This window comes from Lutra lutra, chromosome 1 (assembly GCF_902655055.1).
Source record: "Lutra lutra chromosome 1, mLutLut1.2, whole genome shotgun sequence".
Taxonomy (NCBI): domain Eukaryota; kingdom Metazoa; phylum Chordata; class Mammalia; order Carnivora; family Mustelidae; genus Lutra; species Lutra lutra.
The window spans coordinates 137,373,977-137,662,334 of record NC_062278.1 but is presented as its reverse complement, the minus strand read 5'-3'; the positions used below and the strand labels follow the sequence as shown (position 1 = coordinate 137,662,334).

The 288,358-nt window shown below is 38.3% G+C and overlaps 2 protein-coding genes across 7 annotated transcripts; one reads left to right on the top strand and one right to left on the bottom strand.

Moving 5' to 3' along the window:
• Positions 1–114,398: 114,398 nt before the first annotated feature.
• LOC125102228 (transcription factor SKN7-like) lies at positions 114,399–138,931 on the bottom strand. Its single transcript, XM_047733222.1, has 6 exons — positions 138,749–138,931; positions 138,121–138,609; positions 135,261–135,429; positions 121,006–121,173; positions 119,565–119,625; positions 114,399–118,062 (listed from the first exon to the last, which is right to left on the bottom strand). The coding sequence occupies exons 1-4, from the start codon at positions 138,929–138,931 to the stop codon at positions 121,133–121,135; spliced, it is 882 nt and encodes a 293-aa protein (XP_047589178.1). The 3' UTR covers positions 114,399–118,062; positions 119,565–119,625; positions 121,006–121,132.
• SATB1 (SATB homeobox 1) lies at positions 138,538–238,088 on the top strand. 6 transcript variants are annotated; one of them, XM_047737729.1, is made up of 12 exons: positions 138,538–138,937; positions 162,741–162,975; positions 166,689–166,865; positions 167,640–167,766; positions 168,557–168,680; positions 187,456–187,567; positions 190,046–190,500; positions 198,545–198,757; positions 207,238–207,393; positions 234,703–234,906; positions 235,448–235,543; positions 237,274–238,088. In XM_047737729.1, the coding sequence occupies exons 2-12, from the start codon at positions 162,765–162,767 to the stop codon at positions 237,772–237,774; spliced, it is 2,376 nt and encodes a 791-aa protein (XP_047593685.1). In that variant the 5' UTR covers positions 138,538–138,937; positions 162,741–162,764; the 3' UTR covers positions 237,775–238,088. The 6 variants fall into 6 exon arrangements, with proteins under 6 accessions (XP_047593685.1, XP_047593662.1, XP_047593704.1 ...); XM_047737706.1 differs by having other exon boundaries at positions 237,271–238,088; XM_047737715.1 differs by lacking the exon at positions 138,538–138,937 and adding an exon at positions 158,258–160,035 and having other exon boundaries at positions 237,271–238,088.
• The last annotated feature ends 50,270 nt before the right edge of the window (positions 238,089–288,358 follow it).

The window sequence follows — 288,358 nt, the reverse complement described above, 5'->3', positions numbered from 1 at the left end:
ACTTTCCTGAATCTTAAAACTGCTTCCTCAACTGGACCCAAGACCAATTACATTATACATAGGACCAAGTGCAAAATAAAAATTCAAGATCTCTTGTTAAAAAAGTATTAAGAATTTCAAGATGGTGACAGCAGAACATGAACCACATATCCAGTCCTATGGGACTTCACAGGCTGCATGCACATGAAGCATGACCCTTATGAGTCCCACCAGATGTTTGAGAAGGCCACTAATGTCTTCACTCCCCTTTCTTTGCTGGGTAATTCTGCCATGTATCTTGTCTCTTTGTGGAGCATTTTTGACTTGTTCTCAGTGGGTCAAGTCCAAATTTTCTAGCAACTTCTTATCATCTCTTTCCATACATGCATTTATTTGCCAAATGTGATGAGCCCATTCAATGCCCCAGCTACCATGCTGGCTCTTGAAAACGTCATATGGACCTTGTCTGAAATCATGTATAATTTAGTGGCAGAAATAACTACAACCTAAGGAAGTACATAATGAGATAAAGGAGATAAAAGCATTGCACTCTAGACATTCAGAGAGAAATACCTTAATTCCAGGTAGGTTGCTTTTGGGAAAGGCAACATTGTGAGGACACTTACAGGAATAGATTGGGCTTTACTAGGCACTTATGAAGACAATCCAGGTAGAAGAGCCAGTATATGCAAAAACATAGGGATGGGACCAAAAAAAAATCTGTTTGAAGAGCATGGGCACTTTGGTGTAGGTGGAAACAGAAGGAGCCATTAGGGAGTGAGCTTGGGAAAATGGGTTGAGAGTAGATCAGGAGGCCTTTCTCTATTTGGGAGACTAATGGTGCTGGAGAGCTGACTTAATTATGTTGAATAGCCAAAAATAAGCACTAAGATAAGATTAATTGTGCTTCAAACTAATTTTATGTCTGACAATAGATGGCACCATCCTTGCAGATGTATGTAAATTTATCTTACTAAATATTGTTGAACACTAATATCTATTTTGTTCCCATGGAGGAAAAATCTTTGTAGAAAATCTTGGGCCCACACAAGCAGAGGCCCTCTGGGTGCTTCTGATAAGCAGGACCAACATTTATATTGGGACATATCATATGGACTGCAATTATTTGTCTTCAAGTACACCTTCCCCACCAGACTATGAGTTCCTCCAATTCAGAGACTGCATCTTGTAATTCTTTCTACTCTTGCATCTGACATAATGCCCCATATATGGTGAGTGTTTAGTAAATATCTGTTAAATGACTAAACACAGATTGCGGCTATATGTGGTTGTCTCCATCTAAATACCCCTCTCCCAGGGCACCTGGGTGGCTGTCAGTTGGGAATCCCAGAGTCCTGACATCAAAGCCCACATCAGGCTCCCTGCTCAGCAGGGGGTCTGCTTTTCTCTCTCCCTCTACCTCTCTCCCTGGCTTATATTCTCTCTCTAAAAATAAATAAAATCTTAAAAAAGCAAAAACAAAAAACAATTTCCCTCTTATCTACTCATAAATGAGGGTATTAAATAAGAACTTGGAGTGAAAAAGGGCTCTCATCCAGCCCTATTTGTGAACAGTGGCTAGTTGATCTACTTTCAAGTATACTCTGTTTCCCATTCCCATGATGCTTTGCCTTCCAGTCTGGTTTTATCAACCATCAGTGTCCTTGGTCCTATGGTACCTTGTTGCTGAGTTACATGGTACCACTGTTTTCTTATATTCAGCAATGGATTAACTATCTTCTGGCAGAGCCACCCCTCCTGAGATAAAGATGAGAAACTCCAGGTACGTTTAGCTAGATCAATGGCAGCCATAGTCTGAGTATAACATCCCTTTTCTGTACAAAATGGCTCCCTGATGTTCAGTTCAAGGACTCAACATTGGAAAACAGTAAGGTAACATGTGGCAAGGGCAATCCAAACTTTATCCTGCCACCTCAGGAGTTTCTCTGCTGGTTAACTCTAAAAAGTACTTTTCATGTGTCTTCATGCCATCTCTTGTTTGTGGTTTACTTGTTTGTTTGTTTTTGAGAGAGTATTTGATGGCACTTTCACCTCAAGACTCACTTCAGAGTATAGAAGTGAGGAGAAAATTCCTCTGCTAGATAGCTTCTGTTGTTTGGTTGCTGAAAGGAAGACCCTATGATATAAAGACTACTAACTGTTTATATTGATAAAAAAACTGCCTGCAACACAGGCTGGTAGGAGGGGAGTTTTTAGATGGCGTTATGATGTGAAATACCCTGTGAGACACTTACCATCATATCCTGGGACCCAGTGATGTTCCCACAGCTGCATCCTCAACCGTATAGCACTTAACAAGGAACAATTTTAAATCACTTTGCTTCTAAAATAATTTAAAATCAGGGTGAACATCAGAACAGAGTTTTTATCATTTTTTTTTTAAATGTATATGGTGTAGCCCCTAAGTTTTAGCAGTAGCAAGAATAAAAACTACACTCATTTTTGTAAAGATTGTGAGGTAGACTAAACTGGAGGGAAGAGGGAAGTCTTGGGTTCACTGAATCTGGATCCTAGCACTGCACTTACTCTTCAAAATTCAGTTTCCCCATCGATAAAATAAGACGATAAAAATGACCACCTCACAGGCAGCTCGACAAAACAGCATTCTTAATTAGTTGATGCTGTAGCACATATTAATTACTTGAATTATTATCATAATTAACACTGGTTGTGGAGCCAGGATCTTAAGTGGTTTGAATCCCATTTTTCTCAACATCCAATCATCTCACCTTGGGCAGAACTTCTGTTTGCCTCAGTTTTCACATCTATGATTTTGGCCACAGTGTCTTCATAGGACTAGTGTGACTATGAGATGAGTGGATATCTATGTAAAGTACTCAGCAGAGTGCCTGGTATGTAGTAAGCACTTAATAAATGTAAACTGCCATTGTTATTATTCCACTGCTGTGAAGATTATTCAAAGTGCAGGATCAATGTTCTCTGGGAAAAAGAAAATAGCCCATTGTAGCCATTTTGAAGCTCATTCTGAGGACCAAGAATCAAAGAGCTGACAATTAGATGATAGGTAAGGTGCAAAACTTCAAAAAAAGAAAAAAGTTACATTCCTTTCTCAAAAAATTAGCTATTTCCTTTGAGATAATAGTACAGATAGTACAGAGTTGTCATATACACCCTTCCCCTCACCTTTCCTAATGTTAGCATTTTACACAACCATGGTACCATGTCAGAAGTAGGAAATTAACATTAGTACAGTGTCATTAACTAAATGACAAATTTTATTTAAATTTCGCCAGTTTTCCATTAAAGTCCTTTTCCATTCCAAGCTCAAATCCAATTGCACATTGTATTTAATTGTTGCATCTCTCCCAGTCTGTGACAGTTGCTCAGTTTATTCCTCTCTTCCATGATCTTGACCTTTCAAAAAATGCTGGTGAGATAATTTGTAGACTGTCACTGAATTTGGATTTGTCTAATGTTTTCTCATATTAACTGAGATGATAAAATTGGGGGAAGAATACCAGAGGTGAGGTACCTTCTCAGTGCATCTTATCAGGAGGTACATGATATCAATATGTTTGTTATTGGTGGTGTTAACCATGATGACTTGGTTAAGTTAGTTTTCTTCCAGGTTTCTCCAATGTGGAGTTACCGTTTTCCCTTTCCCTACTCTATTAATTAGAAGGGAGTTACTAGTCCACTCCTCACCTGAAAGGGAGAAGAAATAAGCTCCACTTTTTGGAGGGAGATATATCTGAGAACTCATGGGCATATGATTACAACCAGCACAGTAATTAATAAATACTTTGGAGATATAATTTGTGGTGATACAAAAGTTTCTCCTTAAACTTTTGCCCACTAATTTAAGCATTCATCAGTATATCTTGCCTGCAACAATTTTTTTTTTAAAATTTTATTTATTTATTTGTCAGAGAGAGAGAGAGAGACCACAAGTAGGCCGAGAGGCAGGCAGAGGCAGAGGGAGAAGCAGGTTCCCTGCCGAGCAAGGAGCCCGATGTGGGACTCGATCCCTGGACGCTGGGATCATGACCTGAGCTGAAGGCAGCCGCTTAACCAACTGAGCCACCCAGGCGTCCCTCCTGCAACAATTTTTACTATAATGTTTTTGTGGTAATTTTCTCTTTCCCTCATCTTGTCTATATTTATTAAATGGGAATTTCTCTGTAAGGAAGAAGTGTCATATCTTACTTATATATGCATGGACTCTTCAATGTATATTTTACCATTGGGGCTATAAAACCATACTATATTTATTTTTGTTTTTCAAATTATTGTAGCTTTGACCATTGGGAGATCTTTAAGTTTGCTGTTTCCTGTATCATTTTGACTTTTTTTTCCCCTAACTTCCTTATTTCTTGAAACCATAAGATGATTGGTCCATATTTTCACTACCTCTGGTCTTTCTTTAAAGAGATCTTTTACTGGAGAATGGTATTTAGAAACCAAGTTCTGGGTGCTAAGTACATTTCTTGCTACTGGGGTATCACTCCTAGTAGGCCCTCTCAGGGAATCTATGTATGCATACCAACCAATGAATACACACACACACACACATCTATGTATCTACATTTATTTTTGTATCTAACTGTATACAAATTAAAATAAACATTTTAATAAACAAATTTAATAAGTTAAAATTAAAACATGTTTAATATTGAACAATGTAATATTTTTTAACATTTTAATAATTAAACTAAAATAAAATAAACATTTTACTATGATATCTCTGAATCTCATTTAGAACCACAGGGTTCTTTCTAGCCTTCCCCCTGCTTATTTGTAAACTTCTTTCTCTGGTGATGAGAAATCACTGTTTTCTACAGTATATACACTTATTTGCTCAATCCTCATATATGTGTAAAGTAGCTTCAGAATTGGGGCTGACCCATACCCCTGTGAGCAACCAATTTATCAAATGGACAAAATAGTTTGTGCACATTTTTGGTCTTTAGCCTGAAAGCATCTCATTCAAATACGGTTTTGCAAAGTTACTGGGTCAGTACTTGTTCATCACGGTCTATATTCCTTCTTGGCTCTCACTGTCATCCTGGTTATGTTTTTTAAATTTGCATAAGTAAAATTCATCCTCTGTGATGTACAATTCTATGAATTTTGATAAATGCATAGACTCATACACCTACCGTCACAATACCATTTGGAACTTAGCCCCCCAAATTCCCTCATGCTCTCCTTTGTAGCCAACTCCTCCCCTACTCCCCCACTACGGATCTGCTTTCCATTTCTATCATTTTGCCTTTTCCAGAATGCCATATAAATGGAATCATACAACATATGGACTTCTATATCTGGCTTCTTTAATTTAAGAACATGTGTTTAAAATTCATTCGTGTTGTTGCATAAATCAGTAGTTTGTTTCTTTCCAGTGCTGAGTAGTATTCCATTTTACAGATACACTGCAACTTACTTACCCATTCTTCTGTTGAAGGACATCTGGCCTGTTTCCAGTTTTTAGCGATTATGTATAAAGCTGTTATAAACATTCACATACATGTTTCAGCGTGATGATACGTTTTCAGTTCACTTGGTTAAATACCTAAAAGTAGGACTGGTAACTTATATGCCAAGTGCATACTTAACATTACAAGAAACTGCTGAACTGTCTTCCAAAGTAACTACCATTTCTCACTCCACTGGGAAGAGAGTTCCAGTCGCTCTGCATCAGCATTTGGAATCGCCAGTTTCATTTGCTTTTAGCTATTTAATGTTACGGCGTCTCATTGTGATCCTCATTTGCATTTCTCTAAAAACTACTGAAGATGGACACATTATTATATGCATGTTTGCCTCCTCTATATCCTTTTTGGTAAAGGGTCAGTTCGGATCTTTGCCCTTTTTAAAAAATGGGTTGCTTGTTTTTGTATGTGGGGTTTTTAGATTTCTTTATCATTCTGGATAGTACTGTCCCATGAGACACGTTGTCTGCAAATATTTTACTTTAGTCTATGGCCTTTTTCTCATTCTCTTAACAATGTCCTTCGCAAAGTAAGAACTGACTGTTTTAAAAAACTTTAGTGTATCGATTTTTTTTCTTTTTTAGTCTGTACTTCTGATTTCATAATTAAGAACCTTGCAAATCCAAGGTCACATTAATTTTCTTCCAGAAGCTTTAGGGTGTTGTATCTTACATTTAAGTCAATGACCCATTTTGTGTTATTTTTGCATAATGTTTGAGGTATGTGTCAAGCTTCCCTTTTCTGCACATTGATCTCTGGTTTTCCCCCACCATTTGTGGAAAGACCATCTTCTCCCCATTAAATTGCCTTTGATTATTTGCCCAAAAGTTTGTTGGCTATACTTCTGTGAGTCTATCTCTAAACTTCATATTTAGTTCCCTGGTCTATGTGTTTGTCTTTTTACCAGTAACACACTGTCTGTATCCTATCGGAGTCTGGTTCTGATAATTGCCTTGATGATGACTCGCCTTTGCATTTGTCTCATGATTTCTGTGGAAAGTTGCTTATCTAGTAAATACTGAGGTAAGTATATTTTGTGCTTGGAGACGGACACACCTTTCCTTCTGCTCGACCTTTGATGTCAGAGGTTTGTGTGCCCTATTCCAGAGTTGGCTGGGGACAAGAGTTGTTATTGCTGTGGTTACCCTCATGATAACTCAGACTTCAAATTCTGCTAGTTGTGGCTTCTCTTTAGGCTGGCGCTGACTTGCTAGAGGTTATTTCTTCAGTGTCTACTTACTTCCTGGATCTGGGTCTGTGCTTTGTGCAGCTCTCCAGGGAGAATCCGACTCTTGTGGCTGTCCCGGTTTATGACAGTTATCATTGCTTGACTTTTGTTAACCTGGTGCTGAGGGGTAGAAGACAGCTGGCTCCGATGACTGATGCTCTCACTGATCCTCAGTTCCAGGCAGGCCCAGTGTCCCTGGGTCTGGTGGGGTGAGGTCGGTTCACACGTTCTCCTGCCCTACCCTTCCCCCAGCTACATTCTGGGGCTGGCAGGCATGCCCAACCCCCAAAAGCAGAAGGATCTTTCTTTTCTCTTCCCTCAGAGGCAATGAGTTTTCCCTAGAGCAATATGTCTCCACTTGTTGCTGCTTTACTATAGATGAAGGCTTTTTTTTTGTTTTTTCTCGAGGGAGGTGGTTCTGGAGGAAGTTTTTGCTGAGGCTGCTGCTCCCTCTCCCAGACAACACCATGAAGGAAGCCTTGAACAATAGAGCAAAGAACAATGAGAAGGTTTTCAATAGAGGATCAGTGACATGATAAGGTTACCTATAAAAATGCCAGGGAGACTGGTTTGGAGCAGAGCAGAATGTGAGAAGACCAGTTACAGAGCTCTTGATATGGTACAGTATAGCAGGGTAAAAGGAACATCAGTTAATTATCTTAAGAGCTGGCACTAGAATTCCTCTTAGGGAAGAAACTATGTCTATTTAGGAAAATCCCTTAACAGGCCATTTAGGTGTGAAAAAACGCCCAGGAGTGGAGTGAAGAACAAAAGCTCAGCTGAATTCCTCACTCGAATAAACTGAAGTAAATGTGATCTTGTTTTGCTGAGATTGATGAGAAGGGGGAAAGGAGCAGGAAAGCAGGTCAACAGCTCGATTACAGAGTGTCATGCAGGGAGCTGTGATCACTGAAATACACAGGAGAGGGGGATTATTGAAATTACACATACGTATGAGGATAGCTAAAAAGCTAATAGCAACTGGTCGTGGTTCTGGGAGACAGAGGTCCTCTATTGCCCTAATCGTCAATAAAGTCAGCCACACACAGCAAAGGGAAGGTTTTAAGGAGCAGTGATATGGGTGGGGTGTGGGGTGTCTTGGGATCAAGGATAGACACTGAGTCCCATATCTGCCTGGATTAAGGTCACTCTAGCAATAGTCCAAGAAGATAGGCCAGAGAAGCCACTAAAATGAACAGATTCAGAAAAGTAAGAACTCCATACCTGACACAAATATGACAACTGACGTGCCCAAAAGGGGACACTGGGCGTTCTACAAGTCAAAGGTCTAGGTGTTTGAGGCAAGGTGATCTCAGCAAGTTGATTCCCCCAGCCAGGAATAGGTTAATGTTCAAAAGTAAAGTATATAACTGGGGTGGCTGTCATGTACATTTTCTCATTTAAAATAATTTTTAAATACATATTGATTTTTTTAAAGATTTTATTTATTTATTTGACAGACAGAGATCACAAATAGGCAGAGAGGCAGGCAGAGAAGGCGGTGGGGGGGGGGGGGAAGCAGGACCCCCGCTGAGCAGAGAGCCCGATGCATGGCTGGATCCCAGGACCCTGGGATCATGACCTGAGCTGAAGGCAGAGGCTTTAACCCACTGAGCCACCCAAGTGCCCCTACATATTGATTTTTAATATAGTTACATATACACTAATAAAGGCACAGCAAGCTGAGTGTGTCAAAAGAAACTGCTTTGGTCTCCAACATCTACCATCAAAAAGAAAGCAATGGAGTTAACTTCTTCAAACCACTTAGAATTGTTTAAGAATGTCATTATATTTCTGCAAAAGGGAAAATACAGTTGAGGTTCCTATCAGAGAATGTTACTCAAAGAGAAGATAAAATACAGTTCATCAATTGTTACATTTAAAATGGAATCAACCTACTTCAGAAGGAAAATCGGGCATTTTCACCATGACCTGGAGGAAAGTAGAAGTAGAAATGGCAAACAAGAAGGCTCTTCTCCAGGGAAACCAGGACTATGGCAATACCCTGAACCACTAACTCCAAATATGAGTCCTACAAAGACACTTAAGTCCCACTGTACATAACATATCGCTTGCAAAAGGGAAACCAGGACTATGGCAATACCCTGAACCACTAACTCCAAATATGAGTCCTACAAAGACACTTAAGTCCCACTGTACATAACATATCGTTTGCAAAAGGCAAATTGGGCATGAAATGCCAATTATTTTACACCTGAGACACAAAAGCAAGACATATTACAAACAAGTGTATTTTGGGAGATTCTTTCAAAACAGTTAATCACTAACTTTGGCTCATAGTCTGTTGTATGAACTTCAGTACCAAACAAGAGGCAGTTGGAGTTACTGTCAACAACAGAAGCACTACATAAGAAAGTCAAAAATTTTAAAGAAAACCTCCTGTACATTTATATTGTAGGAATATGTCTTATAAACAAGGGAGAAAATGTCACAAAAACTCAAGGTATTATTCTTGGAAATCTTCACATTCGCATTGTCTTTTTTTTTTTTTTTTTTGGTCTCCAAAATATCTCATGCCCTTTACTGAAACTAACACAGAGAAATTATACTCCTCTGAATTCCCTTGAATTTGGTCCCTAATGGGAATACAACTCCAATCTCAATCTAAGTACATTTGACAGTGAGGATTTTTAAAGTTAATCCAAGTAGGCTTAATACTCTCTTGATTTAGTTCCTCCAGAACAAGACTCTGACATAGGAGTTGAGTGCAAGTAGAGTATTTGGAACATGATCCCAGAAAACTCTAGAAAGGGTAGGTAGGGGGAAGCGAGACAAACAAAGAGACAGGGAGCACCCTGGATGGCTCAGTCAGTTAAGCATCTGGCTCTTGATTTTGGCTCAGGTTATGATCTCAGAGTCGTGGATTGAGCCCCGTGATAGGCTCCACACTGTGGATCCTGCTCAAGATTCTCTCCTCCCTCTCTTGCCGAACCCCGTGACAGTCTCCACACTGTGGATCCTGCTCAAGATTCTCTCCCTCCCTCTCTTGCTGCCCTTTCCACCCTACTCAAAGGAAAAAAAAAAAAATAGGAGTTGGTAAAATGTGCATTTCAAGGAGATAATCTCTGTGGACAACTGAGAATGCTTCTGGGGACCTGTGGGAACTAGTCTGGGACACACCTCAGACTTATCCCAATTGAGGGTCCTCAGTGGTCGGATACTATCCGCTAACTCCTTGTGTGCCTGTTGAGAACTGCTTCTAGGGACATTAAGTCTCCAATTTGCCCTATGGCTGGGCTGCCCATCCCCCAGGGACCAGAAGAAGGGCCCTCCAGAGAGAGCTCAGAGTGCTTGCATAAGCAGCTTTGGGAGCCTGGAGAGGGAAATCCTGCAAGGATGTGTATAGGGCACTCACAGCACCCATACTGGCACTCAGCGTGGCTCACAAATTAACAAATCGGAGAACCATGGAATGAAAGAGCTGTCAAAACAGTTAGGGATCGAGTCCTTTCTGCAGGTGCTTCTGATACCTTGAACCTGTTACAGTCTCTGCACTTCTGCACGAAGCACTGAAGTTCTTTCAGGAAGGGAGAAAAGGAAAAACCCTAACTGTGTTGTTGGTGTTCCCAGCTGAGCCTGCCTCAAATTCATGCAGTTGTACGTTAGGAGATGAGAAAAGAGGGTGGACAGATAGTGACCTGTGATAAAAAGGGCAGTCCTTGGCCCCGGAGACTCAGGCCGTGTGCTCAGTGCCTCAAGGGAAGAAAATGAAGAACACTAGGAGACAATAAACGGAACACTATTTGCTGCTTATATGAGAAAACTAGGCCACCATGAGAATGGGAGCCTTCTTGGTTTTTCTGGCAAGAGCACAATGTGATCCCAACATCGTGAGGACCTCTGAAAATTTAACCCCACTTGGACAAGTCTGAGATCTGAGAGTTGGGACACAGCCCCCTTGGTACAAACATTCATGATATTTTTTTGTTGGAAGGGGAAGTACCAGCTTCCATGGCCTTCATCAGGGTATCTCTCCCAAACAGCTTCATAGGTGACATATCTATAAGGGAGGTAGAGTTTAACAGGTGCAAGAAATATTCATGGACACATGTGATACTATCAACAGCTCTTGGAAATAGAAAAGTCTTGGAGAGGTAGTGAGGTTACTTACACTGGAGCTGGGTAGAGAAATGGGCAGGGTGTCAGTGATGGAGTAAGGAATGGGCAAGGCTCAGGTATGGGCTGAGAAATGTATTAGGACTTCTGGATGGACCAGGTTTGGAGGGAAGTTCGTGGGTGAGAGAATCAGGACAGGAGTGGGGGACCCAGTGGGATTCTGGAATGGATTTGGAGCAAGGATTTATTTCTTCAACAAATGCTGATTGAGCTTTTAGTACTTGTCAGGCACTATTCCATGTACTGGAGATACACTGCACGAGATAGAAATTTCCTATTTTTATATGGAGCTTAAAGTTTAACACAGTGCTGCTGTTACATGTGCATAATACTAGACAGTTTTTTCTACCTTTTAAAAAACATATTTTTATTATTAAATAATAATTGACTTTTTAATTTCTTCCCTTTGGATCAGGAAGTATGGGTCTGGCATATAGAAGTGCCCCAGGATGAAAACAGCTATGTCAAAATTTAATATGCACAATGTCTTGAATAGGCTATTTTCAATAACTCTATTCCTCTTGCAAGTGATTGGCTAAGGCCAATGAGACTCTAAGGAATATCTTCGAAGGAGCTTCTGAAAAGGGACACCTAGGTGGCTCAGTCGGTTAATCGCCTGCCTTCAGCTCAGGTCATGATCCCAGGGTCCAGAGATTGAGTCCCGCATTGGGCTCCTTGCTCAACGGGTGGCCTTCCTCTCCCTCTGCCTGCCATCCCCTCTGCTTGTGCTCTCACACACACTCTCTCTCTCTCTTTCTCTCTCTCTGACCAATAAATAAAATCTTAAAAAAAAAAAAAAAGACTTTCTGAAAAAAAAAAGTTTTTCTTCTTGGCAAAGAAGACACTTAAGGAGAAACTGCCTCTTATCTGTCTCTCTTCGTGGTCATATAAGGATGTAGCATCTAAGACCACAGAGACCACCCTGCTTCCTTGAGGAAACAAACTGAGGGGAAAATGCCAACTGGCTGAAGGTAGGGAATGGACAGATAGAACCTGGGTCATTAGTATCATGTCTGGGCCACCGACTTAATAAATCCTGGAATTATCTGCTTCCAATGCTCCTGTTTTCGAGCACATAAATTCTTCTCATTATTGAATCCACTTTTAATAGCATATTCTGTTACTTGCAGCTGAAAGCATGCTCTCTGATGGACTCAGTGAGTTCACCAAAGCGTCAATCATGAATGCCATTTAAACATTGGTACAAGTGTTCAAAACTGCCTGAGTTGCATCGCTGACAACGAAAGTGTTGTTTCTTGACCTAAAGTCAATATGCTTATTCCAAAGCATTCCACAGACTGAATGTACTTGCTTTGTTCTCATTCCTCTTGAAATAAAACCCTTAATTTTTGCTCTATACAGCTAAAGAAGTGTTTATTAGATGTGCTAAATATACCATCTGATATACTTTTCACAATGTAGAAGAATAAAAGTAACTCAAACCCAAATATCAGAGTAATTAGTTACCAGAATTCTTTAGGATTTCCTGAGGAATTTGCCCTTCGTGGTAATTTGTTCAGCCTCCCGGACACTTTATCCTTCATCATACACCTTTAAGGAGCAGAAAGTAACCTCTCCATGGCTTTGCCATGCCTCTCCTTCAGCACCCCTCCCTGTGAATGGCTAGCCACTTACTCCATGAAAAAAAAGATCATCTGCCACAGTCACTTAATGTAGGAAACATCATGAGACAGTAAGAAAACTTCCAATTATACTCTGACCTAACCTCTCTTACAATGTCTTTATATTCCCATAAATCAAAGCAGGTAAACCCTTAACACCGCCTTTGAAGAGTTATATATACATAGGGGGAAAAAAAAGAGAGAAAAAGAACCAGCTTTTCTCACAGTCAGATTTTACTATTATGTCGTGGAGACCTTTCAAGATTTTTCCAATATGAACCATGTCAGGAGAAATCTCCAAATATATCATATGATCTGAATTGTGGATGACAAATGGCCTGGGTTTCCCATCATTCCAATGTTGTCAATTTGGCCTTCCTCCTCATTGACTCAGGACAGACAGTGGGACTCCAGACTCAGGCCTGCATTAAGTATCACATCCAGTAAATGAATTTATTTCTTTTACCAATATCATTGCATCAGGGAGACTTGGGGGAACACTGGCTTGGGAGAACGTTCCTGGTAGCTGCAGATAGTCCCATTTCCTTCCTGTAGTCCCAATAACGATGGGGGGGAGGGGAGAAAAAATCAGAACGGTGAAGATAGGAAGGGTACAATTTGATCTCAATTTTGTCATTCCCGTCCACGTTTCACACACATTCACCACATGACGAATCCAACACTTGTTCAAAAGAGCGGGACAGTGTGGAGCCACGGAGTCCTCCCCCTCCACCTGCACGCCTTTTTCAGAACCACGAAGTTCACAGGTGACACAAAGGGAAGTGTCTCTGATACTAGCTGCCAACCCCCCCAACCCCAATGCAATTTATTCCCTTCCTGAAAGCTTCCTCCTTCAGATGTGGCAATCACACCTCCTCACCTTCCTCCTCCAAGAGCTTTGTTAACTTTCCTGATTTGATTTCCCCTGCTTAAATAATCCAAAACCTGCTACCGCCTAGTACCTCGCGGAAGAACAGATGCGGTTGGGTGCACCTGGGGACAGCTGCGGTCTGGACTCCCGGCCCCCATCAATTATCACCCCCCATTACACTCACCCTCCCCTCCGTCACGTTGCCACCTGTGCTTCGTGTGTTCCTGAGATTCCTTGGGAAAAAATGCAATGAGTGGCATTCGGGAGTTTCTCCGATTCCCACAGAGTGCGTAGCCTTCCCTTCTAGCCCCCTTTTTCAATGTGCTAATTGTAAATGCAGCTACAAAGAAATGCCTCCAGAAAGCACCGACTTCAGGCTCAACCCAGACAAAGGTGCGGTGGCTTCCAGAACTCCATTCCTGTCAGCTTTCCGTCTGAGGCACGAGCTTGGAAATTGCTGCAGGCTGACAGTCCCCCTCGTCTTCAAGGACAGAACTGGGTCCAAGCGGAAGGCACCCACTGTGAGTCTGAGGGCCATCCAGCAGTGTGAGGTTTTTCACTACATTACAATTATTAAAACACCTGTGCTAAATAACCTGATCCAGTCTGAAGTGTTCCTGAATCTCCCAAATCACTCATTTCTTAACTAGGCTGGCTTATTGACTGCATTTAGGTGGGCACTAGAAAATCAAGGTAAAGCCAGGTTCAGAATCTCTTGAAGTCCTTTCTCACCTGCATCCTGAGACATGAGATGCCTGTGTTGAAACGTCTCATTCCCTTCTTCTCCCACGATCCTGGTGAAAACCAACCCATATTTCAAAGGCATTAAAAAAGGCAACCACGGGCCGCCTGAAGAAACCAGCTCAGGGATGAAAAGGTGCCATTTATTTGGATTAAGAGTGGATGGAAGGAGTCTCTCCTATTAATGTGAATGATTTGGGGAAAGAGAACGCAGGGGTGAACCATCCAGAAATGACAGAGATGCAGCTTCAAGTGAACGAATTCCCTCCTGCTTCTCAAAATGTACTGAGTGTCCACATCATATGCCTCATCTCTTTTAAAGCAGCTGGTCACTTACATCGAAAATCACACAGATGGATGAAAAGTTCTCCCAGGATTAAGAAATGTCTTTAAAACATGGGCTCTGTGGCCATCAGCAAGGCTAGACCTCTTTGCCTGTGAGCCCATAGACTCCCACTGTTTGAGTAGACTTCTGGCTCTGGCCATGTTTTTGCTTCCTTCAAATGCAATTTCTTCTTTGGCCAGGGTTTCCTTCTTAAATGGTAGGGCTCAGTTCAGGTATTGGCAAGTGTTTCAGGAAATGATGGAAAGTAGCCAAGCACAAGTTCTAAGAAAATTCCATTTTTATCTAATTGCAGAAATATAGTATGGAAAGACCCTGGGTTCCCCCTCATTCCGGGGTTCTGCAAGTACGTTGGTATGCTTCTGAGACCAGCCTGTAGCTATACCCACACTTGAACTTCTTGGGTACCTCTCTACTTCCAATCAAACTAGACCAAGCTAGAATGAGTCCACAAATGCAGCCCTTGACTCATCCCATACCAACGTAACCCAGGAAGATATAAGTGGATGTCATTAATGCTTTGACAATCTCTCTTGCAACCTCTAACATTTCCTCAATGTTTACTATGTTCAGAGAACGAGGTTAAGGTATTTTATGTGATATATCCTATTTATTACTCACAGCAAGCTGGTATGGAAGGCTCTATTGGTGTCCCCATTTTACAAATGAAGAAGCTGAAATATAGGCTGTGTAAGTAACTTGCCCAAGGCCACAGAGCTGGTAAATATTGGAATCAGAAATGGACCCACACATCCTAATCCCAAAGCCCATACTCTTAACTGCTACATAATGTGTCCAAAAAAAATAGTCACTATGCGTGCTCACGCGCACACACACACACACACACAAAACCTGTTTAACCTCATAAATAATATTAGAAATGTGAAAGTATCAGTAAGACACTCTTTTTTTTTTCAGACTGGAAAATATTTACAATGATAATATCTGGTCAGGGGTGGGAGAAGTAGGGGAAGGGCTGTCACTGCTTCTGGCAACAAAATTAGGTACCAATTACCTAGAAGGTAATTTGGCAATAATGACCAATGCCTGGGGATTTCACCTACTATTCCAGTTGCCAAATTTATTCCCAAGTCTTCATCCTAAGGAAATAATTTAGGCAAGTGTGAAAAGATGAATGCTCAGTAATTTCTCATAGCATCGTTGGCAGTAGAATCGGAAATAGCCACGGTGCCCATCACAGGGAGTTGGCCACAGAAGCTATGGTATATCCATCTATTGGAACACTGGCAGTTATCCAAAATTGTGGTTTCAATGTGTATTAAAGGATATGGAAATATGTTTAAGGTATATTATTGAACAAAAAGATAAAAAGTCATAGACATCATATAATCTCATTTTGGCAAAAATTAACACACCCGCTTGGACCTTTGATGAAAAACCATTTCTTAATCCCATTATTTTAACCATGACTATCTTTGTGAGTGGAATTGCGTGCAAGTGTCATCCTCAGCTCACGTTATCCATATCCAGTGGACAGCCATTTCTACCCTACAAATTGATAAGGATGGGGGGTGACGCAGTGACAACACCTGACCTTGGTAAGGGTGGGATCAAAGTCTAGCTAATGTCTGCATGTGAATGACTGTTCATCATGTGGCCTCTGCAGAAAGAAAAAAAAAAAAAAGGTTGAGAACAAAAGCCACAGACTACTCAAACTACTCCCAAACTCAAATGTTCAAAGTCCAACGCTATGCCAAATATCTCATACTTACCTGCCAAACTACTTCAATCTTCAACATTTCAAGCTATACCCACAAATTAGAGGGTTCTGAATGTAACTCTTTCCTGCCTTTTGCCTCTTTCTTCATCCAGTCTTATGAGGAGGCTCTCCCAAGATAAGACCACAATGCTCCCGGGGCCAAGGATGTGGGTCCAACCTTTTGGAATGTCAACCATTGTGGGCTCTGTTCCATGGACGCATGTTGAACTCCTGCCATTCTTCTCAAAACATATGCACAGTTTGGCCAAAGGAGACCAAAAGAAATTACGTAGCTGTATCTTTTGCCAATGTGGCAAAAATCAAAGCACATGGTCTGTGAAAGATAGGTCATTGACACTCTTCTGGACTGTAGAAACAAGCATTATGTAGTGTTAAATCATCCCGCAACCGGCACACTTTGGCTATTTGTTTATCGCTTCATCCAACAAATGTGTGAACTGATAGTCAAAGGCACACTCTTTGACAAGAACAAATATGCTGAAAATATGAGAGCCCAAATGAGTAATTGTTTCCACCACTTACAATAGGATTAAACATTTATCAGATAAGGAAGATCCTACAACTCAATTGGGAGCATGGGTGACAGTTCAAATACAAAATATTTGGAATGCATGTCCATATCTGATAAACATCACAATCTATTTCCATGCTATTATATCAATTTTGTCTCTACAGAAGTCTCAAGCTTCTGTTTTTAAACACTATGCAGATATAAATATTTACATTTGTTTGTGATACATGTATGTGTGTACTGTGCATGTATTTGAGTGTATATACACATCACGTATCATACATATCACAATGTGCTGTAATTCACACCAAAATTAAGCCTGAAGTGATTTTGCATACCAAACCATATTTTATCACTTCAATAAAAATATTTAGTGAGCACTTTATATGTGCAAGATTTTGTGCTAAGTGCTAGCATGGGACACAAAAATGAATAATAAATTCAGTACATCCACTCTCAAGGAGCTTATAATTTGTCAGGTAGTTGGAAAGACAAGTAAGCAAACAACTATTACGTAAACTTACCCAAGTGATAATTATAAAGATGTAAACAAAGTGTCATGGGTATCTCAAAAATTGTACATAGATACAGATGTAAAGGTGACTATAGATCAGCCATTATCAAATGTTTTCCACAAAGAGCCAGAGAGTAAGCAAATTCAGCTTTGTGGGCTATAGAGTCCATGTCACCCTTGCTGGGATCTGCCATTATAGCCAAAAGAATGCATAGACAATTTGTCAATCAATGGGCGTGGTTGCCTTCCCATAAGACTTTATGTATGGACATCAGCATTTGAATTTCATATAACTTGAACATGCTGCAAAATATTCTCTTTCTTTTTATTGCTCTTTTCAACCATTTAAAAATGTAGCAACCATCCTTAGCTCACAAGCAGTCCAAAAAACCGGAGGTAGGCTAGATTTGGCCTGAGGGCCAGGGTTTGCTGACTCCTCAGATAGATATAGACCTCACTAAAGAGCTTGAGATCACAACCAGCTGGGGTGTGAAAAGAAACAACTCAGGGGAATAGCTTCATGGAGAAAAGGGCTGTGATACTGTACCATGAAGATGGGAACTGTTTGGAAGAGATGGTAGTAGGATGGGAATACTAAGGAATGGGAGAGGAAAAGTAATTCCCGGTCTCTAGGACACCATGCTAAGGAGGTTGTGTAGGTCCTGAAGAACCAGAGAAATAAGGGCAAAATGATTAGAGTTGCTACTCAGATAGTGGAAGGTGCGAGGTTTGGTGAAAAAGGGGAGGGAACTACTGCAGTCATCCAGCTGAGTGCTCACAAAGTCTTGACTTTCCAAATCGGCCAAGGGACCAAGGAGGGGAGGAGGGATTCGGAGCACAGTGATGAAGCCAGCAAGACCTGGTGGCAGATGCCGATATGAGTGTGATAAACACAGGAAGAAAACTGACTCCGTTGTCAAAGTCCGGGGAAGGTGGAAAAGCTGACGCTGTGAACAGTGACAAAGGGGACAGAAGGACTAGTTTCAGGGAGATTTCAGGAAGGATGATGAAGCTCAGGGCATGTGAGGCCGGAGGGGCAAACACACAAAGGAGTCTATATTCCACTGATTTCTGAAAAGGGCTTCCATAGTCAGCCTATCTTCTCTAAGCTGCAGGCCATTGCTATCCATGAAGAGTTGCAACGATTTCAAATCAGCGTTAAGCATTACCTGCCAGCAAGATATTTTTAGCTACTGTCAAAATCTGGGCTCAGATGGTTGTCGTTTATCTCAGATGCCTTGGCAGAAAACAAGTTAAGAGCCACTGCTATCAACTACGTCCAAACACAAAAGGTGAATCTCTCAGGTAGCCAAAATACCTGAATAACTGAATGCTGAACTTGGTTCCCACTTTACTTCTGTAACTGCCTGTTAGCTGTAAATTTGGACTTCAGAAGGAATTTTAGATTTCAGATACAGTTTGGGAATTGTGAGCGTACAGAGCCAGGCCATTCAATAGAACACTCTACAATGAGGAAATTGTGCTGCATGTTGCTGTCCAATATGTCAGCCGTGAACCCATGTGGTTAGTGAATACTTGAAATGTGGCTAGCGTAACTGAGGAACCGAATTTTAAATTTATTTCATTTAAATTTAAGCAACCTCCAGAAGCCAATATTGTACTGTATGTTAACTAAGTGAAATTTAAATTGAAGAATATATAAAATAAAATAAGATGAAAAAAGTAAATTTAAGGAAGCATAGGCAGCCAGTGGTTACCCTGTCGGACAGTGCAGATAGAGATGACAATTGGAGTGGGTGAAATAATCAGGTAGGCGACAGGAACATCATAACCAAAATACCAGGAAGAAGAAACGTGTTAGAGTGGGAGGAGGAGAAGATGGGTAGAGATTAGCTGAAGGAAAGCTAAGGAGAAAAAAACATTTGAGAAAGAGTGGTCAACAGTTTCGGAAGAGGATAACATGTGACAAACATGAGTTGATGAACAGACAAAGACATCTCCGTGGACGTTAGATACTAGGTGACCATGGGAAGTTTTGATACCTACAGCAGATCCTTCATGGAGGTGGAATCAAATTCAATGGTTTGGGGAATGAAGTGGTGACTAAAATTAACGTAATAATAGTGACAACAGCAACAGCCACGACATCATGCACCAGAACTACTTCAGAAAGAAAATAAATAAAAAGAAAAAAGACGTCCTTTTCAAAATCATGTGTGGCTTAACTCAGAGTTATTGGAAAGACCAGACTGGGAAGGACATCGAAATGACTGTATTCCCTGACTTCTAGGATGCCTTCAGTCATAATATGATAACAGCTTTCCCTGCAGGGGGAAGAGGGAGCCACCACTTAACATACACACACCAATTCTAATAGCCAGGCTTTCTAGACTCAAGGGAACATAGTATATAATACACAAAGGTAAAAGGTCTTCCTTAAAAATACATTGGAAACCTTAGGTTTGTGGAGAGATTCCAATCAGTACTGTCACAAATTCTCAGAGAATATTGGCTATGCATGCATTCTTGTGCAAATGGTACCTAGAGAAAAAAAAGTGTGACGGTTGCCCCAGGAGGTAAGAACATTAGGACAAAGAGCAGGGCCTGAGAAGAGGGTAGGTTGACTTAGGTTCCAGCGAGAATGGAGACATGACGTTACTCTGGCATCAGAGTAACATTGACCTCAGTTACACAGATGGGACCAACAAAGGAATGAAACTCTGAGCACATGTGCTCAAACTCTGAGCATACAAGCTCTTTCTTGTGCAAGAGCAGGTATGCTTAGGTTAGCTCCAGGTTCAGGTGAAGCCACTCTGGAGTTCTGGTGCCAAACAAAGGGTCTTCATCTGAGGCATTGCCAGCATCGTTAGCCAATCAGAGGAGACATGGACCACTCTCATCTCTCCTCTCCCCACTCCTGCCATTTTTGAGCTTCCAGATTAAGAAAAGGAGACTTCTCTTTTACTTTTCTTGGTGCAATTTACATGACCATGGCATCCAGCTCACATCTTCAGGCTCTATATATGCACATTGAGAAATATTTACTTTTACTGTAGAACATAGAACCATGGAATTAGAAAAGACATTCAAAGACCAGTCCCAATCAGCAACCTGTCTTCAGACAGGTATTGGTCTATCCTGCTCCCAAAAGATAATTATTAATTTCCTTCTTGCGGATCCCTGGGGACAGAGACGCGGCACTCTCCCTCGTTTGTTTGCTGCAGCATTATACACAGATGTTGTTCATCCAGAACCGAGACCTGTATAGTCATGGCAACATGCACCAACCCCCATGCTGGAGTCTTTGTTCAAATGAGGACTATATTTGAGTAAACACGTCTGGGTCACTGAGTTCCTCCCAACAAATGTTTTAACATCTTCCCGTTTCTTTCTTCCATTTGTTCATTTCAAAAATAATAATCATTGTTCTTTGCCCTTTTGTCTAGTTTGTTACTCCGTCTTGTATTTTTTTTAATTAGGAAAATTTAGTGCAACATGTTATGCTTCTGATTCTAAATGTCGACAGTAAAGCTCTCCAAACTCATGATTTCTGTGGCAAATATAACCCGGTCTCACTGCCGAGTCACAGAGGCACAAGCATTAACTTTTTATGTTATATGAAAAAATACTGTACTTTTGGAAAGGGCCAGAATTAATGTTACTATGACAACTCCAAATTTCTGACTTTTATGCATGTAAAATTTCAAGGATACAGTTGCATTATAACACAAGGTTGTTTATAAAATCTCGCCTGAGCACTAAGATATTTATTACAAGTCCTCACTCAGACCAATAGAAAGTGTCACAACCCCCCCCATAGCAATACACATCAGTGAAATAGATGGTAGTGTATATGTGGTTGCAAAATATTATGAAATCGATTAAAATCTTATTTCTTTCATAGCTGCTATACTTATAAACACATATATACAGTATGCAGCACTGGGTATAAATACAAATAAAACATAAAGAGAAAACATATAAAACCTCATAAATATACAGTATCCTGCCTTATCAATATTCATTTATGCATATCTCTGCACTCACGCATTAATAAAAGCACATATATTGGATTTGAATGTGTGAGGGATGGGTAGAGAAGCTGTAATCAAGATATTCAAGCTCTCCTCTTCATGGAGAAGTATTACATTATCTCTCTCAGCCTATTATGTTTTCTGAAATTTCCAAATGTATGTTTTGGCCTCTTCAACTTTAGTCTTTTGCATTTAAGTAATGAGAAAGTTAAGTGCAATAAATGGATCACTCAAGGGCATTACCAAGAATGTTTTGATCTATTTAGAGCCTTTAACTTCAGAGCAAAGGCCTGGTTTAGTGTGACCTTAGTGAATTCAAACTGTTTTGTTTCACTAACAAGTGAAGCATATATTTCAATAGAATTAATGTATGACTAGCTTCTCAAAGAGACTCCATTTCAGGCCGGGGTGCAAAGGGGGGAGGGGTTCTGATTTCAAAACTCCCTCAGACATATTTCTAAGAAAGCATCTCCGTATAATGCCAACTGATGAAAATTTGAGAATTCTATGGTCTTGCAGCTCTATTTTATTTGTGTTAGTTCGTGATTTGTGGGACAAATACAGTTTTTCTCAAAAACTCCAAGTGCTGGAACTGTTTTGCAAGAGATCTGGACTTTTTCTCAACAAATTCCAACATGTTCCCCATAGGATTCAGGGGGACAGGGCCCTGCTCTGTTTTCTTATTGGGTTAACTGTTAGTATTGAGGCCAAACCAAACTCCGAGCTGAGATTCTTTTCCTGTTTCCTGGGCCCTCACCTCCCTTAGACGTCTTCCTTTTCAATGGCTTCTGTCCTTCCTCCGGCAGCTATGAATAATGCGCCAACATCCTTACCAAAGGCCAATTGTTTTATGGAGCTGGGATGGATAATTAGTAAATTAATTCATTAAAGTTACCCTCCCATTATTGAACCAATCATCTGTAAGCAAGATGTCCTCAGTTTATAAAAGACATTTGTGCCTATGAGTGAATAATTGTGAACCTGTTCTTTCCTTTCTTGACCGAGTTTAGAAAGACATTTTACATGGAGTTCCTTTATGTCCTTACTAAAACAGCTGACAAAATATAACACAGGCCAGAGGCAGCCTAGGACACAAGGAGCCATGGGGTTCAACAAAGACTTACAATCAAGCTTCAAAAACAGAGCCTTTGATTTAGTAATGGCTCACATTTATTGAGTTCTTGCAGAGAACAAGGTACTATTTGAAGTACTCTGCATTTACATGCTTTCATCCTCACAAGAACCTCCCGAGAGAAATAGCAGTTGAACACAAGGCTAAGGGACTTGCTCAAGTTCATACAACCAAAAAGTAGTGGAGCCAGGCTCCGAACCCAGGCAGCCAGGCTCCAGACCACACTCACCTGCTTTTCTTTTCCTCCTCCTCCTCCTCCTCCTGCTTCTTTTTCTTCTTCTTCTTCCTCTTCTTTTAATAAGATTTATTTATTTATTTGAGAGAGAGTGCATAAGTGGGAGGGGCAGAAGGAGAGGGAGAGAGAATCTCAAGCAGCCTCCTTGCTGAGTGTGGAGCCTGACATGGGGCTCCATCTCATGACCTTGACCCTCAGATCACAACCTGAGCTGAAACCAAGAGTCGGTCACTTGACCGACCACACACCCCTCGACTACTTTTCTAGACTTAAGTTTTTTCAGATCTCTTGAGATCCAGTTTTAAAAGGCATAGAGTTTTGGACTTTCTTGAGGCACCCCTATGACCATCCTGTTTGAGGATGGGAGGGATCTTCCATATAAGTGAAAGCTTCAGAGCACTTCCTCTCACTGAAAACAACTTTGCCTCTTACTTGTCTGATACGTAAACTATCTCCTTGCCTTTTAGCCGGGAGGAGTAGAGATAACCAAACTTAAGCTTTGATTGAAAGAGTCTCTCTTTCGGGGCGCCTGGGTGGCTCAGTGGGTTAAAGCCTCTGCCTTCGGCTCAGGTCATGGTCTCAGGGTCCTGGGATCGAGCCCCGCGTCGGGCTCTCTGCTCAGCGGCAAGCCTGCTTCCTCCTCTCTCTCTCTCTCTGCCTGCCTTTCTGCCTGCTTGTGATCTCTATCAAATAAATAAATAAAATCTTTAAAAAAAAAAAAAAAAGAAAGAGTTTCTCTTTATAATTGTATAGGCTTTTTTTCTTATGATTAAAGTCTAACCTCTGATGGTGGAAAGTTTGTAAAACACTGAAACAATCATTCTTAATTGTTATGCTTGTTAATGATCAACCTTGGTAATAATGCTATGGTAATTAGCACTTCAATAAATTTTTTCTGTCTTTTCTATGAACACTTTCACTTTTTAGATTACATTGTATAATTACTAATAATATTTAATACCTGTGCATAATCACTAATATATTAAGAACTATTCTAAGTTTCACATACATCTTCTTATTTCATTTATATCATTAAGCCTCATACCAATAATGTTATTTATTACCAGGGCAATGGCTTTATAGTATATTATTTGTGTAATATCTACTGTGTTCACAATTAAAAATTTGTTTTTTCCTCTTTTTTTTTTTTACTATTATAGATAATACTGAAATGAACATCTTCATGTGTTTCAGATTCTTCTAACATGGATAGGGGAGATTGTTAGACATGGAATTAGTAGGTCAATGGGCTGACCCTTTATAAGGCTCTTTCTGGTAGTTTTTGCCAAATTGCTTCCCAGAATCTGCCATAAAATTCTTTCTGGAAGCCTGAAACACTTAGTGAGGCAACTGTTGTTTGGGGAGGTTAAGTTAAGGGATGTGATATATCAGATTAGATCATCAGAAAGCTCCATGCTTAAAAAAGAAGAAAAAAAGAAAGCTCCATATTTGAAACTCATTATTGTGACTTCTCAGAATGGTCTTCCCAAAGTCACAGGTCAAGAGTAGGGCCTTGAGTTTCATGGAAAACAGTTAGGACTTACTCCAGGTGAGCAAAATCACTGTTTAAAGCATTGTCTACAGTGTTAATCATCATCCATTAGATAGGAGCAAACAGCTTTTGTCCTGCTTGATTAACTGGCACACATCCATCTTTTTTCATTTGAAAAAAATATAATTCCATTTGTACCTAGACAGTCAGGAAACCTAAAACTTAAGTAGATATCCTATAGTAGCCTACAAAATGAAATATAAACTTTTTATTGGAAAAATATTCCACTGACTGTTTTGTCCCAGTGTCGTGTTCCAATCACATCTCCTATTATTGCCATAAGCAAACTCTCTGCCCTAGACAATTTCAAGCCCCACTTTTTTGATGACACTTCAGGTGTCTTCAGCATCTCCATTACATTCACAGTACCATTATCTGAACACCTTATTTAGAGTCTTACATGTTACCCTATTTTCTTTACTTGTCCTTTTAAGTCCAGCTTGGTAGATCATAAGCCCGGAGAGTCTCTCATGTTTGCATCCTATAGGAATTCTTAGAGGAGAGGGTCTTGTATCTTATGTTAATTCAGTGACATGCATGGGGTCTGCTGGGCATTCCCCAGGGGAAGACAGTGAGGCAAGAAGAGTCATTATTACCCCCTTATAACACTTAAGAACTTGAAATCCCTTTACATCATAATAACCTCTAATAAGGGCATAGTCACGTAAGCTAGGAAGCCATTCTCCTGTATAATAGAAACATAAACTGCTAAACAGGTCCCGCTTTCATTGTTAGGGCTACAGCTTAGTATAAGATCTCTGCTCTAGAATTTACTGAGTGGTTAGCAAAAAACAAATGTTGACTCAGTACTTATCGTATGTACCTAACCTCTCTGCAAGAGAAGAGGACAATTCTGAAAACCCCCTTTCAGTTTGGTTAGGGTTTAGAAATATTTCTGTAACCCTGCACCAGGGAACCTTTCTCAGCAATACTACTTTGACTACTATAAGTGTGTTTTGTAGAAACATCTCTGGAGAGTTCTTGTGTTCTATGTTGAGCCATTATTTTTCAATATGGAAGCTCAACAAACTAGTTTGTACCCTTTTGTGTCCCCTAATCATTTCCTCTTGAGTTTCCAGAATTACTTGAGACATACTCACTTTGTGAACTTCCCTTTGTAAAGTAACAGTTTGACCTGCATGCCTCAGTCAAGAGCAGAGTCATAAAATGTGGCTAAACAAGGCACTTGAGGAAAAAAAAATCAGGGTCAGCGTGCAAGTCAGCCTAGCAAAGAAATGAATTCACTGAGTGAAGTCACCAGGTAATGAGTAGGTTGGAGGAACTGAATTTTTTCCTTGAGAAGACTTAAACTCTTGGGAGGGCGAGGGAGGGAAAACAGACTTGTTGATCCAAGAGACTCTTTAAGTCTCTCATGTCTCAAGTGTGGAAATGTCCCAAACTAGCCATTGAGATAAGAGAGGCGTCTTCAAAACATGCAGCGACAACTTCCCCTAATGCCATCAAAAACCTGCAACAGAGAAAATGCAGAAACCGTCATTCAGATCTTAGAGACCGGGAAGTAGCTAATGGAGCCATATATTCATCATATTGATTGGGCCATTGATTTCCCCCCCCCCTTTTCAGCGCCCATTTCTTGGTCCTGTGCCAGAGATGCTTTAAAGAGCTTAAACAAAACTTACACCAAATCTTGCCAAAGGCCCCCAGGGAGCCTACAAACTAACTTTCTCTGTTGCTGCAATTGCAGCTGCATGGGCAAATCCCCTCCAGAAGAAATTGCAGATTTCTGGATCCAAAAAGCTGTGAAAACTATCTAATTAAGAACCCCAACTGCGAAGGGAGGTAAGCAGAAGCCTAAGAGGTAAACCTGGAGGGTTGAGCCAAGAGGATATGATGAAAGATTTGCTGGTGCCCCTGAGCAAACAAAACCTAATACCCTAATACCTAATACCTTAATACAAGTGGAAGAATTCTTATCTCAGCATCGAGAGTATGGATGAAGCATATTCATCTTCCCAGAACCAGTAACAGAAATTCTGGCATCAGTTCCTTAATCTATTAGTGTCCAAACTCTGCTGTGTTTAAGAATCATTCAGCAGATTCCTGGGCCACATTTGGTGAGTTAGGGAACGGATCGTAACAAGCAGATTCCTAGATGAAGGGGGTCTTTGGATCAAGCTTGGAGAAACACTGCAAACAAGTTGACTGCAAGGAGTTAAATACTTGAATGATTTAACTTTGTTAAATAGTTGAATGACTAATAATCATCTCGTTATTGTCGTCCACTTATTCTATGCACAGCAATCTAGAAAGTCTCCTGCCTACCCTAGAGGAACAGAGATTCTCAAAGATTGGTATTCATTACAAACCTTTGGTTGCAAGTCACAGAAACTGACTTAACGCAAGCAAATCAACGTGACTTTATTATGAGGCTATAATGATATCCCATGGAGTTTGATGCCCTGAGATAAGGAACTAGAAATTCATAATACTCTGCCTCTCTCCTATCTGCTAGTTCTGTCTCTCCCTTCCCCCATATCCCTTCCCTGCTTCTCAGTTTATAAGGCAGGAAATGGCTGCCTTGAAGCTCCCCAGTTAACACATGAAAGTTCTACACAGAGAGACTAAATTCCAGTTCTAACTTGGGTTGGTTGCTGCCTACACTACAATTAATAGGGATCCAAGGTCACCTAGAGGTCAGAGGCCACATGAAGGGCGAAGAGTAATCTTAAGTAGAGAGTGGTAAAGAATTTTAAGTTTTAATTATACTCTTTCTAGGCTTTTCTTCTATCTCAGTTCCTCTCACTCTGAACAGAGAAATTTCACAACAAATCACATAATGTGGAGCATTATAGAGCAAGGAAGCAATGGTCCATAGATTATTGTTTCTTAGAAGGAAAACAAAACTGATAGACAAGATTTGGTCTCAGCACAGGGCCAGCTCAAGTTATAATTGCTAAATAAATGAAAAGTATCTGATTCCCTTTACCTTCCCTTTCCAAGCCTTTACCCTCCACCCATGTCTCCCCGCTCACTCCATCCTCTTCAATCAGTAGAGTACGTATTAATCATTTGTACCCAGTATGCATGGGTTAAATTGATCTGTCTCTTACTTCTTCAGGACAAAAGATGACCAAATGAAACTAAAATCACCCATTTGAATGACAGGACATTAATTTCACTTACCCTGAAGGGATCTCCCTTTCCTGAGGCATTGGGCAAGCGAGTTATTCCTTGTGCTAGGATTTTGGTGACTCTCACATTTGAGCGATAAAGCAAATCAAAATGGACAGAGTATGATTAGGAGTCCTGATCTCAAAAGCAGATGTATTCTCAGATATATTTTTTGGCACTTCGTGACCTATTTGCCTATATCAGGAGATTTTTCTGTTTTTAAATATTTAAACAGGGTGAAAGAGTTCATTTCAGCCTCTGCGACGAGCAAACCCCATGGTACTCTCCCATAGGCTGAGCAGAATTTTCTTTCTGAAAAAATTCCTTGAAGGTTGGAGGTGGAATCGTGTCCATTTGGAGTGGGAGTAGGTGAGGGGAGTTTGATCACAATTTAGCAAACTTGGACATTCTTTACAAACTTCATCATCTATTGCTTGAGGGGCTTTTCACCTACCCAGGTGTTCTCCACTGGCAGCTAGTTGGTGTGTGTGTGTGTGTGTGTGTGTGTGTGTGTGTGTGTGTGTGATGTTTTTTAATCAAGCCAGAGTTCTTTGCTTGAAATTTTATAATTTATTTCTGGATTTAACTTGTGCATTTGAAGAAAGAAGCACCAGCAAGCATCTGGTCTCTTAGGCAAAAGGTGCTTGCAAAGACTCCCATCAGAAATTGGAGCCAACTTCAGATGAATCTCCCTTGAGTCCAATGAACACAAATTTGAGCTTTCAGCTGAGGTGTGGCTCTTCAAGCCTCTAAGATAGGAAGAGACAGTGCCAGCGAAATCTGTTAGGACAAGATGCAGCAATTTGTTCCCACGCCTTTTCTACCCTCTGGGCATTCACACTCAGAGGGGAGGTCACTCTACACTGAGCCACCTTGTGGCATGTGGGAAAACAACAGCCAAAGGCAAAAGTTTTGGGTGACAAACATTTCTGGGACACTCTTTGGAGAGGGTGTGGTAGTGATCCTGTGGGACTTCTTGAGGGAATTAGACAACAGAGCAGAGCTTTTTTTGGCAACTCAATTTGTTTTCTGTAACTTAAGTCTTCTGGGAGTTGGTATTATTGTAGTGATTAAGAGAGAAAGCTTGGGAGAGCCACAAAAATGAATCACATCCTTGCTCCACTGGCTACTGGTCATATAACCTTAAAAAGTTATTCAGTCCAGTATGAGCCTCTGAATAATGAGAATGATAATGATATCTACCTCATATTTTTGTTATGAGAATTAAATGAGATAATACACAAGAGGGAGTTGGCATAGTGACTGGCACAAATCTCAAAACTTTTTCAGTGGATAAGAAGAAAACAATTGCTATCAGACTTGTTTGGCGAATTCTCACTATTGCTTCTTTGAAATTAGAGCCAAGCTTTTCTTGCATGGCCAAAGATTTGATGACAGAGTTGACTTTTTAGAAAAGGAAAAGAATCTTTCAAACAGTGCTGTTAAGTCAGTGTATTTGTTTTGTGATTATTAGATTCAATTAGTCAGTAGAAGCTACTTAGAAGCTTCTTTGCATTTACAAAGAGGATATCCACTTGATATCAAGGTAGACTTTGAAAACTCCCCTTTTTTCTTTGTCTTCATGCCATATCTTACCAAACTAGGTATCTTGAAGTATTAAGAGATATTAGTCAGAGAAAACAGATCTACTGACAAGTTCCAGGAGCTTAATATGATGTCCATCCAGATGAAAATTGAAAGTTGTTCATAATGTTCATAGGATCATACCAGATCAGACAGATTGATTACATTGAAAGCCCAGCTAACCCAAAACCAATGAGTGAAAAGTTCTTTTCCCATTTCATCTCTATTTTCTTCCTTTCTCTTTATATTTTAACAGCAAGTAACTCCTTTTTCAGTACTGATCTTTTGAATACATCCGAAAGCTTCACCCAAACTCAGACCCTTTGCCTCTGCCAAAATACAAAGGGCAATCTGTTAAAGGGGGAAAAAAGTTATAGAAAAATATTGCCTATACCCCAAAGACTTTCAATTTTGAGCGATTATATTTTTCTGGACAGGGTCTCAAAAAGAAAAGCATTGAATAGAATTATCTAGAGGATGAAATCGTGCATCATTAATGGAAGGCACCAGGTACCCAGGGAGATACTCCTCATTCTATTCCTTAGGCTAATTAACCGAAAGAAGCTTTGAAAGATGGATTCAATGCATTGAAATAGTCACGGTCCCAGGTAATGGGACAAGGCTATGATTTTCCTTATCCATTTGGAATATAATTGAGATGGCGTGGAAACTAGAGTCAGGGAATCAAAAGAGTAGCCAAGTGTAGGGACATTAATAATTCAAGTCTTAATGACAGAATGTATGTTCTTTGACCCCCCCTTCCATCATCTTATTCAGTATGAGGTATTAGAAGTAGGGGAAGCAAGTTGGTTTTCCAAGTCTACTTGGAAAGTCTACTAAGAAATTCCAAGTCTACTAAGAAATTCATATATTTTTTATTGTATTTTATTTTCCAAGTCTACTAAGAAATTCATATATTTTTTATTGTATTTTATTTTGAGAGGTACTACATGAGTAGGTATTAAGTTTAATATCCTAGGAGCTTTTCATTGTGCAGTACTTCACAGTTTGAAAATCACTTTTAAGTGGGTTGTTTGGTTTGATCTTCACCACAATAAAATATGTTCCACAGATCATTATTAGAATTCAGATTTGACGAATAAGGTTCCAAGAGATTAAGTGACTTGCTCAAGTCCACTCTGCTAGTAAATATTCATGCTGAGTTAAGAAGATGGTGTCATTGGGAGCTTAAATGGAACACCAAGGAAACTTATGGAACTTCCTCCCCTTCAAATCTTTCAGAAACAAAGTATATTCTCTTCTGACTGAAGTGTTTGCATTCATGGTACTGACTAATGGTAAGGAAAGAGACCAGAGACCTCTCCTAAGTATTCTGCTAGCCCTGTAATTGGGGAAGTTTCTTGCTCTCTAAATAGAAGAGCAGTGATGATAATAATTAAGTTTAGGCTCCCGTACTTCCTTTCATCTGAATTCTTCAGCCAGACAGGAAGGAACCACCACCCCCTCTAGATGGTGTGGATTTCTTTTCAAGGTGGTCCACCTCCATTAACTACGTAGATCTTCGTTTTGAGTAAAAGCAAACATCTTATGGAAAACTCAGGAGTTTGCACCCTCGCCTCCCCATGTGTGGTCAAGCCTGCTTTTTATGGAGCAGGATGACATAGATTTATAAAACTTTCTGAACCAATAAAGTTGCCGCTCCCATAAAAAGGAAGTGAAGGACCCATCAAAATCTCTAGTCAGCAACATCTGCGAGCTTAGCGGGGAGCGTCTGAAGGCAGAGCCTGAATAGAAATGGGAACGCTCCTTCACTCTGTCCCTGCCTCCTCTCAGCCTTCCACCTGCAATAGACTGTATTCATATCTCCCAGAGGAAATATGCTATTACTGATAATATGATCACTGAAACACTGGGAGTGGTTAGATACAGAGCTCTGGCAGTGGGTTAATAAAAGGCCTAATGAAGAACAAAAAATCCTGCCAGTCGCTGTAAAAAAATATTGCCCCCGGGAAATTATAAATCAGACACTGCAGTGTGAAGTTTAAAAAAAAAAAAATATATATATATATATATATATACACATATATATATATATATATATATATACACATATATATATATATATATATATATATATATATATATATATATTGCATTGGCTTGCTGATAAATGAGGGAGTGGGCAGACCTGTGACGAAACAAATATGTCACTGGATGCCCTTGGAGTTTCAGTCCACCTCAGCATGATGCAGTTAAACGCCTCAGCAGAGCAAAGCCAAAACCACATTTACTCAGCCTTGTCAGATCACTCTGCACTGGGCAGCAGAAACAGGATGCCTGGTCCACAAATTAGTTATAATTCCCAGAGCCTCGCTCGCCTTTTCTCTTTTTATCTATCTCTCTCTCTCTCTCTCTCTCTCTCTCTTTGGTTTGTTTGGTTGTTTGTTTGTTTGCCTGATTTCACAGCATTAATCTCAATAGTCTCCTAAATGCTGCTTCTGAATAGAGACCTGTATTTGGGTTTCCTTAATACATCCACAATGAGCTTGTCTGGAAAAAAACCAAAAGAAAACAGCTTTATGGGTAGCCTCAGGGCAATTCCATCTGACCCGTACAGGAACATATCAAGGCAAAGGCCCCGACAGCCTCACCCTACCTTTTAACTAACCTGTCAGTGATCAAGGAAAGGAGATGACCTCTTCAGCACTAGGAATGCTCACAACACCTTGAGTCATGAACACACTGGCTGCCTGATAAATACTCACTGTGGGGCTGCACTTGATCTTGGCTTTGCCCGTTCATGGAGTTACTCTTGCCTGTGACCTCTCTCTTTAGCCCTCTTTATCCTTCAACAGGCCAGCTCTTCTCCAAAAGATCACTTCTGCCTGCTTTTCTCCTGGTTGACTGTGTGCCGACTGTTGGATCCCCATTGGAGATAGGCATGTGTCCAGGGCACTTGGGAAAAGGTGACCAAACAAGGCCAAGGAGAACCCCTCATTCCCCTCCCCACTCCACCAGCACCCGTGAAGCCTGCTTTACGTTCTACCTGCTGGAACTGGTGTCACTCAATGTGCCACTGAAAGAAATGGGGAGAAGCTGAGATGTTTTGGGAACTCCTTTCCATTTTTTGGGAATTCTAGAAAGGCAATTCCTGAAACATAAGGAAGCTCTAGTAGAGAAATTCCATCCCTCTCAGGGAAATTCAACAGCAAACCCCCACTAGATTGTACAGGGAGATATCTCTATGTATCACGAGCATCAGGACCTTTATCTTGAATTCTCCCTCCTTCCTCCTGGAGATCTCTAAAACATCAGCACCAGTGTATAACCCTGGCCTCTTGGTCCTAGATGTGGATTCATGTTTTTTCCTTTACTGAGGTGAGGTGAGAATATGTAAACCAAATTTTACCAAGGATTCAGGGATGGGAAAAATGAGAAAAAAGATAATAAAAGGAATATACAATTTAGTAATCTGATTCATACATTAAAGCTTTATAAAGCTGTCTGATGGAGCATTGATTTCCATATGCCTGAGCAAATTTCTGAGGGAATTTTCATGGGTGCACAGGGCTGCAAAATGCAAAAGAACAAAATGCAGTGAGATTTTCATATTATATGTAATATATATGGTAAATTACACTTATTTTATTTATTCTCCCTCTTCTTATCCATAAAGAGTCCTCTCTTGGAATAGTTTACACTGGCTTTTTTGGTGTCCTTATTTGGTAAAATAAAAACGTGGTCATTCTGTGCTGCTCTCCCACTTTCTAAATTTTACTAGTCCTCCAAATCCAAAGACCTGGCACCCCCCACAACAAAGGGATGACTTCCTACCTTGTTCCCAATATACCTCAACATGACAGAGGCTACCTTACCGGATCACCATGGGTGATGGGGATGGTTTGCTCAAACTGGTCTGCTCAAACATATCCAGAGATCCTTAAGTAATGCCCAAGACAAGAAGGTTTCCCCCAAAATAAAAGACTTCCCTTTTACTCCAACCTCAAAGTGCAAACTTTGTATTTTTGTTCTGAGGATATTTCTCTTTGTTTTGAACTTTGAGAGAAAATTGATTTCTGGACGGTGCTGCGGGGCTGCTAGAGGATATCTACCATGTGGAGCCCAAAACAAGACCAGTGGCTCCCCAGTGTTCACACGACCACCTTCATAAGGCAAGCCAAACATCCCTTTTCCCTTCCTTGTACACTTAACAATTCTATATATTTGGTTGTGCTATTATCAGAGGGAGCTTTGCAATGTTGCCAAATGTGTGGCCACCAGACTTATTTGTAGAATAAAGTCCTTGACAGAATCTAGTTATGTAGTCATTGCAGTTTATGAAATCCAACTTATAATTGGTGTTACTCAGTGCCAACTGCATAACCCAACCAAGTTAAGTTAACTAATTCTTAACTCAGTAGATTATGCATATATAGCTCCAGGTCATGTGCAAAAGTAAAGACTATGAAATGGCATGCTGTTTGCCCCTAATTTGGAAGTATTCAAGAAATGATGTGTGCCCAAAGGAAGTCATTAAAGGACAACCATGGAGCCACAAACCGTTCTTTAAGAATCCGCACTTTGAGATCCCTAAACTACAGATGAATAAGCTGTATCTTCCAGAATGTTGGCTTATTCCTTCTGGGTTTGTTTTCTTTTGTTATTCCTGAGTTTTTAGTTAAGTTTTTTTTTTTTTCTTTTTTAACATGTTCCTGCTGTGCTGAGAGATCTTAAAGAAGTGCCTTCAGTCTACAAGTGAGTGAGGAATACTCCAAGATAAAATAGGAAGTACCTCAAGTCCACATCTGAATACAGAATTACAGAAGAGAAGGAGCAGAAACCTCTATTCAGAAAACAGGGTTCCCAGGGAAAAAGGCATCCTAGAAATAGAGAGAAAAGCCTGTAGCCAAACCCATCTCTCTCTCACTTGGACGTTCTTCATCTTGGGCAGTTTTAGAGAACTGGCGTCCTATTTGACGAAAGAGCCACTAACTGCTGTTAGGTAGTCAATAAAGATAAGAGCAAAAAATAAATCTTTGAAATCGGTCCATGAAGCTTGTTGGTAGTCTTAACAAAAACAATTGCAGTGGAGTGGCAGGGGAAGAAGCCATTCCAGATCTGCGGAAGAGTGAATCCAAAGAAAATGTGGGAGTACCATTTGCAGACCAATCTCGGGAAGCTGAGCTGTGGAAAAGTGTGGGGAAATGGGGCCATAGCCGGAGGGCTTACAGGGTGAAGAAAGTGTAAAGCAGGGGGAAATAATAGGGCATATTTATATAAGGGGAAAGATCACTTAGGAAGAGAAAGATTGATGATGTGCGAGAAAGAGAGAGAGAGAGAGAGGAAGAGAGGGAATGGCCAAATGAGCAAAGATCTTAATAAATTCAGAGGATGAGATAGAGAGGGTGTATGGAAGCACCAGCATTTGGAAGGAGAAACAGTATGAACTTCATTTTAATAGTAAGAGAGAAGAGGCCAGGTGCTGTTGCAGGTTGGTTTGGATCACCAGTTCTGATGATAGAAAAAATGACGAGAGTTCTAATCTTGTGATTTCTATTTTCATAATGACTCTAGGTTATTAGCTGAAATGAAGGGGAAAGAAGTGAGAGTAGAAAAGATTTTTCAATGGTGCTTAATTTTTTTTTAATGTAGAATGGTTGAGTAGTGTCGAGGAGCCTTTTGAGGTCTGATTTTTTCCCCTTCATCTCTGTTGTACTTCTCCAGGTGCAAATATGGAGAAAAGTGGACAAAAGTTGGAATTTTACAAAGTTCAAGAATATTTGCAAGGGAGAAATCACAATAATGGATCATGAAATCTCGGCTAGAAATGAGGGGGATTAATACCAGGAATGAGTTGAATGATGATGAGTAAACCATGGGATCAATAGATGGAATGTCATGAAGTAGGAAGTACCAGAATAATGGGAAGCTGTGGTCAAAGACATATAGGCATTTGAGATTTTGGCGTGGGTGGAAAGGAAAAGATCACTTCAAAGAGAAAGGAACCGAGAAGCCACATTCCCAGGAACAATGAAAGGAGTGTCGAAGGGATTGAAACATGCTGAGGTCAAAATTTAAGGAAAGAGAAGTGGCTAGGAGGAAGTCTCTAAACAATGGTCACAAGAAGAAGATGACAGTCTGTCTAGAAAGGCAGAGCCTCCAGGTTGCTGGGGTTGTGTAGGAGGGAGGAGAATACTGGTCTAACAGCAGTATGGTGCAGAGGAGGATAATTATGTCTCCTTCCAGTCCTGGCAAAGGGAAAAAAGACCTTTTCGGAAGAGAGGGTTGCTGAGTAGTGAGGTCTTCAGAGGACAGATTTCAGTCCAAGTCGTGAGTGGACATTTATGGGAGAGTTTGACTCTCAAGGCCTATTTACCTCTCAAGATGAAAGTGTTAGGATTTGAAAACGAGGGGCAAGGGGAGGGCTAAGCCAGTTGTCCAGTGCCGAGAGTTCAAAGGCTAGGGAATGAGAAGAGGACAAACAGAACTGTGAGGCTTGATGGAACTGTTCCCAGGTACTGCTTTTCCTGCGCACATCACCGCAATTAGGAGCATTGTTGAGTGTCTGCAATGTATGGGGTCTGCATTTTACAGGCATTATCTCATTTAAACTGCTGACAATTTATGAGCAAGTGGCCTCATTTCCCATTTTACAAAGGATGAGATTAGGATTTAGGTCATGTAACTTGCCTGAAAATATACAGCTTCTGAACAACAGAACTTAACCACTCTTCTACATTGCCTATCATTTAGTAACAGGTGTGGGACTAAAGGAGCTGATCATCTTCCGAAGTTTCATAAATCAAGCCACAGCTGTAATTCACTAAAGAAATTCAATATTTCTGGGCGTACTATTATGAATTCTTTGTCAAGGCACAAATAACTCCCCTCAGATGGAGTAATCTGTTTGTCCGATCCCAATTTTCTTGAAGCGAGATTCATTATTATTAAATGGTATAGCTATATAGTACTTTGGATCAGAAATGATCAAAACATTTTACAGACAATAAGATGTCTCTCTGACTTAAAAAAGAAAAAATGGCCCAATAAGGTCAGTGGCAAAAGCAAGAATTCCACCAAGGCATTATGACATTACTCACTATAAAACACTGCAATTCCTTACTCATTAGCAAAGCTTTATTTTCCATGGGATGTATTTCAAATGAGAATATGCTATAAGTAGAAAACAATACATACGGGTTCATTAGTCTTGCTCTTTTAAAGATAAATGCTGTATGTAGGATAAATGCTGTGAGCAAGAAATTATAAGCAGGTTCCCATATGCTAGATATCTATTTCCACAGCTCCTATCATCATGGTTTCTGGGCACTTTGACAGATAGATGAGGCTAATTCAGGCAACACAGTACATTCGGAAGAGTAGGTGAAAATCCTCTTTCTCCTTAGCTCCCTGCCTCGAAAAACAATAATTCATTGGAAAGTGAAAAGAAGAAAAGACTTTCTGGAATGGAGGGAAACCTAAGAGGAAAACCATGCAGGAGGGGCAAGTTTTAATCCTTTGGTTACGAGTAACAATGGTGACAGTCTGACCCTTTGACCAGGTGTTTGGAAATCTATCTTAAGTAAATAACCCTAAGTGGAGAAAATGTTGTATGCTAATCATCATAGCATTAGACAGGGAGAAAATTCAAAAGCAAATAAGAAAGAGTTTTTCAAATGTAGGTAGTATTTTTAAAATAATTTATGGTGTATGTTTACCTGGATATTATGTAACTGTTTAAATCATATTTATAAGAACAATACGATTATTTGGGAAAATTCTTGTAATGTTAAATGGCAAAAGTGGTAATACGTTAAATATAACATGTGAAATGCTAAATAATTTAAGAGTGCGATTATAGCTGTGAAAAAGAAAAATATGAAGCACAGGGAAAAGGAGGTTTAGGTGTTGAGACAAGCAGTAATTTCTTTTTATTCTTTTAACTTTCCCATATTTTTCAAATTTCTATTAAGAAAAAAATGTCTCATTTTGAAATACAAATGATAATGTCATGATCTGAAGGTCTGAGAGCTAGAAATTTTACCAATAATTATCACATGTTCAAAAATCATTCAGTATGGGTTTCCAATAAGTGTATCATTACCGGCTAAACCTGTATTTTAATCCAATTTTCCTGATTTTACATTTTTTAAAGTACATTAAAGTGTGGACAGTCAAAGCATTTTGACGAGCAGACCCACCCGTATAACCTCTCCACAGTCAAGATACAGCACTTGTCCATTATTCCAAAATATTTCCTTACGCCGATTCTCAGCCAAATCCTCCTATGCTGCCAGGAACAGGCAACCGCTACTCTGTTTTCTCTCACCGATAGATGACTCATTCCTGTTCCAGAACTTCACAAACATGGAATCATACAGTTTGCACTCATTTGGGTCAATCTTCTTTTGTTCAGCATAATTGTTTAAGATTAATCCATGTTGCTGCATGTATCATAGTTTATTCCATATACAGATATATATATTATGTATATAATAGATGTATATATATACATACACCACACACACACACATATACATATAAATATATGTAAACATACACAACACATTTTCATCCATTCATCTGTTGATCTGTTGGTGGTCATTTGAGTTGTTTCCATTAGAGGATATTATGGATAAAGATTTTATAGACATTTCTTTTCAATCCTTTCTATGAACATGTTTTCACTTTTCTTAGCTAAATACCAGTGGAATTCCTGGGTTATATAGTAAGTATATATATAGTAAGTATATATATGTATATGTATATATGTGTATCACTTTATAAAAGTTAAACCACTTTCCACATGGTTTTCCAAAGTGGTTTTAACCCTAAAGGTTTTAGGAGAAAACATTTTCAACCTTAGGATAGATGAAAAATTCTTAGATAGGACACAAAAAGCACAAACCATAAAAGAAAAATTTATATATATATACGTAGAATTTCATCAAAGTTTAAAATCACTGTTTTTCTAAAGGCAGCACTAAGGAAACGAAAAGGCAAGCAACAGACTGGGAGAAAATATTTACAATATATATATGTGAAAAAGGACTTGCATTTGAATACATAAATAACTTTTACAACTCAATGATAAGAACTCAAACACCCAATAAAAACATGGGCAAAAGATTTGAACAGACATTTCTACAAAGAAGATAAACAGATGGCAGAAAAAAGCACATGAATAAATGTTCAATATCATTAGTCATCAGGGAAATGCAAATTAAAACCATGATGAGATGCCATTACACTTCTACCAGAATGTCTAAAATTGCAAGGATTGACAGTACCAAATGTTGGTGAGGCCATGGAGCAGCTAGAACTCTCAAACATTATGTTTTGTGTTTTTTAATGGGATGATTCATCTGACATTATTTTCTTTAAAAAGCAAAGGATTATTCCCTTGAGTCAGGCCTGAGATTTAATTAGTGTTCACACTTGTTTTCTACCTCATCATACCCTCAGACCTCACTAATCTCTATGGCCAGATGATTGTATCTAGCATTGCTAAAATTATCAAACACTTTCTACATGAAGAAAGAAACAATTATTATTGACCTGGTAAGTTCTTTGAGGATATCATCTCTAAAATGCTACCACTTCATACATTAACATCTCATTCTAACTTTGTTCTATTTCAATTGTCATAAATTATTTTAGACACCATACCACATGTCCTTCTTCCCATCTAAGTCTTGTTCTGTATTTGACCAAAAATAATAAAATTCACTCCAGAAACAATTAGCAAATTCCTGGGTTATCTTTCAGCTTACACACCAACTTCAAGAGTTAAATTTCCCTCTGACTCAAGTTAAGCTATACGAAATCAACTAGAATGTTGACTGGGCTGGGTTGCGGAATTTGAACTGTGAGACTAGGAAGTCTCAAATATAGTTTCATTTACTTGAAGCTGTTAATTTTCTGTAATGCTCTCCGTCTATGATAAGACACTTCAGTGGTCTCTCTGAAGTGAAAATGGGGTTGCTCCTGAATTTTACTAATTACATTTCCCTGCAAGCCTTGTTTGTTCTATTTCTGTGTTATTCTGATTTTCCAAACCCCAAATCAGATATTTTAGGGGCAGCTGAGAGGAAAATCTGAGGGAGGTTGTATTTATGCAAAAATAATGACAATATTTTGATGATTTATGGAAAGAGTGGAATAGATATTTTAATTCTGATTTTTCCTATATCCTCAGATCATTCATTTCCTGGATCTATAGTCATATCAAATGTTCTCATCATACCATAGCAGAAACATGTTTTGATGATGTACTATTGAGACTTCCATGTTTAGACATCACATATATTTGAAGGTTTTCTAAATTTTCTGTGAATTCAGCTCTACATCAACTTCCTGTCCCCTCTTCAGTACCAATAATGATGGACTCTACTTCATTGTTCTTTTCTTTCAAAATTCCTTTAAAATGGAGGCATGTACAGATTAAATCAGATGGCAGAATTGCTCATGGTACAGCTTGTACTTTCTTGGAGAAATGTATTTAATTAATTAAGGAAAAATAATAGCACTCTGCAGGAAAAGCAAAAAATGCAAGATCAAAACTCCGGCTAAACTCTTTAAGCCATTATGAGTGACCTCTAAACCACAAACAATGCGAAAGTTCTTGGGAAAACTTTGTTTAACTGGCACTCACAGTGCATGTTAACTCAGAAGCAGAACCCTGCCAAAAATGTAAACCAGTCACTGTTTATAAATGTGAAAAGAAAATTAGCACATGAGCAAAAGGAAAAACACATCTCTGGTGTCAACCTTTCTGTGAACTTCTCTCCGGTTTTCTTAGTTGTTTTTGCTAGTTTTTGCAAAGGTGTGATGGGCAGGGGGAAAGGTACACCTGGAGCGAATGGTACAGCTGTTTGTAGTTGCAGTCTGCAGCTATGTCAGGTACAACTGTGCTGTGTGTGATTCCTGATTTTACAGAGCCCCTTAAGGTAGCTGCAAATGTAGCAAGTTCTGCAAAGTTCCCCAATTCTGGCTGTCCGCTAGATTCACTAGAGTGTTTGCAAGAGAAAATCTCCCAATGCCTAATTCCTTCTCTAGATTCACTAAATAAGAACCTCCAGGGACAGGGCCTGAGCATCAGCATTCTCTAATAATCCTTGGTGATCCTGATGTATCTAGTAGTTGGGTCTGAAAACTCTGTTCTAAAACAAACTTTAGCAGCTGTGTTCAACCTGGTCCTCTAAGATAACAGAGGAGGTAGGAGCAGAATTGAAGGTCATAGAACTATTCACAATTTGTCAGAAAGTCCAAGAGAAATCACACATGTATTCTACAACATCTGGGTTTTGCAGTGTTTTTTTAGGGTTTTTTTGGTCTCTAATTATATTGGCTAAATACTGTGTCATGAAAGAAAGATTAATTTCTTTGAGGAATAGGCAATGAAGAAATGAATCATGTCATAAGAAAGCATTTTTTAGTAGGCAAATATATGCAACCATGGGCTTCATTTGGGAAAAAATAAAAAGAGCATCTCTAATAGATACCTACACTTTTTGCCTACACTGCTGCCTACACTTCTTTGGGAAACAATGTTTTATTTTTTTTATTGGGAAAAGATCCCTCCCCTAGTGTCAGCTGAAGTCTGGTTAAGCCCACCATTTGGTTCGGGATGAGCATGTGACCCAGACCTGGATAATTCTAATATCACATCCCCTCATCCAGAATGATTGGTTCAGGTCCTTGAGGATGACCCTAGTCAGGCTATTAGAGAAATTTAGTATCAGCTCTGAGACTTTCTAGGAAGAGAAGAAGGAAACCTGAGCCACCAGGACCACCATGAAGGCAAAGTCTGTGTTAACACAAAGGCATTGCAAAGGAAAGCAGATTAGCAAGAAGACAGATAAAACTGGTCAAACTGATATCACTGGATATCTCAGATACAGATGTATATCAGCTCAGCAAGATCCTGGACTTGTCAGTTATATCATTAAATAAATGTAATTTTATTAAATTCATTCACTCATTCATTGGTTCATTCATCTTGTGAAAACTAATTTGAATAAAGTTTTTGTTACCAACAACAAAGTAAGTCTGATGAATGCAAGAAGATCCTTGTTAGTTAAATTGCCAGGACCATTAAGAAATCTAGAGATGCTTTATTATTCTATAGTCAGTTTTTTGTTTTCTTTCATTAGACAGACTAAAGCTTTAATATCCTACCATCAGAACCTCAAGGAAATTTTGAATCAATAAATCAATCCATCAGCAAGTATTAAATGAGCTCCCTTCTGGGCCTACCACTCCGCTAGCATAATAGGAAAATGAAAGTAAATAGGAGGCCTGGTCCCTGCCTTCAATAAGTTCACAATCTTCTCAAAGAAAGCACATACATTAGAAATAATTCGGGGAGAAATAAGAACGTAAGTTGCAGTGGAAAGAAATGTTAATTAGCATGACTTAAGTGCTTTCTGTGAGCCAAAGATCATGTGAAGTGTGGTAGAAAGACCCTGAGAAATAAATAGTACCACCACTGCCATCAAGGAGGATAGAGTCAAGAACATAAAACATGGTTTTCCAGAGAGATGATTTAAGTGCATTATAAAGCTACATGCCATAATTTACTAACAATTTAATAATCTCTGTTCTAGGGCTTAATGAGCAGCATAGTAATTACTCTAATAATTTACTCTAAGAGCTCAGTGCCTTCTTCTCCCATGGCTTCCAAGAGCCACCAACTTCAATTTTGGAGGCTAATCTCACCTAAATAGTGGATCTCTAGTATTTGGGGTTTTGTCCAAACTTGACCACAGATTCCCATGACTTCTCCATTGAAACATGTCATCCTCTAAAAAATAAAGCAAACAACCTCACATTTTCCAATTCATCCAATTCATCTTTCAAACTTTCATCATCCCTTGACTCCTTTTTGTTCTCCAGCTCTCCATGATTCTTTGTCTGCCACCTCTCCAGCTTTGCAAACTGTTTTTAGCCCAGTTTCCAGAGTTATCCAAGTGTAGCATAATAGAGTTCTTGTAGTAAAGGGACAGAAGGAGATGGAAGGACGGACACAGGAGAGCAGAAATTGGATCCTTGTTGATACAAGCTTTTTTTTTTTTTTTCCCTTTTTCCTCTATTTTTCTTCTTTCTTTCAATCTCCTAATCCAGACTTCTCTGAAAAGAAACAACTATTGAGTAAACAGTTGCTTTTGTACTCCAAAAGAGGAATTTACTAACCCAAATGATTCTCCAGCATATGTGTGTCTGTATCCATGTGTATGTGTATACATGTACATGTGTATGTGTCTTGAGGGTTAAGATTTCAGAGCTTTGGAAGCGTGAGGAGGTCAGGAGAGGTTGAGAATAAAATTCACCAAATAAGTACCCTTGTTTACTTTATGTACTGATCATTTCTTCAGAGAGGGTGGGTGACAGATTAGATCAGTACTGCAAACATTCACATACCCAAAACACAAAGAATAACTCAGTGATGGAATCAAAAAAAGTCCAAGAATTAAAGGTTCTCTAGTATCTATTCTGCTACTTTACTACCTTAATTTTCCCTTTGAATTCTTACTAATCTCCTTGTTAGTGCATGGAGAGCATGAGGCATTGAAATGGAAATTACATGATTTGACTACATAGAACTCTTATTTTTAAATAAAAAGTTGACATTTAATTGAGTGATAGAATAATAATGTTAAGGGGCGCCTGGGTGGCTCAGTGGGTTAAAGCCTCTGCCTTCAGCTCAGGTCATGATCCCAGGCTCCTGGGATCGAGCCCCGCATCGGGCTCTCTGCTCAGTAGGGAGCCTGCTTCCCTTCCTCTCTCTGCCTGCCTCTCTGCCTACTTGTATTCTGTCTGTCAAATAAATAAAATGTTAAAAAAAAATTTAAAAAAAGAATAATAATGTTAAAATATTAGCCAGCATGATCCCACCCACACACCCTAAGTAGTCTCTTACCATGTCTTTGGCTTACCCACTGTTCAGTCAGCTAGGTTATTTCTATATAATTGTTTCAGAGAAAGGATATGACACCAAGAAAACAAAAAATCATTGCTTCCCAGCTCTTTGATTCAAAGGTCTAAACAGTGAGGTAGAGGGGTAGAAAAGAGTCATGATCTAGCAAAAGATTTAGGATAAAATATCATGACAAAGAACCTAGGACCCCATGCCCAATTTAGAAAACAACATTCCCTGAATGTTATGAAGGTAGGAGCATAGGATATGCAATCCTAACACAGACTTCAAGGTCCTCCCAAAGGAGTGTCACTGTTCAGGCTTCTAGGCTAAGCCCAATGCAGGACAAAACCCCTGAGAAGTTTGTAGAATCTAAGTTGAGCCAAAGGAGACAAAACCCAAGAGAAGAAATGACTGTTATGTACATTTGAGCAGGTAGAACTTCAAAATTTCCTACTCTGCAGTGTGGCAGAGGAGAAGGAAGATGACTGGCTTTGGTCACTATGGCTCAAAGGTGGGAGGAGGAGAACCAGCGGACCGGAAGTGACTGTGCATACCAGAAGTGGGCGTGTCTTCATGGTGACCCAAGTAAACTAACAGTAGAGGTCCAGATGAGACAATGAATGCCACAGCCACTGTGGACAGAAATCATTGAGGATCATAGAAGACAATGGATGTCTTCAAAGGTGCCTATATGCACAAATGACATTGAGGACCAGATTTTGCCTGCCCCCATTCCCACCCATGCACAGTCACCCATAATGTAAAATCTGTAACATTAAATAATTTATAAAGGCAGATGGAATATCTGTTAAGCTCTATAAAAAACTGACATATTTAAGTAATCAAAACCCACTATCCAGCTGAATAATAATGTTCAAGTAACTGTTTCTAATGCAAAAACTTCCCTTTCATATTGATGATCGCAAAATTCTGTGAGTGATCTCTTTCTAAAATGAAGCTGATCAAAATTTTACAGCTGACAAATATGATCAACAGTCACCACATAACCTTAGAGTAATAAAAGCTGAAACAGTTGCACTTCGCCCTCTTGAAAACAGACATGACTGAAATATTTGTAAGCCAACAGGGACCAAAGGCATTGCTTCAAACAATGCTCAATAATAGCACCATTTTCTTGGTTCCCAGAGCAGTGAGTGGGTGGCTTAAGACAAGAGCAAAGTAAACCTCTGAGCTTTTATGCTGGGAGTAAATTAAAAAGTATTTATAATGTCACTCATTCGATGCCTCCACACTCATGTGCCATTTACATCATATCATGGTATGCTGCTTATAAATGCCTTGTACATTTCCAGGGTCTATGCTTTGTATCATCAACAAAAGCTGTTTGAGGACAGGGATTGCATCAAATCCAATGGATACCTCTTAATTTTATTAGATCTTTCTCCAGTATTTCACATTGTTGCTCATTTAGTCTTCTTAAATCTCTTCTTGCATTTTGCTCCTTGACTTGAAACATTTGATCATTCAATGAATAGTTACTGACCACCTGCTATGTAGTAGGCACTGCCCTGGGCCCTGGGAATACCTCTATAAGTAAGACAAGATTCTGGCTCTTGATGTGCCAACAATCTGGTGTATACAAAAAAAGGCAATAAAAAAGGAAATACATGAATTAAATAAGCTCAGATTGTGACAAGTGCTTTTATTTAAGGTTACTGGGGAAGATTTCTCTGAAGAGGTGACTTATATAAGCTGGGACTTGAGTGATTGGAATAAATCAGGCTTGCAAAGATATGGGAGAAAAGAAAATAGCAAGCACAAAGTCTCAGGGACAAGATTAATCAAGCCTCATGGCAAGAAGACCAGTGTGTCTTCAGCTGGTGTCCAAAAGACAAGTCATAGAAGGTCCTGGAAAGACAGTCAGGGGCCAGCTTTCTTGGGCCTTGTTGGTATTGTCAACTCTCTCGTTGCTTCTCCTCTTCTCTTCCTAATCATTCTATCTTAAACTCCTTCATAAGCTTTTCCTGTTCTGCTTTGCTCTCAAATAGTGGTATCCCCTCAGATTTTAGTCTTGTCTCTATTCTTTCCCTTCTAGGCTTTTCCTACGTTATCACGAACCATTTGATGAGAACTACACAATCATCATGTCCAGTTGTAGGTTATATTGGTCATGGCTCTTAAGTCTCATTGATGGCCACCAAACCATATCAGTGCCAACCTATGAGACTTGTCTAAGTTGCATATCTGTATAACCCATAGCCAAGTGAGTGGGGGTAGTAGAGTAAACATATGTTGTAATTGTTTTTTTTAATTTTTAATTTCTTTTCAGCATAATTAGTATTCATTGTTTTTGCACCACACCCAGTGTTCCATGCAATCCGTGCCCTCTCCAATACCCACCACCTGGTTCCCCCAACCTCCCACCCCCCGCCCCTTCAAAACTCTGAGATTGTTTTTCAGAGTCCATAGTCTCTCATGGTTCACCTCCCCTTCCAGTTTCCCTCAACTCCCTTCTCCTCTCCATCTCCCCTTGTCCTCCATGCTATTTGTTATGCTCCACAAATAAGTGAAACCATATGATAATTGACTCTCTCTGCTTGACTTATTTCACTCAGCATAATCTCTTCCAGTCCCGTCCATGTTGCTACAAAAGTTGGGTATTCATCCTTTCTGATGAAGGCATAATACTCCATAGTGTATATGGACCACATCTTCCTTATCCATTCGTCCGTTGAAGGGCATCTTGGTTCTTTCCACAGTTTGGCAACCGTGGCCACTGCTGCTATAAACACTGGGGTATAGATGGCCCTTCTTTTCACTACATCTGTATCTTTGGGGTAAATACCCAGTAATGCAATTTCAGGGTCATAGGGAAGCTCTATTTTTAATTTCTTGAGGAATCTCCACACTGTTTTCCAAAGTGGCTGCACCAACTGCATTCCCACCAACAGTGTAAGAGGGTTTCCTCTTACACTGTTGGTGGGAATGCAGTTGGCTTTACTACAAAGCTGTGACACCAAGACAGCATGGTACTGGCATAAAAACAGACACATAGGCCAGTGGAACAGAGTAGGGAGCCCAGATATGGACCCTCAACTCTATGGTCAAATAATCTTCAACAAAATAGGAAAAAATATACAGTGGGAAAAAAACAGTCTCTTCAATAAATGGTCCTGGGAAAACTGGATAGCTATATGTAGAAGAATGAAACTCGACCATTCTCTTACACCGTACACAAAGATAAACTCAAAATGGATAAAAGACCTCAACGTGAGACAGGAATCCATCAGAATCCTAGAGGAGAACATAGGCAGTAACCTCTTCGATATCAGCCACAGCAACTTCTTTCAAGATATGTCTCCAAAGGCAAAGGAAACAAAAGCGAAAATGAATGTTTGGGACTTCATCAAAATCAAAAGCTTCTGCACAGCAAAGGAAACAGTCAACAAAACAAAGAAGCAACCCTCGGAATGGGAGAAGATATTTGCAAATGACAGCACAGACAAAAGGTTGATATCCAGGATCTATAAAGAACTCCTCAAACTCAACACACACAAAACAGACAATCATATAAAAAAATGGGCAGAAGATATGAACAGACACTTCTCCAATGAAGACATACAAATGGCTATCAGACACATATGTGGTAATTATATCGAGGATCAACATATGAGAGTTGTATACAGCACATTCTAACAAGGTTAGGAATAATATCACCTATAGGGAAAACAATCATGAGAAAACAAATTTCCTAATATGGAGCTATTATACCTCTATGGCTCTTCTTCCATGGCAACATTCACATTTTCCCTCTTCTTTCCTAACTTCTCTCATGCTTCCGGGGAAGAAGAGAACATTCATCCCTCCAAGGTATCTAGGGGATTATTGTGGGCATACATGCAGTAGTTAGGGAAGGAAAAAAATGAAACAGATGGGATTGAGAGGGAGACAAACATAAGAGACTCTTAATCTCATGAAACAAACTGAGGGTTGCTGGGTGGTGAGGAGGAGTAGGGATAGGGTTTTTGGGTTATGGACATTGGGAAGGGTATGTGCTATGGTGAGTGCTATGAAGAGTGTAAGCCTGAAGATTCACAGACCTGTACCCTTGGGGCAAATAATACATTATATGTTAATAAAAATAATTTTTTAAAAAGATAATATGTCTTTATCCCCCTTCTCCAAAGGAACATGAAAGCTGAATCCAGATACATGGAAAAAATGTCATATTGGAGTATTTCTATGATGTTGAATCATCCTATAATCATAAATTATTTAGAAAGGTTCATCACCATGCCAAAAGCATGCCCTGCCTAATGGCTTTTTCACATGCTGTCACATCTTCCTTAAAAGCTCTCCTCCTTATCCACATGGCTTAGTCTCTAACTTCCTTCAGAGCCCTCATGAAACAGTCCTTCTGTGACAACCCTGCATAAGCTAGAACACCAACCTCTTCCTCTCTTTCTATGGCCCATACTCTGCTTCATTTCCTCCTGATGTCCCTTATTTCTCTTATCAACAACCACTCTATATTTAAGTAGGATTTTAAAAAATTATTTGTCTCCCCCACAAGAATATAAGCTCCAAAATGACAGAGATTATTTTCTGTCAAGTTCATCTTCACTCTTCTGAATCTGTAATGGTACCTAGTACATAGTAGCTGCTCAGTAAATATTCCTTGAATAAGCGAATGAATCTCTGTGTCCCACATAAGCTATTTTTCTGCCTGGTATATTCCACTTTTTTCTTTTCTGCTTTCCTTATGTCCATTTTCCTTGGTATAGATGCCATCCCCTCCATAAAGCCTTTCCAGGAACTCTAGTTTGGACTTAGTTGTTCCTCCCCTCTACAACCATAACACTGAGTGTGTTATCATCTAGCAATTATTTTTCTATTAAAATTACATAAATCAATGCCTTTCTCTTGCAGTAGACTTCAATATCCATCACAAGAGGGAATATGTCTTCATTCAACATATTCAATAAGCATCTATGAAGCATATAGTGCTAGGCTGGAAGCTTCCAACACTGAACAGATAGACAAACCCTCATAGTCATGAGGCTTGCCGTCAAGTGTCTTACTCAGTGATGCATTCACAACATTTCACTGGCCTGGCACATCTTGGATGACTAACGAGTGTCTCTATTTAGGACTTTTATATCTTACCTTTGGAAAGGGGTTTCTCCTCATATTACCTCTCTATCTTTCATCAGAATAAATGGTACAAAATTTGAAGATATTAACTTGGGTTTTTCTTTGTAATTCAAAACCCTGCTCCCATTCCAAAAGTCAAAGACATTCATGCATTTTCTCTAGGAACAGGAGGACTGAAAGAACCCAAGGTCAATAAAGAAGTAAATTGAGCTTCTAATCTGTTTACTTTTCAGTAACTTTATTGACATACAATTGACATACACTGAAATGTATCCATTTTAAGTGTATATTTTGATGAGGTTTGGCTAGTCTATTAGCCCATAAAACTATGAAGAGAACATTTCCTTCACCTCAGAAAGTTCTCTTGCCTCCTTCTCAGTCAAACACATCAACACCCCTTGTCCAAGGCAACTACTGTTCTGACTTGTTTGTTTAAATTTGATTGGTCTTTTCTAGTTTCACATAAAGGGAATCATTCAGTATGTAATTTCTTGGATCTGAACTACTTTTATAAAGTTTTTGAGATTCATTTATAGTGTTACTTGGTAGAGTGTATTTTGTTCCTTTTAGTTGATGATTAGTATTCCACTGTATCTATAATACCACAATTTGTTTATTCATTCATCGGTGGATGGATATTTGGGTTATTTCCAATTTGGGACAACTATGAATAAAGCTGCCATGAACGTTTGCATATGAGTCTTCGATAAGTAACTATTTTTATTTCTTTTTTTTATTTTATTTATTTTTTATTTATTTTTTTATTTTTATTTCTTTTGGACAAATACATAGAAGTGGAAATTTAAGGTCATATGGTAAGTGTAGGTTTAATTTAATGAGAAACTGCAAAATCTGACCGAACCACTTTTCATTCCCACCAGCAAAGTATTAGAATTTCAGTTGCTTTGCATCCTAGCCAGTACTTTTTATTATCCTTCCCTTTTAGTTATGTCAATCCACTTCTTAAAGTTTTCAAATTGGGCTAGTAGCTTCATAACTAGTGCCAAGTTAGGGAATACTCAAGCCTTCCAGAATAACAAGAACCGATCTGCAGATGTATATTCAGAGGCAACTTGCTGAAGCCTGATTATTAGTCAAACCTGGTACAAAGAAAGTAGCCAAGATTTTCTGAGCCCCCAAAGCTGAAAGGGGGCAAAAAAAAACCTAAGAAGACTTTGAGGTTCATAAGGATATAGAAGATAAGGATGCAACCAGATATCATGGTTGAACCACAAGCTTTAGTAGGGGAAATACAGGGTTAGTTTCCGGCATGGCACTGGTCACAACACTTTTATCAGCCAATCAGTATGTAACATCATTTTTATGTATGTTTCTGTTTAAGAATGTCTTCTTTAATATATACCATTGATTCCTAAATATTGAACTCATGGCCAACAGTACAAGAACTCCTGCCTGAATGAAGTTTATCCATCACACAGAATTTTCTTCATAAGGCACATCATAGCCTTCTTGCTTTTGGGAAAACTAGACAACACTTCACTGCTTCAGCTGTGTTTGGGTGCCATTTTAAATAACAAAAAATGCCAGAACTGCAAAAAAAAAAAAAAAAATGTGGCACCAAACAGACCATGAAAAGAATACTTGTTTGCAGTATGAGAACAGAACAAAAAGACAGAATGTTGCCCTATTCAACCTTAGCTGGGAAGGTGCATGTCCGGTGACAAGAAATCGCACATCCACAAGTGACTATGAACACACCACAAGGACTGAGTTTGAGGTTACAGATAAATTTTAGCAAGTAGGCAAATCTGCAAATATAGAATCCGCAAATAATGAGGATCAACTATGTATGTGTTAATGTGTGCACGTATAGTAGAGGGTATGCTCCAAGAAGATATGAATATTGCTAATATTGCTGACAGAACTGCAGAAAGAAAATTAGCTCTCTGTGGATATTCAACATATATTGACTAATTAGTAATTTTTGATCCAACGTTAGTAGATTAAAGGCATTTAACCGAGGCTCTGTTTTTCTGCAGTGGTGTTTGTAAATTATAATCATTTAACCTCAGACATTCTCTAAATTAGCTGAAGTGCTTTACATAGGTGATGCTTAACTTTTTAAAATAAAAATTGCATCTAAAATATTAATATCCCAGATTTCAGAATCAGATACTTTATTGTTATACATCAATTTACAGGCTTAGAAACCTTATTGCTTGAGGTTGGGTTTTTGCACTTGATCTTAGCCAAAAGGCCGAGAAGCGATTGGGGTCGGGTTTTTGTGGCCCTTCCTTAAGGAACCTCAGAATCAGGTCTTTGTGAGATCGTACATAATTAGAACCCCAATTTTCCCTTTCACTGACTTAATCCTACCTTTCTAGAAGGAACCAATATAGTACAATACCTTCCATATTTTAAATAAAACTATGTCACCTACACCAAATGTAGATTGCTCTTTCTATAGTTTTAATATTTCTTTTCTTATTGGCTCAGGGAAGATGTATAATAACTGGCCATTCATTCACTTATTTTGTTTGTTTGTTTATTTATTTATTTATTTGAGAGAGAGAGCACACGTACGTGCACAAATAGGAGGGAGAAGCAGAGGGAGAGGGAGAAGCAGACTCCCCTGTTCAGCAGGGAGCCTGACACAGGGCTCAATCCCAGGATCATGGCATCATGACCTGAGCCAAAGGCAGGCATTTAACTGACTGAGTCACCCAGGTGCCCCCAACTCACTGATTTTTAAAAAAAATAAATTAGGAATTGATGATTGAGTGATAATATGTCCTTGATCACCGTCATGCTCTGTGCAAGAATCTGTCAGCTACTTAAATGCCACCCAACCAGCTTTCTGCTGGTCTAACGGTCTTGACTCATATTTCCCAAACTTTGAGTCATCTTCATGTTTCTTTTCTACTATCTTCCTTGCTCTGAAGATCTGTTTTTGGCTCAAAAACCCAGAACTGAATCCAATAAGTATCTGACCTACTGGAGGTGAGACCAGCAAACAGCACCAACAACGAAGAATTCTGGGGATTTGGCACAGAGAAAGTTTATATTTTCCTAACTATAAAATTAGTGAATTTTATTTTCCCAATGTATTTGAAAAAGTTACTAAACTTACAAGAAAGAGAATAACATTATAAAAATCACCTCTGATCCTAACAACCAAAGATCACACTTTTTAAAATGTTTTGAATTTTCTCCTACACATCTCATTTCCATAAGTATGTATTGACTATGTATTCTTGCCTTTTCCACCGTCCCTTAGTTTAAATTACTTATAAATATAATATTCCTCTATAATGACATCATAGTTTAATCAATCATTCCTGTGTTGTTTGACAAATAGATTCCTTGCAATTAAACATCATTGCAAAAGATTAGCTGGCTTTCCAAGTGAAGACTTAGTCATTTCTGCCATGGTTAAAAATGGCCTGTTATTTCTGATTGGAATACACAGTGTTATGTTTATTCTTGGAGAACATAATACTCTGTGGGGTTTTTTGTTGTTGTTGTTGTTTGTTTTTTGGGTTTTTTTGCTTCCATTTGTGTTTACCAAGGTCACTTCAAATTTATTCCTCCTAAAGGTGTGAATTTAGCAATGGAAGTTTAAGTTGCTTTATTATAAATACGTGACACTTGAGCAAAAAATATATAGAAGGACATCACTGCTATAAACAAAACAAACAAAAAATATTCTTTTAAAAATAAAGAATGTTAGAATAACAGCAAAAATGAACATGGAGCTTATATAGGCTAGATTTCAAATTAGGCAGTAAAGATAACAGCACAGTGTATTAGGGCAGCCCATTTCACAATAGATTATATATTTTATATCATGCATGATAACTAAAAGAAATGTGAGCTCTTATTACTCAGATCTTGTGAAACAAGCTCTACTTTTTCAAATGTAAGTATTCACTTACTAATTTTAATCATGGCTACCATTTTCAACCCTTAATATTTCACCCCTTAATATTGCATCCCCCCAACACTCACCTCAAGCAACATGGGAATGTACCAACTTGCTTTGTATTTGCTGCAAATAACAATTAAAAAGGCAAGAGAATTTTTATTTTAAAGAGAATTGTTAACCCACTACTAATAGGTAAAAGGTTCTCTCTTTACCTCATTAAGGTGAAGAAATCAATAGAACCTCAAGTATGATCACCTAAGAGTATGGAATGTACTATAATTATTTGCTTATGTGGTAAGAGAAGGAGTAGGATAATAGCAAAGTGGCAGCTTGGCTGCAGGCAGTGTCTGTCTCTGTCTCTTCCCTCTCTCTGTCTCTCCTCTCTCTTTCTCTCTCTCTCTTGCAACTGTGGGTATGGAGTAAGAGAAAGAATGTGTTCTGTGTTCTGGGAAGCAGTTATGACAAGGGGCTGCAATACTGTAAGGGCCTAGTTAGCCAGAGCAATTCCATCCGGTTAAACAATGACCTCACTGTTTATACAGTAAAACTTAAACTGTCCTGCCCCCCCTCCCCCCAGGAGACTTACTTAAAACAAGTCCCGAAAACTAGTCCCAGGTAACAAAGCTCAAATACAAGGGTGGGTCAGGCCAGGTGGAGGTATTCAATTAGTGGGCGCGCATACTGTCTCCCTAGCTACCAAGGAGTATGGGCCTCGCCCTTTGGGTGTCCTTTGGGCACCAATTCTGACCAAGGTGATAGGCTAGGTCAAATATCTACTCTAGGGTAAATTGTAATTCAGTTGGTCACTTATGTGTGACCTAGCATGATTGTACATCTTTCTCTGTGTGTTACAATCTCATTGGCCACCTGTGCGTGGCCAGGCCCAACCACATGGCCTTTGCCCTTAAAAGCTAGTCTGTGAGGCAGAGCAGGGTCACCTCTTTGCAAGAGATGGCCCAGGCCGGTCAGTTTGATTCTCGATGCTTGGCACGAAATAAAGCTTTGCTTGACCTTCGCCTTGTATTAGTCTCGCTCCTTTGACCATGGACCCAAGAATACAAGCATAAGAAATGGGCCTCAAAAGAAGTGAGACCAAAGAAGGGTGTTGAAAAGTATGTAAAAGTGGGTGACTTTTCCATGGAAATAAACCTCCACCCACCATTCCTCAGAGTATGCATGCGGTCAGATCACGCTCCACTGTCTCCTTGAAGTGAGATGTAGTGACGGGACTCACACGGGCCAGTGAAACAAATCGATGTACGAGCTATGTTACTTCCGGGCAGCAGCTTGAAGAACCATTGCACAAGTTTGTTGTGGCTCCTCTCTTTCCCCTGTGATTGTGGATTCACATTTTGAGTTGTTGCCTCCATCTACCTGGGTTCCCGAGTGACTATAGTGAAGAGAGTCCCATTGCTAATTTGTTTGGGAAATGTAGCATGCACACAAAATAAATTTTGTTCTTTTAAGCCACTGAGATTTTGGAGTTTTAACTAAGGCATAGCCCTAATTTATTCTGACTGATAACCACCCCAAGAAATCTCTAGCAACAAAACATAAACCATTTCTTGTTCTCAGAATAACTTCATCGTAAAGGACCACATAGAACTGTGGTCCACTCTAGGGCCTTGTGACTTACTTGAAATGTACCCCTAGCAGCACAGAAGACTTGTTGAACATTCCTTATCCTGAGTTAAAATCCCCTTAATTCATTTTATTTTTTCCTCTTTTCATATTCATTCACTCCACAAACATTTGTTACCTAATATGAGCTAAGTGTGCTAGGCATTATCTTCAGAGATGACAGGAACCTGGTACTTGAAGATTTTATCACCTAAGGTGGGGGGGTGGCGATGATAAATTATTCCCAAACATTAGCATATAAAGTAGGAAGTGAACTTTGCTCCTGTAACTTAATACATTGAAACAATTATTTAATTTGCAGCAAAGCTTTCAAGATTCCGATTCCCATAAGAATAGTTTTCCTTTTACAGAAATGAAAATGAATTCTACGGGTTGTCAGGAACCTGAATTTTTCTCCCACTTCTGGAGCTTTTTTCCATATGAACATACCTAGAACAACCTTATTATTTTTTTAACAGCTATTCTGTATTACATTTAGAAATATCTCAGTTATGTAACCAAGCGTTCTCAGGTACACGTCTTTTAAAAGTATTTATTTATTTATAAAATTGTCTTATTTATAAAGTACATTTAACTACAGAAGTGACATATGTTGATTCAAACTGAATGGAAGGATATTAAAGGAGAAGAAAAACTTACCTCAGGTCCTAATTCAAAGGTGCTTAAGGTTAAAAAAAAAAAGGCTTATTTTATCTTTTATCTATATATTAATTTCTTTCTTATTTCACTGAAATGTCCATGAATCTTACTTGGACCCACTGAGCCACCCAGGTGCTCCCCATGGATCTTACTTTGAATACATGAGCTCTGCTTCGTCTTTATGCTTTGTTTCATCTTTCATAATATTCAGATGGCACAGTTGTTCCAATGTACATTTTTTCAGACACACATCCAAGAAAAAAAAAAAGAGTTTATACTCCCAGCATCTCACAAACAAGTGTCAAGACTGACCCTGACTTGACCATCTAGTAACTCATGATGTCCCTGACCGATCAGTGTGGCTGGTGGAATTGGATGGGCCATTTGACCTGGCTTGGGTATTATGTTCCCATCTGCAGTCACAGTGATAAATAATCTGCTCAAAACATATGACTTGAGTGACAGAGAAGGCTATGATTTTAGAAAAGGGATGAAGAATAAGAGTTCTTAGCTAAGAAATAGATAATGTCCACTATAGTCCCTGCCTACCTCTCTGGACCCCTAGTAGCTCTACCCACATGGTATCACTCTTAACAATCACTAGTGTATTCTTTTATCAATTTTCTATGCATACACAAGACATACATATAAATGGGACCACATTACTTTTTTTTGTATCCTATATTTCATTAATAACCCATTCCAGACTTTCCAGATTAGTCCAAAGAAATCTTCTTCATGCTTTTCAGAGGCTACATAATATTCCATTACAAGTATGTACTGTGATTTATTTAAATAACTTCTGATTCAGGGATATTTGTTTTTTCTCAGGGTAGAGTTGTCAGTACAAATACTGTCCCATTGAACATACTTGTACATAAATTTAGATGCATTTGTTCAAGTTTATACCTAGGTTAAAATCCTAGGCAAAAAATTACTAGGTCAAGGAAGATGTGCATTTAAAATGTGAGTAGATATGTTAAAAAATACAAATGAAATTTGAAATTGATCATGTTTGCACTATTATCGACGGTGTATGAGAATGCTTGGGTCTCATTATACCTTTGCAAATAATGACTAAAGAGCAGTGTTTTTATTTTATTTTGTATGAATGCCACTACTTGTGAATTGCCATTTTCCATGCTTATTTTTCTTCTGGGTACTAAATTTCTCTTTACTGAGTTCTTCATATATTAAGAAGATTAGCACCTACTCTGCTCTATTAAAACATTTTTTTGGACTCTTTATTTTGACTCTTCATTTTTTATGGGCTTTTTTGGTCATATCAAACTTTTAAAACTTTTACACATTTAAATGTGTCATTCTTTTTCCCTTGCAGTTTCTGGGTTTTGTAGGTTACTTAGAAATCACTTGAAATGTACACAAAACTCACTGGGTTTTCTTCTATTCCGCTAATGCCACTTTTTCATTGAAGTCATTGATCAATCTGAAATTATTGTTAGTCTTGGTATGTGGAAGTCATTAATCATCTGCTTCTTTCCTCTTCCAGATACGTGGTAGATGGCATGTACCCAACTGTAGTCGGTTGGGGCCATGTGATAATTCTGGGTAATCATTTGTAAATGGAAGTTGACACAGATTGCTCTACTCAGGCTACTTAATTGCCAGTGCAAGGCCCTAGTTTTCCCTCTGATACAATGTTGGCCAACTTTGAGGTAGTGGCCATTCCACCATCTTGGGTCCTTTGAATTAACAATCCACAGAGATTCCCCCCCAACAACCATAAGTGAAAAATAAACCTTGGTGGCACTGAGCCACTAATACTTGGTCACTTTTTAACTGCAGCATGACCAACTCTACCTCAACTGACGTAAGAGATCAAGTACTATTCTGGAATTTTTTTTAAAAATACACATTCATTTGTCCTGAATGTCCCACCTCTTTTCTTGGGTGCAGTTTTAAGCATATGGTATCAGAGCCTCGCCCACATCACCTCCCTGTTAGTATCTGTTTGCCCTTGACCCAACTTCCAGCTTCTAGCATCAGCAACTCTTTGCTAAGGGTGTCCTCCCATTGATGGAACTCACTCTACCATATGCCAGAATTCATGCCTCCAGGAGCAACTCTCAAGCATATGTCAGGAATGTTGGAATATAAATAAATACTGTCACTCCCTTACTCCTTAGGTGGGATAACTCTAAAGTAGAATAACTTACATGGGCTTCCAGAACCCCTCCAGTGGGAAGTATGCTTCATAACACTTTGCTTAATATTAATCTGAGTTGGCAACCCAGAATGTTCACACTCAAAGGAAATATAGAAGAGAGAACATGACAGCAGTTATCACAACTTAACGTGAACCATGACCTGGAAACTTTCAAGTATCAGTAGATAGTCATTTCCAAAACGGTAACAAGCCACTCATTTATCCCATGTTTATGCACATTTAGTGTTTATATTTAACCTTTTCTGTTGTTAAACCTATTCAAATTCTATTTGAAATTTTCTTTCAACAAAGATCTCTCAATTTTAAATGAATGGTTGAATTTTAATTAAGGGTATATTTACATAAATTAAGAGAAATGGATATATGGGTGCCCAGAAAGGCACAGATATAACTCAAAGATAATATGGTAATTCTTGAGGTGTTATTAGTTGAATTAAATCTTTAAATATATATTTTTATTGGTGATAAAGTTCAAGTGAGAAGAAATTTTTTTTTAATGAAAGAGAATGTAATGGTATCCAAGGGATCGAATATTTATTTATCTTGATTAATTCAAAGCTCATCTAATGTCTTCCATGAGAAGGGCATTTCAGGAATGCAGAAGTCTAAGTTGTGAAATTGATACCTTTCCACCATGAATTAATCAGCATCCTCAGAGTTGAACAGGTGTCAGATGAGAAAGTTCAGCATTTGCAGACCCAGGGCGGCAGGAAACCAACAAACTAAAGCCCCTATAATATATTACCAGACAGGAAATCAACAATCAAAACACTATTTCAAGTGATAGTTTTTAAGGTTTTGTCATAAGCCAATAGTGTTCAGTCTTAGAGAAAAGGAGTTTTGAGAGATTCAGAGAGAAAATCCACATGAGCAGTTTACATGAGATTATGTCTGTGGGAGGAATTTTTCCACTACTCGCAAAGCCAGGAAAAAAAAAAAATGTTTGGTTTTTGTTTTTTGCAGAATTTGCAAAAACAATAACTTTAAATCAACCCTCCCGATCTACCACAGGCTCTGGGTAATTATCCCCAATAGGTCCCTTTAGTGAGTCAGTTTCTATTTTTTTCTTCAAAAGTAGTTTCTTTTTGACATTTTTATGCAGTCTTTCTGTTTGCTAAAATAACAGAAGTCTCCTATTACAAAAACATCAACAACTGTCAGGGATTTTGTTTCTCCAGAGCTCAACTCTCAAGCCTTCTGACACAGTGGCTAACATGGCAATCTGAGTTGTGAATTTCATGCAGATCCTTCTTTTTCTTTAGCAAATTAATGAGCTGAAATTGAGACTGGCCTCCCATTCTGTCTAATTGTTAAACAACTATACTGCATACCTGAAGTGTTTGGGAGTTCCCTGGAAGACTCTTTACTTTTTTATTGATCTTAAAGAACCAAGTATGAGGGGGAAAAAAAATTAAAAAATGAGAAATTCTCCTTCTGGTCAGGTTGAGAAAAAAGAACTGATTTACTCTTTCACCAGAAACAATCAAAAATTAGACAAAAATATATGAAGCAATTGTTTTCAAGACATTGGGTCATCAGGTAATGAAGGATATTGATCCCTGAAGTGTGAGAAATAAGGGAAGTGCACCCTATGTTGCTCTACTTACTACCTTATGGAAGTTTCCAGGGCATATCCAGAGAGGGGACACCCAGGTGGATTAGAGCTGACACCTTAAGTTGAGGAGACTGAGGTAAGAGTCTGAGGAGACTAGGGAAACTCTAGTTCATAGGATAGAGGGCCATACAGTAAAGAGGTACACAGAGAGAGCACCACAAATATCTACAGAGTGTCCCCCTTAAGTACTCAGCTGAATACAGATCAGTGTGTATATGTGAGGAAACTACCTGAGGCCAAAGAAAGAATCACCCCCAGACAATTAGAGGTACAGTGCCCAGTGAACACTTTGGGGTAAGAGCAATGCCTGTACCCATTAGGCAGATTGGAAACCTCAAGATATACAGGGCACTGAATACAGCACTGAGAAGGATCTTTCCTTAGTAGTGGAGGATAATTAACCCATGACCAAACCCTACACTGGTTTTGTCTTGCACTTACTAAAAGCAAGACCAGAAAGGACCAAACTGTTTCTAAGTAACTTAACTCTGTCCCAGAACAAAGCTCAAGGGTATTTGTAAGAACACAAATATATCAGCATCCCACAAGATATAATTTACAATGTCTGGCACCCAAATGGTCCGGGGAAGTGACATCACCAAGATGGCAAAATAGGTTGTTCCTGACTCTTCTTCCCTTCACAAGAAGAACACTATGCAAGAACAAGACACCACTGAGAGAATCCTAGAACATGGGTTTGAGGCAGAAGCACTCCCCTGCACCACAGAAAAAGACAGACTGCATTAGAAGGATAAGAGAGGCAGCTACATGTTGACAGCATTGTCCCTCTCCCAGGACAGTACAGCACCATTCAGAGAGGTCTCCCCTGAGCCTCGAGTTCCTCCAGTGGAAACAAAGGACCCAGATGGCGACAACCATCACCCCAGCATTAGGGTTGCTTTATGAGAGCCCCTACTGTGATCTTGCATTAAGGTGATTACAGGAGAATCCACGGGCTTAATCTTGGGGAATCTGACTGTGATGGAGAAGGTAGGGAGGGGTTTGCAACAACTAGTACATGGAACTTGGCAGACAGAATTCATACCTGCAACACCCAAGTAGTAATCCCAACCAGCACTTTGCTCATCTGCTGACTGAAATCAGGGGCACACACTGACCAAGGAACTTGGCTAGGTATAGATCTGCCCGATTCAGATCCTCAAATGAGGAGTTTTGCCTGCCATAGAAACTGACTGGCCCACACCCAGGCAAGGTGCTGAGTCACAGCTCTACCAGCAATGGAGAGTGTCATCCAGGCCCATCTGATCAGAAGGGCGGTGATGACTCCTGGAAGCACTGAAGTCCAGTGGAGCTTCAGCCAAAAGGTGAATGGTCAGAGCTGATCACTCACAGAGCAAAGCCAGTACTAGGCATTGAGTGGTCCTGTGCTACTCATAGGCAGAGGGATTAATTCACAGCCAAGGCTGAGGGTCGCTGCAACCCCTTCCAACTGGAGAGACTGTTTGGGAAATTGAGAGAAGCCCAGATGGCTGTCCTCTTACGATCCAGGCAAAGGGTCTGAGACATAGCCTCACTGACGTTGGAGAGTGTTTTCCAGCCTTATTTGACAAGAAGAGCTGGCAAAAACTCCTAGAAGCTGTGCTGGCCCAGCAACACTTGAGCCTAGGAGAAGGCAGGCAAGCTGATAGTTTGTAGAACAAAGCCAGTGGCCCTCTCCAGCCAGGAAACCTGGGGTGCAGTTCAGTTAAGACAATAAAGAGCTTTATTGACTTTAGAGATGCTTCTCCTACTGTGTCCAGGCAGGAAACCTAATTCATAGTCTTGCTCATTACTAATATAGCCTTCAGCCAGTCCAACCTGAGACTCTAACCAGAGCACACAGAAAGCTGCATAACCAATTCAACAGCCTTACACACAGTGGCACCTGAACAGAGAGCATAGCCCATTGCTTCCTTTGCCTGAAGAGCAAGCCAGTGACCTCACCTAACCAGAGAATTCAGTATACACTGTAGCCTGATTTAGATCCCCAAACAATGAACCATACAGGCCCTGGGGCCTGTCCTGTTGCCTTACCAGGACAAGAAAGCTAATTTATAGTCTGGTCTACTACTAAATATAGTAGTAGAAATCTAGCCATCTAGTAAGTCTGACCAGAGACCTCAGACAACTGCAGAGCCCATCCTCCAGCCTCACTCGGATAAGGAACGAAGCCAAAGTCCTACCCAATTGTTCTCAGCCAGTGGCACATCTTCCCATCGTCTACCTCAGGGCTTGAACAGTAGCCTCACCCAAAATTAGACCATAATAGTAAGTCCCATCTTCCCAAGCACATTACCAGAAAACACACCCAGAAACCCAAACTGAAGCTGACTGGTAAAGAATTGTCTCTGCCAAAACAAACCTGAAAGTTCTGGAAGAGAAGCCCAGTTACATAAATGTGCAGATACCAACATAAGGAATCAAGGATCACTAAAAAACATGTAAATGTGACACTACCAAAGGAAACTAGTAATGCTCCAGTAAATGATTCTACAAGAATAGAGATTTATGAAATGCCAAACAAGGAAGTCAGAATAATCTCTTAAGGAAGTTTGATGACCTACAAGGAAACACAGACAACTGAATGAAATTAAGCAAATAATGCATGAACCAAATGACAAGTTTGACAAGGAAATAGCAACCTTCAAAGAAATAAAACAAAACAAAACAGAAATCCTGGAGTTGAAAAATACAATAGTTGAACTAAAGAGCTCAACAGAGAGTTTCAAAAGTAGAGTCAACCACACAGAAGAAAGAATCAGAGATCTGGAGGATAAGACATTAAAAATTACGCATTCAGAGGAACACCAAGGGAAAAATAAAAGGTGAAAAAAGCCTACAGGAATTATAGGATGCAATGAAAAGAAACAATATTTACATTAGGAGAATTCCAGAATGAGAGAAGGGAAGAGAAAGAGAAGAGGACAAAACATATATTTAAAGTAATAATGGTTGAAAACATCCTGAATCTGGGGAACATTATGGACATCCAGATCCATGAGATGTGAAAGATCCCAAATATGTTGAACCTAACTAATGCTATATTGAAACATACTATAATTAAATTGTCAGAAAGAACTTTAAAAACAGCAAGAGAAAAGAGGGAAGTTACGTGCAACCCCATAAGATTATAGACAGATTTCTCCACAGGAACTTTTCAAGCCTGGAGAGAATGAGATGACACTTTCAAAGAAAAAAATGTCCAGATACACAAAGAAATAGGAAAATATGATCCATAATGAGGATATAAATCAATCAATTCAATCTGATTAAGAATTAACCACAGATGGTAGAGTTAATATTTTCTTTTTCCCTGATTAATCTAGATATCTATCAATTTTGCTCGTCTTCTCAAAAAAGTTCAAGAATTCTTTCAGCTTTCATATGTCTGAAAAAAATCTTTATTTTGCTTTCACCTTTGAAAGAACTTTACAAAAGGTATAGAATTCTAGAAAGATTTTTTTCCCTTTCAATACTTTGCTATTTCCCTTCAATACTTTGCTAGAGAAGGACATTAAAATGGTTATTATAACTGTATTCCATATGTTCTAAAAGTTAAGCAAAAACATGGAAATATAAGAAAGATTCATTTCAAACTTCAGTGATGAAAATTACAATGTGTGAGATGAAAAATAGACTGTCTAGGATTAACAGTAGATTAGAGATTGCAGAAGAAAAGATTAGTGAATTTGAATGTATAGTAATAGAAACAATCCAAAATGAAACATAAAGAACTTTTAAAAATTGGACAGAGTATTGGTGAAGTGTGAGACAGCTTCAGGAACTCTAATATATGAATAATTAGAGTCACAGTGGGGATGGGGGTAAAAAATTTGAAGAAATTATGGATCAAAAATTTCCAAATTTGCTGAAACTATAAACATACATATCCAAGAAGCTAAAGAAACAAAGAAAATAATAATAAACCACAGCATATTCAAATTGCTCAAAACCAGTGATAAACTGAAAACCTTAAAAGCAATCAGAGAAAAAGATATGTACAGAGGAACAAAGGAAAATATAACAGAAGAGGAAATGGAAGAAGAAAAAAACAATGGAGCAAAGTATTGAAAGGGAAAAAAATCTTTCTAGAATTCTATACCTTTTGTAAAGTTCTTTCAAAGGTGAAAGCAAAATAAAGATTTTTTTCAGACATATGAAAGCTGAAAGAATTCTTGAGCTTTTTTGAGAAGACGAGCAAAATTGATAGATATCTAGATTAATCAGGGAAAAAGAAAATATTAATGGTTGCTATCAGAGATGAGGGAACAATATCATTACAGACTTCACAAATATCAAAATATGAAGGGAATATTAAAGATAATTTTATACCAATAAACTCTACAACTTAACGATAACGGACAATTTCTTTGAAAGATACAGACCACCAAAACTCACTGAAGAAAAAGCTAGGTAACATAAATACCCCTTCATTTATTAAAGAAATTTAATTTGTAATTTTAAAACATTCCACAAAGAAATGCTAAGGCCCATATCGCTTCATTGGATAATTCTACCAAAGGTTTAAGGAAGAAATAATATCAGTTCTACACAAATATCTTCATATAATTGAATAAGAGAAACACTTCCCAAATCACTTTATGAAGTCAGAAGTGCCCTGGTATCAAAAACAGACAAAGATATTGCCAGAGAAAATATTGCAGACCAATATTCCTCATGATCATGGGTTAAAAAATTCTTACTGGAATTTGAGCAAATTAAGTCCAACTTACATAAAAAGACCAAGTGTGGCAGGTTATGCAATATTGGTTTAACAATAGAAAATTATCAATGTATTTTACAATAACAAAACAAACAAAAGAAAAAAATTGTATGGCCATCTCAATATCAGAGGAAAGCATTTGATAAATTTCAACATACATTCTTGATAAAAACTCTCAGAAAGCTAAGAAAAGAAGGGAACTTTCTCAATTTTATAAAGGGCATCTATAAAAATAAAGCTAAAAAACTTTAAATATGGCTTTATTAAGATTAGATACAAAGCAACACTTCTCTTCAATATTGTATTGGAATTTCTAGTCAGTGCAATAAAGCAAGAAAAATAAATAAAAGACATCCAGATTGGAAAGGAAGAAATAAAACTGTCTTTATTCACAAACAACATAATTGTTTATGTATAAACTCCATTGGAATCTCTAAAAAACTACTAGAACTACTGAGTTTAGGAAATGTTTCAGGAAAAAAATATCAATATATAAAAATCAATTGTATTTTTAAATATCAGTCATCACAATCAGAAATTAAAATTTTTTTAAAATGCCATCAAAAATATAAAATAATTAGGGATAAATCTGACAAATACATGAAAAATGTGTGCACTGAAAACTAAAAAACATTACTGAAAATAATTAAAGAAGGTCTAAATAAGTGATGAGAGATACTATGTGTACTGAAGACTCAATAATGTTGAGAGATCCATTCTCAGGGCACCTGGGTGGTTCAGTCATTAAACGTCTGCCTTCAGCTCCGGTCATGGCACCAGTCCTGGGATCAAGCCCCACAAGGGGCTCCCTGCTCAGCGGGAAGCCTGTTTCTCCCTCTCTCACTCTCCCTGCTTGTGTTCCCTCCCTCTCTCTGTGTCTCTCTCTCTGTCAAATAAATAAACAAAATCTTTAAAAAAAGAAAGAAAGAAAGAAAGAAATCCATTTCCATTCTTTCCAAAGTGACCCACAGATTTAAAACAATTCCAATTAAAATCCCAACAGGCTTTCTTATAAAAAATTGACTCATTTAGAAACTGTTGTAAGAATTCAAAGGACCTAGAATAGCCAAAGAGATGGGAAAAGATGAACAAATTTTGGAAATTAACACTTATTTTGGAGCTACAATATTTAAGATAGTTTGGTATTGGTATAAAAATAGACAAATAGAGGAAAAGAACAGAAGAGAGTCCAGATATAGACCCACAGATACACAGATAAATGATTTTGACAAGATTTCAAAAGCAATTGAGTAGAAAGATTAGTCTTTTCAACAAATGGTGCTGGAATAATTGGATATATATATATCCAATTTTTTATATATATATATTATGGATATGTACACATATCTATGTATATATGTATGATCCATTTTTCATACCATAAAATTAACTCAGCATGGATCATAGACCTAAATGTAAAATTTAAACCTATAAAACCTCCAGGAGAAAACTTTTTTGGCTTTGGATTAGGTAAAGTTTTCTTAGTTATGACGCCAAAAGCACAATCTGTAAAAGAAATATTGACAAATTGAACATCATCAAAATTAAAATCTTCTGCTTTTTTGAAATAGACTGTTACCAAAATGAAAAGACAAGCTACAGACTTAGAAAAAATATTTGCAAATCACATATCTAATTAAGAACTTATACCCAAAATACACACTTAAAAAAAAAAACAACTCTTAAAACTCAAAAATAAAGCAAATAGTGAGCAAAAGATTTGAAAAGACACTTCACAAGCAGATATAAATGGTACATAAAAACATAAAAGATCCTCAATAGTATTGAATTAAAACAACAATAAGATAGTATAACAGACCTACTAAAATGGCTAAAATTACAGTAAAAAAGATTAACCGTATCTGGTGTTACCAAAGATTCAGACCAACTGGAACACTCAATACTACTGTTGGAAATGAATGTAAAATAGTTCAACTACTATGGAAAACCATTTGATAATTTTCTTAAAAAGTGAAATATACTTAAATGTAATCCAGGCAATCCACTTCCAGGTATTTGCCTAAGAAAATTAAAGTGTTTGCCAAAACAAAGATTTGTACACAAACATTCATGGTACATTTATCTGTATGAGCCCAAAACTGAAGACTGTGCAAATGTTCAGCACAGAAAAATGGATAAACACAATACAATTGGAATACTACCCAGCAATAAAAATGAGTGAGCCAGTAATACAAACAACCAATAGGTGAATCTCAAAATAATTATGCTGGGTGAAAGAAGGCAGATCCCATTCATACTCCAAAAGTAAATACTGTTCCGTTCTATTCATAAAAACTTCCAGAAAGTGCAAACTAACCTACAGTGACAGGAAACAGATCATTGGTTGACTGGGGTTGGGAGGAGGCCATGAGCAGAGGCAGGAGGAAGAGATTACAAAGGAGTTTGGGGAAACTTTTGATGAGATGGGCATTTCCATTATTTTAATTATGTTGACAACTTCATGGGTGCAAACATACTTCAAAACTCACCAAATTATACACTTTAAATATGCACTACTTGTTTTATAGCAATTCTTCCTCAAAAAGCTGATTTTAAAATTTTAAATATGAGGTAACTGAACTTGCTCTTTCCTTTTATATGGGCATTCAGAACCCCCCCTTTTTAAAAGATTTTATTTATGTATTTGAGAGAGAGAGTACAAAAAAAAGAGAGCTGGCAGGGGGGTGGCAGAGAGAGCGAGGGAGAAGCATAATCTCCTCTGAGCTGGGGGCCCAACTTGGGGCTTGATCCTAGGAGCATGATGTGAGTTTAGAGGCAGACACTTAACCAACTGAGCCACCCAGGCAGGCAGGGAATTCAGAAGCCCTTTAATGAAGACTTGAGAAGATGGCTATGGTAACCCCAGAAAGAGTCATCGGACTGTAACCTTGGGAGATAACGTGATTCATCTAGAAGTTGAACTAATTCTTTTTTATTTGTTTATCTATTTTGTGGGGAGGGAGAGAGTGGGAGAAGGGGCCAGAGGGAGGGAGACGATCTTAAGCAGTCTCCACACTCAGGGCTGAGCCTGATGTGGGGCTCAACTCATGACCCTGAGATCATGAGCTGTGCCAAAATCAAGACTGAATACTTAACCGACTGAGCCACCCAGGTGCCCAGAACTAATTCTTTTTTACCTAAAGCTTGAATAGTCCAAGTTCAAATGTTTGGGGCCTAAAGAATGTTTATTCGAGGATATTAATTTAAGAAAAGAAAAACAGAATATAAAATATTAAATTAGGTTCAGAATTGAATGTTAATACAGAATAAGAAACCAGAAAATCTTTCTAATTTTGAAAAGCTGACAAACATCACAAATTATACATTTATTAAAATGATGTTTGTGTTCACTAATTCACTGCTAAACACATTTCTTAACAGTTTTTTGTGCAAAATCTTTGTTCATCTCTTTCATGACAATTTTATAATATTGCCTGTAAGAAAACAAAAAGATATTTCAGTCTTTCCTCTACTGACATGCATATAGCATTAGTAATTATAGAGGTGGCATTATGATTATATTCTTGACAGAAGCAAACTTCCTATTTGACTTCATATTGATAAAAACATCCTCTGGCAACTTTACATTTCTGATAATTTTAAGCATTTCCATAGAAAGCCGTGTTTCTCCTCACTATGTATATACTTCCAGTGCTGGATACCTTAGCACATCTTCACATCAGGATAAAACCTCCGACCTGTAAGGTTCTTGATTCAATTGCTGGTGAGTTGGCACAGTTAACTGAATCGTTTGTTTCTGAAAGGCAATCTTATACTGGGATGGCCTGCGATGCTAAATAGGGAAGTGTTTGTGACACACAGAAATATAACCCTCTTGAATTTCGACCCCAATAGAACTTTCCCTGAGCCAGATCCCCAAAATTTCTGTAGTAACTCCAATACTGTCAAACCCAAGTAGAGTATAACGGACCGGCACAGATTAGAGGGGAGAAAAGACAATTGTCTTCACCATTTGCAATTGAAATATCTGGCTCCTGCAACTATAAGAACACATTTGCTGGAGTCCATCCCATAGCCTTAGAAGGGAGCCCCTGCAAGGAAGGGCCTGAAGCTTAAACTTTGTTAGTTTCCAGGGAGATGACCTTTAAAATGAGCCTCAACTTCTTGTCCACCTTCCTATTTTCTCTGTATTGCTTGTTTTTTCCTTCACAGAATCTCTGTTTCTCGGAGTATGATGACGGGTACTTGGTTTTCTATGTGATCCATACAGCACCTTGAGAACTATAGTTACGTATTTGTACCACATGTATGGAAAGGAACCAATGGTAATTTCTGCAAAATGAGCAATTATTAAGATAAAGCAAAGTAGGGGCGCCTGGGTGGCTCAGTGGGTTAAAGCCTCTGCTTTCAGCTCAGGTCATGATTCCAGGGTCCTGGGATTGAGCCCCACATCAGGCTCTCTGCTCAGCGTGGAGCCTGCTTCCTCCTCTCTCTGCCTGCCTCTCTGCCTACTTGTGATCTCTATCTGTCAAATAAATAAATAAAATCTTTAAAAAAAAGATAAAGCAAAATATACTTTGCTTAAGATACATTAATATATTGCCTCTAATGGGAAACCAAAGTGTACATACATTTTTAAATTAAATGTATATAAATAATTTGACAGTTTTACTCCTCAAACACAAGTCCAGATCCCAGATTTTATTATTCTTATGAAACTAAAACTGTGATTAGAATTATCAGAGAATAGCATCATTTAGTTAAGTTTTTTTTCTGCCTAACTTAACCAAAACATTCTTTGTTTTCATTCAGTATTGTTCAAAGTCTTTGTAAATTTTAAGTGGACATCTTTTCTCACTCAGAAAGAATAGCCTGAATGTAATTTAATTTCATTAATTAGGTTGCTGAAATGTCTCAGGAATGTGACTCTGGAAGTCAATTTCATCATACCAGAGGTTTGGAAAACGTAAGTGTTCTTAATGAAGGTACATTTCCTGGGCAATGCCTGTGTCACAACTTTTTTTGTGATAAAAGTACCACAAAACCTAAAGAGTGACTCAAGCTACAAATGGTGGTTTGAGCAGTTAAGTTTGCAGTTAAGTCCAGAAGCAGCTTCTACTTCAGGTAAGGCTTGATTCAGGAGTTCAATCATTGCCATTCTGAACCTGAATCCCCTCTTTCTCTGACTTCTGTCTTCTGCCCCAGTGGCTTCACACTCATACTGTATAGTGGTTACCCCAGCAGAACCATGCTCTCTCCTAGAGATAAGAAAAAGCTGCCATCATTTTGGAACTTCATATCCTTCTAGAACACAGTGAAAGATGGGAGCTTCTCATTCCCAGAAGACAAGCAAACCTCTCATTCTATTTCACTGGTTCTGACTGAGTTACCTACTCATCTTTGAACCAGACAATATGGCAGGAGGAATGCTGAAGAGGAATAACATTATAATGGTTGGTTTAAGTCAGTCTGGGTTCACTCCTAAAGCAGGTGGTGAATTCAATTCCACACAATCTAAATCGCTGTGGTATGATGTGGTATAGTATGGAGGACAAGGAGTAAGGTCTAAATTTTCCAAAGGAAAATAATGGTAGAGGAAAATGAATATCAGGAATGCAACCAACAAAGGTCCACCACAATATCCATGAAATGATTAGGCTTTAAAGTCGGGCAGTCTAGAGCTCTGATTCTATCAGATTCCGTCATCTATTATCTTTAGAACCTCAGGCAACTTGACTCTTTTAAGTCAGTTTCCTCTTCTGTAAAATGGTGAGAGTAATACGTACATCCCAAAGTCATAATAAAGGCTGCGTAAGATAATATACATACAGTGAATGCCATAGTATCTGGTATATACTAAGTGCTCAGTCATAATAATTGTTACTCTTCTATTAATTCTTCAGTCCTATGAATGGCTGCTATTAAAATGGAAGGCAAAGGGATTCTCTTTTTCAGAGAACAAATCACCACTCTGGCTGGAGGAAGAGCAGCCATGGGTTTCAGGGAACTATTGACTTTCCTTATTGGCCTCGCCCAGTGTGTAGAAAATCCCCTATCAATCTCCATGGAGAGGTATAGCAGCATGGAGATCTTCCTGGGGTCACAAACCCAAAATTGGGATTCGCTTTCACAGAGAAATAATGATTGGAATGGTGACCAAGTTTCTGCACTAGCTCAGAAGTATCAAGTTAGTCCACAGCGTAGCTGAAAAATAGTATCTTCACAGGTGCATTTGGTGGGATTACAATGGTATCCCCAAATCATAAGTCCATCCACCAACCACATCAGACTTTCCATGGGAAAGATATACTCATAAGATACGAAGATGATATATTGATATAGCATATATCTTATGACTACATTCTTATGATATATTCAAAGATAAATTCATTACTAAATGAATTTACAATACACACTCTATTATAAAACAGTGAGATAGTTCAGTCCGCTGCACAACATACCTCACAGATGCATCATTGAGTACCTAACTTTTGAAATATTTAAGAAATCTAAATGGAGTCATCTTACACAGAAAATCCCTACCCCAGGGCCAGGAGCAGTGGATGGACAGAGAACAACAAAACAACAGATTAGGGCAAGATGCATAACACTTCACAAGATAAGCTGTCCAAGTCCATTCCCTCTGTGACCCAGTCATTGGCTCTATGCCACGCTGTTGCAGTACAACTGTTATTTCTCTGTATTTCTCCATAAAACGCTCTTTTCCATATACGGAACAGCATTTGAGATTTTTTTTTTTTTTTCTTTAGGAGACCAGGAACCACAAAAGTGAAAAAAACAAAAAAAAACAAAAAAAAAACAACAAAGTGCTTTCACTCGGAAGCAAACTACCAGACCAGATCAATACATCTCTCCCCTGGCACAAAGGATATGATAGTTTCTGGAGGACCATCAGGTTCCCAAGCATCCTGGGCTCCGGTGAAGTTTACTGCTTTGTTTTTTGTTGTTTTTTTTGTTTGTTTGTTTTGTTTTGTTTTGTTTCAGATTCACAGTTCCCCCCTCTGTGGAAGGTTGCAGGTGTGAAGCAGCTGTGTTCAAGGTAACATCTCATACATTTGCACAGCGTGGCAGGCTGGGCTTACATCTTTCTGTCTTGGCTTTTCTTCTCTTTTTCTTTTCTTTCTAATTAGAATTTATAGGATTTCACTCTAGTGCTCAGTAGCCATTAAGAAAAGGGAGCACTTCCTAAAATTCAACCTTAAATCCTCCTGGTGTAAAAGCAAGGAGGTTTCTTTTCTATTCTACTTTGTAGATATTTGAGCACAGCTGGTCTGTCTACTCCGTGTTAAAACCCTTCAAGAGGGCGCCTGGGTGGCTCAGTGGGTTAAGCCGCTGCCTTCGGCTCGGGTCATGATCTCAGGGTCCTGGGATCGAGTCCCACATCGGGCTCTCTGCTCAGCAGGGAGCCTGCTTCCCTCCGTCTCTCTGTCTACTTGTGATCTCTCTCTGTCAAATAAATAAATAAAATCTTGGAAAAAAAAAAAACCCTTCAAGAACTTGAAGATCATTATGAGATCCCTCCCTTCTTCTGGACAGAGTTCTCCCCACTCATTTGTTATTATATATATATATATATATATATATATATATATATATATATAGAACAAACTATTTGATCTTCTCTTTTTTTTCTATTTACCTTGTCCCAAATTGTCCCATCCCTTCCTGAACTGAACCCAACACTATTGTCAAGGAATATAACCCAAGGGAATATTGGGATACCATAGGAGGAGAGAAAAGGGGAGAGTAATAAGGAATATAACAAGTGCAGAAAGGAATATAAGAGGAGAGAAAAAGTGACTCTGGACATGGTCTTTAGATAGAACAGGATATGAGTCTTGGCTCTGTCACTTACCCTTCTGGAATATTCTTACAAGTTACATAACACTTCGGTCCCTTTGTATGTAAAATAGAGATAATCCATAGGGTATTATAAAGAACTAAGCAAATAGAAAGCCTCCTGGCACTTGCAAATGCTCCATAAACATTTACGATGTGGCAGTGCTGCAGTGTCCCACCCAGATCCTCTGGAAGTCCTTTGACCGTTTCTGTGCATGCCTTCCTGCTCTGGTGGCTTTTACTTCCAATGGCCTCCTGCACAGGTCTCTCCTTTAGAGGATTAGCCTAGGGCTGTTGAAGCAGAAATCCTTGGGAGTGCACATGGCCCGGGGGTTGGCGTCAGCAGTGACTGATGACGCAAGCATATACAAGCCCTGCCTCCTCCCAGTTGCCCTGTGGTAGACGACTCAACTTCCACTGTTGGGCTGCCTTGTAGGATCAGGTTGAAGCCTCCCCCTTAAGGCCCTTGGCCTGAAACAGACAGGTTGCTTGACTTCTTCCCATTTCCTGTCCTGAGGCATTCACTCCCTCACTGTTTTCTCCTGGGAACACTTCCTTAAATAAATCACCTGCACACAAATCCTTGTCTCAGAATTTGGTTCTGGGATCCTGACCTGGGACAATTACCAGTATAATTATCATTCTCACTTCTTTATAGCACAAAGTGTTCAAATACCTCTGTTCAAGGAAGATAGCAGTGATTTTCCCTCAGGTGGACATATGTTCCCAAACAGGAAAAAAATTTCCAAACAGGGCAACTTCCTTAACTTATCACACTGTAGACAAACTGTAGTGCATAGTGAATCATTCAGTGAATTACCAGAAGTAAAGGAGGCGTTAAGCAGGTGGCATGCGCATTTCTAAAATAATTCACAATTATTCATTCTTTAGAAATTGCTTTGCCATTCTTCACCTTGTTTCTGTATTACTGAGCCTAGGAGGAAAAAACCTCTCTGCCTGTGGACTTAATTATGTTCTGCCTTAAGAAAATGTGGTCTCAACGTGTCTAATCTCCTCCCATCCCTTGCAAGAGAGCTAGGACCAGAGACAGGGTCTTGAGAAGTTGGAAGAAGGCCTCTTACGAGAGTCACCCTGGAAAAGGAGACATGAGACCCAGCTCCCTAAGAGACAGGCTGGAGTGGGAAGAGAAGAGCTGGAGGTCTCCCAGAGACAGATTCAGGGCAAGAACCGAGAAGAGCGCTCAAGCCACCAGCCAGTTCCCGAAGTCATTGCAGGTGAGGTGTGGAACGATGTCAGGCTTTCTTAAAAGCCCAGGTGCAGAGGCTTTGGCGCTAAAGACTGCCAGACATGGGGGTTTAACGAACCTGAGCACTCCTGAGGGGGTAATGTGAAGGACTTAAAGTAAGTAACTTGTTTCTCTCATAGGTCATCTCTCATCTTCGTTTCTATTATCCCCGTTGCTCCCGATTTCTGAATTGGTCAGCAGTTAGTCAGTAAATCACTGGTCCTAATGTAAGAGGCATCCAGATAACCAGTAGGAATCAGTATGGTTAATGTTCCCCTCTGCCCTGCGAGGCAGTACCAGGTCTATCCTACACAATGTGAGCTTTGTGGCACCTTTCTTAAAAAAAAAAAAAAAAAAAAAAAGAACCTGTATTTCAGTTAGTTGAGGCTGCCCCAAACTGCAATTCCAAATATATAAAGCAGTATCATCATTATTTTCCATATGCATTTGCCTTTCCTGCGTTTCATGGGGCAAAGGTGTACATTTTTCCAATTTTGAAATTAATCCTATCCCTCCCTTCCATTTCTCTCCCCTTTTCCCAATTCTTATTCCAATCAGACTGAGTTTGAGGCTCTCGAAAAGTTGAAGGGACGTGCTCTTGTTTTGGCCAAGTTCACCCCGCCTCCCATCCCCAATTCTGCAGCCTAAGCACACTTTCCACCACATCCTCATCACCCCACAACGGCAACCCCATCCATTTTTAATTGAATTTTTACATTTAAATTGATAACTACAGAGACGATTTTCAATCACTTACATTGGACTTGTTTTGTTTTTTCTCCAAAAGATAAGGAATCACCTATTTATTTTTCCCTAGCTCTAGCTCTTTCTCTCGCCAAGGCCACAGCATGACAAATACACTGAGAAAACAGAGTGCACACATGCGCACGGGCACACACACAGAATTTCTACAAGGACTCTTTCCCCCGTTGTCATGGTTTCCGTTGAAGCCTATTACCTATGGTAATCCTACCCGGATGATGTTCTATTTGTTTGTTTGCTTATTTGTTTGTTTTAAATATCACATCATTTTCATACTTTCATTTATAGGAGGTTGCCAGTAGGAATTTAGAGCTTTCTTCCTCAAATTTTATTCTCTTACTCAAGCCTGCTTTTGAACAAGTTGTTTACATCTGAACCCATTTTTCCTACTCAATCCATAGAGGTTGATGGGGTGTCTTGGATTATTTAGACCTTGAACCTGACAGAATTAAATTCTTCTAAAAGTCACTGATGAACTCTCTATTGTTAAATGCAATGGATAATCCTATCTGATGATTCCCATTTTATTAGACCTTTCAGGAACAGTTGACACAACTGATCACTATTTCTGCCTTGAAACATGTTCTTCACTTGGCTTCCAGAATATCATACTTGTTTTTACCATTTCTTCTCAGTTTCATTGGTTGATTTCTCCTTATCTCCCTAAAGCACAAGGTTCGATCCATAGACCCCTTCTCAAAGAAGTGACTTAAAGGATCTCATCCAGTCTCATGAGATCATTACATATCACTTATATGCCGATGATCTTAAATTTCTATCTCTAACTTTGGCCTCTTTCTCTCAACTTCAGACTCACATGTCTTCATGCTTATTTGATAACTCACTTGAATATCTAATAGAGAGATCTCTCTTAGTATGCCCCAAATCAGATCTTCACACACACACATACACAAACACACACACACATACCCCCTCACCCTCCTTCTCCAGTCTTCCCCATCTTAACTGAATCACCTTCTACCGGTTATTCGGATCAATTTCTTGGTGACCTGTACAGCTCTTACTCTGAAAGACATCATCAAATTCTATTGTCTCCACCTTCAAAGTATATCCAGAATGGGACTGCTTACCACCCCCATTACCACCACTATGATCCAGTCCTGTCTGGATAATTTCAGTAGTCTCCTAACTGGTCTCGCTCCATATGCTCTTTTCCCTCTTCCAACTATTCCCCATCAACATAACATCTAGAGTGATCCTATTAAAAGGATCCCCTTGGTCATCTGCACAAAGCCCTTTAATGGCTTCCCATGAGACTCAAGCAAAAGCCAATGTCCTTTCTGTGATCTACAAGCTTTACTCCCTTAGTTACATCATCTCCTAACCGCGCCCCCCCCCCACCTCGTTTATTGCACTCTAGTAATTCCAGCCTCTTTGCTTTGCTTCTCCCGACAAAAATGTCAGGCATGTCCCAGCCCCATGGCCTTTGCACAGGTTTTTTTGTTGGCCTAGATTACTCATTCTTCAGATACCTACATGGTTAGTTCTTCCACTTTCTTCAGATCTTTACTTAAAATCACTTTTTCAGTGAGGCTGTTCCCCTCACCAACTCTATCTAAAACTTCCCCTTCCTTCCCCCCTTTATTTATTATTAGCCCTTATCACTATCAAACATGTCATTTACTTTGCTTACATATTTTGTTTACTCCCTGTCTCATTCACTAAAATACAAGATCCATGAAGACAGAAGTTTTTTTTCTCTTTTATTCAGAAAACTACTAAATCCCCAGCTTCTAGTGCCAGAAGCATAATGGGTGTTCAATGGGCATTTGTGGAATGAAGAAACAATGCCAAATAAATATGGAGATAGTTTTCTGTAGCCCATCTCACTTTCCCCTGATAAAGAAGATAGGCACACATCTGTACCCCAATGTTTATAGCAGCAATGGCCATGGTCGCCAAACTGTGGAAAGAACCAAGATGCCCTTCAACGGACGAATGGATTAGGAAGATGCGGTCCATATACACTATGGAGTATTATGCCTCCATCAGAAAGGATGAATACCCAACTTATGTAGCAACATGGACGGGACTGGAAGAGATGATGCTGAGTGAAATAAGTCAAGCAGAGAGAGTCAATGATCATATGGTTTCACTTATTTGTGGAGCATAACAAATAACATGGAGGACAAGGGGAGATGGAGAGGAGAAGGGAGTTGAGGGAAATTGGAAGGGGAGGTGAACCATGAGAGACTATAGACTCTGAAAAACAATCTGAGGGGTTTGAAGGGGTGGGGGGTGGGAGGTTGGGGTAACCAGGTGGTGGGTATTGTAGAGGGCATGGATTGCATGGAGCACTGGGTGTGGTGCAAAAACAACGAAGACTGTTACGCTGAAAATAAATTAAAAAATTAAAAAAAAAAAAAAAAGAAGATAGGCACAGTAGGAGTTGCTCTGGAAATGGGTACAAGAATGGCCACAAGAGGACTATGCCTGATCATTACCAAAACAATGTTAGGTGAAGAACTGTAATTCACTATTCAGTAGTGTTAATTTTATTATGACCTATATAATTATCCCCTTCTTCGAGGTATATGCAACATGAAGTCCCTTGGCTTTGATATATCAAAGAGAATTATGTGAAATTTTGTGTAAAAATGAGTTTTTCATAAATTGATGACAACATGGGTCCCACAGCTTGGCAATTCCTGTCCTTCTGCCTGATTCTCCTGCCCTTTGTTCCCCTGATTCTTACCATTCTCCTTCCTGCAAACTCTTTTTCCCCACCTCTCTTTTGTTGTTATTATTATTATTTTAATTTGAAGGTACATAGCAGGGATTCTACACAGTTCACGTGAAAGCAACAGAAAATTAGTCAAGGAGTGAAGAAGTACCTGTGATTTTATTACTCGATGGAGACCGATTTAGACAACTTTTCAGAATTGTGGCACGTCTTCCCATTTGGTTGGTTTGTGTGTTTGTCTTTCTGTGTCTCTGATTCCATCATACCTAAGACCTGAGGGACCTTCCTTTCCCATATCTACGTCACCTGCAGGCATGAATATACCTATAGGCACTTGCGTGCATTGTCTGCTCGCTTGGGGATTGGGGATATTACTATTAGGGTGTGGAAGATTTGTTTCATACAGGGAGTTATGTAGCATCTTCGGGGGATCTGAGACCTAGAAAACAGCGGTCCTATTCAAGGAAGGCCATGTTACCAGGGAGCCCAGTTATCAATCAATGTACCACAAAAATTAAACCGTCTCTTAGAACAGCAGTCGAAGCACTGTGGGCAATGAATTCTTAGGGGGTGGCAAAACAGATGAAATCCAGTCATCACATTTTACAACAGATCTGCTGCTTGATAAAGTACAACTGGAGAGCAGACTGTTAGCAATAAGGCCATTTCTAAGAATAAAATGAGAGTTTGTAAAAGATCCGTTTGAATTATTAACTCCGAAAAAGTGGCTGGAGAAGAAAATGGTTGCAGCTATCACTGGCTTTTCTCCTCACGTGTATGATTAGAACAAAGGGAGGCACAGAAGAGCAGGGGAAAGAAGTGAAAGCAAATTTCCCTCTGACATAAGGAGGCACATTTTCACGCAGTGCCTCATCGATACATGGAGAGGCCACCTACCAGGTAAAGAAAACACTGAGGCCATTGTGAAAGCAAGCAGATGCCGGAGCAGGGGAAAACGACGCTCATTTTTACCAAACACCGTTGCTTTTTTTTTTTTTTTTTGCTTGCATAGCATTCTTTTAATACCAAGTGGACACATCTAGCCTTTCCTCTATTCTGCACCATGTAGATTTCCACTCCCTGCTTCCAGACTCCCCCATCCAGACTTGATTTAAACTGTGAGGCATGTTGGAGGTCACGGGAAAACAGCCAAGGTGACCATTAATATCTCCTCTTTTGCTCGATGGTGACCAACCAAGGACGAATCGATCTGGAAAGACAATATTAGTGTTTTCCAATTCAACACTTCTCACCACATTAATGAGGAGATTTGAAATCTTTCACCCGAAGAGATACAGAGAAACATGTTAACAGGGCACAGTGGTCAATGCTCTCCTTTGATTTCATGGGCATGTTTTCTCCATGTTGCATGGGGACAGACACAAGCATTTAGACTCCAGAAAATAAAATGTTGCCTTATGGAATCCAGCCCTGTCAAGAAAAAGAGAGTCATACAATCACTGGGCCTACAGATTTGGGGGTATCATTTGGCCTTTTCCTCTTTAAGAAGTTGCTCTCAAGACCCTTCTAGTGCTCTCTTTTCAAATCCTTCCAGTAGAAAATCCCTAAGTATTATTTCAAGATTGTATGACATGACTTTTCAGAACAGGTAGGTCCTGTTGACCATAAAGACTGTTAATAATTCCTGTTCACTTTATTGTTAAAGATGCATCTGTTCCTCATATAAGCCAACTGAATGTAAGATTAGTTAAATAATATTTGGGACCTTAAGGATCTAATTATCCTTCTATTTAAAAGAAACAGGAGAATGAAGTTTATATCTCCAATATTGCAAAATCTATTCAAGGCACTTCAAGAAAGACAATGTAAGATCCAAGATTTAAAAAAAAAAAAAAATGCTACCAAAATGCTTAGTCTAAAACTTTGGAGTGTGAAAGGCATATGATCAAGGGTTCTAGAATCACTATGGGTAAATAGACTGTTCACCAAATTCTGAATAACATGGCTAGAGAACTTGGAGAAGTAGCATTGGGTTAAATGTTTGCAAATATTTGTTGTTGAGTTGGATTTTGTTTTGTTTTGTTTTGTTTTTGTTAAGGAAATTTTTCATATCACAGGATGGATATACATTTAGGAAGTCAGTTTTTTTTCTATGATCTTCTATGTAAGAGTTAAGGAAGAGTTGGGTTAATTTCATTTGTACATATTTACTTTGTTTTAAGCACTCTTCTAGGCACTTTTAAAAGATTACCTTGGGGGCACCTGGGTGGCATAGTAAGTAGTTAGTACAGAGTCTGCTTGGGATTCTTTTTCTCTTTCCCTCTGCCCCTTCCACTCATGCTCTCTCTCTCTCTCTCTCAAATAAATAAATAAGTCTTCAAAAAAGTTATTAATCCTCACTTTGGTTCAGGAAGGTGGGTATTCTTATTATCTTCATTTTTTGAATGGAAACTGAGGCTCAGCGAAGGTACAACATCACACAGCTGATAGGCAGTGAAATCTGGTCCCCAGAACTATTCTCAAAACTACTGCATCACCTCCCATTTAGTCGCATATTTAATAAATGTCTAGTGAGCACCTACTATGTGCAGGGAACTATGCAGAGGTAAGTTAAATACTGTCCTTTTTCCAAAACGTCTATAGATTAAGAAGAGACACAAGACATGGGATGGACACAAATGCTTGTATCTTAAGGAAGCATGTGATAAGTTACCTGACAGACACTGGAATCTATGAAGCAACTCTGTAATCCCTCCATGTGGTCCAAGAAGAATGGGAAATGGGAGAAGCAGAAGAGAAGGACTTAGGAGGAGGGAGCCAACGATCATGTTGGGGATAAGTATCAAGGGAGCCTCTCTGCCTACTTGTGATCACCGTCAAATAAATAAGTAAAATATTAAAATGTTAATTAGGAATCTAGTGGCTGGATATTTGAATATTTGCTGTAATATTCATTCAACTTTTCTGTAGGCTTGAAATTTTTCATAATAAAATTGCTTTGGAAAAATACAACTCAAGAATATAGAAATGCATATTTTTGAAGGTTTGAAGATTTGAATTACCTTCAAATCAAAAAGACTTGGCAATAAAGAAAGCTTAGGCTTCTATTTTTGTAACTACCCTCCTTTCTTGAAGTATAGAAGGAAATAACCAGAAAGGTAAACTACTACAATATATGACTGAAGGGCCCTCAGTTATGACACAAAACATGTGTCTTACGTGTTTTAGAAATATTTTGAGCGTACTTCACATGGACTTCTAACTAAAAAATGAGACTGGATAAACCAAAGATATTGGAATACAAGGGCCATCTCTGGAGTCCTAAGAATTTGTTAAAGATAGTTTTTGCTTGTTGTGTAGAAAATTTGGAAAAGCTCATAAGTACGTAGTGAAGAAGAAGGAAACCAACTGTAAACTGATCACCAAAAGAAAAATCACTGTTAATAGTTTGAGAAATGTATTTCCAGTGATTTTGCTTTCCACATTTTGAACAGACTTAAAATGATAAATAGTTCAGTATATAGTGTGAATAAAAATTTTTCATAAATAAATTTAAGAAGTACGTAAGGTTATTTTAAATGGGTAGGTCATATTTTACTATGGATATGTGGGCGTATAGGTTGTTTTAATTTAATTTTCTGTAATAAATAACATTGAAAAGGAACAACTGTGCAAAAATACTTGCTTTTAGGACAAATAATTTCTGGAAATGTACATTTACCCAAGCATTTCAGCTGGTCTGTGGATTAAGAATTAGTCCCCATGCACTTTTGACAAAGTGTCCTTACTGCTACAGACAGCTCAATTATAGTAAATATGAGCTTAACCTTATCCCATGGTTTGTCAGCATTCCAACAGCCCATGGAAAGAGACTTGAACCCTGTCTATACCTGCAGTTCAGGCAAACACAACCTTATGCACTGGGTGGGGGATGGGTTGGGAGGTAGAGATGAAGAACTCAGTTTGAAAGTGTTCCTTTCTTCTCCAGCAAAGGATTAAGGAACTATAATCTTTTTTTAAAAAATATTTTATTTATTTATTTGATAGACAGAGAGAGAGGGGGAAGCAGGCTCCCTGCTGAGCAGAGAGCCCGATGCAGGGCTCAGTCCCAAGACCCTGAGACCATGACCTGAGCCGAAAGCAGAGGCTTTAACCCACTGAGCCACCCAGGTGCCCCAGGAATTATAATCTTAAGTGAAGCAGGAGCCCAGCAGTGGAAGCTGCCTGAGACAGTGAAGAGTTGCCCTTCTGTAGGACGAGGCTGTGCTTAACCCCCCACCATTACCCCCAGGCTTCACACATCCACTGGATATCCCTGGAAAGGGCAGCCTCTGCATTATGAAAGGGTATAGAAACTGCATCAAGTCAACAGGAGAGTGGGTACTCCGCCTTTTTAAAAGCAGTGAACATAAGATGATAAAATATTTCCATTCCACAGCAGAAAAAGGTGTGAGGTGCCAAGAGACATTCAGAAGTGGGGACTCACAGCAAAGGAACTCAAACATATTGTTATTTTGAAGGCAAGAGGACCTGGTACAAGATGAGAAAAGATTTGTATCTCTCCCCTGTTCTGCTTCAGCAAATGACTCTGATCTATAAGAACACTAGAGCCGGCAGGCACCAACCAGCTGGAGAGTGCTCATTGGTAAATACTTAGGAATTCTGCAAACTGGTTTAGTAACTTGAAACTGGACTTGCTGGACGGATTCACAGCATGGAAATTAGCAAATGCCACATATCAGAGTTCCCCCTTAGCTCCCCTCCCCCCCGAGATCCGGCTTACCAGTTCATCCCAGTTCAAATCCAAAGCTCTGTTTCTGATTTCTCTCCCAAATTCCAGACCCTTTATTGCCGACTACCTTCAGAACATCTCTACTCAAATTCATTAGGTTCAAAAGAGAACCCATTATATTGTCTCTCAGGTATGCCCTTGTTAGTGCGGTCGTACTTCTGTTAACAATTTACCACCTTCCCAAACGCTGTAACTCAAAACCTCACAATCATATTTGACGCTTTGCTCAATAATAACAAAAAGAAATACAGGGACAAAAAGGAGAATTATTCAAGTGGCATTAATTTAGCACATTATGTCAGCCCTTGTGATTAGCTCTTTTACAAACATTCTCACAATGTCTCTTGAAAGAAGAAATCATTCCAGTTCTGCAAATAAAAAACTGAAGCTCAAGGAAGTTACATTTCTTACCCCAATTTATAGAGTTATTAATTTTCAGAACTATGATTTGAATCCAGGGCCCTCTGAGTATGGAAACCATTCTTAAACCCAAATCTCATATTTCTAATGAATCAGCTACTCAATTTGGTCTTTCAGGCCTTTTGTCACTATTTTTCATGGAGGTATTATTTATGTACAATGAAACGCAGAAATTTTAAGTGTACATTCACTGTGTTGACAAATTCACATGCTTGTGTCAACTCACAGTTGTATGAAAACATAGAACACTTTCATCACCCCCAGAAAGTTTCCTCCTTCCTTATTCCAGTCAGTCTATCTTGGGAGAGCAACTACTGCTTTGATTTATTTTATCCCCAAAGGGTTTTATCTTCCAGAATTCCATATAAATGAAATCATAGAGCACACACGCTTTTGTGGAAGGCTTCCTTAACTGAAGGTTAATAATAACTGAAGCTTATTTTTGAAAATAATCCCTATTACTCACATATATCAGTATTTTATGTCTTTTTATGGTAATACTCCATTGCCTAAATAAATCAATGTTTGTTTATCTACTCTTACTGACTGATAAATGATTGGTTATTATGCATAAGGACACTATGAACGTTCTTGTACAAGTCGTTTTTGTTGACATATGTCTTCATTTCTTTTGGGTGAAACTTAAAAGCATGAGTGCTAACTCACAGGTTTGGTGTATGTTTATCTATATGAGAAATTGTCATACTGATTTCTGAAAAGATATCATCATTTTATATTCTGACTACCAGTACAGATATTCTCTACTTACAATGGGTTCTGATGAACCTATTGTAAGTTGAAAATATCCTAAGTCAAAAATGCACTTAATGTACCTAACCTACCAAACATCAAAGCTTAGCCTAGCCTACCTTAAAGGTGCTCAGAACACTTACCTTAGGCTACAGTTGGGCAAAATTCTCTAACACAGAGCCCATTTTATAGGAAAGTGTTGAAGAGCTCATGTAATCAGTTCAATACTGTACTGAAAGTGAACAATAAAATGGTCCTATGTGAACAGAATGCTTGTAAGTGTATGGGTTGTTTACCCTCATGATCACGTGATTGCCTAGGAGCTCTGGCTCGCTGCTTCTGCCCAGGAGCACAAGAGAGGATCCTACCATGTATGACTAACTGGAAAAGGATCAAATTTCAAAATCTGAAGTTCTGTTTCTACTGAATGCATATTGCTTTTGCCTGATTGTAAAATCGAAAAATTTAATTGAACCATTGAAAATTGGGGACCATCTGTATGTGATGATTCCAGTTACTCCACATCCTTGCCAACACTTAGTACGTATTGTCAGATTTTTTTAATTTTAGCCATTCTGGTGAGCGTGTAGTGATAACTCATTGGCTTTGATTTGCATTTCCCTAACGACATTTCCCTTATGATATATGATGTAAACCTAGACATTGAAGAAAACACAGGAGTAGAAGGAATATTATCTTCATGACTTTACAGAAGGCAAAAACTTCTTTGACAGGACCCAGAAAGCACTAACTTAAAAATATCTATGTATCTATAGGTACACATACACATACAGTGGAATTCATCAAAATTAAAACCTTACGAAAATGAATAAACAAGCCACATCCTGGAATAAATACATACATATGAGGCACTTACACCCAGACTATATAAATAACTTCTTCAACTCAAAATTTTTTTTAAAAATCCAAAGGGAAATTATGGGTAAAAGACTTGAACAGACACTTCACAAAGGAAGATCTACCGTGGCCAAAAAATGTACACAAAAAATTCCTCGCAGTCTTTCATCTTTACCTTTTTTAGGAGCCAATCATTTTATATTTTGTACAATAGTTTCTGTAAGTATAACTCCCAACCCAAACTGCAAACCACTTGAAAGCAAAATGAACATTTGAGGCACATTTTTACCAGGGTATATATACAGGGGGAGACAGGAAAGGCTCACAAATATTTTTAAATGGTAGACCAAATGAATTAACATTGTATATCATAAAACATTTTTAGCTGGTCATTAATATTGTAAGCAAATGAAGCAGTAATATTAGAGCAGCATCAAGAGAGAAGAAAGAAAATACATAACGAGAGGAATAAGCCTGAAAGGGGGAAAAAAAAAGTATTTCCCATAGACAGTTGAAATGACATTTTAAGTGTTAGTGTAAAATATAAGAGGAAATAGAGCTAGTAGAATAAAACGGCAACGATAAAGTGAAATAAAGCTTTCCAAAAATAAGACACCTACTTTTTTGCATGGGCAACCCATCTCTGTGTGAGTAATTTTGCATCTATGAAAGCCCAGGGGAAGCTATCAGACCAAAACAGGAAGCTGTGCATGTGCTTTCAGGCGGAAGTCACCAAGACATGGCTCTTGTGTACTCTGATGTGCATCCTGCTTGCCAGAAGACTCAGATTCCTTATAAAAAAAAATAGACCCCCAAAATGCAGATGGCAGCATGACTGCATCACAATAGCATTTTCAGATTCAGGTGACATTTTGGAATTCCCAGCATACCATAATTTTAACTCCTATAGAGCATGTCCTTTCTGAAGTAAAATTTGTTCACTGAGGCACATGTGAATGACTTACGCAAAACTTGTTTTTCCCCATGACTCATGAATCACTGTTCAAAATTTACAGTAACTCTAAAAAGGAATTTTCTAGAATCAGAGATTGACTCAGGCCATCCTCATAATTATTTATAAAAAAAAATATGCACTCTCTGTTCCAGTTGATGTCCTCAAGAATCAATCTTTTTCAGGAAAAAAAGAAATCTGAAAAATTTCAAGGATCTTATTTATGCCCCCAATTTCAAACTAATTTGTATAAATCATTCAATTCCCATGTAAAAGAAAGAATTGGGTTTTTTCTCTTTCCTGATTGGAGACAGCTTTGACACATGTGGATGTTTTGACCAATAGAAGCAATTTTCATGACTTTTCCTTTTTGAGATTCTCAGGAGGAAAAAAAGCAAGCTTACTGACTAAATTAAATTACATTTCATGACTAGGGCAGTAAACAAAAGGATTAGAGGGACACTCTGGGTGGGGTTCATACAGGTCCTAGGAAAAGAAAGAAAAACGGGATTTTTTAAAAAAGAAAGAAAGAGAGAAGAGTTAAAAGATTTAGAAAACTCTAAAAAAAAAAAATGACATTCCAGAATTGTACAATGTGTGTGTGTGCCTGTGTGTGTGTGTGTGATTATGGAGGTGGAAGGAAGAAGTGTGTAAGAGTCAGACAAAATCAAACCTTAAGTGAAAGTTATATTTTTGTCAGGAAAACCTTGGTGAATAAATATCTTTATCTCTACTCAGGCAAAACATACCAAGATAATTAGCAGAATTCCTTAAAGAATATGACCTCACCTGAGATGCCATCTCAGGAACATTATTCTACAATAATAGAATCATCTAAAACATTCACACACACACACACACACACACACACACACACACACACACACACATTTTAACATGTTAGCACCAGACCCAAAGCCATAGTAATGGACATAAAGAAAGGACAGGTTGGAAATTGCAAAATGGCAGGGTATTTTTTTTTTTTTTCTAAAGATTCCATTCATTTACCTGACAGACAGAAATCACAAGTAGGCAGAGAGTCAGGCAGAGAGTCAGGCAGAGAGAGAGGGGGAAGCAGGTTCCATGCGGAGCAGAGAGCCCAATGCGGGGCTCGATCCCAGGACCCTGAGATCATGACCTGAGCTGAAGGCAGAGGCTTTAACCCACTGAGCTACCCAGGCACCCCAATGGCAGGGTATTCTTATAAAGACCTTGGGTGGACGTACTTGAAGTCTTACTTCTTTCCCAAGTTTTCTCCACAAAAAGCTAACAAGAAAACAAAGTGTTTATGGCCAGGGCTGGGAGAAAACAAAAAAGTAAATAGTTCAAAGTTCTGGAACGACACCAAGGCAAAGGCACATTCAGTCCAGGTATTGCCTTCCTTATCCTTTCCAACCTGTAAATAGATGGAGAACACGGTGCTCGAAGCTCCTCTGCTCTCCTTGACGGCCCTCGCGCAGGGTAACCTTGGCTTAGATTTTCCACAAATGTGATGCATTCCTATGAAAGAGACACGTATATAATTTTTTAGATCTGTCATATTTTTAAATGCTTAAGGATACCCTATCATTTAAAGGATTCCCCCTCCTTTATGCATGTCTACGTTCCAATTTTGGCATTTGGGACTTCTATAAAATGTAGTGTATCAGAATAGTGTTCCATTTCAGAATCAGTGAATGGCTTTGCTACACCAGAACGTCAGGCTTCAGCATGTTATTTCTGTATTCTAATTCAAATCCTTTATGTGACTACCTATCCATTTCTAATTTGAATTTTGCTGGGTGGTTTAAAGCTTTTAAGTCCTTTCACATCTATTCTTTAAGATGCTTAGTTTAGCATCTTGCATTTTCCCGCCAGGGTTTTCTTGTGCATAATTCTTTGGCACGCCAGGTGGCAGGTTCTGAAACAGTTGTTGGGCGTTCTGTGGCCCTCAAACTCTCCCAAGGAATATGGGCAACTTGGGAGCATCCTGAAGTATTTGGTGCCTGGGGTAACGTGTGCTGTTTGTTTAGTGAATTAGCACCTCCACAAAAGATCATAAAGAAGGTGTTCCTGATGGCGTGGAGCACAGAAATAGGAAGCAGAGTTGGTCTGTTTGAGCACTAACTCGTGCTCTGCCAGCACTCTATAAATGCTAGACTCCAGTTCAAAATTGGTAACCTCGATGTTTTTAGCCAGTGTTCCCCATGTTTGAAGATCTGATTTAGAAGATGTCAGCTGGCATCCATGGTCTTGGAGGAGCTTTTAGTGAGAATGTGGTTTCTTTGGTCATAGATGACTCTAATGCCTGTCTTATTTGTTCGTGTTCCCTTGGCAGGAACGTGGAGCACATTTTCCAGGGACCTCAGTTCTGATGTGGGCTTTTTTTTTTTTTTAATTCTATGCGTTAGCAATAAATCTATAATGACTATTATAAGGTCTAAATATATGAAACAGGAATGGTGAAAAGGCCACCTGCATTATGGTAGTACCAATAATAGCTCCCAGTTCTGCATGCTAACTAGGGCACAGCCTCACGGCTGAGTTATTTACATACATCTAATCTTTATAATAAGGCTGCAAATTAGGTAGGCTTATTAATTTTCACAGATAAAGAAACCGAGCCTGTCCGTTACTGAAAATATGTGTTACCTTGACCCCAGAGCCTAAGCTTTTGACCATTACACTCCCCTGCCTCTCTCGGCAATGTACTTAAGTGTCCTTTGAAAAGCTGCAAAGCTCCCTAAATGTCAGGTGGTGTTCTCGTGGCTGTTGGAAAGGAGTCTAATTCCTGCACTCTTCTTACTGCCACAATCTAAAGGAAGAAATGCCTTCAAGTGGTGTGAAGAGTACAGCCATCCTTGTGAGTCACTGGAGTATAGCTATCCTGTGGGGGTGAGGGGCAGGAATATTTCAGAACTAGTGCTTTACATTTTCAAGAACTCAAGTCAGGGGCCAATGTCACCAGTAACTGCTGCCATCTACTTCAGAGTGTGGGGAAGAAAAAGCCTTGACGAAAAGCAAACAAAACAGCTACTTCAAGGCTGACGAAGGCCTGCCTGGGATGTCTGTATTTTTCTGCTGTGGCTGCAAAGAAAATGTTTGCATTCTGAGAGCACTTCAAAATGAGTTCATTTATCTGCTCCTTGGAAGATTCCTCTACGTTAAGGTCTCCCAGGGAAAGATATTGTTTCTGTGACACCACAAGTTAAAGACATCTGGTTCCATTATCTATCACTGTTATTTACAAGTGAGAAATTGACTGAAGGCCAAAGGTCAGGACTCCCGCAGCAGAAAACTCAAACAATGTGCTCAGAACTTGGGTAACACCCTCCAGCTTATGCATATGACATCTCAGAGTTTAAGGCCTATTGTTTTCTGACATATCTCTATGACAAAATATTATTTGTCAGTTTTCCCTGAAATAGAAGTACACATCACTACAGAGACATGAGACTGCTTTCTCTAACAAGTTGATCATTTGGGCAGCAATAAGTAATTGTGAGTTATCAATAATTGCTTTGTTAAGCAAACAGATTTCAGCAATTTCTCTCAAGTAAAATATTGCTTTCATGACATCAACCCTTTAGCTGAAAAGAGGAATTAATCTGTTGTTGAGGCAACTAAAGTGATCTTAATTATAGCTCTGAATTTGGTCTCATCCATAGATTAGGGGAACTATTTTGTTGATCTTAATGGATTCTTGAATTTACAAGAATCTCCCCCCCTCCTTTTTCTCTCTCTCTCTCTCTCTCTTTCTCACTCTCTCTTTCTCTTCCTCCCTCCCTTTTCTCTCCGATTTATATAAGAATCTTCAGGCCTGAGCTGGTGTAGTAAATGTCTATTAAAGCATTCAAATATTTACCCCTCTACCATCATTACTAAACATGCTTTGGAGCAGGAACAATAACAAACAGCCTCTGTCACTTGAGAGGAAATGTCAATACATCCCAGTTGATAAGGGAAGCTACCTGTGATCACACACATTCAGTGGGGAACAGATGCAGTGTGTTTGGGTAAGAAAGGCTAATAAGCCAACATGGTGACCATCCAAGCCACGAGCAGCTCAAGAACTGGAATTGGGATATGAAACAGAGCTATGGTGCATAAGTAAGCCCATTTCTGTTATCTAAATTCTTTTTTTTTTTTTTAAGATTTTATTTATTTGATAGAGAGAGACACAGCGAGGGAGGGAACACAAGTAGGGGGAGTGGGAGAGAGAGAATCGGGCTTTCCGCTGAGCAGGGAGCCTGATGGGGGGCTCAATCCCGGTACCCTGGGATCATGACCTGAGCCGAAGGCAGACGGTTAACGACTGAGCCACCCGTGTGTCCCTGTTTCTTAAATTCTTATTTAAAACCAATAGAGAAGCTGTCCATGGTTTTCCATTTCAGCATTTTCATTTTTCTCTGTCCTAAAGAAGTCTAATTTCTTACTGAATACAATTCTAATGTGTTTTGTGTTATTACCAATTTATCCCATTTTGTTTTAAAAGGCACTCTCTTTTGTTCTGGAGGGGAAACCAAAACTCCCTAAGGACAATGTGGTAGAGAATCCATGGTAGGTTTATTTTTTTTTTTTTTTAACTTTTATCAGCCTATATCTATAGATACAGCTTGAAAGATCACTGGATTCTATGTAAATTGTTATTCCTGAGATAATGAGACAACTGCTTGGTCAATTAATACATATTGTCAACATTTAAAACAATGTGAGAAAGCCCTTAAAAGATTTCTGACAGAAGTAGCTAAAAAACTTCACGTGTGCGTATGTGTGTGTGTGTGTGTGTGTGTGTGTGTGTACACATATCCCTTAGGTATAGGATAGAAGCCAGAATGAGAGTTGAAAATTAAAACTAATAGGGAAAGTCTCAAAAATCTAAGTTTTGTTTTCAGTTAGAATCTTAAAGAAGGGTTTGAGTGGTTCCTATCCTATCTAAAACGGTTTGTTCATAAATAATGAATGTTAGGAAGACAAAATGCCTAAAGTCCCTTTATATCCAAAAGAAAATTTATGATCCCTTCAAAATTTTAAATCATTTCAGACTGGGTAAAAAGAATACCTTTAGGTATTATTTTTGACCTAAGTTCTACTCTGGCAACTTGCTAGAATTAGATTCAATATAAGACAGAGTTAATCAACCTCAGCACTACTGGTACTTTGGACCAGATAATTCTTTGTTATCAGGAGCTGTCCTGTGAATTATGAGGCTTCTAGCAATATTCCTGGCTTCTACCCACCAGATTCTAGTAGCAACCTTACCATCAGATGTAAACATCAAAAATGTCTCCAGACTTTACCAAATGTCTCTTGAGAAAGATGGTGAAAAAAATCACCTCAGCTGAGAGCCACTGATAAAAGAATCCCTATGTAGTGTGTGTGTGTGTGTGTGTGTGTGTGTGTGTGTGTGTGTGTGTGTGTTTGGTGGTGGAGGTAGTGGTGGTGGGATTCTTAAGAAAGTAACTGTAAGATAATTTCAACTTTAATTTGATACTGCACTTTGAAAAAAAATGGCCTCAACACCTGTCAACTCTCATAAGAGGTGGAGAATATTTGCCTTCCTTTCGAGTCCTGCTTTGCCTTGTAAAATGCTTTGATAAAAAGAGTGTGAATAAGTGACGTTATGAAGCTAGGCCTTGGGAGGTCTTACAGGTTCCAATTTGCTGTCTTGGAGTGGTGCACTGAGGCTGCCATGTAAGGAAGCCAGTCTAGCTTCCTGGAAAAATCAAATAGCACATGAAAGAAAGACAAGATGCTCCAACCAACAGCAAGCTCCAACGTCAGACATAGGAGTGAAGCCATTTTGGACTTCGCAGGCCAGCTGATCACCCGGCCAACTCAGTCTCATGAGTGAACCTGGGTGAAACCAGCAGAAGAAGTAACCAGCTATCCTATAGAATCAAGAGAAATAAACTATCACTTGTTTTTTTGTATAGTATGGCAGAAAGGTGGGCTATCTGATCCTCAAGTCTTCCTTTTGGACTTCTCTTCATCTTCTCCCATATTTGTGCATGGTCTTTCAATAGTAGACGTTTTCTATCATGATACTTATACTAATTTTTATTTCCCAGTGGAACCCTGAAGTAGGGTAACACAGTTCAGAAAGAAGAAGTAGAGAGGATTCAATTTCACTCTGACTAATCTATGGGATCACACTTAATTTGGGAGATCCCATATATGTTGATCCCACATAAATGTTTCCTAGCATCTGTGAGCTTGGAAAACGTCTTACAACACCGTGTCCATTCATTCTTCACCTGGTCGTGGAAAAGCAGAGGATGGAAGAAAACATTAAAAATCACTCCTGCTCTTTAGTTGTTCCAGTTTTGAATCCAGGAGAACTCAGAAGGAGATTTTTACAACACGGCCAGGGAGATTAATACACTATCTAATGCAATAAAGATCTCATGGGCAAAAACCATATTGAGGAATAGTAATCAGGCACATTTTTAAAATCAGAAGTAGAGGAAAAGTAACACTAAACATTTTGGTGACACAAGAAAATGTTTATGACATTCAAAAGGAGATGTAGCTCAGAAATAATTTAAATAGGTTTAAGTGCCCACCATAAAAACCAAAAAAAGAAAAACTGTAGGCAAATGGAATCTTGAGAGATATAAATCAATAAAGAATAAAAAATTTTCTGTAAGACAAATTGAAATATACCTGGTAGAAATAAGTGCTTAGTCCCTTGGTTGATAAAATTGAGTTTGGACTTCCAAAAGTATTGTATGTGCAAAAAAAATGTGATGTTTATATTCCATAATGGTTAGAAGGAATCCTGAAATCAAGAAAGACTACAATTCTGAACTGTAGATAATCTTTTCAAGCTCAGTGAATCAAGTCAAACATACACTACTGGTTTTCACTTACTTTTGGCCCTAAAAGATTAACTCCAGGCCAAAGGGAATGCAAGATCCACAACAGTGGTTCACAAGGTCTAGAGGACATTGGAAATCACCTTGGCGCTTGCAGAAAACATTCCAAGTGGGCCCGTATTTAGAGATCCTGATTCAATAGACCCTGAGTGGAATTAGGAAATTTCTACTTTTAGCAAAATATCCTGGGTGATTCGGACGTAGATAGTCTAAGATCGTACTTTGAGAGACAGTTATCTGGACCCAAGAGAATAAATTCCCAAGTTCTGTACTGAATATACTAAATGAAAATCCCTAAGTGTTATTTTCAAAGTATAAAAATATCATATAATGTCCAACATGATGCTTTGTTGAAGAAAACCTACCAGTTGCTTTGTTCCCAAGGAAAATGCATGAAGCTCACTATTTGTGTGTGTTTGTGTGTGTCTGTGAGAGAGAGAGAGAGGGAGATTTTGGGAGAGGGAGAGAGAGAGAGAGAACATCCTCTACTGAAGATGTTCCTAATGATGTTGGCAGCTTTATCTCAGATGTCAAGGCATGAGGGTCTCAAATTTGCTAACAGGCTCAGGAAGATGGCTCCAAACCATAGCAGAATTTTTCCCTATTGTGTATTGCTAATTCCAAAGAACTGTATAAAATTGTCCACATGATCAAGGAAAGTCTGTATTTTTTCTAATAGGGTATAGTCAGGAAATTAAGGAAAAGTTTAGCTCACTGTGAAGAGTTTACTTTCAGCAAAAGGGAAAATGTTCAAATATTCGGCTCTTCAAAAATGGCAAAGAAGTACACATTTCGAATTTAAGGATTTTGCAATAATTCAGATGTGAAATGGGATATCAATCATCCAAACTTGGCATCTCAACTTTGCTTATATTTTTGTGAGTGGAAATGTCATTGCATTTAACAAGGACAAGTGTTTCAAATGTTCTTTCTTGTATCCTCGCTTTGTAGACTTTGTTCCTTCTGTCTATAATACCTTCTTTATACCTTCTTCATTTAACTAAATCCTGCTTTTCCCTGAGACTCAGCTCAGACTCCACTTCCTCCACGGGGTTTTCCTTGAAATCCCCCATTCCTACCACTTTACTTCCTGAACTACTTTTCTTCCTACCTTTTCATAGTAGCTCGTGCTTTCCTCCATCAGTGCACTATGACTCTGATGTCTGCAGCCCCTTTGCCTCCAAGAGAGTTCAATGAGATCAAAAGCCTCATCTTATTTCTTTCTATTTCTAGAACTGAACAAATAGTAGGGGTTAAAAAATAACAGCATAATGATGGATTTTTAAAATTGAAAAATATTAAATCTTAGTGAAGCATAACATGAGTGTTAGTTGCATGTGTACGAAAAACCAGGAGGTCATTCACTGAAAGATGTGTAACCACATCAAGAAAAGCTAACATAATATATCACACACTCACCATAGAAAACACGTACAACAACACATAATTAAAGGAGTAGTATGATCTGCTACGTTTAAGTGCTATAAAATTATAGTATGGTTAGGATTGCTTTTCCCCCTTACACTGAAACACACACACACACACACACACACACAAATACACACACATGTGTGCACAAACACACTCAAAGGCAATGGAGTTCTCTGGCACTTTCGTTTTCTCCGTATAGCATATAGCACAGAGCTGAGCAAAAGTTGATGTTTCTATTTCCTTTGGTCTTATTAACAGGAACAATCTACTTAATACTATTCTTTGAGGTAAGTGTGCAAATTCTCCTAAACAAAAATAAGAACACAGAGGCACCTGATGACTCAGTCATTAGGCATCTGCTTTCTGCTTGGGTCATGATCCTGGGGTCCTTGGATCGAGCCGCACATCAGGCTCCCTGCTTGACCAGAAGCCTGCTTCTCCCTCTCCCACTTGCCCTGCTTGTGTTCGCTCTCTCGCTGTTTCTCTCTCTGTCAAATAAATAGATAAAATCTTAAAAAAAAAATAAATAAGAGCACAAATAAGTATTTGATTTTCAAAGAAAAGACATAAAATATTTCTTTCCATTGAATTATGTACTTAAAATACAACTTCATCACTTAATTAGTATTGTCTACTTGGGCACAATATTACCTTTACTTTCAATCTTCAAAACTTAAAAAAAAAAAATTTATTTACTTCTTTTGTAATTTTCCCCCACCGGCAGGTTGAGCTAGGCAAGGCCAAGCAAACTGTGATTAAGTAAATGGCTGTTTCTTTTAATCAATTAAATTATAAAGTTGGCACATGATGTTCATAGCTCCTTAAATAATGACTTAATAAAGTATAGGTAGTTTAGTACTTAGCACAGTGAGACAATAATCAGAAAGTCATAAAAACAGACATCTTTGAATAGACAAACTTATATAATACATAAGGTTTATTCCAATAACCCCTAAAATTAGTATCTCATGAAAGAGTGAGTGCAAATCACTGCACCTTATTTTGTGCAATCAGACTAAACCCATTGTCTGACTATAAAGCTGTCATTGTAGAGGCCTTTATAGCCTCAGCAAACAAATTGTTCAGGTAGAAGATGAACACATGTGAAAAGGGAAAACGTTACATATTTCAAGTGAAGAACTATTGAATTTTTAAAAATCAAAAGGCTTCAACTATTTTGAGCCTTATATCCACTCAAAATCCCTATGTCACTTTATATCATTCTTAGAAATCATGAACCTTTGTGATTTCAAGTATAGTCCAGCTTGAGATGTGGCTGAAGAGACATATATTTTATTTTTTTTAAGATTTTATTTATTTATTTGAGAGAGAGAGAGAGAGCCTGCACATGAGTTGGGGGAGGGGCAAAAGGAGAAGCAGAATTCCCGCTGAGCAGGGAGCCCATGTGGGGCTCCAGCACAGGTCCCTGGGATCATGACCTGAGCCGAAGGCAGACACTTGACCAACTGAGCTACCCAGGTGCCTCTGAAGATGCTTTTAAACACGTTAGGGGTACAAAATAAACTACTGGGACTTCATCAAGATAAAAAGCTTTTGCATAGCAAAGGAAACAGTTGATGAAACCAAAAGACAACTGATAGAATGGGAGAAGATATTTGCAAATGTCTTATCAAATAAAGGGCTACTATCCAAAATCTATAAAGAACTTATCAAAGTCAGCACCCAAAGAACAAATAATCCAGTCAGGAAATGGGCAGAAGACATGAATAGACATTTCTCCAAAGAAGACATACAAATGGCCAACAGACGTATGAAAAAATGCTGAACATCATTGGGCATCAGGGGAATACAAATCAAATCCACAATTAGACACCAGTTCACACCAATCAGAATTGCTAAAATTAATGACTCAGGGCAAAAACAGATGTTGGTGAGGATACAGAGAAAGGGGACATTCTCCCACTGTTGGTGGGAATGAAAGATGGTGCAGCCACTCTGGAAAAAGTATGGATGTTCCTCAAAATGTTGAAAATACAGCTACCCAAAACCCAGCAATCACACTACTAGGTATCTATCCCAAAGATACAAATGTAGTGATCCAAAGGGGCACCTGTACCCCATTGTTGATAGCAGTATTATCCACAATAAGCAAATTATGGAAAGATCCCAGATGTCCATCAACAAATGAATGGATAAAGAAGATGTGGTATATATAGATACAATAGACTACTATTCAGCCATCCAAAAAAAAAAAAAATGACATCTTGCCATTTGCAACAACATGATTGGAACTAGAGGGTATTATGCTAAACAAATAAGTCAACCAGAGAAAAACTATCACATGATTTCACTCATATGTGGAATTTAAGAAACAAAACAGAGGAGCATAGAGGAAGGGAGGGAAAAATAAAACAAAACGAAATCAGAGAGGGAGACAAACCAAAAGAGACTCTTAACCATAGGAAACAAACTGAGGGTTGCTGGAGGGGAGGAGATAGAGGGATGAAGTTACTGGGTGATGGGCATTAAGGAGGGCATGTGATGTAATGAGCACTGAGTTTTATATGCAACTGATGAATCACTGAACTCTACCTCTGAAACTAATAATACATTATGTATTAATTGAATTAAATAAAATAAAATAAAATTTAAAAATACGTATAGGCATTAAAATAACATTTTAGGGGTACAATACCTGGTTTGTTAATATATGTATAAGAATTTTTTTAAAAAGAGAAATACCTGCATCTTAGATTCTGATGGGCACAAACAAATATGTTGATTTTATGATACATACTAGTATACTGAAATTATTCCCAAAGAAGTAGTTAGATGTTAATATGAAAAGAACTTCAGTATATTTAAGGGAATGTGCTGGGGTTAATGCATATTTGGGATTTTGACAAATCAAAATAATTGGCCAATTTAAGTAGAAGATAAATCTTGATTTCTCTCTGAAAACAAATTTCTCTTTACAGAGTACTTAGGGCAAAAGTTCATATTCTTATTTGAGGGTTTGACCTTCTTCATGTCTTCAGTCAGATGTTTCCTACTCAGTGGGGCCCACCCTGATGACCTATTCAAAATGGAAATATGCACCCACACTTCTGAACACATTTACCCTGGCAGTTTTTTGTTGTTTATTTTTTACCTTTTTCCTAACACTTCCTCCTAACTATTTAACTTATCTACTATGTTTATTGCTTATAGTTTGTCTCCTTACATGAGAACATAAACTCCTCAAGAGAGGGCTATTTTACCTGATTTGGCCAGTGGTAGCTGGTACATGGTGGTCACACAATAAATACTAGCTGACTTACAGTAATTTTTTATACATACTACCTGAAAAAGTCAAGAACATGTTTTAGTAAAACCCAGTTTACCAACGGCTAAAATTGAGCACAATTATTATTTGGTAGCAATTCACAGTATGAATTTCAAGCAATTTTTAAATTGTACTACAATATTTAGAATAATTGTTTTCAAGTGTATTTTTGTTAATATAAATATGCCTACTTCTGTATATTAGATGGTAGAAAATCTTCTGTTTGAGAGTTTATAGATGGAGATATATATGTGGGGAAACTCACTTTTATAATAATATCTTAACAGAATACATCAGTTTGAGAAAACTGGTTTTACTTTACAGTCAAAATTTTGATTCTGAAAATTCTGCCTTAAATTTGACGTTAGGAAACTTTTGAAAGAAAGAACGGAAAGGCATTTTCATAATACATTGTTATACACCCATTTCCTTGATGACCTCATCCATCTCCATTACTGATCTACTGCATCTATACCACTTTCTCATCCATTTAAATTTCAACACCTGCTCCACATCTGTCTTGCCAGGATGACCTCAGTGCTTTGTGAGACACAGGACTATGAGTAGAGCAAATACTTTCATCACTTTTATTACTACACTTCCATTAAGTTTTCCCAGTGCCTACTGTCTAGTCAGAGAATATGACCTTGTTTGTAAATTCTATTGTTAGAATAATGGGTTATCCTTGAACTAGGAATGCCCTTGGTCATCAGGGAACATTAACTTCTTCAAATACCTGCCCATATTTGGGAATCCATCCTGGAGTTTAGGGATGAATTATCTTACCCTCTAAATATCACCTCTAGCTATCTGGGTTCACAATGTGGAATTGATCATGATAATAATTTATGATAATAAAGTAATATTCAAATTTCAAATTTATGATAATAGAGTAATATTCAAATTTCCCACACAATCCTAATACAGCTTCATCTTCTAGCATTCCCATGATCTACCCGTTATGCATGAAATAAGTGACCTGAATCCATAGGACATAAAACAGTAAAATTATAGCAATTTACTGACAGTTCTCTTTTTGGCTACAATGTAGATAAGAAAAAAGCAACAAAACAAAATAAAATACACAAAGGTGACCATGGTGGCTGGTTAATTTCATGTAGATCTTTACATAAGATCTGCTATTTTTTAATAGAAGTACATCTAGGGAAGATATTGGTCAGGTGTTTCATGCTCCTCTTCCTGTCTCTGATGTCATTACAGAAGTCCAGGTGATCATGATCTTTCTGGACTATAGCAGTTGTCTCCTAAGTGGCCTCCCTTTCCAGTCCTGCCTTTCTCCTTTTTCATCCTCCACAGTATTGAGAAAATTATCTTTCTTAAAACTTTTAGTCCCTTGTGAACTCCTTAGTGCATATAAAATAAAATCCATCCTCCTTTAGAGCCTTAACACTGACTTGTTGTTCAGACTACTTTCTCCTCTGTCTCCCACCTTTTCCTGTGTGCCTCAGAGGAATAGTCTTGCTGTCTGAGATGTTCATGATGTTCCACTTGATTGGGATCTCTATGCGTCCGCTTTGGCCACCCAGGGACTAACATGAACCTTGACACATACTAGACACCAATAAACAGATTGTAGACTTAAGATGATTGAGGAAAACTTTGAGCTTCCTTCCCTTTCCAAATCACAGAGGAAAAAAAATGAAAATAAAATGTGTCCATGGCAGCACTGGAAGCACAAGAAGGGTACAAACAGTAAATGAGATCAGTCAGGAATTTGAGGAAGATAGAAACATTGGGATATAAAATCCAATAGGGCTGATGAATATGTGACCCAATATATGTTTAAAAAAGAAAAATCTTGTAAATGTTCATGATTTCCAATTTTGTAGCTCTCATGGTTTCCAGTTATTTGGACACAACTGAGTAACAAATCAGTGACCTGGGAGATCAAGCAAAGCAATTCTCTCAAAACACACTGAATGGATAAAGATGCAGAGAGTATGAGGAAACCATTAGGAAAAATAAAAGGATTGGGGCCCCTGGGTGTCTCAGTCAGTTAAGTGTCTGCCTTCAGCTCAGGTCATGATCCTGAAGTCCTGGGATGGAGCTCTGGGTCAGTCTCCTGGCTCAGAGGGGAGTTTGCTTCTCCCTCTGCCCTTCAACCCGCTTGTGCTCTCTCACCACTCTCCCCCTGACCCGTGCTCTCCAGCTCTGGCTCTCACTCTCTCAAATAAATAAATAAAAACCTTAAAAAAAAGGGTGGGGGGATAAAGGATAAATTCAGAACTTTCTATTTCTATTTAATAGGAATTCCAGTAAGAGGGAATGAAGAAGATGCAATGTTGAGATAGTTCAAAAAATAATAGCAGAAAATCTCCCTGAGATGAAAAAAAAAAAAAAAAAAGCAAAACTTTCATTTTAAAAAGCTATCAACTGCCAAGTTGCCATGTTCTCAATGGAGTGAAAATTCACCTTCAAAGATAAAGAGAAAAAAAAAATCATAAAAACTAAAATCACAGAAATATGGAAAAAGTTTCCTTCAGAGGAATGGAGTTAAAATGAGAATGCAGATGTATCATCTGCAAATCTGGATGATAGAAGACCATGGAAAAAATTCCTCTCTAATTCTGAGATAAAATTACTTTGAACCTAGAATTCTATATCTCACAAAATTACAAATCAAGTATAAAAGCAAAAGAAAAAAACATTTGGGGGCATAGCAAGGTGCAGGCAACCTAAAATATGGAGTACTTGATGTAGTACTTAAATAAGGCAATAGATAGATACATACATAGGGATATATTGTAAAGAGAAAAGCATAGAAGAAAGGGGAATGTAGCAAAAAAAAAAAAAAGCAGTTAAACTTTTGATTTAAATGATCATTATTAAGGGGCGCCTGGGTGGCTCAGTGGGTTAAGCCGCTGCCTTCGGCTCAGGTCATGATCTCAGAGTCCTGGGATCGAGTCCCGCATCGGGCTCTCTGCTCAGCAGGGAGCCTGCTTCCTCCTCTCTCTCTCTCTGCCTGCCTCTCTACCTACTTGTGATCTCTGTCTGTCAAATAAATAAATAAAATCTTAAAAAAAAATGATCATTATTAAGCATTTAAGACATTCATGAAAATTCTGGAATTCTTATGTCCTAGAAATTCCTAAATTCCTAAATAAAATAACAAGGTAATTTAAAAATAACCATGGAAAAACATAAAATAATATTATTTTATTTCTTTATTTTGGTAAACTTAGATTCCAGAACTCTAGAGTCTAGATTCTAGTGAGTCTTGGGTTATATCTTTATTTCCACTAACCTCTAGCTGAAATCTAGCATGAGCTTCAATGATAAGTCTAAGCAAAAAACATAATGGTATTAGCAATACTTGGGACTTTCATCAGTACAAGTCACAGAAATGTATAGCTCATTTTTCAGTTGGTGCAAGTATGTGAAAATATAACTTACGATAGGCATTAGGTCAGCCTATTGGTTGTACATCATCTCCAAGTGCCTGTCTACAGATGTTCCTGCAAATGAGCTGATCACCCCCTCAGACAAATGTGCCCAGTTACCCACATTCTCATGTTGGTGCCTCTGCCACCCTTTTAGCCTCTACTAGTCTGATTGACCTCTAATTACAAAAAGTTGAAAGAGATGAGCTCTTTCCATTACTTGCTGACATTCTGTAAACTGGACAGTTGTGATAAGAATTTTTCACTCTCCCTAAGGCAGTACGGCAGTATGGTGTTCTGTAACACAGATAACTGAGTGAACTACAAGTATTAAGCCTTGCAAGTTCAAACAAATCACATGATTAGGATAACTGTTTGAAGTATTATTTCAAGTAACTTATTAGCATTCACAGATGGTGCAAGGGATACAGGCTACACGTGCTGCAAGTTCTGAGCAGCAGAGGTTCCTCTCTTGACTTGGTTTCCTTTTCCATTGCCATTCTGTACACTGAGCTATGAACTAAAGGTAAGCACACATCGTATATCACACAAGCAGGTTTTGTGCATTTGAAGTCTATAAAAATACTGAGCATATTGAGAATAGCATTGGGAGAACATCGTACACATAACCGGGGGGAAAAACCCACAACTTACACACATACATTATTTGTAGGAAGGCAGAGAAAATCATGTGACTCCACTCACGATAACAGTCCAATTCCACAGTGGACATTTTAAAAAGTGATTCCAGTAAGCAGTCCATAGACTTCAACCACAAAAAGGGTCCATGGCATTAGGTAAAAAATCCCTGATCTAGATCAAGTTGATGTTTTCTAAGACAAAAATTAGCAACACCAACTCAGGAGGTGGGAAAAAGAACTGGGATAGACCAATAGTCATAGGAAAAATTCAAGGGTAAACAAAGACTTACTTGCACACATGCCATCATCCTTACCACGATGAAAGACCTGTGCCAAAATGCTACCCTTCAACCCTCAACGAACAGATCATTTCTCTTAAGTGCTTTCAATAGTTAGAAAAAGGGAAAACGAACAGAAGTGCACCAATTCATTCCACAAATCAAGTAAAATAATCATGATATCAAGATTAATATGTACCTTAGAAAATGTGTACCTTAGGAAAGGTAATGCGAACCTTAGAAAACCATTAGAGCAATATTACTTTTAAAGATGTACAAATTTCCTAAATGAAATAACAAGAAAGCAAATAAATTCCCTCCAGGGTGGCAAGAAAGAAGGTGAGAAAAGATCTGCAGTTGAGAAGTTTCATAAATTGGTCTACAAAAATTGAAGCTTTGATTGTCTCTACGTTAGAAGGCATTACCAACCGCGGCAGACAGTGGGAGAGTAATTTAACAAGAGAAATAATTAGGATTGCTGGGTACGGTTGAGCGTCTGTTGTTGATTTTTGGTGAATATTTCTTTTTTTCCCCATTTATTTTTATTTATTAAATTTTTTTAACTGAGGCATAATCAACATACAGTGTTACAGTAGTTTCAAGTACAATATAATGATTCAAAAATTCTACACATTCCTCAGGGTTCACCACTGTAAGTGCCCTCTTCATCTCCTTCACCTTCTTTATCCATCGCCTCATCCATACCTCTCTGGCAACCACCAATTTGTTCTCTGTATTTAAGAGTCTGCGGGGGGGTGTGGGGGGAAGGTTGTTGTATCTTTGTTTTCTTGTTTTTGTTTTTGTTTTTTAAGACTTATTTATTTATTAGAGAGAGAGAGGGACAGAGAGGAGGGGGAGGGGCAGTGGGAGAGGGAGAAAATCTCAAGCAGATTCTCCACTCAGCAGAGAGCCCCACCCAGGGCTCAATTCCACCACCCTGAGATCACGAGTTGAACTGAAATCAATAGTTGGACACTTAGCCCACTGAGCCACCCAGGCGCCCCAAGTGTCTGAGGTTTTTTGTTTGTCTCTTCGGGGTTTCTTTTCTTTCTTCCTTTCTTTTTTTTTTTTTCCTTAAATTCCACATACGGGTTTTCTTCAACAACGGTTGTCTGCTTGGTTATACAGGCCATCGAGAGTTGTTTCACAAATAGAGGAAGAATCCAATGACATAATAACTATTTAGTCTGGAAAAGATGAGAAGTGAAGAGTTTAGGTCTATAATCTAGAGATCCTGCTGTTAGAACAGAATGGTCTGGTTGAGAGTAGTTGATATGGAAGATTATTACATATTTCTATTATGTAATACTATGCAGCAATTTAAAAGAATGGAGTAGAACAATATGCATTAAATGTAAACTCCCCAAGATATACTGTTGAATATGTTGAATAATGAAACCGAGACACAGAAATGTGTGTGCGTGTGTGTGTGTGTGTTCTACCAAATGCAATTGTAGGGAGGAGGGCTTATAACTTTCTATTTATTTTTATTTTACTTCCCTTAGGTTTGAGTTTTCCACACCTAGTATGCATTTTAATTTTAAAGGCATAAAAAAGTAAAGCTATTTCCATGTTAGAAAAAAATGTTGTACATGACCATCATATAAAGATACCACTGTTAACACTTCTATTTGTTTTCATCCAATATTTTTTTGGTGCAAATATCTTTTCCTTTTAACAGAAGAGAATCCCATTGTGCATACTGTTTTTAATCAGCTTATTCTACCTTTTCCACGGCATTAAATATTTCTCTAGTATCATTTTAGTGGCTAAATAAAACCTTGTTGTTAAATATTTATGGTTTATTCAGTTCTTGTTTCTACCAAAAACACTTCCATAAACATCTTGTAGCTATAATTTTGCAAACATCTATGACTATTTTCTTAGCATGAATCCCCCAAAGTAAAAATGCTTGTTTAAAGGTTTTATGCAGAATTCTGAGGCATTCAATAGAAAAGGCCAAACTACCTTCCAGAAAGATTTTTAAAATTTCAGTCTGTTGGTGACAGTGCTTCTTTATGTACCATTTTGCCAACACAGAGAATACATTTTTTTTTAATCTAGGTCCCTAAAACTAGATGTATCATGAAATCAGAATCTCTTTTCACTGTAATTCTATATTAAGTGGTATTTTCAAACTCAAATACATTGTAATGCTGACCTGAACACAGTCTGATTCTGTGGGATACAAAAATCAGGACAATATTTATGTACTTTATACAGACTTTTTTCCTAAGCTTTTCTTTTTTGTCAGTCAATTACACTGAAAGATTAAGGATTAGGTTTTGAAAGTCTGGTTCTAACCTCCTTCAATGCAAAATTATTAAAATTTAAATATAAGTTTAAAAACTGTGCATTGGACCTTTGTGCCATTGAGTAAGGTCAAGTTCAAGCCCCTTATTTAAAAAGACTTCTCCCTGAGAGATCAAGAAAGGAAACCTATTAACATTACATCTTTTCCCTTTCTTTTTCCTCTTTGTTCATTTTAAAACAAGGCTGATACTGACTGAAAGCTAAAATTGCAGAAAACAGTCATGGCTTATTCTATATTGATAGGGCATCAAAATTGAATATGCTCCCACTGAACTCACCGGACACAATTATTAGTGGAAATCCTTGATGAATTATCCATCTAAACAAAGCCCAGCTGTTTTGTTTTCTAAACAATCCTGGAAAGGACCCGTTAAAAATTGCCAACTTGGGCATTGTGTGTTTTTATTTTCAAACAAGAAATTCAGAGTTTGGTATGGTTGGAGCTGGGTTACTAAACATTCTGCTATTTCTATAAAAGATAGTGCAAGTTTTCAAAAAAGAACGCTGTTCGAAATACTTCAATGCTAACCTTCGAAACTGTGAAATGGCCTAACATTTTTTAATTATTCCTTTTGGAAAGAAAAGAACATGTATTTGCTTGCTCTTGCTACAGTTGTTCTGTTTACATGCAAAAAAAAAAAAAATCTACTGAAAGAAAGATGAAGATGATGGTTGCAAGTGATTTTATTGTATAGACATAGCCATACTCTTCAAATTAATTATAGTGACAGTGTGAAATTTTATTGTTCATTCTCATATAAAAATTGTAAAAATGCTACAATGCTGGGAAAAAAGTAGTTGAGGGAGATCAAAGAGGATCAAAAACAATTGAAACCTCTGGTGTCTTAGCAGTTATCAAAGGAAATCACACAACTCTCAAGACATCTAATACTTATTTATTTCATTAAAAAGCACACAGTTGAAGTCAAAAAAGAAAAAAAAAAAACAAGATACTGCAGTAAAACATATTTTTCTCTGTGATTTTACCCAGGATATTTTCAAACATGCTAAGGCCTCTATATCTTATTTTTAAAATAATTACAACCCCCTAAAACTAACCTTTTGCTTTATCCACTAATTACCTGTCCACTGACCTATTTCTTTCTTTCATTGCCATGCTCCAATTATAAAAGGTCTGCTTAAACCATGTCTATTTCATTTATTCCCAGCACAATTCTTTGTCATATATCAGCTCTATCAACATATTAAGTTGGTAGTTTCGGTTGAGTTACCACATTAGTGTAATGCCATGTGACCAAAGAGGTGCTAGACCATATGGAAATTTACAAAGGAGGTTGTCTGAAACCTGGTTACAGATTTCCTAGAACCCTCATGCACACCAAGGTTATAAGAAAATCAGGTTTGGGAGACAAAAAAGGAATCTGTGAGGGGGGGATAACTTGAAAAGAACTGCCCCTGAGTCCAGCTCACAAGAGGGAGGGGAGACACTACCCTACCCACTTCCCCAAACCTAATGAGAGGGGTTTCAATGAGACCCCTTAAGCTGCAGCTTGACACATGATCCTTGCGGTTGGGGGACACAGAGGACCTTAATTGACTCCTATATGGGAAAGTTAAAGGTGCTTGGGCAGCACAATGGGAGCAGAACAGGCATGGCTGGTCTGGGAGGTGATTGCCCTTCCCATGACAGTAAGTTCAAGGTGCACAAATCCCAGAGTAGGTGAGTCAGACTTGAGTAATTAAAAATCCTTCCCATGAGGACCACAGAGAGAGTCTATATGCAGCAGACTGTTGAAAGACTCAAGGACTGGGCTGGGGTGGTGTGGAGGGAGGCTGTCAAAGGAGACACTACCACATCAAGGGAATTTCAGTCAGAGAGGACCAGCAGAGAAAACTCCAAAGAACCGACCAAAGTGCCTATGAGAGAAAGTGTCAGTTGTAAATGTCTGCTAGGCACAAAATGGATATGAGCATTTTAAAATGGTACTGCTCCTCTCTTTCAGCCCTGGGTCATAAACCAGTTAGCAAGCTGGAGGAAGAGGAGTAAGGAAAGAAAGAGGAGTTAACTTTAAATCAAGCTGGTTTCATATAGGGAGTGGATACACTAATTTCTCAGATGAGATTGTGACCAGAAGACGTTCAGTCACATGAGAAAGACCAGAAGGGTGAAGGAGCCTCTCTGGGTTTCTAAGGAGAGACTACCACCTGGGTAGGCTTAATGGGCATGTAGAAAGCAAACATAAATTGTTTACAGTGATTTCATCCCATGAGTCCTAAATGCTTCATTTCTTTTTTGAAATCACTTTCTCAAAATGGCCAATAATCTTTAAAAGGCAATGTAATATGATGAGAAAGTGAAGGGATTTGGAAGCACAAGATCCGAAATCAAATTCTGAATGCACACAGTGAAATGGTTGAGTGTCCTTGGCTGACTCATTGAGCCTCTCTGAACATCATTTTTTAAATCTATGTATTTAAGAGGTTAGACTAGGTCATCTCTAAAATTCTTTCCTGCTGTTAATGTTATTTGTCTTAGTTTGGGTTCTCAAGAAACAGATCCTGAGACAAAGGTTGTAAGCAACCTGGGAATTCCAGGAGAAGCAAGAGAATAAGACAGGAAAGGAAGCCAATAAAGGGTGTGTTTTCAAGCCAGTTACCACTGTGGGCCACAGGAGATCAATCCCACTGTGAAACCCAGGGAGGACATGTAGAATAGATTGGCACTGTCCCATGGAAATTGTAGTTTTAAATATTCAAGTAGCTGAGTTTAAAAAAGGTAAAAAGGAACAGGTGAAATTAATTTTAATAATTTTTCAACCCACTAAATTAAAAATATTACATTTCAACATGCGAAAATTATTAATGAGATGCTAAAACTTTTCAAAAAAGTCTTTGAAGTCAATTTTATACTTAGAGGACAGCTTGACTTGGACATTAAATTTTCATCTTGATGTGTATTTAGTGTTTGTAAAATTATAGTTGGTAAAGTACACTCATACAGCCAGGCTTTTCCAAATATACTTAAAAGTGTTCCAATAACTGACGAGTATCCTTTTATTTGAAGTTACTTTAAACGAAATAAAATGTAAAATTCAGTTCTTCAGCCACACTAGCCACACACTATATGCTCAATAGCCACATGTAGCCAGCGGCTACTGCACTGGACACAGATGTCAAACATGCCTCAGAGTGATTCTATATGAGGGACAAAGAAGCTAGGGAGCTCACCCACCTCATGGACCATCCCTGGTTAATGGCTGTTTCTGGGGCCGTTGACAGCTGTGCTCACAACTGAGCTTGCTTACCACCAGAACAAAGCTTCTTACAGAGAGGTGCAGGTGTTCACAGTAAGAAGCTTTCTGCACGTGGAAGTGAATGCCGAGGGGATGTGGGCAGAGCCCTGATGGTGTCAGCTGCACTGTATGACCTCCATTTTGTCAGATATTGTCGTGTTTATCAAACCTCTTCTTGATCTCTTGGAAGAAGGTAGCAGGTCCATTTTTTTGTTTCAAAGATCTCTCACGGTCAAATCTTTCCTTCCATTGCCACTGACAGTGCCCAGTGTGCTGAGACGCTGCCTTACCTAGCCTGGTTTGCCATATTTGCAGCAATTCCATTATTGTTATGTGCTGTGATTCAGGCATGAAGGTAGATGCTGTTGTATATCGGGAGCTAGGGTATTTATGATGAGACATTCCCTATCCTAGTCTCCAGAACCAAATCCAATTTTAGGTAGAAAGAATTTAAGATCCAACTTATTACTCTACGACTTGGCATTTAAGTATCTCTACCCCTAGTTCAGTTAAAAGCCTGATGTTAAGACTGTTGTGCCCATGAGACCCATTCAAATTTGCACCATAGTTTGAGGATCTGAGTCTCTGGTCTCTTCCCTTGAGCCCCAGCTTGGCTAATAATGTCCCTATTCACTAAGCCCAGGCAGAATGCAGTCCAGTCAGCCAATTTTCCTGGTAACTATGCCCTACCTACTTGCCCCATAAACCTCTATATATCTTGTGGCTCTGCCTCCAGCCCCAAATTTATTCTCCAGGACTCCTTGGTCTGTATTGCCCAATGCTTTCTGGCTTGAGCCAGGCTAAACCCTCTCTGTTCTGCTTACCAGAGTGAAACTCCTCCCATCTCCTCCCTCCTGGCCTGTGCCACCTGTCAGGATCTCATCTGGCATCCCTGCCTCTACCACCCTATCCTGTAACATTGCACTTAACCAGGTCATGTAATATCACAGTCCCCCAAATAGGATAATATCTGTTTTCAAGCCCAAATTAATGCATATAAGCTATTATCATTCCTCTTTTTTTCCTAATCTGTTCTGCATTATGAAGTCAGATTCATTTCTTAAAATCTTGCCTTTGACGTGCCAAAATTTGCTAAAGAAGATTCATAACTGTCCTAGATGGAGTCAGGTTTTGGGGAGACAAAAGAAACATATGACAATGTTCCCGACTTCAAGTAGTTTTCCAGCAAATTTGAGAGGCAAGATTCCTATATATGACAGAATTAGCAAATAGCGTAAAACAGAGACTGGCAAACTTCATCTGTTTTAAAGGGCCAGAAAGTTAATATTTTAGTCATTGTGGACCACATGTTCTATTTGCTGAAACTACTCAACTCTGTCTTTGTAGCATGAAAGCAGCGACAGACAATACATGAAGGAAGGGGCACGGTTGGTCCAATACAACCTCACTGGCCACTGAAGGGGACATTAAAATTTAAATTACATATCATTTTTCCATGCCATGAAATATTATCTTTTGATTTTCCCCAACCATTTAAAAATATTAACACTTGGGTGCCTGGGTGGCTCAGTCTGTTAAGCAGCTGCCTTTGGCTCAGGTCATGATCCCAGGGTCCTGGGATCGAGCCCCTTTGGGGCTCCCTGCTTGGCAGAGAGCCTGCTTCTCTCTCTCTGGAGCTCTGTGATCTCTCTCGCTTTCACCCTTTCTCAAATAAATAAATAAAATCTTTAAAAAAATATTAACACCACTCTTAGCTTGCAGACCACACAAAAAGAGGCAATGGGCAGTATTTAGCTGTCATTGTTTCTCAACCAGTGGTGTAGAACATAATTAAGTACTAAGTTGGGTGGTTCACTTCTAAAATGATATAGAAGTTTAAGAAAGAGAGAGTCATTGAGATACCTTTATAGGAAAGTCAAAAGTTAAACTGAGTCTGGAAGGTAGTAAAATAATTTGGACAACGAAGGAAAGTAAGAGACTCTTTTCAGTCAGCAATAGCATAAACCAAGAGAGATGAGTTGAGTGTGGTACGCTAACTAACGAGAGGGCCACACTGAATAGAGAAGGTCCTTATTATCAACCAACTGCTGCATATCTGTTGCATATATACACTTGGCCATGAAGTTGAATAAGTAAAATGTAAACACTTTTCTTCCCCCTATTCTGTCCTTGCAGTATTGCTCTTAGAAAAATATGGAACCTGGGGCGCCTGGGTGACTCAGTCACTTGGGCACCTAACTTCAGCTGGAGTCATGATCCCAGGTTGCTAGGATTGAGCCCTGTGTTGTATGTGTGTGTGTAGCGGGGGGGTCCCTGTTCAGTGGGGAGTCTTCTCCTTCTCCCTCTGCCCCTTCTCCCGCTCATGCTGTCGCTCACTCTTTCTCTCAAATAAATAAATAAAATCTTAAAAAAATATATGGAACTTTATTCTTCTAGCCTCCACAACTCAAACTCTCTCCAAATTTTTCTTCTCTGTACTTCTTTGATCTATATTCTGTAATTTCCTCCAATCTCTTTCCTAATATCTAATTCTCGTTTTCAGTGGTGTCTAATACACTGTGTAACGCTTCCACTGAGGTGGGATGATATGTTACTTCTAGAATTTCACTTTTTAAAATCTTCTTTTCCTAGTTTCATATTGACTTCTTCTTGGGTTACTGTATTACATCTTTATTTTTATCTTTAAACAAATTGTATATACTTACTTAATAGTATAGTTAGTTTTATTTTTCTCTAGGTTTTAAGGCACTGATTCTTTTGTTTCTCATGCTTATTTGTTTTTCTAGGCAGTTTATAACTTTGATAGCTTACTAATGGATAGCTTACTAACGGATGATGGGGTTTTTACCTGAGAGATCCTCTTGCTCAAGATTATGAAAGTGTCCCTACAAAGTGGCTTTGCTTTTTCCCCTGCTAAGCCCACAGGGGTTTTACCCATTCCATAAGTTTCTACATTAATTTCTCGACTTCTATACCATGTAGGTAGTATAAATTTGAATCCCACAACCACAGAGAGTAGAGGGTTGAGTTTGATATCTTATGAGTGATTCTTTTCCTATTTATGGCCCCTGGCATAGAGCACACTTCCCTGACACCTCTCTAGGACAGTGGCTAAAGTTTTCCAGTCTCTCTGGCTTCTTAGCCACAGGCTAAGAAGGTCAGACACAGGCCTGACCTTTCATTTCCTGTCCCAGCAACGGCATTACAACTTCAGCCCCTCACCTTAGGTCCATGGGCCTTATGTCTACAGATCATTGCCCTCTGCTCTGCCACTGAGGGTTTCCCTTCCATTTGAGTTTACCTACATATTTCATTTTTAAAATTCTATTTTATCCAGGATTTCTGTACTTGGAGGAACAAGAGAGACTTACCATGCACTTCCATCTGACAAATTCATCAGAAGACCCAGTGGTTTCTATTTTTAAGGAGAGAATATCAAAACATGTGATAGCTAAGAGGATGAAGACTTTTAAAAAAAAAAAGATTTATTTATTTATTTTAGAGAGAGCAAGAAACAGCACCAGTGGGAGGAGCAGAGGAAGAGGGAGAGAAGATCCCAAGCAGACTCCCCACTGAGTGCAGAGCCCATCTCCGGGCTTGATCTTATGACCCTGAGATCATGACCTGAGCTGAAACCAAGAGTTGGATGCTTAACTGACTGAGTCACCTGGGCACCCCCAAGAGGATAAAGATTTTAAATGTGCATGGGAAGCATATAAAGATTCTTAAAAAGAAAGGTCCCTCCGGAGACATGGAGGATTGGGAGTTCTCTGTGTAATAGATATTCCATTTGCTGGTTTTTAAGGTTTTTATTTAGAAATAATTTTATATTGATGGAAGATCTGCAAAGATAGTACAGAGTTGCCATAAAACCTTCACCCAGCTTTCCCCAGAATTAGCATCTTGCACAACCGATGATCAAAAGTAAGAAATTAACATTGGCTCAATGCTACAAGTAGATTACACACTTTATTCTGATTTCACCAGTTTCTCACAGATGTCCTTCTTCTATCCCAAGCCCCAGTCTCGGGCTCCACATTTTATTTAGTGGTTGTGTCTCTTTAGTCTCCCCCAGTCTGTGACAGTTCTTCAGTTTATCACAGTTTTCCAGGACCTTGACATTCTCAGTGAATACCAGTCAGGTGTTCTGTAAAATGTCCCTCGAATTTGCACATGGTTGCTCGTGATCATATTGAAGTCATACATGGAAAAGATACCACATTCGCCGAGGCTATGCAAATATCTACTTTCCCTTTCAACTTTTGCCCACTCATTTTAGCTTTTATAGGTGGATGCTGGCTACAGCAGTGTTTACTAGTGTTCTAACGATGACTTGCTATTTCCTTAGTTCCTTTTACATTTACTAATTGGAATTCTTCTGTTAGGAGGAGTTGTTCTTTCTCCAGCATGTACTGATTTATTTAATAATTTATTTATATTGGTATGGACTTCTGAGTATTTATCTTGTTCTGTTTCATTAACTGATACTTTCTTTTGTGGCTGAAATCAGTTTGGGCTTCGGCCATTGAGAGCTCGTTGATTGGCTCCTGCGTCCTTTCAGCATGCCCCCATCCTTAGCACTGTCTTGCTTTTTGGTACTGTAAGATCCTGCAGGCACATCTTGTCTTATCGTTGCCCCAGCTCTGGAATCTATCACTTCTCCAAGAACCTACGTAGATGTTTTAAATCACAAGACTATATAGTTCTGAAGCCTCGACTCTCATCTAGGGAAAGCAGAGAGCCAGAAAAGGAACTGGAAGGACCATGGAGAAGCCCAAGATTCAAAGGTGGAGTAGAGAGGCAGCTGGGATCTGAAGACGGAGACAGAGAAGAAACAGTCGGAGGAGTGGGGGGCGCTCGGAGCATGGAGTCAGAGAAGCAAGAAAACAGGGCTCGCAGCTTAACTTAGGGTCCTGTATAGGCAACCTCCCTGTTCTCTGCCACCTCACCTCTTCCAGCCAGATCTCCTTATTGCCCCGAGCTAACCAAATCCCTAACTCTGACCAAACCTCAGTAAGCACAGCCTCAACTAACAACTTCAGCTCTATGGACTCTAGACCTCCCCACTCTAACAGAAGAGTTTCCCCATTTCTTTCTCAGGCCCAATCCCAGGCAGCTTTCCCAAGTCAGGGCAAGTCACACCTTTTTCTGGGAACTTCTCCCAAACTTTTAGCCCACATTTATCATTTGCTTTTTTATAAATACTCTGGTTTTTATCTCTTTAGTTAACTTAATGTTTGGCTATTATTCTTTTTAAAAATGTTTCTATTTGTTTCATATTATTTATTTCCCAACGATACTGTGGCTCCTTAAGGTCAGAGGCCATATCTTATACTCTCTGCTATGCTCAGTAGATAGTAACATTTAAATACTTAACAGACATTTAATAAATACATTTCAGTTTAACATCATATCAACAAATCTACCACTCTACTGAGTCTTCAAAGAAATAGCTGGGCACTGGGAAGATTCCAGGAGCTATCTTATCTATGCAGGAATGTTAAAAACTACTCCTTAAGATACAAAGTTAGAATAGTTATGCAAATAGCTTGTGACTTTGATGGTATTCCAGGAAAATGTACCCCTGAGCCAGGGCAATTCCTATGTCTCACCAGGGAATAATTTATTAAGATATTTATGGCTTATCTATTAATAAAGTAAATCACTAGAATATTTTACAGGGCCCGTTCTTGATTTGTTTTAAAACAACGATCTGATCTGTTTCCATTTTTTAAAAATCAACTACCTGTTATAGAACTTAACATATAAAGCTCTCAAATTTTCAAAGGACAAGTGGGAGAGTATTAATGGAATTCACTGATTTTTAAAAGCTTAAATATCATTGTTTTTCTTATAAAAAACAATACATACACATTGAAAAAAATCAAGAAAATATAAACAAAAAGAAAATAAGTCCATAATCCCAACACCCAGAAATAGGTATCGTTAATATCTTTTTCCAGAGTTGTTGAGATATAATTGACTTGTTAACAACTTATTGTATAACATACCGTCTGTATATATATGGGGGTTGTGTGTATATGATCATTTTAGACAAACTGTCTTCTAACTTACCTTTTTAAACTAACGTTTCGTGTTTCTCTCATCATCAAACATTTTCTATATTGTTTCTTTGTGATGGTGAATGAATTTTATAGATTGGATGTAGTGTAATTCATTAAACTACTCTCCTTGTTTGGACACTAGGGGGTTTCCGATTTCCCCCAACATATACCATGCTATGATGAACATTATTATGCTTAATGGTGAACATACCCATAAATCCTTTAGCATGAGTTACTTTTTTTTCTTTTTTAAAGATTTTATTTCTTTGAGAGAGAATGAGAGAGAGAGAGAGAGCATGAGGGTGGGAAGGGTCAGCGAGAAGCAGTCTCCCCGTCAAGCAGGGAGCCGGATGCCCATGCTGGACTAGATCCCTGGACTCCAGGATCAGGACCTGAGCTGAAGGTAGTTGCTTAACCAACTGAGCCACCCAGGCGCCCCCCTAGCATAAGTTTCTAAGTGAATGGCTCTGTGTGAATGACCATACACAGTTTAAGGTTTTTGTTTTTGTTTTTTAAATGGCTGTGGCCAGAAGTTGTGTCAATTGACCATCTCAGTCGGTGATAGTCACAGCAACTTTCAAACAATCTATCATTTCAAGTTTTTAAAGGAAACATGCTCACCTTTAGAGAATCTCTCTCTTATGGGAGTGCCCTTTTCCCAGCAACTTTGATTAGTTTTTTAGTATTTTGCTTTCTGATATAAAAAAATGCAAAATGCATTACTTAGTGTGAGTTGTGGAGAAAGTACAAGGTCATCTGAAATAAAGAAGTCCAAGGGGGCATGTCTGCAACTCAAAACAACAATAGTGAAATTTATTAATTAGGCACCTATTTATAAATCTCTTGACAAAAACAATTTTTTTAAAAGATTTTATTCATCCATTTGACACACAGAGAGAGAGAAAGTGAAAGCACAAGCAGGGGGAGCTGCAGGCAGAGTGAGAGGGAGAGGGAGAAGCAGTATTCTCACTGACCAAGGAGCTTGACCCAGGGCTCAATTCCAGGCCACTGGGATCATGACCTGAGCTGAAGGCAGCCTTTTTTTTTTTTTTTTAAGATTTTATTTATTTATTTGACAGAGAGAGATCACAAGTAGATGGAGAGGCAGGCAGAGAGAGAGAGAGAGAGAGAGAGGGAAGCAGGCTCCCTGCTGAGCAGAGAGCCCGTTGTGGGACTCGATCCCAGGACCCTGAGATGATGACCTGAGTGGAAGCCAGCGGCTTAACCCACTGAACCACACAGGCGCCCCAGAAAAAAACATGACCACATTTTTAAGTCACAGATAAGATCACCAGAGTGTCTACAGGGTCTTCCTGAAAACACCCCAGTTTCAATGCTGAGAGACTCTGTAAGTGCATTTTACACCTTGGAAGCTACTAATGGTGGGGGTGGGGGGAATATGCACATGCACGTGAATAACACTTTCTTCTCCTAGTAATGGTCTTTTGACTGGCATGAGTTGTCTCTTTGATACAAGCAAATTACCTGTTTTTCTAGCTTAAAATTTTGGAAGAACTTTTTTGCAGGTTTAGAGTATGCGTTAAAAAAAACGACATATTATTTTCCAGGAACTATAATCATTAGAAACCTTTGGAGGAGGGAAGAGATTCATGTAAATTGGCACTGTACAGCTCAGGAATTCTGAAAGCTGCAGTTCCTTCTTAATAGAAAATGTTGACTTTTCCTTATGTTGTGAAAGGGAATGACTAAATAAATGACTCTTAGTTCTGGCTTCCAATTAAACTTCAAAAACAGCTCTCCTGTCCAGTGACTTCCTGAATAGTTCTTCTTTCACTCCATCTCAGTATGCGCAATAATGTCATAATTTGATTATTATGTTTCTTCTTTGTTTTAATTGGTTTATTTTATCGCTGGTCTTACAGAGGTATTGCGCATTTTCTATGTGTCTTTAAGCCTGTGGCCAGTAAGCACTTTCTTTATGCCTACTGTGCCAAGGGAAGAGGAAATTCCTCAGAAATGATCCTTGACCTGTGCTGCTTGGACACCAGCAGCATGGCATCATCTGGGAACTTACTAGAAAATCAAACTAATTTGGGGTCTCCACCCCAAACCTACTGACAAGCGATCTGAATTTTAACAAGATCCCTAAATGAAGCAAATGCAAATTAAAGTTTGAGAGGCATTGCCTTAGATAAGCACATTTACTTTTCCCTGTTCAGGGATTTTTCTTCCTGGCCATCCTTTCACTTAGAAAGAAATGTAACTGTGTGACCAGTGGCCCATTTTCAGGTCCACATAAAATAAAAGTAGTATTTTTATTTTATATTAACCTATCTTCTATGTATTTGACCTTCTTTATCATCTGAAAACATCACTTTCAGGGCAGGGGGATTCGTTTTATTACAGCAAGATTGTAAAGAAAAGGAAAGAAAGAGTTATGGCTCAGCCTACAACATCTTTTTTTTTTTTTTTTTAATTCTGCAAAAGATGAAACACTTGAAAGTCAAGCTTCATTAAGAGAAAAAGATTTTCTACCAACCCTATCTTTCCCCCTTTTTTCAAATCACAAAGCAGATGGATGCAGATTCTAAGTTTTTTCCATAGAATAAAAAAGATATCTATTCTACCTATTACTTAGGTCATGAATTTTTCCCTTCATTAGTTTTACTTGGAAAAATTGTATATTTATGGAAAAGCCACAAATATAGTATAGGGTTCTCATATACCCTTCATCCAGCTTCATATAGTGTTAATATTTTACAGAACATGATACAATAATTGGAATTAAGAAATTAACATTGGTACAATACTCAGACTTTATTTGGATCTCCCTAGTTTTCCTACCAATTTTCTTTCTTTTCCAGGGTCCAATCTGTGATACCACATTGAATTGAGTACATTAGTTTCCTTCTCCAAGCTATGATTGTTTCTTGGTCTTTCCTTGTCTTTCATATTACAGTTTTGAAGGGGAGTAGGTGGAAGTTTAATAGAAGGTCTCTCAATTTGATCTCATGTTTTCTCATAACTAGACTAAATTTATAGGTTTGTGGAAAGAATGTCAGAAAGTAACATTAGGCCATGAGCATTTATCCTTAATGTATAAGGATACGCTGTGGAGGAAATAAAAAGCCAGAAGATGGCTTCTTCTGGTCCCAAGAGATGGTAGGGACAGAAGGGAGACAGAAGCAGCGCAAGTAGATAAGATGGTATCAGGGTTCTGGTCATCAATATCTCTTCCACATACACCTTTTAGGGACTAATCTTCAGGGGAAGAGCAGTTTTGCAACATCTAGGTAAGTAAAGGGTGACCTGAGGCCATTGGGTAGTGGCTCACTCCCAGATTTAGGCTCTAAGCAATGATGTGTTGGTAAATGTTTAACAGCTGGCCTAGGGGAGGTGGAGATGAGGGAGAATGGAGCCTTGATTTTTTTTTTTTTTTAAGATTTTATTTATTTATTTGACAGAGAGAGACACAGCAAGAGAGGGGATACAAGCAGGGGGGTGGGAGAGGGAGAAGCAGGCTTCCTGCCAAGCACGGAGCCCGATGCAGGGCTGGATCCTGGGACCCTGGGATCATGACCTGAGCAGAAGGCAGACGATTAACGACTGAGCCACCCAGGCACCCCTTGAGCCTTGATTTATAATTCCTCATTTCCATGGTGCAAATACTCCTACCTTGGCTGATTTGAAACTATCAACATGATACCACTGAACAAAGTTAGAAAAGCTGTGCGGTAGTACATTATTATATGGTATTTCTACCAAATACATATGCAAAATATAGGTTAATAGTCCAATGTAGCTAATAAATAGGAGATGAAGATTTTGAGTATTAATTATCTTTGCTTTTAATATAACTTGTTTAAATGTATGTTCTTATCATTTAATTTCTAATAATGGCCATGTCGAACAATTAGAGTGCAAAATTCCTAAAAAACTAAAACTTGGCTAGGTTATGAACTCCTTCCAGGACTCCAGTTTCTAGGGGTTTATGACTATTTGGCTCAGCATCACATCCTGTGGGGCTCAGAAGCAACTGAACAGAGGTGGCAGCAGGTGGGTAGATGTATAGGACTTTGAAGGCATCCCTGCCAGGACACCTGGATAGCTCAGTTGGTTAAGCCTCTGACTTGATTTCAGCTCATGTCATGATCTCAAGGTCATGAGAGTGAGCCCCACATGGGGCTCCAAGCTCAGTGGGAATTCTGCTTGAAATTCTCTTTCCTCTCCCTGTCCCACTGCCCCTCCCCCTCCTCCTCAAATAAATAAAGAAATCTTTAAAAAAGCAAAAAGAAGGCATTTCTGCCTCCTAATGGCCTTTACGTGGAAAACAGGAGTCTCTGGAACTTCTTACTTCCCCAGTGAGACTACTGGTAGACTAGCAGTCATCTAGGAGCAGGGAAAGAGGCCACAGGGTTGGAACTTGGGTACTATGGGAAGTGTTCAGGGCTATGGCAGCACACATCATTCCTAAAGATTAGATGGGACCTCGTTTCATTTCAGTGGTCCCCATTCCAGAGAAAATCCAAGGATCATGGAGTCTCTAGAGGATGGTGCATGCTACAAGGGTGCCACAAGGATAAAATAAGACCCCTGCCATCCTGTATACCCAAATGCTATCTTGGGAAAGAGAAGGAAGAGGGTAAGAATCTGAGAAACACTGAGTCATCTAAACAGCATTACTCAAAATGTGGTCTATGGGCCAGTACCAGTCCACAAATTATTACTGGTCTGAAGTGAGATAAATACAAGTAAGAATTGGTATTTAGACATTTTTATCACAAACCGCCATTGCCAGGACATCCTAGCATGTGACCAGAAGACTTGTCTTGTTGAACAAGATACAGGCCAGTGCAGATGTGTTGAGCGAGCACTGCAAGTGGCTTATGACATGAGCTGCATAGTCGTCATACGCAGGACGACCATGTATTTGATCCAAGATAGAACAGAAAGGTCAACCAATTTTAGAAGTATTAATCTAAGACTTTTGAAACCCTTCACATTTGGATGGGAATAACATGCTGAACAGCTTGAATCAGAGGTTCCAAAGTGTGTTCCTTGGACCAATAATAAGCATCGACCGGGAACTCCTTAGAAATGCAAATTGTAAGTTGCTACCAGATGTACAGAATCAGAAACCCTGGGGGTGGGCCCAGCAATCTGTGTTTTAACATGCCCTCTAGGTGATTCTGCTGCATGTTTGGAGTTTAAGAACCAGGGGTTAGAATGTTTCAAGTCAAAGAATTATGTTCAAGCTGCAGAAAAAGAAACACTATTAATTAAGTGTTAAGAATAATTAAATTATTCTTGCTAGAATGCAGAGTTGGAACCCATGATGATCAGACCAGGTAGAGAAAAAGAAAAAAAACTGAATTTGCTTTGTGTTTCTGAGTGATACACAAGTGAGTGAGGCCAAGATGCTAAAGCTGAATACTTTTAGTGGGTGATCCTTTTTTATCTTCCTCTGAAAGCTTACCCACAGGGCCGTGACTCCACTTTGCAGCGTAATTCATTTCCCAGCCCACACCAGCTTGTTGTTGTTGTTGTTGTTGTTGTTTTACCAAAACAGGGTCACAGTATAGGAACAGAAGACTATTTCTCTAGCTTTACTCTCACCACATAATTGCTGGATTTCTGGCTTTCCTACATTCCTACGACTACTACTGTTAATAGTTCAGGAGGCCCCCTTGGCTCTTTTGTGTAATCTGTCCTTTTCCTTCTTTGCTCTCAGCTCCTGGTGCCCCTAGTATGTAACCTTCTCCATGTTTCTGCTCCTCCCAGGCAGGGTTGATGCAGGTCGAGCTTAGAATCTGGCCAACCTGGACATCAGCTATATCACAGCCCAGAAATTCTGCTCTCCACCCAGGGCTCACAGGATCTGCCAAGGCAGTCTTTCTCAGCCCACGTGCATGCATGTCACCTGGGGTTCTTGCAGTCATGCAGGTCTGAGCCTGCAGGTTTAGGGTGGGCCTGAGGAGCTGCATTTCTCACAAACTCCCACTGACCTTGCCAGTGTGTAGGCAATATTTTGAGAAACAAGGCTTAGATCAGTGATTCTCCTGATTTCACAAGGTCTTCTCCCCAAGTCTTCAATACAGCTGAGGGTGCAGAGTTGTAGGGTGGCCATCTGCCCTGGTTTGACAGGGATTATCCCCAACATCCCGAGTCCTGGGCAAACCCAGATGATTGGTCATCCCAACAGCCCCAAACCACTCTGAACAGCCCTCATCCTTCTCCTCCCTACTCCTTGCCCACCTGACACTTGTATCTTGGGCTTCTAGACTCCCTCTTAAGATAACTGCTTTCCCCCCAGGCTCTTCATTTCTCTTCCATACAATACCTTCCCCTTGGGCAGACCTGTCTCCACCAGCCCTAAAGACAGAGCTGCATTTTTCAGCTAGTGAGGCCAGTTGTAGGAAGAGCTGCCCATTTGTCTTGCTATGGAAGGTTCCATTTCATATTTCCCCGTAACTGGTCAGGACTAAGAGGCCCCCCTGAGATCAGTGAGGACCATATTTAGTAGTTAACTGATTTATTTTCACAGAAACTTTCTCATCCTGTCTGGTCTCTGTAGACCAAGCAGGTTTCTCCAGTGCTTGGGAATAATGCCGGCTTTGCTTTGCCTCTTAGCTGATGATGTGGCTATTATCTGGAATCAGGAAAAATCAAAATCTTTCACTCTGGGGCTTGGTGAATACAATGTGTTTTCCAGTATTTCCAGTGGTGCTTTTTACATCAAAGCCATAAATTCTTTTAGGCAAAGCTTCATGCCTCATCATCCTAGAAATACAGCTCTGATTATATCCATCCACAGCTAAAAACCTTCATTAACACTGAATTTACAGCAGAATTATTTCCAAACTTCCTGCATTAGTACAAAGTAATGGTTCTCAAAACTTTGCTTTGCACCAGAATGACCTAGAGGGATTGTTGAAATAGATTGTCCGCCCCACCCCTGAGTTTCAGATTCAGTAGGCCTAGGTGGGGGCCCAGGAACTTGCATTTCTAATGAGTTCCCAGATGATACCAGTCCACAGAACTTACTCTGAGGACCACTGCTTTCCATCCACCCACCTAGCAATGGGTTACACTCCAACACCCAGCTACACCACATAAATTCAAAGACAACCCTTTATTCCTTGTTCATATTGCATGTTCTCCTACTCTGTGCCTTTGTTTTGTTTCATTCATTTATTTATTCACTGTCTTAGTCCACTTAGGCTACTATAACCAAACACCACACCTGGGTGGCTTAAACAACAGACGTTTATTGTCACAGATCTGGAGGCTGGAAAGTCCAAGATCAAGGTACCTGTAGATTTAGCTCTTGGTGAGAGCCCTCTTCTTGGCTGGTAGATGGCTGCCTTCTCACTGTATCATCACATGGTGGAGAGAGAACATGCTGGTGTCTCCTCCTTTTCTTGTAAGGGCTAATTCCATCATGGGGCTTTGCCCTCATGGCCTCATATAAACCTAATTACCTACTAAAGACCCCCCACCTCCTAATACTACCACATTGGAGATGGGATTTCAGCATATGGATTTTGGGGGGACACAGACATTCAGTCCACAAAATTCATGGATTCGTTCACTCAATCAATGATTCATTGTTTTATAACTTCCCCCTTTTTGTTGACGTATAATTGGCAATAAAAATTACAAAGACTTAAGGTTTATAATATGATTTTTTGTATATACTTTATCGAACATTTCTTTTTAAAGACGACACAACTGATCCTGTCAAATGCTTTCATGGAGTTTATGGTATAAGGGAAGAGAGAAAAAATTTACCCTTTTCATTAACAGAGTGCTTCAGGGTTCCCAAAGAGATCTCACATGCAAGCTCCCCTTTGGTCTTTTCCAGACCCCTGAAAGATCAATGAGGCAGAAGTTATTTTACACATTTCACAGATAAGGAAATTGAAGGCCAGGGAGTATTTCAACCGAGGTTTTGCTAACCCAGGTCTTTCCAGTTCCAGGTTAATGTTTTTTTCCAACCAATCATGCTACTTCAGTCTTGGTTCACTGTCTTCCCCTCTCACTGTTGCCCAAATTGTACGTCTTCTTTAAAGCCTAATCTGTCACACCTCCAGCATGAAGCCTTCCATGATAACCATAATTAAAATAATTTATCCTTCTAATAAACAAAGACAATACTTTGTCTCTCTACTGGCACTTAAATATATACATATTTATATATATTTTTATAATATATAACTATAACATAATATATTATATATTTATAATATACATAACTATATATATAACATATATAATATATTTATATATTTATTACATATATACTGGCATTTAAATATATATATTATATATATATATCCCAATCTCCATGAGAAGAGGATCACTCTCCTTTTTGTTTCCCATAACACTCAGCTCTCACCTTATAGTAGAAGCTTACTAAAGCTCTAAGAAATGAAAAAAGAATGAAGGTTGGAGAGATGAAAATCCCACCTACTTTCTGAATCAATGGTTCTATTCATTAGATAATTAATGAAGAATAATATATTTGAAGAGAAAGCAGAGTTCTGCATTATCTCTTTATTTTCTATCTTCCATAATGGTGATAGGGAGGACTAGCACTCAAGAAGTGAGTTTTCCTGTTCTAACATTTTGCCTTCATAACGTAACAGATAAATACTATTGCTCTTGTTTTCAAGTGGAGATCCTAAAGCCCAGAATTGTTTAGACATTTCCCCAAATTCTGACACTGGTGGCAAGTTAGAAATGGGACTATACTCAATTCCATTTAACCTCATTGGCAATATGAGCACATGAAATCACCTCCAGTTATACTATGACAACAATAAATTGTCCAGCATTTATCTACATAGCAAATTAATTCATTGTATAGTAATAATCTTGAGGTCATCCTTTAGTAACATAATCTCTCACCTTATTATTGACTTGTCATTGATTCACCATTTGCTGGTTGAATCTTTTGATCCATTTCTACAGAAAGGGAAAGGAATTTCACTTTACCGTGTGACCAGTCATCACTAATTGTGAAATGCTGGCCTGTGACTTAGACAGTGAATCTGTCTTAACACGTGGTATTGTGTTATAACAGAACAATCCTGTTAGGAAAGAGAGTGGGAAAGGTTTGTGGTAAATCCTGGAACAAAAAGTGGGGGTGGGGAAGATAGATCCAGTTCCATGAATAACCCCAAAAGAAACAATAACTTTAGCAACAATGTAAGGCTCATACATTAAAGCAATTTGTTACACATTTACCATATCATAGAGCTGAGAATTCTTGGAGAGTTTAACCAAAGGACATTGCCGATCAACATCACAGGGCCTTGACAGAGAGGCAGGTAAGAGACAGACAGCATTCAGGTAAGCGCTAACTTACCTACCCGGGTTCAGCCCTGGGTTCTGCAGCCGGTCTTATAAGAGCAGAGACCTGCAACATCCTAAAAACCAGACAGACACATGAAAGGTGATCTTTCTCACAAATGTATGAAATAACAATTTGCATCCTCTCCTCTTGTATGTACTGCAATATTCTACCTGACAAACACCTGTTAATTTTTAATTGGCAAGGGTTATTTCAAGGTCTTAATCATTTCATTAGCCATTAAGACAGCTAACAGTAAATCTTGGCATCTACCGGATTTTTTTTTTTTCTTATAATTTCAATGAAACTGTTTAAAGGGATGAGGAAACTTTATAAATATCTTCTGAACTTTCTGGATCTGCCAGGTGGAAAAAAGTTTCAAAGCACATTTTCAGGCTCTCTGGGGTTTTCAATTCAGAAAAATTAAGTTACAACAAATGTCCTATTTCATAAACAGCTTTCTATCATTATTCAAACTGTCAGATCAGGGAGCTGGTAAAAAGTCATTCATCTAGAGAAGGGTAAAAATTGGGAAAAGAGATAACTATTTTCTCGAATTCACTGATGATGATGTTAATATAATATTGGCTTCAATGGGCAGTTTCAATCACGGTTCTCCTCAAGATAAAATAAAAAACATTTCAGACATTTGATTATCACTGCTTCTTAGGAAGAGTTCAGAAGCTCCCCCTCAGCCAGTGGTTCTTGGTTCCTAGACATCTTCCCACTGGGGAATTCTTAGTAAGGACGAAGATCTATATATAGAAACAAAACCTGTTCCTAACGTGTGTGCCTATCAGGGGACAGGCAGGAGGGAATTGTCATTTTGTCTAGTCACTCAGGCTCTAAAATGATGAGGTTTCTTGGTAAAATAACAACAATACTACTAGATCATGCTTACATACTGAACTTTCAGACAATGTTCTAAATACATTTTAAGCGTATTTAATACTCACAACCACCCTATGAGATAAGTACTATAATTATCCTCATTTTATAGGATAAGCTGAGAAACTTAGAAACACAAGTTCAACAACCTGCCCAAGGTCACACACCTAGTAGGCAATGACACAGGCAGTCTGGCTCCAGAGCCCGGGCTCTTACCCTATATACTCTATTGCTTTTTTATGTATAAAAAGTAGTATTTTTTATATGAAGCATGACAAATGTGTGTGTGTGTTTGTGTGTATGAAACACAATTATTAAAATTTTGAGAAAATGAAAACTGGAAGAAGAGAAAAGGAAGAAGTGCTACGAACTTCATATAATTGTCATGAGCCTTTGGGGATATTTGGTTTCAATCATATTTATATGCATATTTTTTATTTGTTGTAGTTCTAGGATTTTGATTTTTTTATCTTATTATATCAGAAGTATTTCCTATGTTGTTAACAGTGTTCATGATGCTCATTTTTAATACCTGTGTAATATTACATAGACTGGGTATATTACTCACTTGACAAGTCTCCAGCTGTTAGCTATTTAGGTTGTTTCCAGCAGCCCAGGGCAGGTTCAAGTGCAGGTTGTGTGGCCAGAGAGCCTGGTTCAAATGTCTGTTTCTCTACTCACCAGCTACATATTCTTCAGCAAGCTACTCGACTTCTCAGTGTTTCAGTTTTCTCATCTGTAAAATGAGGATATTAGTAGTAACGACCTCCATCTACTTGGGTTTCTGGGAGGATAGACTGCATTAATTGTAGTAAAGCACTTAAAACATTGTACAGTTATCAGTATCGTGAGTGAGTCTATAGTAAACATCTTTATACATAAAACAATTCATATTAAAAAAATAATTTCCTTAATAGATATTCCCAGACATAAGACTACCAGGTCAAAAGATAGGAATCTTATTTGTTCTAATATCTGATTTACATTGCCAAACAGTTTCCAAAAAAGTATTATATAGATTTATATGCCACTAGTTATGGAAAAAGAAACGACTTTCCAGTGTACTTTGCTGACTTTGGGTATTAATATTAAATCTTCTATTGCTTTGCCTTCCACTTCATCAATCTGTTCTTCAGCTGTTTCTAGTTTGCCCTTAAACCCATCCACTGAGTTAGTTTCTGCCAGTTTGCTTCTCAGTTCCAGAATTTCCATTTGATTTTTATCTTAGTTACCAATAATATGCCAAAATTCCCCATCTTCTCATCTAATTTTATTAATTTATGAATCATAGATATTTTAAAGTTTATTATATGGTCTAATAGGTGTGACTGGTAATTTTATTGCCAGAAATTGTGTAATGAAAAATTGTAGAGATAATTTGAGCCTCTGGGTGATCACATCTTTGTCAAGTGGGGTTTTACCTTAGCTTCTAACAGGTAGTTATGTAAGATCCTATATAAGAGAGCTCTTTTGGATTCCTGGCTCCCAGGGTTCTCTGCTTCTCAAATCCTCTCTGCCCTGAATCTGTGATGCTTTTAAACAAATATTTGCTAGATTTTTTTTTAAAAGATTTTATTTATTTATTTGACAGAGAGAAATCACAAGTAAGCAGAGAGGCAGGCAGAGAGAGAGAGAGGAGGAAGCAGGCTCCCTGCTGAGCAGTAAGCCCGATGTGGGGCTCGAACCCAGGACCTGGGATCATGACCTGAGCCAAAGGCAGCGGCTTAACCCACTGAGCCACCCAGGCGCCCCAATATTTGCTAGATTTTATACAGGTTTTCCACTTTCTCTCAGAGGATAAGTTGATCTAAATGAAAATAATCCGTAACAGCTGGGAATGTAAATCCTTGACATTAATTTTAAAATAATTGATTAAACCTATATACAGCTTATTTTTGTTTTAGTGTATATTCAATTGATTATTAGTAAGGCTGAATGTTCTTACTTTTTTGCAAATATGTTATATTTCATCTTTTGTGAAATGTGATTTTAGTGTTATCTCGTATATTGGCTAAATATGATTCTATTTTTATCTCATGTATTAGTTCTCAGCTGTGGAGTTTGTATGAGCTTCTGTTAATGATTATTGACCCTTTTGTAATGTTCAAATAATTGTACCTTGCCTACTGCTTGTTTGTTTATTGCTGTCTTAATATAACCAAATCTATTTTATCTTTACTTTGTGATTTGTTACAGTATTTTAAGCCTATAAAAACAAATTCTTTAGATTTCCTACAGTTTGAGTTTTGCTATTTTATTATATGTGTATCATGAATATATAAATTGATTTTTTCAGTTAATCAGTCCATATCTTATAAAATATTTTCCCTTCCCACTGATTTGTGTTCTGACATTATCAAATACTCCATTATTATATAAAATATGATTTATTTTGACCACATATTTTGCCTCATTAATTTATTTTGGTGCCAGTATCACATGGTTTTAATTATTATAACTTTATAATATATTTTAATATTTGATATGACTAGTCTGTCCTCATTACTTTTCTTCCTCAGAACTGATTTCTACTATTCTTGCCTACTTTCTTTTCCAGATTTATGTTAAAATCAAGTTCCTCTCACTGTTACCTCAAAATGTGAAAAACAAGAGGCTTTATTACTAGATTTCCCATTATATCTATACTTTGGAAAGAATTAACAGTTGTTTTAGATTTATTTATTTTAGACAGAGAAAGAGGGAGGGGCAGAGGGAAGTGGGAGAGAGAATCTCAAGCAGACTCCCTGATGAGTGCAGAGCCTGATTTGGGGCTTGATCTCATGACCCAGAGACATGACCTGATCATGACCTGAGCTGAAACCAAGAGTGGGACACTTAATTTTTAAGTGCCACCCAGGTGCCCCAAGAATTTACAATTTTAAAATGTTTTTTTTTAAAGCAGAAACCAATCTTTTGACTAATTTAATATTTTTATAGCTCTCAAAAAGTTTCATTTAGATAGGTAGCATATTTCCATTTAAACTCAGTTTTATATATTCTGTTGCTCTTGTAAAATAAATCTTTTAGAGGTTTATGTTGCTAATGGTTGCTAAATATTTAGAAATATTACTAATTTATGTTAATAGTCATATGCCTGCCAATATTTTACTAATATATTGTCTATTCACACTTTTATATGCTTCTTTGGGTTTTCAAGATAGAAAAATATTTTTCCAGTCATAATGATTTTTTCCAAAATATTTTTAGAATAATAATAAAAATAAATGAATAAATAAATAAATATATTTCCAAAATATTTTTTCAGTCATTCTTTATAGGTCTTCTTTCTTTATTACTTTTAAAAAAAGATTTTATTTATTTTATTTATTTGAGAGAGAGAGAGACAGCACAAACGGGGCAGAGAGGGCAGAAGGAGAGGGAGAAGCAGACTCCTTGGGGAGCAGGGAGCCCAACTAAGGGCTCGATTGGAACACTGGGACTATGGCCTGAGCAGAAGGCAGATGCTTAGCCAACTGAGCCACCCAGCTGCCCCCAAGTCTTTTTCTTTAGTGTTTTATTATATTGATAAGGGCTTTAAAAAATGTTTAATAACATTATTATGGCAGAACCATTATACCAACTTTTACCCCATCCTTGCTTTTAAACATGTATATTTCTAGTTTTTAAAAATTAATCTTAAGGGGCGCCTGGGTGGCTCAGTGGGTTAAAGCCTCTGCTTCAACTCAGGTCATGATCCCAGGGTCCTGGGTTCGAGCCCCACATTGGGCTCTCTGGGCAGCGGGGAGCCTGCTTCCTCTTCTCTCTCTCTCTGCCTGCCTCTCTGCCTACTTGTGATCTCTGTCTGTCAAATAAATAAATAAAATCTTTAAAAAAAATTAATCTTAATATTGACTACTAGTTAAAAATATTTATTATGCTAAAAATAGTTTATTTTTTCTTCTTATCTTTTTATCAGGAACAAGTATTACATTTCATCTAACACTTTACAATCTATGAAAATAATCATTTACTTCTTATTTAATGTACCAATATGAAATATTTCACTAGTTTAGTTTCTAATTTTGTAAACTTTTGCATTGCTTGGGTATACATTATTTTTATTATTTTGCTGTGATGAGCTCTACTGACTTTTTTTTTTTTTAAGATTTTATTTATTTATTTGACAGAGAGAGATCACAAGCAGGCAGAGAGGCAGGCAGAGAGAGAGGAGGAAGCAGGCTCCCTGCTGAGCAGAGAGCCCGATGCAGGGCTCAATCCCAGAACCCTGAGATCATGACCCGAGCCGAAGGCAGCGGCTTAACCCACTGAGCCACCTAGGTGCCCCTCTACTGACTTTTTTAAAAGTACATTAAATTGTATTAGGTTTAAGCTTATTTTTTTTTTAAGATTTTATTTATTTATTTGTCAGAGAGAGTGAGCACAGGCAGACAGAGTGGCAGGCAGAGGCAGAGGGAGAAGCAGGCTCCCTGTTGAGCAGGGAGCCAGATGTGGAACTCGATCCCAGGACGCTGGGATCATGACCTGAGCCGAAGGCAGCCGCTTAACCAACTGAGCCACCCAGGCGTTCCAGGTTTAAGCTTATTTAAGGCATTATTCTTTCAGTGTCATTATCCCTTTACTAATATTATAATAACAATAATTATAAAATAGTCCTTTTTGTCTTATTTATGTTTTTTTGAAAAAATTCTGCTTGTGACCATGTTAGGCTGCAAAATCTTTGCTCTTTTAAAAAGTATTTCTATGTCATTTTTCTTTAAATATGACTCTTCTAAGCACCACCAAATCATAAGACCTTCATTTTAACTTAATGTGAAGATCCTTCCATTTGAATAGAGAAATTTAAGACATTTACACTTGTCATGATTTTTAGCTTGATTGTATTTATTTTATACTTTCTTTTCAATAATTCCTTATTGTTTACTTTCCATTTTGTCTTTTGAACTGTTTTATCTCCTACAATTATTTATAAAATAGATATTCTTCTTCCCATTCAACTAGTATCTATATTAAATTGTTCACAACTACCCTTAAATGTATTCTTAGCTAATGATTTAAAAATAAAGCAACAGGGGCACCTGGGTGGCTCAGTTGATTAAATGTCTGACCCTTGATTTCAGTTCAGGTCATGAGTTTGAGCCCTGCATTAGGCTCCCTGGTCAGTGGGGAGTCTGCCTGAGATTCTCCCCCTCTGCCTGCCCCCGCCCCCATTCTCCTGCCATGTGGTCTCTCTCTAAGAAATAAATAAATAAATAAATAAGCTTTCGCTTTCTCCATCTCCTCTTTCCACATTGTGGTTATTAGTTACAGACTCTTCTTTTAAAATTTAAACAAACAAACAAACAAAAAAACCTCCTTTTCGGATTAATTTATTAGAAACATTACTTCCTTAGAAGAAAAACATCTAGTCATTAATATCAATTCTTAATTCATTTCAATTTTCCCTATATTTTATTCCTTTATTACTTCATCTTGACCCTGAGTGCTTAGTTAGCCCTAAGCTTTTTTCCTGGAATTTTCTATTTTTGATTTTTTTTATATATCTGACCACTTAGTGATCTAAACAGTATCTCTTTGCAACTCTACTCTAAGTTGTTATACCTTCTGACACTTTCCTGATGTAAAAATGTTATTTTGTTGCTTTTATGTATGAGCCAATAATCAGGCAGGCATAAAACTTAAAGAATCAAACTTGTTTTGCTTAAAATTATGTAAGAAATTATACTTTGGTCTGAAAAATGTTCTTGTTCTGTAAAAGAAATATGAAGACAATCTACAAAAATATGTATCTGTTTTCTTAAATACTTGAAGGAATTTTGTTTGTTCTAGAAATTTAAAAATTTACCAGCCTATGACTAGGCATTTATTTCTACCCCTTAATTTTACTCAAAATTACAATATTACTGCAGTTTTTGTATAAAGAAAGGTTTCTTCTGTCATAAACTTTGATTTTTACTTCTAATCCACTTGCTCTATTTTCAGGGGAACACCCATTATTTTATTCATAAATATAAGAAATGTTTATCTAATATTAATAGCATATACAATGTGTTAAGCCCTCTGTTGGGGGGGTAGGGTTATAATAATAAGATGTTTATTGCTCTCAAGGAGCTTATTTTCTAAGTTAGACCTCCATAATTTATCTATCCAATTTCCTCTTACCCTTTTAGCTTTTATTCATTTTCTTTGGATGTTTAGACCAGTTATGAAGTTTTTCTTCTGTATCCCTAATTTCTATTTCTGCAAAACAGAAATTTCACCTACTGAATTTTTCATTTAGTCACAATCTATTCTTATTTTTACCTGTTCTTGTTTAATTAAAAACAATATAGTCCCTCCTGCTATATCGTTATAATTGCATTCCTAAAAAGCCTCATATTATCAGAAGGTTATTATAAAAACAATTATTTCAAGGAGAAAAGGGGTTGGGGCTAAGTAGTTTCAAATGCACAATAATAAGATAATTTTACTACTGTAATTTCAATAATAATACGTGCTTTTATATTTCTAAGTGTTTTTAACTCAAATTTTAACTAATAAATTAGTCTATCAAAACAAGTAAATATGATTCTCAACATACCAATCAAGTAATGTAAGACTTACAATGTAAAGTTAAATCAGATCTTAGACAATGGGTTACTACAACCATAAAATAAATTATATTACAGTTTGCAACTCTCCCAAGTAAAGAAAAAACTGTAACACCAACTGATCAACCAGCCATTCAAACAAACCTATTCCAAATATTTTTATGGAGTAACTGCATGTCTACATATATAACTATAGTTCTAAATATGCCATCGTGTTAAAACTAATAATAGCAAGTACAATGCAAATGATGTATCTTAATGTATCCACGATGTTATCTCCAATTCTATCTATAAAACCACAGGAAGTAGGAGAAATGATTGAACTTGCATATGGAAACAACCAGTTTCTGGTATACTTCATGTGTTGGGATATATTCATTGCTTCATTTCCAAAAACTGCAAGGAGACCCAATAAAGTGGGAGCCCAAGAGAAGAGGACCCAAGGTCCTCAATGTGCTTCCACAAAATTCCACTTTTCTTGTAAGTTTGCAGTCAGCTTCTAGCATTTACAATAGATTTCAAGTTATTGGTGCACAAGGCCCAAGAAGCCATCAAAGGGAAGTCTTACCTTTGACCATTAAAATCCCGAAATGCAATTCTGGCCAGGGACAACTTTCACCTGTTAGCATAGGAAACTCCCAAGGTATGTCCACTCTGCAGGCATAGGAAACTCCTAAAGTGTGTCAGGACCAGCAACATAGAAGGCCACAGAGCATGTGAGAGAGCAAACTGGAATTAACAAAGTAACCTCTTCATTCCTTCTACTTTCTAGAATATGCTTATTTCTTACATTTTTATTGTTGATTCGTAAAATTCTTTTTCAGGTGGTTCTAAATCCTTTAAAAAAGTAATTCACCAGAAGAATGTTCATATAGTGCAACTCATTTGTGTCTTCCCAGAAGTTCCCCAAATTGGAATCTTAAAATATGCATATTGGGATGAAAAAACAGCTTAAAAACAGTTTTGTTAAATGTCTGTTTTTTTTAATTCAATGAATGATTTTAAAAATTAGCTTCATTGTTTTTTAATTTACCATCTGTTAACTCAATAAATATGAGTTCTTAAAGTTAACCTAATTGTCTTGGAATTTGCTGTTTTTGAAGCTGATTAAAGTTATTTAAATTAATTTTATTGTATATCAGACTAGAACAAAGCATGTCTGCCTTTGAATAGATCTTGGCTAATAATTTACAAATAAGTGTGCCCATTTTTAAAATGGACTAATTTTGTTTCTGGTCCTTAATATATATCAGTCAACCTGTAGAGATGCAGAGATGCTGATGTTAGATACTCAAAGGGATAGTATATCAATATACCGAAACTAGTAGCCATTAAAAACTGACCAAGTACAAACTTCCAACAACTCTGTCTTTTGTCTAATAAAGAGGAAATCCAGAGAGAATATCAATGAGAATGCTATTTCTTTTCACCCTACGTTCCCATGGATGAAAGGAGTTGCGGGGCACCTGGGTGGCTCAGTGGGTTAAGCCGCTGCCTTCGGCTCAGGTCATGATCCCAGGTCCTGGGTTCGAGCCCCACATCGGGCTTTCTGCTCAGCAGGGAGCCTGCTTCCTCCTCTCTCTCTGCCTGCCTCTCTGCCTACTTGTGATTTCTCTCTGTCAAATAAATAAATAAAATCTTAAAAAAAAAAAAAAAAGGAGTTGCTATGTTTTTTAAATATCCTGCCTCTGGTCATAGTTTCTTAGACTAAGGGTGGTCACTGAATCCAAGTGAGCCAATCAGACTCATCCCTAAGAATTGTGAAGACACAAAGATGGGCCTTTCTACGCATGGCTTGACGGAAACATCCATAGTGCAAGAACAACTGGCAATCGTGATCTGCTATGTAACTGAGTAGAGGTAACTCGTATTGCCATGAGAAAGACAGAAAAGAAATATGGAGAGAGAGGATTGACTGGGTTCCCTGTAGCACTTCAATACATCTACTCCCAAAACCCCACTGTACCCTTGACTTTGGATTCCACAAAAAGCTCCAGTTGTGCTTTACCCTTTTTGCTTAAGCTCAGAGTCGGCTTCTATCACTTACCAAAGTCGAAAGAACTTGAACTAATGTACAGAAGAGAAAATCCCACTGGTAGTAATCATTGTTTAATCATGGGTTTTTAAGGCTTTATTCCCCGCCGACCCCACTTTCCTTCAGATGAGAAGCTCTTAACTTTAACATGTAATTTAGCTAGTCTTTGTTTTATGGTTATTGCTTTTATGGCTTATCTAAGAAAAACTGTCTATTTCCAAGTGATGCTTTCCTCTAAAACTTTATGGTTTTAATTCTACATTTAGATCTATAATCCACTGGCAATGAATTTTCATGTATGGTGTGAGGTAGGGATCAAGATGTTTGTTTGTTTGTTTTCTGTATGGATATCTAGTTATCCTAGCACCATTTGTTGAAAACACTTTTTTTGTGTATTGGGTTGCTTTGGTGGTGGTGAAAGTTGGCCGGGGTGGGGGGAGGGGTCATCTGAAGCCATCTGAAACTAATGGCTGAGTACTAAAATGCTGAGACAGTAATTTTGTTAACTTTATTAATGAGTTTAAGAAAATAATAGTAACATCTTCACTTAAAAGAATGAGTAATAATTCATTCATCGGAATTCACTTCTTCCATAAACTTGCATGTAATATACCTAAAATATATCTCATGACTAATAGTCAAATCTGTCTTCTGTTCCATGCTGTTATCAGCTTACTCTTTTCCATTGTCTATATAATATGCATCCATTCATGTTCCAGATATTAAAAAGAGCAAGGCATACTGAGATCCAACCTAGGACTATATCTGTGAGATGGAACAAACTACATACGTCCAAGAATACTAAATGAAACAAAACTGATGACCAAGTCAAAGCGGAATTCAACCACTGGTCCTGTCCGTTTGTCCCTCTTCTGTGTATCATACCTGGAACTTTTGCCCTCCAATTGTATAAATCAGCTTCCAAGTTGTCTCAGGAAGATCCAAAATTAATAATGTTATCGTAGATTTGAGATGACCTTGAAGTGTGATCTCAAAATCCACTGATTCCCAATGTGCAAGTCACAGATGACTTGCATACAAATCATCTTCATGGCACACATAGAAAATCTTTAATATTTGCCAAAAACTGGGGTAAATGCATGAGGCAACTGGCTCAGGAACTCTGAGCATCCTGAGCCCTTCCCAGGCTCTGGTGGGTCATCTTTAAGACTGAAAGGTTCAATATCTTGGCACACTTGTTATCCTTTTGTACCATAGCACTTAGTTTATTCTCATCTAAGTACTTCTAAAAAATGTGCAGTAGTGGATGAAAAATTTATAGGTTTGGCTAATAAGCATTCTCTATTTCTGGAAAAAATTATCCCTAATTTATCTTGGAGAACAGTACCTCCCCCATTCTCAGCCTATGCAATTTGGGTAGGGTGCTCTCCTAAATCCAAGGCGGGCATTTGGCCCAAGGCTGTTGAGTTAAAGAACCATAGCCCTTGACCAGGGTTATAAGTGCAGGTAGGAGCACATGATACAACTTGATTCAGTCACAACCAGGTATAGTTCTTTTGCTGGAAACTTTGAGAAAGAGGAGTGCTCTTTTGTTGGAGTTTCTGTATCAGAAGAATAGAAGATTGGAGGGACTACCTTATTACCGTGAAGGGAAAACTAGACTAAGAATGAAGTTAAAGCAGAAGTTGACACAGAAGAAAGCAGAAACAAGCGATAGTTGGTGACGTTATTTGAGCAGATATACCTAATTATGCCTAAAGCACTTCTTACACTGTATTTCCAACTAACATGTATGTTTGTTGAGGGAGTTCGAGGATAAAAAGTGAAACAAAACTTTAATTTATAATTTGGATTTCGACCCCTTTCAACCCAGGTTTCCCAAATCCATATGGATCACTGGATCCCTGCTTTATTTCTACCAAATCTGAATTTATGGACATGGAGCCAAGGAATCTGCATTTTAAATAAGCCTTCTATTTAATTCCCATGCACAGTAAAATTTGAGATACACCACTGTGTGGGAATAAGGAGTGAAAAGAACAAACATTCCCCACCCTGATGTTTGTCGACATCGACAAAATAGTTTGTTACAGAATCAGAACTACAGTCCAGTTCTCTTCTTTTCTTCCTAGTAACTTGATTTCCCTAAGGTCATGCACTATTACTTTTTTCCCTACTCCAACACATTTTTCATCTAAAATGTAAACATTTACTAATGGCAAAGATTCTACGTTTGGGCAGCATTCATAGCATATAAAAATAGGAGGTGCTTTAACAATTTTAAGATAAATGTTACTAGTGACTATGTTCTGGACTTGGCAAACATTTCCACAAAAGTTATAGAAGAGAAAAGCATTCCACTGTGTGTGTAACTGTTTTCATACAAAAATAATTTCTTCCAAGATCTATCAGTAAAAAATAAATATTCCAGAAATAGAAGCCATAATTATTCTCCAGCTTTGAGTCCCCTTGGCCCACCAGCAGGTCACCCAGGAGGTTCTTGCTTCTTTTCACCTCACTTACATTTCAGTCAATTCACTTTCTCTGCTTGTTTACAGCCCAGGATTTCCTCTTATTAGAATAACAACGAGAGCAACATTAACAAAAGAAAACACCGTCTTTATTGACTACTACCCATGCAGGAGCCCAGGCATTGGCTAACTCCAGGAGTTGAGTACAGTGGTAATCCCCACCGGATGGATGAGGAAATTGAGGCAGGAAACGAAGAGACTTGCCCAAGGTCATGCTAATGACTAGTTGAACTTGGATTAATCCAGGCAGTTGGACACCTATGGCTCCTCTGCCTACATGTATATAAATTTTGTCTATTTTTTTTTCTTTAAAGTTCACTAAAATATTATAATCTGCTCATGCTGCTTCTTTGTATTCAAAACTCATGGGGCACATAAAATGGGTGGGTTTTATGCCATAAATTATACCTCAAGAAAGGTGAATTAAAAAATTACAAATTGTAGAGCCAAACTGCTAAGAATTTAAAGACTTGATTGCCCAATGAATTGAGTGGCTTTAAAAATATGGATGTGGGGGCACCTGGGTGGCTCAGTGGGTTGAGCCTCTGCCTTCGGCTCAGGTCATGATCCCAGGGTCCTGGGATCGAGCCCCACATCGGGCTCTCTGCTCGGCAGGAAGCCTGCTTCCCCTCCTCTCTCTCTCTCTCTGCCTGCTACTCTGCCTACTTGTGATCTCTCTCTCTGTCCAATAAATAAATAAAAATATAAAAAAAAAAAATATGGATGTGCCCCTGTGTATATAATGTGTGTGTGTGTGTATATATATATATATATATATGGTATACATATATGTATCTATATGTATGTACACACACACACACACACACACACACACACACACACACTATACTATATAGAGTTTGGCCTTCACTAAAAATATGCATAAGCTACACGAAAGGGTGCCCGTGTAGTTTTACAAAGCCTGGGAGTACAGATTTTAGGGCCTGTTCCAGGAATCACGTATTTAGCTGGCATTCCTTTACAAAGTAGGATCGTTAAGCTTAGTCCTAGATAATATTCTGATGCTGTGCTGATCTTTATGTCCTACTCTAGATGATGTATGCATTTTTAAAAACCAATAATATTTATCACAGTGAAATAAAAAAATTACCTGTGATCGATATAAGATCATTGTGCTCTTGAAAAATTAACAGTCTAACAAAGGAAGCATATGGCATAAGGAGTCCTCAAAAAATGTGCCCTCCTTCTAAAACTTCAGCTTTTTCCTCTTTCATTCATTAGCTCTTCAAATATTTATCAAGTGCCCCTAATAAACATGGAAAGTTGTATACTATAAAAAGGGCAGTATTATAAACGGCTTTGCATCATCCCTCAAATGATATTATGGAGTATCAGTTACAGGCCCCCAGGCTTGACTCTTCCTGTCCACTCTGCCACCAGAGAGATCTTTTTTTTTTTTTTTTAAGATTTTTATTTTTAAGCAATCTCTACAGCCAACACGGGCCTTGAACCTACAACCCTGAGATCAAGAATCACATTCTTCACCAACTGAGCCAGCCAGCTACCCTCCAAGTGATCTTTCTAAAGAGTTCTGTTGGTGTTACTCCCATCCTTATAACCTTTAATGATTCCCTACCTCATACGGTAGGAGATATTTGACTGGTGGTCTTTACACTGATTTTGATCTGGAGACATCTTTTCTCCCCACATGTGTACTTTAAGATGGGGTAAGTTTTCAACATTTAATATTTCCACTTTTCACATAAAACCAAATTAGCAACTTCTCTTTAACAATTGGAAGACGAGGGGCACCTGGGTGGCTCAGTTGGTTAAGCTCCAACTCTTGATTTTGGCTCAGGTCATGATCTCAGGGTCCTGGAATAAAGACCTGTTGGCGTGGGAGGGATGAGGGCAGAGGCCAGGGCTCCCTGCTCAGCTCCCTGCTCAGTGGGGAGCCTGCCTGAGGAATCTCTCTCCTTCTCCTTCTGTCCCCTGCCCCTCCCCCCCTAAAATAAATAAATCTTAAAAAACAAAACAAAAAAAAACAAACAGAACAAAACCCAAAAGTAACCTCAACTGGAAGACCTGACACTCGGCATCATTGGGCAGAAAATATATTCTCAGGATTGCCACAGTTTTTACACCGCTTATGGTCTCAACTTGGTCTACTTTGCTCACTTGTTTCCATGCTTGGCCTAGAGTAGAGAGAATTTGCAGTCCGACAGACAGGATACAGCTTGTCTGCAAGGTTCTTCTTAGTTTGTAGTTGCTTGATTTCATCCTTCCCAAAGATCTCATGTTCCAGCCACACCGAGTTCCTGGTATTCCTAAACAGCAAGCTTGATCATCCTCAGTGCCTTTCCTCATATTGGTCTCTCTGATTGAAATAGCCTCTATCTCCCTTTTTTGCCTAGAAGAGACTCATTTATCCTCAGCACTTAGTTCAATTCTTCTATGCAACTTTCCTAAATCCCACCAGAGTTATTTGCTTCTTCCCACGTGTTCCTGTAGCACTTTGTGCCTCTATTGGCATTGCAGTGGCTTTTCCTTCTGTGAGCCCAGTTGGAAAATGTGTTTCTTGAAAAGAACTCTTGACCGTCTCCACATACACAGTCCTTAATAGAGTACCTGGCATGAATAAGCGAGTATTTATTGAATGAACAAAAAGATAGATAAGTGAATGAATGAATACTTTCAAGAAAGTTTTTTATTTGTGTTGCAAAATTTTGATGTTTAAAATAAGGGAAGTAACTATTCAAGACAAAATTTCAAAATCTGATAATGATCATGACATCTTCAGATAACACTTTTTTTTTCCCCCCAGATAACACTTCTCAAAAGTTCCTGTTCATGGTACCCTTTCTTGGAAAACAAGTCTTGAAAAAATAAAATACATATAATTTAGGAAATACATAAAGAGTGGCTTAAAATTGACAGGGCAGTGCAATTTGGGGGGGAAGGCGTGGGATTGTAGGGGCTGCATTCAAAGAGAGAAAGATGGTAAAAAAAGTCACAGCATGCATGTCTCCCTATAATTTGGTGGCCTCTCCAGCAGTGTTTACCTTGAAGAATGAAACATTTAGTCCACAAAGGAGAAGGGTGGCATTGTTGAGCTGGAGGATATCAGTACTCAAGGGTCACTAAGAGTATGTTAGTCCTTAAAAGCTGTGCACCATAGCTCTCTACTTCAGGGCACAAGGTAGAGCTGCACTATCTGGCTTCACTGTGATGATTCTATGGAACCATGCAACTAGTCCTGGCCAATGAGTTGTGAGCCCAAATAATGAGTCACTTCTGGCTATAGAATTTAAATGCCAGCCTGACACACTCTGAATGATCTTTATTTTTCCCATAGCAACATGAAACATTCAGGATGGCGACTGTTCTATCAGCCTGGGACCCTGAATGAGGAGACATGCAACAGACAAGCTGACTTGCAGGGGACTCAACACGACCAAGAAAACAACTTCTGTCACTGTAGATCACTAAACATTGGAATTGTTTGTTATTCTGACATAAGATACCCTCTCCTGACTAATGTAACAGATTTGCTCTGTTTGGCAGAACTAAGACTAATGGTTGGAAGTTTTAGGGTTTATAGGATTTATGAGTTTTAGGGTTGAAAGTTTTAGGGAAGTCTGTGTCAATTTTGTTCAATTTTTTAAAATGTAATAAGGTATAAAGTATAAAGATGGAATGAACTACTTAGATACTCCTTATTTATAGGAGTATATGATACTCCCTATGATACTCCTTATTTATACACACAATATACATTGAATTTTACCCTGTAGTAACTCTTCTGTAGATAAAATCTCTACCTTGAGGTAGGTATAAGTGGTGAGTTCCCCTTCACTTAAGGTGTTTGCCGTGATAGCCCCTAAAGGTTTGGCTTGACAAATCAACTTCAAAAATACATTCCAACCAGGAACTTCAGGATGTGTACTTCCTCTCATCTAGAAAAGAAAAAAAAAATCTATTTTCTCAAATATTCTTTGGATTTCATCTATTTACGGACCTATTGAGTTGTCTTTTTGCATTTTGATGTCATCTTGCCACCAAATAAATTTATTGAAGGCCAATGCTGTTTTAGCTCTCCTTTCCATCTTTCTGACACTGTTTAGTAGACAATATTTGTTATCTATTCCCCATAGGAAAATAATCATCTTTTGACCCTATTTATTATTATTGACCATTTGATATGCTTCATATTTACTTGTCTTTCAACCATTTAAATCAGATTTGGACTTGTTAAAAAAAAAATCTAGGAGCAGAAATATATTACCCTAATAACTTTCAGGCAAAATACCTTTTCCTTCTGGGAAGGGAAAAAAAAAAAAAAAAAAGGCTTATCCTAGTACTATTGAATTTGTGGCCAATTACAATATTTCATTAACATCTTAATTCAGTAAGTATTTAATGTATTCCTACTACGTGCCAGGGGGCAAGGTTTACAAAAGAGTTTATCAAGTTACGTTACTTAATGCACTGTACGCATCATTACATAATTCTGTACTATAATAGAGCCTGTGAGCTCTCTGTTCAAGACTATTTAGGGGATAAAAAGCAAATTCAAAAGGTTGGGGAAAATGTTCCTTTGGTTTAACGCAGGGGAGAATATCACACTTTAGATTTGGGGGACTTAGTTGATATTTCTGGGAAATAAGTAAGAGTGTGTAAGAGAAATTAGAGTGTGTAAGGGAGAAAAAAAATCGATCTTTTTGTGTGTGTGTGTGTGTATTTCAATTTCTGTTAAGCTTCACTTCAGCCTTTCAGAACTGGAGAATCAGCTGCCTGCTATAAGAAATTGCTAATAAGCAGTAATTAAAGACTGAGAATTTTTTCTTTCCATTCCAAACCTGATGTCATTCCCAGATGGAGATATTGGTACTAGTTAGGCAATTCAGCATTTTGGTAAAGTAAGGCAGAAGATTTGGGGTCTCTTGGATCTATGGACACAGAAAGTGGTCCAGGAGGGAAAACTTGTGTTTTGTTTTGCCCATGGCATTTATACCTTTTTGCTTTGCTTCACAGAACGAGGAGTTGAGGTGGGCACTTGCGTCTCAGAAACGTGGGATGAGTTCACTAAAATAACACTAATTCATAAACTTTTTATAGTCTTATATCTTTGGAATTGTTGTCTTCACAGAAAACGATAATGAAAAAGATGGACATTCCAGTGGATCCAATACCACTGATAGGAAAGAACTGGTATATCAGAAAGCAGCATGAATACATGTGCTATTCTCCTTTATTTAGAAAAACGACACAAAAATACAGCACAGTTGATGTGCTGTTACCAGGACTTGAAAGTAGAATCAACCACTGTGTAAAAGATAAAATAAGACTGCACGGAATATGAGGATTTTCCCAGCGTGCTTTATTCATAGACATCTGACAGAAGAGGACCTAACAGAGCTTTTAGGAAAAACTGAATTCTCAGCCCACAGTCACTTTCCAGGAACTTCACTGCAAACAGTGCTCTGCGCTGGCGGGATGGAGATCTTAGCCATCTCCCTCCTGCTTCCATAGTTTCCTTTTCTCTAAATACAATTATGTATGGGGACTTAATGAGAGAGCAAGCCTTGTGTGAAAGGAACTCAAGAAAGTGCAGCTTCTAAAAATACACCGAGGCGGCTCTACAGTCCTTATTGTTACAAACTGACGTTTTGCAGTTCAAGCTATGAACCTAACAACCACCCCCCCACACACACACACGAAGAAAAAAAAGTAGACCGTTTTTCCTTTCTGCAATCCCCTTAACTTTGAGTAAACAGTAGTAATTTTCTGTTGTCATACTCAATGCAAATTTCCCCAAGACGACACAACACAAAACAAAAGACCTGTTAGCTTCCCACGAGCGGGGTGGGGGTGGAGGATGGCAGGAAGAGAGGGGCAAAGTTGATGGAGTTCTCACTTCTCCTTAGCCTGGGGACCTGAACCTCCAAGTCATTCTGCTGTTGCAGGGGGTTTCGGAGTTTCAGTCACCTTCTGGGCGGGTTCCCTTGCCCCTCTCTCCCGCCAGCTCCCTGTCATTAAATTCGCATCACTTGCCCCCTTTGCTTCCAGAAGAAACTGGACCTCTCAGTTCAGGGTCTTTTCCCAGTGGATTTTAAAGTACAGCTGCCGACGGGAGGACACATATTAAACAAACAGGCAGGGGCGAGGGGTGGGGATCTGCAAGAGGCCCCCCCTTCTTCTCCTTCCACCACGTGTTCCTCAGTTGGGGTGCAGCGCTCTTGGATGGGTGCTGAGAAGGGCGAGGGTGGGGTGGAAGAAGATGGACAGAGCAGGCTGTAAGGGAAGGAGGCCCCCTAGGAGAGATCGTCTCCACCGAACATTGACGAGAGAAAAAAACTGGCCCACATGCCCCTAGTGGGGAGCGATACATCCCACGCGGGCTGGGTTTGGGGGGGTGCGTAGGGCCCTCTCACCTGACTTCCTCCTCTGCTGGCACACACACTACAATCACCCGCTCCCCCCCCTCCAAAAAGCCCAGCTAAACAACGAACAACAAGAGGAAGCCGCCGGCAGCAAGAGGAGGGGTGCGCGTGGTGGGGGCCCGGGAGAGGTGAGGGGGCAGGGTTGGTGGGCGTCGAGAACCGCGCCGCGCACCCCTATGCGTACTCCCAGGCGCCCACACTTACCCCTAGCGTCTGAGGGTCCGGTCTTCGGCGCCAATCCCAGCTCGCGCCTCTCGCCCGCCCTCGTCCCTCCGGCCCGCCGCCCCCCACACCCCGGCCGGCGCGCTGGGAGGGAGCCTGGGAGCGGCGCGCGGCGGCGGCGGCGGCAGCGGCTCGGGCTCGGCTCGGCTCGGGCTCCAGCGCGCTCAGTGTAGCCGGCGGCCGCTGAGGCTCCACCGCCAGGGGGAGAAGCCGGGGCGGGCGCTGGGGAGGCGGGCCGGGCCCTCGCAGCCCCGCCGGCCAGCCCGCGTCGCACAAGCTCGGGAGCCGCAGCGACGTGGGGTCTGCCGAGCCCCCGGGCGCATCGTGCCCGGCCGAAAGGAGCCGCGGCTGGATGCGCGTCCCGGGGAGCTGCGGGCTCCCGCGGGGGGCGCCCCGGCCGCTCCGGTGCGCCTCCAGACTGCCGGCGCGGCGACCGCCGAGCGGAGAGCAGCTCCCGCCGGCCCCTTCCCCCTCCCGCCCCCGCCGCCGCCCCCTCCCCCTCCCCCCCCCCCCCCCCGGTAACATCCCCTCCCTCCCCCCCCCTTCCTTCCCTCGGCCCCGCGCGCTCGCTAGCTCGCTCCTCGCCTCGCTCTCCCCTTTAAACGCCCACTTCGGATGGGGAAAGAAGACAACTTGAAGTCAAGTTGCAATTAACTTCCGCGGCAGCCGCAGCTCCGGCGGCGGCGGCACAAGAGGCAGAAGCCGCCGCCTCGGAAGTCCGACGCGCCCGCCCTGGGAGCTGTTCCTGGTCGCGGGCCCGCACTCGACAGCCACCGCCGCCCCCAACGCCCATGCCTGAGTGAGTTCTGCTCCTTCGCCTCTCTTTTCCCCCCTATTCTTGCTCTTTCATCTCTCTCTCTCTCTTTTTTCGGAATCGATCCAAACTTCTCTGTAGCACCCACCCACGGCGCCCCTTGTTGGGGCAGCGCGGCTCCCCTCTCGTGGACGTCCGGCTGCAAGGGTCTTCCGAGCCCCTTCTCTTCGTGCGCAGCCGAACCCGGGAGGGGTGGGCCGGTCGAGCGTGGGAGAGCACCCGGGATGGGGGACTTGGAGATGCCATTCATTCTCTCTCAGAGTGTGGGCACCCTACACACCTGCCCGGCAGACCCTGGCGGAACAAACTCCTTCAGGTCCTCAGTATGACCCTTCTTGGAAGAGGAAAGGGGAGCGGAAAAGACCGAAGGAAGCAAACGGGAAAAGGGAAAGAAAGCCTCTCTGTGCACCCCGGAGCTGGGCTGGCAGAAGGGTGCCCGGCGGAGTAGGCTGGGGAGTGGAAACGTTCCCCGCCGGATCGCAAGTAAGCTCAGCATCCTTACCCGGTCCATCTCCTCCTTCCTCCGCCCCCCGCCCGCGCAGCTGGTTGGGAGCGGCGGCGGAGAGGGGCCTAGAAGTTAGTGGCAACTTCTCCATCCCGGGAACACTCGGGCGCCCGGGCGCTTAAGTTGGAGCCGGGATTTTGAAAGCCGCGGCACTCCGCATTTCGAGCCCTCGCTGGCGGTGGTGAGGTCGGTCCTGAAGGGGCTCCTGGAGTGACTGTGGGTTTGGAGCGGGCCTGGAGGCAGGAAGAGGTGCTGCCCTCTTAGCAGGACCGAGACATCACAGGTACGGCCTCGGGGTCTGCACCGTGTCTCCCTCCTGCGGTCCTGACCCGAGCGTGGCGGCCTTCTCCGAGCGCTTCACTGCGGAGGCTCCCGGGGCGGCGGAGCGTGGGTTTGGGCAACCACCGTAAGAGGCACAAAGCAGGCAGGTGGCAGGTACGGGGAGCGACACGCGTGTACCGGGGAAGTGCACAGAGCAGGACTCTGGGGATGACCCCAGAAGAAGGATAGGGGCTTAGGGCTCTTGCTGGAGGTCTTGGCGGGGACCTCCACTGGGGCGTTGCGCTTAATAGTGTCAACCCCAGGATCGCCTCTCGAAGTGGCCTGGTTGGCAACTTTGACCTCTGCGCCCTTCCTCAGCGAACTTTCCCTCGCGGCATTCCAGATTTCCAGGCAAATGTAAGACTTGGACTCTACACGGTTGTATTAAGAGACAGGGGAATCTGAAAGACGTCCTATTCTCAGGAGAAAAACCATTCTACCCGGATGGCTGGGGTTCCCTGCTTGCATCCTTGGCGGCCAGGGGACCTGACTTTTTCAAGAAGACAGAGGAAGGGTAAGAAATGAGTGAATGTGGACTGGTAGGTGTCAGGTTTTGTCCCAAGCAGTCCCTAAACTCTACAGTGTTTGTGCTACTGAGGGAGTAACTCCTGCGGTTGAAACTTTATTGAAATTTACACCCTACCTAAAGTGGATTTTTCTGAGGTGTCAGGAGTGTAAGATTTATTCTGTGGTAAAACGTAGCTGCAGAAGCAAACAACAACAACTACAAAAACCGTACTCTAATACTGGAAAATGCCAAGGTTGAGGTGTTTCCTTTAAAAACCTTTAATCTGCTGTGGGGTACCAATGCTATGATTTCGCAGCAGTCCTTTATTTCTATTGCATATTATTTTAGTAGAACAGTAGTACATTCATATACTGGCTGCTCCAGTCTGCTGGCAAACATTAGCATTCAAGCTTACATTTTTGACAAATGTGCAGACAGGAATAGCATGAATAGGCATCTTAAATATTAACAACCTAAGCATCTGTTGTGAAACAAATTTAATATATTTACTCTGTTTTTCTCACATTGTTAGAAAAGGTTATAATAAGTGCATAATTTCAACTTTAGTTAGCAGAAGTAACTGGCTGTATCTTTCACTACCTCTCCAAGTGTTTAACACAGTCACCAGACATAAATACTTTAATTAACTTGGTTAGACACATTATTAAATACACTTTAGACCATGTGTATACTATGTAAAATGTAACAATAGCAAAATATGTATCCTATTTGTGCACATTTTAAGTGACTCTGCATTTTATAAATATACCAGGCATGTTTATTCTTCGTCTCCATTTGACACTTATTACTTTATAGTTTTTCTAATGGAAACAATATATTAAATGTAGAGTCGTTCAGTCATATGTAATACATAATAGTAAACAGTAGCTATAAAATACAAAGCATTGTTAAATTTGAGTATGGCTATGTGTAACAAGATTATACAGGAGAAACAAAAATCACTGCTCAATTTTGTATTCCTTTCTGAAAAAGGAATACAAATGATGGATGAAAAAAGAACAGATAGGGATTTCCCTCCTAAAGTACTAGTGCCTTAAAATGTATGTGGGTTGGGGGTGGGGAAAGCAAGGGGGAGAAGGGGAAAAAAAGAGATAGAGAAAGAAGACCTAAAGAACTTCTAAAAGTCTGAATAGTTATTTCCAGAACCAATGCATTCCTCATTTTCCCACAAGCTGAAATATGTAATAAATAATAGTTCTTTGTATGTAAAAGTATTCACAAGGAATGCCTTTTGTTTAGTTGTTGTAATAAATTAATATATTCTTTGGTTGATAATCTACAAAAGTAGTTCTTTTGTCTCCCAGCATCCTAAACAAGAACGACAAAATGAGTATTGGTTTATTTCTGCAGACAAGCCTGTTGCCAGATATATGAACCTGTGACTGAATAAGCTATGGTATGCTGAGTGATGGTTAAGAAAGACTACATTGAATTAGCAAAGACTCAATATCTGAAGGAGATTTTCAATTATTTTTTCATGTGACAGGTTATGGATTGTAAATTAGGCCTAAAAGGTCAGGTGACAGGCACCTGTTCCTCATTATTGTAAAAATCTTTTGGTTACAAACACTATTAAGCTAAACACAACATGGATATACAGCAGGGACTCTATAAAGCACTCTAGTGGTTTTTCAGCTGCTATGTAAATTTCCAAGAGGGCCATACATTGATATGCCCTTTACACAAACAAATCATTTCTTCCAAGACGTGTTGTCTTGGATGACTCTTATATTAGTACTTGGGATTCATGAAGTATATGAAATAAATGCATATGACTGAATCAATCTTCAGACCATGTCTAGACATGTTGTTATTGAATGCAAAAATATTATTTTTTAAGCTCTCTTTTTCCTTTACAGTCCACTGTTTAATTATCAGAATTTGTCCATATTTTAAATAGAAACCTCCCCAAATTGCCTTCTGTCCTTTTTTAGATGAGCTCCCATTTTAAATAATGCCATGAAAGATTTTGCTAAATACTTGTATAGAAGGAAAAAATTAGTTGCACTATATACCGTCATAGCTTTGTGGTATATAGAAAATGGGAAGAGACCCACATTTTACATGAATGCTGTTAGGAAGGGTGTCATCATTTGATCTTCAAAGTTGACACTTCTCTCAGGAGAGTTCAGTGATATTTCTATTAGAATTAGAGAGTGTGATTTGATTTTTGTGAATGGTTTACTTTTAGATATTTCAGACAGCAGAAAAAGCATACATACTGAAAGGACCTAAGTAGCCAATGTTGTGAAATATTAAAGGTGCCAGTTGCTTTTAACTGGCAAAGGAGGAAGATTTTTGAGTAAATCTGGTAACTCAGATGATTAAATTCTATATTTAAATATGTACTTTGTCTTAGTTTTGTCTAGTTTCTGCTTATTGTATTTATATTCATTTTTAGCATTTGTGATCAGATTACAGAAGAGTCCTTACTCTTGCTTTTCAAATCGATTTGCTTTTCAAACTCCCAAAACTCTGGGATGATTTTAACAAATTGGTTTACCTTTTGACAGAACAGAGTTAAGTTAATTAATAGATCAGGCACGAAAAATCATCCACGGTAGGGTGTATTTTCTGGTAAAATGAAAGTTATGTTTCAGCATGATGAGCATCAGGCTTCAGTAATCTGTTCCTCGTGTGGAATGAACACTTCCTACTTCGAGCTAGCAGGCACCTACTGTTTATTTACGCTGCATTAAACTGACAGCTCAGCAATCAGAGGAAAAATATTACTTACCTTCCTGAAGTAAATACCAGTTTATAGGTTAGTGCACGTATTTATATTCCTGTCACCACTAAATAACGGCTCTGTCTCCATTTTAATATCTACCTGTACTATAATCCAGGGCTTCAGACTCTTCCTGGTTGGGGGTAGGGGTCGAGAGGAGTTTCTCTTATCATTTACCAGTGACAAAACTTTAAAGAGGAGTAATATCATCTTCTTTTTGTCGTGTGAGAACCAGCTGAAAGCAATGCTATGCACTTTTACTTTACATACCTCAACTGTAACATCAAAACCCCCAAAGAGCCTGCATGCCACTTAAAATAGTCATCTTAGAGCAATCTCAGGACAAATATGTTCAAACACATTGAAGTGTGTGTTTGCTAAATTAACTTTCTGCAAAGTTCCAAGTAGATTACTTAAATTATCTTATTACTTAGGGAGTAACTTTGATAAAGGGTGGTACCTTCCAAGGCTTAGATGGAATGTTTCAGTTCTTAATGGAGATCTGCTAATGTGAGTACAAAGTGGGGTTCATCGATCGATCGATCGTTCCATTGATACTGTTAGCTTTCCCCTGAAAATATTCTCGCCCCCTATGTTTGTCTTCTTGTTAATATGCCAACCTTAAGAGAGATTTCAACTTTCTTATAAGAATAATACTAAATGCATTTGTTGTTTTCTTTTTACAAGTCCCTTCTTTTTTCAAGACCCCTGGAAACATCAAAATACTGTGAAAGTTGAATTTTTAAACTTAGGATTAACTTGAGAAAATGCATATTTTCACTTACGTTCTGTAAGTAGCTCTTACACCATCATCTACACACAGTTGTCAATCAGTAATCACATATTCCATTGACATCAGAGCAGAATGTGGTCTTAATACAGCATGGAAATCAAATCTGTTACACAAGGTTCTTCCTCTTCACTATACCAAAGAAAAAGTGTCTACGATGGTAATTTATATATCGTTCCTAAGTGCTGTTCTCAATGGTAAGTCTATTTAAACTTGATGTCTTCATAGAGTGTGATCAACACATTAACACACATTATTTAGTACTTTTGAACTTATGCCAACGGTACCTTTTGCTGTTTATTTTTTTAAAGTCTTTTTTAAGATCAGATATTTCATTTCAGAGTAAATAGATACAGATTGTGTGTATATATATTCAGGGTGAGATTTAGTAGCAGAGCATTTCTCCAGCATATTGGCCTATTTTTATTCTTTCAAGTTATTCTGTATCACTTCCACAGTTGTTGCTGTCTGAAGGTTCATAATAGGAATTCTAATCACCTCTTTCAATGGACTTTCAAGGATATAATTCAGTTTATGCAATGATCTAGTTTAGTTATGAGAGGTGAAAATTAGTTAACTGGTACCCCAGCATTTATGTCCCTAGATTCTGCTGAAATTTATTCAGTCCAGTTATTTGACATTTGGTAGTGAAGTATCTTGTAATCAAAAATTAAGAGTTGGTTCAGTTTCCAGTGGAGGAAAGATCTTGCTAGATAAAACATTTAACTCTGCAATATTTTATTACACTCATCACTCATTTTAGAGCCCGCTTATTGTTGCACAAATTTTTGAGTACCTCGGGGTGCAGGTCCCCCAAATGAAGCCGAAATGCTTGCAGAAGAAGCAGATGTCAGGCTGCACCTGGTAGTGCTTTTACTAGAATGTCTGTGGACCTGCACTGGCTGCCCCCTCCTCCATAGCCCTTCCCCCCAGGTGTGCAGGAAGTGGAGGGCGTTGTACCCGGTGGAGTGGGTGGACTCTACCCAGAGCTATGACCTGATTTGTGACGCACCCTCAGAACTGCAGTAATGGTCCAGCTGCTTCACAGGCAACTGGTAACACCTCATTTGGGGATGCTTCTGCCTTGCTAGCATTGCCAGAGAGGACTTCGTCATTGTCACCTCACCAAAGACTACTTTTTGAGAGCTCTCCTATAGGGCCGGATTTGGAGAGCAGCCTCTGATATTTGGAGGGTAAGTGCCAAAAAAGTTCCTATCAGTTTCATATGGAGAATCAGGGCTACGACCAGAGGGAGGAGAGACAGGCATTTAGTGTTTGGGGAGATCTCTGTGTTGGGATGTTGCTTTTTCTCAGCTAGAGATGATTTGGGACCAGATACCAACAAAAATTCTTCAGTAGGCATTCTTCTTTGGGTGGTGAAATATGGTAGGCAGCTCCCAGCGGGAAATTATTAGACTCTCTTTCCTTGAGATATTTAAAGAAAAGGTGGCAATCTGTGTGAGAGGGAATTCTTCAGATGCTGTTTTCCAGGAAGTCAGGCATTTGGTAGAGTTGATTGCTGGAGGTTCCTTTCTAGTCTTCCTCAATGGTTTCAGATACGCCGTTAAGAGCCTGTAAATGACAATTTGGCCTTTTAATGTTTATAATGTTAAGGACTTTAAGGTAAAAGAGGTTTTATGTTATAAATATTTTATTGTGATAATTACTATAAAGGAAATAGAACCTAGTATATGCAGATATCTTTTGAAATGGAGATAATTTTGAATATAGTGTATCCATAATTAGCTGTTTGATGTTGAATGCAATTGAGTTTTCCTGTTCCAGTGAACCAGACAATGGAAATCTTTGGGGATTAACAACAGGGCTTTGTGATTCTTGATATAGCAAACCTTTCCCCATTCACTGATAAAATGTTTTTATCAGTGAATGAAGAACTAAATTAAACTGCTTACATTTTAAATTTTAAAAGATTACATAGACTTGATAAAATAGTCCAGGTGTTTTTCCATTGTATTTTCACCAGTTGAAATGATACCTGGAGGTCCTGTTTAATGTTAGACAGATTTCTCCAGACTGTGGAGGACAGAACAATATTTTAATAACTATTCTTAAAAAAAAATTCTTAAAGATGGGCTCTCTTTTGGGTGGCTTAAGAGGACTCAAAAACAATTTAAAACCTTATCTTAAAAGTTAAAAAAAAATGACAGCCTTATTTTGTATGGAGTCATTGTATTTTAATAATACTGTATGCTTATTAGTGTTATTAGAGCAGTAGACAGTTAATTACAGCCTTTTCTGAGACACGTTAACTGTATATTAACAGTCATGTTAAAAAAAGAATGATGTATACTCTTACATGCAAGCTGCTACTTGCTAGACTCTTTAAAAAATATTCTTTTAGAATGTATAGAGTCAGATTTTTGGTCCAGAATCATCAGAATGTTTTCTACTACCACTTAATTTTAAAACTTCATGGGATATACAATTTTTTCTTCTTTTTTCTATTCTTCTTTCTTTGTAATTGTTATTGACTTGGTCACTTTTGCCAGTGGCATTAAAAATTGTTGCCCCTCAGCAGTTTTAGCTTTCCCACATTGTATTTTGAGACGCCTACATTTTCTTATGTTCTGATGACTTTGGCCAACATGAGCCATTAAAGGCTTATTGAGTTGATTTAGCACCTCTTCCTATTTCTTTTTGTGGAATGATTTCAGTCACTGTTTTTTTAGCCAAATTAGGTTTTCTTATCATTCTCTATAACCTGATATTTAAGATACACTTGAACACTGGATCACAGAGGTAGTTCTATTTCCTTTTCCAAACTTCAGCCCTTGGTTTTGCTTTGGTTTCTGTCATGGCAGAACAAAGGTGACTGGAACTAGAGTTTAAAGCTGGGCTTAGCCTTATTTAGACAATGCTACTAAATTGGTTAACTATTTGAATCCCCCCCCCCCCCCCCGGTTAATTTGGATATGTAGACTTTGTAACCTTGTACTATATAGCACTTTAAAGTCCACTAATATTTCCACTTTATGAATTTTTAGGTGCTGCTGTTATTTATTTCTACAAGGTATTAAAAGACTACAAAAAAGAAACTCAGTGTAAGATACATATCTGTTGTGTTCTATAAAATAGGAGAAATTCCACAGTTAGCATCCTTTGCCTGGTATAGTGAGCATTCATTAAGGATTTGCTAAACTAATAATAAAATAGTGAATTTAGCTTGTACTGAGAATGATTCAATGGAAGAGAGACGTTTTTCTCTAATTTTCTCTTTTTGCTGGGGTTATCTGAACACTTAATCTACACATGTCCCAGTTTTCTGGATAATTGAATGTTTTTCTTCTCTAACTATGTGCCCTGTCATTTTTTGACAATAGAACACCAGGGTTTGTTTTATCCTCATTGTCTCTGACCTTCAGGATTAGGTGAAGAATCTCAGTTTAGGTTCATGGTCCTTTGGTGTTTGGTGCAGTAACAGACTGTATGTACTGCAGTAAACAGAGAGAGCTCCCCTAAGGTCCTTGCAGTTAGGTTACCCATGTAATAATGGTCTTCCTGATATCATAGGACCAAAAATACTACGGACCTCTACCTGTTCTTTACTGAAGAAATATCTGTCATGATTATTGCTTAAAAGGAAATTTTTCATTTAGCTATATACATTTTATAAAAACTATTTTAGATTTAGGGCATTTATATTGACAAAGATTTCACTCCATTCCTTAAAATTGATGCGAGAGTTGCAATAGAAATGCATCTAAAACATTCTGAAAAGTTCAGTGGAAGTTATTTAGAAAACACTCTTGCTTTTTAAATTTATTTTCTTTTTGAGACCTGTATGGAGCTATTTGCAAGACAGATCTATTTAGTTCCTCAAAAGGAAGTATTCCTCAAGCTGTACACTGCTGTGTGACCTATTACATTATCATGCACATTCTGTCTCTTTAAAAACAGTCTCCTCTATTTGCCCTATTAATTGTTGATATGTTGCCATCCACGAGACAAAAATTAGAGCTGTAATTAAATAATCATGTGATGCTCCTTAGTGCCAGTGAGAGCAAACTCATTTTTCCAGGCCCTGATGGTCACTGATTATTGTATTACTACTGGCTTGCTTTATTTTTTTTAATGATTCTCTATCTGTAGATTACCTAACCACTATCCCTGTTTTCAAAATTAAAGAAAGTAAGGAACATTCAGCCAGTTAATTGGCTAGAGGTCCTCAGGGATGTAAGGTAGACATACCTTTTTTTGCTTTTGGTCACCTGGTAGGTTCTTTGGGGAGGCTACATCAGTGGTGTGGTTGCCTGCCATTTAATTTACACTGGTGTTTTGGCTGGGATGGAGGCATATGGGGAATGCCAGGAGAATTACAAAAGGAGCCGGGTATTAAAATTCAGAAATGATTAAAATTGAAATAAAAGGATGTTGCTTCTTTGCCAGTACTCTGGCAGTCATAATGACACATAGAGATTAGTTTCCACCTTCATCTTTTCCTTCTTTCTCATTTCCTCTTGTTTATTGTTGACACATTTTCCTTATGTCTGTCTCCAGTCTCTGTATCTTTTTGCAACATTATGCATTCCTACTTCTCCCTCTTTCCTTAAGCATGGAGAAGCCTACTTAACCTTATTATAACAATAACAGAATAGGCTATTAATATTTAATATGCACATGATTAAAATTTCTCTCCCTTAAACATAGGTCAGCTGTATTATTATTAACCGGCATGTAATTTTTCATTTAAAATATTCTTATTCTGCCCTTGCTGTTTTTAAAATGTAGTCTACTTTAGTAGTGATTTAATACTTAATGTTTAGAAAACTGTGGTCGGCTAGTGAGAAAAGAACTTACCAGTCATGGATAATCAATTATGCATGAATTCAAATGTAACAGATGGAATCTGGTGAGTTAAAGTTTCTCTTTGCCTTAGTGGGTTTTTTTTTTTTTTTTCTTATTTGTTTGTTTGACACCTGTCTCTTACATAGAGATAAACATCTAATGTAGCGTGTGAGAAATTTCCTTATATCTTTATGTTCTCTTTAAAGTGAACTTGATTTTTTAAAATCATATTTGAGGGCAGAGAATTTTTATGTGGTCTTAAAGATGATCAGATTCTTTTCCAGCACTTTATAGATACAGAACGTGATTCTGCCAGACTTACGAAGGGTCACTCAGTGGGCTTGTAAAAAGGAAGAAGCAAGACCCAAATCTTGGTTCCTTGCCTTTTCTCCACTACTCTTCCCACTGTCATTTTTCTTAGAGGTGTGACACTAATTCTGGGTTTTAAAGAATTTTTGGTGAAAACTGTGGTAGACTAGTATTAAATGGTGTAGTATTCTATGGTGAACAAATGTTATCTGTGAACATACATAATGTTATGCTACATGTATATTGGATATATGTTTATTCATACTTGGATGTTGGCTAAACAATTGGATTTCCCAAACCTATTGAGAATGCCCCAAGATTTGGTTTATATTCTAAACTGTGGCATATGCCAGCCATAAAGATTTTGCTTACAATATTGTAAATTCTTCGTGACAAAACCCCTTTGTGCAAAGTGAACTAAAAACTTATTTTTGAGAGCCTTATTGCTTCAATGAAGAGATAAGTTTAATTTTCACTAAGTATAATGTGAATCTGTGGCTTTTTTTCAGTTGTAGAAAAATAGAACAGTGGGTATTGTCCATCTTTAAAGCAGTACAGTCTCAAAACAGTTACAAGCTGGTCCCCATCAAAATTTTTCATAAATATGCTGTTTGTTTCTCTCCCAAGTGTATTTATATATATAAAAAACAATACAAATGAAAATAGTCTTTACAGAATAAATAAAAATAAGTGATTAAAAAATAGCCTCGAGGCTCACTAGTTCTGTTTTTAAAGTTATACTGTAGCATTATTTATCAACTTTTTGCTTCATATCAGCTGGAAATTTGCATGTGTATTTATAGTCCATGTTAGTTATCTAATGAATTAAATCCCACAATAAATACACTAGTTAAGAAAGAGGCAACTACAAAATAGGTAACTGGATATGCCCTAGCAACAGCTGTACTGTGCAACAATTTTTTTAGTATTTTATTTATGATTTTATACATAATAAATATGTAATTTTAATTTGGCTTCACCATTCCTATTGCTTAGGCATGCATCCACCAGAAAAATACATAGGGTTAGGTATGAATTCAGTGAGACCGAATTTATACATGAACTTCTAATACATTAACAATTCCATCATTAATATAAAAATCCCTAATGTAAAACCAGTAAGAATAGATGATAGGAAACAGAATACAGACACCATTGTATGGAAAAAGATGATAGATATTATTGCATTAGGTAAATAATCCTAATTGCTGTCACTTGAAAGTGACTGATAAATTTGAAAACCTTTTGGGCTCTTTATAGCCAAAAAGTTCTGTTCATTTATTTTCAAAAATAGAATCTAAAGTCTTTATCCAGAGACAATTGAGAAATTATTACACTGACCACATTTGTAGCGTTGCTGCATATCTGTGGCCGTACTGTGCGCAAGTGTTTGACACTGTTATGTGCTGTTTAATTGGGAGGGTCTACTATTTCATGAGTATAGTTAATTTTCACTCATTTGAAAACATCCAAAAAGAGTTGGCCTGTTGGCCAGGAATATTTCAGTCCCTTACAGTACTCTTACTTGTTTGTTTTTGTCTATGTTTCTTTCTCTGCTTTTGCTAACATGCCATAGAATAGAATAAAATCTGAAAAGAGAACCATTTTCTTGCATCAGGGGACCATCAAATTACCTACTTTGGGTGGGATCTTGGTCTCTAATTACCAATCCATGTTAATTATCCTTGGGTCAGGTATTCATCATATGAATTAATTATCTAGCATAGACTGGACCGTGGCTGTTGGCGGTTAAGGACAAAGCAATGGAAGGTTGGCGGTAAGAAGAGGTTTGTTCGGTATGTTGTAGCTCATTGTTTTTCTGCTTGGCATGATACTTTCATGACAATATATATCTGCCAATTTTAGGAATATATGAAAGATTGTTTTCCTTTAGTTTTTTATTGTTTGGTTTTGTTTTTAGTTATTTTATTGGAGTAAAAGATGCATAACATAAAATGTTCTATTGGACAATTTTTTAAGTGTACGATTCAGTGGCATTAATTACAGCCACACTGTTGTGCAGGCATCACCACACTCGGCTTCTAGATCTTTTCCATCATCCCCAATAGAAGGTACTTTAGTTTTTCCCTTCGGTTTCTCCTTTGCTGCAACACATTTCAAGCATCATAGTGGTATTTAATCATTGTGCAGAGTGTGATGTAGTGGTTTCTGGGGGTGGCTTTCTTTTCTAATGGACAACCCCAGTCCAGTGCCTTGTGGCTGTGGGGATTGCAGTACAGTATTTGGTGCTGCCTTTGGCTGATACTCCCCAGAAAGGACCTGGACAAACATTCAGGTCTATTGTAACTTCAAACTCTTCCTCCCTCCAATTAAGCCAAGAAAGATTAGCAATAACATTCACATCCCTAAGAAGATTTGGTTGATCTGTCTTGGCTAAAGGTTGATTAGGAATGGTTGCTGTTTGACTTCACTGGGATTAAAATCCCCTAAGCTTCCGGGAGAGTATGGCACAGCTGCAGGGGCCGTGATGCCCTGCCATTGGCTCCTTGGTGTGGACAACATAAGTACTTCAGTTATGCTTAGGTGCAAAACTTAGCCTGGAAATAAGTGGAAGTTTTCAACTGTTCAAGGGGAAACTTACTCAAGGTTGAAATTTTCAGGGAGAAAACTTTGTGCTCATCTACGTTGAAAAAAGACTTAGAGGAAACCAGGATGGTTCTGGCTCCAGTAAATAATAGACTGGTTTTAGAGTTTCACTTCCCACGTGTAATTTTGTGGTTAGTCACTTATGTCTGTAATGATAAATCATATACCTGCACAGGATTTCTGGCACCTCAGTAAATCTCAAGCAAGTGCCCAAATGCTAATTTATCGTGGTTCCTCACACACCATCCCTGTTTCACCAGATCAGTGATCTAATAGCTTGCTCTCACCTTTTTTTGTTTGTTTGTTTGATACAAGTGGCTTGCCTGCACATATATTCCTTAAATTGGGGACAAGGGCTGGTTCCTAGAACAGCCTTAACTTTTCCAAGTGACTCCAGGATTGGGTTAAAAAACTCACTTTGAAGATGTCCTAGCAGGTATATTTGACTTCGTGTCTCCAAAACATGAACTTAATCTAGTAGATGTCAAACCTGGCTGTACATGAGAATCACCTTGGGGAGCTCTAAACAACTAAATGCCCGGCTCCCACTCTTGGCCATTCTGATTTTTTCTTTTCAGTGGGGTGCAGCATGGACATCTGGATTGTTGAAGGAGGTCCTCAGGTTATGACAATGTGTAGCAAATTTGGGAAGCCACTGAGCTTACTTCTGATCCTGGCACCTGGCTTTACTTCCTAAGATTGCAAGAATCTGTCTTGCACTCTCTCATAGAAACAGTTCTCGGATTCCTTTTCCTGTGATGACAGTGTGAGAGACTCCAGGAATACAGACATAAGTATACCCTCAGAATGCTTACAGACTTGCAGTTCAGAGGAACAGATAGGTAGATATAGAATATCCCACTGAAGGACCGATAGTGTGAAGGAACATCAAAGGAAGTAACTGAAAGCTGGAGAAGGATTCAGACAGAAGAGGTGCAGTCAAGCTGCCTATTAAAGGATATGGGAGAAGGGAGGTCCCCAGGTGAGAAGCGGGAGGAAGGTCACTCCAGAAGCAATGGGGGAAAGATATGGCAACCTGAAACTGTTAAGTACTTCAGCAGTGATACCAACACTGGAGGATCAACAGCAATAACAGGAGGCCTTCCCGTTCCTACTTAATTTTGGATGCGAGTCTAGATCGAGATACCAGTTTTGGTGGGATTACTACCATCGTGCCTTGTCAAGGTTATGATTCATACCGACGCCTAGGGAAGGAGAGGTAGCTTTCAAAAAATTCTGCTCAATAAATTTTTGCTAAAAAAGATATTTCTGGGTAAAAGACCCAGATACCCTGTCAAGTTCCAGAAGCCATCTATAATGGCTGTTCATTTCCCTTATTCGTCACTCCCCAAACTAGCTTACACATTGGCTTTTCTTTGCTCAGTTTTAATAATGACCCTTGCCCATTAAAGCCATATCACAAACTACCAGTGGGTATTCACATCCACCCCCAAGCAATCAGGAAATAACTTTTGATCATTGTCAGTCTGGCTATAACTGAAACCTCACTTATTAGGGAAAAAACAAAAACAGAAAACCTTAAGCCCCATATTTAAAGTCCATTACCATTTCTCTTTTATCCCCCCCCCAAACATATTCAAGCCTTTTGCTATTGTTTTCTGCAGTACACCATTGTTTGGTATCTGGAACACACTTCCCTCCCCCCAGTTTGAGTAGGTACCGTTTTAAAGCTTCCGAAAGAGCCATTTCTAATGGCAACTGTGCTTATTTAATTCAGGGGTGGGAATGAGGCTGGGAAATGACCCTGTGGTTTTTAACTTCACCTATGAGCTATTTAAATGTTCATGGAAAGCAGCATTTGAGGTAAATGCATATAATTCCAAATGTACAATAGGACCCTTTCAAATACAGACATGTCTAGAAAGTTGTCTTAAATTTGTGTGCGGCAGCACACAAGCCTTATTCCATGCAACTTTACAGATCTCTGGGCTAATTCTAAAATGGAAACTGATTTCAATTTGGACATCATTAGAATGTCTGAGAGCCATTCAGCACCTCTAAGACTCTTCCTGGCTAGGTCCTAGATATACTTAAGTTGTCCTTTATAGAAGTTCTCTAGATCCAGTAGAAATTTCTGTAGTGGTGGAGGTGTTCTGTAATCTACATTGTCCAACACAATGGCCACTAGCCACATGAGGCTATTGAACATATGAATTGTGACTAAGGAACTAAATTGTAAATTTTATTTAATTTCAGTGAATTCAAATTTAAATGTTATAGCCAACTTTCTCACAGGTTACCGCCTCCTCACTCCTGCAAACTCTAAAAGGAATTATCATTGCATTTAGTGGTGGAGGCTGGTTGCAAGTGACACCATCAGCTTTTTGCTCTCATTTATTTATTCGTAGTGTAAATATTGCAAGGACGGTGTATGAATTCCTGGTAATATGGTAGTGAGCAAGACAGTGTGCTCTCATAGGGCTTATAGTCTAGTATGTGAAACATATATTAAGCTAATAATTACCCAAGTTGTTAATTGACTAAGATTGTGATGACCGTTAAAAAGGAGCAATGAAAGAGGCTATAAGAAATGGGGGCAATACCTTCTTGTGCGATTAGTCAGAAAGCTTAATCAGAATTCCATTTATTCACTAAGCAAGAAAAGCACCTTCCCTTCCCCAAGTTCAAGGCTAGACCCAGGGATCTCAGAGTGGGGCAGCTAACATGTGCCATGCCGTGACCTTCAAAGATGTGGGGTCTGTTTGATTGAGCTTCATGCATCCGCATATACTGCAAACTTCTGAACTTCATCAAGTAGATTCTCTCCTAAATTGTGCAGTTGTGATGATGTCAGTCACAGATAAGATGTGAGAAGAAGGGTGCAAATGTTTACAGGATATTGCATTTCCTCTCCAATATATGTTTTGACAAAGTTGTTTGAGTTCCAGCCCCAGCTTTTTCCTTTCTGTTCTTACAAATTTGTATTTGGTCCATTCAAGAAACGATGTGGAAATCAGTCCTGACATTCCAGACAGACAAAATGAGACACATGACAGCAAAACATATGGCTCAAATAGACATCCTTATATGGCCAACACAGACCATATTCCCAGAAATCATATATGGAAAACACCACCTGCAGCTAAAGCCAAAAAACAAAGAGTTGACATGATAAAAAGAGCAATATGCTACGTAAATTGTGCTGCTCTAAGAGTGTAGAGAGATAGCCAACTGTATTTGAATTTAAAAAGATGAAAAAAGAAAACAAAACAAAACATGTCCTTAGAAAGTGCTATGGTGGTAAGCATTGCTTTGCTAACACAGTCACTGGCGAAGTTGCCATATCTTAAAAGCGTTCAAATCCTAAATGCTTTCTCTGTTTATTACAAATGTACATGCTATTCAGAACTCTGAATGTGTTTTAATGCTTTCGGATATCTGCCTGCATATTTATCTTAATATGGTGCCATGTGAAATATGCAGTAGCCCTTTCATTATTAAATTAAAAAATCTTGTGTATCTTATACAATATTTTATCTTTGCTACCTTTGTGTAGCCAGTTTGAATGCCTTCTCATGTGATAAAAAATTGATGCACTCTGTTTTAACTGTACATCCGCATGTTAAATAGTTCATGTATTTGACCTGTAATATTTCATGTTCCTGAGGTTTTCTATTTTGATAGCTAGATTGATTAAGTTTAACTTTTTTTCTATACTTGCTTGTATCTTTATTGCCAAATATAAGAGGCCTGTATTAGAATAAATTGATGTTTTTCCCCCTCCAGCATAATAGTTTATCCTCACATATGCCTAGGAGAGTGGTATTTTCCTAATAATCCTTTTTCTTCTTTATTTTAACCTGGGTTTACATTGACCAATGCTCTTCAGCATACTTGTTACAACAAGTGTGCTAAAGAGGGAGATACTGTATAATAAATAAGTTCATCAATGTAATGTACCTCTTGGAGGACATAAACCTCCTTGTGTCATTTCTTAAATAGTTCTGAAATAAAGAATGTACTTGAAGGAAAATTAGTATATGTGTGTGTGTGTGTGCGTGCGTGTGTGTATGAGAATATGTACATAATTGTACTATATTGGTATTCTTTATAATAAAGTCATCATTAGAAGTCTCTATCATTTATTTTATCATTTTCCAAGGCCATGTCCATCCTTAAAATCTGAGGTTGTGTTTAAGAATTCGCTTGTAATACCTGGATAAAAGGTGCTATTCAAATTTTAAAATTATTATTTTAATTCCCATTAGTTACGTCAGTATTGGCCAAATCATTAGGAAACTAAGGCAATCAGGATCTATTTGTCTTGTATTATTTGTGTAAATGATAGGATAAACATATATTTACAATATTCTATTCCATTGTGTTTTAAATTGACATATTCAGTAGCCCTTTTTAGTCTTCTTTTCTCTGCTCAGGTTCTGTATTATCCAATGACTTTCATTCCCTTTTTTCCTTTTTTTAAAAAAATACTTCACTTGAGCTTAAGTTGCATAAATAAATTTTGTTTTGTAGTCTACTATAGTTTTTCTATTTTCTAAAAATAGTATTTTCTAATGCTACTATTTGTAAATTTGCACAGTGTGATACTAGAATGCACTGTTCCTACTGAAAACCAAGCAGGTTTCAGGGAAACACATCAGGCAGGCATCACCAGTTTGAAGCAACTCTTAATACATACATCTTGGAAATTCCTAATTTAACATATCATTGCAAAAATCATTGCCATAGAGATTATTGATGATAACTGGATATCTATTTTTTTTTTTAAATATCAAATATCTTCCTAAAATAAGCTTAAGTACTTCCATCCACAATACCAATTTGGACACCCTGCTACATTTTTGCCATGTTTGTATTTTTCCTTATTGATTCTGTTTCTTATACTTCAATTAAAAAATCCTACTCCATATTTCCCCATGTTTTAGCTTTTTAAAATGTGGCATCATTTGGGTTTTTTGGTTAAGATTGCCTTATATTTTCTTGTTTTTGATGTTGTGTTTTGTTTTATTATCACATGTTCTTCCTTTTGCTCAAGGCTTGGGTTTATATGTGCCAAGATTCACGGTTGCCTTCCTCGATTTTGACTAACCTTTCCGGTTTGTGGGTGAAACTTGGGTGCCATTAGAGTGATATATTTTCATTGTGTTTCCTCCAAACTTGTTCTCCCCAGGATGCCATTATCTCCTATACTTTATCTCCCGCTTTACCTTCTGCTTTTCTTAGATTTCTAATGTAAACAGTGTCTCTAAGAATGTATTGGTAGCTTTAAAGAGCTTAATTTGCATATTTCCCTCTTATCTCTGTACTTGTGCTAACTTGTTGCTTTTTTTATGTGTTACAAAATGTTTATCTGACTGATTTTTCTCTTTTCCCTACTAGTGTATTCTGAAAAATAATTCTTACAACATTTTTGTTTTTGTTTAATGATTAACTGCCTTCAGGGTTCTAAGATGTTAGTATTGAAACCCAATCGGTAAACGCTGCATCTCTGTTGTGAATGAGATTGTAATGTTCTTCACTTTTAGAGGAACTGTATGTAATTGATTATCTAAATAAGAGGATCATACTTCTGTGCTAATGACCATTAATCTAACTGGGTAACTTACCCTAGATTACAGAAGCATTTATTGCTACGACAGATGCATTTACCACCCCAAACTTTTCTTTCACCCGGTATAAATTAATTTAGGAATGGTGGCGTCTTCTCCTTTGTGATAACAAGTTACATCTCTTTCAAATGACCCAAATTTTGTTTGACTTGGCCACTATGGGCCACGTATTTCTTCCTCCAACGTGTTCTATGGCTCAGAAGTGAGAGAGTTTTGAACTGATTAGATACAGAAAGCTCTTATCTTTTTTAAATGTCGGCTGTTAATAGTTTGGGATTCAACCTCCTTTGAGGATAAATATTCGCGAGAGCTTTTCAGGGCCCCCGGCCTTTATTCCTGCGCAATGGTTTCTGAACCCTCCACTCTTCTCCGTAGAGATCTACCTCCCGATTGTCCCCTTCAGCCACTTCCTGAAGTCCCCCTACCTCAGTACTCCGTGCCTGTCACCTGCACGCCCGGGCCCGTCTCCCGCGGGGCCAGGGCGCCCTCCCTGCCTGGCCTGTCCCTCGGGTGCCCGCCCGCGACGCTCCCGACATACTCCTTTCTGTGGCTTTTGCGCGCGTGGGTGGTTGGTTAGTTTTCCCCCCTGGCCCTCTCCCCCTTCTCCGTGGCACTTTCTCCCCCCGCCCCCCGCCAGTCGCGCCCCTCCTCCCGCCCCGCTCACTCTCGCACACCTGCCCCTGCCGCCCGCGCGCCGCGCGCTCCCCTCCCCGCCGTGGCGGCCGCTGCCAGGGAAGCCCCCTCTCCCCTCCCCTCCGCGCCCTCCCCGGCGCGCTTGGCGGCGGCCGGCGCTAGCCCTCGCGCGGCGCCCTGTTATTCTCGGTATTGTGTGTAATAAATGTCGGGCCGCCTCACTCTAATCAAGCTCATTACAAATTCTTGCGCGCCCGGGGCCGGAAATCGTGCGCTCCCCTCCACCCCTTCCCTCACTCATTCACTAGTTACTTGTCTTTCTGCTTTTTAACTCGCCGCCCCCGCCCCCTCCCCCAATCCCGGCCCTCCAGCCCGGGTTTTAATCCCCATCCCTATTCCGCCTTCTCCTTGCACCCTGCCCCCCGCCCCCCCCCCCCGCCGCCTTCCTCCTCCGCTCCGCACCCCCTTCCTCCTCCTCTCCCTCCCCCCCTCCTCCTCCGCCGCCGCCGCCGCCACTTTCTCGCTCGCTCCCGCTCCCCGGACGCGGCGGATGAGCCGGCCCCGCTGGGGAAGGGCTCGGGGCGGCGGCGGGCGGCCGGGAGGAGGCTGCGTGCTCGGAGCTGGGGCTGCGAGCGGGGTGATTTTGTATTAAAATGAGGAGGAGGAAGAAGAGGCAGCCACAGCGGCGGCGGCGGCAGCAGCAGCAGCAGCAGCAGCAGGAACAGCGGCGTAGAGGGCTGCAGCCCGGGCGGACGCGCGGAGCCGAGCTGGGCACGGCGGCGGCGGCGACAGCGGCCGGGATGAGTCAACTAATAATTTAATGGGGGCAGAGACGGCAGCGCGGGGGAGAGCGAGCGAGAGCGAGCGAGGGAGAGAGAGAGAGAGAGAGAAGCAGCCCCGTCCGGGGACTCGCGCTCACACGCACGCACACACACACAAACACACACACACACCTCTCCCTGTGCCACCCAGCAACAACCGGCCTCGTCACAACAACAGCAACAGCCGCCCTCTAGCCCAGCCCGGGGACCGAGCATAAAGCCGGGGCGACTCCAGAGGACGCTTCCCACCCCCCTCTTGCATTTCGGGAAACTCCTCATCAGTTTTGTTGGGGTTTCTGGGTTTCTTCTCCCCCCAAGTCCTAGTGCCATTGTGGTGCTCGTTGTTTACCTCGGACTCTGGCTGAGTGAGAGCTTGGCGACTTTTTGGGGGGGAGGGGGCGGGGAGTTTGTTGCTGCTGAGGCGGTGGAGGTGGCTGGGGGTGCCTTCTGATTCCCTCCCCCTCCCCCCAAACCCTCTTTCTCTTTCCCTACTCACTCGGCTCCCCAGGCGCTCGCAGCCCCGCGTCAATGGGCTGGGAGAGGGTCCTCGGGGCTGCTGTAAGCGAGGGCCGAATCAAAAGTGGCATTTCAGTGCCTTTCCGGGGCTCTTTCCGCGACCTTCTGCCCCCCACCCTCGCTGTCCCCCGGTAGATGCCCTTGTTGGGGTTGCGAGGCTGTGGGAAGAAAGTTTAAGGTTTGTTAATAATTAGTCGCAATTGTTGGGGAGGGGGTGGGGGCGATTGGAAGGGAGGCGAGGTGGCCTTCCCCTCTCTGCGTTCTCTGGGGTTATTGGAGAATAATATTGCAAGTGACAGCCAGAAGTAGACTTTCTGTCCTCACACTGAAGAACCCGAGCGAGCAGGAGGGAGGGAGGGAGCGAGGGGACCTTTTTTTCCTTTCTGGAGACCTTGTCCGCAGTGATTTTTTTTTTTTTTCCTTTTTAAGAGAATCCTCAGTCACCACCTCGCCTCCCCAGCATCACCACAGTGTACAGCTCATAACGGGTTTTGCTTTGTTTTTACGATTCCCCCCCCCCAACGAATCACTTGTCAGATCAATTTTATCTTCTCCCTCCTCCCTACTTCCCACTCTCCCCTCCTCCCCCATCGAAAACCCGGTTTTCTGAGGTTAGACATTTTACAAACCATATATGTTGTTTTTCGAATTGTGATTTTTTTTTTTTAACCCCCTCTCCCATGGCTACTCTTCTAGACGTTTATTTCTGCCCTTCCCCCGCTTAGGGGGGCGGGGGTAGGGGAAGAGAAAATAATACAATTTCAGGGGAAGTCGCCTTCAGGTCTGCTGCCTTTTTTTTTTTTTTTTTTAAATTAAAAAAAAAAAAGGACATAGAAAACATCAGTCTTGAACTTCTCTTCAAGAACCCGGGCTGCAAAGGAAATCTCCTTTGTTTTTGTTATTTATATGCTGTCAAGTTTTGAAGTGGTGAGTTTCAGGTCGGTTTTGCTAATTTCACTCAGTAAAACTGCAGTGTTTCTGTTTCTAGATAGTACTTTGCTTCTTTGTCTCTTTAAAAGGTCACAGTGAAAGCTTGGCCTGGATCGTGCCGGCCATATGGAATGGATAAGGGCACAATCTCTTAAAATGTGATTATGGGGTTCTTTGGGGGTAAATGAGGCGATCCAGCAAGGAACTCGTTGAAAAAATCCCACATTGCAAAAAATAGTTTGTCGAAACCGGAATTTCGTGTTTTTCTTTTTCTTTTTGGAGGAAATAATAGCTGTATCTGAGTTCACTGTTTTATTCAAAAATTATCATAGATGGACTTGGTTTATGGACAGGGAAATGGGATTTTGAGAAAGTAGCCTGCATTCAGTGTGACAACCAGACGTTACACTAAAATGCGTTTTAAAATGTGTAACTCAAAAGAAACTCTTCCGCTTGGCGTCTGTTGAGACCCTGGTTAGTTCCTGTACTCAGTCCAGCAGGCCCCTTGGAGGCTGCTCTTTCCAATACCAAACTGAGGTTTAGTGAACTTTAGCCTTGGGCATAGAGTTTAAATGAGTAAATTAGGTGTTTTATGTGCATGTAATTTTGCTTTATAATGTAAAGCTTTTTACAAGATGACTGAGTGTTTAATAGACTTTTATAGGTGGGTGTTGGAAGGATAATTTTGCATGACCTATATGATGTTTTGATTGTCAATACATTAACTAAATTATAATCTATCACTTTCATTTGCTGTACAGCTTATAATGCTGTTAAGCCTCATGACTACTTAATATGTTTTGTAGCATTAACTTTGATGCTGTTGTCTACCATCCCCCCCTTTTTCTCAAATTGCCCCACGGGTTAAGTATTTTCTTTTCAAATCATATGTTTTAAAATTCATCTTCTGCTCTAGGGTAAGGCAACCAATTTCAGAAAAAGCAGCTCTGTATTATAATCCACATGAAACATTAGAAGCAGTGTTTTGAATAAGTTAATAATCACCGCTCTCTAATTTTGGCTTTAGACTGTAGTTTAATATAATGGAAAAGAGTAATCTTGATAAAAAGTGGTTTAAAGAGGCACATTTATTGTTAATGAACCTCATAACCAAAAACAGATGGGACCTCGATCAACGGTAAACCTTTAGTTCTCAGCGTGCCACCCTAGAGTACAAGGATAAATAGCTATTATTTCTCAAACTTTATAGTTCTTCATTTGGCATTCTTAAGGTTGCTTTTAAACCTACAGATTACCATTCTCCCCCCACCCCCATTCACCTCTTTTCTTGATTAGAATAGACAAAGTAATCTAATGGTTAAAGAGGGAAAAAATGCTTACAGAAAGGCCATGCTAATACAAGCTGGCTTTCAACAAACACAGATCTCAATAGCTTCTTTGGTACAATAATTTTTTTTTTTTTTTAAGTACAAGATATGTTGAATTACCAGACAGCTGAAGGAAAGTGGTAATTATTATACTTTCTTTGGCTTTCCTAAATATGATCCCCTCTCCCTTAGTATTGGTGAGTTCCATACTTAAAGTACTATGAAAGTTTATAAAATAATTCTGCTAAACCTGTTCTTATTAGTTCAATTAAAACTGCATTTTAGAAGTGACTTTGATATTGTATTAATTGCTTTGTTATACACAGTATGAAAATTGATGTCCAATGTATAATATAACTGAAAACAATTATCTGCTATGTTTTTTCTGAAGTCAATTAGGATGTTGACTTCATTGCATACCAAGATTATTTTTAAATGCTAATGACTGTGTTTTACCAAAATCATCAAGATTTTTTTTTTAAAAAGTAAATTTGGCTCTTCAATCTAGTATGTATATCACAAAGTATTTTCAAGTTTTTTGCTATTTAAATTGTTAATAGCATTCTATTACTAAGAGACACCTAAATATTAACACTAAAACACATAAGTTGTAATGCTTCAGCACCTGGGGTATTTGACGAAATCCTCCATTTCTTTCAATTTTCTTAAGGTTGATGTGATCCAATCACATGTTTGAGCCAGGACCTGACTAGATCTTTAACAGGTCACGTAATTCTTAAAACTTAAGCAGTAGAAAACTTTCTGTGGATTAGCCTGTAAAGCCAGTGAGGAGTTTAAAAAGCAGATATTTGCTACCTTGTTTTGAGGTGGTATATATAGATATATATATATTTCTTCATAAAAATTAAACTTTGTAAAAACGTAACATGTACATCAGATTTAATTAATATTTTGGACTGTGATCATCTTCCTATTCTTGATTAAAGTGTTACTATTGTGTTCTGTAATGAGTTTCTGATTTTTAAAAATTGGGACTACATAAATATGTTGTTTTCTTTTTAGCTATACTTGTGGTAATTCTTGTTCTAAAAGTAAGCCCATTTCCCCCAACTTAGTTTTGTTGGTAGGTGACAAATTACCTTTTTATTCTAATATGTGTAGCTACGGTTTCCACAAATTATTCTGTTAACTTGAATGGAAATGTAATACTGTTATCTGAAAACATAGTAACATCTGCAGTATATTATTTACTTAGTTAAGCAGTTTTACAAATGTATTATTATATTTGTGGAGAGAAATAGCTAGGGATAAAATATTTACTTGGTGTATCATATATAATATATAGAGAGAGGGTGAGGGGGAGAGAGACCCCCCCATCCAATTATAACATGTCTTCTTTTTAAATTCTGGCAGGTGATCTTTAGAGGGTAACTGAGTATGGATCATTTGAACGAGGCAACTCAGGGGAAAGAACATTCAGAAATGTCTAACAATGTGAGCGATCCGAAGGGTCCACCAGCCAAGATCGCCCGCCTGGAGCAGAACGGGAGCCCGCTAGGAAGAGGAAGGCTTGGGAGTACAGGTGCAAAAATGCAGGGAGTGCCTTTAAAACACTCGGGCCATCTGATGAAAACGAACCTTAGGAAAGGTAAATACTTTCGAGCCAAATCCTGGAAAGCTACAAGCCCTTGTGTCTACTCAAGGCCACTTTGTGTGGGGGTGGAGAGGCAGAACATGTCTTTGTATGTTCTTTTCCTTGATTCTCTTGCTGATGTGAAGTTAGTTAATTCCAGGCTGCCGTGTCAGTCATGTTTGGAAAGTGTGGCCTTGTGCTTGGCCGGAACACCTTGCCCTGCTATAGAGTGGAATCATTGGATGTTTGGATGAGAAGGACTGAGTTAAATGTAATGGCCTTCATTATACAAGGCTTCCATTGATAAGGTGTCATTGTAGTAGAGGATACGTAGGTGGCTGTTGCTTAAACTAACCCCGATTAAGAATAAGGCACTTAGATTGAGGACTGCCTTAGGTTTTTGTAGAGGGTTACTAGCTAGCTGTAAATCATTTTCAGACATAATGGGAATCTTATGTGATATGTAAAAGTTTTGTGATGTCATTTTTTGTGTGGTTTGTTTTCTTAAGAGCAAATTTATTATTTAGCAGTGAAAAACCTGATGATTCTAGTTTTTGATTTTTGATATGGTTGAGTATTTTTTGATAAAGGAAGGGCAGACTTAGGCAAGTTTATAAAGGAAAGATAGTAACTGTGTGACTCCTTTCTACCCATTTGATATTAAATTGATGAAGTTTAACAACTTTGACTGTGTTCAGCCTTGCTATTTATGTAGATCAGTGCCTATGCTGGGTATAACGTGTGTGTCTCATAATGGTCTTTATTTTGTCTCTGAATAACTGTGTTTGGGATTCAGATTTTTCCTTACATTCGCTAAGTGAAGGATAAAAATGCTGTCTTTTAGCAACCAAGAATATTAAGTAGATAAAGTTAGAAGGCAGAGGAATTTCATTGTGTTTGATGCATAACATTTATCATACAATCATTTATTTTTTTCTTGGTTTGGCGAAAACAAAGAATATATTGATCCTGAAATGAACAGACACAGCAGTCCGTATTGTTAGATCTTTATCTATTAAAAATGGAAAAACAGCACTTCAGCAAATTCTTTGGCCTCTACTCATGATTACCCTATTTATTGATTGTTTGCCAAGAATGTATGCATCTTAAGAAAGCCAGGGTAAGAGCATTAAAAATATAATTTATTACAGCTTTTCAAACTGAGTGCATTAATATTGTACTGTGAAGCACTGGGGCTCTATAAAAAAGACTTTCTGACGCCTGCAAACATATAAGTTCCATAAATTCCTAAATAGGAGATTTCAGCTGTCTCTGGTATTATGTGATATTTGCACAGCAAACTTTAATGCCAGGACAGTTTTAGACAAGGATTCTACAGACTTCACTGCTCCTTATGGCAGACGTGCTGTTTACACAGGCTCATAAACCTTTAGCAAAAGCTTCTAAGACTGCCTCCAGGTTTAAATCATGTGGTATTTTTAGCATTCAGCAGTGACCAGTGCACTCCCCTTTTCATGCTGGAAGGTTATGAAGTTGCTGTAGTTGGAAGTCTCGCCAAACACTGGCACAAATAATCAGTTCAGAGAAGGCTCCTGTTCAGCATTACTCGTAGGATCAGGAAGGCAAGGGTGACAAGTTTGCTAGAAGGCTTAGCAGCTAGATTTGTCGTGAAATAATTCTCTTGTCACTTTATCAATAGCCACCTTAATTATCTATAGGGTATCTCTAAATAGAGTCCACAGTAAATCCAATATGTTTCAACAGTTTGCAAAACCTATAGTTATTTTCATAGATCTAGGGAGCATATAGTAGAACACGCATGTATCATTCTGCAAGAGGAAAAATCAATGCATATGTTTTTGTTGTACTAACCCAACTCTTTGAAGCCATCAGAACAGGGGGAGGAGAAACCAAAGTACAGTAATTTCACTTCCTGCTGAATTTTTTTTTTTAAACATTGCTTTCATAGTGACTTACTTTAAAAATATAGTTTAATTGTAGACGGTTCTCAGCTTGCTTCAAACAACAAAATTACTAAAGCTTTTTGGTAGTGGTGATTTTGTGTGTGTGTGTGTGTGTGTGTGTGTTTAATCTTATTTTTCATGAGCATGGTTTCTGTTTGACAGGTGCTAGATAAAAATTGTGGCTGAGATGAGAAAGCCCTACTTAAGAAAAAGAGGTTGGGTGTTTTTGTTTATTTGTTTAGGAAATTTTGCCAAAGTACCTTCACGCCAAGGAAGAAATCACCAGTTTGCTTGTTGCTATTTTTGCTGTGGTCTTCCCAAGTCTTCTTCTGATCCCTGACAGGATCTCTCTCTGGTATAAAACAGATGAATGAATGACAAGAATATTGGCAAGCTCTGTGGCTTGTTTTTCATCCCTAGCCTGTTGGGTATCTACGAATGAGTTTGTGAGCTTTTCTAAGTAAACCTAAAGGGGTTTATTTGTCAGAGCTAGAATCTCTAGTGATCAGTTCACTAAGGCTTTGGTGAAGATGCACATGTAAAAAAATGTAGCTGCTTTACTGCCGGCTTTTGTTCAGCATAAACAAGAAAATAGAGCCTTTTTAAAGGGCATCCCTGGTGTCAGGAGGAAATCCTGATTTTGAGCTCGGGTTGGTATGCACTAGAAATCTCTAGAAGTTGGTAGGATTCTGTGAGTCCAGAAGGCAGAGCCTTATAGAGGCATTAATGTTATAGGACTAATTGGGGATCCTGGGTGCCCTGTTAAAGTAACCCTTGTCATCATTTATGCTAAAGATGATACCCTCCTGGCAGTTTGCCACAGTACAGTTCAGATGCATCTGCTTTTAACCCTTTTCCGTATATCACTGGAAGTCTGACAGTGTGCTGCATAAACACCTTGAGTACTACAGCATTCCGTGATTTCAGTTTCTAGAAGCCTCTTTTCTGACGGTGGTGTGGCCTGTGCTTATTAATCATCTGGCTACTGAGTTATTACACTGGATTAAAGTAAATAAAGAGAGAACACATCAGATCTATGCAGATGCCTTTATCCTAATATGTCATTCGGAGGCCACTTGCCTTTTCTCTCTTTCATAACATGCAACAAAGATTGTTCATTTTCAAGACCTGTGGTTGCTGTGATATCTTTTTAGTCAGGTGGATTAAATGAGTGGCCAATAAATAAATCTTATTTATTTACATTGGGCACATATTGAAATCATATATTTTGGACATCAGTTTGGTTAAGTTTGGTGTTTCTTTTATGGAACTGTTAAGGAAAGATCTTCACAAAGGAAGAAAATGCTGAAAATGTTAGAGAGAATTTGGACACAAATAGGAGAAGTTTAATGTTAACAAAAGCATGTAGGAAGCGTGAAGGTGGGTTCTTCTGAAGACAAATGTAGTGAGTTGCATTTGCACCCTGTATACCACTCACAGCAGATCGGACAAGACACTTCACTCTCATCAGCATTATTATTTTGATCAAAAAGGTAATTCTGCATTGATTGATTTTGGAAAATGCACTGCTGATATTCAAGCAGAGCCCAGGTTGTCTTAGGACCAAGTTCACATTCTATTTAACTATCCCTCTTACAACTTTAAACAATAAAAGAGTATGTATATGTTTGTGTGTGCGCGCTTGTTTTTCTGTACCCTGTCTGCCTTGGAAACACAGTCTCCCCTTCTCTCCCTGTTGGGAAGATTTATTTTCATGGTCGAGTTTTTCCTCCCCCCCCCCCCCCCAGATTGCATTTCTGAAGATTGTTGGTTTGCGTCTCTTTTTCTCCGTCTCTTGGATAGGAACCATGCTACCAGTTTTCTGCGTGGTGGAACATTATGAAAACGCCATTGAATACGATTGCAAGGAGGAGCATGCGGAATTTGTGTTGGTGAGAAAGGATATGCTTTTCAACCAGCTGATCGAAATGGCATTGCTGTCTCTGGGCTATTCGCATAGCTCTGCTGCCCAGGCCAAAGGTAAATAATGCATACGTGGGGTTGGAAAAATTGCTTGGCATCCTTTGTTTACTTTGCAGAGAAAGCCCTGAATATTTTTATTCAAAGAACTGTAGCCTGTGTGTTACATTGGTTCCTTATAGACTGTGAGTTTAAAAAATTGGCTTAATTCAGTTTGGTTTAGTTAACACACATTTTGCTCGTGTGGAATGTCGAGGTGGATTTTTTTTTAAAATTACTTCGGCTGAATCATTAGTATGCTTATTGACCTTAATAATCTGCTCCACTGAGGACCCACAAGGAAGTGAGGAGCGTATTTGAGCAGATGGACTGTTGAGAGTCAATTTGCATTTATGACTGAATATCTAGTTCTGTTTCTTTTATTCTGTTTCTGATGGTTTTATGGGCTGTAAAGTATTTTTCAATGCTGATTCCCATTGCAATAGAGAATCTTATCTAAATCGTAAAGCCATTTAGAACTGGTTCAGCTATGTCTTATTAGAACTTCCTGTAAGTTAGGAAAATGTGGCCTATGCATGGGTTTTATTGATGGGCTTTTATTTCCAAAATAATAAACAACCCTACAGTCATTTACATAATTTCACAATTTGGAAAGCTAAGCTGTGAATATTTTCATTGACCTGCCTTTTAGAGGGAAGGGAATCATTCAGACAGAAATAACAATATTGCTTGTGGTGGGGGCCATAAAAAACACCACCACCACCACCACCTTCTCCTTGAAATATTATCTGAAAGGTAAAATATTTAGTGACATACTCTCTTTATCTGGAATAGGGCTAATCCAGGTTGGAAAGTGGAATCCAGTTCCACTGTCTTATGTGACAGATGCCCCTGATGCTACGGTAGCAGATATGCTTCAAGACGTGTATCATGTGGTCACATTGAAAATTCAGTTACACAGGTGAGTCGGGACGGCGGTTCTAGGACAGAACGTTCAATGTGCCTGATCTTTTGAAATAAAGCATCTCTGGTCAGCCTTTGATTTTTATTTACTTTGTGTTTCAGAAAGGTTAATGCAAACTGATTTCATTACTTTATCCCTTCTGCTTAATTTTACTAACTTCAACGTATATTTAAAAGCAGCCTCTCCCCGCACCCCGCTCCCTTACCGCCCCACCCCCGCCAAATTTGTAGGTTTTGTGCAGGATATCAAAAGACAAGACTTTTTATATTTAGTCAATTAAATGATGCATTACAAGAAGGCATTTTACATAAAGTTTACTTAAGAGAAAAATATTTTTGCATATCATGAACAGTGCCATCTGTGTACATTTTGTGAAAGAATGCCTTATTCACTATTGCCGCAATCTTATTTATTTATATATATTTTTTTACCATTTTAATTCGTATGAACAGAGTCACAAATGGAAAACGGTTAATACATTAATGCTTTTCACGATGGCTCGTGAGAAAGCAGTACACCTTAAATTGTCTTCCCAAGCGCATCAGAGCAGGAAGGTAGAAGTAACATGAAAAAATAGCCACCACAGGCAGCTGATGTATAATTCATGCATCGATACAGCAGATGTGTTGTATAAAGTAATTAACTAATCGGAACAATCAGGAGACCGAGAGCAATCTCCAGATGCATCTGTTTGATGCGCAAAATGAAATCTGTCTGTCTTAAAGGAATGTTCTGCAGCGGGATGCAATCTTGTAATAATCCCCTTTCTAATCTATGTCTCAAATAGTTGCCCCAAACTAGAAGACTTGCCTCCCGAACAATGGTCGCACACCACAGTAAGGAATGCTCTGAAGGACTTACTGAAAGATATGAATCAGAGTTCGTTGGCCAAGGAGTGCCCCCTCTCACAGGTACTTAGCATAGCATGTAATGAATAATAAGCCATCCTGGGCGGCCCTGATTTGACGTTTGATGGGGCTCCATAGTCTAAAGCAACTGGTATCTGAAGCGAGACTGTCAAAATTGCAGTGTCTTGACCACTGGTGACTTTAAACAGTGTGCCTGATTTATTCTGAACAGAGTCTTTACACTTTTTCTCCCTTGGGGAAAAGAGTGAAGGAGAAACAGCTCAGCAGAAGACTGTGCTAGCTTGTTTTTCGATCCCTCTTCTGAGTGCTCTGAGCATGGAAGCTACATTCTCCTGAGTGCCCTTATTTAAGAAAGAGTAAAGGTGGTATAACTTCCAGGAACCTTTGGTGAGTGGGAAGGTCAGTGAGAGTGTTCATTTAAAGCCTTTGCTGTGTTACTTGAATAAAATAAGGGAACAGTTTGGATATTATGTTCATTACAAAAAGGGGGAGATAGCATTTAGATTAAGCATTTATAAAAATAAGTTTCTTCCCTGTAACTAAAGATTGAGTAGTTAGTTATTTGGGGGAATTTTGTCACCAGTTTTGTGGCATTGGCTTGGTTTACTTTTTTTGTTTTGCTTTTTGGTGGAATCTTTTTTTTTTCCCCCTCTGAGATTCCGGTCATATCATCAGAGACTCTTCAAACAAGACAAAGATTTATTATTATTGTACTTGATATTTTAGAATGAATTTTGGTGAAGCATAACTAAAACTCTAGATAGAGACTGCCCGTGTCTCTAAATTTAAAACCAAACATGATTTTTGATAATGCTCAGCTGATTTCACATAAGAAAGGGTGCTGTGAACCTGCTCTTAATGGGCTGCTTGTGTAGTCACTACATAATAGTGTTAGAATGCCATCCTCAGTGTCAAACCCAATGTGCGGTCATCCTATGATACAGTCTAATTCGAGTACGATCTAACTAGATTTTTACCCCATTTTGAAGTTGTTCTTTTATTTTCAAGTTCAAAATGTAATTCTGAACGTTAGTCTATCAGTCACTTGAATGTGAACCATATGATTCTGCTATAAAGGTTTCTGCAACTGAGATATTCTCAAAATGCATTTCCAGTGTGATGGCTCCAGAGGGTACTAGTACCTTCGGAAGGAAGCTTTGTGGGCTTTTGTGCTGCTGTTTTATGGAAACTCCATGCATCTCAGGTTACAGACCATCAGCTTTCCTTTGATATTTGTTAGTAGTTGTAGGAATAGACCAAATGAATTAGGACTATAGTCAATTATGGCTCTCTATATTCTCTTAAGGTAGCCTGTAGCTGTATGTAAAGTATTTCCTATATTGCAAGTGTCAGTTTCTTGGAATTCAGGACAAACTCTTTTTGTCATTTTAGCTTATTTCCTTCTATCTTCCCTCTCTCACCCTTGGAGTAGAGAGGATGTGAATTTATAACTATCGAATAAAAGTAATTTAAATTAATTAAACACAGTTAAATCAATAGGATGGTATAATGAAGCAGGTGACTCTTACATCTGGGACTTTGGGTTTTGCAGACAACTTCAGATAATATGTCAGTTGGTTGCTAGCATTTGAAAATTTGAAACGTCCTAGAAATAAACTTTTTTTTTAAACTCAGAGTCAAAATATGCATAAACACCCAGTATAGGAATGCCATGTATGTACATGTTGCTAAATGTCCCATTGATGTTGGAAGTAAATTCAGGCAAAGATTTAGGGCATTTACTGTGAGCTGGAGAAGAGGATGCTAGTACGAGTATTTACTGATAGAAGCAATGAGAATTAATTGTTAAATCAGCCAGTAAACTCCACCTCACTATAGCTTCTAAATATAATTGTGAGTTTACTTAATGTTATCATGGGAAATGAATTGAATACAGACAATTATAACATTAAACAGAATGATAAAATGAAACTCGGGGCTTGGTTTTAGAGTCCTACATTGGTGAATTTCTATAGAGAGGGCTTTGGAGGAACGTGCGTCTGTGTGTAGCTGGAGACCCTGTGGTAATTGTTGAGCGGTGGAACTAGGCTGGGACTTCAACATCAGTTATAATTACAGTTGTCCTTTCTTTAACAAATATCTTTTGAAAAAACTACAAGGAGTTTACCAGCGGCAACAAATATTTGAAATTAATTTAATGTTTAATATTATGAAAAAAACTGCAACCTGTTCTATTAAATGAGTAAGCTATTTTATACTCTGCTGTGTCATCTTTCTTTCTTTCTCTAGAATGGGTTCATGAATCTTGATACTCAATGTAGAGTGTTTTAATAATGAACTATTTTCCATTCGCTTATTTTCTTTTCTGTCATAAGTTATTAGTTAAAGAAGAGAAATCCAGGCTCTGTAAGACCTCAGCCCAAAATATATGCTGAGCTTGGCAGAACTACTCTTTCTTTCCCCTGTGACTGAGAGATAGTGAGGAAGATGGCATTGTGAAAAAATGCCTAGGAAAAAAATATTACCTCAGTCTTATACAAAACGGAACGTACCATCAAGAAATGCTAACTCTTAAGACTTGTTTTACTCCCCTGTGGAGTTTTGATTTATTCACTTGCGAATTTTGAACATACAATCTAGCACCCACATTTTGCTACACATAAGAGTTTTTAAAAATATGATAAAACACTTCAGCAGCACATAGGGCTATAGGGGCCCTTACTGTTACGGTGAGCAGAATGTCCACCCTGCAGATCTCAGGTCAGCTCCCTTTACAGAGTAGAGGCTGGGAGAGAATTCCAGTGGGAATCCAGCATGACAAGCCCAGCCTCCGGTGCTTTTAGAAGGACTACCCATGTTTGCAGGGCAGATGACCTTGGAATCTTAGAACTGAGCTGTATCCTACCCAGACTCCTCATTGGACAGATGAAGGAGCCAGTGGCCCTGGAGAGTAAAGTCAAAATGCTGGTCAGTGACCGACCCAAAAGTACTTTCCCAATGAAAAATTTTAGAGTGTGTTGATTTTAAAATGAATACTTGCCATAATTATCAGACATTCTGTCTGATAATATTTGCAAGGTTTTCTCCAGATGCAGGAACTCCATTAGGGTACATGTGGCTTGACTTATAACTATGCCCTTATTTCTGTTACTGCTTTCCTAAGTCCTAAATCTGCCCCAATAGATTGACATCTATCTATTACGTTTTCATACCACGTGTTTATTTTTGTAAAAACTTGCTAAGACACAAACAGCTCCTTATGGATCTGAAGTTGGTCACTCTCTTGTTACTCTCACTTTTTTCAGTGGATGTGGTTGGATAAGGTGGGCATTGTATTTTGAACTGCAAGTAAGGAGGAGAGAATAATCCTGGCTTGGAGACAAGAAAGCCTGTGGTCATGAGGACATTGAGAGTATGGATTCCGGAGGCAAATGGGGAGTTAAATAAAGTAAACATTTTGATTTACCATAAAGCATTTCATTTTCATTTTAGTTTTGCGTGAATTTTAAAGACTGAGCTTAAGAAGTGGATAAATATATATATATATATATATATATATATATATATATGCAGTACAAGACTAGGTTCATTTTATTGAAAGTATCATATGTAAAAGGTCAGTTATTACTTCTCCCAGCCTGATGTCTTTCTTCTAAAAATGTTTAGGTCAGATATTCCTGAGAAATTTTAATCTGCTATGTACATTTTCACCACCCCTCCCCCTACCACACACACGCACACACATGCACACGTTTGTTAAGGTACTGGGTCACTTTCTATTTCCTTTCTCACCTGGAGAAAAGTAGCTCCAGTCCCAAGCCCCACGTGGAGTAAGCAAGAATTGTTTTTATTTTCAAGCAGCAAAATAGATAAAAAATATATTTAGGTTTGATCATTCCATTTAGAAGTCACACTGAGTAAAATAATTTTTCCTTTTCCTTTTCCCGACAGCATCTAAGGATATAATATATGTCAGACTTTTTATTAGGTATTGGCAAAACAGGTAAACCTCTTGCCCTCCTGAAGCTTACCATTTAACCATGCTGATTCTATGTGTCCTTGCCGTAGGCATTTAATAAACCCTGTGCTCAGTTGATCTGCAGTCTATATGATGCATAACACCAGAGCAACAATTTAAAAATCCCTACCAGTTATGCTATAAATATATGTTTTTTAAACTGCACTTTGCATTATTGTTTCATAATTTTTTAGATTGAAATAACATTTCGGAAAATTTTAAAATAAACATTAGTAATCACTTCTCTCGAGAATATCCATCATCAATATTCATATATTGTATTTCATGTGAGAGTCTAACCCTATGAGATTTATTCACATATTCACATACTTACTCATTCAAAAATATGTATTGACAGTCTGCTATGTGACAGGCATCCTATTTCCTACGTAGTATTAAGCATGATACACTTTAATAGTTGAAATAATAATAATTTTTATTTAGTGCTTCTGATGTATCATGGGCAGATTTATCACCCAAAGCAGTATATAGTTTGTATCCACTTCTAGGTTGAGGAAACCTGAGGCATGATGTGTTTAAAAAAGCCTTGTAGTTACACAGCTGGTAAAGCAGAGGGGTGAGAATTCATGCCCAGAGCCTGTGAGCTTGGTCACATCCAGATGAAGGACTTTTTTTTTTTAAGGCTTTCTCAAAGTAATTTTATGTATTTTATAAAATACTTCCTTTTCCCGGAAATAGTGTAACTACTTAGAGTTTTCCGATTGCATTTATTCTCACTGCTGAAATTTTTCTTTAACATATGGGGTTTGATTCTGTTGTTTGTACAATGACTTGCTTTAAAAATACCATCACTTCATGCCCCTAGTTTAGAGGTGAGAGGGTAGTTCAGACCACAGGGACTAATTTCTGGGATAATCTGGTATTTGGGAGGTTCCAAAAGGTTTGAGTTTAGCCTCACTGTGGCAGTCACTTCCTTCCCCATCCTGTCATATCCATCTGGATCAGAAGGTATAATTCAGCTCCTAGCCCTTTGTTTTGAGCCCCAAGACAATATTAGGTATTTGCATTGGAAACAGTGGGCAGTTGAATTTCTTGGGTCTATTTGCAAGTATAGACCTTATTCAGCCACTGGCTTGCTATGATGGATGAGGATATAACTGGCCAGCTCCATTTAAAAATAGAGCTTTTCCTGTTTGAGATGTGCTTGTAGGATTTTGTACTTGCCCCTTCCTGATGTAATCCATAAATCTTGTTGTTAAATACATATCCTTTTTTAAATTACAAAACTTTTCCCAGCCCTTACCCTACTGACCATGGGAATCCAAGGTTAAGATCATTGCTTTGCCAGGCACTGAAGTACTTGATACTGATGGGATTTTACTACCATTTTCAGCAATTGTATTCATGGTGAGATCCATAGAGGAAATGCTAAACCAGTGGTATGAATTGCTAATAATATTTCCTGCCTCCTTTTTCGAACCAGTTACTACTTCATTCTCTTTCAACTTAGTGAGTTATCTGCTTTGTGTTAATATTATAATATATATAATCTACAATAGAAGAATAAAAATGTGCTCCAAATTGCAAGTTTTCCTTTTTTTTGAATCTCATTTATCAGGCTTATTTTTAGCTGATTTAGATACATAAGGATTTTACTGTAGCTTGATGTGAGTTCTCCGTAACCTTTCAGATATATTCATCAAAAAAGCCAAGCTTAATAAATTATCTAACTTAAAATGGATTGATCTCAAATATTTTATAGCTACTATCTTTTCACAGTAGCAAAACATAAAAGAGTTTAAGCCATGCCAATTTAGAGAGTGCTTAACAACATGTAAGTACTTCATTTTCACTTAATAGATTTTTACCTGTGCTTTGTTTTAGATCTGAACAGGTTTCCTTTGACCTCAAAATCACTAATGCAAGGAAAATTACCATATCATGAGAGCATTTCCCCTCTTTCTTTCTGATTTGCAGAATAATAAATTCTGCCAAGGTTTAAGAGTAGACATGGCCTGGAGAAAGAATACTAAATGCTATTTTCTAATTGTTTTTTTTTTTAAAAAGTTAACCAAATCATGCTGATCAATCTGATTTTCTTGCTAAAACAAAGCTAGTTTTAGAGTGCTTTTGGAGTGTCTTTTTTTTTTTTTAAACAATTTCTACTTAAATTTCAAGTTAGACTCTATCTGGATTTGCTTTTTAAACCTGCTTTATTTCATGTCAGATTGGGCCAAACAGACTCGTAAACAAATAAACAAAAGACCTTAAATTCAGAATAATCAAAACAAACAGATACACGCACCCAATTTTTTTCCTGTTTCATTGGAAACTGCTTGATCATAACGTACTCCGAGTATAAAAAACATAAGAGAGCCTTTAACATAACAGGAGAGAGCCTCAGCCCGGCTTTGCAGCTCATTGCCAATTGAAGTAAGGAACGCTCTGGCTGTTGGGACTTTTAAATCTAGACTTAAAAGTTATTTGTTCTGTTTAGCATTTTTAAAATGATTCTATTAGGAATTGTATGTGCTTCAGTTTTAATTTTAACTCATAATGATTGTAAAGCACCCTGGGATGCTTGCATGAAGGGCGCTTCAGAAATGTAAGATTGTATTGTGTTCTCATATGCTGTATTATTATGGGGTGCTGGAGTTTCATCGTGGACAATTCAAAAGGTTGCAGAATTCCTCATTGTGGAGAAGGTAGTGGACTTCCCTCAGAAGTCTTTTTTTTTTTTCCTTTCAATTTTACACTAAAACTTTATCCTTTTTAGCCGTCTTTTTCTCTCTTCTTTAAAAAAAATATTATCTTTTATTGCAATATTTCCCCATAAAAATGCTAATCTAATTTAGTTTACTCAAAGGGTTTAAAGATGCAAACCAGAGGATAGGTTGAAAGTTAAGAAGAGATTAACGCTTCGTTAGCATCATTTGAGATCACATTCTTACCGGAATGAGAAGACAGGAGATTTCATTCCTGGGTACACTGATTCTCCTAGGCTTGTCCTTTTCTACCACCAATCCAGCATTTGTTCCCAGGCAATTAAAAAAATGTGGAGCTACCTGAAACAAGTACTGACTTTGTGAAACGTAACAATAGGATTTCCAGAGAGGTATTGAAACTGCTGGCTGATGTTAACATAGGACAGAGCTTGATTTTGTTTTCTTTTTATTTCTTAACGGAACTGTTTCTTGAAGTGATGTATTTCTTCCGCAACTTCATTCTGTCACTTTTTACGGGAGTCTTTGTGTGTCATTACTCTTTGCCATCACCTTCATTAGTGGGCTTATAGCATTCAATATCTAGGAGTCAAGAATGTGAGCTGTCCCATTACCAGCTCTGGAAGCTCTGAAGTGACTCTCCATGCCTCAATTCCCTCATCTATAAAGTAGGAAGATAATATTACCACTTTTTCAGGATTGTTATGACAATTACGTGAATTAATACATGTTACACATTTACAACAGTGTTCAGTTCTAAAGTGTACAATAACTTGCGCTGTTTTTCTGCAATGTGGGAATTGAGAGGTTGAAATTTCCCTTGAGAGTGCTGCATAGTCTAAGACACTGCTGCTCCATCTAAGATTTTGATGCAAAATTCACTTTATATGGAAACAACCAAGAACTTTTCATTTGTAGAAGAATCAAAGGACTGTGTTATAATCCATTCTCACCTGTGAGGGACACTTTTAGCATCGTCCTTTGAATCATTATAAAGTACCCTGTGTTTTAAGATGGAAGTGGGGGAAGGCTAACCTTTGTACTTTATTTTTTTTTTCAAGATTTTTTTTTTTTAATTTTTGCAAGAGAAAGTGAGAAAGAGAGAGAGAGAGAGAGAGAGAATATGAGTCGGGGGGAGAGGTAGAAGCAGACTCCCTGCTGACCAGGGAGCCCCATATGTGACTCAACCCCAGGTTAGGATCATGACCTGAGCCAAAGGCAGATGCTGACCTGATTGAGCCACCCAGGCACCCCTAAACTTTGCACTTTACCCATTTGTAAGTTAAGCAAATAAGGTACCCTAGATGAGACAATGTCCAGAGAGGTTAAAGATGCCTCAGGGTACTGTCATCTAGGTGGGAGTTTTGTCTGGTGTCCTTTTCTTGAATTCCTGTCATCCCCACTCCCTGCACTCAGGGATCCATCCATCCTGCCTTTGTGCACCCATCATATGTTCTGAAAGTATGTGCAGATGAACTAGGCTTAGCTTACATTGTGATTAACAGTCACAAAGGGACTAAGTTTGATTCGTCATCACAGTTGTAAATCCTGGCACACAGTAGGATCTCAGGAGTATCTGTGCAGCTGACGTAGCCTCATAGGATTTTCACCATATTCATTTCATGAACCAATAAACTATGTTAGTAGTTTTATTAGTTGTATTTTATACTCAGATCTATAGTATCCTACTGTACAAAGTATTTTTTCTATTTTACTTTATTCCAAATTTTTAATTTATCTAACCAAGAGCAAATTACCTCTGAATTTTTCTCTAAGTAAACCTGTTATCCCAAGCTGTCTCGTCTTCTTGCTCATGTTGTGATGTTCTTGAATATATGTAGAAATTTACATGTTTGTAAGCAGAGCAGTGGTTTTAGAGGTACTGGGAACCAGAGATGTAAAAAATGCTATAAAAGACCTAATTATATGTCACTATTAAGCACAGTCTTTAACAATATATTTATATGCATGTTTAAAATTTTTCTTCCATAATCGAACATGTATTTCAGCATGGCTAATACTTTTCATTTTGGCTCAGTTGTGTTGTATTTGAGATCCATGCTTTTTTACTGTTAGTTCCATTTGTCCTTTTCTCATATTTAAAAATATATAAAGAAGGAAAATTTCAGAAGCAGGGTCAAATGATTTATATACAAAGATGCTGCTGCTGCCAGCCATAGAAATGCTAATGGTACCACCCTGATTGGGCTTGGTGTCCGTTCCTCAGTTGATGTTCTAAAGTCCACATTTGGCATTAGAGACTCCGTTTAGAGCTATAAACACATTATGTGAAAAGTCCGCTGTATAAAGGCTCAGAATCACCTGAATTTAGGGGAGAGCTGCAAGTGTAGATAACTGTTCAGCCATTCCAGAATGGGCCTCAGGGACTCAGTCTGTCCACTCTTCTGCATGAGCACCAGCTCAGCCAGGAGCACCTATCTCCAATGATGGACGGAGCTCATTATCTTTCGATGTCCAACCTGTGCAATACATTTTTACCATTTTACTATAACTCCTAAGGAGGTGATTACCAGTATATGGTGTTTCCAAGACTGTGAAGCATTTTCATACTATTGATAAAGATAAGACAGATTAATTTGATTTTTCTTTGTGACCTAATGCCGACGTGACATTGGTTTGTGTTTATCAAGCTTGATTAACAACAGTAACTAATAAAACACAGAAATCAAGGACATGAGTTAGCCTTTAGCCTTCTGGGAAATCTTGGTTCGGATCTGAGGGCATCCATGGACCCTGTACTGGGCTTCTGGGGGTTTGTACTGACCTAGAAGTTAAAAGTTACTTTGGGGAGTATATGTGGTGAGACCTTTCAAAGGTTTCATGAGATTCCCAAAGAGAGTTTTGTGGTTCTATAAAAAGCTAAAAGCTGGACCATCTTTTCTCCCCAAGTTTCAGGCAACATGGCTTAAAATCTTAATAGCGTTCATATGAAGAAGGAATGCAGAAAGAAATATATAATCTGTAAAGAGTTACAGAGCCCAATTCTACTACAGTTGACCTTTGAACAGCATGAGGTTAGGGACACTGACCCCCTGTACAGTTGAAAATCCACATAGAAATTTTGACTTCTCAGAAGCTTAACTACTGAGAGCCTACTGTTGACCAAAAGCCTTATGGATAACATAAACAACACACATTTTGTATGTTATGTGTATTCTATACTGTATTCTTGCAATGAAGTAAGCTAGAGAAAAGAAAATGTTAAGAAAATCGTAAGAGAAAATACATTACAGTACTGTGAAAAAAAAAAAAAACAACAAGAAGCAGCTTCATATAAATGGACCCAGGCAGTTTGGTATTTTTTTTCCTGCTATTCTAAATGCAGATACTAGAAATTTTAATCTTCATAGAGGATGGGAGATTTAAGTACACAAGGACCATCAGAGAAAGAATAAGCAAGCATTCCCCCAAATTTACAAGTTGGTACAGAGCACCTAAAATTTAGAATCTTAGGAAACAATTTTTGCTGTAAAATAAAAGTCACTGGATTTAGATTAATTGAATGAAGAACTTCCAAAAATTCAATTTGGAGTAGTATCATGTTTAATAACGATGAGTGTATTTTGAATAATCATGAGCAAAATACGGTGGTGGGGGCAAATACTTTAACCTTTGTAATAATAAAAGTGTGGTTGGGATATTTGCGGTGAGTGTACAAATGGATGATGTGTCTTCCAAGTGAATGTTCTTAAGTCATTGAAGAAGACCCTTGTAGGACCTCTGTTTGAGAATACCTGTAGATTTCATAGACTCTGAAGGCTAGAAGGGACCCTGAAGGCTAGAAGGGACCTTGAAGATTCTCTCGTTCAATCCCCTGCCTATTGCAGATGAACAAATGTAAGCCTCTGTGTGCAGTTAATTTGCAATATTACATGCCCTTAGTAGTAATACATTTTTTAACAAATATTTTCTAATTTAAACACTTTACTAACATATTTGATTATTCAAATAAGGTTTAGGTATGGTAAGAAAGATCTAGAATAGGTACTTATACAAAAAGAGTAGAGAATCTGATCAAAGGATATTATCTGGGCCTTATGTAAAATTACTTTAATTATGTGGAAAAGCTATATGAATTGTGAACCAACATTTTCTTTAAAAATTATGAATTGGGTACTTATTCATTCATTTATTTATTTATTTTAAGATTTTATTTATTTGAGAGAGAGAGAATGAAAGAGAATGACAGAGCATGAGAAAGGGAGGGTCAGAGGGAGAATCAGACTCCCTGTTCAGCAGAGAGTCTGATGCAGGACTCAGTCCCAGGACTCCAGGATCATAACCTGAGCTAAGGCGGGTCACTGAACCACCTGAACCACCCAGACACCTGAATTGGGTATTTAAAAAATAAAATTTCTGGTTTTGCAATGATCACACTTTCATCTTTAGGAAATGTAGTAAGACCATCAAAACAGATTTAGATGTGTTCTCTTTGTGCTTCCTTTTGTATTTTTTTGGAGCTTTGTTCTGAGATTCTGTTTTTAGCATGATACTCGAGGGTTACTTTCTGTGAAAAAGCCATTTTCAGGCACTGGGATTGATCAAGATGGCAAGAGCCATAACTATGACAACTGGAGTTTAAGTAAAATTTATAAGTGATTAGTCTCTTCTCGACAAATTGAGATTCGGAATATGCCCCAGTTGTATCTCCCAAGAGAATGGCTTAGAAAGCAGTAGAGGATCCAGAGGGAAAGATTTGGGGAACATAAGCTAACATGCACAAACAGAATATTACACTTAGAAATCCTGCCATTTGCTTCTCACAAATTGAAACCCATTTCCCTTCCTTCCCACCCCCAAATACCAGATGGGGGACTACCTGTTAATTTGCAGCAAATTCCCTCCATGTCACCGTCTCATGTGATGCCTTTTTCGTAGAGCGTATTTGTAGTATTTGATATCCTTTGGGATCAAAAGAAAACTTCATTTGCTGAGAATCCCTTTTAAAATTGTACTTGAATGTGGAGTTGATTCCATTTGATCCAAAATTAAAGTTTGACCTTTGAGCTTTTCACACGCATATGAAAAACTGCTGTGGAAATTCAGGCCATAGACAGGACATGGGGAAAGAAGAGGGACATCAGAGTCTATGAAGTTACACTTCTCAAAAAATAAAAATGTAAAAGAATAGGGAGCCAGCAGTTTGACAGATTGTTCAGTAAATGCTCACTTTATTGAAAATTATAAAAAGGTGCTTAATGCCTCTGTGCCATTAATACAATATATAAAAAGGTTACTGTCAAGATTAGTGTTCCAGTCCTGAATATTAACTGTAAGGTTTTATGCATCACTCTGCATCAACTGAGAAGTTAAAGGTTTCTGTATGTACATTTTACATGTGCGGGCATTTATTTCAGAAAACAATTATTTTAGACTTTATGCCAAAGACATTAGCAGTAATGTGCTTTCATTTAAAACGTGGACATAGCAGATATATATTACAGACAAGGTAGAACCATGAAAATCGCCTTATAGAATTAAACCTGAGCGAGATTATTTCCCTTGCTGTCTCTGGAGTATTCCAATTCAAAACATACATTCCTTCCTACAGAAAAAGATATTCAGATTCCTTAGTTGAAATTAATTAGCATTCAGAAACCAGATAGCATGTTTTTGGGTATTCATGAGATCTCTGTTTGAAAAAAATGTTTTTAACTTGTAGAAATGTGTTGCAACACACAGATGGGAAGAAAAAGAAAAAAAAATCTCTTTAGCAAGCACTGTGTGTAAAAGGAATATTACATTTTGCACGCTCCTGATTGCTCTGTGTAAACAGTTTTTGACATCTGTCTTTATAGTTTTCGAGGAGAGGAAGACTTTGTTAAAAGAATCATTTTTATACAGCAGTCACCATTTCAGTCTTGCTTTACCTGTATTATGAAAGCAGATGGTCTGCATGTCTTTTGAATATTTATAACTATCAAAAACAATCTCTTGCTATTCACCCTTAGGCTTATGAGATGTCAGGACTGTTCTGGTTGAAAAAAATCATCCTGGGTGTTTACAGAAAGAGGATTACATTAAGCTGAAATGACTATACATTTTCCAGTTTAATATTTGTCCATCAGCTGTTTAATCGTATTTAGATAATTGTGTAAATAAGATGTTGTAGCCTTTGCCCTCTCTGCTGATGGAGCCTGAAAGCTTTAAACATGGGTGAGCCACCATTTTGTAGATCTCTTGCTACCTCCTCCCACCTCAGGGAAACCGTCAGCAAGTCTTTGCTAAGTTTTGCTCACGATATCCCAGTCCTGTTTAAAAAATATATATATAGTGCACAGAAAGTCAGTATGGAGAGCAGATGAAATGCTAGGGAGCTGCTGGCTTCCGGGACAGGCTGTTTAGTTTATTAGAGTATATTGTAATATGCAAATATGGTACAGCACTTCAATTACCCTTTAAAGATGACATGGCTTTCTCTTTATTCTCCATGAGCGCGCAGAGCTGGGAGGGTATTTTGGAAAACTTTTGGTATAGTGGGGGTTAACTGTTTTTTGACTGGAAGCTGAGCAATCAGAGATAACAGATTTTGCTGTGGTTGGTTGATTTGGCAGAAAAGCATGAACAGTTTTGGTTTAAATGATTGAATAACCTGATTAGCATTGTTTTGGGGTGGGTTTTTTTTGTTGTTGTTAAAGGCACAACAAAGCAATTTTAAGGGTAATCAGATCACTGCCTCTCCCCAACTGCTGAACTTTTTTTTTCCCCCCCAGAAGGCCTCACCTCTCCCTAAACCTCTTCATTGGCTACGAGGATGACCAAGTAGCAAAATAAAACCGTCTTCCTCCAGTTTCTAAATGTGTTCTAAATATATCCTTACAGCATAGTGATATTCTAGTAGGGGTTTGAAAGAATATATAATATCTTGAAAAAGGATATGACCTCAACCAATTCCTGATGGGTTTTTTTGTGGTTTTGTTTTTTCACATTTGGAGACCTGCAGTATTTGAGAGCAAAGGTTCAGAATGTTCTAACTATATCTAAGTCAGGCTTTAGAAAAATTCCACCCTTACCTTTTCACAATTAGAAAGGTTATAAATAATGTATTTGGCTGAAAAGGAAGCTCAGCCTGTGGCAGATGGTATCATTCTAGAGTACTGGGGTTTCTGTGAAGATGGCATTCTTTCAGATCCGAACTTCAGCAGGCTCTCAGAAAGAACCGAAGCTCTTCATAGGGAGCAGACATGTGCTTTATGGATCTTAGAAAAGCTTACAACTTGGCTCCTAGGATGAGAATATTGTGTCACACTGGGGTTATGAGACCCACAGCCAATTTCCGCCAACTTTCAGATTGCGTTTCCCAACCCTGGAAGCGGTGGGCCTATTCATTGGTTGCTGTACTGTGTAGCATTTGAACCTGGGATATGAGCGGACTCAGTTTGTCAGCCTGATTATTTCCTTCCCTTGACGCTGACATTTTACGTAGACCGGCCACTGAATAGGAAACCTTGGGAGACAAGTTGTGCCTTTTTCAAAGTGCTTTGGGGAGCTTGTATAAATAGACACCAAGAGAGAGAGAGAGAGAACTGGAATAACATAACCACCGAGCACTGCGACTTCCGAGACATCTGTGTGGATGTATTTTGAAAAACCTGGGAAGGGATCTCTTGCAAATTAATGAACAAAGTTTCTTTAAACTATGAGTTCTATCATGACAGCGAAAAGTGATGCATTTTAAAAGATTCATGGGACAAGCTGCCATTGCCTTTCACCTTTAGGGACAAAAAAAAAAAAAAAGGATTTTCTGGTAGCCTGCAGTAATGGCTAATTTCAGTGACCTTTAAACCTTTGATTGATCACCTAATATGTGCCCAGCCTTGTGGTGAGTCCAGGCCTTTCAGGGATAAGCCCCAAGACTCACAGCAGCAAGAAAAGTTCTGGGAAGGTGTTACGTGCTGGATGGACACCAAGGCAAATCAGGAAAGGCTTTGCAGAAGTGGGGATGCCTTAGCTCCGTCCTGAAGGATGAGCTGCTATTAGCCAGAGAGGGGATAGGGCATGGCTTGAAAATCCAAGTCAGAGAAGTGGTGTTTGTCTTCCTGAGACCTGCTACCAGGTTGTAGGCCAGCCTCACAAGATAGTGCCAGATTGGAATATTGAAACAAATGGGGGGAATACTTTTTTCCTTTGGTGTTTTCTCATTGTCCCTTGACCCAACTTATAACTTAATAAATTTAGTTAGTATACTCTCTGTTCTTCATAAGAAAATGTATTTGACTTAAAATGTATCATTTGAAAAGTCTCTCTGATACTCTTCTGTTATTTAAAGCATAGTCTTTCGACTGATCTGAAATGTGATCATATAATAAAAGCCAGTGAGGAGGAGGACAGAGGGTTGTCATAGTAATTAACATCTCCTAAGTCCATACTCGGGTATGTTCCCAGCTCTGTGCTAATTGCATAACATTCACTATTTTATTTATTGTCTGTGTAAGTGTAGATAGCTCTCTCTTCAGGTCATTATTTTTCTAATAACTTGCCTAGTGCTTAGTACATGGTAGGAGTTCAGTAGATATCTACTGAATGAATGAAAAAACAATGCCTTAAATGGAAAGGATTCTCAGAACAACCGTATGAAGTGAGTGCTGCTATGACTCCCATTTAGTAAAGGGGATTATGATAAAATGAGGGTCAGTACCTTGAACAAGGTCACACTGCCAGTGTACTACACATTTTGGACTTAAATGCAGACTTAGCTCTCCTCTTTCATCAAATGAATATTTAGTGTGTGTTTAGTAGATGCCAGACATTTGGGCTGGAAAAGAATATGGAGCCCTAGAGCTGCATAAACTCACAACTTAATGTGATCTGTCTGAACCAGGGTCTTTTTTGATTGACATAAGAATCCCAAGCATCTCTTCCTATAAACATGGATCTTGGTCTGCCTACCTCACTGCCTGTCCCCATCCTCTGGGAAAAATAGTACCTCCCCCCCTTGATTGTGTTATTTGTGTTATCCAAATAATAGGTGTTTCTTTATGATTTTCCAAATTTAAGAACCAGTACTGAATATGATCTTTCATATGCCATGTGCCTCTCAACTTTCTGAAATCTCTCTTTCTTGCCCTTGAAACTCACAAGCTAGGCAGATGCCACACCTGAGTCTCCAATAGGGACTTTACTACTAGGAAAAAAAAAAAGTCCTCATGCAATGGCCACTTGAGTAGGTTAGTTGTACAGTTTACTGCATATTGTTCCAATAAAAATAGAGGTTACCCCATGTTACCTGAATTATGGACTATTTCCCAGTCCCCTGAAAGTACAGAAAGTCAGAGAATTTAAATAGTGGCTTTGGCATGTGTCATAACCGGTGGATTAGCCTTTTGATTTATGTCTTGCTTGGGCTAATATTTACATTAATCAGAGTTTCTTAAGCACACAGCACTTGACAGAGTAGAAAGCATCCAGGAAGTCACTTAAGGACAGAGCCTTCCAAGTTAGGGTTAAACAAGGGTAGGAGGAAGCTTTGATGATCGGGCACATATGGGTATTATTTTCCACATATGGATAATAATGAACCACATAGCACTATTACATATGGGCTCCAAAGTCATAAAAATATTTCAGATGGGTTGATTTTACACATACACATACCACGTATTCTTCCTTTTGTCCCCCTATGTATTTTCCACTGTTGGTCTCCTAAATCACATTAAATTGAAGTGATCTGTTGATGTATCTGTCTCCCTAACAGATGGTAGACGTCTTACAAGCAGGGGCTGTGTCTCAATCTGCCTTTGTATCCCTAGTACCAGTCGGGCACATAGTAGGTGTGCGGCAAAGAGCAAATTTCATATACAGAACTATTGGCAAACTGAAACAGACAATGTCTGTCAGAAACCTCGGCAGAATTTAGGTAATTCCTGTACATTTTTGAAAACTAAGAGCTAAACTACATCTAAAACTTGTCTGTACTATTATATTGACATTTAAGAAACTGCCAGAATGTCTAGGAATAAGAGTAATAATTTTTTAAAAATTGGATCAAAATGGAAGAACATCAACTGTCATCCATTTGCAGAATCACCATTATCCATCAGCAATCTCAGTAGTTTTATTAGTGTCTGACTTTATTGATCCATTGTTACAATAGAGTAAGTGTGATTGAAGCTGACGGATTGTTAACTGGATCAGGTAATCTTCTGGCTCTGGTTTTGGCAACCCTTGCTAAGTATCTTTTTGTACTCTGGACTGAGGGAGGCTCTTAGTAAAATTGCAGGCCACTGGATTAATGGCAGAGAACCACGAGCACATTAAGAATGTCTTTTTAGAGATATAAAATGTGAAAATGACTATAAAATAGAAAGTGTCCAAAAAAAAAAAAAAAATCCCAGTGCCTCGTAGGAAAGATGGCTATGTTTTACGTAAATAATATGACTCTGGCTTATCCTTCACTGGAAATTCTTCAAAGATCCCCAAGAGTTACATATTACAGGAATACATTCATGTTACAAAATTAACACTGATATTGGATGTCAGGAGAATCAAAAATAACCAAAAGAACTTTAAATTAGAAGTAGCTTAAAGAAGATAATGATACAAAAATACTTTTGTCCCCAAACTGGCTTTTCTGGTTGTTCCCTGCCTCCCAAACAAGGCTGCATTCTGTAAACTATTTCACCGTAGACCAACTGAAGTCTGAAATGTGAGTTCTCACGTTTCTATACAGATGCGTGGGGGGCGGGTGGGTGATGCAAGTCTAATTATTCCTAAAATGCAGTTGGAAATTAGTTGAACCGCTATTAGGTAAATGGGCATCAGGATTAAAAATAACAATGAGGGGGCACCTGGGTGGCTCAGTGGGTTAAGCCGCTGCCTTCGGCTCAGGTCATGATCCCGGGTCCTGGGTTCGAGCCCCGCATCGGGCTTTCTGCTCAGCAGGGAGCCTGCTTCCTCCTCTCTCTCTGCCTGCCTCTCTGCTTACTTGTGATTTCTCTCTGTCAAATAAATAAAATCTTTAAAAAAAAAAAATAACAATGAGTTAAGTTACTGAAATTACCATAACCAAAATTTGCTGGGAAGAAAACATTTTTGTTTGTTGAAAAGAAGTTAAAAATTTAAAAAAAAGGACTCCCAAATTATTCTCATTCCTGCCTTTGTTTTTATATGTTAAACTGTTGACTTTGTTTTCAGGGTTTTTGTTAAAAGCGGAGTGAAGACAAATGACAAAATAGGTCATTTTCTTTTCTGTGGTATCTTTGAGAATTAGTAAGCATGAAATGTGTATATTTTTAAATTTTATGGTTAGTTTGAAATGCAGAACTTGGCTTTACTGTACTTGAAGCTAGCGGTAAGATTGTAGAATGTTTCTTTCTCTGAATGAGGATCTCTGTGAATAGTTTCATTTTTTTTTTTCCTTAAATGTGGTCAGTTAACCTTTGAAGAGTGCTAATTGGAGTAGAAAGTACAAATGGTGTTTCCCAAACTTTATGCGCACTCAGATCCCCTGGGGATCTTGCTAAACTGTAGGGCCCAAAATTATGCATTCCTTTTTTTTTTTTTTTTTAAAGACTTTATTTAGCACGGTGGAGTGGGGGCAGAGGGAGAGGGAGAAGCAGCCCTCCTGCTGAGCAGGGACCCTGATGCAGGGCTCCATCCCAGGACCCTGAGATCATGACCTTAGCTGAAGGTAGACACTTATCCAACTAAGGCACCCAGGCGCCCCCAAATTATGCATTTCTACTAGACTTCCAGGTGATGCCAAAATTGGTGGTTTCTGGGCCATACTTTGAATAGCAAGGGTGTGGAGTACAGTCACTTAACTTCAAAGTAGTGTTGATGAATTCAGTCATAAAGTCATCTTCACGTCCTTGGAGTTATTGGGATCAGTGAAGGTTTGTCAGCCTAAGAATAGATGACATTGATAGAAGTTCCATAAATACTAGAGCAAAGTCTGTTGGTTTGATAGCTTTATACTGGTCTCAGTGGACTCTTGCTTTGTACATAAAGAAGCATTTGAGGCACTACTTAATGAATTTTAAGAAGTTGAGGCTTTAGGCCAAAGTGCAAAACAGAAATGTACTGGTAGTCAGTTAATTAAAAAAAAAAATACCATTTATACAATTGGAATCATTTTTGTGTTCCATCTTGTGCCGATATGTATTACAAATGTTTCCCCCCCCTCTTCATGCAGAGTATGATTTCTTCCATTGTGAACAGCACTTACTATGCAAATGTCTCAGCAGCAAAATGTCAAGAATTTGGAAGGTGGTACAAACATTTCAAGAAGACAAAAGATATGATGGGTAAGCAAAAAACTGTTGCAGTGGTGGCTACATACCATTATGTGTCATTTGGGGGTTTATCAAAGTCACATCTAAAGCCAGGTCTTGAGATTGCCCAATTAGAGATCAATTTAGAATGTTTCTTTGAGGGTGGGGAGTGGGTATGAGTATAATGAGATAATTAAATTCAATAAATGTTTGTGTTTAAATCAGCCAAACTGACTTGGTTGTCAGACATGCAGGAAATCGAGGCGGGAGGAGGGAAGCTGTCATTTTTTAACATCTCAGTGAAGACCTAACCAGGCCTTGAATAACTAATATTAGCTGTGATTTCTCTCAGAGATAAATCATGCTTTTATGTGTTTTGTTTCTGTTTGAGAGAAAGTGCCTATTTTTACACCCAATTTTTAAGGAAATTAAATTGTATTTATAGTTTCCACAATTGAGATCAAGTGATTTTTTTTTTTTTTTTGAGATCAAGTGATTTTTATAGGTCTCATCGCCTGCCCCTCTAGATAGGCACTTCAGTGAGCACACTGCTTTACCGTCCATACCAGAGTCCTCATTACACCATTTTTCAACTTTTAATTCTAGAATGGCTGCCCATCTTCACATGTAAACTTCAGGTCACTATGCGTTATGCAGTAAATGCATTAAAAATTAGTGTAACAAAAACGGCAGATAAAAGTTGTGTGTTGTGGGACGCCTGGATGGCTCAGTTGGTTTAGCAGCTGCCTTCAGCTCGGGTCATGATCCTGGTATCCTGGGATTGAGTCCCACATCGGGCTCTTTGCTTGGCAGGGAGCCTGCTTCTCCCTCTGCCTCTGCCTGCCACTCTGTCTGCCTGTGCTCACTCTCGCTCCTCTCTCTCTGACAAATTAAAAAAAAAAAAAAAGTTGTGTGTTGTGCCGGAGCATTGAGGTTATGATGTTTTCTCCCTCTTGAGTTTGCTAGTGTTACAAAACCAAACACTGTGATCAAGGTTAATGTTTTAATTTCTATTAATGTTTTCTTTCAGGTACTTGTACCTTCCCAATAACATAGGAATGGGATGTTAATATGCATAGCATTGTGCCCTGTTTTAAATCTGTTTCTCTTTCCTTCCATTGCATCCATTTAATAACAACAACAACAATAATGACTTCTCCTAAAGATTTTAAGAAACAAGAGAACCTGAATTTTGAGCATGTTTTAGCTTTTAATATTTGAAGCAAAGCCATCCATCTACCAAAACAGATTCTTTGCCTTTTATAGCTTAGAGCTGTAATGAAGACAATGCATCATTTTTGGAATAATTGCTTGAATTACTATTCCCTGTGAATGGCCCACTTGGGCTGATATCACTGGTAGAAATGTAAGGTTTCTTTCCCAATTCTTAGTTATATTTTGCATATATCAGTGATTATAGCAATGTGATAAGTTCCTCTAAATATAAAGCCTGAATATTTAATAAAAAGAGAAATGGTGATTAAAATCAAGCCAGAGTATACATGAGAAACATGGTGTGCTATTTGGAGAAGACTCACCTGTTTACATACACCAACCATGCTCGGCCTTTCCATTTAAGAGCATCAAACCTCTTCCTTACGGCAGCAAAGCACTTGACATACTTACAGCTGACTCTCAGCCAATCCACATTAGGGACCTAGCCAAGGGAGAAGCATTCATCCTGGTAGGTGGTAATAAATTGCAAAATCATGACAGTATCACCATTGTACCAGGATGACTCCCCGCCCCTTCCTTGAAAGATTGTCTTTAGCATCTGGTGATAGCCATAGCTTCTGCAAGAGACATTTGGATCTTAGCAAAACTGGGTATACTGGCTTGCAATACAGTAAATCATTTGCTTCATTCTCTTGCAGATATACCTGCCACCCATGATAGTTAGAATTAAATGAAGCAAGCCATATAAGATACTCAACCCAGTGTTCAATATGTACTCAGTTATTATTACTTATCATTATGATCACTTTATTTATTATATTGATTACTTTATATATTCATGGCTAGGTAAAAATTGAACATAGATAATATTTATGTCCTTTTTTCCCCTTTCAAACCTTTTGCCTTGAGTAATAACAGTTAATATATATCATGGAAAAATACACGTATATTTCTTTTTGCTTTAATGTATATATTTTCTTAGCTCTAGTTCTTATTAAACAATCAGTGTTCTTCTAGAAGCTATCTTAATTTAAAATAACCATTGCTTATAAGCCTTCTTGGAGAATTAGAATTTAAAAATATTAATTTTATGCCTTAAGCCTAACTGCATTATATAACTAGACATGAAGTACCTGACAGTCCCCTTTTCAGAGTTTGTAGAATTGTGCGGAAGAGGGAAGTAAAAACATAGCCGTTGAGTTCCATCTTGAAATTTTCTTAGTTTAATTGGATCTTTAATGTGCCCTGTGCCTACTGTCTCTGTTTAGGAAATGGTCAGAATCCTTATCAGCGTACCCATCACTGTTAACATGACTTTCCTTTTGTCTGCTTTAGTTGAAATGGATAGTCTCTCTGAACTGTCCCAGCAAGGTGCCAATCACGTCAACTTTGGCCAGCAGCCGGTCCCAGGGAACACAGCTGAGCAGCCTCCGTCCCCCGCACAGCTCTCCCATGGCAGCCAGCCCTCTGTCCGGACCCCTCTACCGAACCTGCACCCTGGGCTCGTGTCAACGCCCATCAGTCCTCAATTGGTCAACCAGCAGCTGGTGATGGCTCAGCTGCTGAACCAGCAGTATGCAGTGAATAGACTTTTAGCCCAGCAGTCCTTAAACCAACAATACTTGAACCACCCTCCCCCTGTCAGTAGATCTATGAATAAGCCTTTGGAGCAACAGGTTTCAACCAACACAGAGGTGTCTTCCGAAATCTACCAGTGGGTACGTGATGAACTGAAACGAGCAGGAATCTCCCAGGCAGTATTTGCACGTGTGGCTTTTAACAGAACTCAGGTCAGTTTTGTTTTGTTAGTATGGTTCTCTCTTTCCTTTTTCTCCCTTCTCTCTTTAGTCCTTGACTAATGCTGATTCTTTTACTTTGTGTTAACATTTAATCCTTCTTGTCGTGTGGTCACACTGTCTTGTTCTTGGTGGCGCCTAAGTTTCATCACTCCTTTCCCTCTCATAAACCTCCTTTACCAAGAAAGATACAGACCAACGACTCAAGGGCCTTGAGAGGATAAATTCATTGTCAAATATATTTCAAATGGTCATTACCTATGCTTTTACATAGTGAAATCATAGGCTGGTAGTAGAAGCAGATTGAGAAGCATTTCATGACTTGGTCAGGGCCATTGGTAGGACTCTGAGCTTCTAGCCCACTATCTTTCCTGTTACCCCCATATCTGACATAAATATGTTAACATCCCTTGTTTATGTTCCTCTACAACTTTTGAGGGCGGAAACCCCAAAAAACATTGTGGTACTCTATAAATAGCAATTTCTACCCTTTAATTTGAACAGCCCTTGAGGAGGGGGTTATACAGATATGTATACATAAGGCCTATTAACCTGAAATGTTTCTTAGCTTTGTCTCCTCCCCTCTTTACATTATTATTAATGTTCCTCCAGACTTCATTCTTTAGACCAGAAACCACCAGATATTTTCTGTAATTGCCCAGATAGCAAACATTTTAGGCTTTGAGGGCCATAAGAGCTGTGTCACAGTGTCTGGTGTTAGGCAGCCATGGACAATAGGTGAATGGATGTGAGTATCCTAGTAGTGTTTCAGGAAAACTATTTACAAAAAACAGGCCCAGGGGTAGCTTTGGCCTGCAGGCCTTAGTTTGCAGACTTCTCCCTGAGATCTACATACTCCATGTTCACACCTTTATCCTCCTGGGCAAATACCTGTGAAGATATTATCAGCAGGGAAGATGTTTAGAGGGACCTGGAGAAAGAGTGGTAGTAAGATATGGGAAGGCCTTAAGATGAAAAGTCTGAAACAAATCCATTCTATTAAATTGTGAATGAGAGGATTTTTTTTAAATTTCTTTTTTTGGAAATTAGTGTGGTTCGTATGGTTTTTATTTTTGGCCCAGGCACACTAAAAAAACCAAGAGAACATGTAACTTTGATTAGAAATGAGGACGTTATGTCCTTTCAACTTTCTTGTTTTACCACTGTTCTTTCGTCAATTTGTTTTTTGGCCTGACTCATACTTTCCTTTCATATTTAAGTTATTTTGTTTATTACATGATTATAACAATGAGATTCTGGTACAAAAATAATCTAGTATTAATTCCTTATTGGCAGAGTTTCCATATCTAGGAGAATCCCAGCAGTGACTTATTTTTGGCTTGCTTTAACTGGATTGAAGTTAGGAGGCCGGACAAAGCCTTTAACTAAATCAGTGTTTGTTTTCACTTTCTTTATCTGTATTTTTTGTGCATCATTTGTCTTTTTTAAAGGGGAGTTGCAGAAGGTTATGTCTCAGGTTAAAATTGTATGATTTTACTTACTTCTCTATTTTTACAACTTAAAAAAATGTGTTCATTATTAGCCAGTAAATTTCGTGATACCATATTCAGTGGGAAGTAATTATTTAAAAAATTAAATGAATGAATGAATGAATCAAGAGTGAACTTCTAGATAATCCTGTTTCTAGCAGCATTCTTTATTTTTGGAAATAGCAGTGACTTCTAGTATTTCTCAGTACTGGGAAAAAATAGGTCTCTACATAAAAGATCAGTAAAATACTTGTCAATTTAATTGAAAACCCACAAAGCCAACAGTGACATGAACACAAATGAAATATAGATTTACTGATAAGTGTTTCAAAAATTGAGCAATGTGTTATTTCTTAAAGCACTAAGGAATGTATTTTATATGGTGAAGAATGACTAGAGAAGTTAGCTGAGGGATGTGTGAAGTTACCATCCGTCGGTACCGTTTTTCTTCTCTTGGGTTGTGATGTCACACCATTACTCTGAAGAGCTGACCACTTGTTCTGCATCTGGTTCTCACAGTGACTGATTCCATGGATATCTCTAGGATTTGTTGCTGGGAAGAAGGCAGAATTAGAATTTGCTCTCTTTTTATGTCATATTAATCTCTTTGAAAAGATAGTTATCTCTGTGGTTAACATCAAAAACAGTGACTTAAATTTTTGTGTGGTAGGGGAGTGAAACAGTGACAGCTTTGGTATCGAGCTCTCTTTATTTAAAATAGTTAATTTAGAAGAAAGTTACTACCATAAAAATTATTTGGAGCCCAGGGTGATAGAGGGATTTGGTTTTAGACCTTTATATTAGTAATTGGTATCCTCAGTTGAAGTGGATATTGGCCATATTTGAAGCTGCTTGACTTAAATTAGCATAATTATCTATGTATATTTAAGTGTTCACTTTTTGGGAACGAGCTTTTGAACACGCAAGCATACATGTGTTTTTGGTGGTCATACTTAAAAACCACACGCACGCGCACACACACAGCTGCATTTATTTTAATGATTATACATTCATATGAATGCATGTAGTGTGTTTATTTCAAAGTGTATGCATTTCAATAAAAGCAGGTGCAGAGTGAGAGTGTATGGTGTAAGTGTGGAGTACGAAAATACACATGCTAATGCATATGTATAGACAAGGAGCTCTGCAGTTAAATCGCACATCACACATTTGTGTGCACTTATTACAATGTGCAATTCCAAATCCAAGTTTTAAAAAATAATGTAAAATATGTACATGCAAATCTAAAGTTATGATCAGATAAAGAAACTGGTACCCTATAAACAGTATGTTAAAACATTAATATAATAGATAATACTATCATGAATTGAGACCATTTTAGACATTGACAGCTCTGTGCAACTTTAAAATCCTGGATTTCATGTTTTAAGTCTTAACGGAAGAACTTTCTCATCATCCTAATTGGGTCTCCTAATAAAACCCCTCTCTTAAGACTTTCACACTTGACTATTAAAAAAGAAAAAAAAAAAGTTTACCTTTTCTGAAAATTTATGGTGAAATTTATATAATTACTTGTTTTAAGGACTTTTTCCCCTTCTGAATTGATGGGCATATGTTCTTTAATTGCTACTGAAGATACCAGCTTTTAGCATATGTCATTCATTCAGTTATGCCTACTTGAGGTCTTTTTAATGGAAACCTATGGCTAAAAATAATTGCCAAAGCTTCTAGATATATACTTTTCAGTTCACTTCTCTGTATTATTTCGATTTAAGGATTGTGATAGAAGCAAATATATTCGGGCGCCTGGGTGGCTCAGTGGGTTAAGCCGCTGCCTTCGGCTCAGGTCATGATCTCAGGGTCCTGGGATCAAGTCCCGCATCGGGCTCTCTGCTCAGCAAGAAGCCTGCTTCCCTCTCTCTCTCTCTGCCTGCCTCTCCGTCTACTTGTGATCTCTCTCTGTCAAATAAATAAATAAAATCTTTAAAAAAAAAAAAAAAGAAGCAAATATATTCGTTAGTGCCTTTTTTTTTTTTTAAATAAAACCCAGAGTTTAACTCTGATCCCATTCTGTGGCTTTTTTCCCTTTTTTCTCCCCCCGCCCCTTGTCTTTGGCACACTTTATTTTCCAGTAAAATAAAGAATGAAGATGGATTATTCAAAACTGATAACAGTAATGGACCATCATGTAATGTTTTATTGAATTTGAGTTCTGTAAATTATGTGGTGGAGAGAAATTTGCCTGCTTAAGTATAACAGAAATTGCTACTGTGTTCCTATAATTCTTCACAGTGTAATTTAAGGAAAGTCCACTATCCATATCACTATTGAATAAAAGGTAAAAAGGTGCTATTACCCCAACGTGACAGCTCTCGTTTAGCCTCCCAAGCGACAGAGATAAATGTGTCTGCTTATAACTTACTTGGCAGGAGTCCAAGGTAGTAGGTGGAGTTGAAAATAGTCTTTCACCTGGACATATGATTAAAAATTCACAAAACAACAGAGGCAGGTAGTCTTGAAGAATATTCTACGTATTTTCTTTTTAGAGAGGGAGGTTTCATGAAATCATATTTTCCTTCTGAGTGCTTTGAAGTTCCATGAAGCTGATAAAATCTATTTGAATCAGTGATTATGTTCAAAGAGGAGACAAACGGGAGGCCAGACAGGCCTTTTGTTCTGATTGGCAGTCTCTTTCGCTTATCTGCTATTTTAAAGAATTCATAATTAGCTTTTGGAAGTACTGATAATATTTATTGAAGGTTTTTTTCTTTCTTTTATAATTACTAATGAATTTTACTTGTAATAACTTGTAAACTCTTTTTGGAATGTAAAAAAGGTTTAGGAATTCATCAGTAAGTTCACTCTTTAAGTGAAAAAAAAATTAGAATACTCACTTAACCCCTATGTGATGACAATGCAGAATAATTCTGTTTTTATGTAAAAAGCACATAGTGCATTATTTGAAGATGTAAAGTCCAAATGAAAAGCAGAGTCTCATTTCCAATAAAATTAATATTCATGAGTTGTTGGTAACTTACTACATAACACAAATTCTCAAGTTCTTTTCAGAAACAAGAGTGACTGATGATTTTGTTTGACTTTGTTCGGTAAATTCACTGAGGACCTATGGTGCACAGTACTGATGATAATGTTTCAGTCCTGGTGTTTTAGTGTGTTCTCTGAGATAGCAAGTAACGTACATCATGACCTTGACATATGACTTTAGCACGAAGAAAAGATTTTGGTAATAGATACCTCTTAACTCTTCACAGGGGATTACTACAAATGACCTTGACCTAAGTCTGAAGTATATTTTTGACTATGGGAAATAAGAAAGAGGGACAATGTACATCTTGATGCATAAATGTACCTACTCAAATAACAACAACTCATGAACAGGATGAGAACATGCATTCTGGGGGAGGGGGATAATTAACACATTCTAATCAAAACATTTTCTAACAATATTTTCAAGCATTTCCACCAGGGGGCACTCCCCTCATTGAAAGCCTGGGCCAAAAAAAAAAAAAAAAAAATCCGAAGGTTTCTAAAACACCTGACACTGTCTACACTGGCTGCTTTTGAGTGTTCCAGGATTTGAAATATCTCTTTAGACCTTAACATACTGCAGGCAGAAAAACTGTCCTTGCTGCAGTAGAATAATTAAGTGGAAATAAACGCTTTGCCCCTAAAATACTTTAAATGCTCTACTGGGAAGTCATACCAACATCAAAATATGGGTAGAGGAAATTTTAAATTTTCTCCCAAGTGACCTACTATCTTCTAATTTAAGCATGCAGGAATGACTAAGTTTCATATTAACACGACTTGATAGAGAATATTTTATGTATTTTTCATGTGTTTGCTTTTCTCACTATAGTTCTCTGCTGTCTCAGAAAACATTTTTAATAGAGATGATAGAGTATTTTGTTATTTGAGATTTATAAATGTCTAATTTCAAATTTCCCAAATACAGTAACATGCTGAGTATTTATAGGATCTCTTTTGACCTAATCTGTTTGTTTTTTTTAAAATTTCTGAACAGCCAAGGTAGATAAATGTCTTACAAAGTGCCATATAACTTTTCATTGAAGCCTTACTTTGATTAAATTAAGAATTTCCATTAGATAGTAGCATATCTTCGTTCTTAAGTTTCTATTAGTCATTTACAATTTTTTCCTTTTGTGGTCTGAATACACATAATTAATCCACGTAGTAAATATTTATCAAACACTTATGTGGTAGGCATTGTGCTGGGATGACAGAAATGAGTATTAGGTTATTCTACTCAAGGAATTGATAACATTGTTTTTAACTATATTGTACATTTTGTCTGTTGATTTCTTTGTAGCTCATATATATTGCTTTGCCAAGCACATCTTCTAATATATGACATTTGGTGGGGAAAAGTAGAGAGCAAGGACTATTTTTTTACACCTCTTTTCAGGCGTTTTTTTGAGACCTGTATTTTTCAGTTTCAATGTGACACATCAGAAACACAGTCAATCTAATTAGTTGGCCTTGTGCAAATTAAATAGCTGGATGATTGACTGCCTGTTTGACTGAATTTTAGTTAAATTGACTGGATGTTTTATTCTTGTATAAACACAGTTGCAGCATTACTTGTCAGTCTTATGAATGAAAGAACATGCACCCTTCATTCTTCAGTCACATTTTTTTTTTTTAAAGGAGGTCCTACCTTTTTTTTTTTTTTAAGATTTTATTTATTTATTTGACAGATAGAGACCACAAGTAGGCAGAGAGGCAGGCAGAGAGAGAGGAAGGGAAGCAGGCTCCCTGCTGAGCAGAGAGCCCCATGTGGGGCTCGATCCCAGAACCCTGGGATCATGACCTGAGCCGAAGGCAGAGGCTTTAGCCCCCTGAGCCACCCAGGTGCCCCTTCAGTCACATTTTTTAATGGGGAAACTGAAAGTTCAGATCCACTCTCCAGGTTTCAGATGCAGGACCAAGTGAGAGACTAACATTTACTTGTAAGCCCCCTCGGCCTATTGGAGGTTCTTTTGAGTCATTTTTAAAGTAGACAGTGCTTTTATATTGTCTGTGACTAGGTGTTATATGTAGGCAATATAGTACCTTATCCCTGAGGAATTAGGAACAAAACTAGGTTTGCACTTCCAGGGAATCATGAAAAATTCCAAATGTTGTTATCATCTAAGTCTCAATCATTTTGATACGACACTTTGCTTCCCCTTCCCCAAATGTTCCCTTTCACCATTTCTGCAGGGTTATTGGTAAGTGAAATTTACAAATGATGTGGAGATCTTGACAGCATTTTATTTGGAGCTATCTTGTGATAAACTGATATTCTGGCTAAATGTAGAAAGCAAATATGACTTGGTATTCCAGGCGTTATTTCATGCACAAAATGAAAGAGGTAAAGGATGCTCAGCTCCTATCAAATGGGCAGAAAATTTTTGTAATCCTTTATTTCATGTAATTCCTTAAATAAAAATGAGGAAACCCATTTATTTTTGAAAGACTTCTTCCAAAAATTAAAAAAGAAAAAAAATAGTTGACAATTAATGCTCTAGTATTTGGGGAGAGAGAAACACCTTAAAGGAGCTTACTAGTGGTTTGTAAATTTCTTTTATAACTAATAAAGACTTCTATTCCTTAAAAAAATTGGCAACCGGAGAATTTGATAGTATTCTTTTTTTTTTTTTTAAAGATTTTATTTACTTGACAGGGATCACAAGTAGACAAAGAGGAAGGCAGAGAGAGAGGAAGGGAAGCAGGATCCTCGCTGAGCAGAGAGCCTGATGCGGGGCTCGATCCTAGGATCCTGAGATCATGACCTGAGCCGAAGACAGAGGCTTTAACCCACTGAGCCACCCAGGCGCCCCACTTTTCCTGGGCATGCCATTATGGATTTTTGCACTGTAAAAATGGGGTTATGTATTTCAAATTTAATCAATGATTTCTGAAGTTCAAAATTTCAACCTGTTACCCAGAGGTATAGTTATAGCATGATATTATTCATGGTAGTCTGTACAGTTTCCTTAAACGTTGAATAGAAGGAATCACTTGTCATTAATTTGAAAATTAAAGGATAACTTAAAATATTGCCTATGAAAACATAGCATGCTTTAGAAATATTCTTTTTTCTAATATGTTACAACTCATTTTCTGGTATTTTCTTCGAAAGTTCTCCTTCCCTAGAAGTGGCTTTGTATCTTTACATATTGGGCTCTCTGCATTCCACTGCCTTTGTCTGGGCAGCTTGAGAACTATACAGTTCAATGCTGTTGTATTATGAGCATTTCATTTATTCTTAACTTCCCTGGATCGTCTCTCTGTGAAAGATTTCATGGCAAGTTAAGCTACTCAAAGGAAGGAGACCAATTAGGCAGTTTCAGTTTGTGTTATATGTAAAGCAGATGCTTAATAAAATTAAGAATACAATTGAGGCTCTCCTCTCTACCACTTCAGTTGTAACTAACATATTTCTATGCAGAATTAATGCTTTTGACTGTTCATTTTCTAAACAGAGCGGAGGAGAGGGAAGGATCACTGCTGGCTGGGCAGAGCTCAGGAGCTAGCTCACCCTGTACCTTCATTCCCTGCAGGGCTTGCTTTCAGAAATCCTCCGAAAGGAAGAGGACCCCAAGACTGCATCCCAGTCTTTGCTGGTAAACCTTCGGGCTATGCAGAATTTCTTGCAGTTACCAGAAGCTGAAAGAGATCGGATTTACCAGGATGAAAGGGAAAGGAGCTTGAATGCTGCCTCGGCTATGGGTCCTGCCCCCCTGATAAGCACACCGCCCAGCCGCCCTCCCCAGGTGAAGTCTCCTGTCCTCTTTGGCCTTCTTCTTCCTCTTCTTCTTCTTCTTCTTCTTCTTTCTTAATGTTTGAGGAAGGATCTCAGCAAGAAATTGGAAAAAGAGATGAATAGATACCACTTTTTCTAAAAATAATAATTCATAGAGTGACTTGAGGAGAATTTGGTCCCAAATCAGTGATTCTGATATAAAAACAGTAAGCTACTAATTAGAGGAAAGAAAATTGCTTTGTGTTGCTTCCTTTTAGGGGTTCTTTGGGGGTGCAAGTAGTCTTTAAATGGGATGTTTGTCTCTACTACTATTATTAAGTGAAGAAATATTTTAAACTCAATAGGAAGAAAAGTAATAAAGTCAGTTTTATCCCTATGAGTTTGGGAACTGCCGTCTGAATAGTAAACAAATAAAAATAAATAAATAATTCCATTTGTATTTATGCTTTCCAATACGAAGTGCAGCTGGTACCAATTACACATCATCTCGTTTGTAATCTTTCATAATTAAGTTTAATACAATCCTTGAAGGCAGCTTTAAATGGGGCTGATAAGGAATTCCACCCGTATTCCCAGAAATGGGCACATTTTCTATTTCCCAAATTTTCGTACTTTTTAGAAAGGACAGAACTCATCATGCAGGTAACTTTGTGTATGTGTATCTATATTTTTATTTTTTAAATCAAATTTTAAAGATAGCCTGTAATTGTTATGAGGATTCAACAAGTTGATTTGCAGTATAAGCTACTACACAAAAGTGGTTTAGACTTCAAATCAATAGGCAAATATATTTCTTACACATTTAATTTATTGCATGTACAGCCCTTAAAAATAAGGTCAGCTAAAACGTGATAAAAATTGAATATGGAACACAAATTCAAAGTATTCTTGTAATATAATGTTATCCTGAGATCATAACTTGATGTTAATTTCTTTTCATCAGCAGTTAAAAGAAAACAAAACAAAATGCTTTTCCGTGTATGGAAATATAGAAAAAACACACAGCGCTAAAAATGAAACTGCTACAGATAACTTCATCAATAAGGAATAGACATAATATTCGGTCACTTGTTGAGGTTCTTAAAGCTCTATGTTGTAATGTTATGAAATGAATCTTTTGTAGAAACGTCCGAAGTCCGTTTTCTCCATTTTATGTAATGAAAATCAATTTGGTCTTAATGTCTAGGGCATAGACTGCAAGAAAGTCATTGCTGTAATTGTGGATAAGAAAGTCATACGTCTCTAGCACAGAATAATGGTATCTATCTGCATGTATACATATCCACTGGTCTACACACACAATGATTGAATTTGATCTGTAAAGCCTTCCATAAAGTATTTCTTAAGAAAAAGAATGAGAATATACATATATATGACTTTTTATATATATATGAATTTATATCTATGTATGACTATATATGTATGTATATGACTTTTTAAGAGTGATTAAACAAAAAATACTGTACTTTGGACTTGGTTTAACACTTAGTATGTGGTGTTTAGAGTTAATACACCGTCATTAGTTAACTTTGCTTCTACAGAAGGCCTCTGGGCAAAGAGTTACTTTACTTATCACTTAATCTGCTATACTAACAAAAGAATTGCTTACTTAAGATCAGTATGAACTTCAGCATTGAGCTGTTCCTTCTTTTTTTTTTCTAATCTATCTAAATATTTGACTTAGTAGTTCCTTAACACAGTTTTTGTTTTCTAATTTTTTATATGATCATGGTGCTTTTGTTTTTCCAGATGTCCTTATTCATCAAGTTTTTTCTTTAGCCATGTTTCCAGTAATTTTTAAATGGTATTTCTTTTCACATACTATTAAGATACTCTTGGGCAGCTCTCTTACATATGTGTCTAAAGACTGCTGATAAGTTGGGGTAGAAAATATAATTTATTTTGGCCTGCATTATTGATTAACTGGTTGAGCCACTCTTTGCTATATTTGTTCTCAAGAGGGCTTGAGAAGCAAGCCCTTAGCTGGAATATCTAGCCAATGATGAACATGTAAGGTATGGAGATACCACAGATTCTTAGTGAAACTCTTTCAAAGGAGAAAAGTTTCTGAAATGCGGTATTACTGGCCATCTAACCAAATTCCAAAACGATTATCTGATGTGTGTATAATTTTATTTCACTGCTATAATACGCATCTTCAAGTATCTTAATTTGCCTTACTGAGTAGAATCCCTTTGCGTTACTTAATATTATTGTAATAGAGCTCACAACCAGTTTGTTCACCTTTTACCCTCCAACAGTGACTTTATGAATGACATTTTAAGAAATCTTTAATGCATTAAAAGTATTATCGATGTAAAATGAGTACTTAAGATGGGAACAAATGTTTCTCTGGCAGCCAAATTAGTAATGTTTTGCAACTGTTGAAATTGAATGCTTTTAAAGAGGAACCAATACACTATACTTAAGGTTTTAATATGCATATGACACATGATCAAAATGGAAGGGGGAAAAAGGACAAAACCACAAATACAGAAACAGATGGCAGAATTTTGTCTTTTTTAATTTTATATTTTGACAAAGAGGAGTTCATTATTGCATGTCATTTCCCCTTAAATGAAGAGATCTGAAACATATTTTGAGACAAATCTTTAACTTGTTGGACGTGAACTCTGATTTCTTTATAAAGGACAGCTTTTTATTATTATTTATTTATTTATTTATTTTTAAGTAGACTCCACACCCCAACATGGGGCTTGAACTCACGACCCTGAGATCAAGACCTGAGCTGAGATCAAGAGTCGGATGCTTAACCTACTGAGCCACCCATTTGCCCTTAAAGAAAACTGTTTTTTAAAGGCAGAGGTCCCTTTTGGCTCACAGGAGATCCAGACCACTTTGAGGACCAAGAGAGCTGGATTCTCTTCCAACTCCTACCCTGTAGAGTTGAGGTTATACCAAAGATGACTGAGGTGTCCTCCCTAGGTCATACCAGACCGAAGACCTACACTGTTGAGGAACTTGGATTCTAAATGATCTTTAAGAAGAAACTTCCCTTTTAGTAAGGCTGTATATTTTATTCCAAGGAATCTTTCCCCTGGGAAGATCTAGACTAAACATCAGAAGTCACTATAGCCCTTGCCTAGGAGTGATACCTCTGGTGCAAACCTGTCCCATGTGCTTCAAGAGGGGCAGCCATGCCATGGGTTTTGTCCTCTGTCTACAGCAGTAGGCTCCAGGTCTGACATATTTGCTGAAAGCCTATTTTCTTTTCTTTTTTTTTTTTTTTTTAAAGATTTTATTTATTTATTTGACAGAGAGAGATCACAAGTAGACGGAGAGGCAGGCAGAGAAAGAGAGGGAAGCAGGCTTCTTGCTGAGCAGAGAGCCCGATGTGGGACTCTATCCCAGGACCCTGAGATCATGACCTGAGCCAAAGGCAGCGGCTTAACCCACTGAGCCACCCAGGCGCCCTGAAAGCCTATTTTCATAATGTACATGTTCTAATTCAGGAAATAAGAATATCTTATACTTGATAATGGTTTGCAGTTCTCTGACAACTTCATGCCCATGAATTCGTTGAATCCTCATACCAACCTTATGGTTGGAGAAAGAGAAGAAAACCAAGTTTAAGGTTGAGTTTGTTTTCACATCTGCCTATTAATATTAAGTCTCTTGCTTTCTCCTACCTCAAGCCATCTCCTTGAAACACAAGCACTTTAGAAAGGGGAAAATGAAACTTGGGGACTTCTTCTGTTTTTCACAGAGGGTGGGAAGTTTTATTTTTAGATTAGGAAGAGGAACACACATGAGAACCTTCTTCTGATAGAATACGTTAAATGGTTGACAAATGATCCACTCGAAGATTTCAGACAGTTGGGCATTTCTGAAATGGTGGAGAAAACAGCCCTTTCCAAACTTTGCTTCATATGAAAATGTTGGGGGAACCCAAGCCCTCCAAAACTCCCTGATCCTAAAGGCTTCTTTTCTTACTATGCTTAGCAAATTTTACAAATGAGTTTATAGGAGGAGTTTGATTAATAATAATTAGTGGTTACTTTCTGGAACTTGTTTTTTCCACAGATCAGTTTTAAGTTGATGATTTCTATTTAGTTGCATTCTTACTCTGATTTTATTTGTGTGTTTTAATATGTGCGACTTTTGGAGTTAGGTTAGCACTTTCCGTTTCCATAAGGACTATTTGAAAGCCTATAATTATCAAGTTATAAATTCTACATGAATTACATAATGCTTTTTTTCTTTATATTTTTGTATCTCTTTATGTAATTCTTTAGTTTCTTCAAAAGGAAGATGGGTTATTTTATAACAGTCCTTTAGAAAATGTAATAAGTTCATATAAGCAATGTATAATTCATCTTGTAGCTGCGCACCCTTCTACCTCTTTCCAACAAAGTCTTCTACAATGTAATGAAACAGGTTCAGTTATGGGCAGGAACTTAACACTTGATAAAAGTTTTGTTTTGAATCACTTGGCCAGCATGATTTTAAGATCTTACGTGCTCATGAAATGCTTCCCATCATCAGTCATCTTTTAAAATACTAGAGGACTTTTTAAGGTCCATATTTGGAAAATAATTAATATTGTTCCTAAAAAGAACAGAAAGAAAAGTATAAAAAGATAGAACCATGATATTCAAACAGTTTTAATGTACAAAAATTTGAAAATGGGAACCATTTTCTTTCACCAGTAAGAATACCTTTAAGTAGCACATTTCTTATATCACATTACCAAGAAAACATTTATAGTTTGCATACCTTGCCAAATAAATTCAGGTTGGATTTCTAAAACGAGTGACAAAGCCACTTGCTAAAAATTAGATATTAACGAGCCAGATTTAGCAAAGGGCCACCAAAAAGCAGATCCAGCATGTCTTTAAAAAGTTAGAATTTTTCCAAATAAAGAAATTCTGTGTAACATCATAACTTCAGTAAAGAGCATTAGTTTCTAAGATAAGCATTAGCATTAGACAGACTTCAATTTAGATCTCACATTGCCTTATGAATAAATTCTTTGTTTTTGGAGAGTTTTCTCAAATTTTAAAATGGGGCAGTAATAGTACTTACTCAAGCTTTCATGCAGGTTAGAGCTAACGTTTCTGAACATGATGCCCAGCACATGATAAAAAGGTAATAAATGCCAGCCTTTGTTGTTATCATAATTATTATTAAAACTACATCACACTTTAATTGCGTGTGTGTATGCACACGTGAGCTGTGGACTTGTAAGCAGTTCCTCCTCCATCAAGGAATAGTATGCTCACCAGCCAGGACCACAGTAGAGCTCGTTTGTGTAGTACATATGTAGTATGTAGCATGGATATAGTATTTAGAGTTCATTTTTTAGTATGATTTGATGCATTCAGCAATCCAGAAAGAAACAGAATAAGATTCTCAGGGAAAATCTGTGTTCTACCGTACAATTTTAGAGATATATAAAGCCAGTCGACCCTAGTGCTTGCACCCTCTCCTCACGTGGGAGGGTAAAGGGTAAATAGTAGAAGCTCCAATTCCTAACTACTTCCCTGGCGCCACTGTAATGATGGAGTAGTACGCCCTACCTTGATAAAAGCTATGCAGAAAGCAACTGCATTTATTTTACCTCCTGTGCTATTTGCGGAGAAGAGCTGAAGAGTAGTTTGTTTTGCCTGGAATGAACTACTTTATGAATTTTAATGTGTGATATAATATTAAAAGCTAAACCAGGATTAAAGAAGATTTTTTTTGTACTAAGCTAAAATAGTACTTAGTAGAGTGAGGTATAAAAGATTTTTGTTTCCATTTTTACCTGGGGAAAAATTCAGCTTTCATATTTTTGAAAAGCTGTCCAAGTCAGTTCCCCTTAAGCAATAGCTTGTGTTTAGGAAAAAATGTGATTCCAGAATTCTAATAGCTTATCTATGATAAGATACATATCTGAGCCAAGAAGATGATAAAGAGCTTTTCTAAATATTTTTAAAATGAGTAATACAGAGTTTCTTACTTTATATTTTAAAAAATTGTCGCTCTTTTTTTTAATTTTTAGAAGTTTCATGTGGACGTCTTTTCCACTTTTGATTGTATTGGCTCCTAGGAAACAGTTGGTTATTTTTTTTTAAATGATTTAAAATTCTTGCTTTTTGGTTTAAGTTGTAATTGCTTTATTAAAAAAAATTAACGAAATTTTTAGAAACCAAATCACAGGGTTGAAACAAATGATTATAGCCCACCTCAAAGGTAAATTCTTAAACATAGTTTTTACCAAAAGAATGAAAATTATTTTAAAAACATACCAAAACAACAAGTTTCCAAAGTCCGCTCTCTTAAAGATTGCTAAGCAGACTGCTACCAAGGAACTGTTTTTTCCGATGCCCCGGACTTCATGCTCCCATTTCCATAACATTCAATTTTCAAAGCGATTGAAATGGCTTTTCTTTTCTCTTTCATTTAAACAGTGAGAAAAATAGGTATTAAGAGAGACCCCCCTGGGGTGATCAAATCTATCCTTTTGCCTCAAAGCAAGACCACCCCAGAGCAAAGTTGCGAATCTCACCAAAGCAACTTTGTAGGCAGTTTATGGTAATGCATTAACTCTTCTGGCTCCCCAGGTGGTATTTAGCAGATTGTTGCTTCAGAGCCCTGTGGATGTTCTTAGTGGCCTCCAGTCCTTAATATACCTCTGTAAGTGCCCTTGCTTTCTGGGGTCACAGAGCTAGAAGGGGGGCTCTGGAAATTGACCCTACACACTTGCCATCCCCGTCTCCTGCTTAGAGTTTAGCAGTGGCAACTGGGGACCAACCAGTGGGTCGCTTATCCTGTCTTACTCTCTGTTTCCTCACTTGGGCCTGTGGTGCACCCATTTCACAGTATCATCGTTTCAGTGCTCAGAAGGGTAGAATTGAGGGGGAAAGATGAGCTGCCTCCCAGATAAGCAAGAGGTGAGTTATTTTGCTAACTGGCTAGAAGTTAGAAGGCATTTTTTTTTAAAGACTTATTTATTTATTTTGACAGACAGAGATCACAAGTGGGCAGAGAGGCGGGCAGAGAGAGAGGAGGAAGAAGCAGGCTTCCTGATGAGCAGAGAGCTGGATACAGGGCTTGATCCCAGGACCCTGGGATCATGACCTGAGACAAAGGCTGAGGCTTTAATCCACTGAGCCACCCAGGCACCCCAAGGCATGTTTTAAGACTCCTATTTAGTGTCTTAAGTGCAGAGTATCAAATTGTTTAGGATAACCTCTGCCCGTCTTTTGATACCAAATATTAAGGGGGAAATGAAGTAGGCCCAAAAGACTTAGAGCTGGACTAAAGGGGTGTATCATTTCGTGACAAAAGAAATCATTCATTTATTCCAAAATGGACTTCATTTTCGATCGCTTATCGTATATGTGAGAAATTGTCCAGGATGCAACAGAAACCCAGATTCTGGAAAGGATCCTAAGAGATGTGGTCCGCAGTGAATTATCTGGTTGGGAGAAACAGGGTCCTGCATCTGTGGGTAACTTTTCATTGACATTTTTCACCAATTTCCTAGTGAAAAAGCAACTGCATAGTTCATACGTAAATTTTTCAGACTGGTTCACATAACTGCTTAATAAAAATTAAATTTGGAGTTTTAGAAATTAATAATAGTATCAATAAATTTTGAGGTTGAGATTTTATTTTTACTCCCAAATTTTTACTGCTGACACCTGCTTATCGTTATTACCAAAGACATTGGTACTAATTTTTTACTCAAGATTATTCATTTGAATGTATTTATAGTCACTGATTATATAATTTGTGTAACTTGAAATAATATTCTATTAAATATTGTGAAACATTTTCTTACTGTCTGGTTCCACGAGTCAAAAGGAAATAGTTATGTACAGGGGTGCCAGGAAAAGATGAAATAATTATACAGAACAGCTTGGACATGCACGTGTAAAATGCAACCAGCCTTTATGATAATTAAGCAAGGCGCTCTACCTGTTTCATGGATGGATAGAAGATTTAAATATGCAGCTCTGCAAATGGCTTTGTTATGGAAGATTTTTTAAATGAAACATAAGAGAAGCAGGCATAAAGAAAGGAATCTAAAATTAAAAAGGCCATAGGATGTAATAGCTATTAGTGATGCAATTGTCTATTAGGCACCGGGCACCCAGTGAAGATACAGCACTGGGCATTACGATTTTAATTGTGAATTTCCTTTGTTAGAATTGCAATAGACAGTAATTGGGAAACAATTAGTTTAGGGTTTTCAAGTCTTTGAAACTATTCTGTTTTCCAGAAAACTTACTTTATGGCATTCTAATTCCTGTTTGTCAGCTGGCAGTGGCTGTCTTATTACGGTCGCGATCACCTGTGACAATGTGACTTTCTTAACTTAAGCAATCTGATCTCGGGGTAATAACTAATGTTGAATGACTGCACTGTTGATCACCTTGATCATAAAAGGAGCAAGAGTGTCCAGTTTGGATGCTGAGCCTGAAAAGCTTCAAAACAATTTGGCCAATGAAAAATGACAGTCATGTTCAAAATGTTTTGTAGGTGAAAACAGCTACTATTGCCACTGAGAGGAATGGGAAACAAGAGAACAATACCATGAACATTAATGCTTCCATTTATGATGAGATTCAGCAGGAAATGAAGCGCGCCAAAGTGTCCCAAGCACTCTTTGCAAAGGTTGCTGCAACCAAAAGCCAGGTAAGAACCTCGGTTAGGCACTGAGAATGTTGATCTGCGATGCCAGTGCAAGTTTCGTTCAGAGGGGGGTCTGTTTTCAGTATGAACCTGCATCACTGAGAGGAACGGTCTCCAGGATTCTCGACAGAGCTTTGTGATGAAACAAAGTGTTGTTCAGATTCAGGCAGTAGATATGTGGTTTTGTTGTTTCCTCCAACACCCATTCTCCAGACCAGGGATTTCTCAGGAAATCTCGGGGTCAGTTAATAGTTGTTTTCAGAAGAGTATCATAACGTAGAGGCAGTTTCTCAATGTGGTCTATTGTACTGGGACAAGTAACTTGAATCGCTATTGTTTCATTATTGCTCAGATGACCTTGATTTCCATCCTAAAAGACTACAAACATAATAGTTTCTTCTGTTCCAACGCAGGCATCCACAACTATTAGGTACACAAACGAGCACGTCCACCACACGTATCTTTGCCCATTAATGACCGTAAGTTTTTTCATAGATACACCATATATAAGCCATACAAACTGAATTACAACTAGAAAACCTGTCCAAATCTGATGAATTATAAACGAATAGAATTGAATTAGAAAAGTTGCAAGTCCCTACCAACAAGATGAGAACATAACAAAGGAGAGATAAGGCAGTCCTTTATCAGTATAATTTTCATATGTTGAAAATTTATGCTTATCAAAAGCAGAGTCATCTATAGGAGCAAACTTATAATTGCTCATAAACCCTCATTCAAAGCGAAGAATACTTTTTAAAGGACTGGAAGAGTACTAAACTGTCTTCCCCTTTACAACAATATTTGGTAACATTATGAAAGTGGGTATTTAGAGGTGAGATTTTAACAACTTGTGATTTTAAACAAATATATTTTCCCGATCATTAATGATCATTAATGAACTCTCCTTTATAAAATAGCCTGGCTGCCGTCAACTTCTGATAAAAATAGACAATTCTGAGAGTATTTACAATATGCAGCATTTACTATACCATACTTTATTTTTTTTTGGCTCTTCCTAAAATTTTTCTTTATCAGTGTTAGTAGTGGTCCTTGATAGGGGTTTTGCTTTAGAAAAGGTTGTTCTTATTTAAGTTATATGCTGGATGAAATACTTAAGGGATATCTTGGAAATGTTATATAAAAATGATTAAACTCAAGCTGTGGACTGTAAAAATTATAGCTTTATAGGCCACATGCCTGCCTACCCTTCAATCACTGTCAAAGTGATAATTTCTACAATAATATGTTTCTTTTATTGTGAGATTCTAAACATCAAGTGCTGTTTAAACATTAAACTGGATTGTTTATGTTAGTGCTGTACTCAGCGTGTCATACATCAGGCCACCGTAATCTCTCATGGAATGTAAAATTCTGTCATGAATCATGGCTTGTATATCGGAAATTACTGTAATTTTGATTGGAAATTACAGGGCTCTTGAAATGTTTCTAATTATGATAGAATGTTAGAGCCGCTTCAAACCTGTGTGCTTCTTCAGATGTCTTCATTTACATGCCAAGACTATGCATTAAGGAGAAATGTCCTGCTCTCACTTTGCCCCTCACCCACCCACCGTGCACATTCTTGTTTTGACTCTTTAGTCTAATTATGATGAGGATCTCGTCGTCAAACGTATATTATCTTGCCTTTCTTTCTGATCCTGCGTCTTTTCTGACCTGTCCAATTACATTTATCAAGAATAACAGACTGTATTATTACGGAGCCAAACACTTTCTCCAAATCCTGAAAATAGATAAATGGAGAAACTAGACATGTATTATTACAATAATAAGGGTCAGACTTAAAATGAACAAAAAATTAGACATGTATTATTTCAATAATAAGGGTCAGACTTAAAATGAACAAAAATAAATATGAAAACTTCCTGGTGACTGTCATTTAATTGCTTGTCCTCTGTCACTTAATTCAGTGACATTTTCTGCCTCCCCATTTCCTTTCTGACTATAGCATAGCTCCTTTCAGTTAGCATCCCCTTTGCTACCTTCATTCTTTCTTTCTTTTAAATGATATCCCCAAATCTGCCCACCTGGCCTGAGTTACTGATTTGGGAGCTGTTTAGACAGCAGCAACAATTGGCGGGTAATGTCACATGAGTGATGTTCTGGTGAATTTTTTAAACATGCTTGCCGTTTGTACCCCTGTCTTCCAAAGCTTCCCATGAGTCTGTTTCAGCAGTGTCAGACTGGCAGCTTCTAGATCTCTGCCAGGATGGTGTGTTTCCCAGAACCCCTAAAGCTGTTAGCTAATCCCCTCATTACTGATTAAGAGAGAATCCAAGGAGCCGGTGGTTGGTGGTGGGGTCAAGCATACTGGTAACTTTCATTCTTTCGGGTAGTTTTTCCTAACTACTAATATCCTCTAACTCCCTGACAGAGGGTTTTTGTGCTTTTCCCTTTGTCGTTCAGTTTAGGTGTCAACACTACCCTCGGTAGGAAAATATGTAGAAGGATTGATGATTACTTAAAAATAAGTGGTCCAAAAAGTATATATGTCACTGAGAGAAGAAGTCAGACTTTACGAGGGAAAATAGTCACTATTTAACTTCTGTTCTGCCATGATTTTTGTGAAGGAAACAGAAGAACTAATAAACAAACAAACAAAATATTCAAATCTGACACTTTTGTGGTCAAAATTTTTAACTTCCAAAAGAGTTATTTACTTCTGAGATGTATGTGCCACAGCTTGTCAGAGTGAGGCAGAAGTCCCTGAAAATGAAGGGTGTATGAAGAGGGGAGAGCTGGAGTCACTTTTACCTCAGCCCATCTCACTCCATTTGCTTCCGGTCCTCTGAGTTGGCTAACTGTCCAGCGCCATCTTTGTGCTAATCCCCACTGTTTGCTATGTATGACCTACATTTAATTCTCAGAGTAACCTTTGGAGCTAGCCCTGTTTTCTTCATTTTATACATGAGAGTCACCAGACTGATAAGTAGTAGAGCCAACCCCAATTTCTTGGTTCTTGGTAGACTCCAAGTAGGACTCCGAGTAGGTGTTAGAATATTGAGAAATTATTTAACCTTTTTGAGCCCAAGATTCTTTTACCATGGGAGAAGATCATATGCTATAATAGATGCAGAAGAGCTTTTAAATCATACAGCACTCTACACAAATGGATAACGTCTTATGATGTGCTCAGCAAGAGGCTCAGACCTCTCCACAGAGTGACTTCTTTATTATCTATGTATTTATCTCAAATACTTTCCATTTTAGACTAAAAGGTAAAGCTTGAGGTGTAGGTATCCTGAGTGGCAGGCAGCATAATCATTTTTAAAATTTCAAACAGTCCCAGAATGTTATGAAACCAGACACATCATAGTCGTGCTATGTACTGACTAATGCACCAAGTATTTTCAGTAAAAGAAACCAACTCTGCGGATTCCACCATTTTGCATGGATTCTGTCTTCTCTTTGATGAGTAATAGAAATGAGATTGTTTTTAACTCTAATAGAAATGTCTGAATAAGATATGCAAGTAAAGACTGAAGGTGGGTTACTTTTTGTGCTTGGGTAGGAGAGCAGGCTAATGCAAACTTTAAAAGGATGATATGCTTTAAACATAATGTGAGTAGCTGCAAATGAATACACTTTATATTCTGGGTATTCAAATAACCAGCATTTTTTCCAAGTGAATCATATTGGAATTTTATCAAACATTTAGTCTGATAACATTCAAATAATTATGAGAGCAGAATTTGCTAATTTTACTGTTTAAAAAAAATAGTTGATTTGGGTAATAACCATTACGGTATCAAGGTTCAGTTACTGTTCATTGGTTATAGTGTTTTCATATGGGAGATGGAAATGGAATTTTTTCCTTAATGGTGGCAGATGTTGGAATCTAATTTTATTCCACAGCAAACCTCCTGAGAGCTCTGAGACTTAAGGTGTATGTCCAGCAAGGGGACATTAGCAGCGCCATAGGCCTTGCCTTGTACATGGAATTGTTACATTGATTTTCATGTCTGCAGAGGTAGGGCTTGCAGACACGGTAACGTGGGAGTCCAGGGCTTTGACGGCGTGCCGCTGCATCGCCCCGTGTGTTTAGAAAATTATTTCTCTCGAGTGCTTTATTGAACCGGGTATTTCTTTTAGGTAAAGTGACAGAAAGTGATGATGAAAATTCTATTTGACTGAACATGACTGAATATAATCTTTGGCAGTCTCTACCCCCACCAGTCCCGTAGACTTATAGGACTCTGGCTGCTACTGCTTCGTTACTTGATAGGTATGATTTTAGTGCCTAAAAAAAAAAAAAAAGAAAGAAGGAAAGAAAGAAAGAAAGAAAAAAGGAAAGTGGCCTTTGCCTCAGCAAAGGTAGCACAACCAGTGGAAGAGAGCAAATAATTTAAAGCCTCTTGCTTTTTTTCCATTCACTTTTCAGACACTCTTGTTATTGAGAGTCAAAGACTTCAGTGGGGTGGAGGAAGGAGAAGAGAAGGGGGTAGAAGAGAGAAGGAAGCTTTGGTGCATCTTTTTGGCCTTTGGGTTTGGAAACTCTTCGCTGGTGATTAGAATGTCTTAAATACAAGTAAGATGATATGTCATTGATCGGTGGGGCTAGAAATGGGGCAAAATAATGTAATTTTCATTGCCGGGAACAGGAATGTATCGTGACAAAACCCAGGGGGAAAAAAAAAAAGCACAGAACTATAGTTGCACTCTGTACTCCAGCATGTTAGTGAAGGCATCTTTTATTTGGTTAGAATTAAATTACACTTCAGGGAAACTACACTTGGAAGCTCTGTGCTGATTCATTCTTTTGGAATGTTCATGCGACAGACTTTGCTGCAACACGATTTCACCTGCGTAGCCTCCTATGGAAGACACAGAGGAGGCCCCTGCAGCTGTGAGAGAGTCACTGAGTCAGTTTTTCCTGGTGCCGCATCCTTTTCTGGGAATCTCTGGGACAATCTTGACATACTGTCCTCATCGCCCCTTCTCTTGGGCAAATCCAGTGTTCTTCAGGCAGGGTCTGGGGAGAGAACTGCCTCTTGACACACACTCCATCTAGTGCTTTATTTTATTTTATTATGATTATGATTATTATTTTTTTACTGGGTAGAGGTGACTCTGGGGCGATGCAGCTTTGATTTCCCTGAATTGGCTTGAGAAGTACTTTGAGGGGAGAGCAAAGAGAGAAGCAAGACAACCCCACAACCCCGGGTGTAGCCACGGGGCAACCTGCCCATTTACACTTCAGCACCCATGTGGGAGGCCACTGTGTGCTGCCCTCTTGAATAAGAAGGATGTGGAATTCTGTCTATCTCCTGTTTAGGGTGGCCTGTGTTGGTAACCACCTAAAAATCTCTTATGTCCAAATACTGGAAATCCATATTGGATTTAACTTTCTAAAATGCAGACCTATCTTTGTATTTCTAGTTGGTTGCTAAACAGGACTGTTGAAGTCAATGGTTTTAAATACACAAATATTGACCTACTATAATAGTTTAAAAGGTACACAATCATTACACAGTATTTTAAGGGCTAGTTAAATTTGGGGATCTGAATATCAGCCTATCTATATTTTAAAGATAAGGCTATGCTTTATAAAAAGGGTTTGATCAAGGAGGCCCAGAATTATTAAGTAGAACACTTACTTGCTCATTATATTTTGGGCTAGAAAATCATATAAGGGGATGTTTTTCTTTCTATACATTTGTTTATCTATTTTTAAAAAGTGTGACAGAAGGTTTTCAGTTACCTTATTGCCATGTGCAAATCATTTAAAATCTTTACTCTTTTGCCTTAAATTTAAGATTTTTTTTTTTTTTTTTTATTCATTTGACAGAGAGAGAGAGAGAGATCACAAGTAGGCAGAGAGGCAGGCAGAGAGAGGAGGAAGCAGGCTCACTGCTGAGCAGAGAGCCCGATGCAGGGCTCGATCCCAGGACCCTGAGATCATGACCTGAGCCGAAGGCAGAGGCTTAACCCACTGAGCCATCCTTGCCTTAAATTTAAAATTAATTCCCTTATATAAATACATTTTCTCCATTGACCCACTTAATAAGTTAACTGTTACAAATACAGTCATAATTCATTAAGCCCATTTTCTCCATCTTGAGAAAACGTCACAAGAAAATTTTAGACAGTATTTGAAAAGAATCAGTTTGTAAATATTGGGCCAGCTCTTTAAAGAGGGTCATCATATGGGGAAGTCCAAGGAAGGTTACCACCAGAGTGGCCCACTTTAAAGTATTTGAGCATACACGTTCTAAAGCTTGAGTATACTGGTTATGCATCTGTAGAATTGGCTTTAATCTGAAGCCACCTTTTGTCTTAAAAGGTTAGGATAAAGCTGAAAAGTGTAGACGAAGAATATTCTGTGGGAATTCCTCTTTTTGGAAGCTCTTCCATGATATGATCAGTTTTGACAGGTGATGAGTGAGTTCTTCAGTACAGGCTCAGGCATCCACAGAATGGGAGCAGGGAAGAGAGCAAGCCCATGGGGTTTAACTCTTAATAGCGGTCAGTCCTCAAACGGAATGTAACTCGCCTAAACTTATCATGGAACTGTAGCACTAATAGAATCCTTCAACAAACTACCAAGTTGAAAGGAAAAGTGTTTTCTCAGAAGTCTCCACAGTTGTCTTTTATGTTTTGGGTAGTAAAGGTAGGTTTTATTTTAGCTTTATCTCCTTTTTTCCTCATATGGGAAATGAAAATAAAGGCCCTGTGAAATGAATGAACTATGAAAATGCATTTATGCAAAATGACAATAGAAAAATAGCTCTGGAAGAAACCACACCATTAAAATTTCACATCAGTGAAAGGTGCTAAGAGAAGGATGGAAGAAGTTATGTTGCTAATACGAATCTCAGGTAGATTTTTTTTTTCCTGCTCTGAGAGAATACCTTTAGTCTCTTAAAAAGTAACCTCTAAGAGTATTCATTTTTATAAGTGTAGTTGCTTTTACACGTGCAGTTCTTTTGCATGACAAAATACAACAATGTCATAGACCACTCCTGTAGAAACAAATGTATATGTCTTAGAGATTAGTAGAAATACAGCCCTCCTGTAACTTATCCTGAAATATCTTGTAAAAAACACAAGTTCCATCCTCTTGTGGTGTTGCCATACAATTGCTAAATTGATGAAGTTGTCTTTTTTCTAAGTCTTAATCTACTTCTGGTGTATGTTAATAGAGAATCTATTCTCCTTTGATTGCTTGATTCAACAACTCCGGTTGCCTTTGTGCATTTTTTTTTTTTTTTTTAACAATTCCCTTTTCAACCAGTATGCTTCAGGAATCGGGTTTAAACACACTGTTTCATAAACTGCCAGCCTCCTCGGCCGCCTCAGTGCCTCTGATTCCGTAAATCAGATCATAGGCAGCATGCTGTCATATAATAAGGTGTCTGATCCTTATTACCAGTTTGTTGATGCACAGACTCCTTCAAATTGACCATTGCAACACATGGTTTCCCCTGAAACTAGCTGTGATAATTAGCGTGGTTCTAATGAGACAGAATGTCACTGATCTTGTGCTGAACTGTCGAGTATCGGCGCTACGGATGGGAACTGTCAGAGCCTGCCATCTGTGACAGCGCTTGGCATATTCCGGTGGCAAGGTAGAGCATGCTCAATAGAGTATTTTCAAACAAATGGCCCTTTTCTTGATGAGGGCTCTGTGTTCTGCTCAACTGGAAGGATGTTTGCCCCAACTTTGGCCCATGCTGCACCCATTTTGAGATCCAAATGCAAATAAACATTTAAATCTCTGTTCTGTGTTACGTAAGAAAGGAGTCTTTTGTTTAGCAGGTGACTTTTAAGTGGCCTTCCTTCCCCTGATTTTTGACTCTCCCAGTTGCCCCATTCCATCAGTTAGCAGTAAAGCAGTCATTTACGATACTTTCCTCGATTTTAAAATTGCCTTGTTTAAAAGAAATTTGTTGGGAGTTGGGATGGCTCCTGGTGATGAAGCAGTCTGATCTGATGGAGAGGAAGGGGAAACGAAAGAAATAGCCCCGAATGTGTACCAGAATACCCAAGTTGAACGGAAGAATTAAAATGGACAGGACATTTAGATCTGTAGGCTCCAGAGGGAAGTAGAGCTTTTTTGCTGGAGTAAAAGTCCAGCGCTGCTTATCATTCCAAAATATGCTTTGTTGCTTTTTATTTCCTCCTCTCTGGCAGACCACACAGGGCTTGTTCTGAAGAACATTTTCACTAATCTGATCAGGCAGCCAAATACGCCGGGAAAACTGCTTTAATGATCCCACTAATTACCTCAAGTCAATATGAACTGTATTATTAGACTGAGGGAAAATATTCCATTAGGTCTCCCCCTTGGGAGTTTCTCCGCTTTGTGATGTCACTGAAGCCTTCACCCTCTCGCTTGTAATTAATTTTATTTACACACGCAGGCACGCACAAGGTCACACCTGCACAACCGGCGCTGGCCAGGGAGCTTGTGGCACTCCGGCTTAATCAGATCTGTCATAATTACCATTCTGCATGTTTCTGACACACGCTGTGAAATATTTCAATTTAACTGCCGCTACCAGCACAACCAGATGTAGTGCGAGTGTGGCTGCATTGGAAATATTATTCCTCAGGATAAACTCTCTCCTCCTCCTTTTTCCTCCCACCCCCCCCCCCCTTACAGCTAATGTGGCACAGAAGCTGATGTATCCTGTAAATCTTGAATGCAGCGCTAGATTGATAACAGGCGATTAGACAGTTTAACCACAAACAGCTTGTTCATTTTTCACAAATGAAAACCACATGTGGTGTAACTAAAATTTCAGGCCCTTTTTTTTTTTTTTTTAAGAGTTGGGGTATGTATGTGTGTGTGTTGAAGATGTGCTTAAATAAAAATAAAATGTAATGAAAAGAAGTTAAGTGTCTATAAAAAAATGGAGAAGTTGCCTAGTCTTTTCCAGGTTCTTTTATCAAAATCCTTATCAAATCCCATTTTTTTCCACTTTCACCAAAACTCGAATGAGAGAAAGATTCCCCGTTGGACTTTTCCATTATTTTCTCTAAGATTTCTTTTGGATGGGAGAGATGATATCCCTCTGGTCTATCCCTTTGTATTTTTTTTCAGTGCTAAACCTTTTATTTGAAATTGAGTCTGAAAGAATATTTTACTGTTGGGCATGTATAGTTTTTTAAAGGTCAGTCTCCCTATTTTTTAAAATGGAAAGTTGTTAGTTTAGGCTTTATGGTCCTATCCCAGACAATTCAAAAAACAAAATGGACCCAATCAGGAAATTTATTTCTTAAGAGATGTTTATTGATATGCAGAATCAGTCTGAAAGGTAGAGTTCAAAACCAATGAATTCTGTTTCCATAGACATTTTGGAGATAATTTTGGCAGAAAATATAGGCTCAGTGGGTTACCATATAAGGCCAGAGTTATCACCAGTTTCAGAATAATTCAGCCATAAAAAAACTAAAGTATTGGAGCCATAAGAAGGCAAATAAGCTGGTAGAAAACTAAAGCCACAGCTATAGCCTAGTTAAATGTCTTTTAATGCCAAATAAAATATACTCCTCTTTTATCTTTAGTTTTGTTTTACTACTTAAGTTATGAACCTCTCTCGGAAGCTTTCTAGGATTCTGTGGTGATTCCTGTTATCTGATAAGAGGTGCCATTACCCATGGACTACTGGGTTTTTTACCCTGTTCCCTTACTTTATTCATTTTCCCCCTTCCTTAGTTATTTGTTTACATTAAATAAACAAAACTTCACTTCCTAAGTTTTTCACCAGAACTTTCTTTCCCTTTACCCTGGCTATTTTCTGTGTGTGTTGAGTTTGCTGCATGATATCTTCTAAATTTGAAATTTAACATTTTTCTGCCTCTTCATGCTTTCTTCTGGCCGGAATATCCCTTTAAAGGAAAAAAAAAAAAAAGTTTGCCTTTTACTTAGAACCCTTCTCCCATCTCAGGTGCTAAGCCATTCACACAGTTAATACCAAATTATTAGATCAGTTGCTTCTCACATTCTTCATCTGCCTTTGTAGTCATAGTGCAAGATGCAGAATTTGTGGAAGATTTGATTCAATCCCCACCGCAGTGATCTGTCACAACACTATTTCCTGTTGAATACAGATGTCCCCTCAGAATCCTTCTTAACACAAAGGTGAAGGCACCAGTCACTAATCATTAGCTCAACCCACTGCTGCTTCAGTCACTTGTGTTTTAGGATTCCCAAGAAGAGGTTTGATGTACATAGCTGTATGGGGATGAGCCCAAGAAATAAGAAAAGTGGAGGTTAAAAAAATGAAAATCAAAAACCAAAACAAACCTATTCCTTACCATGTCATTGGTACTGACTTTGCTTTAATTACCCGAAAGTTTTTGCACAGCTACTTCAAGATATGTTAGGGATAAGCCAGCTTGCAAATTGAATCACATCTTGCAGTCACTGGTAGAGCTCACCACAGAAAGGAAACCGAACTTACTCCTTAGCAAGTGAAAGATTTCATTAACATCCTGAGAAATCATCCACTAGTTTTCCATGTTTGCAAACTTTTGTTTTTGCGTGTTAGAATTTCTTTGTTCCCATCACTCCTGTTGATACAAAGGGACTAGGAAGGAGAGGGGGAAAAAAAAAAAGTTACTGTTTAGGGATTGCTGTGGTATGTACAGAATTTGAGAATAGTCAATATTTTGAGTATGAGGGAAGAGCATGTCTTTTCATTAAATGTAATTAGACTACAAAAATCCCATTGTTCAAAAAAAAAAAAAGATTGTAATTTTCTTTATGGACCCCGCTATATCCCTGTCTAATAAAAGGACAGCTTTCATGTATCTGGTAACAAATCACAGTTGAAGATTCAGTAGAAAGTAGTTCAGAAAACTTTATCCCGCCCAACTCAGTCCACTTTCCTTAGCACTGCACAATTGTTCTTCTGCAGTGTTCTTGGATCCTCATGAAAATGTAGAGGAAGGAGAATTGGCTACTTGCCATTTTCTTTGGGACCCACTGTTTGCATTTTTCATTGTTGAAGTCATCAGTATCATTTACAGTGTAGCTCACCTTTGTATTCCCAAGCTGACAGGAATGGGAGGACATTTTTCCTGAATGTCTGTGTCAGATAAAAATAGGGTAATGGGAGCTAATTGACAGACTCACAGATGGTTTATGTAACAACTTGAACATAAACTTCATCTCTCAGGGGAAGCATTGAGGATTGCAAGGAGTGGTGATCCCAGGTCCCCCTGCTATCATGCCGTGTAGCCCCAGGCAAGCCATTTAACCTCTCAGGCCCTGAACCTCTCCGTCAGAAAGGTAAAATAGGTTGGGTCAGATTATGTCTGATGTCCCTTTCAGTTCCAGGTTCTGTGAGTTTGTTGCTGAGACAGGTGCGCAAGTGTGAAAAAGGATGCTATTTTGATTGAAAGGACTGCCGACAGGTTTGTTAGTCTGAAAATGAGTCACAGAGGAGGAAAAGTTTTGAATGATGAAAGGGCTTAGTTTGGGGAGTTTGGACAAAGGGCTGTTTTGGGGTCTGTAGCCAAAAAGCCTTCATAGATGGGATATAGTGGGGAGAATGGATTGCTTGGGAGCCAGTGTATGAACTTCATGTTACGTAGTGCGAAATGGGCTGAAGGTTGTTTTAACTTCTGAGACTGGTGATTACACACCTGGATGACCTCTCTCTCATTATCAAGGACCTAGCAGAACCAGCACAGTATAGAGATGAGAGGAGCTCCGTTCAGTTGGGAAATGGGCTTGGCTTAATATGCGGCGGGGCCGTGTTTGCCACAAAACAGTGTGACTGTTTTGAAGGGTTGCTGGAGAGTTTCCTCCTGAAACGTGTTTTTTTTCTTGCTTGCTTCTTTTTTTAACTGATGCCTGAAAGTCTACCTTTAACATTTCACTATTTTTGGACTGGTATAAGTCCTGGGGAGGGTAACGCATTAAAGAGGAAAGAAATATTCTTGGCGCATGAGAAATCTCAGGTTTGGAAGAGGTTAGTGAAATAAGAAAAACAGGGCAGGGAATGACAGCCCAGTTGAAGGAATATCTTGAAGCCCATATTTGCAAGTTCATAAATTGGTACCTGTAGCATTTAATAGCTGCGGAGGACTGTCCATTCCCAAATGTCTCCTTTAACTGTTTACCCATTTACTAATGGTACCAACACGAGTGCTACTTGTTATGGGTGCTGCTTGGCTGGTTCATTGATGGAGTATTTGGTGGTTTAAATGAAATGCAGATTAGCTAAAAATAAATTACTTTCAATAAGGTCAAAGAAGTGAAGGCTGTAAATAAAATATACATTCACAAACAGACAAATGCTATTAGGAAATCCAGTTCAGTCCATGCCAAGCTGTTACTGTCTAAATTGCCTTCTTTCTTCCTGGCTTGCAATTAATTTTTGCTTGTGTGTTTGGAGATTGGGGGGAAGGGTAATAGCCTAATGGGTAATGATTTTATTTTAGTATTTTGATTAAAGAGACTAAATAACTTGGGCCCTGGATAACCATAAGGACTAAAGCCTTATCCATCAAGCTTAATTTCTAGACAGAAAGTTGCATTATATTTCTGGATAAATTCAGCATTGTACTACGTATAGTATATGGTGAGGAGATGGCTGTGTGGGAGTTATTTTCTACCTATGCCTGCCCCCCCAACCATCTTTCCAATTCACTTTTTGTCTTTCTTTAATCCTCTACTTGTCTAGACTCCTTCTGCCCTGTCCTCAAATCTTAAAAGCAAATACTTTAAAACCATTTGCTCTTTGAAAAGTGGTGCTGAGAACCAGTACCATTATTTGTTTACCTCTGGTTTCCTAACCTTTGTATAGTTCCGCACACCCCATGGCATGCCCAGGTCACTGTTCTATTTCTCTCCCTGATGCCATTCTCTGTCTGTTCTGCTACCTTTTCCCCTACTGTTTGGGAAACCCAGGTGTCTTTGGAAAGCCTTTTTAGTGTTCCTCTTCCGACAGATAGAATTTCTCAAAGGATAATCTGCTAATCTTGTCTACCTTTACAGTTACTTGGATGGTATGATATTAACTAAATTAGAATATGGTTGCTTTATTCACGGTTGTAAACCCATTTTCTGAGTTTGTAATAGGACCAGGGAAGAACAAGGAGGTCTATATGTACTAGTACAATCGTTAATCAAAAATGCTGAGGCTGTCAAACTATTATTTTATGAATAAAATCTCCAGCACTGAAATAAATAAATCAAAGTCTTCCCCCAGGGGCTCCTGGGTGGCTCAGTGGGTTAAGCCTCTGCCTTTGGCTCAGATCATGATCTGATCCTGATCTGGTCCTGGGATCGAGCCCCACATTGGGCTCTCTGCTTGGCAGGGAGCCTACTTGCCCCTCTCTCTCTCTGCCTGCCTCTTTGCCTGCTTGTGATCTCTGTCTGTCAAATAAATAAATAAAATCCTTAAAAAAAAAAAAAAAAGTCTTCCCCCATTTTGGTCGACTTGAGATTGAGTAAGGGTGTGTATTTTCATCAGCCATGGCACTGTTGAGATTCCGTGATGGAAACCTGGTCTCCTCAGGATACCATCTGTGAACCATCGTACTAGTGACTATTTTCCTCCAATCCTTCTCTAACAGGCATGGTCCTTTAGTGGCAAAAAAAAAAACCCTCAAAAAACCAAAAACCAGCCAAACAAAAAAAACCCCAGGATATCTGTTCCATGACCATAAATACCAAAGTTTTCTAAACTACTAGGAGCTTATATAAGACAGTTCTAGAAAAATATTGGAATTATATGTGTGTATATATACACACACATGCATGTGGGGTGGTGGGAGTTCTTTACCTGTGGCTCACCTTCCCCCAAGAGGTCCATGAACTTGGATAGAAAAAGAAATCTTTATTTTCATTAGCATGTTACTGAATTTTGACATATTATTCAATTATCAATATGGGCAATAGAACATGGTAGTATTAACAATAGGTATAAATTTGTCACCAGTAAAAGTCACAAATATTTTCACATCACATTAAGTTATTGCAGATATCTCAAAATATTATCTTTGCTCATCACTATAAAATTACAGTAGTTATCAGTTCTGTTGTTAGAGCTCGTTATTTAGTGTGTTAATAAAGAAGGATTTATATTACTATATCACAAAGTTTTGATAACTGTATTTCAGCATAATTGGTTTTCTTCATCATCTTATGTATTTTATTTCAGGCATATAAAAACATTGTTCTAGAAAGGCATCATCTGTGGGCTTTTACCAGCTTGCCAGAAGGGTCGATGGCACAAAAGAAATGAGATCAATCATTAGATAAATTATATGTGGGGGGAGGGGAACTATATATTTTTTCTAGTACATTAGCTGAACAATTCCGAATTTACCAGGGAAATGCTTGTTATTTATTACCTTATAGTATGCTTTTTTTTCAAACGCCCTTCACTTCAGAGCATGTAAGCAGGGGTTAGAGTCCTTGCAGTGACATTTAAAACAACAGCAAAACCAGAAACCTTATCGGCAGCCTTTTTTCCAACATTCTGATGCCACATGCAGTGCAGCACTTTGTGACAGAGGAGCCTTTGCCCTTAGGCTCGAGACTTTGTGTCAGGAGAGCCTCACCTGTAATATCAGCTCCATCTGAAGTGTAAGCTGTTCCTCCCTAACCTGACTGCAAGTGCTGGTGGAAATGACTCCCTATTATATCTGTCCCCACATTTCCTCTTAGCCTGCATAGTAGGTGGCAGAGAGATGGCACTTAATAATTATTTGTAGAAGGACGAAATGATGCAGAAGCACATTTCATCTGCTCTCAATTTTTCCCTCACAAAACTCAGCTCATTCCTAAGGGAGTCTGGGTGGGAATTTGCGGGGGGTGGGGGTGGACTCTGTGCTCAGAAGGACAGAGTAGGGTCAGACTCCTGTCCTCTTCCCCCGGGGCCCTCTCGGAGCCCGCCTTCCCCAGGTATAAAACAGGATCAGTCGTCATGAGGAGTGACTGACGTGGCCTGTGCCCAGCCGAGCCTCCCTTGTCTCCCTTGATTGGTAAAATTATAACCCAGCCATTGTCACTGGGATCCACATGATGCTTCTAGAAATATTTATGCTTTCTTTTTTTGAAGTGTCCTTGTGAATCACAAGATTTGAGTCCCTCAATTAGGCCAACCTCTGATTAGTAGGTTTGCATAATGGTTAAAATGATGTGGGTTTTGGCCACAAAATGGGTGTTACTTTATCAGCAAAATCATAAGTAGCTCGGGAGCTCATAATGACCCTGCCCGCTTAATTGTTCCTCTTAGGATAGGAGTCCCATAACTTACAATCCCAATTTGCCTTCCCCTGGTTTTAAAAATTCTTTGTTATCTTTCCTAGGATATCATAGAGGGAAGATTTAAATTTTTAATTCCCAGCCCCTAAATATGCACGATGGGATGTATAGCTCATTCTAGGAGATATCTGCTAGTGTTGAAAAGTTTCATATAAATCAACTAAAAATACATTGAGAGAAATATTTATTAAAATAACCTGTGTAAGTTATTTCTGTAAGCAAACAAACCACTGTATCAGGTAAATCGTCACCTAAAAATGATTCATATCTTAAGTTCAAATTGTTATATTTCTTTTTTTTTCCTTTGCACATGGCATATGTGGAGATTCAGCAACATTTTTTTTCATGATCTTCATAATTTTGAATAGAAAAATACTGTAAAATTTTAATAGTGACTTTAGGAGGCAACACGTGAGAGATTGGCTTCATAACATTGCCGTATAAGCACATATTTATTTGGATTGAGGGGTTTGGGAAACATGAAGTTTCCCATTAAGCTTCTTTAAACAATCAGATGTGTTTGCTTTTGACACAAGCCTTTAATAGTGCTTCTCCACCTCTTTAAACCTAGTAAGCTGAGCTCAGTTTGAATCTTACTTTTTGAAATGCAACATCATTATAAATGCAAATTGTTGGACTTTGCTACAATACTTGATATCCTCAGGAATAACAGAGATGTATACAGTTTCTTCTCCCTAACTAAGGAGTCCAGGTTGTGCGGCCTTATACCTTTCTCTCTCCCAGAACTTAACTGCCACTTCAGTGTTACAGGGAATCTTGTTTCATTTTTACACTTACTCATTGAAGTGTGAGCCTCAGGGCCTGTCCAGGCTCTTTGGGTGAAGGAAAGTGAAGAGGACGCCATTCAAACGGAGATTTGTGTGGTCCTTTGTTTATGATAAATGTATTTCAGCTAAGATGGTGGTGGCCTAGGTTAGTAAACCCATCACCGTTAGTTCATGGAAGAAATGCTGAGGGCCTGAACCAGAGCAGCAGGAATGGAAAATAAGGAACCAATTCAAGAAACCTTCTGAAGGAGTAGAATTGGCAGGAATTCATGGTTGTTCTCTTATAAAGCAAACAGACAAGAAAAATCAGGTTTTTATTTTATTTTTTAATATATTTTTTAAAGATTTTATTCATTTATTTGACAGAAAGAGACACAGCACAAGAGGGAACACAAGCAGGGGAAGTGGGAGAGGGAGAAGCAGGCTTCCCGCGGAGCAGGGAGCCCGATGTGGGGCTCGATCCCAGGACCCTGGGATCATGACCTGAGCCAAAGGCAGACCCTTAATGGCTGAGCCACCCAGGTGCCCCAAAAAATCAGTTTTAATTGAAGCTATTTGCTATTTTTTTTTATTAAAAACATATAGCTATTATAGAAGAAACAAAAAAAATGCAAGCATAAAGAACATAAGAAATACCCATAATCCCAATTAACTAAAGATAGCCCAATATATGTTCTTTATACACATGAGTATATATGTATACATACATATATGTCTGTACATATATATGTCTTACATGTATTCAGATGCTATACATACCTTTTAATTCCCTACTGAGATATATTTAAGTTAGAATCTCCTTTTGCTATCACAATTAATGCTAACATGAACATTATTAGAGTTAAATATTTGTATACATCTTTATCATTTATTTAGGATCAGTTCTCAAAAGTAGAATTACTGGATCAAAAAAGGCTTTTGTGTTTTAAAGGTGATTACTAGACATTTCTACATTCAAACATTTCCACATTGCCTTTCAGTAAGATTATACCAATTTATACTTCAAATAACAGCCTTTCAGCCCAGGTGACTGGGTGGGTGGTGATGCTATTAATTGAGTTAAACTACATCAGAGGAGAACCTAGTTTGTAGGAGGAAGATGGTGGGTTCAGGTTAGGATATGATAACTGACTTGTTTTCGTTAATTCCCTAGATAGTCAAATTCCTTTGGATTATCTTCATGATAATGAAAACAATAATAAAAATAGTGATGACATTCATCATGCTGTTACTGTGTGCCAATCCCCCTGCATGAATAGTCTCATTTAATTCTCACACACCCTATGAATCGTGGTAAAGTCATCCCCATTTTATAGAGGAGAAAATTAAGGTCTAGAGAATTTCAGTAACGACCTGGGCTATAGTAAGTAGTAGAATAAGAATTCAAATTAAAACCCAGGCTTTCTTAACAAGTTGGTCTTGGAAGTACAGTACATTCAGGAGATGAGGTCACAGGAATTAAGTATTCTCAGGAAAGTCCAGTAAGGTAAAGAGCTATAATAAGAGAATGGGGGATGTAGTCAGTTCAAAAAGCAACTGGTCTACCTGTTTTTCCTGGCACATCACTAATTCATCTCCCTCTTTTCTTTCATTATCCACCTTATTTTAAATATTGCCCACTTTTCAAGGCCATGCCAGTATCACTTTTTATCAGTAAAGACTTCCTTGACTACTCAGCCCATCTCTTCTTCTCACCACTTGGATCCCACTTGATGTTTGTCCATCATTGACCTTTATCATGCACTCCCTTGCACTGGTAGTTATTTTTGAATGCTTCCCAAGTATACTGTGAGCATTTTTAGGCAAGTACTTTCAGTTAAGTCATCAGACCTTTTTTCGTTATTTAGGAACCAGGCATGGGGCTGAATGTTTTCTATTTTATTTGTACCAGCCACAGTCCTGCAAGATTACTACTATTATTGTCTGTTCTTTGTAGAGGAGGATCTGAGGCTCAAAACGGTAGTTTGCTTAAGTTCACATACATAAATGCCTATAGGGGATATAACCCTTTATCGAAATCCTGAGGTGCTTGAGCATGACTTGAAGGAGAGTTCGTATTTGGATGGGCAGGAAAAAGGAGAAAGGGCTTTCCTGTTAGTACGAAGAATGAAGAATAGAGTGTGGGGAAATGCTGGGTAACACGTAATAAATAGTCCAATGAATTAGGACTTGAATGTGATTGGGAGTAGCCTTCAAGGCAGCTCTGGGGAGTGTTTCTTCTAGGGAGTGTGAGCATTTTCTCTAAAATGGGAAGTCTTTGAAAGTCATTTTGGGCAGTAAGATAACTTTGGCAATTTGAAAGCAGAACACCAGACCAGTGATTTTCATCCCAGCCTGTCTTTTCCAAGGGCATCTCAGAGATGGCTAGGGGGGTTCCAGAAAGCTTAGTTACACATGTAATTTATCTGTCAGAAAGGTCCATAGACTAAATTAGACATCATATTTATTTGCCTCTTGTAGGCATCACAACTCTGTGTGGTAGCACTTATTCTCATTCTCCACCAACATTGGTGTACTTTTTCCTCTGAGTTAAGAAAAGGAATGATTACTTAAAATCTTCTTTGTCAGAAATTGAAATAATTGTCCATTGGGAAGTAATTAAAAAGAATGTGTGGTGTCTAAGAGCATAATTCAAGGAAGAAGTGTCCCAGACTGACAAGGCATAGGTGAACAGGTGAAAAGGGGCCAATGATTCTTTATGATAGAAACAAGGCTAAAATTGATGAACCTTGGGAGTACTGAGTTTTCTGGGTTTTTCCCCACTTCAGTTTTCTGCTTTTTAATGACACTAACTATGGAGAACGAGAAGGGAATAAAAACTTAAGTAAGATACTGGGGTGCCTGGCTGGCTCTGTCGGTTAAGTATCCAACTCTTAGTTTTGGCTTCGGTCATGATCTCAGGGTTGTGGGATTGAGCCCTCCATCAGGCTCCGTGCTCAGCTGGAGACTGATTGAGATTCTCTCTCTCCCTCTGCCCCTACCACACTGCTCATGCACATGTGCTTTTTCTCTCTCTCTAAAGAAATGGATAAATCTTAAAAAAAAAAATTGATATTAATTTAAATATCTTATAAAATGTGTATAAATGTTATAAATGTTATGTGTATAATGTTATAAAATGTGTATAAATGTTAAACAGGAGCCAAATCACATCACTGAAACTTACATGTCAAAAATACATCTCAGTTGAGGGGAAAAACAAAAAATTCTTTTTCCAAGCCCATATTCAAGCATCAGGCATATAAGCCAGATTTTTGTTTGTTTCATTTAAGCTTTGAAGAAACTATCTTGAAAGCAGGATAGTTTATGAAGTATAAGAAAAATTAAACATTTAGGTTAGATATTTTCCAAATCTAATATCTTTAAAGGAAAAGGCAGCCTTTCTTTGGAAAAATTCTGTTTCAAGCTACAAGATTATTTTCTTGCTACTTTAATATATTATCCACAGTTTCATGCTTTTCTCTTCATTCCTTCTTTCTTCCTGCTCAGATTCTCCCTCCTGAAAATATTCTTTAAACTGTAAGATCTCCTTCTCAACAACCTTTTTAAGTGAGAACTTTTTATCACTCTGGCCAGATTGTCATCTGATAATCTTAATATGGATCAAACAATCTGTAGCAAAAGGAAAAACACTATATTTATGTGTGCCATAAAGTCAGTGGCTTTGAGAAGGTAGAAAAGAAAGGTACATAAAAACCCCTTTCACCATGAGAGACTATGGACTCTGAAAAACGATCTGAGAATTTTGAAGGGGTGGGGGGTGGGAGGTTGGGGGCACCAGGTGGTGGGTATTGTAGAGGGCACGGATTGCATGGAGCACTGGGTGTGGTGCAAAAATAATGAATACTGTTATGCTGAAAAAATAAAAAATTAATAAAAAAAAAAAACCCTTTCATTCTTTTACTTGCTTAAATTTTGAGCAAAATTGCATAATAGAAATTATTTACTAGGGCCCCTGAGTGGCTCAGTCATTAAGCGTCTGCCTTCTGCTCAGGTCATGATCCTAGGGTCCTGGGATTGAGCCCCACATCGGGCTCCCTGCTCAGCGGGAAGCCTGCTTCTCGCTCTCCCACTGCCCCTGCTTGTGTTCCCTCGCTCGATGTGTCTCTTTCTGTAAAATAAATAAGTGAAATCTTTAAAAAAATTATTTACCAATGATTCTGATTATTCAAAATTCACTAAATTTTAATGGGAGTTTTTCCTCAGATTGTATGAACATAAACCTCCAGAAAAAAAAAAAAAAAGAAAGAAAAGAAAGAAACCTCCAGGAAATTCTGCTAGATGCATTTAACCTCTTAAAGACAAAATAGCAAAAATGGACTCATGAGAAATTTATGGGTAGTCATTGTCTGTCCTATTTCCACAATATGGAAACCCACAGATTTTTCGCAAAGATAATAAGTTCTTTATATAACCTGGAAAGAGAAATGTAAAAATCATAATCATTTTTAAATATCGTGTTTTTTTTTCTTTTCAGCAAATACAAATACCAGAAACCATACCTTGAAAATAAACATATTTGGGGAATACATACACACACAAGTATCCCATTTAAATTTGTTTCTTTTTTAAGTAGGCTCCACACCCAACATGGGACTTGAACTCACAACCCTAAGTGTTTCTTTCTAAAACCCATCTTTAAATAAAGTGGATGTAATGTGCCACTTTTAGCATGAACATTGATTGGTATGTCTCTGTTCATGCTCATTTCCCATGTTTTCTTGAATAAGACCATTGTTAACTTAGCAGGAAAACTTATTCATGGTGCCTGCTGAGATTCTCTTCGTTGTACATAAAGTAGATGTTATTAAACTGGGGAGAAAGATTAATGTATTTCCTACTAATTCCATAGAAGAGAACATGTATCTTTATTAATGTTAATGGTGGGGGCCTCTCATTATGTTATAGAGTAATCTGCTTTAGCAAAGGTTTTTCTTCTGAAGAACTTCATAACATTTAAAGGTTAATATGTTAGGTAAAGAACAGTATCTTAAGATAAGCGTTTTTATTACAGGACATGATGGGATGGTTTTTATTAAATTATGTGATGATTTGAATGGGGAAGAAGAAAAAGTGCATCGCTTCTTGTCCTCAACTTTAATGACTTTAATCAAATAATGACCTTCTGGAAAATAGTTAATTTTAAGCATTTGGAAAGATCAATACCACTCTGCCACCAAAAAATGGCCTAGACAATGAAATTTGATGTATTTAAAGTATCATTTCACCCTCTTAACCTAGTAAATAATTTAAAAATACTTTCAATATTGCTTTGCCACTGTTCTGTTTCTCACTGTTTGAAGTGTGATTATTGTTCTTGAAAAAGAGGGTCGAAGTTGGTGCATGAAGCCGCCAGGCCTCAGACCTGGAAGCCAGGGTTGTTCCCTCTGTGAGCCTTGTGTGTCTCTGCATTCGGGGCCCCCAGAAAAGTACTGTGTGTTAAGACTGTATTCGAGTGTTAAAAACATAAAAAGTGTGAAAATGGAACGCTTCTGGGATGTTAAAGGGGTAGCTTAAAACGTCATTAGTCACTTTTCGTCTTTGTGATAGCTTTAAACCTTCATGCTAAAGGTGAAAGATTCCACAACTCTGACAATTAGAACCCATTTTCCCCCCAGCTTATAGAACATTGATATGAAATTACCCTTGAGTGCCGACAGCTTTGTAAATAAAAAAAAAATTGCCCTCTATTAGCATGTTTGTGGGCAGATTAAAAACTGTCTTCATTAGCATAAGTAACACTTACGGATTCTTTTAAAAGTAGAAAATTATTTGCTGAATGATAAATTGCTAGCTTTATAGTTAGTTGTTGTTGAAAATGTACTCATTCAAAATGCCTGGTGTAGTTTAGTCTACAATACTGAATTTTTTGTGTTGGAAGTACTATTTAATGGATTATGTACTTAATCCTTGTTCCTACTACTTGCTAAAATGTAATTCATGCTTTCCACTAAAATGTTTGTATCAAATACGTCCCTATTTAGATTGATTTCTTTTAATATCATATATTATTGTACTATATGCCCCAGAGACTGGAACAAAATACATCTGCAAATAACACCTAAAGATGAGGGTGGGGGGAATAAATACAGACTGTAAAATGTTTTGCTTTTTAGAATTCAAATTATCCTTCCATTTCTTAAAATGTATCTTTCCTTCTTCATTGCAGCAAGAATTGTCATTTTCTTTAATTTTTATAGCTCTTGGATTTTTTTTTTTTTAAAGATTTTATTTATTTATTTGACAGAGAGAGATCACAAGTAGGCAGAGAGGCAGGCAGAGAGAGAGGAAGAAGCAGGCTCCTCACCGAGCAGAGAGCCCGATGCGGGGCTCGATCCCAGGACCCTGAGATCATGACCTGAGCCGAAGGCAGCGGCTTAACCCACTGAGCCACCCAGGTGCCCCATAGCTCTTGGATTTAAAATGTATATGTACCTAACAGTAACAGATACATACCTGTATATTGTAGGAAATGAGTTTTTTTCTCTGAGAACGCTGAAGCCTCTTTTCTCCTGGAAAACTAGTTGTGTTACATGCTTCCACCTTTGTCACAGAACAGGCCCTTGGAAGGGTTCTCTTTTTGACGTGCGTGAGTCTGTAGAGGTACAATAGATTCATTCAAGAAAGGAGGTTACTTCTCTGACTCAATTAAAATCATTGCGTACCCCTTCTCCGTTACAATGTTCAAACTGAATTGACTTGAATTAATTGTTCTAAAAAGAGTGGAGTAGAAATCAGGAATTGAGTTTGGTTGGAAATTAGCAGCTGAGAGATGAAGGTGCCAGGATTTTTATTTAAATGTGGTACAACAAGATTCTGTCAGTAAAGCACATCATTAGAATATTGAGTTTAGAACTGCTAATTTTTCCTTTAAAATGAGCATACAGTCATGTGTTTCATGGACCATAATAAATTGCCATTGTGTTGTCATTGAGTTTGTTTTGCTTTTTTTCAGTACTGGTTTGGCAGTCATTCTGCATTTTCTCTTTCCTTTTTTCCCCCCGATCTTACTTTTTTTTTTTTTTTTTAATAGATCCCTCACCAAAACCAGTCAAACGAATGTTATTTATTTCATGCAGTCTTAGGTTTATGCATCTTCTGCACCATTTTCTTGCTTACGGTAGCAAGACATTTGCAGATGGTTCTTGGTTACTATAAAGTACATAACAGTATTTCCTTTGTGGCAGATGGATTTAAGACTTTTAGTTCTCAATAAATGTAGGTTTACAATACATAACTTTACAGGATTTGTGTTGTATATAACAGGTTTGAACATATTATCTCAGAATTCATCTGCATGGCATTTTCAGCTTATTCAGGGTTCATGCCAGTTTTTTTTAAGTAATAGGGGGAGCGCTGTGATTGATAGCAACAGCTCAAGGCGTGATTTTGAATAGAAACAAAGGGTTTAGAACAGAAGGTGTCAAATTAAACTTTGTCAGTTTGAAAAGTAGTAACATCCTGAAAGTTTTACTAATTTATTTACATGTGGCTACTGTTTATATTTTGCCCTTTTTATATGCAGTGTAATGTTGCTTGGCAAATTTACTACATTTAAAGTTTAGGTTGTTCCTTGTACCATTTTAGTTTTTGAGAATGGATCCGTCTCATTATTTTAAGGCTTTTATTCTCCTGTCTTTTCTACTGTACGGAACAGTCGTGATCTAATTTAATTTGGAGAGTAGCTCACTACTCCTGCCTATGGTCTTAAAATATTTCAAGTCCCAGAGACCACTCTTAAAAATGTAATTATGTTCACATTTTGCAGCAAAGTATTGCATTTCATTTCTTGTCTCTCCTCTACCAAGTAAATCTATACATTTGTCATTTAAAAACTAATACAGTATTTAGGGGAATCATCATTATTTGTCAGATATTACAATATTCTGACATGTTTATTGTCTTGCCAAGTTTATTTGCTCTAACAGTATCACTTATGGAAAAGTGACCTAGTAAAAGATATTGGGGAATTAGAAAGCTTTTGGCTTTTTTAGTCACTTTGGGCAAAACATAGATCAGATTACTGTCATCATTAATAGAGTCTCAATTGATAGGATCTGAGGCAGTAAGAATATTCCAAGGTATTTAAATAGTATTCGAATAAATTAATCTTATTTTTGCCAGCGTAAGTTGGGAATGAGCCAGTGTCTCTACTGACAAAGAACTAGCGTGTCAAAATGTCTGTTTTCCATTATTTTTTAAGAGATACACACATCAAGAAAAGCACTCCCCGCTTTTAGTTTAGTTTTTTTTTTTTCTTTCTTTTTGGAATACCCTTGTAGAACTAACAGTTCCCAGCTGCACCGTTAAATATTTTTCTAAGAAGCATCTGATTTCAGTCTCTTAAAATCATCATGTCTCTTGAAAGGCTAGCAGAGACATGCTTCAGACTTATAATTCATCAAATTATTTTTAGATAAGGAATTAGAAGTATTATTTAAGGGCAGAGGTTAATAGCAAACTACTGGAAATGTTATGTTAGTCATGGACAATTAATAAAAATAAGGATCCATCTCATAAGTATAGATACACAGAAGTGACAATATGAGCAAAATATTTGTTGAATGAGTCAGGGCTCCTTTTCTGAAATATTTGTTAAACCAGCGTGAGTGTGATTGTTTAGGAATTAGCTATCATTATTAGCCATTTTAAAAGAACTAATGATTTTCTTTTCCAAAGAACATCTGTGATCCACATGTTTTTTTCACATATATCCGAGTGCTAACTGATCTGTTACTTTAAGAAGTTCTAAAGGATTGGAAAAATTATTGGAGTTTTTCAGCTCTCTCCAAAAAGCATTTCTTATGTGAATTGTTCTTAATTTAACTTTTAGCAATTTATAGTTACAAACGTTTATTTCTTAAAAAAAAAAAATCTTAGATATTCCATGTTTAGCACTTACTGCAAGAGTATACAATACCAGCTAAGTACAAAAAAACTACCCTCCCCAGAATAACTTTTCTGTTGTTTTTTATGAACCTTCTAACATCTTGAAAGGTCAATAGAATTGTAGCAATTTGCTCTGTTCAGGCATGGGGGCCTCTCAATTTGCCGTAAGTGAAGAATGGAGACAAAGGAGAGGAGCGTCATCTACACCATAGTTAATATTCAAGCCTGCAGGAAGGTGTGTATCTAAAACCTGCACAACATCAGAACTTAGAGGTAAAGTGTAAAGAAGTAGCTGAGATATAGGAAAATATAAAATGTTTTCATGGCTCAATCCAGATAGCAAATATTTGCCAATAAGAGCTAAATAAACATCTCCAGGGCACCATATGCAAGTGGGTCTCAAATACTTCAAATACTCAAATACAGTTTGAGAGTTAATATTATACTCATATAAATAGAGCTAAAATATGACACATCATCATATTTTTCTGGAAATAAACATAGAGTTGCTGTGGTTAGAAAAGAAGCATATTCAGTGACATTCTAATCACAATTATTATTTTTTTAACTAATATTCTCTCAGGTAAATCTTCAGTTTACTGCTTGCTCTCTTAGCCTTGAATTACACATTCAGTGGCTTTGAATGGGTGCATGATTGCATGACCGACCCCTTGTACGTGTTTGTTTAATTACAAGACCTGCGGAGTAGAGAAACAAATGTCTCAGAAAAATTAGTAGATCTCATGAGGTTTAGCAACAGTCACTCACCCTTGGCTGGTTAATATGTGGGCCTTGGGAAGTTGATGTTATCAGCTTTCCAGCTTTTCTTTTAAATTCTCTCAAATCAGCCCTTTGAGGAAGAATGGGCCTATTTCTTTTCACTGCACATTGCAGTTGGAAGGGGAAGGAGAATTTTCTCCAGTGGCTCAGTTTGGGATGAAGAGAAGAAAAGTCATACCATCCTCTGGTCTCACCCCCGATAACAATCACAACACACACACACACACACACACACACACACTCTCTCTCTCTCTCTCTCTCTCTCTCTCTCTCTCCTTTGCTAGTTCTAAAAATCAGATAATAAACTGTTCTCATTCCACTCTCATCCAAGTAATTTACTTGGAATTTCCAAGGAATCCCTTCATCTTAGGTCAAGTCCCTAAAGCAGAGCCTAAGACAGGGAATCAGGTGTCTATGATTTGGTGAAGGACCTGGAAGAAGTGAGGGAGGATAGGGAAGAGGAAGGGGTCCAGTAAGATTATGGTCTCAAGTAGTCTGTATTGATGGGGGGAGGGAGCAAGAAGAAGGGGGAGAGCCATCTCCAGAGAGTAAATTGAAGGATTAAGTGAGTTGTCCCTTTGGAGGAAGAGGGTAGGGACATTGTACCCCTGGGTAAGCCAATCACTGGCCACCCCAGCGTGTGAGGGAGTCAACGAGGATGTGGAGTAACTGTCCAGTCATCTCCAAGTAAGGTGACTCCAAACACGGCTCCAGAGAAGAGTATGGCTGTGAGCTTTTAGCAGGCAGCACGCAGCTGGAGGTGGTTGCCTGAAGGGGGTCTGGGTGGAACAGTCCCTCTTACTCTCCGCCCCATTGCCTAGTGTCCATCATGCCGCTGAGATGAAGAACGTTTGGGATGAGGGGAGTCATCAGAGAGGTGCAGGTTTTGGCATTCATTGGACATTTCCTTCTCTCTCAGTTCAGGAAATCTATTAAAATTCTTCTCTGGAAATCATATGTTGCACACTGCAGTGGGCAGAAAAAATAGGCTCTGAGATGTCTTTCTGGAAAGTTGTTTCTTGGAGAAGTCTTCTAACACCCATTCTGATGATTATGCTTTACAATGGACAACATTCTTGCTCACTCTATAGCACATGTCCTTTCTCTGTCTCACACACACACACACACACCCAATTTACACATAGTTTCCTTCCGAATATAAAAATCATGAACTTTGGGAATCCTTTTAGGAAACAAATTATTTTAAAAATCTATCTTATCTCTTAAATACCTTCAGGAACTCAGATGGCCGCTCATCAGACAAGAAGGCTGGGCAAGATGAGAAGCACGTTCAACTTTGCTTTTCTCCTATTTCACGTATTGCAAAGTCCGTGGTAAATGTGTCTTGCCCTTGGAATCTTAAAAAACATGACTCTTTTACAATGCAAATCTGAACATTTATTGGAAACAGCCTGCCTCCTTGATAGCCTCAGCTATTTTCTCTTAACAGGTTAAAAAACTTATTTTTTTTTTTTTAAAGCAGATTGCAGTGTTTTTGAGCTTAGGAAAAAAGTTAACTTCACAGGGTCTTTTCTTTTTAGCCCTTACTGGAAAGTATCAACCCCCCACAGGCACAAACTGACCTATTATGCCCTTGTCTCTAAGGGGTGGTTGTGTGAGCTGTTGCGCTGGAAAGAAGATCCTTCTCCAGAAAACAGGACTCTGTGGGAGAACCTCTCCATGATCCGAAGGTTCCTCAGTCTTCCTCAGCCAGAACGTGATGCCATTTATGAACAGGAGAGCAATGCGGTGCATCACCATGGCGACAGGCCGCCTCACATTATCCATGTTCCAGCGGAGCAGATTCAGGTTCGTTTACCTTGGCCGATTCAATATAGCACTAAGTAAATAGAGCTTTAAACTTAGCTGGGAAATTCGCATTTCTCTTCTTCCCGCCAGTCTAAACATAGGCTTTAGCAAGAGACAACGATACACTGCCATCTTGCTCAGGGGAATAAAAGGAAAATTAGCACACTTTTTTCAGCATGTGTATTGTGTTCCTCTTCCCTCATGTCCCCACCCACTAAGTGGCAGGATCCCCCTTTTTTGCCCTACCGGTTTGGCAAGTGCGTCTTTGTTAGAATTGGGTTTTTTTTGTGTGAGAGCTCAAATTTTTTTAATGACTATCAATACTGCCCTTTTGGAAGGGAATTAACTGCCGTTTCTGTAGAGAAGGTTTGTACAATCTCAACTTTCTACCTTGGATACTGTCCAAAGAGAGGAGGGGAGGGAAACCTAATTGGAATCTTGTTTCTGACTCCTCGGCCCTTCCTTCACCTTGTAGCTGTCTCCCTACAACCTCACAGAACACAGGTTAGGGGTGAGTCATGTCTTTTTGTCTTTCCTTTAGAGCCCCTCTCCCACCACCCTTGGGAAAGGAGAGTCTAGAGGCGTTTTCTTACCGGGCCTGCTGACCCCTGCACCATGGCTCAGTGCTGCTCCCCAGGTGAGCGGGCACAAGTTACCTATGCCAGCAAGAGAGGGGGTGGTATAAAGACCTGCTCCCTTGGTCAGGATTTTCAGACTTGGCAGAGGACGTACTAACCATGGTGGTGGCCAAAGACCACTGTGCCAGCAGATTCAGCCTTGTGCTTAGCTGGTCATGTCATGGGACTTAACCTGCATTCATCCGCTGAGGGAACCCCCCTATGAATCTAGATTGGAAAGCTCTGGGATCAGGTAGTTTGTGGTGCCCTATGGCCTTGATTTCTAAGGAAGAGTGTTGAATGAACTGGAACTATAGAACCTTTTCCTATTAAATCTAAGGGGATGTTTTTAGCTTTTCCCTTTAAGAGAAAATGCCACTGCCTTCCAGAGTCCTAAAATTCTACTGTCTTTTTTGAATCACCTGAATTATTTTTTTGGTATTGCTGTGGGGGTGGGTGGGGAATATATATATATATACAATATATTATTGTTTTAGCTATATATATAGCTAAAAACAATAATAGGGTTATCCATCAGTAGGAAAAAAAAATCCTTGAGTATGTATTAAAGATAAATTGGAAAAGAGAATTCCTTAGGATATCAAGCACTAAATAATCATGAAAGCCTGAAAAACTTACTGTTTAGCAAAAACAAAAAAAAGAGAAAGGTATATGTATAGTAATAAAAATAGTACTTGTTTGAAGATGTAAATTGTTTTTAATAAAATTGTTTCTTAGGGGGATAAAAAGAAATGCTTAGGCACAGTAAAAACGTGCTAATATTTTGCCGCTTACAGGTTGATTTGCTTTGATGATAAGAATTATGGTTATAGAGTATACAGTATGTGCATGTGTCACACATTTGTTATGTATAATTGTGTATGGAAATTACAGCACATATACAGACACTAATTATGAAGAAGTGTCTGTATACACTAAATTTAAATCCTAATCACATGAGTTTACTATAGACAAAACAATTTGCTAGCCGTTGTACAGTGGATCAAACTTTTATTTTTCAGTAAGAAAAAACTTGCAGTGTCAGCCTAGTGCAATTTGGTAAGAAATTGTGTATTAAATCCGAACTGACTGGTAGGAAATTCACAAACGTGAGAATCTCAGAAATCCTTTGGAGTCTGAAGGGATAATGCGGAAGAACAGCAGGCATTTATCCATTTTATTTGGAATTTAAATAAGACTTTCTATTCTTGCTCCATGCTTTAGCCATGGATGAAATGGGGCAAAACACAGGTTTCTTCCCCCCACGGCTCTGTAGCACTCCCTTCTAAAATGCCTTTGAAATCCTTACTCCTCAATCTTCATATTAAATCTTTGTTAATTATTTACATCATAATTTGCTTTGCTGTCTTCGCCTTCTGATGCGTATCCTTCTGGTGAAGTTCACGGCTCACATTTTCAGCGTGCTGAGCTTTCACTTCCGTGAGCCAGACTGAAAATGAAGGGCAGGGAGGCTCCACTGAACCCTGATGAGGAAGCCCAGTAGCCCCCCAAAACCCTGCTCAGGCCTCCCCTTCCTGGTTATCATTTTGCCTTCTTTCCCTGTTGCTGTGAGCCATCTGGCTGGCCTCCCTTTTGGTCCTGAATCTTTGTCCCACTCGGAGGAGCTCCAGGTGGGAGAAACTACAGGTGGGATCCCCAGCCCCCAGTTTCCTCCTTCCAGCCGGCTTTGTCCGCCGCCGCCCGGAAGGAAAGACCGAGCTCTGACTGTCCACTTGTTTCTTTGCAGCAGCAGGCGCCCGCGCAGGCGCAGCAGCAGCCGGCGCCGCCGCCCCCCCAGGCGCAGGCGCAGCAGCCCGCCGGGCCCCGCCTCCCCCCGCGGCAGCCCACCGTGGCCTCTCCCGCAGAGGCCGAGGACGAGAACCGGCAGAAGACCCGGCCACGAACGAAAATTTCCGTGGAAGCCCTAGGCATCCTCCAGAGTTTCATCCAAGATGTAGGCCTGTACCCGGACGAAGAGGCCATCCAGACTCTGTCCGCGCAGCTTGACCTGCCCAAGTACACCATCATCAAGTTCTTTCAGAACCAGCGGTATTATCTGAAGCACCACGGCAAACTGAAGGACAACTCCGGCTTGGAGGTGGATGTGGCCGAATACAAGGAAGAGGAGTTACTTAAGGATCTGGAAGAGAGTGTCCAAGACAAAAATGCTAACACCCTTTTCTCGGTGAAGCTAGAAGAAGAGCTGTCAGTGGAAGGAAACACGGACATTAACACTGACTTGAAAGACTGAGATCAAAGTATTATTTTCATTCATCAGTGCCACTGGTATTTACTAACGAAATGAGAAGTCCACCGTGTATTCTCTCAGAAAACCTTTGTTGTTCATTGTTTGGCCAATGAATCTTCAGAAACTTGCACAAACAGGAAAGTGGAGAAAGGATAATGCAGACTGCACTAAATGTTTTACTCTGTTTTACAAACTGCTTGGCAGCCCCAGGTGAAGCATCAAGGATTGTTTGGTATTAAAAATTAAAATTTGTGTTCATGGGACACATCAAGGTGTGTACCCCGTAAGCATGATACCGGTGATTTTTTTTTTTTTTTTTTTTGAAAAATTATTATTCTGGAGCCTCAAACAAGCATTATAACTTCTGTGATTATTATTTCCTTCCTTTAATTATTTCTGTAACACTCCACACTGATCTTTGGAAACTCGCCCCTTATTTTAAAAAAAGAAAAAAAAAGAGTTTGTTACTCTATTGTATGTTACAAAAGAACTATAGACTGTGGAATGCAGTTTAAAGATGACATATGCCAACAAATGCCTTGTATTATATGGCACTGCCGTAATTCAAATTTGTTTTTATTTTCGAAATAAAAATTCACTGTAATTTTTTTCATTCTCATTGTTACATGATTTTTTAAAAAATGAAAAGAAAATGTGAAACACAATTTAGTCCTCATTATTTATTTGTAGATCCTGCAGCATCATGTTGTAATTAATTTTTTGGAAGTTTCCGTTAAATGTAATATTGCTTCTCTTGTTACCATACTGATTCTTTTCTATTTATAAATGTATTTTGATGGGCAGTAAAACAAAGTGTCTTAAAAGTTTTAAATAGAGAAAATGTGCTTTACACAGTTGCCTATAAAAAGTGCTCTATGTTATCCAAGCAATTCATACTATAAGCTTCACTCTTATTGTTGTATGCAATTTTTACTATCATGCAAATAAGCTTAGGTAAATAAAACTAATAGATCACCTTAGAAAATTATGCAATTAATGTGAAAATAATTGATGTTTGCAATGTGTCTTCCTTTGGTTTACAATCAATTTTAAAGCTACATCTGTATAAAATTTCTGTATAAAGGTGTATTTCTTTTTTATGAGTTTATGGCTATGAAAACACCAGCTATTTTGTTACAGCTGGCTGTTTTTATAAGTGTATCACAATTTTCTTTATGCAGAAATGTTCTGATTAGGAGTGGTTATTGACTGTAACTACACAATTAAAATTGTTTGTATGGTATGACATGGTAGGGTTGTCTGCTTATGTGAAGTAACTTTAAAGAGTCAAAGATGGACCTCTCAGTTAGGTGCATGTTAATATTTTCTTGATGATATTTTACTGATTTTAAAAAGAACGATTGAAAAGTCACTCAAAACACTGTAAATTTAAATCAAAAACACATGCTCATTTTTTAAGTTTAACAGCGAAGACCATAACCTGTTTGGGGTTAACATTTTGCCTAATAAACAGAGATAGAAGGATGGTCAGAAGACCTGCCAAGAAAAACGTAAATACACTCTCTAGGAGTTATGTGCTTAGAATGAATCCATCTGCATTTATTTCACAATATTTAATTATGGTAACACTTTTTTTAAGCTAATGTATAAATATTTTAAAGGCCTTTATCAAGTAACATAAGTAGGTAAAAAATGGACCTTCTGTATAAAAACCTCTTAGTAAGCAATGTATTTTTTTAAGTTATAAACGGAATATAAGTTAACTCTGAGCTCATTTGGTTGTGTATGTCATAACTATAAGAACTGAATGAAGAAAATAAGAATAACACACGTGGACTTTAAACACCATCTTCAAAAATCTTGCAACATCAAACTCCACACACTCCGCGATATAAAATGAGGTATACTGGTGGTCATGGAAAAGATTGAGGCCAGGGTTTCGATTTTTGATTATCATTTTGTATTCATTTTATCTTTTGATGCATCTTTTTAAGACTTCCTAGATGTTAAAAGGGGTGTGTGGGTTCCTTGATAGTTGGTTCTGAAATTGTCCAATCTCTTCATGCCTAACATTTTTCCAGGCACTGATGAGCTCATTGGTAGGCAACTGGGCTGCTTTAATGTTGAACTTTTACTTAAGAAACTAAAATGGCATCATTGAAGACTCCCAATTCAGCTGTAAAAGTACTATTTACTTTTGAAGCACAGCTGAACTGCTTTGAAGGCAGCTGGTTTGCTGTAACTTAAAATTGTATTGGAAAAGTTTTCAATTCTTTTTATTAAATGAGAGGACAACTTTTAAACATTCTTGCTCACTTAGAGTTCAGAAAACCATTTGAGGAAAAGAAATTTGAACTAATAGAAATTAGATTTCATGTAGTTAAAAAAAAAAGAAGAAAGTAAAATGCCATGAAGTTTTTAAAGAAATCCTTTCTTCCTCTTTTTTTTCCTCTGGGTTTAGAGGGAAAAGCTAGAGCAAGGAGTAGTCTTTGATTTTATTTCATTTTTCTTTTAAATCCAGCCCAGCAGAATATAAGGTGCCAGAAATTTTAATTTTTTTAGAAGGAAAAATTGGGTTGCAAATACGATTTTGCCATTCCCAATAAGCTAATTTCTTTCGAAATAACATTTTGGATGAATTTGATGACTGTGTGTAAGAAATCAATACAATACTAATAATACTCTTCCTTAGACCTTTTAAGCAGCATAATCTTCCTAATACAATATTTTAAGCCAAAAATAAATAAATAAAAGCACATATCAAAAAACAGTGATGGTCATGATGGAGTGAGCAAAATCGTTTTCAGGGAAGATGGCACAATTTGGAAATGATTTCTTTGGGTGATCTTCCACATTGCTCCCCCAATGTCATGCATCGTCCATCCCAGTCGTCTTACTGCCAGTGGCTACAGTAAAACTCCTTGAACGAGCTTCATGGTGTCCAAGTATTTCAGAAACTTTTCAAAGCTGGGCATGATATAGCGCTTTGTGCTGTTAAGACCTTAGCAGAGTCAGGTAGTTTACGGGTAATATTCAACCTCGTGCATCTGAATCTGTCATGGATTCCTTCCCTCAGCATTTTGCCACTAATTTGTATTACACTCTGTGGCCATATAATACTTGCACGTTATGCAAAAAATAATGTTGACAGTATCTCCTTGGCACGTAATATGCAGAGCTGACACCTAACCTTTGAAAACCAAGGTAACTAATGTGTGCCCTAGTTGTGTGGCACTTGGTTAAAAAGTCTGTACATATTATGTATAAACTGTGTATTGATTAACATTTAGTCCTAAGGAATTCTGAGCTTAAAAGAAGTGTCTTTTTTTTTTCCAAGTAGTGATATCTATATTTAACTGTGCTTATCTAAAATATATAGCTTGAGTAGAAAACATTTTCAGATGGTTCAGCATTGAGTAAAAATGACAATCCCATACATTCCATTATTAAATTCTGCCCTATTCCCTATTGTTATCATCAGTTGATATTAAGGTCCTTGATTGTCACGATATTATCAATAAATGAGGTATTCTGAACTGCCTGGTGATATTTTCAAAAGAGCAATTAAAATGTGTATACCCTATTATATAGCCAATAAAAATAGGACTACCTGGCTGAAGGAAGCCAAAAATCTGCATGATAGTGTAGAAACCAAGGAAGGTCCCAAAGTATGAATCACATTTAAAATATCAGAAGATACTGATGCTATAGTTTATCTTACAAATAAATATTTTTTACTTTTAAAAGGGGCATATTATGGATTCAGTGTTTCTTAGGAGGCAATCCTTTTAATGTAAATACTAAATACTTGCATGTCTTTTGACAAAGGTTAAATTACAATCTATTAACATGCACATTTTTTATAAAATATAAAGTACCCTTATTAAAGAAATGTGGTGGAAGGTATATGTCCAGAATACTATTACCTGTTTAACAATACCAAATGTTAAATAAAAATAGTTTGGAATTAATGTTTAAAAAACGAGCAACATTTTTAAGCCTTTCTTATATTACCCTACTTATCTGAATCATGCATTTCCAAAATTATCAAAATAATTCCAAAAAGTTCCATTATGGCTTCTTGCCTTATACCAGGGTTGTGTATGAAGTCCCCTTCTGTCAACTATTTTCAGCTGTTAATATTCCTATTGTGGTCAACAGCATGAGACTTGGGCCCCATTCTCTATGATAATGTTTGATAAGGAGATGCAATAAAACAGTACCTTGTACTTGTTGCCTCGCCAAGGAAACAGAAAAACTCTAAGGTGACCTATTTTGCTCTAAATTAAATATTGAACGTTATTTCTGTACTATTAGTTGAATTTTTTTGTTGTTATTATTTGCTTTTTGTGGTATTTAAATACTTTTCATTACAGTGACAATCTAATCACATCTTTACACCCTCCCCCCAAAAGATCTGATGCCCCATGTGCTGCTCTGATATTCCACTCACAAAATAACCAAACAGTACATGTTAAAGGAGGATGTTGGGAACTTTCCAATGTTTAATGTCTGTTAATTCATCGAGTGTGCGGCAGAGTGATGCAAAGTGAGCATTTGTTCAGAGCACGAACCTGTCCCAACAGCATCTTAATGTGGGGCAGGTTTCACCTACTCCACTTTTGTTTCCCATTTTAACTTCCAAATTTTACCAAATCTCTCTCAATGGCTTCTTAACCTTCTGAGAGCCCCTGAATCGCAGCACACTCAGACATGCTTTAAAGGAAAATAGCAACATCATTCGTAGAATGTTTCCTTATAGAAGGTACTGCCCCCAACCTATCTCTGTTCCGCTCTGAGGCACTGAAGGCAGGCTCTGAAATTCACCCTTCAAACACCAGGGAGGGGCAACTCAAACAGGCTAACTGATCTGTTCAGCTGTTCAGCGGTCTCATCGGTTTCAAACCCAAGCCCTCTACCCTTGCATTCCTATGGCTACTTCTTAATAAAACCTTTTTCAACTGCAGAAGATGTGAAAACATTCATTACCATTCAAAATTTTCAAAAATCTAATGTAGTGTGTATTCTGCTAACATGAAAAAGTCTGTCACAGAGTAATTGAGATCAAGTGTATGAAATGTTAACCCCCAGATTCTGCTGTCCTTGTGTAAGAGCCATATACACAAAACCTTTTTTTCTAAAAAACAAAATACACTTTGTTATAGGAATGTTCAGATATACCAAAAAAAAAAGGTAGAATAATGTAATGAACCGCTGATGATTCATCCCCAGTTCAACAATTGTAACATTTTCCCATTAATAAGTACTTTGTGAAACTCATTAAAATTAAGATGAAACTTTTATGAAAATATTCAAACTGTTCAGTGGTTTTTGCCTATAATGATATTCTGACATTATCTTACTTTTTGCAAAGTAATGAATTTTCTGATTTCTCAAGAAAATACTGAAACGAAGTTTCTCTCTGAACTCTCTGAGAATTTTCAAAAAGCCAATTTTAGAAGGAGAACCTGTGAGAATTCCACAAATATTTGTAATATAAAAAAAGAGACAACCCAGCCTCTCTTTATTTATAAACAATACGTGCTTTCATATCATTGTTGAAACTAAAATACATAATTTTCAGTTATGCATAATAAAGTATGTAATTAAGCAACATTCCATAGTGGATTAAAGAATTAAAAGCTTCAGGTGCAGAAAAGAATTTGTTGGCATTTTCTTTTTCAGGGTGGTATTTCGAGGTGTTACTTTTCATTTTCTTTTGACATCTTATACACAAATAAATAGAAACAGGTGAGAAGCAGAGAAATGAAGTATTGTCTCTACTACAGTAAACCTGAAAAATAGTGAGGTAGCATATTTGCAATGTGCAAAAGCTAAACTAAAAAGGACAGAAATCTTCTTAGCCTGGGGAGGAAAAAAAAAAAAATCTCTAAATGAGGGTGTGTGTTTCAAGAAATAGAAATAACATACGAAAATTAACTGCACTTGATCATTCCTACATTTCAAACTACATTAAATTAATCACACTCCAATTGGTCAAGTCCAGTAGACTTATTTTTCAAGTGAAGAACTACATTTAATTAATAATCCTGTGCTATAAACACTGAAGTTCATAGAGGCATTTGGCATTTATCCTATTTTTGAAAAAGAGTAATGCATCAAATAAAAAGCAAACCACTTCGATGTCAGAATGTCACAATGATTCTGAAAATAAATTATTCTACTGAACATTTAAGAAAAAATAATAATACAGAAAAAATATAATAATAACACAGAGATGAGATGACCCATCTAGCATCAGGAGAATTTCTAGTATCTATAGTTTTCATATAGTGCTTAAACTACAGTAATAATCAAACGTATGAGAGCAAACAAATTCAATATCATGTATTTTTATTAGTTAAAGCCTGACACAGAAATGTGTGTTTGGTTAGTGCATGAATGAGATCAGACAACTTAGAAGAAATATGGAATGAGACCTATATCCCATGGACAATCCTTTGAATGGGGCTTTTTGAACTGACACATGTAAAGAGCCTTTTGCTAGCCTTTAGCATCTCACTGTCCTGCTGAAATATGACACTTTTGTATTTGTGTGTGTTTTTATACCCCAACTTATTACAAAAACAATTAGCTAAAACTTCTATATGTAATGCAATAATATAGGACAACAGAGGAAAAATTGCAACAAAATTAATCCAAAATTTAGATAGAAAAAGACACAAATTGAAAGGTATGCTTGACCCAGAAATGCATATCTTGAGTTGCTATACGATTTATTAGAGTACACTACCAAAACTCTTAACGGTTTTATTGAGGTACAATTGACATACAATAAACTACATATATGTAAAGCATACAATTTGACAATTTGATAAGTTTTCACACACACATGTGCTCACATATCTCTGCGTGTGTGTATGTGTGTATATATCCACCCACACAGTTGGGAGCACAATGAACATATCAGTTATCCCAATAGTTTTGTGCCCTGTTGTAATAATCCCTCCCTCCCAACCTTCCATCCTCATTCATCACTATCCCCATGACACCACCGATCTGCTTTCTGTCACTGTAACTAAGTTTGCATAATCTAGAATTTTGTATAAGCAGAATAACTCAGAATGCACTCACTTTTCTCTGCCTTCTTTCACTAAGCATAATTATTGTAAGATTCATCCATGTTCAGTTTGCTTATTATTGAGAAATATTACCTTTTATGGATATAGTGCAATTTTTGTTTTGTCAATTATGCAGTTGATGAATATTTAGGTTGTTTCCAGCTTGGAGCTGTTTCAAAGATGCTATGAGCATTTCTATGTGTGCCTCTCTACAGACATATGCTTGAATTTCTCTTGTATAAATTCCTAGAAGTAAAGTAATTTCTCATACCGTAGGTATTTAACTTTTTAAGAATCTAACAAACTGTTTTCCAAAGTGGTTGAACTGTTGTTCTACAGTCCCATCAACAGGGTATGGGAATTCCCATGGTTTCACATCCTTGCCAACACTTGATAGGGTCAGACTTTTTCATTGTAAACATTCTGATACGTGTGTAGTGATACTCATGATTTTAATTTGCATTTTTGTAATAAATGGCATTTCCCTACTGAATATCTTTTCATGTGATTTGCTATCCATATATCTTTTATGAAGTGTTTGTTCTTTTACCCATTTTCCTAAGTTTTTCTTTTTTTTTTTTAATTTTATTTCTTTATTTGAAAGAGAGAGAGTGAGAGAGACCATGAGCAGGGAGAGGGAGAAGCAGGTTTCCCGCTGAGCAAGGAACCTGGCAGGAGGCTGGATCCCAGAACCCTGGGATTATGACCTGAGCCCAAGGCAGACACTTAACCAACTGAGCCACCAAGGTGCCCCTACCCTTTTTTTTTTTTAATTGGTTGCTTTCTTATTATTGAGTTTTGAAACTCCTTTATATATTTTGGTTACAAGTCCTTTGTCAACTGTGTGATTTGCAAGTATTTCAGTAGGTAGCTTATGTTTACATCCCCCTAACAGTGTTCTCTGGTTTTTTGGTGAAGTCCAATTTAACAATTTTGGTTTTGCCTTTAAAACTCTTGCTTTTAGGGCACCTGGGTGGCTCAGTGGGTTAAGCCGCTGCCTTCGGCTCAGGTCATGATCTCAGGGTCCTGGGATCGAGTCCCACATCGGGCTCTCTGCTCAGCAAGAAGCCTGCTTCCCTCTCTCTCTCTCTCTCTGCCTGCCTCTCCGTCTACTTGTGATCTCTCTCTGTCAAATAAATAAATAAAATCTTTAAAAAAAAAACAAAACCTCTTGCTTTTAGTGTTACATGTAAGTAACATTTGCCCAATCCTAGGTCACAAAAATTTTCTTCTGTCTTTTCTTTTAGTTTTATAGTTTAAGGATTTACATTCAAATCCATGATCTATTTTGAGTTAATTTTTACATATGGTACAAGGTATCAAGGTATGGGTCAAAATATTTTCTTTTCTTTTTTTTCTTCCTTCCTTCCTCCCTCCCTCTCTTCCTTCCTTCCTTTCTTCTCCTCTTTCTTTTCTTTTCTTTCTTTTCTTTCCTCTCTCCCTTCCTTTGCATATACATTTTAAATTGTTCCAGTACCATTTGTTTAAAAGACTATTCTTTCTACACTTAATTGTATTTGCACTTTTGTCAAAAATCAATTGACTGTATATGTGTGTGTCACTTCTGGAATTTCTGTTTTATTCATTTTTTTGCTCTTTATCAACCTTTCCACCCAGACCATGTTGTCTTGATAACTATAGTTCTAGATGTCCTAAAGTCAAATAATCTATAGGCTACAAACTTTACTATTCTTAAAAGTTGGTTTGGTGATTCTGGGTCTTTTTATCTACCTGCGAATTCTAGGTTCAGCTTGTCAATTTCCACCAAAAAAAAAAATCTCAATTTTTGATTGAGATTGCTTCAACTCCATAGATCATTTTGGAGGAGAACTGGCCTTTTAACAATAATTAACCTTCAGATCCATGAACATGATATATCTTTTCATTTATCCTAGAATATAGAAACAGAATTGATTTTTTTTTTTTTTTTTACATTGGTCTTTTATCCTGCAACCTAGTCTACACTCAATAGTTCTGGTAGCTCTTTTGTAGATTCCATCACATTTTCTTTTTTTAATTTTTCTTTTTAAAGAATTTTTATTTATTTTATTTATTTATTTGAGGGTAGGGGACAGAGGGAGAAGCAGACTTCCCACTGAGCAGAGAACCCGAGACCATGACCTGAGCCCAAGGAAGACACTTAACCAACTGAGCCATTCAGGCACCCCACCACCACTCTTTCTACAGAGTTAATCCTGTCATATAAAAATAAAGACAATTTTATATCTTCTTTGCAATCTAAGTACCTTCTTTTTTTTCTTTTCTTTTCTAGAACACCCAGTGTAATGTTGAGTAAAAATGGAGAGAGAAAACATCTTTGTCTTTTTCCTGAGCTTAAACACTAAAACCGTTCTAAGCCATTTATAATACAAAGTCATTTAATCTGTATAACAACCATATAAAGTAGATACATTATTAACATTATATTATTGATATTAAACTGATACACAGAGAATTTGTGTCACTGGTCCTAGTAAACATATCTCTCAAAAAATCTTTCACCACTTAAAATGTAGCTGTAGTTTTTGCCTTGGCACACACTGCTTTATCCTTACTAAAGGCTCATAGGTTTAACACTCAGTTCTTGATTAGGTTGTTAGGCTATGCTACAAAATTCTGTCTGATGAAAATGAAGCTGAAATATGGAAAAGGAGTAGGGAAGGATTGTGCAAAAACATAGAACTAAGGGAAAAAGAGAAGAGAGCTAGAAGGGGGAAGAGGGTTCAGGAAGAGAAGGACAAAGCTGTTGGGGAAGATACAGGAAGACTTTGGTTGGCAAGTGAGATTACTCAAAGGCAAAGCATCCCTCCTGCACATTTCCATATTATGAGTGAAAAAGAAATTCTGGAAACCACATGCAAACTGACCTCTTTTAATCATTCTAGAAACAGTGCCTTATTTAAGTTCGGTGCTTCTAATAAGTGCCCTAATTTCGGAAAGAGAAAGTATTAATTCTATACTCGTAGAAGGGATCAAAGGACCATACCAAAGCCCTAGATCAGACTTCTGTAACCTATGGCGTATGGGGCAGATCTGTCTTGCCACTTGTTTTATAAATAAAGTTTTATTCGAAACCAAAGCCATGCCCATTTATTTATGTTCTCTTATGGCTGCTTTAATGCTCAATAGTAGAATTAGAGTGGCTATGAAAGAGACCATATGGCCATCAAGCCTAAAATATTTATTCTCTGGCCCTTTATAGAAAACGTTTGTCACTCTTTGTTGTAGATCACTAACCTGTGCCAAGGTTTGCAAAGGAAAAGTATTAAAGCAATTTTCTGAACAACTTGTGTTGAAACAAAATAATCATTTCAGCATTTTTTAGAAGAGTTAGAGCACATATTAACTGTTTGTTCTCAACTCCAAGATTTCACTTGATGTATATGAAGAACTTCATTCTTTCTACTCGTTACCTCGTTGGCCTATGCAAGAGCATAAGACTAGACATCCCACACCCTGTTGCTCACCAGTAACTCTTCTATAAATTTAGAAAGTTATTGACTAGAAACTTCACCTTTTCTTGATAAACTCAAGAAGTGTTAATATTGTTGGCAAAATTGTTTTTGCACTAATTGCCACATCCATCTGCTCTGTGAGATTGATTAGACTGTGAGAGCATTTGTTCTCTCTTGCAATCAATGCTTCCTGGCCCAGCAGAGAGCTAGATCTGTCTTAATTCTATCTAGAGAAGGAGACACCACTGACAACTGTAAGCTTTTCCTTTGAGGATTTGAGATTAAATTGGCGCTTGGCTTGATGGCCTTTTGGGGAATAATTCAGTCGAGAGAGAATTCTGTTGAAATAAACCAAAGCCATGGGAACTTCAATGACTCTTTCTCACATAGGAAAATTCCACTACTTCACAAAGCGTATTTCTGTAGACCCAGTTGTTGGGTACCATGTCCTAAAGAAACATTCTACTGATTACTGGAGAACACAGGAGAAGCAAAGGGCCCTGTCCTCATCTTTCTTAACTCTTCAGCTCATGAAACCTGCAGAGACTGAGTAATGCCGTCAGTGTGTCTAGGGGAGAGCAGCTACAGAGCTTAATTCTACCTGGATTGGACCCAATATTTTATTTATTTATTTGTTTGTTTGCTTGTTTATTTATTTATTTAGTGTTAAAAATACACCTATTACGACAGTTTCTAGATAAAAATATGAGGAAAAACATAACAAAGAAAAAACTTATAATAAATGTATATCCAAAAATAGTAACAAGCTTCTGCCATTACTGTCCTTCCTATGGACCTTATTGCAACACCGTATTGGACAGTTATTCCAGAACATGGGTATGTGTAGTGCAGTGTCCTCCATGAAACAAGCAACTAGATTCTCTAGTTCAAGTGTAAAAAGATACCTTACTCTGAAAACCCACAAAATGCCTCTGGAGAGAATTTCATTTAACAAAATTTTATATTTTCCTTACAATGGGCCAGGTAGTTTGAGTTTAAAATCACCACTGCCAGAGAGGTTCACTCGAGCAGGAGCTCCCACATGCTTGTCTCTCTATTGGCACTTGCGTAATGTCGAGTTTTCAATTTAGAAGGAGTTGAGGTAAATAAAAAAGACTGTTTAGGGAAAATTTTTTATGATGTGATACTTGGACTTTCTGAAGGAATGTAACTTTTGAGAGTTTTGGTTTCTTAATTTGTGGTGGTAATCATTTCTTTTGCAAAAAAATCATGATAAATTATCTGAGGACCATTTGTCTTTTTATTATTTTGTGTTGTGTAATGAATGGAAAGCAACTTTATTGAAACTACCATTTAAAAAGCTACTTTATTGAGACTACCTTTTAAAATCTTTTATTTTGCTTTATATATACACGAAATCCAAAACCTGAGACCTTTGAATGTAATCAATGGTTCCCAAACGTTTTGGTCTCAGGAATTCTTTGTACTTGTAAAATTTATTGAGACTCCCACTTCTAGGAAAACTGAGTAGGCATACTTTTCCATATTCCTCTTGTTATGTACAGTAAAAAACCCTGATGTCATATGTAAAATAAACACTAGAAGATAGGTGGCAAGAAGGAGGCAGACCAGATAGGGAACTGAGGACCCAAAGAACAACATAGTGGTTCCTTCCCTATTCACCTTTGCCTCATATATCCCAGAGTTGGAGCTGAAGAAGGCAAAAATCCAGAAATGCCATTAGGCATAAGCAAAAGAAGGTTCTGATACCCTGCTCTCTCTAGCCAAAGGAAAAGAAAAGGGGCAGTGGCAGCCAATAAAACAGAAAACTTGAAAATAGTGGCCTTAATCCATCACAGAAAAAAAAACTATACCCTATTCTTATCCAGACCAGCAAAGTTAAGTAGAGAGCCTAGATTTCCACTTTCAAGAGACTGTAACCAGGTGGGGTGGTGTCAGAGGAGGTCTAGTGGATAGTCAAAAATTCATCACTGCTCAATGGTGAAAAAGCATTCTTCCATGCCAAAATGGTATCAGTGGAGGCTATGTGAGGAATAGTAACAAGGTATTCCTACTTCTTCCAGCCAGACAGATATCACTGGAGTTTTAGTGGGGAGTTGGAACTCCTTCCTCACCCAGCAATAATGAGGAGAACCCCTATAGATGTTAATGAAAGCCAAGTGGGGAAGCTGGACTTCTACCCATATCTGGCAATAGTAAAAAGGTGTTGCCTCTTCTCTTGTCAGATCAATGTCCAAAAAAAGGTCAGCTAACACAGAGGACTTAAGTAAGATCCAGAGACTCAGCAAAATATCTAAGCTTCAGTTAAAAAACAAAAGACAACAAACAAACAAACAAAAAAACTAGTCATACAAAAACCCAGAAAATTCTCAAACAGGATGTAAAAAAAAGACAACAGATACAAAAACTAAGACTATAGAGATATCAGAATTATCCAACAGAGATTTTAAAGCAGTCATTAAAATGATTTAATGAGGGGTGCCTGGGTGGCTCAGTGGGTTAAGCCTCTGCTTTCGGCTCAGATCATGGTCTCAGGGTCCTAGGATTGAGCCCCGCATCAGGCTCTCTGTTCAGTGGGGAGCCTGCTTCCCCTTCTCTCTCTAGGCCTACTTGTGATCTCTGTCTGTCAGATAAATAAATAAATCTTTTAAAAAATGCTTTAATGAGCAATTACAAAGAAAAAAAGTAGAAAGTTTTACCAAAAGTATAGAAGATATAAATAAGAGCAAGAGGGAAATGTTAGAACTGAAAGGTACAATAACGGAAATAAAAAACTGAAAGGAGGAGAAAGAAGGAAAGTCTGAAAAAGTAATTGCAATAATGGCCAAAAACTTCCCAGAAGACATAAACCTATAGACTCAATAAGAAGAGCAAACCCCAAATAAGATAAACCTAAAGAAATGCAAGAAACATTATGATCAGACCTCTGAAAACTAAAGACAGAAATTATCTTAAAACAGAAGGACAGAAATAATGCCTGACATACAAGGGGAACCATTTGAAAAAACAGCAGATTTTTCATCAGAAACCATGTAGACCAAAAAGAAAGTGGAACAATATTTTTCAAGTATAGGAAGAAAGGTCAATGCAAGGGATAATGAGGAGATGGAAAGGAAGTGGGTATAACTATAAAAGGGCATCATGATGGCTCTTTGTGTTGATGGAAATGTTCTGTACCTTCATTGTATCAATGGCAATGTCCTTTTTGAGATACTGTGCTATAACTCTACCATTGGGAAAAACTGGGTACGGAGTACATAGATCTCTCTGTATTATATCTTACAACTGCATATGAATCTATGATTATCTCAAAATAAAAACCTTAGTTAAAAATACATTATTAAATTAAAAATAGAACTACCATACAATTTAGCTGTTTCACTTTGGGGTATGAATCTAAAAGAATTGAAAGCAGGGTCTCAAAGAGATATTTGTATACCTCTCTTTGCAGCAGCACTATTTGCAATAGCCAAGAGGTTGAAGCAACCCAAATTTCCACTGATGGATGAATGGATAAACAAAATGTTTTTTTGAGTTTGGTTCCTCACTGTGAGCTGGATTCAGATTTGATCCATGTGTGTTTATCCTGGGCTGAAAGGGAAGCAGTTACCCAAGACATGTAAAGCTTCTGCTTGCCTGCATTGACCAAAGTGGGTCCATGGTCAACCCCAAAATCAAGGAGTGGGAGAATATACTGGGCATTCTCCACATGCACAAACACAAACACACACACACGCACACACACATGCACATGCACACATACACAATGGAATATTATTCGGCCTTTAAAAAGGAAGGAAATCCTGTCACATGTTACAGTATGCTAAGTGAAATGAACCAGTCACACACACAAAAAATACTGTACAATTACACTTTTAAATGTATATAAAGTAGTCCAATTCATAGAAACATAAAGTAGAATGGTGGTTATCAGGGATGGGGGAGAGGGGAAGGAGACTTGTTTAATGGGTACAGAGTTCAAGAGGTACAACAAGAAAAGAGTTCTGGAGATCTGTTTCACAAAAATGCAGATAGACTACTGACTGTACACTTAAAAATGGTTGGGCTGGTAAATTTTATGCTATATGTTTTTCTCCATAATAAATAAATAGAAAAAGAATTAAAATACATTATAGAAGACCCAAAGAGCTTTTGTTTATGTAGATTGTATCTATTAATACTGAACTATATTTGGCATTAAAGCTAAGACATTTTAAAAATATTTATTTACAAATTCACTAAAATGTCAATTTTACAGTCATTACCTGTGAATATAAATGATATATTTTTCTTTAAAGTTACCATATGGAGTACCTGGATGACTCAGTTGGTTATGTGTCCAGCTCTTGATCTCAGCTCAGGTATTGCTCTCAGGATCATGGGTTCAAGCCCCACACTGGAGTCCCCACTGGGCGTGGAGCTTACTTAAAAACAAACAAACAAACAAACTGTATATTTGAAAAGAATTATTGAAAATATAGCATTGTTTTACATTTTGCAAATATCTTCATATCTTCCTCCTCAGAAGACAATTGGAATATCTACTTCTGCTGTCAATCTTTTGTATCTCATACACTCTGGAAAATTGCACTGAACACTTGTGAAAAAATACAAGAAATTAGTCAGATAATATTGCACTATTATTATTATGAACATAGTGTCAACCTTGTAGACAGCTTGAAAGATCTCAGGGACTCCCACAGGTTTCCAGATCACAATTTGAGAACCACCAAACAAGACTATTCATCATCCCAGCCAGGACTCTGTGGGAGATTGAGTTATTAGTTACAATTCCTGGCTCTCATGGGGTAAGATTTACATCCACCCCTTTGCTATGGCCAAGTACATTTTCCCACCCCTTGATTTTGGGATTGGCCATGGACCTGCTTTGGTCAATGCAAGCAAGCAGAAGCTTTAAATGTCTTGGGTAACTGCTTCCCCTTCAGCCCAGGATAAACACACATGGATCAAATCTGAGTCCAGCTCACAGTGAGGAACCAAGCTCAGCCAAACACTCAGACTGAAGCAGAGCCCAGCTGAGCCCACCCTAGATTAGCTGATTTTACAGTGAAACAGCAGACTCATGACCATAAGAATAAATATTTATTGTTAAATGCCACTGAGTTTTTGAGTGGTTTATTATACATTACTGTGATAATGGCTGACTAATTGAAGCCTAAATCTTACTAGTTGAATAAAAGGAACACATGAAAAAAACAGTTATTCAGTCAGGAGAAAGAGAAAACCAATGGGCAATCTTATTCAAAGAATTGTGACAATTAATCTTGTCTCAAATGAGGTCAGAACAAAAGAAAACTCATTAAAAACACAGCCCAGTATATTTAAAGACAAATTCTCTGGTGAGAGTAACCCTGAAATATTACTGAAGGAGACCAGTAAGAAACTCTTTTTCCTTTCTTTTTTAACAGGTGGCTTCACAGCTCAAGATTGGCCATCTTGTTTATTGACCCAGGAAAAAGATTCTAAATATTAGAGGTTGGGGAGTGGAGGGATGATGTAGAGGGTATTTGCTCAGAAATTTTCAGTGTCTTAGTGAATTCTCTACTTAATGTTCTATTTGCTGTGTGTTTTTCTTAGACAACTCCATTTAAAAAAATTACCCAACAAGTATTTATTGAATACTTCCTATTTTATTTTGGATTCCCATGAGAGCAAACTCTAAGACATAAATTTGGGTGATGGATTCAGAGGAACCAGGTACAATGAAGCTCAGAATCGCCCTCCTATGGTTGGGAAGACTGAGGTATTTATCTACTGATTCTCACCTCTCATGGGTGCCAAGTTGACTTTGGGTTTGTCAAATCTCCACCACTGTGGTAGTTATTCTTAATATAACTTTACTGGCAAAACCCAGTTTTTGGAAACCCCAGGACTACTTGAATTGTGATGGGGATGCAACAGACTAATGAACCAAATTCTAGATAACTGCTTATCTGGGAACATTAATGACCCAAGTATTGATGAAGGCCATGGCTTTCATAGAGTGGTCCAAAGAGGAATGCTATTGGTGCTTTTTAGAAAGGAAAATTCCCAAATCTCTGAAGGAGACTCTTCTATCAACAAAATGTCAGGAGATGCATTCATATTGAAATTTAAGAGCTATAGATTGGAATGCCCAGTCCCTAAAATAAGATTCTGTTAATAGGAAAAGTATGGCACATTGGTTAAAGAAAATTGTTTTTGCTCTTACAAACTACATACTAGAAGCTACTAATTTGCAAATTAAAGCCCCACCCATGCATCACATTGTATCTTTTCTTCTGTTCTATTGCCACCCCCATAACTCACTGGGTTTTGAAACAGTGTGGTGAACATGCAGGACATCTTATAACTGTTTACAAATAAACCACGAGTAGAAAAGCCTGCAGTGAGGAAAATACTACCATAATATAAAGAGAAATATCTACCAGGACACCCACTTCAAACCTTTATTCCTGAGAATGTTACAGGGTTGCTTAATTCTTTTTAAAAATCTTATCCAATCATGAAGGTCCCTTTCCTACTGGCTGAAATGGGTAGAGTAAGGTGGGATGGAATGGGAATTCTGGGCACAAACCAAAGTATATCATCCACATAACTCTCTAAACAATATTGTTTTCCAATATTAAAATGTCTTTTTCAGGGCACCTGGGTGGCTCAGTCAGTTAAGCATCTGACTTTTGGTTTCAGTTCAGGTCATAAACTCAGGATAGGGAGATTGAGCCTTGTGTAGGGCTCCACGTTGAGCTTGGAACCTGCTTTGGGTTTTATCTTTCCCTCTCTCTTTGTCCTTCTCCTCAACTCACACATGTGCTCCCCAAATAAATAAATAAAATCTCTCAAATTTTTCAATTGAAGATAAATATAAAAAACAAGTTCATTTTTATTACAAACATCTTTTTTTAGGAAAGCATCTTTACCCATAGTACTTAGGTATCATAACAACCTGATTTAATCTATTCCCGTATACATATCGACATTTAGAATATTTGTTTCACTGGAATGGAAATTGTTGATTAGACAACAAGTCAAAAATTAAGGAGGACTAAATTGGATAGAAACATAGGTTTACAAAGTGTATCTTTAGAGAAAATGGAATTAAACTAGAAACTGGTAACAGAAAGATGATGGGAAAATTTCCAAACACTTAACAAATTAAATAATACACTTTGCAATAATCAATAGGTCAAAGAGGAAATCTCAAGAAACATCAAAAAAATATTTTGAAGTGAACAAATACAATATGTCAAATTTTGTAGGAGCAGCTGAAATAGTGCTTAGAAGGAAATTTATAGCATTAAGTGCTTATATTAGAAAATAAGGAAGGTCTCAAAGAAATGACCTAAGTTATCACATTTAGAAACTAGAAAAAGAACAATCAAATGAACCAAATTGAGCTGGAGGGAGAAAATATTAAGAAGCAGAAATCAAGGTAATGAAAACAAACAAATAAAAAATAGAGAAAATAAAACCAAAAGCTGATTGTTTAAAAATATCAAATTTTTAAAAGTCTAGCAAGAATGACAAAGTAAGGAAAAGACACAATTTACCCGTATGAGGAACAAAATAGTTGATATCACCACAAACACAGCAGATGGCAAAAGGATCATAAGAGAAAACTATGAACAACTCTGTGCATATAAATTCTACAACCATGATAAAATAGAGAAATTCCTTAAAATTCACAAACAGCTAAAATTCACCCAAGATGAAATGAACAATCTAAATAGTCCTGTAATTATACAAAAAAACTGAATTCAGAGTCAAAAAAATTTCTAAAAATAAATCTCCAAGCCCAGTTGATTTCACTGATTAATTCTACCAAACATTTAAGAATGAATAGTAACAAATATATATACAATCATTTCCACAAAATAGAAGAGGATACTTCTTAATTTATGAAACTAACATTCCCATGTAAAACAAAAGGCATTAAAACTACAGACCAACTTCTCCCAAGAACATTGACACAAAAATCCTTTAAAAAAGTAGCAAATTGTATTCAGCAATATGCAAAAAGAATAATATGTTGTAAACAAGTGGATTTTATCCAGAGATTGCAACATTGTTTCAACATTTGGTAATCAATCAATGCAATTCACCACATTAGCAATCTAAAGAGGAAAACCACATGATTGTGTGAATACAGAGAAACATTAAAAAAAAAAAATCTAGGGTGCCTGGGTGGCTCAGTGGGTTAAGCCTCTGCCTTCGGCTCAGGTCATGATCTCAGGGTCCTGGGATTGAGCCCCACATCGAGCTCTCTGCTCAGCAGGGAGCCTGCTTCCCCCTGCTCTCTGCCTGCCTCTCTGCCTACTTGTGATCTTTCTCTCTGTCAAATAAATAAATAAAATCTTAAAAAAAATTAAAAAAATTAAAAAAAATCTATTCTCAGCAAACTAGGAAGAGAAAGTAAGTATTTATCCTGATAAAAGACATCTACAAAAATATCTATAGCTAACATCACACTTAATGTTGAAAGACTAAATGCTTTCCACTTACTAGAAAAAGGCAAAGATACCAATTCTCATCATCCCTATTCTTTGCAATAAAAAAAGAAAAAGAAATAAAAGACATAAAATTTGAAAGTAGGTTAAACTCTCCCTACTTGCCCATAATATGGTTTTTTAATGTAGAAAATTCTAAAGAATCTACCAAAAAACTAGAAACAATAAGTACGTTTAGCAAGATCACAGGAATCAAAGTGAACAAATAAAAATCAAGGAGATCTCTATAAATAAGCAACATGAAATCGGAAACTAAAATTAAAAAAAAAAAAGACAATTTACAATGGTATTATATAGATGGGATGTTCTGAGGACTCTCTCTTGGGCAGTCCCGTGACACGCAATCTGAGCAGAAGACATTGATAGGATAAACTTCTGCTTTGCTTCCTTTCTCCTTTTATCAGACAGTTTTTGTTGTTTTGTTTTCCTATTCATGTTCTTTGAAAGCAGATACCTTTTGGAAGAGCTGAAAAAGCTCAATGGATAAGGTAAAATAGATGAAATAGAGAGTATTCACTGGCTTTCAAAAAAACATTTTTTTTTTGAAAATTTTTTTAGAGATAGAGAGAGAGAAGAGGGAGAGGAAGAAAGAGAAGCTTAAGCAGGCTCTATGCCCAGGATGGAGCCCTATATGGGGCTAAATCTCACAACTCTGAGATCATGACCTGCACTGAAATCAAGAGTTGGGTGCTTAACCAAATAAGTCACCCAGATGCCCCATAGACAGCATTCACTGGCTTTTTTAAAGCTGGTTATCAAATGACCCAGCCATCTCACTCCTAGATATTCACCCAAGAGAAATGAAAGCATATGTCCATACAAAGACTTGTACACAAATGTTCATAGCGGCTTTATTTGTAGTAGCCCTGAGCTTTAAACAGCCTAAATGGCCATCGGCCGATGAATGGAAAAATGAACTGTGGCACATCTATGCTATGGAATACAACTCAGCAATAAAAATTGATGAATTATAGATATATAATTACAATGTAGATGAACCGTAGAAATATTATACTGAAGAAAAGAAGCCAGATATAAAAGACTACACACTGTTCCATTTATATGTAACTCTAGAACAGGCTAAATCTAAACTACAGTGACAGAAAGCAGATTACTAATTCCCTGAGACAACAGGTTGGGATAATGGAGTATAATGGGGCCTAAGGGGATCTTTTGGGGTGAAGGAAGTGTTCTATCAACAAATTTTTCAAAACTCATAGAAATTATTCCACTTAAAATAGATGCATTTTAATTTATGTAAATTGTGTCTCATTATATTTTTCTTCATTATCTTCTACAATCTGGCTTAGAATCATCTTCTTTTCTTCCTTCCTTCCCTTCTCTTTCCTTCCCTTCCCTTCCCCCATTTTCCCTTCCCTTCCCTTCCCTTCCCTTCCCTTCCCTTCCCTTCCCTTCCCTTCCCTTTCTTTTTTAACCCAAATGCTTCTCAAGATGCAAATGGTTCCACTAATCTTGGGATCATAAGGAAACCAATTTCCTCTGGTCAGCATCCTGAAATATGAAAAACAGCCTGACAGCATGTTGGAACTGTCTGGAGTCAAGGGTGATGAATACAACAGTCAACAAGTTGAAGACATAAATCGGATCTGTACACATATTTCTGAAACAAACTTAAGCTCAGTATAAAAGTGGGGGACAGGCCCTGTAGTGGCACTGCTGGCAGAAGGTAAGGCTCTCCAAATCCAAAGACTGTAGATGAAGAGAGGTGTTTTGGAAGCAAAGTTATTTATTGCCAACGGTGACTATGCTGTTTGAAACATCCTGATAGAATAGATAAAAGTAAGACAGTACTTCCTCTTAATATCAGATCTGGGCTCACCGCCAGGATGAGGAAAATGAGAGAGGGGGTAATGTCTCTTTGGGGACATTACGGTTACAAGTATGACTTTTTAGCTCTTGCTTTATATAGTTCTAATGTTTGAAACCTAATTCCTATCTTAACATGAACTTTATTTGGACCAATGAAGCATTATTCCTTCAGAGAGAAAAACCACTGCTTGGTTCTTTGGGCCGGTAGTCTGTCTCTATTTTTTTAAACATAGGGATCAGGGGGGCGCCTGGGTGTCTTAGTGGGTTAAAGCCTCTGCCTTCGGCTCGGGTTATGATCCCAGGGTCCTGGAATCGAGCCTCACATTGGGCTCTCTGCTAGGCAGGGAGCCTGCTTCCCTCTCTCTCTCTACCTGCCTCTCTGCCTACTTGTGATCTCTCTGTCTGTCAAAAAAAAAAAAAAATTAAAAAACAAAAAACAAAAAACATAGGGATCAGGGATCCTCCAAAGGACAACCTATTATATAATCAAAACTTCAATCAAAGAAATTTCTTGACATCATTGAAAACTAAAATAAACTTTTTATTATTTTTCAAGAAATTCTGTTTAAAGGCACAATCTAAACCCTATCTCTCAATCGATAGTTCACTAAGCAGACATGAACCAAGAAGATTGTACCAGAACCTCTGTGTAAATACCCAAAAGAGTCTGCCCTTTTCAGACAAGACAGATGAGGACCATGGGTCATGATGATAAGATCAATAATATTCTTTTCTAGTGCAGTGGACAAAGCCAAATAGTGGTGGAATGGTTTGGCCAAACATCATGAGGAAGTTGGTGTGAGTGCAAAAGATTTTATATATATATATATATATATATATATATATATATATATATATATATAATGGTTTCCTGCCCCCATAATATAGGCTCATGGCTTTGTCTTGAAGCAATAGTCACCAAAAGTTTGAAATGTCTAGTTACTTACATTAGCTACGCCCTACCACAGAATAACCAAAAGTTCGGTGGTCAAAGACCTAAAAATTAACAGAATGACATTATTTCCTAGACACAGAGAGAAAATTGTCATTTCTGTGCAAAAATTATTTTTTAATTGCATAAATAATACAGTGACCAAAAAAGCCCTTTTGAAAAATAAAAGCCTAATGTCATCACCCTTATAGGACTATATTAATTCTGTGTGTTATTTTGCTATTGGTTCATAAGAATAAGAATGTACTTTATTGGGCGCCTGGGTGGCTCAGTGGGTTAAGCCGCTGCCTTCGGCTCAGGTCATGATCTCAGGGTCCTGGGATCGAGTCCCGCATCAGGCTCTCTGCTCAGCAGGGAGCCTGCTTCCTCCTCTCTCTCTGCCTGCCTCTCCATCTACTTGTGATCTCTCTCTGTCAAATAAATAAATAAAATCTTTAAAAAAAAAAAAGAATGTACTTTATTGAAGTCTGAGATTGCTTATAATTTTGTTTTAGGATTTTGTCACTTGCAGTAATTTTCATAAGACTAAAGCTATTAGTCTTGGAGAATTTTCTTAGCTGGAAACAGACATATGGGTCATTTAATCCAGCTTGGTTAAATTGTCTAATCTGGGTTTTAATAGGTATTAACCTAGAAAAAGGATTCCACGAATGAATAAGTGGGTTGATTTGTGATAATGGTCTATAGACTTGAAGAATGGGCATTGGTATGGCATACTTGATTGCAGGCCCCTTTTGAAAAGGGGTTTTGTTCATAGGATTTGTTCTTCATGTAATTTGTGCTTTACAAAGCATTATTTTGATCAATTTCTCTATCAGGAAACTGAGGTCCAGAGACATTAAGACTCAACCTTACACAGTTAATTTGTGACAGAATCCAGACCAGAATTTATAAATACATTTCCAGAAAGAAAACATCTATCAAAATCTCCTTAATTCTTTCGACTGAAATATTCTCACACTGGCACCAAAAATTCTCAGCGATTCGCAGTTCTGTGAATATATTCTATGTCATGATATCCTTCTGTGCAATCCATGATATCAATGGAAGTTCTTTTTATTTTATGGAAGGATGATGTGCAGATTGAGTGGCGAAACTAGGAATATATATTAAATGAGTAATGTCAGGAGACTAGGAGCCCTGGTGAGGATAGTAGTAAAATCCATGCCTAAATAAAAGTACACGTATGCAAATTGTTAAATATTGTGTGCACTGGGAAAACAAGAGACTATTATTGAGAAAGTACATCAGGAAAATTTTGAGAAAAAAATTCCATTTTGGGCTCTTACTTCTAAATACCCTAACATAAAACTATGAAAAATTTCTGCAAAAAACCATAACTCTCCAGGAAAAGAACCGTCTTAGTGAAAAGATGGGCTTTTCTCAGTCCTATAGTGCTTTAAAATTTTGATTTTGAAACTATGAAATACCTGGTCTGGTTGCAAGAATTGGCCAATAAAAATCCCACTGTATTAAAACAGAATGTGATCCTGGCATTGCACGCAATTCTTTGTTAAACTTTTTACTAGCTCACATACTAAAATACCTAAGAACGGTACTGTTAGTAATGTCTTAGTTCAAAACACTGTTCCCTAACTGATACTGGTACTAACTGATAAGGGTATTTCTGCTTGTTAAAAAAACAAACAAGGGGCGCCTGGGTGGCTCAGTGGGTCAAAGCCTCTGCCTTTGGTTCGGGTCGTGATCCCAGGATCCTGGGATTGAGCCCTGCATCGGGTTCTCTGCTCAACAGGGAGCCTGCTTCCTCCCATCTCTCTCTCTCTCTGTCTCTCTGTCTCTCTCTGCCTGCCTCTCTGCCTACTTGTGATTTCTGTCTGTCAAATAAATAAATAAAATGTTAAAAAAACAAAAACAAAAATGCCCTTTCCCTCATCCTCCAGATGGAAATCAATATTCCCAAGGTAAATTTGTATTTCTTTGCACTTAAAACTTAATCCCTCTGTGATGCCAATACAATGAAGACCACATCAGGTTTATAGGCAAATGAGTTCCCAATAAAAAGAGACATTATTTACTATAACAAATGGCCATGTTTTAACTTTTTGTGTATTTCTTTTAGCGTGGTACCTTCAAAAAGACAGAGTGAAAATCATACTGGATGTCGCTGTTATAGTGATATGTTGACTTAATACGTGGAATCAGCTTTGGAGTGTTACCATTTTTTAATCTTGGAAATACTCTAGACCGACTAATGTATACTTCATAACTTATTTGAAGGACCGCATCATATGTGATTGTTTAAAGGAACTTTTTGAAACAGAATTTGACCACCCTCATTCAATTTTCACCTTACTGTGGCCGCTCAACCGTCACTATTCCCATTCTTTTATCAAAACCACGTTTTCAGACTGAAAGCACCAAAGGTCAGATTTGAGTTGTAGCCCTAAATCTAAAGATCTAGGCCTATGACTTGAATTCCTGTCATTTAAGGCAAAATTAAAAGATACTGATGCATTTTTTTCTATATGGAATGAAGAGGGATGTCATTTCTCAGTAGAGATGGAGGAGTCTATGCTGTCAACAGGTGATTCTTTCAATAAATATCCAAGAAACAGATATTTTGATATAAATGCTCCAGATGGCTTCATCCCAGCTCCTTCATCCCTCCGCACTTTCCTTTGTTACTTAGGCAAGTTTTTCTTGTTAGGTCCTTGAGAATTCATTTGTGAATTCGTCTATTTGTGATTTCAGCTCTACAACATAATTTTTTATAAGCAGCGATGGCAGTCAGTTTCTTGGGTTCGATTTCGATACCAACTCTGGTAGCCTTTTTAAAAACAAGGGCTTTTCCAGTGTGGGTAAAGAGCAAGTGAAGGTTCAGAAAATATCTCTGAAGCACAGTCCAGAGGCACAATCCCTCAGAGACATGGTGATGGAATGCATGTGGACAATGATGAAGAGAGGTAAGTTGAAGACAATTCCTGTTTAGTGTGTTTGTTTGCTTGGTTTTAGCCTTGCAGGCAGGGTGGATTGCAATGCTCTTTACGGAGGTAAGGAAGCAGAACAAGTATAATGTCGGGAAAAATGAGGAATGTGGTTCTGGACATCGTAAGTTTGAGAAGTCATAGATATAGTAGGCGGTTATATACATGCATCTGGACTACAACAGAAGTCAGACAGGTGACAGCCATTTGGGGATCATCACTGGGGATAAGGAGCTGAAATGTTACATACTGATTTACTTAAATGTACATGTAATGTACATCAGTAAAAGTACTGAAAAGTCTTGAAATGTTATGTGTACTGATAAAGAAAAGATGAGGCTTAGTAGAAGATCCTTGAACAACTGTGAGATTTCAGAATCTGGGAGAAAAAGCAAAGCCTGAGAGAATGAAGAATGTTCTAGAAATAGGAGGAAAGCTAGGAGAAAATGTCATGATGGAAGCTGGGCCAGAAGAGAATTTTGAGGAAAAGTGGATATTGTTGTTTTGACTATCAGGCATCCAGTTCTCTTCATGCCTTTCCTTTGTTATGGTAGTGTTAGTGCCTATATCGTCTACTTCCTATGATGAAACCAAAGGAACCAGGTCCATCCTCTTCCTGCCCAGGGCTGACACAGATCTAGGCTGGGCCTGTGGGGACACCCTCTTCAATGACTTAGCAACTTTTAATTTCAACAGCCAGGAGGCAGGGAGCAGTTAGGGTTGATTCACCACAAGGGCGGTGTAGATAAGCCTGGGCCTCGTGTGTGCACATGGTGGTAGTCCTTTTACTCAGTTTACTTGTCCCTCTGATCTCTCAGTTGCCTATTTATCTGTCCAATAACCCTACTTTTTACTTAATATAAATAGCTAATGTAGTGTCAAATGAGTTACATCTAGAAAGGGTAATCTAAAATGATTTCACTGGATAGATAGATGAGTAAACTCATGTTCAATAAAACTAAAATCACTCAAGATTACAGAGCTAATTATGGCATAGATGGGACTAGAACTCATTTCTCTTAACTTGTGGGCTAAGTTATTCCTTTAAAAAAAATTTGTACTGAGACAAAATATTTGTAACACAGAATTTATCATCTCAACATTAAGTGTGTCCTTAACCAGTGTTAAGCACATTCACATTCACATTGCTGCCCAACCAATCTCCAGGACTCATTTCCATAAAATGGTACAATGAAAGGTACCTTAAGTTGAGGTACCTTTCATTGTACCACTCATAATAAACCTACCTTCCCAGCCTTCCATACAGTGAAGCCTGGCCAATGCGACGTAAGCAGATCCGACTTGTGCAGCCTACAGGTTGTAGCCTTGAGAGGAAAGAATACGTCCTTCTTTTTCTGCTTCATCACATGAAATAAATCCGGATCATGAGCCATGATGATGAAGGCAATACCTAGGGATGAAGGCAGAACAAGCTGAACGACAGCTGTAACAACTTCATGGAGGAGAGCTTCTCTGATAGCTCTGACTGTCATACGTTGCAAAAGTAAATTTCAATACCGTTGAAGCCACTGGTTTGGGGTGTTTCTATTATAAAAGTGGAATTAATTGCCCCTGATATAATCACCCTGAAACTTGTTTCCCTTCCTCTTCTCAAGCCTTACAAGAAAAACAGAAAAGACTTATGTTCTTTCCTTCTGAGATGTTGGCGAGGCTGAGACTCACATTTATTATCCTTAGATCCCAAATCCAAGAATGACATTCAGTTTCTCCTGCCAGCAAGGCCAAGTTGATGGAGACACACATGCATATAACGCTCCAGTTTAGTGGATGGGGAAGCTAGGAGGAACTCTATTATAGGCAACGTGTTTAAAGTGAGACCTTTGTGCTAAAACGGCTTACTAGATAAATAAAGGGATCTTTTTGGTTCTGATTTATTTCTGGAAGATGAGCGTGTGCAGGTGGGGCAGGGGATGAGCAACAAGAACACTTCACAAACATTTTAGTGTATTCTTACACGTGTGAAAACTAGGAATATTCACTTGGGAGCTGGTGGTTCCACTAGGTGGTAAAATACTGGATAAAGAATTCTGGATAGAATGTTTAAGGTTTGTATTTAGCAAACGATGGAGAGCACTGTAAATGTTACTCATTCCAATTCACAAAATTGTGTGATTCTTATGAAACACTTGGTTTATGCAAAGATGAATCATTAGGCTATACACTTTATTCCAAGGCTTCTTAGATAGATAAGCCCATCATGTACTACTTCAAATAAAGACAATAGAGCTACTTCATTTTTTCCCCAATAAGTCATTCAGTGTGTTCTATATACATGCTGAGTGTCTTAAAATCACTTGTCTAAGAATCAGATAGACATAGGTACAATCCTGACTCAACCACTTAAGTTACCTAACTTTTCTGAGCTTCATTTTCCTTATCTGAAACTGGAGATAATGGTATTTGCACTATAGGGTTGATAATTAGAGTATATAATTATGTAAAGTGTTGATTATATTAAGAAGTGCTCAGTCAACTGTGCATGCTGCTATTATTTATTGTTAATATCTTTACGATTTCTAAATGATAATTTCAATAGGATAAAGCTTGATAGCGCTGAGTCCCTTCTTTCATGTTTCTTCTTGGAATTTCTTGACCTTGATTTTTGAATATGAATATTAAATTTTTGATTACAAAATTTAAAGGAAGATTCCATTTGAATTAGACTCAGGATGAATATTTCCTTAAAAGAGTGGAAAGAGAGAGAAAAGAAAATCTATCTCATATAGAAAAGTACAGAAAACAAAGGAATCAAAAAGAAATCAAGTAACAGAAAGTAAAATCAAGATGCCTAGTATTTTGTCAGCTGTCCATAAATATTAGATATCATCACCTTAAAGTGTTATTATTGAAAAACATTGCACCCACACACATAGAGTTAAAGTTTTGGAAACACAAGGAATAATATACAAAACACTATTTTACCAAATTACTTAACCCACTCAGTCTTAAACAAACAATGCATGTAGAAAGTAAATAATAATATGTAGGATCTAAGTAATATAGTTTCTATAACTGAATAAAGTTAATGTTATATATGCATTAGTCTTTAGATCTTTCAGAAAATACATCTGTTGTAGGCAACTATGGAACATGTATAAAATTTATGCATCAAAAGTGTCTTTACTACTTCAAAATGCTAGGTTTATATGGGCTCTGAATTTCAATACAGAAGAAATAGAAATTAGCACTTCAAGTTAAAATTTAAAGGTCCCACTACTCAAAAACTTAAAACCTCAACTTTTGTGTCAAAGGGGATATAAAAAGTATAATTATGAGATGCCTGGGTGGCTCAGCTGGTTAAGCGTCTGGCTTTGGCTTAGGTCATGATTCCAGGGTGCTGGGATCAAACCCTGCATTGGACTCCTAGCTCAGTGGGGAGTCTGCTCCTCCCTCTGCCCCTCCCCTGGTCATGCACGCATGTGTGTGCACTCTCTCTCTCTCTCTCATATAAATAAATAAAAATAAAATCTTTTTTAAAAAAAGAAACTACAATCACAAAAATATTTAGAAAATAGTGATGATAACAGTATATATTTATAATTGTGCATTATGGTCAAAGGTATATTCTGAGGATAATTCATATACTTTCATTTTTAAATAAGAAAGAATTCAAATGGACAAACATATGCTTAACCCAAGGGAGAGGGGTATTTGCTGAGATCCTAAATAAGCTTCATCAAAATAATACTCACTTTAATTATATGTGTATCCTGTGTCAGTCATCTTAGATTAAGCTGGGTTGAGGTAACAAGTGACTCAAAAATCATATTGGCTTACAATGCTGTAAAGGCTTGTTTTGAAATTATTTTATTGCTCATCATGAATTGTCTGCACATCTGTTTTTCCACTCTCATTTCTGGGATGATGGAATAGACCTTTGGGCAATGGCTCATGGTATGGGGAAACAAAGAGCTTGGCAGAACCTTATAACACTTCTTAAAAGTCCTTCTTAGGAGTGACACATGTGTCTTCTGCTCACATATCATAACAAAAACTGACTTCCATGGAGTGTGAATGTATAATTCAACCACAGCAAATACTTTGTACAATAATATCATCTTAGCATGGTCCTGAATCTCTGTCACAGGTATTTTCTCCTTTCCTTTTGCATTGAAAATACACCCAGTCCCTCCCTAAAGGAGACAACACACAAGTGTCCTCCAAGCACAGTGTAAGGCTCAAAGAACCAGAGTTCTTGTAAAATCTACACTAGGTCTACATGTAACTCCTTTTGATCTGGAGATGTATGAACTATAATGGAATCAGTGCAGAATAATCACAATACACACTCCCTTTTTGGAAAGGGAATGAGTTGGAAGTCCACCAAAGCCACCAACTGATAACAATGCTGAAAGCCCTCTAGTATACAAGACTAGGACCCTGACTCTACATGGGAAAACATTCCTTGAATAGGTCCTGGTTCTGCCTGTGCAGTAGTTGTCCAGGCCATTATTCTACATGACCCTTGGTTTGGCCTCTAAGAGATCCTTTCTTCACATCTTCCCTCTTGGCCAAATATAAATACTTTAGGGAACAAGTCCTCCTTGGCTGCTGAGCCACTCTCTTGACCAGCTTTTTGGCCACAGAAACATGAGGGTCTGAGCGTAATCTTCTTGGGGGAGGGGTGAAGAGGATAGAAGAAACTTTATACAATAATATTTTATACAAGTATATACAAGTATAAAAACTTCATACAATAATACAATGTACAACATTCAGAGACTTTGCTTCTTTTTTTTTTTTTAAAGATTTTATTTATTTATTTGACAGAGAGAAATCACAAGTAGGCAGAGAGGCAGGCAGAGAGAGAGGAGGAAGCAGGCTCCCTGCTGAGCAGAAAGCTCGATGTGGGGCCCGAACCCAGGACCTGGGATCATGACCTGAGCCGAAGGCAGTGGCTTAACCTACTGAGCCACCCAGGTGCCCCCAGAGACTTTGCTTTTTAACATGGAACACAGACATGTGCATTGTTCTAGCTTTAGAAGATCTATCTCATTTTCTCTACTACGGACTGTATTCCCCAGAACCTAGACTTTGTAATCAGATTTCATATTCGGCAGTAAAGTTTTCTCCAGTCAGTGCTCAATCTCTGAACTCACAATATTTTGTTTTCTTTAACAATGATGTTTTTATGAGCTTCTTGATAATTTTAATTTCTGCTTCTTGTCATTACCAGTATATGATTTTTCCTTCTTCCCTGCTTTTGTCAATTTATGTTTTTAAAAACAATTTAATTGATATTATGTTATCTTTTGTCAAATATATTCTAGGCTTCTTTCCAATTTGGAGATTTATTATATTATTTTCTCATATAAAAGTTTAACTGTTAAAAAATAGTCAAAACTACTAATCCTTTTTTGAGGGATTTATTTTGATGTCCAAAATTATGCTTTCTTTTTTTCCCTTAGTTTTTCTCCCTTCTTTTTGATTGACTATGGAAAAGTTTTCAAAAGCTTTCATTTATATAACTGCAATTCAGTCTTATTTATAAGAATTTCCACTTTGTATGTGTAGTTGTAATTTTATTTGGTACAGGAAGGTTTATGATTTTTATCTTTCTTTGTCAGATATACCTTTTATTAATTTGAAATGACCCTTCAAGACAGCTAACTCCTTTATCTGTTACACTGGATTCTACTTTGTCTAATAGTAATCCTGCAATATTGTTTCTTTTGACATTTATTAAATATACTTTTACCTGGGCTCTGATGTTTCTCATAAACTGTGTTATTTTTTGATGTTACATCATTGTCAGCAGTCAGATTTTGTTTTTGACCTAGGATAAATCATGGCTTTTAATGTGGGATTTTAATTTATTTATATTTTTTGTTATAACTTAAACATTCACTTTTAAATCACCTTATTTTGTGCAATCATTGTGCTTTCATATTTTTTTCACATTTGTCTTAGTTTTTTAAGAGAAGATTTTTTTTGCTTTTATATATATATTTTTTATATTAATTTTATTTTTTATTAACATATAATATATTTTTATCCCCAGGGGTACAGGTCTGTGAATCACCAGGTTTACACACTTCACAGCACTCACCATAGCACATACCCTCCCCAGTGTCCATAATCCCTCCCCCCTCCCAACCCCCCTTCCCCCATCAACCCTCAGTTTGTTTTGTGAGATTAAGAGTCACTTATGGTTTGTCTCCCTCCCAATTCCATCTTGTTTCATTTACTCTTCTCCTACCCCCTTAACCCCCCATGTTACATCTCCTATCCCTCCTATCAGGGAGATCATATGATAGTTGTCTTTCTCCGATTGACTTATTTCACTAAGCATGATACCCTCTAGTTCCATCCACGTCGTCCCAAATGGCAAGATTTCATTTCTTTTGATGGCCGCATAGTATTCCATTGTGTATATATACCACATCTTCTTTATCCATTCGTCTGTTGATGGACATCTAGGTTCTTTCCATAGTTTGGCTATTGTAGACATTGCTGCTATAAACATTTGGGTGCACGTGCCCCTTCGGATCACTACGTTTGTATCTTTAGGGTAAATACCCAGTAGTGCAATTGCTGGGTCATAGGGTAGTTCTATTTTCAACATTTTGAGGAACCTCCATGCTGTTTTCCAGAGTGGTTGCACCAGCTTGCATTCCCACCAACAGCGTAGGAGGGTTCCCCTTTCTCCGCATCCTCGCCAGCATCTGTCATTTCCTGACTTGTTAATTTTAGCCATTCTGACTGGTGTGAGGTGACATCTCATTGTGGTTTTGATTTGTATTTCCCTGATGCCAAGTGATGTGGAGCACTTTTTCATGTGTCTGTTGGCCATCTGGATGTCTTCTTTGCAGAAATGTCTGTTCATGTTCTCTGCCCATTTCTTGATTGGGTTATTTGTTCTTTGGGTGTTGAGTTTGCTAAGTTCTTTATAGATTTTGGACACTAGCCCTTTATCTGATATGTCATTTGCAAATATTTTCTCCCATTCTGTCAGTTGTCTTTTGGTTTTGTTAACTGTTTCCTTTGCTGTGCAAAAGCTTTTGATCTTGATAAAATCCCAATAGTTCATTTTTGCCCTTGCTTCCCTTGCTTTTGGCGATGTTCCTAGGAAGATGTTGCTGCAGCTGAGGTCGAAGAGGTTGTTGCCTGTGTTCTCCTCAAGGATTTTGATGGATTCCTTTCTCACATTGAGATCCTTCATCCATTTTGAGTCTATTTTCATGTGTGGTGTAAGGAAATGATCCAATTTCATTTTTCTGCATGTGGCTGTCCAATTTTCCCAACACCATTTATTGAAGAGGCTGTCTTTGTTCCATTGGACATTCTTTCCTGCTTTGTCGAAGATGAGTTGACCATAGAGTTGAGGGTCCATTTCTGGGCTCTCTATTCTGTTCCATTGATCTATGTGTCTGTTTTTGTGCCAGTACCATGCTGTCTTGATGATGACAGCTTTGTAATAGAGCTTGAAGTCCGGAATTGTGATGCCACCAACTTTGGCTTTCTTTTTCAATATTCCTTTGGCTATTCGAGGTCTTTTCTGGTTCCATATAAATTTTAGGATTATTTGTTCCATTTCTTTGAAAAAAAATGGATGGTACTTTGATAGGAATTGCATTAAATGTGTAGATTGCTTTAGGTAGCATAGACATTTTCACAATATTTATTCTTCCAATCCAGGAGCATGGAACATTTTTCCATTTCTTTGTGTCTTCCTCAATTTCTTTCATGAGTACTTTATAGTTTTCTGTGTATAGATTCTTAGTCTCTTTGGTTAGGTTTATTCCTAGGTATCTTATAGTTTTGGGTGCAATTGTAAATGGGATGGACTCCTTAATTTCTCTTTCTTCTGTCTTGTTGTTGGTGTAGAGGAATGCAACTGATTTCTGTGCATTGATTTTATATCCTGACACTTTACTGAATTCCTGTACAAGTTCTAGCAGTTTTGGAGTGGAGTCTTTTGGGTTTTTCACATAGAGTATCATATCATCTGCGAAGAGTGAGAGTTGGACTTCTTCGTTGCCGATTTGGATGCCTTTAATTTCTTTTTGTTGTCTGATTGCTGAGGCTAGGACTTCTAGTACTATGTTGAATAGCAGTGGTGATAACGGACATCCCTGCCGTGTTCCTGACCTTAGCGGAAAAGCTTTCAGTTTTTCTCCATTGAGAATGATATTTGCGGTGGGTTTTTCATAGATGGCTTTGATAATATTGAGGTATGTGCCGTCTATCCCTACACTTTGAAGAGTTTTGATCAGGAAGGGATGCTGTACTTTGTCAAATGCTTTTTCAGCATCTATGGAGAGTATCATATGGTTCTTGTTCTTTCTTTTATTAATGTGTTGTATCACATTGATTGATTTGCGGATGTTGAACCAGCCTTGCAGCCCTGGAATAAATCTCACTTGGTCGTGGTGAATAATCCTTTTAATGTACTGTTGAATCCTATTGGCTAGTATTTTGGCGAGAATTTTTGCATCTGTGTTCATCAAGGATATTGGTCTGTAGTTCTCTTTTTTGATGGGATCCTTGTCTAGTTTTGGGATCAAGGTGATGCTGGCCTCATAAAATGAGTTTGGAAGTTTTCCTTCCATTTCTATTTTTTGGAACAGTTTCAGGAGAATAGGAATTAGTTCTTCTTTAAATGTTTGGTAGAATTCCCCCGGGAAGCCATCTGGCCCCGGGCTTTTGTTTGTTTGGAGATTTTTGATGACTGTTTCAATCTCCTTACTGGTTATGGGTCTGTTCAGGCTTTCTATTTCTTCCTGGTTCAGTTGTGGTAGTTTATATGTCTCTAGGAATGCATCCATTTCTTCCAGATTGTCAAATTTGTTGGTGTAGAGTTGCTCATAGTATGTTCTTACAATTGTCTGTACTTCTTTGGTGTTCGTTGTGATCTCTCCTCTTTCATTCATGGTTTTATTTATTTGGGTCCTCTCTCTTTTCTTTTTGATAAGTCTGGCCAGGGGTTTATCAATCTTATTAATTCTTTCAAAGAACCAGCTCCTCGTTTCGTTGATTTGTTCTATTGTTTTTTTGGTTTCTATTTCATTGATTTCTGCTCTGATCTTTATGATTTCTCTTCTCCTGCTGGGTTTAGGGTTTCTTTCTTGTTCTTTCTCCAGCTCCTTTAGGTGTAGGGTTAGGTTGTGTACCTGAGACCTTTCTTGTTTCTTGAGAAAGGCTTGTACCGCTATATATTTTCCTCTCAGGACTGCCTTTGTTGTGTCCCACAGATTTTGAACTGTTATGTTTTCATTATCATTTGTTTCCATGAATTTTTTCAATTCTTCTTTAATTTCCTGGTTGACCCATTCATTCTTTAGAAGGATGCTGTTTAGTCTCCATGTATTTGGGTTCTTTCCAAATTTCCTCTTGTGATTGAGTTCTAGCTTCAGAGCATTGTGGTCTGAAAATATGCAGGGAATGATACCAATCTTTTTTAACGGTTGAGACCTGATTTAGGACCAAGAATGTGATCTATTCTGGAGAATGTTCCATGTGCACTAGAGAAGAATGTGTATTCTGTTGCTTTGGGATGAAAAGTTCTGAATATATCTGGGATGTCCATCTGGTCCAGTGTGTCATTTAAGGCCTTTATTTCCTTGTTGATCTTTTGCTTGGATGATCTGTCCATTTCAGTGAGGGGAGTGTTAAAGTCCCCTACTATTTCTGTATTATTGTTGATGTGTTTCTTTGATTTTGTTATTAATTGGTTTATATAGTTGGCTGCTCCCACGTTAGGGGCATAGATATTTAAAATTGTTAGATCTTCTTGTTGGATAGTTCCTTTGAGTATGATATAGTGTCCTTCCTCATCTCTTATTGTAGTCTTTGGCTTAAAATCTAATTGATCTGATATAAGGATTGCCACTCCTGCTTTCTTCTGATGTCCATTAGCATGGTAAATTCTTTTCCACCCCCTCACTTTAAATCTGGAGGTGTCTTCAGGTTTAAGATGAGTTTCTTGTAGGCAACATATAGATGGGTTTTGTTTTTTTATCCATTCTGATACCCTGTGTCTTTTGATTGGGGCATTTAGCCCATTAACATTCAGGGTAAGTATTGAGAGATATGAATTTAGTGCCATTGTATTGCCTGTAAGGTGACTGTTATTGTATATTGTCTCTGTTTCTTTCTGATCTACTTCTTTTAGGGTCTCTCTTTGCTTAGAGGACCCCTTTCAATATTTCCTGTAGAGCTGGTTTGGTATTTGCAAATTCTTTCAGTTTTTGTTTGTCCTGGAAGCTTTTAATCTCTCCTTCTATTTTCAATGATAGCCTAGCTGGATATAGTATTCTTGGCTGCATGTTTTTCTCGTTTAGTACTCTGAATATATCATGCCAGCTCTTTCTGGCCTGCCAGGTCTCTGTGGATAAGTCTGCTGCCAATCTAATATTTTTACCATTATACGTTACAGACTTCTTTTCCCTGGCTGCTTTCAGGATCTTCTCTTTGTCACTAAGACTTGTCAATTTTACTATTAGGTGATGGGGTGTGGACCTATTCTTATTGATCTTGAGGGGGGTTCTCTGAACCTCCTGGATTTTGATGCTTGTTCCCTTTGCCATATTGGGGAAATTCTCTCCAATAATTCTCTCCAATATACCTTCTGCTCCCCTCTCTCTTCTTCTTCTGGAATCCCAATTATTCTAATGTTGTTTCGTCTTATGGTGTCACTTATCTCTCGAATTCTCCCCTCGTGATCCATTAGCTGTTTGTCCCTCTTTTGCTCAGCTTCTGTATTCTGTCATTTGGTCTTCTATATCGCTAATTCTTTCTTCTGCCTCATTTATCCTAGCCGTCAGAGCCTCCATTTTTGTTTGCACCTCATTAATAGCTTTTTTTATTTCAACTTGGTTAGATTTTAGTTCTTTTATTTCTCCAGAAAGGGCTTTTATATCTCCCAAGAGGGTTTCTCTAATATCTTCCATGCCTTTTTCGAGCCCAGCTAGAACCTTGAGAATCGTCATTCTGAACTCTGGAACTGACATATTACCAATGTCTGTATTGATTAGGTCCCTAGCCTTGGGTATTGCCTCTTGTTCTTTTTTTTGTGGTGAATTTTTCCGCCTTGTCATTTTGTCCAGGTAAGAGTATATGAAGGAGCAAGTAAAATACTAAAAAGGTGGCAACAACCCCAGGAAAATATGCTTTAGCCAAATCAGAAGAGATCCCAAATCTTGGGGGGGGGGGGTGAAAGGGGATAAAAAGAGGTTCAGAAAGAAAGAAAAAAAAAATTAAAAAAAGAAAACCAATAAAGAAAAAGTATAAAAAGGAAAAAAAAATATATATATATATATTAGATAAACTAGTTAAAAAATGTTAAAAAAGAAAAGGGTAAAAGTTAAAAAATTTAGCAGAAGAAGAAAAAAAATTGAAAAAGAAAAGAAAAAAAAATTAATTTAACTGCAAGGCTAAAGAATCATGGGGAGAAAGCCATGAGTTCCGTGCTTTGCTTTCTCCTCCTCTGGAATTCCGCCGCTCTCCTTGGTATTGAAACTATACTCCTTGGTAGGTGAACTTGGTCCTGGCTGGGTTTCTCGTTGATCTTCTGGGGGAGGGGCCTGTTGTAGTGATTCTCAAGCCTCTTTGCCCCAGGCGGAGTTGTACCGCCCTTACCCGGGGCCTGGCTGAGTAATCCGCTCGGGTTTGCTTTTGGGAGCTTTTGTTCCCTGAGCGCTTTCCGTAGAGTTCCGGAGGGTGGGAATGAAGATGGCAGCCTCCTGGTCTCCGGCCTGGAGGAGCCTAGAGCCTGGGGCCCCACTCCTCAGTGCGCCCCCAGAGAACAGTGCCCAATGACTCCCGCCACCCTGGCCTCCGGCCGCGCTCCGAGCTGACCGAGCCTGCGACCTGTTCAAGGTAACCCCGAGCTGAGAGTCACTCCTCGGCTCTGTCTCTGTAGCCGGCTTCCCCGTTCTAATACCTGTGAACTCTGTGACACTCAGACACCCCCGATCCTTCTGTGACCCTGCGGGACCTGAGGTCATGCTGCCCCCGCGTGGGCTTCACCCCGGTTAAGCCTCTGGAGCGATGTCCCTCAGCGGAACAGACTTTTAAAAGTCCCGATTTTGTGCTCCGTTGCTCTGCCGCTCACCGGGAGCCAGCCCCTCCCCCCGCGGTCTATCTTCCCGTCACTTTGGATTCACTTCTCCGCCAGTCCTACCTTGCAGAAAGTGGTTGATTTTCTGTTTCTAGAGTTGCTGTTCTTCTCTTCGATCTCCCGTTGGATTTGTAGGTGTTTGTAATCTTTAGATAAGCTATCTAGCTGATCTCCCGCTACCTGAAGTAGTCTCAGCCTGGTACTTCTCCGCCATCTTGACTCCTCCCTCTAAGAGAAGATTTTTATTTATTTATTTGACAGAGAGAGAGAAAGAGAGAGAGTACAAGCAGGGGGAGGGGGAGGGGGTGAAGCAGGCTCCCCACTGAGCAGGGAGCCTGATGCAGGGCTCCATCCCAAGACCCTGGGATCATGACCTAAACCAAAGACAGATGCTTAACCAACTGAACCACCAACATGCCCAACATTTTTCTTGCTTCTGCCATATAAAACACGTTTTCATATTTCATTATCTCTCAGGTATGTGAAGATAAGTCCTGGTTTTAATTGTCATTGGTTATATTTAACAATTTCAAAATAAATCTTTATATTCCTCTAATTTTCAACATCCTTATTAAAAACAACAACTTTTAAGTTTTCCCTCACTCTTATAAGTAAACTGTTCAGTACACTTTCTCCCTTATCCATCACTGTTCAATCTTTCTTAATATAATCTGGGGTTTTAAATGCATATTTCTATTCTATTCTATTCTATTCTGTATTATTATATATCACACTTACTTTTGTTTTTCAATTATATATTTTTAATTTTGAAGACAATTATTGATAAGTATAATTATTTAATAACTAGTTTTCAACAATATTATAAAGCTTTATATTTATTGATAGTTAATTGGCAGTGCTTACTGCTTTTTGTATCCATTTCTCCCTTTTCTTAAACTTTTTGTTTCTTCACTAACTTAGTTGGAAAGTGTCACCAATTTTTTTTTTTCCAAGAAGGACATATAGTTCCAAGAAGTCTTTGATATCTGAGACTGACTTGGTTCTGTATACAATCATGGAGTCAGAATATCTTCTCCAAATTCAGCAGATACTTCTTTATTAATATCTGCCATTTAGTATTGTAGAAGGGAAGTCTAAGGCTGTTTCTACTTTTGCTCTCTTAAGTAATTTTTCAGTAGAGGTGATTGCTTATTATTAGCACATACCTATTTTTCAAATAATTTATATTTAATGATTTTTGCACTAACATACAATATATTTGAAATCAAAAGTGTTATAAGGATGTATTAGCTGTTTATGACTGTCTAAAAAATCACCTCAAAATTTGGTGGCGGGGCGCCTGAGTGGCTCAGTGGGTTAAACCCCTGCCTTCGGCTCAGGTCATGATCCCAGGGTCCTGGGATCCGGCTCTCTACTCCGCGGGGAGCCTGCTTCCTCCTCTCTCTCTTTGCCTGCCTCTCTGCCTGCTTGTGATCTCTGTCAAATAAATTAAAAAAAAAATCTTAAAAAAAATTTGTTGGCTTAAAAGAACAAACATTTGTTATATCATTTCTGCAGATCAGAATGCAGTAAAGGCTTAGCTGGATAATTTTGGCTCAGGGTCTCTGAGGAGGCTGTAGTCCAGTTTTTAGCTAGTGCTACAGTCATCTGATGGCTTGCTGGGGACCGAAGGATCTGGTGTCAAGATGGCTCCTCACCTGGCTGCCACTGGTTGACTGGAAAACTCAGCTCCTTTCTGGTTGTCATTAGGAAGCCTCAGTTCCTGACCACATGAATCCCTCCACAGGGCTGTTCATCATGGCATTTGACTTTCCCTAAAGTAAATGATGGGACAGGGAAAGAGAAAGACAGAGAGAGACAGAGAGAGAAAGAGAAACAGGAAGGTGTGGTACTTGTCCTAGTATCATTTCCACTTTATTCCATTTGTTAGAATCAAGGCATCAAATCTGGTCCACACTCAAGAGAAAAGGAACAGAATTCTACCTCTTAAAGAGAGAGTTATAAAAAAATTCGAGGGCATTTAAAGAAAAAGAATTCGAGGACATTTTATAAAAAACCACCCCTGAGAATAAATAAGTCCAGTTGTGGGTAGGATCTCAGTGATTTTTTCCCCCTCCGAATTATTAGTCTGTGAGATCTGATTTTTATTTAGCTTGTGAAATTTTAAAAAATACTATCTTCGCTACTTTCTTTTCTTGTACTTGCTTTAGCGTTTCTTCTTAAATTCCACTTCTTCTATGGTATATATTACAGCTTTCTATTCTCAGTACTTATATCTCTTTTGTAACTTTCATATCTATTATTTTCCCCTTGTGGTCCAGTAAAGGACCTCAAGTTTGTGCTACTCAATTCTGTTCTTTTGAATTCTGCTATTATGTTTTTCATTTATCACAATCCTTCCACATCTCACCCACATCTATTTTTATCTCATACTGTTGTCTTTTCATGACAACTTGCTGGCTCTCTTCCTGGGTTATTCTCACTGTACACAGTTCAGCTCCTCTTCATTGAAGTAATTTTTCCTTGTATCAGTCGAAGATGCCAAAAAGTTTCATGAAATTTTTTCCTGAATTAGCAGTTGATAATTTTTATAGTTACACTCCTCACCTGAATCTTTCATATTGACATTATTTTCTCATGGGCTTACTGGTACTTTCTTTTCACTTTTGTTAGAACCTTGGCATATGTCGATAAATACGATGTCTGCTGCTTTCCCTTGGTTTTGTCCACTAGTATCATAGTACAATTCCTTACTTATTATGACAACTAGAGGGAAAGTTGATGAGCTCACACCAAGTTCAATACCTACCTTCTAGAAGGCATTCATTGATTACAGTTCTGCTTTATTGAGATGGCATCTTCTATGGCTGCTGTCAGGCTTTATGAGGCTATAAAGGGGCAGAACACTTGGAACACAATACTCTCTGATAGACATTTCCTAGCAGTCTGCTTGTCCCTGTGTCCCTGAGTGATGGAGTTTATTTGTGGGGATCCGCTTCCTGGGCTGGGGGCCTTACTACCAGCATGCCATTTGTTTAATCAGTTGCATTCTAGGTAAAGCTGTTTCTGTAGAGGTGTGGCATATGAGGTATTGAAAGGAAGAGGGCACATCTTAAGCAGTACCAGCTTCTAATTTTCTGTTAGCTGAAGGTCTTGAATTCTAAGTAGAGGACAGAGAGTGAGAGAAGAAGCAGCCCCGCTTCCGGCCCCGTCCCTGCTCCACTACGCGGTTTCCCTTTCACAGGGGTGAAGGAGGGGGCATTTAATAAGATAAAATCCAAATAACTCCCCCCCCAGTTCTTTTTGTCTTATACTTAACAGTCCTTCCAGATTCTAGCATTAAATTGTTCATAAATAAAAGTTTTAGGACTTACTGTGAGTCCTAAACTAATTGTGAGTTTTCGTTGTTTTCTGGTTTTTACTGATATTTTAGTTAAAAATCAGATGAAGTTTGATTGTGGTGACCAGCGAAGATGGCATTTTAACTTGGAAATTTCTCTTGGCATTGTTTATATTAACAAGAAAGGATACTTTAATTCCCCAACAATAGGGGATAAACAGAATAAATTATGACAAAGCTTTGTGAAAGAACATTTTGTAATCATAAAAATCATACTATTAAAACATATTTAACGGGATAGGGAAATGCCTACAATTTATCATTTGGTAAAAAAAATTGCAAAACAGTATGTACAATGTGGTTCTGATTTCGTAATGCAACAAAAAAGGAAACAAAAAAATATAGGAGAGGTATATAATATGACATTCACAGAAGTTCTCCTGACAGTGGAATTAGAGGCAACTTCTATGTTTTATATTTTGAAGATGTTTTCTTTATTTTTAAATTTTCTATTAAAATATACATTACTTATTAAAATAAAACAATTTTTAAACTAGTGGTATATAACTATAAGTTAATTTATTTGTAAAGGTGCTATCTTCTCTAAGTGTTAATATTATATACATAGTGGTTTGGTGGGTGGGAAGGGAAATGTAATCTGATATAGAGAGAAATTTCTGTGTCTCACTAAAAGCAAAGATATGTCAGAACCACAGTGTTCAATAATTTATGTAACATTAGCTAGATATGGATTTATCAAACTTCAAAGTAATTGATTATAAATATAGCATGTGCGTTTGTACACATGTACACACATACGTTTGTGTGCATGTGTGTGTCTTCTAAAATTGATTTGAAGGTATGTGAAGCCCATTTTAATAGGATGCTATTGTCTGACATCCATGAGAGGACAAGATCTGGCCACAACAAGGAAGACTGAGCTGTAGCTTGATAGTTCTCAGACTGTAGACCCTAGACCAGCAGGAACAGCATGACGTGGGCTCGTATTACAAATGCAAATCCTCAAGCATCACCCCAGACTTTTATGGAATCGGAAACCCAACCTGTTGTTTTAGCAAGTCCGCCAGATGATTCTGATACATGCAAATTTCAAAGTCACAGCTATGAACATTAATTAACATCCATTAAAATAGGCATTATCAAAAGAAGACTCCTATAGATATGGTCATAAAGAAACAAGCAGTCTGAGAGGCAGAAACATCTCTAATGCCCAACCAGACAACTAACTGTTCAGAAGATGTGATCCACTGTGTCATGTTGAACAATAGGAAAGTGAGGACTTGATCATATGTCCTCTGTGTTTCTGGTATCCCACATGTATTTATTGTGGAAAATAAAGAATACTATGTGTACTATAAACTTCTTGTGAACCCATCAGTTTAACTTGTCTACCATCAGAAGCCCCAAAATACGCTTATAGGTAGTCCAGTTACCGGGAATCCTTTTCTTCTTAGGATTGACAGATTTAGCAAAAACCAAACCAAACTAATGAACCAAACATAAAACCCCAATGCCCAGTTAAATTTGAATTTCAAATAAACAACAAATAATTTTTTAGTATAAATATGTCCAATACAACATTTGAGATTTATTATATGGTAGAAATATTTTGTATGTTATTTTAGTATAAAATGAACAAAGTATTTTATATGTGTACCATATACTCTGTTGTTTTAGTGTGATTAATATTTCATTATGTTATATATCTATGTATCTGATCTCACTAGAGTGGATATTTTTGTTGTTTATATGGCAAGCCTGTAATATTTGGGACATACTTATACTAAAAGATTAAGTGTTTGGGGGTGCCTGGGTGGCTCAATTAGTTGAGCATTCAACTCTTGGTTTCAGTTCAGATCATGATATCAGGGTCCTGGGATCAAGCCCCCACACTGGGCTCCATGCTCAGCAAGGTAGCAAGGAGTCTGTTAGAGATTCTTTTCCTCTCTCTCTCTCCCTCGGCTCCTCCCCCCGCCCTGCCCCCATGCTCATGCGAATGCAGCTCTCTCTCTCTCTCTCTTAAATAAATCTTAAAAAAAAAATTATGTGTTTGTCTGAAATTCAGATTTGATTGGGGTCTTATATATTATCTGGCAGCCCTACTGTATGTTTAGCTAGCTAGGAGAATCCACTGGGGTTTCAGACTAAAGCCTTATAACACAAAGGAAGATGTTGCTTGAATGTTTACCCTCCTTCAGGAACCTGGCCTTGTGACAGGTGACCTACTATGAACTGGGGTGTTCAGTGTTCCCATACCCTACCCATCCTGACACTATTCCAATATGACTCCTAAAGGGAAGTTATATACCAGACTGGCTATACAGATTAGTCACTTTTTCCCTTGATTAATTTCCAAGTTTCTCAAGGATGTTAGAAAGGCATGAGGGGTGAAGCTGGGTCCTTTTGCATGACCCATGATTCCCTTCTTTTGAGAAATCTATTTTCCTGGTTTGTTCACTACGGAAAACACATTTCTGTGTTCTCCGCATGAGATTTCAAATAGAAACAGCAGCGTTACTGATCAATGGGTCCATCTCTAGCACCGGCAGGCAAATTCAGCCAGGACCTTGGCAAAACAGTTGTGACTTCTACTTGGTTTTCACATTCTAGCCTCAACGGCAGTTTGGGGAACCAATTTTGCTAACAACAAAAAGGATTTTTTTTTTTTTTTTCAATAAGAGGAAGGGCGATTTTATTAAAAAATCAGGTCTGAAGCTCATCAGAGAAGGTTAAAGGAATTTATTGCGTACTCTCCAACTTGGCCTATTTGTCAGTCGGGGAGCACGGTTCTATGCAAAGGCTTTGTGTACTGCTGGTTTTCAGCTGGGGAAGTTGTGTATGAGCTATTGCTCCTCTCCCAGGTGAGAACAGGTGTACACCACTTTAAATTTCCCGTGGATCTGATTGCATCATTTGTTATATTATCCAACATAATGACATGAAATACGTAAATAATAAAATGCCAGTTGCCTGCTGAAAATTTAAAGTGGCAGATCCTCTTTCTTCTGTTGAAGAGGCTGCTGTCTGCTGATGGAGCTTTCACCGCTGAAAAATGACAACCAAGCTGAAGGGAGCCACAGGGGAAAACTTACTCCTCTGGCAGATGAAGTGAATACAAAAAGGAACATCAGGACATCACCCCTTCTCCACTCTCCACAATTGCCATATCTTCCTGCAGTCATCATATACTTGACAAACTAGGTTGACTTTAAGAATGCATTTAAATCATGAGCCTGTGGAGGGGTGCCTGGGTGGCTCAGTGGGTTAAAGCCTCTGCCTTCGGCTCAGGGTCCTGGGATTGAGCCCCACATCGGGCTCTCTGCTCAGCGGGGAGCCTGCTTCCTTCTCTCTCTCTGCCTGCCTCTCTGCCTACTTGTGATCTCTGTCTGTCAAATAAATAAATTAAATCTTCAAAAAAAAATTAAAAAAATATAAATCATGAGCCTGTGGAAAGGAGTGTGGCAAAGGTCAATTGCTCTGCTATCAAAAGAGTGAAAGAGGGGTGCCAGGTGGGCTCAGTCAGAAGAGTATGCCACTCTTGATCTCTAGGTCGTGAGTTCAAGACCCACATTGGGTATTGCGATTACTTAAAAAAAAAAAAAAATTTAAAGTATTTTAAAAATAAAAAGAGTGAAAGAGGTTGCATCATTTTCTGCTGGGCTTTTCTAAAATATATACATATATGGTCACTTTTATTTGTCTTTTTATCCAAGTGTCAATTTGATAGGTACGTGTTTGTGTTGGATAGAATCCATGGCACTGATGGGGGGTGGATGTGAAACAGAATAGGTTAGTTAAAGGATTCCTCCACAGCTTTGGGAACTCAAGGCAAAACTAGTCCAACCAACCATTCCACATACTGTTTGTCTTGCTACTTAGGTTCTTTAAAAATCCAAGAATTTTCCCCTAAACTTGGGTAACAGTACTAGCGGATTTCCATCTGCAGCATAAACAAAATGAACCACAATTTCCTATCTGGCTGGATTCAGTACAAATGCCCAGAGCTCCCATTTTGGAGGCTTTGTGTGAGGTACAAGGAATAAACACACTTTCTGCTCCCAAGGGCCTTATGGTCTTGTGGATCATTTTCATGTGAATTCAGGGTTTCAAATCTATAATGTCATTTACAACCAAAAGATGAGGCATAAAGAAGCCTTCATGAAATTACAATTCTTTACCTCTAAATGTTCTCTAAAAAGAACAAAGGTGTAATTTTCAGCTTTGTGCTCTTTAATCGTTGGTGCAGAAGTGACAAGTGGACGACTAACTCCCAAATGTCTCTCAAAAGTTATAGTTGAACATGCATTGAAAGGGATCGATGGGTATATGGAATATGAGAAGAAATGACCAATGACCAAACGGACGTTTGTCCTAACCAATACCGCTGGGCTTCTAGTTCTGGACCGAGAGATGATATACACAATATATATTCTGGAGGCCCTATAGGAGACATAAACAGTGTAGTGAAGGACTTAACAGGGGATTTGGCTATGGAGCAGTTGCTGGTGTGTTGGATAAAGAGTGGATGCCAGCACTGTACACAGCAAAGAGACTTGCCAGTTCCAAGTATTATCTGCTTATGAATTAAGGATGCATTTTGATGGAGCTCTGCTAATTTGCCTAAAGGAAGGAGAGCAAGAGCTATAGGATCAGAAAAATCTCCCAGACTGGTGAGATGCTGGTGACCTCAAATAGTTACATGTGTATGTGGGAGGAGGAGGCATTATGTATTTAGATTGCTACTGTTTGGGGCGATGTTTTGGATGGTGCACCATTTGACTGTAACTATTCTGGTTTAAAACTTGCCATTTGCCGTAAAAGTGAAAATGAGTTTTTGAGATAATCAGAACTACCATGATGTCTTATGTCTGTCTTTTTTTCATATATGTTAACATCCCTTCTCTGCTTTGTCTGTATACTTCCTTTCCTTCCATTTTTCAACTTCCTTCCTCTTACATATGGCAGTGGAAGTGTATTAAAAACTGATGATGGGGGGCGCCTGGGTGGCTCAGTGGGTTAAAGCCTCTGCCTTCGGCTCAGGTCATGATCTCAGGGTCCTGGGATGGAGCCCCTCATTGGGTGCTCTGCTCAGCAGGAAGCCTGCTTCCTCCTCTCTCTCTGCCTGCTTCTCTGCCTACTTGTGAGCTCTATCTGTCAAATAAATAAAATCTTTAAAAAAAAAAACTGATGATGGCTTAAAAGTGTGACTGTATTAATGAATGTAAATGGTATTTCCCCTAAAACTGAGTAATTATATGAAATTCCATTATAGTTATATGTGTACATGTCTTATCTCACCCGTGTTTTTGAGGGCATGGATTTATACCTCTATGAACTCTCTATATTGCCTTCAACACAATAGACACTCACTAAGTATTAATTGGATAATTCTAGAAAAATGGGTGAGAAATATTCACAGACCTGTTGCAAAATGATACATAATACCATGTGTCTTAGGGATTGGAGATAGAAAAACTAAGGAACAGAAATATCAAAATTTGTGCACCCACAACATAGAGTGCTTTCTAATTCCAAACCTGCCCAACCACTAGTTTATTATAACAGATTTCAATCTTACCACCAACATGGTAGAATGCCAAGTCAAATTTGTAGGATGAGCTGATTCTTTGATTGAGAGTTCACATTCCATAGTATAAGGGGTGATTTATACAACTAGTTCTGATATGCTTGGCTGGTGGGGCTAGATAACTAGAAAATAGGCCAAATCTTCATAAATTTCAATCTCAGCTCTACCAGTTGCTAGCAACTTGACCTTGGTTCTTATTTCTCACCTCTATAAATGAAGAAAAATAATTGTGGGAATTAAATTAGATAAATGTATATGAAGGACATAGCACATAGTAAGCTTTTTTTTTTTTTTTTAAGATTTTATTTATTTGTCAGAGAGAGACACAGCAAGAGAGGGAACAGGCAGAGGGAGTGGGAGAGGGAGAAGCAAGCTTCCTGCTGAGTGAGGAGACTGATACAGGGCTCGATCCCAGGACCCTGGGATCATGACCTGAGCCAAAGGCAGACGCTTAATGACTGAGCCACCCAAGAACCCCACATAGTAAGCCTTTGCATGTAATAAAGTTACAGAATACTGGGGAAGACATGATCATTTTTCCTAATGAAAATTAGAAGTGAATTTTGAGCTAGGCTTTTAAGGATAAGCAGTTTGTTTTCTATTGTTTTGTTTTAGGCACAGAAATAAGGCAATGAGATGCCACACAGAGAAAACAGCATGAGCAAAGGACTGGGCTTAGAAAAGATATGATAGGTTCAGGAATCAGAAGACCATTCATAAATAGTCCATGAGTGGCCCTGAGAGCTGAGTAAAGTGTACACAGAGATGGAGAGAAGAACATTCAAAGCCATGGACTTGCTCCTTGCACAGGTGATGTTCGAGCCTGTCTCTTGACTCCAAATGAATAATTTAGTTGACAAATACCAATCTTCCAGAAACCAAAATTGAAATTTCCAGCAGTTTTCAGTATCTCCAAGGAAGTTTAAATGCAGTCTACACAGATTGCTGGGTAGAGGATCTTTATTCAACCACCCTGAAAGCCAAGAGCCTACCTGTTCTGGGTGAATATTAAAGCCTTCTCAGCATGCATCGACAATGGGGGCAGATGTTGCTGCCAATATTTTTAGACAGAATTTAGAGACCTGCTAAGAATTCTGAGCAGCTGAGCATTTCACTCTCCAGATAGTCTATTAGTCATCCCACAGACATATCTTTAAATGCCCTAGTATGAAGTTTGCTCATCTAGATCATGCAATTCTAACATCAGCTGTTTGTGGATGGTTACTTAGTAATTGTGATTTAAAGAAGTGCAGTGGGGTCCATTTAGAGTGGACCAACCTATTTATAGACAGAAAGCCCAGAATTACTGTCATGCTTTGGGAAAATTATGGTTCTACTTATCATGATTTCTTACTTTCCACTACATTCTGTTAGGGGGAAATAACTGTATGTTTCTAACTTGGTTTTTTGATTCACTGTGTAGGAGTGCAGTGATTAGCAAAAAGTGTTCAGTAGCATATAGATGCTTAGCATAAAGTAGGTGTTCAGTGGCATGTGAAAGGCATATTTTCCATAAGTATTTGTTGAATGAATGAATGAATAAAATCAGATGAACCATACCTTTAAATTATGTTTCAGAATGTGTGAGAGTATTGGTTAAATCTGATACCAATGACCACGTTAATATCACATGCAAAAAAAGAAGCAAGATATGTTCTAGAAAGACTCGGTTTACTGGCCTTGAGCTAGTAGTTTGACCTCTTGTATTTCCTCATTAGAAGAACGAAGGATTTGAACTCAGTGATAATTAATGTCTCTTTGAGCTTCAAAATTCTATGACCCACATTCTGGTTCGATACGAGAAGGCATAAATGGTCTCTTGTCACATTTGCCCAAAGTTGAATTATTTCATTCTACATTTGAACCATCACAATCCTTCTTAAATTTCTTTATGAAAATAATGTCTTCTTCTTTAATGGCTTACTTGCCATATTTGAATGGCTTTCTTCTCCACCATTGTACTATGTAAGTGTCTCTCTTGTCCTAAGTGTTTTTTTATTCTGCGAGCTCTCTCTCTCTCTCTCTCTCTCTGTGTGTGTGTGTCCTGAGAGGTGGGAACTGTGCCATATTCATCTCTGTGTCCTCTAAGCACCTAACACCATGCCATGCATTAGTGGAATTCCTTCTTTACAATCCCAGTGTTATCTGTTTAACAGTCATCCTGGAATAATGGTTCCACCCTAATTTGTGGGTTTAATAAAATGCAGCTGCTGCAGCAGCCAACCCATTTCCTTTCTCCCTCCCTCACTGTGTTTGAGCCACGTGGCCGCCTTTGGATTTCTAAAAAAAATGCCAAGTTTGTTGTGGCTTCTAGGATTATGTTCTGTCTGGAATGCTTTTTCCTGAGGTCCCCATTCAGGTCTCAGTAGCAAAGCCATCTCTGAGAGGAATTTCCTGGCCATCCCCCTCAAGAGACCCATTCAGCAAATATTGCCTCCTCTTTATAACACTGCTACCTGACATGATTATAGATTATAGATTCTAAACTTATGTTGTTGTTGTTGTTGTTGTTGTTGTTGTTGTTGTTTTTCTCCTGCGCTGGAATATAAGAGCCACAGAAACATAATGTGTGTCTCTCTGCTGTTTTTCCTTCTATTGCCAGCAGCTGGAGCAGTGCTTGGCATGTGGTGGGTTCTCGTTAAATATATGCAGAATGACCTAATAGCCCCCTCCCTCCATCCTCACTCCCAGCTCCCTGTCACCTGCTGCCCCTTGCCCATTCCTGTCCCCCTTTGGCATACCTTGGTCACTGACCATCACTCAGCATTTCCCTAAAATAATTCTTTACCACACTTTCCTTTTACTCCCTTCAGCATTAACAACCAGAAATTTCCTTATATCTGTCCCGTTTGATGACTAAAAATAGGAATTATAATCTGTAAAACAAGTAAAGGTTTTTATTTTGTCAGAGAACAGAGAAAAATTCTTTGAAATTTTAATGTGATGTTATTGCTAGACATTACATGATTATAATAATGGGAATGGAGTTGAAGGCGTACCGGAAACTTGCCAGTTTATGGAACAAGAGCATGCTAATAATAATTGTTATTATAAGACTTCATTAGCACTGATACTATCTTGGGTTCTATATATAGAAGAAAGAAAAATAAATAGCTCATCACAAGGCAAGGCAAATAAACTAATATTTAAAAAATAACTATAATCTGATGACATAAGAGAATGTTTTGTGTGTATTATCAGAACAGCTTTTTGTACAGTGAGAAACCTCACAGAACAGTTGCCTCCAGAAAGATCCATTCAATAACTTACAGGCAAAAGAATAAGGGGAAGGAGTTTCAGAGATAAACCTGCTCTAGTTCCAGACTTTTGCTTAGGTTGCTGTTTGCTCTTCGGAGGATTTCCCACCCATCCCTCACTAGGCTGTGTGCCACAGTGGACCGAGATGTAGGTTTCCCAGGTTCCTTTGCCAACCGGCTTCTAGCCAATCCCATCAATGGGAGGTCCTGGCAGGAAGTAGACGTGAAAGAAGGGGAAAATCCAGTGTATATCTCCCTGTTTCCCTGCTTTGAACTGTGTCTCCAGCAGTGTGTGTATGTCTTCTCTTGTCCGTTCTCTAGAGGGAAGCCTGGGCACCTGGTCTCTGGTGACACTGCTTCTTGCCTCTGTCCTTCCAACCCTAGAGACGAGAGCAACTTTCTGCCCTTGTTAATATCTGAGCTTCTCGCCATCTCCTCTTTCCTTTTTGTTCTTACAGTGATTTTCTAATTATAAACTTCCCTTTATTAGAAGATGTGGAGTGAGTGCTCTTGTCCTGAGTATATCCTGATTGTTACCATAGCCTGATCGTCATCGGTTTGGGAATTTTTTGTCTAAGTTTCTGAACTTATGGTCTTTAGAGGAGGCTTAAGAAAGAGAAAACCCATCTCTATCAACTAGGACCATATTCTTTCAAGGGACTTTATGCAGTGCATAATCTCCATTGAAAAAAAGAAATTGAAGTTTAAAAATGATGGGTTATTCATACATAATAATAATGAAGGCATGATTTAAATATAATAATGGGAACTTTAGTTTTAAAAGGCCCATTTAAATATCTAATTAATAAAGGGACAAGGAAAGGCAATAAAAGGTTCTCAACACAAAGCAATTCACTGAGAGCACAAACAAAAGTTGCTAATTTTTAGAAACCAAGAATATTTGCCTATTCACAGAACATGGATGTCTCAAAACTCATTTTACTGATCCTTCAGAAGAAGTCAAATTCAAAATCAAATGACACTGAACAAAATATTTCTAGGGAGCTATATAACTCCAACTCCAAACAACATGTGGAGAAGATAAGCAGACGGGATTCCGAAGGCTTCACTACTGATGCAAGCAGGAAGAGTCCCTCCTGACACAGGAAAACAGGGCTGGGTGCTCCAATCATGGACACAAGCTACAATGGCAACGGTGGTGGATGGGGACAATATCATTAGGAAATTAGAAGCAAATTAGCACACACTCTGAAAACTTTCTCTGAACCGAATACCTGAAGACATACACTTGCATCTCTTTTATGAAGATACAATAGCTTGAGTAGTGTTTCGTGGTAATACTGTGGTATTCCCTGATTTTCAGACTACGCTTTGAAAAAGACAGAATGAACATGCCTCATATAGAAATCTCTATGAAAAAGAGTGTAATCTGGAAACCTTATTTTGAAAATCTATCCTCCTTCTTCTAGCCCAGACTACTTAGGATCTTCCCTTTTTCCCCCGGTTTCTGCAGCATAACTCTCAAGACCATGAAGCCATTTTCTTTTTTATGAACTTTCTCCTCCCATGGGATACTCTGTTGTCATGGTGTAAAAACTTGTCATTAAACAGGATCAGACACAAATATGTCTCATATTGTTAACAATTCAAAATGTACCTATTCT

Coding starts and splice junctions, on each gene's coding strand:
- SATB1 (XM_047737706.1), top strand. CDS start 162,765: ATGGATCATTTGAACGAGGCAACTCAGGGGAAAGAACATTCAGAAATG. Junction 198,758..207,237: donor CGCCCAGCCGCCCTCCCCAG/GTGAAGTCTCCT, acceptor AATGTTTTGTAG/GTGAAAACAGCTACTATTGC. Junction 235,544..237,270: donor GGCTCAGTGCTGCTCCCCAG/GTGAGCGGGCAC, acceptor GTTTCTTTGCAG/CAGCAGGCGCCCGCGCAGGC.
- LOC125102228 (XM_047733222.1), bottom strand. CDS start 138,931: ATGGGCGTTGGGGGCGGCGGTGGCTGTCGAGTGCGGGCCCGCGACCAG. Junction 135,430..138,120: donor CGGACCCTCAGACGCTAGGG/GTAAGTGTGGGC, acceptor TTTCTTTTCTAG/ATGAGAGGAAGTACACATCC. Junction 121,174..135,260: donor TACAGAAGAGTTACTACAGG/GTAAAATTCAAT, acceptor CTCATTTTACAG/ATGAGAAAACTGAAACACTG.